Source organism: Magallana gigas, chromosome 7, assembly GCF_963853765.1.
Source record: "Magallana gigas chromosome 7, xbMagGiga1.1, whole genome shotgun sequence".
Classification (NCBI taxonomy): domain Eukaryota; kingdom Metazoa; phylum Mollusca; class Bivalvia; order Ostreida; family Ostreidae; genus Magallana; species Magallana gigas.
In genome coordinates, this window is record NC_088859.1 from 37,303,593 (window position 1) to 37,550,938 (window position 247,346).

Sequence of the window (247,346 nt, forward strand, 5' to 3'; positions counted from 1 at the left end):
CGTTGCGCTAATTGTTGCGGGGGGGGGGTATGTCATTCGCTTATTAAGTTCCTGTGGGTGTGTCAGTGTGTGGGTGTCCACGTGTTGATATTCAAAGTTGAATAAAACCTCACTATCAATCAAATGAAACACTTCTCATTCGTTGTAATAAGTAAAACCCCAATTAACAAACTAGTAACCTTGAATCGATGCATACATGTGTGCAAATAAGGCCTTATTTTACGATTACTTTGATCTGAGCTTACTTTGTAAATGTTTGTATTGCAATACATTTGAAGAGCGATAACTATTGCGACAGGACTCTTAGCTTGTCAGTATTTTACAATATACATGTAATATGAAAATCTCGCGCGATTACAATATCTTAATTTTGCCCACAATTGCCTTAGGACAGGACCCCTCCCCCCCCCCCCCTTTTTAGACCCTCGGGGTAGTTGACGCTTTTTTGAAATTCCTGATTGTCCTGTACACAGTATGTTCCATATATCATCTTTGTACTGCGATAATATCACCCCACGCTTGTTGGATTTATTAAGCGGATAATAATTTTATAACTTCTTTAAAGTGTTCTTGGATACAAAGACTAGTGCAGGGGGGACAATCTTGGTTGAGTATTTTTAAAGCAGTGTTTGGGAATATTGTGTCTGGATTTTTGGATTTTGGTGATGCTTTTATTGAAAATCTTTTGAACAACTGTACCAACACTTTTTGGAGAGATGTTCTTAGGTCATGGCTTATTGTATTGAATACACATTTTAACCAAAGTCGAATTTCAAATGATTACATAACATATGCTCCAGTTTGGTTTAATTCTAAAATTAAGGTGGATAATAAGTCTGTGTTTTATAAAGACTGGTACAGAAGAGGTGTTAAAATTGTGAAAGACTTTTTATATGAAAATGGATCATTTCTATCAAAATCTGATTTTGAAAAGAAATTCAATTTTGAAATATGTTTTATGCAATACAACAGTATGATCAGTGCTGTAGCAAAGTTTGTAAAAGGTTCAAAGTTCTGTAAGGAAACCTACAGCCATAGCATTGGTCCTTTTGTTCCTTTTCATTGTGTTGAATTTCTTTTATACAAGAAATGTACCAAGCATATTTACAAACTAATTAATACTAATACAGTAGGTATTTTACCAACATCAATTAGAAGATGGAATTCCACTATTGTACAAAGAGGATATCCTGAATTGATTTTACAGGATGTGTTTAAAATATGTTTCAAGGTCACTAAAGACTCTTCTATACAATGGTTATAATATAGAACATTACATAGACTTCTTCCAGTTAAAGCATACTTGAAAAAGCTAAAATTAGTTGATAATGACACATGTACTTTCTGCAAGAGTGAAGTTGAAACCATTGAACATATTTTCACATCTTGTCCTACTGTTCTTGCTATCTGGAATAGTTTGAGTATGCATATTTACAATACTGTCTCGAAGAGAGTTGGTTTTAATGTAATCAATATATTATTCGGAGAGGCTCCTCTCTCAAAGTCAAATTTAGTCATTAACTTTCTAATTTTATTTACCAAACAGCATATTTTTCAATGTCTTTGTAATAAAAAAACCCCAAACATTGCTGGACTAATGTGTCATTTACTTTATAGATATGAAATTGAAAGTTGTCTAGCAATTAGAAATTCTTCTTTTTACAAACATAATACAATATGGTCTGAATGGAAAAATCTTTTCTGTAATGATTAATATATACAAGATCTAGAGCAGAAGTCATATAGTTTCTTTTTCCTGATTGTATCAACTTTATAGTATAATTACTTATAATCTATGGTGTGTTTGTGTATGTATGAATGTGAAAAATGTAATTACAAAAAATTGCAAAAAAAAAAAAAAAAAAAAAAAGAAAAAAAAGCGGATACATGTTTTATATCCCGGGGTTTAAATCGGGGTGGGGATGGGGGTAGGATGGGGATAGGGTGGGGGGGGGGGGTCTTGGTCCTGTCCTGTCATGTGATCTTAGCCTTGTGATTACATTAATTAAAATTTAAATTCTTTATAAATTGTATTTCTGCGGATACATGCATGTACCAATATACAAGGACCACGTGTCATTGAACAGCAATCAATTCTTTCTGGTGACATATACGAAAACAAAATTTCAACATAAATTGCTGTCAGGTTCTTCAATGGATACGGAAGTTAAAAGCTTGATGCGCATGTCGCGAATAAAATTTGATAAGTCGTCCTTTGTTTTAATTATTTTTGTGCAAAAAATCGCAACTGGAGGTTTCTCTCACACAAAACTTAATGTTTCAAGGTACAATACCTACTATTATTTAACTCTGATATAAGAGTACACGTACGAGTATCATCAGTGAAACCGATACATCTGTATTTCCTACTGACATCAGATAGTGCAAGTATCAATTTGCAAAAAAAGGAAAAATAAAAATGTTTCATTTACTCATTTACATGTACATAAAACTATCATAATTGCGGAATAATAAAGTTTTCCGGTTAGCGATCAGTGAACAAGTTTCTTACTGTATTCCTTAATGGACAAAACTGGTGATGGGCATTGTGGGATATAAATCATAACCCATGCATTTAACTATTTATAGCATTATCTACTTGATAATTGATTCACCGGTATGGGTGTGTGTATAAATATTCTATGATTAATGTATCTTCATTTTACCGTAGATAGATGAATATTAAGTACATGTCTTATTAATTCTAAATAAATTTACCACAAAATCCTTCTGAAACAATTAAAAAAAAAAATCAATTTTTATCAAAGAAAATAAAAATAGTGAGGATTACATGGGATTTATAAACAGCGTGCCCCCTCCCCCCCCCCCTCTCTCTCTCTTTCTCTCTCTCTCTCTCTCTCTCTCTCTCTCGTTGTTGAACTGGACTGCTGGTGATCTTGTGTTTATAAACTTGTACATGAGTAGTTATCAAGGAATCTACAATGTAGCTTCCAGTGATGGATTAATAAAACTTACCTGTGTGACAAAGGTAGGTCAGATAAATGAAGGTAAATAAAAGCCGCGCCATTTTCGATACTAGCTGGATAAAATCACTCGTCACAAAACATGCCTTTGTTAACATTGCAGAAACACTCTGTAGGTAAATGATTTTTCCTCATGCTGCCTGTATTTTCTGAGAACAACTCTGTACAAGGTAGCAGCTTTAAGTCTCTCTGAAAGAAATTTTCAACAAAGTCACGTGGGTTTGATCTCTCTCCGACCAGAATTAGGTGTGTGTCTATCCAAAGAGGCGTAGATTATGACTTTTATATCCCTGGCGATTAGAGATTTCGGGGGTTTTGTTTAAACAAGATGGTCATTATATTTTCATTCATCCCACTGGTGGCCATTCGCAATAAATAAACACGATGATCCTACATAAGAGACTGTTTCCTGTTAAAACATACCGCGCGGGGTGAGTTATACAGTAGCAATGTTTCCATATATGTGCGCGTATACTCACACGGACACGTAACTTCTCATACTGAAAATCACCAAATTAAATCATTATTTTTCTAGAAGATTTATTCCGTTTTGAACTTGAACGGCGTCATCCCGTGTTATATGTATGCATAGGTTAAACATGCATGGATCATTTAGACAATGCACTGTTCGTATAATTTAATGATTTCTCAAACGTTGACTTTTCTCTTAAAATAGTAATTAAACTTTAGATAAAAAAAAATTAAAACTTAAACTTTAGATAAAAAAATCAAAACCTAATCTTTTAAATTAAAAAGATTGAATTTAATTGTATTTTTCACGTCGCTCTTTCTCTAAGAGAGGTGTTTTAGGGGTTTGTTGTTGTTGGAATGGGGGGGAGGGGGTAGGGAGGAAGGGGGTACTGCTTTTTCCCTTTACATTATTTCGCTGTAAGTATGGATGTCAGCGGGGGGGGGGGGGGGGGGGTATTATGATAACCCAGGATGCGATGTCCGATGCTTTTTAATTAAATCGCAATTCATGGATATGAAGTGAACAATGTAATGAATTTGATCAGATGAATGATTTTATAATAATCATATGTTAATATATTTGATAATCCATGCAAAAGAAATGTTAAAGCTAGCAAATGTTTGCTTATCATTTGTGTAACGTTTTCACGTGCACGTGCTACATTATATAAATAGTGCCTGTTTGGGAGGGTAACGGTTGAAATTGACACCCCGAGGAAACCATTGTCAACAGACGCGAAGCGGAGGTTGACAATGGTTTTCGAGAGGTGTCAACTTCAACTGTTATCCTCCCAAACAGGCACTATTTATTTTATTATACTGAATGTCTTAATTTTAGAGATTTTTTTCACTGCTTTTATATAGAAATGAAGTGAATTCCACGGCGAACCGTACGCGCATAATTTACGCGCATGTAACAATTCGTTGTGTTACCCGTTGTTAAGTGTGTTGCTAACGCTGAGGGTAATAGAACGGATTATCAACTGTGTCTAAACCGATCAGATCTCAGTATTTAACATAAAAGTATAATAATGTACATTGTTATACTTTCATGTTAAATACTGAAATCTGATTGGTTAAGACGCAGTTAATAATATTTATTGTTATACTTTCATGTTAAATACTGAAATCTGATTGGTTAAGACGCAGTTAATAATATTTACTATTACCCTCAGCGTTAGCAACGCACTTGGCAACGGGTAACATCAAAAAATGTTACATGCGCGAAAATTATGCGCGTACGGTTCGCTGTAGAATTCACGTTATTCCTATATAAAAGCAGTAACATTTTCTTAAAAATTTTAAAAAAGACATTCAGTAAAACAAAATAAATAGTGCCTGTTTGGGAGGATAACAGTTGAAATTGACACCCCTCGAAAACCATTGTCAACCTCCGCTTCGCGTCGGTTGACATGGTTTTCTCGGGGTGTCAATTTCAACTGTTACCCTCCCAAACAGGCACTATTTATATAATACTGAATGTCTTAATTTTAGAGAACTTTTTACTACTTTTATATAGAAGTGACATGAATTCTACGGCGAACCGTACGCGCATGATTTACGCGCATGTAACAAATTCGTTGTGTTACCCGTTGCTAAGTGTGTTGCTAACGCAGGGGTTAATAGAATGGATTATCAACTGCGTCTAAACCAATCAGATTTCAGTATTTAACATGAAAGTATAATAATTGAAGTTGACACCCCGAGAAAACCATTGTCAACCGACGCGAAGCGGAGGTTGACAATGGTTTTCGAGGGGTGTCAATTTCAACTGGAACCCTCCTAAATAGGCACTATTTATTTTGTTATACTGAATGTCTTAATTTTAAAGAAATTTTTACTGATATTATATAGGAATGACGTGAATTCTACGACGAACCATACGCGCGTAGTTTGCGCCCATGTAACATTTCGTTGTGATACCCGTTGACAAGCGTGTTGCTAACGCTGAGGGTAATAGAACGAATTGTGAACTGCTTCTAAACCAATGAGATATCAGTATTTAACATGAAAGTATAATATACCCCTATAAATATTTTTATGTATAGTTTTTATTAACAAAAAAAAACAACAAAACGAATGTTTATTCAGCCTGTCGGCTACGTTACAGCCAATTGACATTCGTCCGATCTCGGTGGAACGGAAATAGCCGAACAGCTTTTCTAGAGAAATTATAACGTGGGCTATATATTTTCTGCAATGCTCTCTACGTTCATACACAAGTACATAAGTACCCATTTGAACCACCAAATAATGAATTTAATTTATTCACCTGCTTGGAGTCTTGGACATTATAAATAAACAGTTGTCATGCTATTTTCTTAGATATAATTTGATGCAATTTACCCAGTTGGTGAATATGAATAGTATATTAGCTTGGCCACCTGTTCTATAAGTCCTGAAGAGCAAGATTTTATCTTTCAATTTTATTTCTCCAAAGACAATTAACTCATCTATTAATACGTACACACAAATTGGGTCTTTTTGAAAGCAGTATTTATCTACATACAGAAGAAATGTCATTAGTAATTAATATAATTCAAACATTACAGTGTGATGTGGGTATAACTTGGGAAAATGTACAATGTTTCGATCGGTTTTAAAATTCAATATAAACTTATCTTTCTAATTCAGAAAATGTACAAGACAGAAAACCTTGTGTGATTTTTGTTCAAAGAATGCAAAGTTTCGTACAGAGAATTGCAGTCTGAAAATAAGAAATATTACATTTTATGGTATACATGTATTAACAACAGTAAAATAAAGGATAGGGGCGTACAAGGGGTCAGTTATTTTTCTCCCACCAATAAATAAATCTTTTAATTTTCTTCAATTTTCTCTAAAGCATTTATATTCGGCTTGTATACATTGTTTTTTATTCTATAAATTTCGCAATGCATGTCATTAAATTGCTTTCATTTTGTAAACACAGGAGGTACTGTATAGGTTTCCAAAATAAACAACATTAAATCTTGACCATTTTATACTGTGCTAAATTGCAAAGTTATGGTATGAATATTCATTCTTTATTACTTATGTATAAAAGTGGGGGTCTTAACCAAGTATAAGTCAAAATCTGTGGTTTTCACAAAAACCTTTTAACTCCATTAATAATTGTCAAACTATTAAAGTTATCTACAGAGGTTGTTATTTGTCATCGTAGCCCAGTGTGATAGTTGGCGTATTGTAGATACATGTACTTCCTGAGAAGGTGTTCGAAGCATAGAGGGCGTTTTCTTTTTAATTTCTGCGCTTTATCTTCTTTAAGATAAATCATTTTTAAATTATTTTTTTCTTATCAAATAGAATTATTTTGGAAATGTTTAAAACCCTTCAAATTACGACTAAAAATAAATAATGTTCTTGCCCAGTAAATAACAATTATAGCGCTAGCACAGTCAGGTATTGTTTAAGATCACGTTGTAACATTAAGGAGAAAAGTATAAAGTATGAATGACTGATTGTTAATGGTCAGAGAAAGCAGTTCTATATTATATATTTGCATTTCCATTGTTCTTTCCCACTGTAAGCCCATACGGAGGAGCTGCAATTATTTCTCTATAATCGCAATTGCTCTGTCAGTATACTATGACGTCATAAAGGTGTAACGTTATATATACTTTTCCGTGACGTTATAGATTTAAACAACTATACGATACATCATGTGTTTTTCTCCAACTCCATTAAAATTGACGTATTTACATGTAATATTAAAACATGTTTTTGATAACATTTTAAAGGAATTACTGTTATAACATATCATTGATTCTGTTAACAAATCTATGTGAATTAAAAAGATACATTACAGTCTGAATGTTTACTTTTGATGTAATAGCTAAATGTCAAGGTCTAGGCTAATACAGGGTATTTGCGAGTGGTAAAATGCAAATATAAGTAATAAACAACGATTATTTAGTGAACATGGCGTTATGAATAGCAACTGCTCTGCTGGCACATTTTTGGGGGCTTCGTCCGCGGGATATCGATTCTGGTTTTAACTGTTTGTTTTGTATGTTCTCCATATATTGTTGAGAAGCAGGATTTGAGAGAGTGGGGTGGAAAACATTTGAACAGTAAGCACTGTTATTGTTACGCTGTGCAAGTATTGTTGTAATATCTTAATAAACGGTTATAAAACTAGAATCGATTCCTGTGCTTAATTCGGGACTATACAGTACTGTATAACATTGGGCAACCGCCCGTTACATTTTTAACGCCATGTTCACTAAATAATCGTTGTTTATTACTTATATTTGCATTTTACCACTCGCAAATACCCTGTATAAGCCTAGACCTTGACATTTAGCTATTACATCAAAAGTAAACATTCAGACTGTAATGTATCTTTTTAATTCACATAGATTTGTTAACAGAATCAATAATATGTTATAACAGTAATTCCTTTAAAATGTTATCAAAAACATGTTTTAATATTACATGTTAATACGTCAATTTTAACGGAGTTGGATAAAAACACATGATGTATCGTACAGTGGTTTAAATCTATAGCGTCATGGAAAAGTATATAACGTTACACCTTTATGACGTCATAGTATACTGACAGAGCAATTGCGATTATAGAGAAATAATTGCAGCTCCTCCGTATGGGCTTACAGTGGGAAGGAACAATGGAAATGCAAATATAAAAGTATAATAATGTACATTGTTATACTTTCATGTTAAATACTGAAATCTGATTGGTTAAGACGCAGTTAATAATATTTATTGTTATACTTTCATGTTAAATACTGAAATCTGATTGGTTAAGACGCAGTTAATAATATTTACTATTACCCTCAGCGTTAGCAACGCACTTGGCAACGGGTAACATCAAAAAATGTTACATGCGCGAAAATTATGCGCGTACGGTTCGCTGTAGAATTCACGTTATTCCTATATAAAAGCAGTAACATTTTCTTAAAAATTTTAAAAAAGACATTCAGTAAAACAAAATAAATAGTGCCTGTTTGGGAGGATAACAGTTGAAATTGACACCCCTCGAAAACCATTGTCAACCTCCGCTTCGCGTCGGTTGACATGGTTTTCTCGGGGTGTCAATTTCAACTGTTACCCTCCCAAACAGGCACTATTTATATAATACTGAATGTCTTAATTTTAGAGAACTTTTTACTACTTTTATATAGAAGTGACATGAATTCTACGGCGAACCGTACGCGCATGATTTACGCGCATGTAACAAATTCGTTGTGTTACCCGTTGCTAAGTGTGTTGCTAACGCAGGGGTTAATAGAATGGATTATCAACTGCGTCTAAACCAATCAGATTTCAGTATTTAACATGAAAGTATAATAATTGAAGTTGACACCCCGAGAAAACCATTGTCAACCGACGCGAAGCGGAGGTTGACAATGGTTTTCGAGGGGTGTCAATTTCAACTGGAACCCTCCTAAATAGGCACTATTTATTTTGTTATACTGAATGTCTTAATTTTAAAGAAATTTTTACTGATATTATATAGGAATGACGTGAATTCTACGACGAACCATACGCGCGTAGTTTGCGCCCATGTAACATTTCGTTGTGATACCCGTTGACAAGCGTGTTGCTAACGCTGAGGGTAATAGAACGAATTGTGAACTGCTTCTAAACCAATGAGATATCAGTATTTAACATGAAAGTATAATATACCCCTATAAATATTTTTATGTATAGTTTTTATTAACAAAAAAAAACAACAAAACGAATGTTTATTCAGCCTGTCGGCTACGTTACAGCCAATTGACATTCGTCCGATCTCGGTGGAACGGAAATAGCCGAACAGCTTTTCTAGAGAAATTATAACGTGGGCTATATATTTTCTGCAATGCTCTCTACGTTCATACACAAGTACATAAGTACCCATTTGAACCACCAAATAATGAATTTAATTTATTCACCTGCTTGGAGTCTTGGACATTATAAATAAACAGTTGTCATGCTATTTTCTTAGATATAATTTGATGCAATTTACCCAGTTGGTGAATATGAATAGTATATTAGCTTGGCCACCTGTTCTATAAGTCCTGAAGAGCAAGATTTTATCTTTCAATTTTATTTCTCCAAAGACAATTAACTCATCTATTAATACGTACACACAAATTGGGTCTTTTTGAAAGCAGTATTTATCTACATACAGAAGAAATGTCATTAGTAATTAATATAATTCAAACATTACAGTGTGATGTGGGTATAACTTGGGAAAATGTACAATGTTTCGATCGGTTTTAAAATTCAATATAAACTTATCTTTCTAATTCAGAAAATGTACAAGACAGAAAACCTTGTGTGATTTTTGTTCAAAGAATGCAAAGTTTCGTACAGAGAATTGCAGTCTGAAAATAAGAAATATTACATTTTATGGTATACATGTATTAACAACAGTAAAATAAAGGATAGGGGCGTACAAGGGGTCAGTTATTTTTCTCCCACCAATAAATAAATCTTTTAATTTTCTTCAATTTTCTCTAAAGCATTTATATTCGGCTTGTATACATTGTTTTTTATTCTATAAATTTCGCAATGCATGTCATTAAATTGCTTTCATTTTGTAAACACAGGAGGTACTGTATAGGTTTCCAAAATAAACAACATTAAATCTTGACCATTTTATACTGTGCTAAATTGCAAAGTTATGGTATGAATATTCATTCTTTATTACTTATGTATAAAAGTGGGGGTCTTAACCAAGTATAAGTCAAAATCTGTGGTTTTCACAAAAACCTTTTAACTCCATTAATAATTGTCAAACTATTAAAGTTATCTACAGAGGTTGTTATTTGTCATCGTAGCCCAGTGTGATAGTTGGCGTATTGTAGATACATGTACTTCCTGAGAAGGTGTTCGAAGCATAGAGGGCGTTTTCTTTTTAATTTCTGCGCTTTATCTTCTTTAAGATAAATCATTTTTAAATTATTTTTTTCTTATCAAATAGAATTATTTTGGAAATGTTTAAAACCCTTCAAATTACGACTAAAAATAAATAATGTTCTTGCCCAGTAAATAACAATTATAGCGCTAGCACAGTCAGGTATTGTTTAAGATCACGTTGTAACATTAAGGAGAAAAGTATAAAGTATGAATGACTGATTGTTAATGGTCAGAGAAAGCAGTTCTATATTATATATTTGCATTTCCATTGTTCTTTCCCACTGTAAGCCCATACGGAGGAGCTGCAATTATTTCTCTATAATCGCAATTGCTCTGTCAGTATACTATGACGTCATAAAGGTGTAACGTTATATATACTTTTCCGTGACGTTATAGATTTAAACAACTATACGATACATCATGTGTTTTTCTCCAACTCCATTAAAATTGACGTATTTACATGTAATATTAAAACATGTTTTTGATAACATTTTAAAGGAATTACTGTTATAACATATCATTGATTCTGTTAACAAATCTATGTGAATTAAAAAGATACATTACAGTCTGAATGTTTACTTTTGATGTAATAGCTAAATGTCAAGGTCTAGGCTAATACAGGGTATTTGCGAGTGGTAAAATGCAAATATAAGTAATAAACAACGATTATTTAGTGAACATGGCGTTATGAATAGCAACTGCTCTGCTGGCATATTTTCCATGATGCGCTAGCGCGCATCATGGAATATGCCAACAGAGCAATTGCTATTCATAACGCCATGTTCACTAAATAACGTTGTTTATTTCTTAAATATGTACTGATGCACTCCTCCAAATGTAAGATTTTTTAATACATGTAAGAGATGTATATACATGTTGTACGTCGTTTAAATATCCTAGGTTCGGGAGTTTGACAGACATTTGTACGCTCTTCTCCTTAAGTCATGTGATGGTAGATGGTTAGTTTTTTATACGACATTATACAAATATTGACTAGGGTTGAGGGCAACATTGATTATATTAGCCCCCGAGGGACGAAATATTGCCCGACGCGAAGCGGAGGGCAATATTTTCGTCCCAAGGGGGCTAATATAATCAATGTTGCCCGAAAACACAGTCAACATTTGTTTTGTTATATGAAGAAACAAACCAAAATTAAGAAATTAATTGAAAACAGATCGCCGTAATTTTCTCGGCTCAACAAAGAATTCACGAATTCAATTCTGTGCAAAGTTCATTTCCAAAATATCCTCAGCACCAAACCGCTGATATTCCTCCGACCGAAAGAATTAATATACAGATGTTCTACCTGATTTTACTTCACAGTACTATTCGCAAATCCTCATATCCGTTATGATAGCAAACCGTCGCATTGCGCGTCCGTTGTTTACTTGCCTTGACTGACTATTATGACGTCACCTTGTTTTGGAGTCGCGAAGAGTTATTTACGTCATCGTTTACGAATCAACTAATCAGAGGCGATTATTTGAAAAAGAGGGAATGTTCTCTAGATATTATTCCTAGCCGGTCAATATAAAAAAAATATTGACCGGTCAATTTTTTTCGGACGAGCTAATATTACAATTATTGACTATTCGTCTATATAGAGTTATATAGTGAGAATATACTACTGAATATAACAATTTTAAATATTTCATAGACAACTTTTACACGTACAATATTGGACACAAAATTCTGAAAATATAACAGAACATCGCAACGAAGGGTGTATACGATGAAAGTAAAACTCCAGTGTTTGTTGGTGTGTCATCGAGAGAGGAGTTGTCTGTCCTGAAATAGGCACTGGTGCTTGATGGAGGAATACTTGTTACTATTACTATGGCTATTGCTGTACAATCCACATTGGAAGGCCAGTCACACTGCGAAGTGGCGATACTGAATTCTAGCCCCGAGGGGCAGACTCTTACGAATGTATTTCTTTTTACACACTGTATATACTTAGAACAGTCTGACGAATATCTGTAGGTACCATCGGCAACTTTACTACAATCCACATCTAAATCGTAAACAAAAGCAACAAATTGAATAATGATATTAAATATAGTTTTCAAAACAGAGGGCTAGTTACTCTATTTCATAATTATACAGGAAGTTGTTTACAAGTACTTCGAGTGATATGACTGTTATTGTTATGGTGTTATTTTACCTAGGGACGTTATTCCGTCGTGACCACTCCCTCCGCCCCCGCTGTCCGGAGTTTTCCCGCCATCACCTGTGGGTGTTTGGTGAGGAGACCTACTTGTTGTCCCCACAGTGGAGAGAGGGATATGTGTGGACGGTGGGGTGATAGAAACGCCCGACTCTGACGCCAGCAGTGTATAGGTCATTACTCTACTGATCGGGTATTTCCCGTACCCACAGATGTTGTTAAAGTCATCAAAGTCCAGGGCCCAAATCATGGCGCCACCTAACTGTTTCTTTATTACAAGGTCGTTAATCTAGTGAGTTAAGAGGGGTATATTCGGTAATCCAAACAAGATGAAACATCGTCTTGCAAACTATGTATAATAATACTCTTCGAGTTATATGGAAACTATATTTTCATCTCACCTTAGTAAAGATGCTGAGTTGATCGTCAAAACCAACCCATAATTTTTCCTGCACGAAAAAGGGCGTTTGTGCATCTAAATCTCTGTACGTTTTACCGACTTTTTGAATCTGTCTCTCACAAATCTGTTGAAAAGTTATGCTTTGATAACCAAAATACATAGCCTTTTAAAAATAGTAAATATACTACTGCATATAATTATCCCTATTATATAACTACTAGTGCACAGCGAATTAGAGAGCTATATGGTCGTGGCCATTTTTAGACTCTATTGACCTCCTTTAAAAGAAGAACTCTTTGTAAAAATATAGGAAAGCACCAAAATTTAAACGGTAAAACATATTGTTTTTCTTTACTAAGGCCTAAAAAAAAGTTGTGTGTTTAGGGTAACCCGACCTAACCTACAAAAATGCCCCAATCCTACTATTTTTAGATGTCTGTTTTATCCTATTGTGAAATTTATAATATTTCTATTAAAAAAAAGTTTTTTAAAATATGACACAAACAAACATTCTTAGGATTCATGCAAAAAAATATGATAAAATAAAAATAAAAATAAATCCCTACCTACCTAACCTAATTTTTTCACCAGTGTTACCCTAAACACACAATTTTTTTTATATAAATAATAGTTTATAGCTAAACAAATTATACCTTAAAATTTACGTAGATCTGACGCTTAACTTGTTGACCATCAAGCCTCCTTAAAATAAAAAAGTAATGTAAAAGAAACGTACCTCATAATAAGGAAGAAACCCATTCTCTGGGACGTATTTCCCCTGGGGTCCGGACCCTGTGGCCGGTGCCCCCACTCCAAAGTTATTCTGGTCCTGAAGATTGAATGATCGACCGTACGTGGCCAGTCCAAGAATCAGTTTTTCTTTTGGAGCTCCTTTGTTTAACCAATAATCGACAGCAAAGGCCTGGTACAAAAGAAATGAGAATAAAAGTTAAATGTAAAGAATATCTGATATATTTAAAATTGAATTGATGTATAACTTTAAAACAGTACCAAAAAGTAAATAAAAAAGAAAATAATAAGTTAGCAAGCTCACTTATACCCCACGCTTCCCTATTATTTGACAATGATATACAAAATGAATGGAATGGTATGCATTAAAAAGATGATTTGATAAAGGGCATAACTCGGAAACACCTCCCTGCGAATATGCACACCTATTCCTTTGTATTTACCAACTAAAAATCCTAAGTTCAAAGGGTCGAAATTCCCCGAAAAATAATGGAATTTGAATTTCCTGGTATTAAACACGTCTACACATGTTGTCTAGATGCCTACACAGTTTTTTCTAAACTCCATTCAGTGGTTTAAGAGGAGTTGCGCCTAAAATCTCTTTATTACTACATTTAACTTCGGGCCAAATTCTAAGTTCAAAGGGGCAGAAATTCCCAGATAAATAAAGGAATCGGAATTCCCTGGTATTATGCACATCTACACATTGCGTCCTAAATGTTATTATCAAATGGAAATAATACTCAGCATGTATGTAGTTTTCAGAAAACTTCAACTGCTTGTTTATTCCACCTACAACTGTAATATCCTATATGCAAACAAACTAGAAGCATATTTGATATTGTACTTTGTTCTTAATCAAATACAGTAACACAAAATCGTGCATACCACATTGTACTCGTCACTGGGGTCAGCTGAGGGTTTGTACAGGGCGGCGTTAAATCCAGTAGCTTTTTCCCAACCGCCACGTAAGTCATACGCCATCAGGGATATAAAGTCAAGATACCTACAAGCATGTATTTTGTACAACCGCATTTATTTCTGATTTCTTTATTGCCAGCATATGATAAAAATTGCCTTAATGTTTCTGAAGTTACTGACAGTTTTTGCTTATTAGGCTTGAATGAGAATTTCTTGTTTATCAACTATTTTCTTGAAAAGCACCCAAAATATCCATACTTGGACATTTCCGGAATGTTGTATGCAGTGTCGGCCACGGATTTTCCTACTCCTACTGCAGTGGTTAAAAGAAGTCGACTTTTGTTGCTTGATTTGGCTTCTTCCTTAAACGCCTCCATACTTTCCTTGAACGAAAAAAGAAGTAAATAATGTCTTGATAATTATTCAATACGAAATGATAAAATGTTCAACGTTTAACTTCTTACAGCCTATAATTACAGTTTCTTACAGTTTAATTCGAAAAATTAAGGAAAATTTGGGGGTTTTATTTAACCACAGGAAGTACAGATTCTACACATACAAAAGATTGCATTTAATCATATTTTTCCAAAGAAAACAGTTGACTTTCGGTGACTGGTGGCTGATAACCTTAATGCACTATCTGTACCATTAGCTATTATACCATCACAATCATACCCTAAGCAAGATTGGAAAGTTATTGAAATCCTCTGGAGCACCACCACGGTTGGCGGGATATTCCCAATCCATATCGAGGCCGTCAAAGTCGTACTTCCTGAGCCAAGAAATGGCGGACTGAATAAACGTTCGTCTGTTAGCGGGAGAGGCAGCCATGTCTGAGTACGGTTTACTTCCGGCCGTCCATCCCCCCATTGCTAGCAGAGTTTTCAATCCTGGATTAATTCTCTTAACGGCGTTGACTTCGGCATATCTACAAGCCAAACGCTATGTATACAGTATAAGATTTAGACAGATGACCGCCAAGAAGAAAAAAAGACGTTAATATAGTCACAGATATGCATGTTATAAATTATTTTATGGTGACATACAGTAAAACACGGTTATAGCGAACACGTTTATAATGAATTGACGCTTACAGCGAAGTGATTTTCATTCCCCGGGACTATATTACATGTTGTAAACTTGATGGATATAACGAATTACGCTTTCAACGAAGTAAAATCGTCCGTCCCTGTCGCTTCATTATAACCATATTTTATGGTGACATACATATGTAACTACATATATTTGCTTATAAATATCTTAAATGTGGAAATGTTTCAATAGGACATAATAGCTGCAAATATTGCAGAAATATTTTTTTTTTTGTTAGGAATTTCTGTATGTTGGTTACTAGCAGATATCCATAGGACATAAGAATATGAACCCCCTTGCTTGTATACTTTGTTCCGTCGTTCCATTCAAAGTTGATGATTTTGTTGTTTTCTAGCTTCCCAAATGCGTATGCAATGTGTGTACACAGGGACGGGTCGATGTGTTTAGGATCAAATTTAGCAAGTCCATTTCTATACTGAGCCCAGTTTGTGTAATAGCATACTCGTTTGTACTTCAGGGCAGCTGAAAAACAAATACATATGTCGATGAGAGCATGTAGAAATAAGATTAATGTTACTTACAGTTCTGTAAGTGTAACTTAAAGACAAAACAAAGAATTAGTTGTTTTCAATACATCTATAAATCTTTTATTTTCTATTTAAAAAGTTGCGCTGATAAGAGAAAAAACTGTATACAGGAAAATATTCGCCCCCGTTTTATTTTCGCTCCTATCGCCCTTGTTGTCAGAGGGCTAATTTAAGACTAAGCGAATTCCAATGTCTCAAATTACCACAATTGTGCTAATGTGCTCAGGCGAATTCATGACGGGGCGAAAATGTTTGCATGTGTAAACGTCGAAAATTACACGGAGTAAAGATAACTCCGTATACCGTATATCTTCAAAAATATATAAAATAAAATTAAATAATCAAACGAAATTCAATTTATTTCATTTGATCTAACATAAAATTTGTGATAATATGAGACAGATTATGGCACGAACCATTTGTTTACAACAAGCCACTTTTTCACACCTCTCTCTAAATAAATCATAATGAAAAACTTCTAAAGTATACATGAAAGTATTAACTTACCAGTGTGACAGAGGTAAGTAAGGTAAATGAAGGTAAGCAAAATCCGCGCCATTCCTGAGACCAGCTGCGTGGATAAGATCGTTCTTTCCTGCTTAGAATGGAACACAACAACTTTTGTAGGTATTTGGTACTTCCTTATATACATATTGTATATTTCCCGGCAGCTGCATGGGAGGCAACAAGTTAAACACATTTTTTCCGAAAAGAAAATAAATAAGAAGTCGCGTGGGTTTGATTCCCACGGCTAGTATTCTGTAGGAAATTTCTGGTAAAATGTTTTGACCAATCACACTGCAAACTTCTCGAAATTAATAAATAGTATCGGTTTCATGTTAGCACATTCCGTGTTTGATACATGTACATCAACTAAGTCAAAATAATATAGTGAAATACCTGTTTCAGTTTTATTTTGATTAACTTTTACTACCGTATAATGTAAATTTTGAGTTGAAAAAAGATAATTATGCTTATGCATGCGATTTTTTTTTTAAAGTCCTCAGTATATGCATGAAAATTGAACAAGTTACATGTTCGATGCTTGTGCGTGAAGCACGCTTTTGTTTTGTTTACGATAAAATATGGCATCATGAAGGTATTTGAATGATTAAATCTGAAAAAATTAAATCTTGACACTTTTAAACAATATGTTATATGGAGAAGTTCTAGTTAAATGCGGTCTTTTTTCCAAATGGGAAAACGTTATGCCGACTCTCAGTATGGGGATATATTAGGCTATAGCTACAGGAGCGTATTTCCCTCCATAGGAAAAAAACCAACTTGGGTTTGTTTATATAACTAAATACAAGTAATGTATTGCCAAGCGATGGAATTGATCAAATAACCTGACATTTTACATGTACATCTAAAATTAAAATATGCTATGGCATATATATTAATGATGATATCAATTTGCATGTTACATATAAATTTGTTTATACATGTATTTATATAATTTATGAATTTAAACTTAAAGGTTAAAAACTGTGTAAATGTAAAGTTCGAATTCATTTGGTAAGTATAAATATAACAAATAATACAATTTGGTGGAGGGATTGGCGAATTTTAATTTTTCTTGGCTTAATTTATGTGCTTCAAAATAAGAATTGCTTCCTAACCACAAGGAAGAATATTACTTTTGTTAGCGCCTACAGATTGTTCATTTTACCACCTTTCAATCTAATTTATTTAAGAATTGCACCTTTGGTCATAGATTTATAGCGACAATAATCTAAGACATAAACTTTCATTGAATCGTAGATATACGCTAGATATATGTACATATCAAACATGGTCGGTTTTCCCTTTTTTGGCATGTGCACCTGTATGCATGCTTATAGTTATTTCCTTGTTCTTCAGATTAAATACCCGGTAATCGTAATCGATAGTAATTAAATGTACTTGTTAACAATGCAATATCCCGACAGGCTTTCAATCTTAAACCATGCCTCGAACCTGGCGAAATTCAGGGACTTTAAGCACAGAATTGCCGACTCTTGTCGTTCTAGTGAAAATGTAATAATTACTTTGACATCAGAGTGACAGATTTTACAAAATATTACGCAAAATTTACTTTAGTAAATTGTAATAAAATAAAAAGCATTTACGAATAAATATAAATGAACAGCGAGGGCTTTGTATCGTGCCAACACCTGCTGCGACCCGAAAGCTTGGTCTTTAGTGTGTTACAAAGACAAGCGCGTGGCGAGAAACGCTTACACATATTCGAACACGACCGGGGTTCGAATCTTTAATATTAAATCCAGTTTAATATGTATGCTAGGATCAACTTATTGTATGTTCGAATTCAATTCCAATACGCTGTATCCGAAAAAGTATTGTACCACCTACATATCGTGTCGCTGGCGATATGATGAAAAAAAGATTACTGTATATTTTGCCACACGCGATATTGTTTGCAATGACTTAAATCCTGGTATTTTCTAAATTTTTCGGCCATAATCATATTTCAAGACTACTAGTGTTCTACAATTTCTGGAAGTAATAAACTATATATGTAAGTAAAGGGTTGTCTGTAATGTATTTTATGAATAGAATGGAGTAGTTAGGGTTAAGACTCATGAACTCACAGGATTACCAAGAGTGCGGAAAATTGGGCTCATACTAGAAGAGAAGTGCGGGGCTTGGAATGGTAAAGTTCTTAAAAACTTTGTTCATTGTCTAAACATAGATGGTATAAATAAAAAACACCTTCTGACCATGAACCTACTCATTCCAATATACAGGTATTTATGCTTTTTTTCGTTAAAAGCGCCTTCATCAATCTCGCACATTGTAATCAGTATATACGGAACCTTTTCTACATCCGTATTTACTATTATAATACATGTATATAACAAGGCAAAGTAGCTCGCATGATTTTCATGCGATTTCCTTTTCACATGGAAATTTTGCAAAATCAGAAGAAAAAAAAACTTCTCATGCGAATATCATGCAAATGTGCTCGCATGATATTCGGTTGAAAATTACACGATTTTCATGCGATTTATTTTACGCAAGATTTTATGCGATTAGGTATTTGTGTCAAATTCATAAGATTTATGCAAAATTCACATAGACGACCTTCCACTGTTATGGTCGCTACCCTTTATTAATCCTACAGAGCAGGATACAATTTCCCTAGCATTAATGGATCCATACCTTTGCAGATTTAAGAATTGACTTTCACGATAAACTCATTACATAATACTAAATCATGATTACGATAAAACAGTTTCAAAATAAAAATGTATATTTATTCATTAAGTTTAACAAGTATTAAAAATGAATATATAATTTCTTACATCTCATACAATGAGATATATATATACATAAAAGAGAAGAGAGGAAGAACATTTTGTATAACAAGGTTTATTTCACAGTGTAACAGCAAACAACCAATTATAAAGCGATTTTCCACAATTTCAATCTGAAAAAAAAGATTATATACAAATATATTTAGAATTCTATGTTTTAAAAATATTTCATTTTTTAAATGAACTGATTATAAAAAAAAAAAGAGCCACATTAACATGTACATGAATTATTTTGAAAAAAAGAGTATCATTAATTTACATTTGATATGATGATATGTAATATCTAAAAATATTTATTATAAATTTACATTTAATATAATGCATTCATGGTATGATTGTTGGTGAGTCGATACAAGACACCATTTATTGTACGGTCAATGGGGTAATAAATCCGGGGTACTTACGCCATGAGAGGGACTATTATTATCTTGGCAGATTAACACAGGACACCTGCGATATCCAGTCACATATTTGTTTCCTGGGATTATAATACAAATCTTTGGGACATTTGTAATGGAACGTTCTCCGGTTTTGGCAAACGTAGTATTTTGAGCAGTCATGGACGTCCACATAGTAACCGTTTCGTCGTCTGTGGCAACTGAAATACCCTGCAATACAGCGAAATCTTATACGATATTCTACAATCTTCTACATATACGTTACTTTTCGAGGGGGGGGGTGGGGGGGGGGGGGTCTGAGGGATAATTGTGTTTTCCGGAATGAGGGTCTAAGGGATAATTGTGTTTTTCGGAAGGGGGGTCTAAGGGATAATTGTGTTTTCCGGAAGGGGTGTCTAAGGTATAATTGTGTTTTCCGAATAGGGAGGGAGGGGGGGAGGGGGGTCTGAGGGACACTTCAGATTTTCGGAAATTAAACAAATACTTGCTTAATGCTTATGTTGTTTGATTAATTTGATTTTATAAAATACGACGTCTTAGTGTTCCATTTCTCCAAAAGCATGGATATTTGAGTGGGAGTGGGGGTTAACTTTGGCCTTTGAGATTATGATATTTTAAAGCAAGGTTGCTTTTTGCATCATATCCACATGCGGGTATGTTATTTTCAATATCATTTTACATATGATAATAAATAAAGCTGTTACAGTTAGCACGAACTCAATTTTCTCAAATAAAAAACAGCAATGGGATATACCTCATTTTGTTTCAAAATGTCTTTCTTTCTTATAATATTATTTTTAATACTATCTTTATTGTTAATTTAAGTGAGCAAACCTATACATGCATAATTATTCCTTTGTGCCTATTATGTGCCTAACCTTGCAGTGCAGTTGTGCAATATTGTATCAATAACGGAGATAACAATTAATATTTTCAACTTTACATTTACCACACTATTATTTTGCTTAGAATGATCAGATCAAATTTTTTGTAACTGTTGTTTCATATGAATAAAGTTCTCACGTATTTTTTTTTTTTAATTTGAAATTGAATTAAATTTATAAGCCGTTGTTTTATCAACTAAAGGAAGAAAATTAAGGTTAAACACACAAAAAGAGAATTAAACATTGATTTTCTTTAGTCAGGTTTACGACTGTTAAATGATTCCAAATATCTTGGTCCTTTTAAGCTTATGTATTTTAGGAATGTGCAAAAAAATAATTTGTGCATGCGTGCCCATACGTGTACATGCATTTTAGCATACGTATTTATAGAAAACGTTCCAAATATGGTGCGCGAAATAAATGAGAATTTAACTTACTGGAATATCGTGGAAAATATTTTCTTTCAGTAATTACTAACCAAAGGGGTGAGTTTTCTGGAATTGAGATATCATTATGCAAATATAGGCTCTCTTCATGATAAAGGCGATGGTATGATAGTATTACGGGGCTTACTTACTAAGGAACCCATTGCGTCCAGTATTCGGATTAAACGGACCAATCGGTTGTGCTGTTGTTAGTCTCCTTGTTGTCATGGGTCTCTTTGTTGTTGTTATTGTTCTTGTGGGTCTCTTTGTTGTTCTGGGTGTGGGTGCTATTGTGACCTCTCCAAAGTTTATACCTTCTCCCGTTGTTACTGTAGTTGGTGGAGTTTGGGTGACTACTTTATTTGTTGTTCGGTGTGCCAAAGGTAGTTCTTTCTTATTTATAAACATGACTGTTATAACTTTGTTGACGACTTTAGTGGTACTTTCGGTAGAACTAGTGACATTGACGGAAGGTGGCAATGTCCTGTATCCCGTTGCTCCGTTATCAACCGGATTAATAGGAGGTAACGTTGATGGCTCTTTGACTGTTGTCCGAATTTCTGGAATCGGTGGTAGGGGTGGCGGGGTTGGTGGTATTCGTCTAGCAGTTGTTGTCGTTGTTATTGTAGTTGTTGTCGTTGATGGAAGTGGAGTTGTTGTTGTTGTTGTTTTCATGGAGGTGGTGATTTCAGCTTCGTTTGTGGTCGTAGGTACAGTTGTAGATGTCGAGGTCGTCGTTGATGATGGTGTCGTCGTCGTCGTCGTCGTCGTTGACGTTAACATCTCCCCAGAGCGATTGTTCGTGATTGTTTCAGAAATTAAAGATGTCAGAGGGTACGTTCTGGAAGATGTTGAACACATTTTGTTAAAGTCGTCCAGCGAAAGGGACCAAACCATGCTGCCCCCATATCCTTCTTGTAAAATCCATTTTGCCTAAAATGGTGAACAAAAGATAAAAAGACAGAAACCAATGGGCCACATCTGAATATCGTTCTCAAGGGATTTTCATATACTTGTACTCAATTCTAAAATGTCATTACATTCAGGAACAGATCGTTTAAAATCAAATTCACAGATACAGATAATAATGAAGAACTCACTTTATTTTTTACGCTATAAATGTCGTCGTAACCAACCCACGTGTTTCCGGTGACGTAATAAGGTACGCTTTGCTCTTCGTCTCTAAATATCTTTCCATTTCTTCTGTCTTGCATCTGACAAATCTGGTAAAATGAATTTGAAGGGGGGTAATTAAGTAAAACAAATTCCAAAAAGAGTCGTAGAAGACATTAATTTTATTACGGCAGACAAATACGTTCTCGAGAACCTCATTAAATTCTAAACAATTATCATTCACGCATCAGACTGATATAAAGCAGCTCATGACCCATATACTAGTACTTGATTTGTGAAATACCTGTTTTTAAAAACACTACAATTTTAAAATAGATGTTTGCCTTTCAAAATCCATCAACGAAAGTCATTATTGTTCCTTCTTTTACCAAATACCTAATATTGTCTAAACAGCAAATAAAGATCGCTAAACAGAAAATGGGGTATTATTATATGAAATACAATTATCTCTCAAACAATAATACGCGTGTGGCGAATCTACACCTCGTAATACGATAGGAAGCCCGTCTCTCGTGTGTACTGTCCGGGGCGGCCCGGGGCCACGGCTGAGGCTCCAATATGGCGGTCAGTCTGAGGGTCCGCCAGTGTGTATGACCTCCCGTACGTCGCTATCCCTATGTTCAGTTTGTCTTTAGGAACGCCATTCTGGTTCCAATACCGTGCAGCCCAATTCTAGGAATACATAATAAGTCTGATACTCGATTGTGTTTAATAAGAAACATTTGTGTGTATTCTTTTTAGAAAATAATGCTGATGTTAAAGACAACGACTTAAGTTGTTTTTTTTTTATAAAACTATAGTATTCATGCGAAGTTTTTCATGTTGCGTATTTCATGTACTAAAATGCACGAAAGCAGAATGATCGTGGCCAATCTGATTAAGGTGGTATGGGACACTCCCATGATGTGACGTATTGTTTATCGAAATAAACAATAAAATGAAGTCTAATTATATAAGTAGTTGCTTTCCCAATATTTTCACCTCATAGGCGTCGGAACCGGGGGGGGGGGGGGGGGGGGCTAGGGGGCTTAGCCCCCCCCCCCTTTTTTTTTTGCAAAGTTAGACCTAACCATTAGGTACATAGCAAAATAGAAGGTTTAGCCCCCCCCCCCCCCGGATTAGGATTTTCATGATTTTGGGAATTAGATTTTTTTTGTTTGTTTTTTTTTTGCTTGTCAAGATTTCTGGGGATAAGTCTAGCCCACCCCCTCTCCACACACACTTTCAATTTGCTTCCGACGCCACTGCACCTAACGAAATGGGTTTGAGGGTCTACTACGAATCTGTAAGTCCTCCACATTAATATCGACAGATGTCCCATACCACCTTAAAATCTGTTTAAAAAGTTCTTAAAAGCTGTTCTAATACGAGAGCGGTAGCGTATCAAAACAGCTGATTTTAATCAGATTGGTCGTGGCCATTCTTAAACTATATTAACCTCATTTATATGGAGAGCTCTGTATAAAATTTTGTTTTTTAAAGTTCAAAATCCAAAACTTAATCTAATTTAGTTAGATTTTTTAAACAATAATAAAGGTTTGGCCTAAATAGCTTATCTAAACTTTCAATGAGTAGTTTGTTGATAACCCCGCCTCTTTAACATTTTTTTAAAAAAAAAGTGATCATTTGGTTCTAACTTTGGTTTACCGTGTTCATTCTTCGTTGAGCCTCGGTTTCGGATCTCCTACTGTACAGCGGACTGTTGTGGCCGACGGTACTCTCCCAGCCGCCGTGAAAATCGTACGTCATTAGGTTTATAAAATCGAGATATCTGAAAGTGGAACAATATATTGTGAGCAATTAAGTAGTCTTTAGACATTAATTATATAAATGTTTAGGAAAATTTATAATGGGTCATGGGATTTTTTTTAAATCCTCCATAAAACTTTTGTTTTTTCGATATCAATGTAACTTTTACATTGATGTCCACTGAGATATACATACTTTCCTAGCGTGATGATGTCATACGCCTGGTCCACGAGTTCCTTGCTTGTCGGCACGGCAGCTGACAACAGGAGCACCGGTCTTCCTGTCCGTCTAGCTTCCCGGTCAAACGCCTCCCGTAACAACTATAAAAAATATCCCAAAAAATCCACAAATATTGAATAAAAGACTTACTTTGTTTTATCATGCCTAAGATGCTTACAACTTCTGGGTATAATTTCATCATCATAAAAAATAGTACCTTGACCAGTTTAGCAAAGTTTTCTTTGTCCTCGGGCCTTCCCCCTCGGCGAGTCGGATACTCCCAATCCAAGTCCAAGCCATCAAAGTCGTATTTCCGGAGAAAGTCAATGGCGGAATTGACGAAGAGTAGTCGGCTTTCTGTAGAGGCGACCATTGACGAGAACGCCCCACTTCCGGCGTTCCACCCGCCCACCGCCAGTAGAGTCTTTATTTCTCGATTTTTATTTTTAATTCTGTTAAATCTTTCATACCTTTTAAAAACAAATTATATATATCCAAAAAATTAAATTCAATTTTGTTGATCTAAAACCAATTTCGAATGATGAATAAAAAACAGAAAAAAAGAAATATGTTCGATGCTTAGGATGACAATTTGAAAAAAAAAAATACATGGAAATAAAACCTAGTCAAAAAGAATTAACTCTGATTTGTGATAAAACATGATTTTCACCCAACTCATTGAATATTTTTTTATATCTTTCCAAAGGTTGGATGAAAGAAAACAATCAAATCGTTCAATGAAAATTACATCCTATCCATATATGGGTTTTGAATGGACCAATGAATGTTCGTGGTTACGGTACATTTGTGGGTCGTTCCACTCGCTGGTTTCTATCTGAGCTCCCCTCAATTCGGCGAAGGCGTAAATCAGGTGTGTACATAGATCTGGATTGATGTCCTCGGGGGTGAACCTTGCTGGGGCCTCTCGATACTGGGCCCAGTTGGTATAGTAACACACTCGTCTATGTTTCTTTGTGTCTGAATGAAAAGCACGTTCTTTTGTTAAACTTACCCTTGTGAGGTGGAATTATGATCGGATTTGATTTTTTAGGTCACCTGAGTCACTAAGGTGACCTATTGCCATTGGTCTTCGTCCGTCATTGTGCGTCGTCCGTTAACAAATATACATTTTAACTTTCTCTAGAAAACCGCAATGCCATTTATAACCATTTTTGTTATACTTTCATGTTAAATACTGAAATCTGATTGGTTAAGACGCAGTTAATAATATTTATTGTTATACTTTCATGTTAAATACTGAAATCTGATTGGTTAAGACGCAGTTAATAATATTTACTATTACCCTCAGCGTTAGCAACGCACTTGGCAACGGGTAACATTAAAAAATGTTACATGCGCGAAAATTATGCGCGTACGGTTCGCTGTAGAATTCACGTTATTCCTATATAAAAGCAGTAAAATTTTCTTAAAAATTTTAAAAAAGACATTCAGTATAACAAAATAAATAGTGCCTGTTTGGGAGGATAACAGTTGAAATTGACACCCCTCGAAAACCATTGTCAACCTCCGCTTCGCGTCGGTTGACAATGGTTTTCTCGGGGTGTCAATTTCAACTGTTACCCTCCCAAACAGGCACTATTTATATACTATTACCCTCAGCGTTAGCAACGCACTTGGCAACGGGTAACATTAAAAAATGTTACATGCGCGAAAATTGTGCGCGTACGGTTCGCTGTAGAATTCACGTTATTCCTATATAAAAGCATTAAATTTTCTTTAAAATTTTAAAAAAGACATTCAGTATAACAAAATAAATAGTGCCTGTTTGGGAGGGTAACAGTTGAAATTGACACCCCTCGAAAACCATTGTCAACCTCCGCTTCGCGTCGGTTGACAATGGTTTTCTCGGGGTGTCAATTTCAACTGTTACCCTCCCAAACAGGCACTATTTATATAATGGTTTTCTCTTGGATAAGAAATCTAAATTGTGAAATTTATGATCTAACCACCCCTGGTGCCTCATTAGCGTAACCAATATGCAAAGAACGGATACATTTTCAAATATATTCTTCTCTACTCCCATACATTTTGGAAAAAATTTAATGCATAATTATAATGTTCATTATGTCCTCTACAAAATTATAAAAATTCATGACCCCTGTGTCAGGATTAAGGCCCTTAGGTAGCGCCAATATTGCCACATAGTGAAAATTTATACAGTTTTGTAATTTTTTTTCTTCTGTACTTTCAATGTCGTAGGAGTAATCTAAATGTAAACGCATTGTTATTATGTCCATAAAGTCTTCTTCATATTGTGATTTTGTAACTTATTGTATACAGTAGCCCATACTAAATACATTAAATTCCTTTGACTTCACAATAGTTTGATAGCTTATGACAATTAAAAAGTTCAACTTATATCACACAAGTGCACAAAGTCTATTAAATCTCACAACATTCTCGGGTACAAAGTTTCATTTTACTCATTGACAAGTGACCATTTAAGGTCATATAATAATGTTCAATGCAATGTTTAATTGACCAGCAAGACGTGTGCATGAGAAGTTACATATTAGATACACAGAATACTGTTAGATGTATTACCACAGAGACTGTCGGACTCGTCTTTCCCGTCCACACAGTTGCTGTCCCTGTCACACGCCCACTCCTCGGGGATACAGGTCCCATTACCGCAGTGGAACTCAGAGGGGCGACAACTCGTCCCACGTCTGGGGGTGAAGCTGAAAACTTCCATGTCATCCGATATTACAGTCACTGTTATACAGATAATTGTTGTATACACACCCTCCCAAAACACACCATCAGTAAGTTCTTAATTAGTTTATAATAAGAATTTTTCTGATGTATTGCTCAAACTTATTAAGCTAGCTTTTACTTAGGTAACAATTATGGGAAAGAAAAAAATTCATGAAATTATGTTTGATTTTATTGTTTATTTCGATAGGAAGTACATCATATGGAAGTGTTCCATACCTCCTTATGTATTAACAAGTGAATTTCAGTAAGTTTCTACTTTCTGTGTGAAATTCCCTAAATTACTTAATTCATTTGCATTTTCAGTTGACAGTTGTATACAATGTCATGTATATGCACTTATTTGGAGGTAATGAAAGGGGGACTGTGTGGGAAATTATGTTAATGTTTCTCACCTCGAGGTTGTCCTAAAACGAGGCTTAGATCTCGAACAAGGACAAAAATGACCGGAATCAAAGATGATCTCAGTAAATGTTTCTGAAAATACGAAACAGAAGATAATAGTTTAGGAGACCTGAATGATTGTAGCAATTTTTTGACCACAAGAATCTCTTTTAGGACGCAAGGTGATTAAATGGTGATAATTTGGCGGGCAGCTGACAAAAGGGTACCACTTTAGTACGGATAAGTCCTGCTACAGTTTTCAAGATAGGAAGTTGATGTTTGGCAGATCATTTGTACATATATCAGAGATTTGTATCTCACTTGGATTTTGGTTTTTGACCATAGTAAAAATATACCAGCTGTTGAACTTAGTCATTTTCTTGCCAAAGTATTGTATATAGGGTACTCCATTTTTCTGGATGCGGTAGGTAGTGTTTATTAATTCAGGATTGTCATGGATTAAGGATTCATTTCACCTAAAAGAACACCCGGTGTCACATTGACAACTTTTCTCTTGTTTACCTGTAATTTCCTACCTACGTTTTATGTGATTATTAAATCTTTAATGGTTTGTTTACTTTATTTGAGAAAATACCCCATTAGATGCCATGTAAGGACAAGTATATGATGGGATGCCATTTTCTAATTGTACTCTACATGTACACATGGAACAAATGCTCGTTTAAATCTGTAAATAAGACACTTTATATTATAAGGGAATATATAATTAACGTACATGTATGGATAAAAATATTAAAAAATTCTCGTAAACGCATTCAAGTCTTTCGTTAATGTGAAAAAGTTTTGTAGAGGAAATAATTCTTAACTGGAATTAAACATTTTATCTCCCATTCATCTACACTATTTTTTACCTTGAAGAAATTTGATATGTATTCAAAGTAAAATATTACACCCCTCTCTCTCTCTCTCTCTCAGGAAATATTTTAACTAGAATAAAACTAATTTGTTTTGTTATTTTTTTTCATCAATAGTTAGATCTCTTAATTTGTTTTTAGAATAGAGCTGTAGATATTTTCATATTTTGGTATTTGTCCAATAAAATATTTGCTTATACAATAATTTGATCAAATGAAGTTTCCAAAAAAAATTTTGCATTGAGAATAACAAGGTATATCTTAAATCCTCTCTTTTTGCAGTTAAACAGACGAACTTCCCAGAAGACATCAAACTAAATGTAAATGGCCTGTTCACAAAGTAATGATAGTCACTTAACCTTGGCGCTCATTAATTGCATTTACGAATCCAGTGTCACATTTCTACACACCTCGTACATCTTAATGCGGGTCACCAGGTAAGGACTGAACATCAAGGTGTTGTTGTCTCGGATCCCGTGCGGTCCCGTTTTGTTAAATATCTCTGTTCTATTCGTTTACTACATATCTATGATTTATGTTATTATTGATATCATTACTGTCAAATATCATAACATTTCTTTGTTTCCTATCAAGTGGTTAAAAGTTCATTCTTACGACGCCATTGCCCATCTACAAATTATAAAAATTAATTCATTCACGTGGAGTTAAGTATACTTTTTGCAGTACAAATGCACGAGAACTTTCGGGATCTAGCTGCAAATGTTTTCTGCGAAATCAATTATTTAATAAACGCCCATGACATCAAATCTTTGACATTTATCAAGACAGTTAAATATACACGCGTGTTCCCTTTTATTATTCAAAGGACATTTTGTTTTACGTCAACTCCCAGGACAATTTAGGGTATTTTTTGTTTGGAATCCTGTATCTAATATCGTTGAATTTTTATATACATATATATGTGTATTTGATAATTTCTACGATTAATTTATCAATTGATTAATTATTGCTAAACTTTAAAATAAACCAAGATATTAGAAGTCAATATACATCTTTAAATATAAATTAAAAAACCTGTAAAATGATACGCTTTATAATTTCTTATCATCCTTATTTCAATGACAATTAGGTCTGAATATCATCAATACCGGTATGTTACATTTTTAATGTGGATGGTTTTCCCTTTATTTGTCGGCAAAAAGAGATTCAAATTATCAGAAGATGTGCAAACGACATGCTCGACATTCATCCGTGTTTACACTATCGGGTATTGTATTGTTTTTGTTGATTAATACAGGAAAGGGCTATTCTTAAGCGTGTAAAAATATTTCGTTTTAAAAATGTTTGTGACTTGTATATGAAATAAAAAGCAAAGATTAAATTTACAAAAAGTAACGTTATTTCTTTGAAATTTGGCAACATAGAAATGTAGTGATTGTCGAAATTTGATCCGTAGAGTAATGCAAAAACAACAACATTTAGATTTTATTAACACTAAAAAGTGAAACATATGCATGCAAATTTTGTAGTCAAAACACTCGACCTTCAATTATCTGCAAAATATACGCGAGATTTCAATGGATCGTTATAAATTAGCTAAAGTTGCAAATTAGGGCTTTCATGTACTGACATTTGACAAGTATGGTTGTTGTTTTTTTCTTTTTCATCGTTTCATTTTGTGTACACTGACGAAACTCACCACCATTACGGCCCAGGACGTATAGAAAATAAAGTTTTTAACAAATTTCACAGAAAAGGATCTTTTTAACAACAATTTCACGCTTAAGTGTTGAAAAATTGAAGGAAAAAATGCCGCCCTTCTTAAATAATGCGTTGTTCATGATTATCAACATGAGAAGAATATCAAAACTCAATAAAATAAGCGTCCATAGGATAAATTGACCACATAATACTCAGTATAACAAGTACTCACCATTTTCTTGTGATGTAATTTTTCGTTGCTGTTCTGTAGAAATCCAGAGAAAAAGAATTCAATAACTTTTGGTAACACTAAATCTTGATCAATGACGTTTATATGTTATTTTTTTATAGTGGTCATCCTGTTGATTGAATACAAACAGATTTCTTATTGCAGAGAAGTCATTATGGACGCATAAATAGAGTCCGTTAGAGATAAAGAAAGCCCACACTATAGCATGGAACTCTAGCCCGAGGGCCCAAAAAGCAAATGTCACGCAGTAAGTGACAAATAAGTAAAACAATTACCGACAATCAATAAAATTGTGCAAGTCTAACCAACATGCATGTTGTTGGAAGATCTAGAAAGATCAAACTTGATTGCCAAAATATTTAATTTTGCATAATTTCGGGTCAATGCAAATACCAGCGAGAAATTATTGCGGAAATGGAAGGGACATAATGTACGTTATTTGTATAAAATTATTATCAAATCGTTATAATACTATATAATTAGATTTCCCCTCTGAAGAGAATGCATAAAAAGGCATTTTAGGCAGTTAATCAATCTTCGTCAGGTTAACACCTGAAAGTGAAAAGACGTTATTGATTTATATAAAGAGAGAGAGAGACCCTGAATGCATTGCTCAGCAGCCTTCGCATTATGCATGAACATTGGTTGTAAGCCTTGATATGTGAAGTCTGCGTATTAAGATTCTTTCTTTCTCCTTGTCAAAACTTTACTCTCCTGTCTTTCGTATTCATGATCTTAAAAAATTGGGCGTTAATTAACGTCCAGAAAGTGAAATTAACTAGACCTCATAATGTGTAATTAAGGGATGAACCTATGTAAAGAATGTGTTACGGATGTTCGTACGTGTAAAATTCCGTATGGTTCTATGTAAGCGTTCACAAAGTATCTTCCGTGGGTCACTCTAAAATCGATTGATCTCATCCTTTATTCCGCTCCATTGCAGTTTGAACGCCCAAAAATTTTGATTTTACTCCTTCCTTCATTGCAAACAACCAAATACATTCCCTTTGAGCTTAAATGACACTAGCCAACAAAATGTCTCACAATTTACTTTCTTATCATCATATTTATTGTATAAACGTGCGTGCTTTACCAGATTAAATTGTATACACTTGAAGCTTTTCATGTAACATGCAAAGGTGTAATATGTTTATTCTTTTTTATTTTTTGAAATTGTTTTACTAACAACAACATAAAAACGATTGTAGTAAATTGCATCAAGAAGACAATTCTGAAGATGGAAGTATCAGACATTATGTCCAGAACTTTATTTTTTATTTGTACTCAGAAAAATAAGTATTCAAAGTATTTGCATAACGTTTCATCTATGGTGCACGATCGATAAAAGAGGAATAACCACGGTAATTTATTTATTTTGTTTGCTTTGTTTAAAGCAATATGTACGAAAGCCGAGAAGGATCATTCGAGATTCGAGATTCGAAATACGAGATTCGAAATACGAGATTCGAAATTCGAGATTCAATATCTAAATTAACCAATCAAATCATGGATCTGAAACCTGTATCCTAGCAAAATCAAACTGTTCTAAATAAAGATCATTCGTACATGCTCTTTCCTACAAATAAATGTCTTAATAGCTCTTATATAGTGGTTATAAAATGGTTAAATTAACATTGATGAATTAACCCCACACAGTATAAACAATTAAATTAGAAATAACACTGTTGGCTTTGCGTGTTTGCCCTGTATGTATTTCCCCCCGAACAATTTTAACCCGAAGTGTATTCGCACCAACTGTGTAAAAATCGGCTCGCGAAGAAAGATCTGTTTAATCTAAATGTTTTAGTTATGAAACGAAACTCAATGAAATAATCGACATGTCAAAATATAGGTTATGACAAGTTGCTGTCCTTTAAAAAAAGGACTACAATACGTGGACCATTTGCATGTGTTTCCAACGAAAACGTGATAGCCTTAAGATTATCAGAGATTCCACCCACTCTAGCCCCCTGCTTTTAACCACTCAATTTGTACAATGTATTACGTATATGTATAGCTCTGACTTTTTATCTCAGAACTTAAAGGGTTCATACTTCTAAAATAATTATGATCTATCTATTAATGAAGTATGCATGTATAGTATCAGGCATTCGGCGAATTCTACTATTTGCGCACACATTACGATTCGCACTACTTTGTTAACTATGCAGTGACAGCTTTGTTTAAATTAATTTCATATTTTGATGCATTTTTCTTGAGATTTAAACTTTTATACAGTGACAATTATCCAATCACACTTAAATGCTTAAAAATTTTTAATCGGGAAGTACTCTAGCCTCGCCTACTATATAATTAAAGTTAAGTTACATGTGTATACGGAAAACAACAAAACATTGCAAATTTATATGCTATTTGATGCATGTTGTAGTTTCGGCATAACATTAACTTATTTCATAATACTGACAGTTCATATCACATGCCGAGTATTTCTTTAAAAGGAATACATGTACTTTGTTTCTGTACTGACTACTGTTTACCGACAACTTTACAATTACAGCGCCTTTGAACTTATGTGCGCATATGGTATGGAATCCCGATCCCGATTCAGATAAACTTGTGCTAGCCTGGTTCCCTGAACTACCCATTTCGCACAGGAACCAGGCTAGCTCATGCGCAGGCTGAATTTTCCCCATAGCATCCGGTTTAACCTCGCTTATATATTTTCTGCGTGGACCTCAGGGTCCACGCAATAAAGTTTTAAACCATAGAAGATATAATGATTTACAACCTCAAAGACAAATAGTGTATTGTAGGGTATGGCAATGCCATTGTCGATATGAGAGAGAGAGAGAGAGAGAGAGAGAGAGAGAGAGAGAGAGAGAGAGAGAGAGAGAGAGAGAGAGAGAGAGAGAGAGACACAGACAGACAGACAGACAGACACAGAGAGAGTTTTGTAGTGTCAAATTCAGTTTGATTTAGAATTTGAAATTTATTTGATTTGTTACAAGCATATATAGACAATAATTAAGCCTCTAAAACGAGAAAAGAGAGGAGGTAGCTATGGTATGGCAGACCAACTAGCAAGCTTTAATTTTAACGGTGTTAGCGCACCTATGATTGACATCGAGACTCTCTCTCTCTCTCTCTCTCTCTCTCTCTCTCTCTCTCTCTCTCTCTCTCTCTCTCATCACCTAGCATTTCCTTTTCCGTGAGGGGGTTTGGGGTATTTGTGATGTCTTACATTAGCTAGCGAAAATGATAAAAAAAAAACATGAAATTTTCTTTAAATTGTGTGCGGATGTTGTACGCCAATAATCTGTTTTCAGTATATACATTTCAAGAGGGGGGGGGGGGGGGGCAATATAGTCCTAATTAATTTGTCAGTTATTCTGTCCCCACTTTGTTTTCTCTTCGTTTTCCAGGTTTTTATTATTTGGCTCGGCAAATTAATATAAAACTTTCTGTGTAGCTCCATAACGATGCACTGTAGATAAATTATGAGTAGTTTTACTTTTGATAAACAGGTACATATCCGTACTTGATTTTTAATTTGACTCTTATAATCGGATTTAATATTCCAATAATTATAGTGTAGGAAAGAGTAGACGGGACTTTTTTGCGCATATCCTACTGTACCATTCATTCAACACAGGTATTAGCACTCATCGAGTTCGACTTGCTTTCCTTTTCTTTCATCCGCTGGATTTAAAGCTATTAATTTTTTAAAATATTTTGAATTTATGGCCTGATTATATATAAATTAGAGCTGCGCTGGTTCATATATTTACCCAAATGGACCAAAATATAACCAAATGAATCTAAAATTTTGACAAAATTAGTTTTAAACGTACGACTCTTTTTCAATTCTAATCGGGTATGTCCTTCAGAAAAATCTTGAACCACACACATTTTAGCAAATAAAACGGCAATTGTTTCATTTTTTTTAAGGGGAGGGAGGTGGTGCCGGTAAAGGACATGTATTGCTTGTGGCAGTTGTGCTATACTCTCATTTGTTATAATAGGTAATACTACATATTGATATAAAATGAAAGTTTCCAATTACACTGTACATAGCTTCTATCACGCATTTTGACCCGTGCGATAGTTTAAAACAATTTTCAAAGCATTGAATGTAATTCAACCGATCATTTTTGAAATTTAATTTTCTGGATCCCCGCCTGATACGTCCGCCTTCTTGTATATTAGAATTACATGTACGTTGACCATATGTACACATTAACTTAATCGGCTATGTTATGGGACGATAACATATTTTATCAATGTTTTTGCAGGATATGTAACAAATAACAGCCTATTTGTGGGTTTTTGGACTGATTATTTGAGATAATTTGCCGCCATCTTTTATGCATTCCACACACCACTCACAGTTTCTTTATTTGGTGTTCTGTGTGTATGGCGACAAATTGGTAAATTTGCACCACTCGCCCCTTGTAGCTTCATCCTGATTACATTTTATCTGGCTAAGTGTAATGTAGTAGTATATTAAATACACACATCTTTGTTTGCAGTGCTTATTTACATCTTTAGAGATTTTGTCACGGTGTGAAATTCAATCTTTCGGACTATTTTTAATTATTGTGTAAATTATGTTTTTCGGACTTTGTGTTAATTGTTACAAAAACTTTTCATCTATTTCGACAACTGTTCTATAAACGTTATAAATTCCGCGCAGCATTAATCCTACCTGAGGCACAATCAGTGATGGACAGCTAATCTTTTAATTGACTTCTGTTTATGTTTATTGACACTTAAGCTTCTTTCATCTTAATAATCCTTTTATGTACATGCTGCTAAAATGTCCCGAGTTACTCAATAGCTGTTTGATAATTGATTTACTTACATCTGTACTTCTTATGTTAATCCTTCATTGTGTTGTTCCATTGTTCATTATATATTATTCTGAATTGTAAATTATAGCATTTGGAATCAGACCTTCGGTGCTGATGCATACCAAACTCACGTAAAAGTATATTTCATGTCAAGTCTATATAAAAGTCTGAAAACTAAAACGCGTGTTGGCTTGTTGGAGGTTTTATGAGGCTGGGTCCAACTACAAGAGAATAAGCTCACGGTTGGCCCAGTATTAGTCCTGTACGGGAGAGAGCGCCCCGTAATATTTGGTGGAGAATCCGGGTAACGACACCCGGGACTGCTACATATATTTTGTAGTAGTCAGATCCTGGACCTCTACAACAGTTTAGCGAGTTTCCCCAGATTAAGAGTCTACAGATGAAGAAGACGATTTAAACTAGATTCAACATGGAATATTCTTTCCGACCGCAAGGGAGACAGAAGAAGTTCAGCTTTCCCTCCTGTCAGCGTCCAGTGTGCGGAAGGTGTGGAAACGTGCATCCCAACGTTTTATGTTTCGCGTTCAACCAGAAGTGTTACCGATGTCACAGAATTGGACATTATTCCAGAATGTGTTTTACACAGATGAAGAAACCAACAAAATGTGTTGAAAAGGAAGCAGTTTTGGGTCGTAAAAAGACGCGAGACATGAAACGACTGTGCAAATATCTTGAAAACAAACGTACTTTGAGAGAATTGCCGTTTAATTCAATTCGTAACAATCAATTTCATTTTTTTTTTGATACCTCAAGTATTCTACGAACTGAGCTACACAACATTAAGATTCAGCTACGCAAGTCCGACCTACTTACGAAGAGTATGGCTGAAAATCTACAACGTGCTAAGTCCGAGAACGCAAGACTTCAAAGTGAAAATACGGATTTGAGAACAAAGCTTCAAGAAAACTCGAAACGTTCTGACATTGATATTTATGTAAAGAAAATTCAGAAATTAGAAGCAGAGGCACACGGTGATAAAGTACTCATGGATTTAATGCAGAGGAAACTAAAAGATATCGGGAGTGAACATTCTCAATATGTAATGAAAATTCAAACGGAGGCTGACGATACAATCAAACAGCTGAGGGAACAAAACAACGCCCTGCTGCAGACCATTTGGGTATTGGAATGTGATAACGAACATCTAGAGGCCATGTTGCATGATAAACAACTTGACCGCCGATTTCAACCACACAGGCAGCAAAGAAGACAACAACGCGGCTACCGTCGATGATAAAAATTCAAAACACGAGGACGTGTTTTACGCGGACGCGAAGCATGTGTCACGGTGTGAAATTCAATCTTTCGGACTATTTTTAATTATTGTGTAAATTATGTTTTTCGGACTTTGTGTTAATTGTTACAAAAACTTTTCATCTATTTCGACAACTGTTCTATAAACGTTTTAAATTCCGCGCAGCATTAATCCTACCTGAGGCACAATCAGTGATGGACAGCTAATCTTTTAATTGACTTCTGTTTATGTTTATTGACACTTAAGCTTCTTTCATCTTAATAATCCTTTTATGTACATGCTGCTAAAATGTCCCGAGTTACTCAATAGCTGTTTGATAATTGATTTACTTACATCTGTACTTCTTATGTTAATCCTTCATTGTGTTGTTCCATTGTTCATTATATATTATTCTGAATTGTAAATTATAGCATTTGGAATCAGACCTTCGGTGCTGATGCATACCAAACTCACGTAAAAGTATATTTCATGTCAAGTCTATATAAAAGTCTGAAAACTAAAACGCGTGTTGGCTTGTTGGAGGTTTTATGAGGCTGGGTCCAACTACAAGAGAATAAGCTCACGGTTGGCCCAGTATTAGTCCTGTACGGGAGAGAGCGCCCCGTAATAATTTACTTACAAAAAAAGTAAACATTTGTATGACTTATATGTAATTATTGTCAATTTTGGTGCGGTGGGGGGTAGGGGGGTAGGAAACTACAGAGAAACTTAACTTGGCTGTGAAACATATGCTTTTATTCTTTCTTGTTGATATATCAATGAATGAATTATAACAAAATATATGTACAACAATTAATTTTGAAATATTCATGCACAATCAAATAAAAGGTTTTACTGTTCTCTGCACAAGAAATCGGCAATGTGAACAAATTGGCATCCTATCATCCCTACCTTTAATTGTAGAGAGTAGGTATCCTTCTATATTGAAAACAATTCCAAAAGTAAGACTCATAATAAGTTGTTTACTGAGGAAAAGGGAAAAAAAATTGTAATTCCGTATGATATGATAATATCTCAATGATTTGTTTATAATCATAGTACTAGTGTATCACTGTATGCATACATAAAAACGATAAGTAATGCTTATATTTATTAGTGAAACAGGACAGATTATTTATATTTAGATTATTTAGATACATGTACTAATCTTCATGCTGGGATATAGAAAGGAGGGGGTCAGGGGATCTGGACCCCCTCCTCGGGAAAATTGGAGCTTATTAAATTTACATAGTAAAATTTTTTAAAATTGGCCTAGGACCCCCTACAGAAAAAATTAGCTACGCTTATGAAGATCTCTACCATAACCGCATTTTTACACAAAAGGGGTGAATAAACCCGGGTTTTAAACTATTACTGGTGGTGAAATACCTTAGGGTTCAAACGCATCAGGTGGAAATACACCAGGGCAAACAAAATCACTAAGATCCGCGAAGCACACTGCATTATTACTAGTCTACTTAGATATTCTGTGTAAAAGTAAATACAAATAATTATTTAGTTAGGTAGGGAGAAGTGAACATAGCATTTATTTGTATATAAGAGCATGTACGTATGATTTTTATTTAGAACAGTTTGATGTCGCTAGGATACATATTTTCAGATCCTTGATTTGATTGGTTAATTTATATATTGAATCTCGAATTTCGAATCTCGTATTTCGAATCTCGTATTTCGAATCTCGAATGATCCTTCTCGGCTTTCGTAAATATGAGCTGTATTTTTTAGAATTTTATTTTGCTGCAAAAACATGCTAGTAAGTCTGCATATAACTTAAACTTTTATGATAAATGAGACTTGAAAAAATCATTAATTTTTGTCAAAGGAAATATTTCTCTTCTAAGGAATATAAAGCAAATCAATTTTTGTACAGGACGACAATAATTCAATTTTGCTCCAAATAAGGCTTCTTAACGGCCTTTTCCACAAAAATATGGCTAACAGAAATTAAAAAAAACATGATATTTTTGTCATTTTAGTAGAAAAGAACATTTTAGTAAAAGAAATTTCCAACATGATAAATGCAGCTCATATTGCTTTAAATATTGACAATCTTCTTTAAAGAGGGAGAAAAATATTTATTGTAATGAATAATTCGTTTTTAAGAATGAAATCTACCTAAGGGCTTGGACAGAAGCAAAATAACAATTTGTTGTCGGGTAAAAAAATTGTTTGCTATATACATATACATGTGCATATTATACACCTTTGGTACCTAGTATAAAAATCTATCCTTTGATAAAAATATCATTTCTTATTTTTAATTTATCATGAAGTTTTTAAGTTAAATCATAAAAGTAAACTAATTGTTTCTTCTTTATTTTTTTGGAGAGATGGGGGTATAATTAAATTCTCATAAATGCAGCTCATATTCAATTTTTTTTAATTTTTGAAGATTTTCTGCTAAGTAATTTTTTAAATTATTAACCTGAATTATGTAAAAATAATACAGTATGCTGCTCGAATCAAAGTAACATCAAAGTGTGGTACTTATTACTGCAACATAGTCAGCATCATTCTACCTCTATGGAATCAAAGTTGTACAACTTATTCAAGAGGAGATGTTGTTTATAACATCATAACATCAGAATAATCCGCACGTCTATGGAACATTAATAAACATAGGGAAAGATTAAAAACTATTTTCAATACTTTACCCCTGTGAAAAAACAATGAATATTTAAATGAAATTTATTGATTAAAAGCATGTCAAATTGATTATAACTTTCACATTCAACAAATATGACTTGTAAATCTTAAACATATACAGGTAAGTAATAAAAAAGAAGTAGCTGTATTGATCATTGGCTATAATAGTAATTGAAAGATATACGTACAAGTAAATTGCAAGTATCAGAAAATATCTTCAATAGTTCTGCTTCTTTTGGAATAAACAAGACAGTTTTTCTGAAATCTTCTTCAAAATGACTTGAATCAGCAATTGTTTGCAAGTTGTTTTTACCCCAAAAAAAATCTGCTCTAAAAATCAATTCTAAAAAATTAAAACTAAATTTATAAATATGATGGCTAAATTGTTCGATATCAAATAAGATCGGACAGCATTGTTTACGAAGTAAACACGACCGACAACTCGAGGTTTACAGTTCTAAAATTCCTGAATATCTAATAAAGCAGTTGTGATCGGTCCACAAGTTCCTTATTTACTCAGAAAGATTATTATTCAACTGATATCATAAAAAATACCTGCGACTTAAATCTAACATACGTGATGGATCAGATTTATAAATGTAAAACCGAAATATCAGAAACATGTCTTTGTTATGTGTACATGTATTGTTTGAAAATATGCATTGTGAAGATTTTCTGGATTTTTTTTCCTTTTCGTAAAATAAAATACATAACTCTGCCCTATTAGAAAATCTCTAGAACATTAAAACTATTGGAGGAGAGGTGTTTGCAATATTGACCAATCCTGTGGGTAAGCTTGTGATCAACAAACATTTACATCGGGGTACCGCTCATAGCGACACACAAAATATTGTGATTATATCATACCGGAAGTGTGTTGTATATAAACGCATCCTGTATGAATTTTAATGAAATACGATGATTGAATGAAATTTTATTTTCCATCATCGTTTATGAAGATTTAAATGAATAGAAATATTTTGAACATTCAACGATCCACTTGACTGGTTGGGTTTTAATTCCGTGTAGATTCATCGTAAAAGAAATTTATGTTCGCCTTTTAGCAACTTCAGATAAAAAGAAAGCTAAAAAAATATCCTTTGTTGACAATTTTATTTCATTTTATTTTTAATGGTTTCCTTAACATAAGCAATGGTACATGTATCTACAAACACAAGAAGACGCATTTGATGGCACTTGTGCTAAAATAAGTTTGTTTCAATTGCTTCTTTGCCAACTGACGATTGCAGTTCTTCCATTATGCGTTTAAACCTTATGACTTAAAATGCATGACAGTTTTTCATATGTACATTAAATGATTTCAGGATATATCATTTTGAATATATAAAGACTTCAACTGTTTGCTTATTTCATCATAAAGACGCGATAAAATGATACAGTTAACCCTGGTCAAAGCAATGTTCATCGTAACAGAATAACGAGGAACATTGTACGTTGTACGGTGTATGTAAACAAATTTGTTAAATGTTATAAATTTGAATTTACCAAGGGGCAGTAAGAAAATAATTTGAGGTGGCTGTAAATAAAAATGTACAAGTAGCAAATTTGTGTATTTACTGCCAACCGGTAAATTCAAAATTTTTCACATAACTTTATGCTAATGTGACAAAACGGCTGTTGTGTTTACCATTCGTCAACATTGCTTATATCGTCATCAAGCCTAGTTGTTTTAGTGGATGACGAATATGGCCGACTTGAAAGGTTTGATGTCTTCTTCACGGGTGGACCTTTCAAGCTTTTAGTTTGAGTCTTATTATAATTTATATCGGAAACACGGTTTCCTTTTTTGCTGACTTTTTCGTGTGTTTCTTCTTCGTCGTCGTCATCATCACTGTAAATTTTATGGCAGACGACAATAATTCGGTAAAACAGCAGAGCAATCATCAGTGAGTTCTTGCAAACAAAAAATAATATCCCAAAAGTGATCAACTGGTAGCGTACTAAGGCGTAGACTCTTACAGCCAAAAAAGGACCATCCATGATCATGATGGAAATCATTAAACTCCAAAGTTCCAATTCGAAAAGTTTCCCACATGAGCAAAACCCACAGCCTTGTCGTTTTTCGAACGTCTGATTCCCCTCGCCATCCTCTATCACAGCCTGTGATCGTCTGCTGTCTCTTGTAGCGGTCAAAACCAGCGTAAACTGGAACAAACTTAACGTCCATACAGAAAATATGGCGTACGTCAGGGCAGTATCCGCACGAACTTCCGGTTCCTCGAACACCACGAAGAGCTCCATTACATCAGAGGCGGACCCGATATACACAAACAGGAGTTGAGAGAGTTGATCTCGCGTCAAGGTCCCCCTAGGAAGCATCCATCTTCCTATGATCAGAAGGAACAACATGGATTGTTCCAGCACCTCTCTCCAAGTATCCGGGTCTAGTTTAACAGGAATGGTAACCTTCAAAAAATTCCTCAAAAATTAGCATTTAGTGGATCTTGTTATATCATAATTAGAAGAATGGAAAAACTCATAGATGAGTTTCAATTCGTTAAGATCCGAATCAAGAAATGTTTTTAAAATATCCAAATTACTACATACTCCTTCAATATTGGCTAGTTCCTGAACCTCGCTGGTGATGTTTTCGTTACTGTTCAACGCGTCGTACTTTTTGATACGGTCCATCTCCAGGAGCCACAGAGCTGGAATGGTACCGCAGAGATAGAACAGGAAACAGGGGCAGAACCTAGAAAAATAAAAATACATGTAAAACTTGCTCAGTGTATCAGAGTAATGATAATGAAAAGGTAGACTTATATTTTACCGTGATCTATGTAATTCTCAATTATGTCCTCTCAAATGGACCTCGAAATTCTTTTCACCTATAAGCGGGTCATGGGGTCCAGAATTAGACACCAGCCAACCCCCAACCCCAAACTCTCGTTGAAAATTCAAAATTATCAATTCCTTACAGTAAAGTTACCGAAAACTGGCATCGACCCTCCCCTGTTTAACTAGATAATCCCTCGAACACCCCGGGAAATATTTCTGATATTGCGCAAAAAATGGTAACAATTCATATTCATCAGATAATTCTATCAAATTTGTGAATTTAGTCAAATTTTCTTACCTTTCTGTGTTATTTTGTTAATCTTTCTTGTAGTCATGTTTTTTTCTAAGTTAAGCATATCATGTAAACGTCATATTAAAAAAATGATGGAAAGGCATTTGATTAACACTCATATTATAATAATTTGGCTGAATTTTCGTGCAAATCAGTTGTAAGTTAAATGCTCTAAAATACATTGTAATTTGTTCAAAATATTTTTTATTTCTTGTATATTATCAAAACATCCTGAAACTGTTAAGTCAATAATTTTTGATGAATTATTGATTAGGAGATATAAAATTTAATTATATGTATACTGGCGTGCGACCAGTACTCGCCGAGTACCATTTCTCGCCAGTACATTGTGACGTCATTTTATCAACACATAAAATTATGTACGAAAAATGACGTCACAATGTACTGGCGAGAAATGGTACTAGGCGAGAACTGGTCGCACGCCAGTATGGTTCGTTAATTCAATGCTTCCGGTTTTTACCGATGCCACAGAGCCCACAGAGCCATGGTCACTATGTATTTTAAGGGTTTTTTTTTTATTGAAAACAAAAAATATTCATCAGTATCTCAGTATCCTTAAAGTGTTGTTGTCATTTTTCAAAAGCTTCAATAGTAGATGATATTTTATCCAAGTCATGCATGACTGTTCATTCTATTACATGTTTTTTGTAGAAACCCAGAGGGATTAAGATTTAGGCTGAAATAAGTATTTATCAATCTGATTCATTTTTAAACACAGCGGTGTACACTGATGCCAACATATACATGAATTTCCATTATATGTAGGTGGAATAACTCAAACCCACGCCGGGTTTCCCCATTTATCAATTTAATATTTAAGAACAATGACGAATTACTGTCCTCTCTCTCTCTCTCTCTCACATCCATCCCTCTCTCTCTCTCTCTCACATCCATCTCTCTCTCTCTCACATCCATCTCTCTCTCACACATCCATCCCTCTCTCTCTCTCTCTCTCTCTCTCTCTCTCTCTCTCTCTCTGAATTGATCAGGGTTTTTTTTGGTCTTTATTACTCATGGGATAAAATTTGACCGGTTCATTTATTTTCTGAATGATGACAAGAAAGATTGTGAGAGTTTGAAAAATTTAATGCATTGGTCAATTTTTGTTATCAATCATTGCAAGTTGTTTGTAATCTTTTATAAATTTGACATACATATCTACCTAGAAAAAAAAGAACAGCTTAAAAAATGTGAAATCAAGAAGTAATGCTCCAAAAATGCGCCTTCTTTTCAAATTCAAAGTATCTGGCTGTTTCATTGGATTGTACACGGACAAATATATAACTTAAAATATGCACGGTTTTTTTTTTCATTCAGTTTTATACATGAATAAATCATAATTGTATTGTAATTGATTTTTATTTTTTATAAATGTGCAAGAAGTTATCAACGTTTTTGCCCGTGAAATATTTTGGAAAAACGTAATATTTTGACTTTTGGGAAAGAGACCCAAGTGAAATATAGACGTCTATTACTAGTAAACAGAAAATTCGCCCCAATTCTGTTGAAAATTTAAGAAGGTTCAGTTTTATGAAATTTTTAAGCCCCGAACAATGTTTAAAATCTCTGAAAATAAACATATAGCATTTTGAAACAATGTGTAAAAAGAAATACTAGTTATATACTTCTATTACTTTTATTCTGATAAAAAAGATCAACAATACTGCAAAACTACCAAAAAGTTAAATATCATAATGGAGAAATATGACGCATGCTATTTTAGGTTGACGGATGGGTAAAACTGTGTACACAACAATAACCCCATTGAATAAGATGTAGATTTAAAAATCACATTACACAGATAGGATCGCAATTTCATTGTTGGCAATGGTTATGATATCAATTTCCTGTTCGATAAACTACTGAAAATTGGTGTATTCTACATAGATTTTAGAATTTTTTATGATGTTACAATTAGCATATCTAATACAGTAATGTTGAACAGAATCTTATTTCTTAGGTATTCCTGCGCAAATAAATGCAACGGGGTTTTTTTGTGTGTGTGTGATATTTTCGAAAATTCTATTTACACTGGACAAATGTGACTAAAATTGTACTTTCTTCATTGTTGAATATTCAGGATACCAGGGTCGAGAGAAAATCGTCTCACACGTGAGGTGTAATCACTTCGTTTAACGAAAAAAAAAAGAATTTGGATTACTCTTATGTACAGAAGAACACAAATAGAAGAAGTATCCAAGTTATAGATATATTTATTATATTTATTATTATAATTAAAAAATTATTTTTTTTGGGGGGGGGATCAACTTTTTAAATTTTATCGCTATCCATGAAAAAAAAGTCTCTGTAGCATTCGAATTAGGGACGTGCGGGTCGTTAGATCGAAGCTACATGTACACCAATTGCGCCACAGAGATACATGTAGACACCAAACTTTGGCCATATAAAGTGTTTCACAATGCGCCATGATGTGGCGTAGTTATAAAAAGTAGAATTCCCGGGGTGTCCAGGATCCTTAAATGTGTTTACCACACTCTAAGGTTATAGGTACTCTTAAAGGATGTTAATACCTTTGGTGAACGTTTTTCAAACCAGTAAAAATTGGTTTTGAAATCTTTTGAAAAAAAGAAGTTTTAATTTGAAAATTCGGCTAGCTACAAAATTCATAATATTCTCAACAAAAGACAGTTATCTCACAATTAAATGATCAGAAAGCAGATTAACCAAGCCCTTAATAATTGTAGTAATATACGGTTGAGCAAGATGATTTCATACGAAATTGAATTATTCAAATACAATTATGTATGTTGTGACTAACTAGTTTCTCAGTGTTATACAAATCACCTCCATATTTGACATCTTTGTATTACAAAAGGACCACCAAATATTTACTTTTCAGATACATACCATTTTCTTTCTTGTCCCTTCAGTCTGAAAATAGTGTAGAATCCATCGATAATCAAAAAGACGTTTGCGGCCGCCAGAAACCAGTACCACTTATCATCCAGAACGTCAACCGTCCGCCAAATGGTCACCAAACTGTGGGTCATCAGCAGCACCCGAACAGCAATCGCTTTTATCACGTGCACTAATGAAAGTTTTCTCTTAGAAATTTCAGAATCAGTCTCAAACTCGACTGCTTCAACATCTCTCTTTCCTTCTGCAGTCATCTTTTTTAGCGCGTAAATCAAATAAAAATGTTCGAAAATATTAACGTTCTATTAACAAGTTTAAAAACATAATCCTGATCAAAAATAACGTTCTCTGCAAAAGTTCACGTAGAGCACCTGTTGTATATTTCCCATTTTGCGTGACGTTGGTCCAAATGATGAACAGTTCTTTGTACGAGCCGACTCTGTAGGCGATGTAAATATGATAACAGCTACTCAAACACGTGACCTCTGTGTATTTATGAAAACTTGTCCATACTTGGATGTCTAAGATTTATAAGAAAAGAAAGCAAAAAACAAAAATCCAGAGCGTTCAGTTTTTTATTGATGTCATCGATTGGCTGATTTTTAGTGCTTTTTTATTCCCTTTTTAAATCTTAAAAGTTGTAAGTTTTTACTTTCATTTGATATGGGTAGTTAAATATTATTTTCAGACGGATTTCCTTTTAAATTTGATTTCATAGGATTTCACCTGTAGCTTTGTAATACATGGCCTTATTGTGTGGGTTTCCCAGACCTGGGTAGAATTGAGATCGTTTACATGTACCTATTATACACGTGCAATCGATAGTTAATGATATTAATCTGTTTAATCTTACTTATAAATAACATTACTATCGAGAATTGTAAAACATATTTCATGACTATATTTTAAGTATAAGGATATTTGAGAATGAAACTTTTGTACTTGTTTCAATGGGAAACAAATTACATTGATCTCGAATTTACTAGAAACTTTTATGGTTTTAAATAGTAAAAAATATTTCAAATTAAAGGAATGTTTCTTAACATCAAACAAATAAAGATTTTATATAATTTCATTCCATGCTGAAAAAAATTATCAATCTGGATCTCGTTTAGTTAAAAGCACTGGATTACAAAAGTTGGTGCAATGTAATTAATGTGCTCAAGGTGAACACATCAATACGTCCTTGTCCTGTATTGGGTTTTTTAAAATTGAATTTATATTTTTTTTACCTGAGACAAGGCAAACCAAAATTTACCTTTGCCTATAAGTAATACTAGTACCCTTTCAGCACGTGTTTAATGTCTCAAAAAAATATCATTTACATGACAGCCAATGCCGTTAGTAATGTTAGTCAAATGATTCTAATGAAATGAATTTTTATGTTATCTTAGTTATCTGTTCTCCGTTTCGTGTTACCCCAGACGATCGTTGTTTATATACTCTGAACACCAAATATATTGTTACATACTCGACAAAAAACAGAGACAGAGAGTTGATTGTATTTAAACGGGTAACCCATCCTCTACAGTGTTAAAAGTCACTCAGAGTTTACATAGGTACGCTTTAGCGGGGCCACCATCTTTGTTGATTTATCACAAAGATGTGCGAAGTTATTAGAAGCAATGATTTGATTTGACATCAATAATGCATGCAGTGGCATTGCTACCTTTTAAATTACTGTATTCAAAAAAAGGTAGGGAGTCTGGGAGCCGCCTTCAGGCCCCCAGCGGGTCCAGTGCTCCTGGATTTTATGTTAATTGAATGACAAAACAGCCTTAAAAATATGACATTTTTTAAGTATTATGATTCCAATAAATATGAACAAAAGTTGCTGAATTCCGAGACAAACATTATTTACCTGGTACTCTTCGAATATTTTCTTTAAAATTCAAGACCCCCGATGCTCTTGGATTTTAGGTTTTAGCTTTTAGATTTACAGGCTTTTGATGATGAGATATTGTCTCAAAATGTTACAATTTTACATACTGTATGTGTAAGGGAAATGTTGAATTTTAAAAGAATGTGTTATTATATATGAAACACTGATACCCGAGCGGAAACCAATTGCATATGACTAAAGATAATAGGCGTTTTGAAACAGGTCTATTATTCAAACCGTAACATACTTACCTAAATGACAAATTTTTGATCAAGTTTATCACAATGTATTGTGACTTTGTCAAAATTTTAATCACCCGACCGCCGACTTTAAATTACATGTAAGTATAGACTGAGAGAATACAATTACGGACAAACACTCATTGTATAACTGTTGTGCTTTTAAAAACGATTTTAAATTGCTTTGTACTGATATACTTTTTATACAATCGCAACTTCTCGGGCCTTTCCGGCAACCTCGGAAAAACACCTCGAATGTATTAACATCACCGGATGTTAGAATTTTATACAAAAAGGAGTCGCTTCCCATTAAAATAAGTATCGGCTAGACAGTCTTGTATGTCGCCTCTGTGTTGTATTTTAGTGTATATCGTTTACTTTAATGAAGTAAAGCTCACATCTCAACAGATCGTAAAATGTGTTCTATTTATATCAAGTTTTACAAAAAGGGGGGTTGTCATGGACGCCTAGGTAATACTTTCGAGGTGTTTTTCCGAGCTTGCCGGAAAGGCCCGAGAAGTTGCGATTGACTTTTTATATTTAGATTTCTTACGTAGTAAACACAAAACCGGATGCATAAAAAGTATGAATTAATGTAAAGTATGGAATGACGGTATTTTCCGGAATCGTAGTAATTGCATGCTTTACGATGAGAACTGAATACCAAACATGCAGATTATAATTCAGTGGAGCCTCAATACGATTTGTTTACGTGCAAAAAATAGGAAACTCAAATCATAAGACCTATGTTTTGCAAAATTATGTGTATTCATTTGTGTTTTTGCGTAAAGGGCGCTAAGCCACTGGCATGCAACATCACAAAACAAGTTGCCACACAATACAAAGTGCTTTCTTCTGTCTCCCTGTGAGACAAAACGAACGACTATCCAAACGGATGGGACTGTTGAGATCGCAGTTCAAATACCTGTCAAAGGACAGGATACATACTCATTTGCATAAAGTGACGTCAGTTCGACTGATAGGATCTCAACGAAAGACAACAAATATACTAGTTTCTAAGCTTATTTTTACTCTCAGTTTTTTTGGAGAATCATTTTTAGTGTTACGAATTATTATTTAGAAGGAGGATGACATCTTTTTACGTTTACATTTATTAAAAACAGATCATATTACATGTATTAACTTCAAATTTGAATTTAATTTTAAACATCAAATTGGTCATAAACATCTTCATTCATTTCTTCAAACAGTGAAGATTACTGAAAAAAAAAATTGTACATGTAGTGCTTTTATACTTCAAAATATAGTCTTTTTAATACTTGATGCAAAAAATAAATAATAATGATAATTTACGTTTAGATGGGCATTCTATACAAGATACTATGTCGAGCTTGGATAAGGAGTGATCTTCAATGATATATAGTCATTTGTTGGTATTTTCAAGGTTCCTTACTACACCTTGAAAAAGTTTCTCAAATCAGCAGAAAATTACTTCATTATGATAGAAAGCATGATGGATAAGAAGTATATATGTCAAATAGGCGAAAAAATTTGCATCTTCATAAAAAAGTAAAATTGATGGAGGTTGGGGGGGCCATTTGCATTTTAGATAAAAAATGATATTCTCAAAAATTTCATTCAGTAAACATGAACAAAAGTATGGGCAGCGGAAAGGGCAAAAAATACATTTTTACAAAATCAACGATAAACTAAATTCAGCAATCTAAAATAATATTATCAATGGCCATAGGTGCAAAACCCACAGTCTCCTCTGCAAAATAAATGTACATAAAATCAACCAAAGATATCTTAATACAAATCAAACACAAAATGTAAAACCAAAAGACATAAATGTAAAACGAACATACATCAACATGAAACAAGTGGACGAACAAATAAACGCCATGTGACGTTTTTTTGGGAAGCAATATGCGTCATCGATTATTGGAATCCGGGATGGTTCGCGCCTATTCTGGTATAATTAAAATGTTTTCTTAATACGATTTAAACCTTTATGACAAAAACTATTGAAAATGGTAAAAAGAAACTTTATATAGTTTCAGCACATTTTACAACATTATAATAAATTAAGAAAGACAAACTAATTTTTTTTTTTTTAAAGTGGGTATATAATATATATTACATCTTCTAAATTTCATATATCATACATACCATACACTTTGAATCACTTTATTTTTCACTTTAATATTTTTCTAAAGCTGAGGGAATAAAAATAAGGTATACGTTTATCTATAACTACTTCTATGCCAATTTATGATGGTGCTGTCAATAAATTAATGGAATAAATCAATAAGCAATAATACGTTTGACTGGTATTATCAACTTAGATAATTACATGACATATTTATTTTTTTACATATTTTTCCTCAGAAATTATTCATGTTTCAATTAGCTGTTAAATCTGTCAGTTACTGTGAAACAATCAAATCAAAGCATATTGCATACAAGACTGAAATAATCCCTCACCAACTTGACGTCAAAGATTTCAACGAAGATACCCAAGTCTGGCTCTTTGTAGTACAAAGTACATAATTCGCTTGTTTTGTTTTAATGATACCCAAGCTAATAAAACAGAACACTGAATATTATTTTGTGATACACTTGTGATACACTTTTGAGCTTTCTATTTGGATTGAAAGGTAATTTCTTATGAAGACTGACTGCATACTTAACAAATAATAATCAAAGTACTGACGGGAGTTGATTTTATCGATTATCATTTATTTTGAAATCAATTTATCTTGCATGGCAATTAGTTTCTAGTTAGTATTCGAATTACGCACTTTTTTATAATATGAATTTTTAGACTTTTCCGACAAGAATTTCGAGAAACCCCATATGAATCATATTGTGTAATATTTAAAGATAGATTTCAACTACTAGTATGTGTCAGTTATCGAAACAATTCTAAAAATTGTATGGATCAAAGCACTATTGATATCGAAATCTAGTCTCGTTTAACTAGACGCTCGGCTGTCTCCGTTAATATCCGACAAGCAAGAGACCCCTCTCTCTGCTCGTCGCAGATTTACGGAGACAGCAACGCGTCTGGTTGAACGAGACTGTATCAACTCTGGTGGCGTAGGAATATATGAGACTACAAAAATATCTAAATTATTCGTAGTACATAAAATTTAACTATTTTTAAAGTGTTTATAGATAAGTTTCCTTTAAAAAATGCTTCAGCATACATTACATCGAATTTTTTTTCTATTATTTTCAAGAACTTAGTCTTGTCAGCGGTGAAGATTTGTGCTTAGTTCCAAACACTTTTTCACTTTCGGTTTGCCAGAGTAACTGCATAGGAGAGTTGATTAAAATCAACTCCCAAAAACTATTCCGAGGAGGAATGTTTTTTTAATAGAGGATTTTCGAAAAACAATCCATATTTTTCCAATTTGCTTTTTACATATTTATTTTTACATTTAAAAAAAAATGACTCTTTTCAAAAATTCATTTTACGGATCGTATACTGTTTAAATTGTATCTGTATTTTTAAATGTTTCACAACATTAGTTTGATTGGTTTTGATGATATTGCTTCGTGACGACTGACTTTAAATCTGATTTAATGGTTTTATGGTCTGCTTACTTGAACAAAGATTTTGAAAAGGAAATTGTTTTCAATTGTTGAATTGATGCTGAATCCCACAATCAACAACTTTAAATATTGCTTATTCGTCAAGCTGAGAACCATGACAGAATGTAATTTATCGATTTCTAACCGGAAAGGTGATCTAAGAGTCAACTAAATATACGGGTCAAATATCAAGAATAATGTCTATTAAAAGAAAACCTCATCGAGAGAGATAAACATGGCATCATGATAGTCAAGGATATCATGGAAAGTACGGACAACAGATTTTCGAATTACTCAAATTTGAACAGGTTATTCAAACATGTTTATCATATTTATTTAAAATAAGGATAAACATAACAGGTTTTGTCAACAATTTAAAGCGACACCTTAGAAAATAACATTGATTGCACGTAGTACCCTGTGATTTCAGCGGAAGTGTTCTGTCTATCCAAGATGTGTCGAGTGTCAAGACAAATTATAGCCCCTGTTAGAGTGACCGTGGATTATTTTTCATTGTCAAAAATATATAAATTATGAACCCCACTCATTATTTTTCAGAGAAAAATAAATCATAATTCGTAAATAAATCATATTGCTAAAAGAAAAACTCAGATCTTCCCTAGATCTATAATCCGCACATACTACGTGAAAAAATTAACCCTTTTTAAATCACTCAGAAACTGACGTCAAAATCTACCAAAATTCCTTAACATTGACAGATATACAGGCCTACTGTTTAACCATTGTATCTAAAAAAAATTGTACATTCATAGAGAATGGTGTACAGACGTACTGTATACCAATGCATCAGACAATGCTTTTACTAAGTTCCATCCACTGAACAGCAACTGTACGATCATCGTCCTGAATTGCACTGAAATGTACGCCTTTTACACGCCACTGTTCGGCGTACTGACCAGCACATTACAGCATTATATTTACATCTACCAAGTATGATTCCTTCTATTTCTTACGGAAAATTAACTAAAGTTAATTCATAGCTCTATGTAGACACTATTTATAATGAAATCTACACGCCCATTTTATCGATTGGTCGAAACCTACAGCGATTTAAGAAAATCACGGACTGCACGAAATAATCATGATGTCAGACTCAAATTCCCACAGGAGACGATTTGGCTGTCTCTTTTAGATAACGTACTGGTGTACATTAACAATAATTTAGATAATCTAACTTACTTTTAACAGTCAATTTATTATTTTGTTAAAAGAAAGATGTAAATATAGAGAGTTTTAAAAAACGTAATGTTTTCTTTGATGATTCACCTTGTCAAAAAGAATTAACTCTGATCTGTGATAAAACATGATTTTCACCCAACTCATTGAATATTTTTTAAATCTTTCCAAAGGTTGGATGAAAGAAAACAATCAAATCGTTCAATGAAAATTACATCCTATCCATATATGGGTTTTGAATGGACCAATGAATGTTCGTGGTTACGGTACATTTGTGGGTCGTTCCACTCGCTGGGTTCTATCTGAGCTCCCCTCAATTCGGCGAAGGCGTAAATCAGGTGTGTACATAGATCTGGATTGATGTCCTCGGGGGTGAACCTTGCTGGGGCCTCTCGATACTGGGCCCAGTTGGTATAGTAACACACTCGTCTATGTTTCTTTGTGTCTGAATGAAAAGCACGTTCTTTTGTTAAACTTACCCTTGTGAGGTGGAATTATGATCGGATTTGATTTTTTAGGTCACCCGAGTCACTAAGGTGACCTATTGCCATTGGTCTTCGTCCGTCATTGTGCGTCGTCCGTTAACAAATATACATTTTAACTTTCTCTAGAAAACCGCAATGCCATTTATAACCATTTATGGTTTTCTCTTGGATAAGAAATCTAAATTGTGAAATTTATGATCTAACCACCCCTGGTACCTCATTAGCGTAACCAATATGCAAAGAACGGATCCATTTTCAAATATATTCTTCTCTACTCCCATACATTTTGGAAAAATTTTAATGCATAATTATAATGTTCATTATGTCCTCTACAAAATTATAAAAATTCATGACCCCTGTGTCAGGATTAAGGCCCTTAGGTAGCGCCAATATTGCCACATAGTGAAAATTTATACAATTTTGTAATTTTTTTTCTTCTGTACTTTCAATGTCGTAGGAGTAATCTAAATGTAAACGCATTGTTATAATGTCCATAAAGTCTTCTTCATATTGTGATTTTGTAACTTATTGTAAACAGTAGCCCATACTAAATACATTAAATTCCTTTGACTTCACAATAGTTTGATAGCTTATGACAATTAAAAAGTTCAACTTATATCACACAAGTGCACAAAGTCTATTAAATCTCACAACATTCTCGGGTACAAAGTTTCATTTTACTCATTGACAAGTGACCATTTAAGGTCATATAATAATGTTCAATGCAATGTTTGATTGACCAGCAAGACGTGTGCATGAGAAGTTACATATTAGATACACAGAATACTGTTAGATGTATTACCACAGAGACTGTCGGACTCGTCGTACCCGTCCACACAGTTGCTGTCCCTGTCACACACCCACTCGTCGGGGATACAGGTCCCATTACCGCAGTGGAACTCAGAGGGGCGACAACTCGTCCCACGTCTGGGGGTGAAGCTGAAAACTTCCATGTCATCGGATATTACAGTCACTGTTATACAGATAATTGTTGTATACACACCCTCCCAAAACACACCATCAGTAAGTTCTTAATTAGTTTATAATAAGAATTTTTCTGATGTATTGCTCAAACTTATTAAGCTAGCTGTTACTTAGGTAACAATTATGGGAAAGAAAAAAATTCATGAAATTATGTTTGATTTTATTTTTTATTTCGATAGGAAGTACATCATATGGAAGTGTTCCATACCTCCTTCTGTATTAACAAGTGAATTTCAGTAAGTTTCTACTTTCTGTGTGAAATTCCCTAAATTACTTAATTCATTTGCATTTTCAGTTGACAGTTGTATACAATGTCATGTATATGCACTTATTTGGAGGTAATGAAACGGGGACTGTGTGGGAAATTATGTTAATGTTTCTCACCTTGAGGTTGTCCTAAAACGAGGCTTAGATCTCGAACAAGGACAAAAATGACCGGAATAAAAGATGATCTCAGTAAATGTTTCTGAAAATACGAAACAGAAGATAATAGTTTAAGAGACCTGAATGATTGTAGCAATTTTTTGACCACAAGAATCTCTTTTAGGACGCAAGGTGATTAAATGGTGATAATTTGGCGGGCAGCTGCCAAAAGGGTACCCCTTTAGTACGGATAAGTCCTGCTACAGTTTTCAAGATAGGAAGTTGATGTTTGGCAGATCATTTGTACATATATCAGAGATTTGTATCTCACTTGGATTTTGGTTTTTGACCATAGTAAAAATATACCAGCTGTTGAACTTAGTCATTTTCTTGCCAAAGTATTGTATATAGGGTACTCCATTTTTCTGGATGCGGTAGGTAGTGTTTATTAATTCAGGATTGACATGGATTAAGGATTCATTTCACCTAAAAGAACACCCGGTGTCACATTGACAGCTTTTCTCTTGTTTACCTGTCATTTCCTACCTACGTTTTATGTGATTATTAAATCTTTAATGGTTTGTTTACTTTATTTGAGAAAATACCCCATTAGATGCCATGGAAGGACAAGTATATGATGGGATGCCATTTTCTAATTGTACTCTACATGTACACATGGAACAAATGCTCGTTTAAATCTGTAAATAAGACACTTTATATTATAAGGCAATATATAATTAACGTACATGTATGGATAAAAATATAAATAAAATCTCGTAAACGCATTCAAGTCTTTCGTTAACGTGAAAAAGTTTTGTAGAGGAAATAATTCTTAACTGAAATTGAACATTTTATCTCCCATTCATCTACACCATTTTTTACCTTGAAGAAATTTGATATGTATTCAAAGTAAAATATTACACCTCTCTCTCTCCTCTCTCTCTCTCTCTCTCTCTCTCTCTCTCTCTCTCTCTCTCTCAGGAAATATTTTAACTAGAATAAAACTAATTTGTTTTGTTATTTTTTTTCATCAATAGTTAGATCTCTTAATTTGTTTTTAGAATAGAGCTGTAGATATTTTCATATTTTGGTATTTGTCCAATAAAATATTTGCTTATGCAATAATTTGATCGAATGAAGTTTCAAAAAAAAATCGGGAGTTTTGCATTGAAAATAACAAGGTATATCTTAAATCCTCTCTTTTTGCAGTTAAACAGACGAACTTCCCAGAAGACATCAAACTAAATGTAAATGGCCTGTTCACAAAGTAATGATAGTCACTTAACCTTGGCGCTCATTAATTGCATTTACGAATCCAGTGTCGCATTTCTACACACCTCGTACATCTTAATGCGGGTCACCAGGTAAGGACTGAACATCAAGGTGTTGTTGTCTCGGATCCCGTGCGGTCCCGTTTTGTTAAATATCTCTGTTCTATTCGTTTACTACATATCTATGATTTATGTTATTATTGATATCATTACTGTCAAATATCATAACATTTCTTTGTTTCCTATCAAGTGGTTAAAAGTTCATTCTTACGACGCCATTGCCCATCTACAAATTATAAAAATTAATTCATTCACGTGGAGTTAAGTATACTTTTTGCAGTACAAATGCACGAGAACTTTCGGGATCTAGCTGCAAATGTTTTCTGCGAAATCAATTATTTAATAAACGCCCATGACATCAAATCGTTGACATTTATCAAGACAGTTAAATATACACGCGTGTTCCCTATTATTATTTAAAGGACATTTTGTTTTACGTCAACTCCAAGGAAAATTTAGGGTATTTTTTGTTTGGAATCCTGTATCCAATATCTTTAAATTTTTATATACATACATATGTGTATTTGATAATTTCTACGATTAATTTATTAATTGATTAATTATTGCTAAACTTTAAAATAAACGAAGATATTAGGAGTCAATATACATATAGTCATTTCTTATCATCATTATTTCGTTGACAATTTGGTCTGAATATCATCAATACCGGTATGTTACATTTTTAATGTGGAAGGTTTTCCTTCTATTTGTAGGCGAAAAGAGATTCAAATTATCAGATGATGTGTAAACGATATGCTCGACATTCATCCGTGTTCACACTATTAGGTACTTGTATTGTTTTTGTTGATTATTACAGGAAAGGGCTATTCTTAAGCGTGTAAAAATATTTCGTTTTAAAAAATGTTTGTGACTTGTATTTGAAATAAGAAGCAAATATTAATCTTACAAAAAGTAACGTTATTTCATTGAAATTTGGCAACATAAAAATGTATTGATTGTCGAAATTTGATCCGGAGAGAAATGCTAAAACAACAACATTAACACTAAAAAGTGAAACATATGCATGCAAATTTGGTAGATAAAACACTCGACCTTCAATTATAAAAAAAAATATACGTGAGATTTCAATGGATTGTTATAAATTAGTCAGAGTTGCAAATTAGGGCTTTCATGTACTGACATTTGAGAAGTTTGGTTGTTGTTTTTTTCTTTTTAAGTCGTTTCATTTTTGTGTACACTGACGAAACTCACCACCATTACGGCCCAGGAAGTATAGAAAGTAAAGTTTTAAAGAAATTTGACAGAAAAAGATCTTTTTAACAACATTTTCACGCTCAAGTGTTGAAAAAAATAAAGGAAAAAAGACTGTCCCTCTTAAATAAAGCGTTGTTAATGATTAACAAGATGAGAGGAATATCAAAACTCAATAAAATAAGCGTCCATAGGATAAATTGACCACATAATACTCAGTATAACAAGTACTCACCATTTTCTTGTGATGTAATTTTTCGTTGCTGTTCTGTAGAAATCCAGAAAGAAAGAATTAAATAACTTTTGGTAACACTTAATCTTGATCAATGACGTTCATATGTTATTTTTTTATAGTGGTCATCCTGTTGATTGAATACAAACAGATTTCTTATTGCAGAGAAGTCATTATGGACGCATAAATAGAGTCCGTTAGAGATAAAGAAAGCCCACACTATAGCATGGAACTCTAGCCCGAGGGCCCAAAAAGCAAATGTCACGCAGTAAGTGACAAATAAGTAAAACAATTACCGACAATCAATAAAATTGTGCAAGTCTAACCAACATGCATGTTGTTGGAAGATCTAGAAAGATCAAACTTCAGTGCCAAAATATTTGATTTTGCATAATTTCGGGTCAATGCAAATACCAGCGAGAAATTATTGCGGAAATGGAAGGGACATAATGTACGTTATTTGTATACAATTATTATCAAATCGTTATAATACTATATAATTAGATCTCCCCTCTGAAGAGAATGCATAAAAAGGCATTTTAGGCAGTTAATCAATCTTCGTCAGGTTAACACCTCAAAGTGAAAAGACGTTATTGATTTATATATAGAGAGAGACCCTGAATGCATTGCTCAGCAGCCTTCGCATTATGCATGGACATTGGTTGTAAGCCTTGATATGTGAAGTCTGCGTATTAAGATTCTCTCTTTCTCCTTGTCAAAACTTTACTTTCCTGTCTCTCGTATTCATGACCTTAAAAAATTGGGCGTTAACGTCCAGAAAGTGAAATTATCTAGACCTCATAATGTGTAATTAAGGAATGAACCTATGTAAAGAATGTGATACGGATGTTCGTACGTGTAAAATTCCGTATGGTTCTATGTAAGCGTGCACAAAGTATCTTCCGTGGGTCACTCTAAAATCGATTGATCTCATCCTTTATTCCGCTCCATTGCAGTTTGAACGCCCAAAAATTTTGATTTTTACACCTTCCTTCATTGCAAACAACCAAATACATTCCCTTTGATCTTAAATGACTCTAGCCAAAAAAATGTATCACAATTTACTTTCTTATCATCATATTTACTGTATACACGTGCGTGCTTTACCAGATTAAATAGTATACACGTGAAGCTTTTCATGTAACATGTAAAGGTGTAATATGTTTATTCTTTTTTATTTTTTGAAATTGTTTTACTAACAACAACACAAACACAATTGTAGGAAATTGCACCAAGAAGACAATTCTGAAGATGGAAGTATCAGACATTATGTCCAGAACTTTACTGTTCATTTGTACTCAGAAAAATAAGTATTCAAAGGTTTTGCATAACGTTTCATCTATGGTGCACGATCGATAAAAGAGGAATAACCACGGTAATTTATTTATTTTGTTTGCTTTGTTTAAATATTGACAATCTTCTTTAAAGAGGGAGAAAAATATTTATTGTAATGAATAATTCGTTTTTAAGAATGAAAATATACCTAAGGGCTTGGACAGAAGCAATATTATACATATATTACATGGCTTCGAGGGCGACATACCAGAATATTTGCCCCGAGGTGACAGGAAAGCCCTGGAGTGTTATGTCGCCCGATGCCGAAGGCAGAGGGCGACATAACACTCCAGGGCTTTCCTGTCACCGAGGGACAAATATCCTGGTATTGTCGTCCGAGAAGACATGTAATATATGTTATATAACATTTTTAAACAAATCAAACTCGGGTTATCAACATATTTATTTAATTCACAAGGCAGAGGCAAGTGTTTTTAAAACACTCACGCTTGAGTTTATCACTTTTGTCGTATTTGCCGAATTTTTTCATTAATTAAACTATCGAGTTCATCTGAATGTAGATGAACAAACCGCAGACGTTGGCCTGACATGTTGAAAATTCGCGGATCTGTTTAGTACGTTTGCTTAGCAACTGGCTCGTTGAATTTCGAACCCGACGTAATTAATATGCAGAATTCTTGCACGCGATGGTGATATTACAGTTTCGGGAGGGCAATATAACTATTTCCTGTGAAATATAACTGTTTCCGGGAGGGCAATATAACTGTTTCCGGTGTTATTCAGCAATTTTCAGGGCATAGTAATAAAATTATCTCATTTGTGACATAACGAGAAAACTTCTTCAAAAATGGTATATAACAATTTGTTGTCGGGTAAAACAATTGTTTGCTATATACATATACATGTGCATATTATACACCACTGGTACCTAGTATAAAAATCTATCCTTTGATAAAAATATCATTTCTTATTTTTAATTTATCATGAAGTTTTTAAGTTAAATTATAAAAGTAAACTAATTGTTTCTTCTTTATTTTTTTTGGAGAGATGGGGGTATACTTAAATTCTCATAAATGCAGCTCATATTCAATTTTTTTTAATTTTTGAAGATTTTCTGCTAAGCAGTTTTTTAAAATATTAACCTGAATTATGTAAAAATAATACAGAATGTTGCTCGAATCAAAGTAACATCAAAGTGTGATACTTATTACTACATGTAGTCAGCATCATTCTACCTCTATGGAATCAAAGTTGTACAACTTATTCAAGAGGAGATGTTGTTTATAACATCATAAAATCAGAATAATCCGCACGTCTATGGCAACATTAATAAACATAGGGAAAGATTAAAAACTATTTTCAATACTTTACCCCTGTGAAAAAACAATGAATATTTAAATGAAATTTATTGATTAAAAGCATGTCAAATTGATTATAACTTTCACATTCAACAAATATGACTTGTAAATCTTAAACATATACAGGTAAGTAATAAAAAAGAAGTAGCTGTATTGATCATTGGCTATAATAGTAATTGAAAGATATACGTACAAGTAAATTGCAAGTATCAGAAAATATCTTCAATAGTTCTGCTTCTTTTGGAATAGACAAGACAATTTTTCTGAAATCTTCTTCAAAATGACTTGAATCAGCAATTGTTTGCAAGTTGTTATTACTCTAAAAAAATCTGCTCTAAAAATCAATTCTAAAAAATTAAGACCAAATTTATAAATATGATGGCTAAATTGTTCGATATCAAATAAGATCGGGCAGCATTGTTTACGAAGTAAACATGACCGACAACTCGGGGTTTACAGTTCTAAAATTCCTGAATATCTAATAAAGCAGTTGTGATCGTTCCACAAGTTCCTTAATTACTCAGATAGATTATTATTCAACTGATATCATAAAAAATACCTGCGACTTAAATCTAACATACGTGATGGATCAGATTTATAAATGTAAAACCGAAATATCAGAAACATGTCTTTGTTATGTTTACATGTATTGTTTAAAAATATGCATTCTGAAGATTTTCTGGATTTTTTTTCCTTTTCGTAAAATAAAATGAATAACTCTGCCCTATTAGAAAATCTCCAGATCCTTAAAACTATTGGTGGAGAGGTGTTTGCAAAATTGACCAATCTTGTCGGTAAGCTTGTGATCAACAAACATTTACATCGGGGTACCGCTCATAGCGACACACAAAATATTGTGATTATATCATACCGGAAGTGTGTTTTATATATTAAACACATCCTGTATGAATTTTAATAAAATACGATGATTGAATGAAATTTTATTTTCCATCATCGTTTATCAAGATTTAAATGAATAGAAATATTTTGAACATTCAACGATCCACCCGACCGGTTGGGTTTTAATTCCGTGTACATTCATCGAAAAAGAAATTTATGTTCGCCTTTTAGCAACTTCAGATAAAAAGAAAGCTAAAAAATATCCTTTGTTGACAATTTTATTTCATTTTATTTTTAATGGTTTCCTTATCATAAGCAATGGTACATGTATCTACAAACACAAAAAGACGCATTTGATGGCACTTGTGCTAAAATAAGTTTGTTTCAATTGTTTCTTTGCCAACTGACTGTCACAATTGCATTCAAATTGTATACTAGGTTCTTAACACATTTCACCAATCTGGTAAAAGGATGGTCCTTGTAAGTCAAACAAAACAAAATTTACAAAACAAACACAATTTATTTACAAATATACAATAATTAGGAGGATGTTGACATCAGTTCTATCGGATGGACTAGATGGCATTCGACAAGACGTCTCACATAAGGTAAGTTCCGGAGGACTGGAAAAGCATAAGTTTTTGGTTTGGATATTAATTGTCCCACCATAAGTCCTTCCACGGATATAACATGGTCCACCACGTGCACGTGCCCACTCCGTGGTCACTGGGTTGTATCTCTCTCACACAAATAAGCCCACACAGGGATGCCGTTCCCAAGATCACACAGCATGGGAAACGCCCAAGATATCTCACCAAGAGTACAGACACGTCCACACAGCGTGTCGCCCAGAATACATCTAACCTCACTCTTCAAACCACTTAGCAAGTTTATTTAAAAATAAATAATACCTGTTAAACAAGTTTTCTCCAGTACTATTACTACACCCAGTGACCACTCATGCAAGCAAAAATATATAAATAACTCAAAAGTATGGAAATACATTTCAAACAAAATTTAGATACTAGAACTCAACCAAAAGTATGGGAGTATGGTTGGAACATAATTGTGACAATACCTCCATTCCTAAGAACAAAATACAATTTTGTAACATTTTATCGTAAATGAAATGTGCCGTAAGTTGAACAGTTCATGCACTTAAAACTAATCTATTCTGCAACATGCCGACTCAGGAAATATGCTCCAATGTTCTCTGATCCTTTGATGACCTCTTGTTCTGGTTTAGAATTACGGAACTTTGAGTGAAATCCTTCCTCTGTCAGTTGGAATCGCTTTAGTAGCGCCTGCTTCAGACATCCGTAATTGAGAGCTTCACCTGCAGGTAATCTAGAATAAACGTCCAGAGCTTTACCTTTTAACAATGCACTGAGATTGATGGCCCAGATGGACTCTTCCCAATTAGCGTTGAATGCAAATCTCTGTAAATAGGAGTCAATACAGTCATTAGTTTCTTCAAAAACTGGTAGTTTGGGAAGTTTAGCCTGACATATGCAGAAGCACTTGCAGCAGCTATCTCTGAGTTTTCCTGTCTCTGTAACTCTGTTTATCTCTTTATCGTTTCTAGCTCAATCTCTTTCAAATCTTCATCTTTCAATCCTAATCTAGTACCCAACTCAATGAATTCCATGTTCAAAAAGAAAAAAATTGAGCAACAAACCGCTCAACGTGCGAAAAAAAGTAGACATACAATGTAAAAATGTTTGAGTTTTTCAAAAAAAAAATTGCTACATTAGAAAAAAAAACTCAAAAGTAAGCACAGGTACTAAAACATATTACAATGGAAAAATATGCGAGTAGTTCACACAAATAGTACCACAAAAAATGACTAAACAAAGACCATCCCACCGCTGCCACCAAAATGTCACAATTGCATTCAAATTGTATACTAGGTTCTTAACACATTTCACCAATCTGGTAAAAGGATGGTCCTTGTAAGTCAAACAAAACAAAATTTACAAAACAAACACAATTTATTTACAAATATACAATAATTAGGAGGATGTTGACATCAGTTCTATCGGATGGACTAGATGGCATTCGACAAGACGTCTCACATAAGGTAAGTTCCGGAGGACAGGAAAAGCATAAGTTTTTGGTTTGGATATTAATTGTCCCACCATAAGTCCTTCCACGGATATAACATGGTCCACCATGTGCACGTGCCCACTCCGTGGTCACTGGGTTGTATCTCTCTCACACAAATAAGCCCACACAGGGATGCCGTTCCCAAGATCACACAGCATGGGAAACGCCCAAGATATCTCACCAAGAGTACAGACACGTCCACACAGCGTGTCGCCCAGAATACATCTAACCTCACTCTTCAAACCACTTAGCAAGTTTATTTAAAAATAAATAATACCTGTTAAACAAGTTTTCTCCAGTAGTATTACTACACCCAGTGACCACTCATGCAAGCAAAAATATATAAATAACTCAAAAGTATGGAAATACATTTCAAACAAAATTTAGATACTAGAACTCAACCAAAAGTATGGGAGTATGGTTGGAACATAATTGTGACACTGACGATTGCAGTTCTTCCATTATGCGTTAAAACCTTATGACTTAAAATGCATGACAGTTTTTCATATGTACATTAAATGATTTCAGGATATATCATTTTTAATATATAAAGACTTCAACTGTTTGCTTATTTCATCATAAAGAAGCGATAAAATGATACAGTTAACCCTGGTCAAAGCATTTGAAAATGTAACAGAATAACGATGAACATTGTACGTTGTACGGTGTATGTAAACAAATATGTTAATTGTTATAAATTTGAATTTACCAAGGGGCAGTAAGAAAATAATTTGAGATGGCAGTAAATAAAAATGCACAAGTAGTAAATTTTTGTATTTACTGCCAACCGGTAAATTCAAAATTTTTCACATAACTTTATGCTAGTGTGACAAAACGGCTGTTGTGTTTACCATTCGTCAACATTGCTTATATCGTCATCAAGCCTAGTTGTTTTAATGGATGACGAATATGGCCGACTTGAAAGGTTTGATGTCTTCTTCACGGGTGGACCTTTCAAGCTTTTAGTTTGAGTCTTATTATAATTGATATCGGAAATGCGGTTTCCTTTTTTGCTGACTTTTTCGTGTTTTTCTTCTTCGTTGTCATCATCACTGTAAATTTTATGGCAGACGACAACTTTTACGGCAGACGACAATAATTCGGTAAAGCAGAAGAGCAATCATCAGTAAGTTCTTGCAAACGAAAAATAATATCCCAAAAGTGATCAACTGGAAGCGACCTAAGGCGTAGCCTCTTACAGCCAAAAAAGGAATATCCATGATCATGATGGAAATCATTAAACTCCAAAGTTCCAATTCGAAAAGTTTCCCACATGAGCAAAACCCACAGCCTTGTCGTTTTTCGAACGTCTGATTCCCCTCGCCATCCTCTATCACAGCCTGTGATCGTCTCCTGTCTCTTGTAGCGGTCAAAACCAGCGTAAACTGGAACAAACTTAACGTCCATACACAAAATATGGCGTACGTCAGGGCAGTATCCGCACGAACTTCCGGTTCCTCGAACACCACGAAGAGCTCCATTACATCAGAGGCGGACCCGATATACACAAACAGGAGCTGAGAGAGTTGATCTCGCGTCAAGGTCCCCCTAGGAAGCATCCATCTTCCTATGATCAGAAGGAACAACATGGATTGCTCCAGCACCTCTCTCCAAGTATCCGGGTCTAGTTTAATAGGAATGGTAATCTTCAAAAAATTCCTCAAAAATTAGCATTTAGTGGATCTTGTGATATCTTAATTAGAAGAATGGTAAAACTCATAGATGAGTTCAATTCGTTAAGATCCGAATCAAGAAATGTTTTTAAAATATCCAAATTACTACATACTCCTTCAATATTGGTTAGTTCCTGAACCTCGCTGGTGATGTTTTCGTTACTGTTCAACGCGTCGTACTTTTTGATACGGTCCATCTCCAGGAGCCACAGAGCTGGAATAGTACCGCAGAGATAGAACAGGAAACAGGGGCAGAACCTAGAAAAATAGAAATATATGTAAAACTTGCTCAGTGTATCAGAGTAATGATAATGAAAAGGTAGACTTATATTTTACCGTGATCTATGTAATTCTCAATTATGTCTTCTCAAATGGACCTCGAAATTCTTTTCACCTATAAGTGGGTCATGGGGTCCAGAATTAGACACCAGCCAACCCCCAACCCCGAACTCTCGTTGAAAATTCAAATTATCAATTCCTAACAGTAAAGTTACCGAAAACTGACATCGACCCTCCCCTGTCTAACTAGATTATCCCTCGAACACCCGGGGAAATATTTCTGAAATTGCGCACAAAAATTATAACAATTCGTATCAATCAGATAATACTATCAAATTTGTGAATTTTATCTAATTTTCTTTTTTTTCTGTGTTATTTTGTTAATCTTTCTTGTATTCATGTCTTTTTCTAAGTTAAGCATATCATGTAAACGTCATATTAAAAAAATGATGGAAAGGCATTTGATTAACACTCAAATTAGATAGATTTTGCTGAATTTTCGTGCAAATCAGTTGTAAGTTAAATGCTCTAAAACACATTGTAATTTGTTCAAAATATTTTTTATTTCTTGTATATTATCAAAACATTCTGAAACTGTTAAGTCAATTTTTGATGAATTATTGATTAGGAGACATAAAATTTAATTATATGTATATGGTTCGTTAATTCAATGCTTCCGGTTTTAACCGATGCCACAGACCCCACAGAGCCATGGTCACTATGTATTTTAACGGGTTTTTTTTTTATTGAAAACAAAAAATATTCATCAGTATCTCGATATCCTTAAAGTGTTGTTGTCATTTTTCAAAAGCTTCAATAGTAGATGATATTTTATCCAAGTCATGCATGACTGTTCATTCTATTACATGTTTTTTGTAGAAACCCAGAGGGATTAAGATTTAGGCTGAAATAAGTATTTATCAATCTGATTCATTTTTAAACACAGCGGTGTACACTGATGCCAACATATACATGAATTTCCATAATATGTAGGTGGAATAACTCAAACCCACGCCGAGTTTCCCCAAATGTCAATTTAATATTTAAGAACAATGACGAATTACAGTCCTGAAGTCCTCTCTCTCTCTCTCTCTCTCTCTCTCTCTCTCATTCTGAATTGATCAGGGGGTTTTTTGGTCTGTATTACTCATGGAATAAAATTTGACCGGTTCATTTATTTTCTGAATGATGACAAAAAAGATTGTGAGAGTTTGAAAAATTTAATGCATTGGTCAATTTTTGTTATCAATCATTGCAAGTTGTTTGTAATCTTTTATAAACTTGACATACATTTCTACTAGAAAAAAAGGAACAGCTTGAAAATGTGAAATCAAGAAGTAATGCCCCCAAAATGCGCCTTCTTTTCAAATTCAAAGTATCTGGCTGTTTCATTAGATTGTACACGGACAAATATATACCTTAAAATATGCACGTTTTTTTCATTCAGTATAATACACGTATAAATCATAATTGTATTGTAATGGATTTTTATTTTTTATAAATGTTCAAGAAGTTATCAACGTTTTTGCCCGTGAAATATTTTGGAAAAACGTGATATTTTGACTTTTGGGAAAGAGACCCCAGTGAAATATAGACGTCTATTACTAGTAAACAGAAAATTCGCCCTAATTCTGCTGAAAATTTAAGAAGGTTCAGTTTTATGAAAATTTTAAGCCTCGAACAATGTTTGAAAATAAACATATAGCATTTTGAAACAATGTGTAAAAAAATACTAGTTCTATACTTCTATTACTTTTATTCTGATAAAAAAGATCAACAATACTGCAAAATTACCAAAATGTTAAATATAATGGAGAAATATGACGCATGCTATTTTAGGTTGACGGATGGGTAAAACTGTGTACACAACAATCACCCCATTGAATAAGATGTAGATTTAAAAATCACATTACACAGATAGGATTGCAATTCCATTGTTGGCGATGGTTATGATCTCAATTTCCTGTTCGATAAACTACTGAAAATTAGTGTATTCTACATAGTTTTTAGAATTTTTTATGATTTTACCAATTAGCATATCTAATACTGTAATTTTGAACAGAATCTTATTTCTTAGGTATTCCTGCGCAAATAAATGCAACGGGTTTTTGTGTGTGTGTGTGTGATATTTTCGAAAATTCTCTTTACACTGGACAAATGTGACTAAAATTGTACTTTCTTCATTGTTGAATATTCAGGATACCACGGTCGAAAGAAAATCGTCTCACACGTGAGGTGTAATCACTTCGTTTAACGAAAAAAAAGGAATTTGGAATACTCTTACAAATAGAAGAAGTATCCAAGTTATATTTATATTTCTTAAGGGTCCTCTACACACCAAGGAAAAGTTCTGTAAACAAGCCCATTTTTCTACATTGCTTAAAGACATGGATTTCTAGCATGTGTTCGACGTAAAATGACAGAAAAAAATAAATTTATTTTTTCGGGGGGGGGGGTCAACTTTTTAAATTGTATCGCTATCCATAAAAAAAAGTCTCTGTAGCATTCGAACTAGGGACGTGCGGGTCGTTAGATCGAAGCTACACCAATTGCGCCACAGAGATACACGTAGACACCAAACTTTGGCCATATAAAGTGTTTCACAATGCGCCATGATGTGGCGTAGTTATAAAAAGTAGAATTCCCGGGGTGTCCAGGATCCTTAAATGTGTTTACCACACTCTAAGGTTATAGGTACTCTTCTTAAAGGATGTTAATACCTTTGGTGAACGTTTTTCAAACGAGTAAAAATTGGTTTTGAAATCTTCTGAAAAAACGAAGTTTTAATTTGAAAATTCGGCTAGCTACAAAATTCATAATATTCTCAACAAAAGACAGTTATCTCACAATTAAATGATCAGAAAGCAGATTAACCAAGCCCTTAATAATTGTAGTAATATACGGTTGAGCAAGATTATTTCATACGAAATTGAATTATTCAAATACAATTATGTATGTTGTGACTAACTAGTTTCTCAGTGTTATACAAATCACCTCCATATTTGACATCTTTGTATTACAAAAGGACCACCAAATATTTGTTTTATATACCAACGTTTTACTTTTCAGATACATACCATTTTCGTTCTTGTCCCTTCAGTCTGAAAATAGTGTAGAATCCATCGATAATCAAAAAGACGTTTGCGGCCGCCAGAAACCAGTACCACTTATCATCCAGAACGTCAACCGTCCGCCAAATGGTCACCAAACTGTGGGTCATCAGCAGCACCCGAACAGCAATCGCTTTTATCACGTGCAACAATGAAAGTTTTCTCTTAGAAATTTCAGTATCAGTCTCAAACTCGACTGCTTCAATGTCTCTCTTTCCTTCTGCAGACATCTTTTTTAACGCGTAAATCAAGTAAAAATGTTCGAAAATATTAACGTTCTATTAACAAGTTTAAAAACATAATCCTAATAAAAAATAACCGTTCTGCAAAAGTTCACGTAGAGCACCTGTTGTATATTTCCCATTTTGCGTGACGTTGGTCCAAATGATGAACAGTTCTTTGTACGAGCCGACTCTGTAGGCGATGTAAATATGATAACAGCTACTCAAACACGTGACCTCTGTGTATTTATGAAAACTTGTCCATACTTGGGAATGCTGGAGAAAACGTACCCAGGAGAAAACGTACCCTATGAAAATAATAAATAATGGTTTTCATAGATATTCTTAAATGAAAAAAAATAAAATATACCATGAATATTTGTATCATTTGTTGCTGTTGTTTTTACATACTGTTGCATAGTCACTACACGTACTTAAATTAAGACAATAATTTGTAACATATCATACACGAACATGGCCTGAGCAGTTTAAATAGTCGACAATTAATCCACCATTAATGAAACCGTTTATTCCAATCTCATTTGAAGAACTAAATGATGAGTATCTCAAGAAGTCGATATCGCGGGGTTTTTTTCTCCATTTTTTTGAAAATTATCTATAATACAAGGTTGCTTAATATAACCAAGTCCAAGTCTTTTAAATATTTGTTTGATTCATATATATGGAAACTACTACGAGATGTAACATTGAAAAGTCATTTTGCTTCCGACGCCACTGACATGTATAATGTGTGGAGGGTGAATATTTCTACCTCCTGCACGGGGAGGCATTACATAATATTACATAATAATAACTTCTCAAGTACGTATTTAATTGATTATCACAATAATTAAAATCAGGGGATCTCGCATAGAGAAACTCAAATCGGTAAGGCTAACGGTATATGGATAATCAGAAGAAGTAGACTGAAAACACTTTATGACAGGTCATTATTTCGTACTAAAATAAAAGTTGCTACAATTATTATAAAGATATTATTCATAAAATAAATATATTTCTATACATATATGCATTAAAATATGCATTAAAGTAGAATTTGAAAATTATTTAATATGTCCAACCCCTTTAAAATTATAAAGTATTAAATTCATATATCTATAAAATTCTTACATTTCTGTACATTTATTATGCAAAATAGTATTTAAAATATATTAAAAACTATTAAATAGTATAATTATGATTTTCATAGGGTACGTTTTCTCTTGGAGAAAACGTACCCTAGAAATTGGGTACGTTTTCTCCTGGGTACGTTTTCTCCTGGGTACGTTTTCTCCTGATACCATACTTGGATTTTTAAGATTTATAAGAAAAGTTTTTACTTTCATTTGATATGGGTAGTTAAATATTATTTTCAGACGGATTTCCTTTTAAATTTGATTTCATAGGATTTCACCTGTAGCTTTGTAATACATGGCCTTATTGTGTGGGTTTCCCAGACCTGGCCCCGAGGTTATAAAACTTTTTTGAGTACGATCTCGTACTCCAAATCGTACTCCGTGCTCCAAATCGTACTCCTACTCAAGATATCGAGGTTATAAAACTTTTTCATACTCCTACTCGTACTCCGGCTGAGTACACAAATGCGATTTTCTGAGTAAGCTTTGAAGCTTTCTCAAAGTCGTACTCAAGACATTTAATCTAAATAAAATGCAGTGCAAACATATAATATTGTTCATATTGTAACATTGCTGTATTATACGCTCTAATTTAATCATATTTACATGTATATGAATTAAAATGGAAAGTTTTTACCATTTTTTTAATGACATATCTAGATATAAAGGAGGTGAATTTAAGAGTAAGGGCGAACTGCAACCAAGATTATCAAAATAACTTTTAGATAGTTTGCTTCATTAATTAATGTACATATACATGTATAACTACCTACAAAATACTACCGTTGAATAGCTCGACTTTTTAAGAATTCTGTTTTTTGTCAAATACGACCCATACACCCCATCATTTAAAACAAAGAAATCAATGTACATGTATCGTTATTAATCAATTTCAATCAGATGTACTTGCTGGGTCCATTTTTTGATAATAGTGAAAATGTAGGTTAGTTCTAAACATTACAAAGGATGGGGGATGCATAAAAGTCTAACGCTTTCTATTACTTACTTATTAATCAATTATCATTTATGTTGCATGCCACAAAACTTGGAAAGGGAAACATTTTATAGAATAAGCGGTAAATCAGTGGCGGAGTAAAGGAGGTCGCACCCGGCGTCCCCCCCCCCCCCCCCACAGCCCTAAAAAAAATTGTCCAAATAAAGTTAAATCATACTCCTTCTGGCAAAGAAAATGTACAACTTGCGAGTCTTAATTATCTTTTTTTTTTTAACTTGGGGGATTTCTCTACATTAGACTGTTTCAATGGTGCAATATAAAGAAAACGCGTGTGTTCAATGATGTAACTAAAAAAACCCAGGAAAAAACATTTTGGTTACGCTGTCCTTGGGTTCAAATATGACCAGTCACCCATATACCCACCTTTAAGTAATTGGTTATACTAACAAGTGTTTTAACGACTCTTCCATTGTTATTATAATATAAGCTGGTATATATAGTTACATGTATCTTTTATTAAAACTTCATTAATTTACATTGTCCCATTGAACTTGGTTTTTAAACTGATTAATTTACAGTCATTCGAAAGAAAAAAATAAAAGGATATGTTTCTTGGATTTCTACAAGACAGAGGAATTTTGATGACTGTAGGTCTTAAATCTACAAACCATTAAAAATTGTAAATAATTTTATTACTCTAAGTATACCGGTAATCACGAGAAGAAATATCTCAAACGTCTATTTAAAGACTTCCTTTTTACCCTACAAAATCTCTAGAATCCTGGAGCTTCTGGGGCCGGCTTTGCCCCCTGGGTCACCAGCAGGACTTTGCCCTGGACCATCTGGAGGCCACAAAGCGGCCTCTCCAGACTCCCTGTCTTATACTGACGTCCCCTCTAACTTCACATTCTGGATCTACCCCTGGAACTAAATATTTTTAAGAGGAGTTGGCGTTGGTGTGTGTGAGTGAGTGTGGGGGGGGGGGGGGGGCGGCGAATCCTACTTCCTATGGTTTATCTATACGATTGTTGTTGGGTTTTTTTTATTTTCATAAAACAGTTACTGTCTGCATGTGGAAAATATTGGCTTATAAATCGCCTTTCCTCTGTAGTGTCAAAAACGCTGTGAAATTTAGAGTAATTTTGAACAAGGTTCATTTCTTTTTATCTCGAAATATCGATAATAAAAACCTATTTTGAAAGTTAACAAAAAGCAATCTTACTTTGAAATGTAGAAAGTAATCAAGAATCTGCAGTACTTAATTAAAACGCAGGTTAAAGGGCGTTAGATGTAAACATAAAGATAATATTTCGAATTTTTTTAGTTTTGTATTGGCAATATTTTTAAAATTATGACATACATATTTGGCTTCCTAGGTGAGCATATACTACATGTAGCTGCAGAGATCTAGATGTGTTCTTTGTCTAATATAGGCCGCAACTTCTGTTTAATTTTACTGCGGGAAGGTAGAGTATCCATTCCGAACCATCTACCAGTAATTGATTTTTATTTTCCAAATATTAAAGAAATTTTACCATGGAACATCACCTACCTTACGATCTTTATTATTTATTTCGAATTAAAACATCGAGAGCATAGACATGTCTAAGTATACGTAAGGTGAAATGTATTGTTTGGTTTAACATTTGATTTTAAACGCTCGAATATAAGGATGGTGGGTCCCGGTGACCCCATAGTCTTAAGTATTATATTAGTATCTTTCTACAAATAAAATTTGGTGTTATGACATCAAATTTTATTCTTATATATATTCTGCTTGAGAATTCGGGTAATTTACAGTTAATTAAAAGCTTGTTTATGTAAAAAAAGAAAAAGAAAAAAAAGATAACACATAAATTAATCATAACCCGCAAGATAAAAGCTAGAATTTATGAGAGAGAGAGAGAGAGAGAGAGAGAGAGAGAGAGAGAGAGAGAGAGAGATTTGAAGGGGATTATTGTTATTCTATGCAATCGATTGAAAATACATGTACTACTTAAAATTGCTTCTTCGCATTTTCATGTGAGAGATTTTTCTCTATATAGCTTAGCTGTGGGAATATTCATCTCTTAAATTGTTTAATTTTATTAGCAAGTAACTATTTAGATAATTCATATAGCTATTCCTTTTTTATCTAAAGTAACCAGATATCTATGTCAAATGCATCAAAATTAACACATGTATTTCGAATTTTAAAGATGAATAGGAAAAGGCTTGCTCAAAAATATCAATGGACGTTACGTAAGATTAAAAATGACACAGTATGTATATATAAATTCTAAACACACATTTTCAAGCCTTGACTAAGTGAGAAAAACTTGAACCATAAATAAAACCCCACAAAAAGAGTTACAGCAACTTTAGTACACAGTTTCCTTGAACACGTTGTTTCGGTTTAACGTGGTCCTCAAATTGGAAATTTCAAAAATATTTCAATTAGTGAATTTTCTTAAACTCTCGTGCACATTCCCAAAAATATTAAAATGAGAAACTTTACGTGTGTCCTTGGCTTTTGGCATATGTTCATTGATGCAATTCCAACACCCACCCCCACCCCACCCCTTCAAGATATTAGATGTTTTTTTCTCACAAGAATTTTAAAAGGCAAATATAGTACTAAGTATGTTGCAATTAAATTGGAATACCCATATAATTTCCTTAGTGTATACTATATGAGTGTAAAAATAAACGGATTTCTCAGTATTTTTGTGATTTTCCCAAGTATATGTTTCTGTTTTTAAATTAAACTCTTCCCTGTTTACCCTAATACAGGGACTGCTCATTAAATATCTTAAGAGATATCCACTTGGGGGCAGTGACTTTCCAGTTTTATATTGGCGTCGTTTCTGACCTTTTTCTGGCATGTAAAATATCAAATCGTATAAAAGCCAGGAAAACTTTAGATATATCGAACTAAATTCTATGTTGAAATACTCTCTTCATGTAAATGCTTACTTCTTTCTTTTATATTCATATCGTTCCTTACAACATAATTATACTTAATCATCACATGCATGAATCACTATCTGAGTCTCATGAGAGAGAGAGAGAGAGAGAGAGAGAGAGAGAGAGAGAGAGAGAGAGAGAGAGAGAGAGACAGAGAGAGAGAGATTTTACATAAACACAATTTGTTGATAATTTTACCAATTACACTGGATTTATCGTCTCTGTTGCTCAAAAATTCATAAGTTATAGATGCAGACACATCTCCATGCTTGCAGATGGAGAAGGTAATATGTACATGTAAATAATGTGTTACATTTTGTTAATAAATAATTAATCTGAATACATGTACAGTTTGCCTACATGCCAGGACTATTTACATGAATTACCGTTCTCTGTCTTTCTTCAGAGACGTAAAATTTCGTCGATCGGCTTTTGGAGCATACTCCAAATAGTACTCAGCGGAGAACGTACTCCAAAACTTTTATAACCTCGGTTTTTAAAGTCGTACTCAGTGGAGCACATACTCGGAGTACGGAGTATGAGTATGAGTACGAGTATGAAAAAAGTTTTATAACCTCGGGGCCTGGCCTTTACGACTTTAAAAACCGAGGTTATAAAAGTTTTGGAGTACGTTCTCCGCTGAGTACTATTTGGAGTATGCTCCAAAAGGCGATCGATGAAATTTTACGTCTCTGAAGAAAGACAGAGAACGGTATTTCATGTAAATAGTCCTGGAATGTAGGCAAACTGTACATGTATTCAGATTAATTATTTATCAACAAAATGTAACACATTATTTACATGTACATATTACCTTCTCCATCTGCAAGCATGGAGATGTGTCTGCATCTATAACTTATGAATTTTTGAGCAACAGAGACAATAAATCCAGTGTAATTGGTAAAATTATCAACAAATTGTGTTTACGTCAAATCTCTCTCTCTCTCTCTCTCTCTCTCTCTCTCTCTCATGAGACTCAGATAGTGATTCATGCATGTGACGATTAAGTATAATTATGTTGTAAGGAACGATATGAATATAAAAGAAAGAAGTAAGAATTTACACGGATATGAAGAGAGTATTTCAACATAGAATTTAGTTCGATATATCTTAAGTGTTCCTGGCTTTCATATGATTTTGATATTTTACATGCCAGGAAAGGGTCAGAAACGACGCCAATACAAAACTGGAAAGTCACTGCCCCCAAGTGGATATCTTTCAAGATATTTAATGAGCAGTCCCTGTATTAGGGTAAACAGGGAAGAGTTTAACTCAAAAATAGAAACATCTACTTGGGAAAATCACAAAAATACTGAGAAATCCGTTTATTTTCACACTCATATAGTATACACTAAGGAAATTATATGGGTATTCCAATTTAATTGCAACATACTTAGTACTATATTTGCCTTTTAAAATTCTTGTGAGAAAAAAACATCTAATATCTTGAAGGGGTGGGGTGGGGATGGGTGTTGGAATTGCATCAATGAACATATGCCAAAAGCCAAGGACACACGTAAAGTTTCTCATTTTAATATTTTTGGGAATGTGCACGAGAGTTTAAGAAAATTCACTAATTGAAATATTTTTGAAATTTCCAATTTGAGGACCACGTTAAACCGAAACAACGTGTTCAAGGAAACTGTGTACTAAAGTTGCTGTACCCCTTTTTGTGGGGTTTTATTTATGGTTCAAGTTTTTCTCACTTAGTCAAGGCTTGAACATGTGTGTTTAGAATTTATACATACATACTGTGTCATTTTTAATCTTAAGTAACGTCCATTGATATTTTTGAGCAAGCCTTTTCCTATTCATCTTTAAAATTCGAAATACATGTGTTAATTTTGATGCATTTGACATAGATATTTGGTTACTTTAGATAAAAAAGGAATAGCTATATGAATTATCTAAATAGTTACTTGCTAATAAAATTAAACAATTAAAGAGATGAATATTCCCACAGCTAAGCTATATAGAGAAAAATCTCTCACATGAAAATGCGAAGAAGCAATTTTAAGTAGTACATGTATTTTCAATCGATTGCATAGAATAACAATAATCCCCTTCAAATCTCTCTCTCTCTCTCTCTCTCTCTCTCTCTCTCTCTCTCTCATAAATTCTAGCTTCGATCATGCTGGTTATGATTAATTTAAGTGTTATCTTTTTTCTTTTCTTTTTTTTTTTACATAAACAAGCTTTTAATTAACTGTAAATTACCCGAATTCTCAAGCAGAATATATACGTCGATCATACTTAATGTTTTTCCATAACTGTGTATTTAAGAATAAAATTTGATGTCATAACACCAAATTTTATTTGTAGAAAGATACTAATATAATACTTAAGACTATGGGGTCACCGGGACCCACCATCCTTATATTCGAGCGTTTATAATAAAATGTTAAACCAAACAATGCATTTCACCTTACGTATACTTAGACATGGCTATGCTCTCGATGTTTTAATTCGAAATAAATAATAAAGATCGTAAGGTATGTGATGTTCCATGGTAAAATTTCTTTAATATTTGGAAAATAAAAATCAAATACTGGTAGATGGTTCGGAATGGATACTCTACCTTCCCGCCGTAAAATTAAAAAGAAGTTGCGGCCTATATTAGACAAAGAACACATCTAGATCTCTGCAGCTACATGTAGTATGTATGGTCACCTAGGAAGCCAAATATGTACGTCATAATTTTAAAAATATTGCCAATACAAAACTTAAAAATTCGAAATATTATCTTTATGTTTACATCAAACGCCCTTTAACCTGCGTTTTAATTACTTACTGCTGATTCTTGATTACTTTCTATATTTCCAAGTAAGATTGCTTTTTTGTCAAAATAAGTTTTTATTATCGATATTTCGAGATAAAAAGAAATGAACCTTGTTCAAAATTACTCTCAATTTCACAGCGTTTTTGACCCTAGAGAGGAAAGGCGATTTATAATCAAATATTTTCCACATGCAGACAGTAACTGTTTTATGAACATTTAAAAATAAACAACAATCGTATAGATAAACCACAGGAAGTAGGATTCGCCCCCCCCCTCCCCCCCCCCCCCCCCCACTCACACACACCAACGCCAACTCCTCTTAAAAATATTTAGTTCCAGGGGTAGATCCAGAATGTGAAGTTAGAGGGGGCGTCAGTATAAGACAGGGAGTCTGGAGAGGCCGCTTTGTGGCCTCCAGATGGTCCAGGGCAAAGTCCTGCTGGTGACCCAGGGGGGGGGCAAAGCTGGCCCCGGAAGCTCCAGGATTCTAGAGATTTTGTAGGGTAAAAAAGAAGTCTTTAAATAGACGTTTAAGATATTTCTTCTCGTGATTACCGGTGTTGTATAGCAGTTTTTCCCCCATAGTAGCTTTTCCCCCCGGAAAACCTACTATATAGTAGCCTTTCCATCCGGGGGGAAAAGCTACTATATAGTAGCTTTTCCCCATAGTAGGGTTTCTCCCTCACGTTTTTGGTTCAGATTTTATAAAAAATATTTATGGAAATCCAGTAAGGATTAAAATCAACGTTTCTACACTCCCATGTTGCACACATGTATATCTGCATTCATCTGTACAGGTTAAGTTTCGTTTTGCCGATTTATTATTTTTATAGACAATGCTGAAAGTTGAACATGTTTGTAACGGAATTACACATAGAACTTAATTTAGGTAATTTATTGAAAAAAGTTTTACAAGTTATACACTTATATGCATAATTCTGTGTTTCTAAAATTGAATTAAACGAGAATGTTTTAAGAATTTCTTGATAAATTTATCAGACTGTTTGTCTGTTTGTGAAAATTTCATCCCGGCTAAACCTCTGTTTTAGAGAAATTTTGTTTCCGATGTTTCAGAGCCCGATTTTTAAAATCCTATTATAATAATTATAGTGCATATTCTTTAGTGTCCAATGTCTCATAAACTAGAGATGACCATATCACCATATTTTTATAGTGGCAGTGGTTTACCACTTGAAGATGACTCTGAAAATTTCAGCCCTCAGGGTAGGGGCCCTTGATGTTTCAGGGCCCGATGTTTAAAACCCCATTATAATGATTTAATAGTGTTTTATAAGTGTGGACCCGAATCTCAAATTCTAGAGATGACCAATTAACCTTATTTTCACAGTGATAGTGGTATACCACTAGTAGATGACACCGAAAATTTAAGCCCCCATGCACGGTAGGACCCTTTGTTGTTTTCGAGCCCGGTGTTTGAAATCCAATTAAAAAGAATATGTATTTTTGGGGCCCCATATCTCAAAAACTATAGATGACCATATTTTTACGGTCATTTTAAAGTAAAAAACACCATTTAAAAATACACAATTACTCATATATTTCTTTATCAAAATGATTGAAAATTACGTTTAATTCTGCCCCTTTTTTTAGATTTACAAACAAATTTTTTTTAAAAGGTACGCGGGTAAAATTCATTTATCTTCAAAACATTTAATCAATTCATAAGATGACTAATGATATAATAAATAATTAGATAAATAAATCAATGAACTTTTATTCATAAAAGGAGAAACCGAAAATCAAAAATAAATAACCAACCTAAGCGCATATACGACTTTTTTACTTGTTAGTTGATTAGAAGAACAAGCTCATATTTAAAAAAAAGTCAGCTCATCACAATATATGTATTGGTTGTTTTTTGTTGTTTTTTTTAATTACAATTGTTTAATTGTTCGAGGAAATAATATGGTACAGAAGTAAATCTTTATTGCAAAAATATGAAACAAATAGTATAAATTTTTTAGGTAATTGAATCGTATATCTTGATTTATATAGCATCGTTTTCAAAAGTGTATATTTATAAATCGCGTTGCAAACTTAAAAGTGGAAAAATAAGCAAATAGTGAGTGACAATATTAACATAAATTTAGTTCAGGCTCCATTTCACATTTTTCAAAGTAACCAGCAAAGATACCGACATTGTTCTGGTTGTGAGGACATTTCATTGTTTTTTAAAATGTTTACATCATAATATCTCGCGTTTCGTAGAAATGTGCTTAAAATATGAATATGTGTAACTTTACACATGCTTTTAATACATAATTAAAATACCCCTTAACCATGATTTAGAACCTCGCTAGTGGATTTGATAAATTTAAGTTGACGTTCTTGTCTAAACATCAACCCGGTTGTGGAAAAATAAATCTAATTTTTTTTTAAAATAACAAAATACAAAAATATAATGATTAATTTAAAAAAAAAAATATTGATAATATGTTTATTACAATTTAGTGAGTAACTTATTATCTCCTTGCGCAACTTGTTGTGACGGGGATTTAGCATCGCTGATGTGCGTGTATGTATGTATGTCTTCTTCAGCTTGGAAGCAGGATTTAAAGAAAAACCTTGCACAAATATTTATCAAACTTCGTACACTTATTTGGCATGGTAATTGGCATGGTAAAAGGACAAATCCTATTAATTTTCAAGGCAGTTAGTTGAATACTTTTTAATATATCGTTAAAATAACACAATTTTAAAAAGAAATTTTTTGTACGACTTGACAATAACTACTTCCGCTTCACTACTGTGAAACCAAAGTGAAAGTAAGCAGTTCAAATCAACTACTTGAAATTTTTTTGGATTTAGATTTAGTACAGTTCAAGTAATGGAGGGTTAGTACAATTTGGTCTCCTCAGTTACATTTAAATAACTGTATATTCCTGAAGAATGCATCCCCCACACAATAGTCCAATCCACACTTTACAAAAGATAATTCCCTATGCGGGGTCAACCTAAAGGTCAAAAGGGAAAAAAATCAACTTTCCCCTTCTTTAAGCAACCAAATATTTGGGCGTCCGAAATCTCTCTGAATTAATTTTTATTCCTTCGATCTGTGGGTTTCCCCATCCTGACTAAATCAAACTACAATCAAAGTACTGAAAGTACTGTTAGACGGTGGCGCCGTTTGAAAGTGGCATATTACATGTATGATAATTATTGTTGTCGAAAATCCAAAGCCAGTATCCCATACATGTACTAATACTTAACGCTTACTCGCACAACTGGCGTGAGTTTCCTACATGGATATTTCTGTGGAAATTGTAGTTGTGATCACAATCCACACTTTACAAATGTTGTGTCTCTTTATCTTCATCTTTTAGGGAAAACCCATAGATTTATCACAGTAGCCTTTGTAGTATAGAAGTTTGTATTTATATCAGTTGACATTAAAACTCCGTTTTTGGTAATACATGTACTACATGTTTGTATTTTGATTGCCCCAGAATGACTCATTAAATATGTGGGTTGCCACCACATATTGAATGAATAAATCAAATCCAAAGCGATTTCATCACAGTACGCCCAAATATTTGATTCCTTTTGACCTTTGGGTTGACCCCGTAAAGGGGAACAACTTTTGAAAAGTGTGGATTGGATATAATAAATGGATAAAATACTTATCAGGTTTTTACTAATTATTTGGTAGACATATAGTATGTTTATTGTCCCTCTCGACAGCATTTTCCGTCAATTTCTTCACGGGGAAAAAGTTGCAGTCTTGTGGACCATCAACTCGCTTTTGTCTCCATAGTCAGTTGATACATTTAGGTGTAAAGAAAACAGAATGGTTTACAAGAACCTGTTTGATAAAACTGGTATTGCTTTTAGAATGCACGTCATCATGAAACAGAAGAGTCAATCAATATTTTATCTTCGACTTTAGAGGATTATTCCAGTGAAAGTGAATAAAAATTTGAAAAAAAATATCATACAATATTCAGTCGCGGCAGTTTCATTAATCATTAATTGTATTTAGCTATAGATTCATTCAAATTATTTGAATGGATTTGGGAAAGTCACATGTATATTTTATCGCTTCTCAGTACACTTTGACACGCATAATTTACTTGCTACATTAAACTCTTCTAGTAAACTTACAACAAATATTGATTAATTCAAAATTAGTTTTCAAAAAAACCAAACAAACAAAATCCAAGTTGAACGCATGTTTTTCTGACCGTACAGCTGTGTATATAAATTTCATTTTATTCTTTGCATGTACTATATACACTACATGTATATCTAGGGTTCGCAAATCCCAGCAATATTTCCGGAAAACTATAGTTCTGTAGCTCAGCAGAAAACTACAGTCATCTATGAAGCACATTTTTTGCCTTCGTGTTTCATTATTTATCGCAAATATAGCATGGATGTATATGCTATGGCTGATGTAGCATTTCGTTGAGTGATGACACTTTCTAACCGTTGTGTATTTCGATTGCGAGTCGCAACAAACTGGCGCATTTATATATTAGGCCTGCCTATTATGGAAACAAATGTCGAAGAAAGCTCATAATAGAGTTGTACTCGCGAGATAACAATTATTTGAGAACAAAAGGGGCGATATTTACGTACATGTGTAATAATATTATCTGTTAGTGAAAAAATCCCCCCCCCCCCCAAAACCAAAGAAAAGTTCTCTAATAGCAGAGTCGTCGACGGGCGCATATGGATTAAAGTCACAGATTGTACTTCGCTCATCAAATTGCGTTATTCAGTTTATTGTGAAAAAATTCGTCAGAAACTGTTTAGTGAACAAAAATATTATATCTTACATTACCGTTCACAATGTACCATAAATGTATATGGAATATTGCATGAGTTGAACCGATTTTTTTTTCTCACAAAAAAGCTAGCGTTTGCTGCAAATTATTTAGAGATACACGAGCTGACACGCCGTGAAATCCATAAAACGTTTTACAGGATATGTCTTCATCCCTTATTTGCTTACAAAAAATCTGAACTGAAAATCTTTGAAACATCGTAAAATGTGGATTGTTTATATATGTAAAATTGTAAAATGGCGACTCGATTTGCACGTGAATTTTACAATCCGAGGTCGATCGATTAGCGTGTTTGAGAGAAAGTCAGCAGCAAGTAAAGCGTCAAATTCAGTAGTAAATATTGTCTGATGAATATTGAGGTTCCTGTAATAAAATTAATGTTCCTACAGACTGAGTGGGTTACAGAATAAGGTTCATGTAAATCACAGGTCAGTCCAAAATTAAACACATTTGTATCGTAAATTTCAAGTTTTTTGTATGTTTGAAAACACATGCACACGTGTAGAAGAAAGTGTGCAATTGATCGGTTGAAGTTCAATAAAATGTAATTTATGTAATATTCATTGTCAGTATCTGTTGTGAATTCTTTGGAATAAGCTACAACAAAATAAATATTCTGCCTCAACTAAAATTAATGCGTTGAAAAAATGCTGAAATATGAAATGGCAAACCTGTTTAAATAGTGTGTTTATGACAATTGTTTACATCATGAAAATACAAGAAGCGATTATTGTGAGATCTCTTAGCAAATTATCGCAGTGATATAGTTTATGCAGCCCTGATACAGAGTTCAACGTCATAACTGGCAGTTGGTGCATAAATTATCGATACCGCGTAAGCAGACAGGGTAACGGCCAATTTAAAATAAAACACAATTTCATAAATTATTTAAACATATGTACAAAATGATTAGCAGCTATAATGCTTAAAATATCTGATAAGATTAAAATTAGTTCTCATATTGAAATCGACACATAGATAAAACATTGTCTGTAACACTGCATACCTAGCAGAGTTATCGTTCCTTATCCGCTAGGATCCCCGTGAGAAATACTCTTCCGGTCAGGACGGTAGCAAAAGCTATTTATAGCCACCGTCTAAAAAGGAAAAGGACTTTTAATTAACTTCAAATGACAGAGTAACAAACCTCTAAGCTACAATGGCTACTGTGAGAAATCTATGGGTTTCCCCAAAGATGGCGGCCAAGGGACATAACTTTTGTAAAGTGTGGATTGGTCTATAATTCTTGTCACGAGGGGATGCTCCGCTTAACGGTGCCCTTTTTACATATGAGTCATTTACTTCTTTACATAAGTTACATAACACAGAATTGATATCTCGCTTAAAACTTTAAAACTAACATTATTAGACCGTTAGAAATACCTTTTAACTATGAAAATGTTGAAACAATGACCATGTTTTTAAAGAATCATTTTTAATTTTGAAATTTTGTAATAGTCAATTACATAATATTATTATGTAGCATAATTGTACTAGACTATTAACAGTTATTTTTATAGGATGGTTCGACAAGTACATAATTACATATATTCTAATAACATGTTTTTCAATTATTGCATGAAATATTAACAACAAGCTCATTCTAATGTGTGGAAATCTTAACTGTTGTATATGTCAAGGATAAGTTAATTTTACTGGGATTATTATGACGACTATGTGTTCTAAATATACTTATGATATAACAAAAGCAATGACTCAGCAAGCATGGTCAAAAAATACAAACAGGGAACAGAGGAAATCTTATATTAAAATCTTTTTTTAATGAAACGATAAATCGATCGATTACGAAAGCCCATTGAGCCCATTTTCGTAGGTAAAAAAAATATTTTTTTCGCGAATAAACGCGAAACTTTCGCGATATAACGCGTAAGTTTTGCGAATAAATGCGACATTTTCGCGAATAAATGCAAAACTTTCGCGATTAAACGCGAAATCTAAATATAAATATTGTTATTTCATAGAAGAAATCCTATGAAGAATAATTACTGAAAACAAATATATTAATTCAAATAAAACAAAATAATATTATATAAAGATGTAAATGAATTAGATTTAACCTTTTACAAATTGACATAAATTCAAACGTAGGAAATCTTAAAAATCTTAGTACTGATTTTCAAAGAACATAATGCATCGCACTTCTCACATTCTAATGGGCGCTGTATTATTGAAAATGAGGCAGCAACATATTTTAATTATAACAATTTTAATTCGAATTAAACGTTTAATTAGGTATCATTTTAGAATTTAAAGGATATCATTGTTTAAAACGTTATAAAATATATATTATATCGCTGCAACATTATACAGTTGTTGACTGGGGTCGAGGGCAACAGTTGATCTGTCGGACCGGCTCGCAAACTGTTGCCCAAGGCCGAAGGCCGCGGGCAACAGTTTGCGAGCCGGTCCGACAGATCAACTGTTGCCCGAGACACAGTCAACAACTGTTTTGTTATATCCCTTCTAATCAATAACACGTTTTCGCGGAATGTGACGTCACCGGTCAACAGTCTTTTTTAACAGTCGATTTTAACAGTTCCAGTTTAACAGTTCCAGTCCAACAGTCAAAATGCTGGACTTTTTTTCGTATAGAGTTATACAGTAACTGTTTTACAGGGGTATAACAAAACTTAACGTCTAGTTTTATATAAAGATAAGTCAAGCTGTGAATTGAAATTTTCAAGCTTTTGTTCAAATCTAAATGACGTAAATTCGTCCTCCAAATTTATCACATATGCCATTTAAAAATTAATACTAAGATTTAAAAGGTCTGTGACGGTTAAATTTATATCAATTTTATAAGAAAAAGATCATCAATGAATGCCTGTTCGAACACAGGGTCGGCGAACAACTGGAAATCGTAATATGATGCTCAAACTTATATCTACTTTGGACATATAACATATAAAAATGTTATGATAAAGTTTTATCAGATTTATTAATATCTATATGCAAAAAAGATAATTTTTTCTCGCATTATCACCGGTGTGAGATCGGTTTGTCCGGTGTGAGACAGCAGTGTGAGATTTTTCTGTCTTACACTGTGTATAACTACGCTGTTTTAAAACGTAAACAAACGTTGTCTGCTGTAGGGAAATGCTAAATAGTGCATTGAGATTATCCATTAAGTAATTGTGTTGCATAATTAATTACAATTTTTCATATTTTAATTGAAAAAACTGTCGTATGCTTTCATTTAACTTGCACTATTTGAAGCACGCGGAGGGATAAACCGAAAGTAATCTTCTGAACGTCATAACAGAAAGTTGTTAAACATCATTTTTTAAGCTAATATAATGCGAGAAAAATAATCATTCATTATATACTCGTGTGGGATAGTGAAATTCCACCTCGGGGCCAAGATTCACGGTCTAGGACTCGGCAAAGCCTCGTCCTAGACAGTGAATCTTGTCCCCTCGGTGGAATTTCACTATCCCACACTTGTAATAATGAATGATTCTATTAGTCTTCATAAATCAACGTAAAACAGATATTATAATAATAATGAATAATAAGTATTTTATTATATAAAACTTAAAATGTGTTTGTTTTCCATCGTTTTTCTTCATATGGGTTCTGTATGAAATGACAATATTTAAATAATAGTTTTTGCGATATAACGCATTACTTTCGCGTTTATTCGCGAAAGTTACGCGTTTATTCGCGAAAGTTTCGCGTTATATCGCGAAAGTTACGCGTTATATCGCGAAAGTTTCGCGTTTATTTGCGAAAGTTACGCGTTTATTCGCGAAAGTTTCGCGTTATATCGCGAAAGTTACGCGTTTATTCGCGAAAGTTACGCGTTTATTCACAAAAGTTTCGCGTTTATTTGCGAAACTAACGCGTTATATCGCGAAAGTTTCGCGTTTATTCGCGAAAAAAATATATTTTTTACCTACGAAAATGAGCTCAATGGGCTTTCGTAATCGAGAAATAAACATTGTATTCATGAATAAATGATCAAACAAAATCAATATATTATTCATAAACTCAAAATCAATATATTATTCATAAACTCTATTATTCATATACTCTGTTTTAACAATAGTGTGAATTTTGTTTTAAAACAAACGTTTTAAATGCATATACATGTAGAAAGAATATTAACTTGATGCCATAAAATGTTTATTGCACTTGCAATATGAAACATTTATGGTATCATAATAACCATCCATTATCAAATTTTCTTCAGAATCCTTATTTTGAACCCCCCACCCCCTCCCCCCACACCGTCAAATTCTGTTATGAAAACCAAATGATAAGCTAATGTGAACAGCGGCTATTATACCAATAAATACTTGAAGTTCTTTTTTCATAGACAGGCTTGCCAAATTACCGTAATTGTGGATTTTTGCACATAATTTTGTTTATATTTGTTTCATATTAGAACATAACCCACTGTTTCATCCAATCAGCAGTCGCTTAATATAATTCTATTTCAGTGATGATTTTAATCATTAAGAATTTCTCTAAGTTCACAGTGACGTTACATTTCGATTGTCAGCTTAGAGAGCCGAAAACAAATGATTGGCACAGAACTTTTGATCAGTAAACGTGGGTTATGTTCATATCAAGTAAAACTAGACTTTGACCCGCGCGTGCACGGGTTGACATTGCATATGATATCGGACATTTACGAAATAGATATTCGACGCACCGTATACATTGGCGGATCCAGAGGGAGGGTTCCGGGGGTCGGAACCCCTCCCCCCCCCTTTCTCTGGGACATATGATTTTTTTTAAAACGTTTAATGCCCATTTAAAGGCAATTTTTCCCATTTATAATAGAAATACTGTAATTATCTCAAATAAATGCTTTTAAAATTGCTTATCTAAAGAATTTCGTACTACGACCATTAATTTTGTTCTTATATGAAAAAATCCTATCGATTTATTATCGAAATAAAGTACATTATACTTCCCATCAGCAGTTTACTACACTGAGTAATCATGTGGAAAATTAAAGAAAAAATACATAAAATTAAGCAGTATCACAGATTTATAATAACATCTACAAGGTATTTTCTACTCTATTTCTTTAAAGAAAATCGAATATTGTTCATACAATTTTGAACTGACAAGCCATCGAGTCAAACGACGTTCAACTACGAGTACACGCATTCGTTTTACTTTAAAAAGCCGCTTTCAAATATATTGTTTATTAATTAACTTAAATAATTATAAATGATGAGTTTTACTTCGTTTCATACGAAAAATACAAAGAAAAGCACATGACCCGCATATGCGGGTTATGCTATTTTTCTGGAATGCTAGCTACCTTCATACCCACATGCAACACAAAAGAAACCCTTTTTTTGTTTTGTTTCCAAGAATCGGAAATTCTGCTACAAAAATACCGTGTAAAGGATTTATATGTAAACGATTATGAAAGTGCACATCTTTTCAAAACTTTTTAAAAATATAATCTCATCTGTACTAGTCCGGATGATGTAGCGCACCCTTTACAGAGGTCACATCAAGTTCCCTGGAACGACAATTGCTTTTACCATTGTATTACACACGTACCTGCTTTTCAGCAGATAAATTATCCCCATTCTTTTGTCATATCCTATCATTTAGACCTTTATTTAAGAAGGTAATCGATGGAATTTAAAAACGTCAAAGACATTAAAAAAAATTACCAAAATATCCATTTTTATAATAGTTAGTCGTAATTAGTCTCAAGCATAGACGCACTTTCTTATTGCTTGAAACTTGGGTTTCTTACGGCTAGATATTATGCAAATCTTCCTTACCTAAACCAGAACGGCAAACGCTCAATAATGCAGTGCACTCTGATGTTGAAATAGATGTGAAATAGATAGTGATAAGATAAATGTTTATTGAATACAGTTGTATACGCACGGAAAAAGTTCAAAAAGTCCTTGTTTACTGACAAATGATAAATCTTGCACATATTGATTTTCATCAAATGGAACCCCCCCCCCCCTTTTTCCAAATTGCTGGATCCGCCTCTGGTATATTGTTGACATTTGCATAACCAAGCTTTAAGCCAACAATAATTCTATCAATTTCACTACACTGCTTAGTTAGAATAATCTAACCGTTCCTCGTGACAGGCCTTCACCACAGTTAAAATACCTCCCATATACCCGTAATGTAGGAGAAAATTGCAGAATCGCTCCGAAACGATTTTGGAGAAAATTAATGAGGTTGCATTGAAAATAACAGTCAAATTGTTTATAACAAACAATTTTGAGGTTGTAAATACCATTCATCGAAAAGTTTAATTCTATAACTGCAGAATTCAACATTTTTTCAAAGACGTTTTTTACTCGCTTCCAATTTACACAATACACACCATTTTGATATTCGAATCTCTCGGGATTTTTCATAGTAAATGCACTGTGTTAGAGTTATCTTCCGTATTTTCTTTGATGAACAGGATATAGCAAATTTCCAATGAAAATTTACATGCATTTGTATTATAGTTTCTGATTTTATCCATGCAAATGTGATATTGTCGAAACATAATCCAAAGAGCCTCCCGTGATTTAGCGTGAATGTAATGCTCATGCGCAAGATTGTAAAATCCATAAAAATTCAGATGATTTCCGGAATTTTTTTAGGAATTTTCGATGATTACTAATAAGCCAAGCTTGATTGAGAAAAAATAAAAACAAATTGGTAATCTTCAAGTACCAATGTTGTTTAATATATGTAAAACAAAAGACAGAACTCTTCCGCAAAAATTCGAGTCTGTTATTTTAATATAGTAGTTAGGGCATGGCGCTGATAAAATGGGGCATGGCGCCGCGCCACGCTAGTTTGCTTTAGATTTAACACTATAGTATAGAAAAGGGGGTTGGTCGCAATGCTCCCTCCGTCCCCTTCTTAATCGCGTAAATTTTATTAATATGATCAAACTATTACTAAAATATCGCAATGTGTAAGTTAATCTTGTAAGGAGGAAAGCGTCTTCTGTCCTATACTTTACTGTAGTCATCATTTTCCATGGGTTGATAGGCTCACATTTTGACCAATCATCAATCAATATTTATTCAGCAACAATAAACAGCAAATCAAAAACATGATCGGGTTGACATGGATGAAAAATGTACCTATCGAACGAATTGAAGTGATGTCATTAGTAAAAACAGTACAATCAGGCAATACTTTGATTGGGCTATCACTTCCGCTGCGTTCCCAGTGTTACATCCGGTCGTTTGGCAACAGGAAGTGCACGACCGTGTCGTCACTCCGAAGTTCTTTGATCTACAGCCGTAGTAACACTCGGCTGCACACTCACGTTTGATGCTGGTTGTCAAACCCATTATAGAAATTCGCTCAACCTGGTGGTACATAAAAAAATAGATATTATGATGTATCTATAAAAGTCATAGCATTGACTGCGGTTCTCAAAACAACGGAAAATTACATTGTTTTGCCTGTAAAAGCCATTACAGTAATTGCGTTTGGTGCATCACTCAAATTCGGTTTGTTTCCCAACTCAGAGATTTATTTAATAAACAAAATTTATTTAAAAAATTGAAGGAAATTGATGAACCTTTATATATTTTACATACATACATATACCTCTAATATTACAGACTAACTAATAGGGATCAGGGGGTTTAGGGGGGGGGGGGCGTCCAACCTATATTTCTTGTGGGTTTACTATGTCAATTTGATAACTTTTCAAATTCCACGGGAAGGACGGAATCGGAATCCGGACCCCCAGATATTTATCAGTAATTAAAGTTTTTGCTGGACTCACCATGCAGTAAGTTTCCGACCTTAGGCAGGGTATGAGCGGGGTATTATTGGGCTGTATTTGGCAGACTGTGTATGGATCCCACTGCTGCTTAAAGTTCTCCTCACACTTGTGACAGGAAAGATTCCCCAAGTCCTCCTCTTTGATTATTATGGCGCTGTCTGATCCTGTAAACATTTTTGACAGTTTTCATATAGGAAAAAAAAAACTAAGGATCCCAATCTGGATGTAAATCATCGGTTTGGTCGAGTGGGCACAATGACAAAATTTGTTCTGACATAATTTGAGTTTTTAACTGTTGACAGAGACAAAGAACCATGTTCTATATTTAGGTGACAAGTTTTTGATGACCTCTACACAAATTTTCCTCACATTTAATCAATCGAACTTCTGTGGATTTTTCTCGTTGTTTTAAACTTTTAAAGTGCAAATGAGTCAGTTCAGTTTATACAGAACAAATGCAATCATAACCTGAGCAGGATGAAACATACTTTGGGAATACTTGGGGAATATATTAAGAGAAAAGCAAAAATAAAATAAAACAGATTGGAGATTTTATCAAGACTAGTCGATTAGTCTAGAACTCTTATACTTAAACATTATTTACATGTTTAACAATTTAAAATGCAAGTTTGATTTGCCTAAACTTTTAATTGTCTTTGAAAGTTTTTCTGTATATTGAAAAAAAATGTTTGCAGCATTCGTTGATGTTGACAAAACCTACATTTGTGTTTAGGGAAAATGGTTGTTTGAGAAATTTAAGCGCATTCAGTCGAAATTGAAAACCTTGGTGATTTCCTTGTTGCTTGGGGTAACTATGCTTATCATCAAAATGCATGTTTACCAGAAAAGCGGACACCGACTCCACATCCCATAGAAAACCACGTTAAGTGCCGGAAGAGTGAAGCGATTGCCTGCTATCGGTCTATTGAAAAGCAATCGGATTTTTTTCAGGCAAAATTAAAATCTATTGAGAAAAAGATAAATATGGACCTTATTTCATTGGATTATTGAATGAGTTTTGGTCCACATTTTATCTTGGCGTTGAATTCAGAGAAATAGACAAGCTATAATAATAGCTGCACTGACAAGTCTGTGCAATATTTGAAGAAAAAAACTAATATCATTAATGGATGTACATGACTGCAGTATTCTTTGGCTCTTGTGTTTGCTATTCTCAAAAATAAAATTGACTGAAACGCAAAAGATCCAGTCGAGTATGGTTCCAGAACCAAAATCAATGCTTTTAAAGGTACAGATTGAAAACTGCAAGTTCTTTTAAATGCGATTTTTTCAGGTGATCAATTTCTATTCCTTCCTAATTGACAGGACAAATAAGGCGCAGCAGCAGCCATAAGTTATTATGATGATGCATTATCCTCTAAGGTTCGATATTCAAATTGTTAAACAATGAGTTTGACATTTATTCTTCCCTAAGACAGAAATTGACAAATACGGTCTTGTTTGCGCGGGGTTCAGGACTAGGTATATTTTATTTTTACTGGTATAGAGAATCAACAACTTGTGGATCACACGTGCTGTAAAACGAAGGGAGGGCCTGCTAAACAACACCATGGAATTTTGTTTGCAGTAAATCATTTTTAATAATTTTGACAGCCGAAGCATTTGTGAAAATTTTGTTATTGCAATAGATATTGATATCTATTTCAAGTAAAGAAGATCGGTGGATAAGGCGTGTAAAATGCCCACAAACAGTCGGACAAGCTACTGAAAGTATTTTTTTTTTGTAAAACCATTTAAAACAATTTACATTTTACATATCATTGATTTTTAACCTATAAACTTTTTCAATACTTGGAATATGTTAACTCAAACAAGCGTATACGTATCAAACCTGCAAATACTGTCATTTTTTAGAACTTCAGGGCATTTTCTTTTATAGAGTGGGTCTGTGCTCCATATTTTTCTCATAGTCTAAATAAGGTCTATTGGAAAACAAACCGATTTTAATAAAAAAAAAAAACGTGGAGCGATGACCCACTATACATTAAAAATATAATTTTGTATCCTAACAACTAAACGTATTAAAAAAATAATACAAGTCCGTAAAGTCGTGGTCAAAGTCACACATAATATTTAAACAGTCTAAATTGTTGTGTCTGAAATGGCTCAGTGGTTAGAGTACCTGACATAAGCTAACCTTATATATCTAGGGTTTTTATGTTATGGGTTCGATACCACTAAAAATTGTGGAAATATTTTTTTTTCTTATCTTTTGTTATATATATTAAAAACTGAATATAGTTAGAAATTGTGCTTTTGCAAACTTGTATTATAATATATTTGAATAGATTTAATTGGGGAAAAATAAATTCAAAATTGTATTTCACTACTAAACTGAATGGGCATTTGCGCCATCTTATTCCCCCATATTCTTTGTGGACACACAGTGAACCATGGTTGTCATTGCATAGCTTTTGATATATATATATTTTTTTCAATTTACTAGTAAATCATCAAAGAACGTACATAGAAATTATTTTTGCGTAACAGAAAAATAAATTTTCACATGAAATACATTCACATTGGAATTTGGGAGTTTTGACTCGTTGTATATAAGTACAAGTATAATCAACCAGACCAGAATTTACATGTACCTTACAATAATCCCCAAAATTGATATTTGTCGCATTAATCATGGCCCTGTGATAGAGATGAGGTCCCACATTACCTCCCAAGCCAAGCTTGTAGGGTCTATCATTGGCATCTCTATAATAAGTCGTGATTCAATACATGTATGGTAACCCAGTCTGATTGATTACTTGTTGTTTAACACTCCATCGAGAATCTTTCACTCGTATTTAGACGCTATCAAATGCCGCTAAAATGCTTAACAAGTTTTTGTTGGGCTCTTAGGGCCATTGGAAAAGCTACAGATGACCCTTTTTACAATGTGAGAGAGACCTTACAATATAATTGATTGAAACCTTATCAACGAGAAACTTTCTAAGATCGGCTTTTAGAGTGTAACTCTTGTCTTAAGTTTAAAAAAAATACAAATCAGTATTCCCCTTACTTTTTTTTTTTAAAGAAGTAAAAAATCATCCTTAACAGTTTAAAAATATAAGATATTTTTTGTTTTCCGACATATAGGAAACAAGCACGTCGTGCATTGTTTCATGTACCGAAAAAGGAGAACGGAAAGGAAATCAGTCATGTCCCGCAAACAATTGTTCACACGAATCATGAGTTCAAAGTATATAACTATTTAATGTAAAAGTGTAACTTGTTTCGGAGAGATAGAGTTTTAAGATAAATTTTAAGATAATTTTTGTAACTAATTTTGAATTTTTTTATTTATTTATTATTCTGGTCATTATTTTTGTTTAAACGGAGAAGTATCGGGCATTGGAATTTATGTATTTACCTTTATTCATCTTTTTTTTTGGGGGGGGGGGGGTGAAGAGGGTTTCCTTTTTTTACACTTTACACCTAGCTCTATTGTTTCTGTTTGATTAAGGTGTCTCGCCATAAAACAATATTTGATTGGTTTACATTTAAATTCAAATTCAATATACTGCAGTAATTTATATTTTACAATATTACTAATATTGTATATCAAAAAATATTAATTACTAATACAATGTATATGTCAATGCACGAAGAACACTGCCACTATTTGAATGATGAATTAATGACATTTAGTTTTCAGTAATATTTACCTACACTCCAAACATATTACAACGAAATCAAAGCGCGTATTTGAGATCAATACATCAAGTCAGTAGTTCTCACCTGTGAAATAAAACACATAAAGAAGCATGGTTAGCATCCTAGAGTCAATCCCGTGTCCCATACTTTTAGACAAACGAAGTCATGATAAAATGGTTCGATTCAGGTCAACCTGGGTAACTTCTTTCAGCGTTTTCAAGAATACACTATCCGATAAGCTTCCATATTTTGTAGCTAGGTGTCTGAGATTTTGTACTCCCACCTTGTAGCTAGTCTAGCGGAGAACTCCGTCCCAAGCCTGCTGGTAGTTAACGTCGAGTGAAGCAATTATTCCCAGAATCGCACTGCTTGGGCCGGGACTGGCGTTCCATTGAGGATCGATCCAATATACCTGACGGAAAAAGAAATTGATTTCGACATAAATGTCTTCGACGTTGTATAAATCCGGTTATTTGATGTCGGATACCGCAGGGTATCATAATGAAATCACACTAGTCTACAAAAATCCCCCCCCCAAAAAAAAACTTGATGAATCAACCACACAGTCTCTCTCTCTCTCTCTCTCTCTCTCTCTCTCTCTCTCTCTCTCTCTCTCTCAATTTAGATGATTGTTTATATGTGTTACTTATGAGGATTGATTTATTTTTATTGCCCGCCCCCGATCCAATTAAATTCATGATTTAACTGGTAAAATTTATTTATATGAAACCAATTTTCATTTTTCTTTTTGAATTTTTGGTTAGCATTTTGCTTTACTAATATTGCATGCTCTTAACTTTTTAAAATCTAATTATACCCCAAGCAACATGTTGCAATGGATAAAATGTTTTGGACCCGTCATTCAGTCGGGGTGGCAGTTCTTTCGGTATTTCTTTTCTTTTCTTTTTTTTTTTTTTGGGGGGGGGGGGGGTTGGGGGTTAGCGTAACTCCCTTTAAACCGCTGCACGGAATTTACTGGAACTACATTATAATAGATATACTGAAACAAAATACAAGGACACAATGTGTAGATGTATATACACCAGGAAATTCCGATTGCACTATTTTTTGCATTTTGAAGTGTTGTTAAAGACAAAATTATGTATAGATATGCACACTTGCAGAAAGTTTTGATGGGATGATTTGTTTTTCGTAGGGGTGGAGGGTGTTAAACTTGTTAGGTCACCTGAGTCACTCGGGATCCGTTTTTGTCCGTCGACGTTCGTCGGTGAAAAATTTTGAACATTTTTAGCTTCTCTGGAACCACTTAACCAGTTTCAACCAAATTTGGCATTTAGCATCTTTTGGTAAAGGGGAGTAAATTTTGTGAAATGCATGGCCCCTGCACCCCCCCCCCCCCGTCAACGGGGCCTGAGGGGTGGGGCTAAAACCATCAAAATTAATGCAATCTTTTAAAAATCTTCTTCTTTACTCTTGGACATCAACCAGTCAAACTGCTGTCCTGATTGTAATGAGCATTGGGCTCTCTATCAAAATTATGATTTTGGGGATTTGGGGTTCTGGCACTAGGGTGGGAACTTAATGATTATATAGTGAAAATGCATTCATTCTTCAAAATTCTTCTCCTCTACTCCTGGATATTAAACAGATGAACTAAGTATATCGTACATGTAATGATCAGGAAGAATACCTCCCCAGAATTGTGAATTTCATGGCCACGGGCCAGGGTTTTGATGTTACGGAGGGGCTCTAATGATTTTAAAGATAAAATGCATTCATTCTTCAGAATTCTTCTTCTCTCCTCCTGGATATTAAGCAGATGAACCATAAGTACATAGTTATGATGAGGAAGAGTCAGTGCCTCCTCCAAAATTGTGAAGTCCATGGCCCTAGGGTCAGGGGTTCTGGTGTTAGTGTGGGGTTCTAAATGAATGCAGTAATTCTTTGAAAATCTTCTCCTCTGCTCCTTGGTATTAATCTGATGAATTAAGTTTAAAGTTATGATGAGGAAGATTTCCTCTTCCAAAATTTTGAATTTCATGGGCCCTTGGTCAGGGTTTCTGGAGTTATGGCAGGACTCTAATGGTTATATAAGGTAGGGTGGTGTAATTTCGACAGATAATTTTTTTGTACCTTTAAGATTTGTTCAACTACTAGTATGTCATTGTATGTTATGCTACAATTTTTAAGTTCCTTTTTTTTAAATATCAAATGTGGATTAAGCAATCCGGAATATTGAACATGATTCCAATAGCCCTGTAATAATAATGCACATTAATATACATTGCAAAAGTCACACTGCAGTAACGTTACACAGGTGACCAATAAGGACCATGGGTCTCCTGTTCTGAAATAAATTCATGCTGTGTATTTAATGCATTCATTATATGAAGCATTGTCAAATAATGAGCGATCGAGTGGTATGTAACATTGCTCACTTTTTATTTTATTTTCAAAAGTAATAATTATCAAAATGTATTTAGTATATTTTCAAAATGTAATATATAAACGTTTGCTTTAAAATCCGTCTATAAATTATGTTTACAACCACATCAATAGTTGTTTGACTAAAAAATATTTAAAAAGTAGTAATGCAAATAATGTTTGCTTTGTTAGGCAATATTTTAACAGCTGAGTGTGGCTCTGCATTTTCTAGAAATATAAATAGAAAAATTGAAAATGATTTATGCTGCCTGATCAATAATGAGTGAAGGGGAAAGTAATGCTTATCAGTCAAATCTAAACCTCGAAGGCTTAATGCGAACAGATCTTTAAGCTGAAAATGGACAAATGTTGTTAACAATTGATTGAGATATTACCATAGACGTAAAATCAACATGCAACTTCAGCAAGAACTCAAATATTTGGTTTATTGATTTTAAATTAGAAATTTGTGTAAAAAATATAAAGCAATTTTTTTTCAATTTTTTAACGAATAAGATCGGCAATTCTTAAATGCTGAGCACATTTTCTCAAAGATTCAACAATATTCAGCACGCTCCAATGCAAGATTTTGTTTCAAGAGAAAAGAAGAATTTGACCATTTTTACGACAATATAGTTGCGCTGCGAAGTATTACAGGAAGTTCAATTTTAATAGTTTTACCCTTTATCAAAAACATGGGCACTAGTGTACGCTAATGATTTACAAAGGTTGGGTTAACTGCATCTTAAGTATAATTCAAATTTTCAAATAAAAAGAAGAAAAATGAGTATGATATATAATGTAAATATAAATGTGTAAGTTGGTGGGTAAAACGAATTGCGTCTAGCAGCAAGATCATGCAGTGAAAATAAGAAAGATAGATAATATCGCTTGACTAGTGCTAATGACTTATTAATTACACCATGTGTTTGGATGCTGAAGATGTTAATTGTCATACACGTGTATAATAGTTAAGAATCCTGACATCTGACACATGCTGTGCACAAATACAATTTCCACTCTGTAAAATGACTTACAGTATTTAGCATGTTGCCCCATGTGTCGTGTTATCAATAATGATATTTACGTCCTGCATGGCATACACAGCGTTTTTAATTATGCAAATATAATGCCATCTTGGCTTAAAAAGACATACTATGGTAACGCTTACCCCTCCTATTAATGCAAATACAAATTTGTTGCCGAAAATGTTTTAATAAGTATAGATAAGTAGTACTACCTACTTAATATCATCTTGTACTCAGTCTGATGTCTCGCTGTCAACGATGTTATTTTGCATAGCAAATGTAATAGTATGTATGTAGTTATGAAAGATATTTGTTGCTTATATATATAATTTACTTGGCATCATTTTTTTCAGTTATACATATGATACCCTGTTCAATCAACCTATTCCACAAAAGCATACATGTATATATGTACAGACCCATTCATAGATAATTTTTATCTTTATATATAACGTGCATGTACATTGAATAAAATATAAAATGAATCCAAGTTTGTTTGCAACTACCATAAAAGTTTTATCATCAACACATTGGTTGCGATAAAGAATGTAGCCATTCCCCCGCGACGAACCGAAGTGGTTCAAACACACGCATGCAGGCTCCTGATGTCAAAAATATTTCTTTTTTTCTATATTATGAAATTATGTACATAGAATCATTTTATCATAAATAGAAGTATTTCAACGTCAGGTGCCTGTGAACACTTTAAAACACCACTTCAAAAAGAGAAAAGAACATTTTCTTTGATCGATTGAAAGATATCAGATTTTTTTTTCATAAACAAGTTAGAGTGACTTCCCTTCCAAGTGGAAGAATTGTATTCTGGCTTTTTTTTAAGTAATGAAGGCTGTAAATTCATCAATTGATAATACCGCTAGACATTTGAGAGTGAATATTACTTGCGTAATAATGACATACTTACTGCCCATTTAGCTCCCGATTTTTAAGAAATAAAGAAGTCTCTCGACCTTATAAGCAACATTTTGATGAATCTAATTATGTACGAAATGTTTTGTATAAAACAAACTTTACTGAGAATTCATGAATGGCCTCGTGATTTCGCTCTTTACGCAGCTTCTCCTCAATTTTGGGGAAGGTATATCTATTGTATTTCTTAGCAAAAACCACCTGTAAAAATGATAGATAGTAAAAAAGAAACACAAAAAAACATTTGTATGTATTTAAGCAATACTTGTAAATTTTGGAGCGATTCAGCTCAAGCAATTGAAAGACGAAACTAAATAGATTGTATATATTTAAACCCCTATGTAAGATTTATATTAATTAAAATATATGTCTGATACTGTTTGCTTCAGAGTAAAATGTCGCAACGGCATTGTATAAAACGGCGCTTCAAGTGATTAACGCCTGTATTTCTATAATCGAGAAACAATAGACGGAAATTTTGCGATCGCATGGATTTCAATTTCATCAAGTTTATCAAGTATTATTGATATACTGTGCAAATATTTTGGGTCATCGAAAAAACAAAACACTGATCGTTACAGTCTTACTATAGCTGCAGGTCTGTAGCTCCCGGTCTGAAAAAAAAATTCGAATTTTTTCATGTCGGGAGCTACAGACCTGCAGCTAAGTCTTAATACAGAAACTTTGTTAGATATCTTAAATATATTTAAAACTGTGCAAACTTATGAAATGTATTATAAAACGTAAATATACTACTGTCTTCAATATTATAGCATTTATATTACCATAAAAAGGTCTTCTGATTATTAAATAAATCATTTTACTTATTTCATTTTCCCGTAGGATATTTGTATAAACTAAAAGGTAAATATATTATTTGACTGATAAATAACAAGGTGGTTATTTACTCGTTCAGCAATGAATATATGAATTTAAATTTCATGGAAACTGCAACTTAGACATGTGTTAAAATGACAAATCTGTCACTGGCACAGTACTAATAAGAATAAACTACACGTAAAGTTGACTCTTCTTTTTTTTCCCTCTTTTATCGTGTATCACTAGTACCATTTTTTAAATATCAAATTATGCCAAATGTGCAATTTTGTCCCAAAATTCAGTGTATATATATATAAATATATATATATATATATATATATATATATATATATATATATATATATATATATATATATATATATATATATATATATATATATATATATATATATATATATATATATATATATATATATATATATAAATTGAATATCATATTTTAAAACATCATCGAGGTATTCAAATAGAACTCAGCTAGGCACGTAGGATTGTTCAGTCAAGTCGGCGGGAGGGAACCTTTAGGTTAAGTACTCTAAATATAGTATTTGCGTAAAAAAGGAGTCTACAGTATCTTTAAAAAAAAGCATTTATGTCTAATCAATCGGAGGGATCGATATGGTGGAGGGGCGCAGTTGTTGTAATTTACAAGCTGGTCATTTAAATTACAACATTTAATCTTATAGAACTATGTTTTATAACAATGCCCCAAAAGAGAAAAAAAATTATATGTAAATTCAACCCCCTCCCCCCAAAAAAAAAACAACCGGAGGCAGTCCTGACACCTGTTGTTACATGACTGCACCACAGGAGGTAAAAACCATGGAAAAGCCAAACGCATCGGGTTCGACATTTTGATAATGTATAACAGAAGAGAGAGCGCGGGAAGAGGGAGCCGAAAAGTGTCAACTCTGCAAGCGATAAAAACTGAAAAAAGGAAGAAGGCGCCTATAGGTATAGATTATTTTTTAAGTGTATGCTATAGTACTGGGGCGAAAGCCCCACTCGTTTAAGTTTTATTTTATTTTTAGAAGGCTAGCTGTCTTGTTTACTTCATTCAGTGAGACAGGACTGAGTATCGGGTTTCACATCAGCTGCCCTTGTATTTTGACGTTTGACGAATCAAGTTATTGATGTACAATGACCTTTATATTTGATTGATTTTTTCCGCAATGATATTCATTTCGTAACTGCTTAGTAAAAAAAATCAACTGTTGGTAAAACAACTGGCGTACCCCCCCCCCCCCCTTATTTCTTAATAGAGCTATTATTTTCAGCTGCAATAATTACGTTTGAATTGTTTGTTAGTTTTTTCCTTTGATGTTTTAACAATTAGGTTTGGTTTATATTGTTTATTGCATAAGACTGGTTGTATTATTTTCAACAGAGAAAGAGAATGGCTGTAGAAAAGTAAATGTTTTACTTTGTATTTAGATATATGGCCAAATAAAAAATTATGTGTGGTTCCGGTGACATCTAAAAAAATTAGGCTAGGTAGGAAGGGATTTTTTTTTAAAGAATAGAAATGTATAAACTGATTTTCTTAGTACATGTATTACCTAGCACAGCATTGCTAGAGGCACTTGTATTTAGTGAGATAAAAATACTAAATCAAGATTGGTAGGGAGAATCTCGCTTTTAACTATGAAACAGATGTTTTTAAAAATAATAAATATACAAATCATATATATACAAAATTTAAATTTAATACCTAAAGAGAAATAATACATCTCATGTTTTGCATCATTTAAAGCTGCTTGGTCCGATTTTACGTCAAATTTTGTGTACGCTGTTCAACGATGGTTATGCTAAGTATGTGTATAATAATGGACATTGCAGTAGTTTTCCCGGTCAATTAAGCCAAATTTCAATGAAAAAAAATATGTACAAATTTGTCAACAAAACAAACGACATAAAAGGGTATCGCATAGCTGCAGGACTGTAGCTCCCGGTCTGAAAAAATTCGGATGGACGACCTGGGAGCTACAGTGCCTCCCATAGTAAAAAACTGCAATTTACGGCGCACAAAAAAATGCGCTAGTTTTGGACTGATTAATCTCATTTACGAACACATTCTGTTCAAATATTTGATCCCAAAAAATTCCTCGGACATTTTACTACAGATATCGTCACTTCACTTACTTCTGATAGTCTTTTAAACACCATCACCAGCCCTGTGAATTGAAGTGGTGCAAGTTTGTTTACATTTAAAAATGGCGACTCTCGATCTCGACGTAAATTAACATACTTTATTTTCCGAGGTCGGTTATCATGTTAAGAGAAAATCTGAGACAAGTTAAGTGACGATGTCAGTAGTAAATTTGCTGAAGAATTTAATGGTACTAATTTTTTTTACAGAATTTGTGTGAAAATAAGGAAAAATAAGTCCAAAACTAGCGCAATTTTTTGTGCGCCGTAAATTGCAGTTTTTTACTATGGGAGGCACTGTAGCTCCCAGGTCGTCCATCCGATTTTTTTCAGACCGGGAGCTACAGTCCTGCAGCTAGGTATCGCATTATTTTGCCTCATGTTAAAATTTACCCCAGACGTCGAAACTGGTATGGTTGTATTACGACTTTGACATAGCTATACATAAAAGTCATAATGTTCAAGAAAATAAAAAATAATCCTGAACATTTTTTTCACTAAGATTTCTGAAGTTTGTTTTGTTTACAATCGATGCATAATCTGCGATATGAACAAACCCTATCAGTCGGGGGACGAAACCAAACGGTTTCCTTTTCTAAACATTCCCATGATGCATTTTGATTTGGTTTTTTTTTTTGCCCAAAAAGAAACTATTTTTATTTACTTTATATATTTCTAACTTTGAAAGGAGACCGATTCTGCTGGTGTAAATAGGAGGAAGTCCATAACTTTCTAAGATAAATGGTTTGTATGGAAAATTATTTGATACTGTAATAACAAAAAAATCAGACCAAACAGCTTTAAAACAAAATGAAAATTATTTTTAAATTAAAGGTTAGGGAACTAAATTAGCAATGATATACATCAGTTTAATTTATTACGTATATTTAACCCATTTAAGTTTCTGGCATTTTCCTTTGGCTGCTTACGTTCTTGATTGAACTTTTGAGACCACCCGTGTGGTACATAGATTCACTATGTAATCCCATTCTTGAGCCAACTCTTCGACTTGTGCAGAGTTTCCGAAAACAGAAAATTATTTCCCTTTAAAACAAATGGAGTAGTCTGTTGCATATTTTAAAAAAAATTTTCTAGCAGTTTCAAACTATAAAGATAATAACAATAGTTTGGCGTTTGCGATTTTTGTACGTGCGTAAAATGTACATTTTCACAAGTAATTTTACTTTGAAATATCAATAAATTTTTCCACATAATTTTCTGTACACAAATCTTATATTCAATATTAGCAATAATAACATGCATATTTTTATCAAATTTTAGGCAAGGAGGAAACATGGCGGCAGCTGTGAAGTCTGGCAAATTTAGAGGAAGATTTCTAAATACCATCAAAACTATGATTGGCTGGAATTCTATGCAGAGAGTTTTAGAGAAGAAAAACAGAGTTACAAGAGAAAGAATCATTGCTGAATCATTTCACCAAAGAGAATTAGAAATTGGTATTGAAATGGCGTGCGCAGTTGGAAATCTTGAGGCGGTAGAGTTTCTGGTGGATGAATGTGGTGTTGTCGTTGATAATATCAAGAACAGTTGTGTGTGGTCTGCAGCCAGTGAAAGACATTCAAATATTGTCAAGTATTTCATTGAAAAACACTCTGTCGATGTCAATTTAGAGACTGATCAAGGAATGGGAATCATACATTACGCATGTGTTGCTGGAGATGACAAATTTGCAGAATACCTTGTTAAGAAAGGGGCCAATTTGAGAAGCACAGATAACAAGAAAGTAAATTGCCTCATGGCTGGAGCATGGGCTGGCTCCAAGAAAATATGCGAGATGGCCATAGAAGCAGGAGTGGATGTGAATGCCAAAAACAGCAAGGGAGAGCATGTACTGCATGGGACTATCAGGCAGGGTTATAATGTAAACCAGAGTCGTCTGAACGTCATTGACTATCTAGTGAAGGCAGGAGCAGATGTCAATAGCGTGAATGGCTCCAACATCCCTGTTGTTATATATGCAGCTCTTACTTTGAATGGTTGTACAAAAACTCTCGGATATTTCCTGAAGCACCCCAAAGTACATATGCAAGATAAAATTGAAGCTATAAAATTTGGTGGAGCTTTCTTGTTTAGCCAGGGGAATGAAAAGAGAGGCTTCAAATTTTGGACAAGAGCTGTAGAACTTAAAGAAAAGATGAAAGAAGACGAGAACAACAATTCTGCACCTAGCTGTTATGATTTCTCCTCTTATGAACCTGCCTGTGTTGCTGATGTCCAAAGATTTCAGGAATGTCAAGTCTTACCAATCAAGTTTATGGTTGCCTTGCTGACAAAACTCCACATTAAGTTTGGCTATGATTGTTTGACACAACTTGAGAATTTTACAGATGTTATCCTTACACTTGGCATCTATGACTTCTATTTAGAGGTTTTCTCATTCATATTTCTCCACACTTTCCAAAACAATGAAAATGTTAATGCCATTCCAGAGTATGATGCTGCCTTCAGAAGCATTTGTGCAATTATAGCTTGGGAAGCAAAGAAAGGAGAGGAAGTATTTCCATGCGTGTTGAAATTTTTTGCAAAAATGGCAAGTGGATTTGAACAGAGACTTCCCCACTGCAAGACAATCGAGGAAAACAAGGAGGAGATTGTGAATAAAACCAAGTTATTGAGAGACATGCTATTCAATGCTTTTGATGTTGTCTGTCCCAGTGATGATGAAGATGACAATTCTGACTGTTGGAGTGAGTGTGATGACTACAAAGATGGGAAACACAAGCACATGTACATGACACTGATGATGAAACTTAGTGCTGTAATCCTTCAGATTTTTCCCACCCACAAAAAAGAGTTCCGTCCATATCTGCGCAAACTTCTGACAACAAATTTCAGGGATGAAAAAGGAGCCACTTTCCTTCAAGTTGCCATTGAGTGCATTGACTCGTATGGTTATCATGGAGATGAGGAAATTCAAGTTGAGTTGGTGAAAATGTTGATAGAGGAAGGAGTGAATGTCAATGCCACAGACAACTACAACTGCACTGCTATCCATGGTCTGGCTAGAGTTGTCTACAGTGGAAACAAACACCTAATTCAGGAGATTCTGGATCTCATGTTGCAGCATGGTGCACACTTGGACATTTTCAATAAAAGTGGCTGGTCAGGTCTGGATGAAATGATGGATTCTAATGTGACAGTGTATCCCGTAGCCAACCAATCTCTACAGTGTCTTGCAGCTAAGGTCATCATGGAAGAAGGCTTGTACTATCACAGCACCACCCCCAAAGCATTGTGGGAGTTCATTGAATTACATGACCCACAAGAACATATCCACGAAGATGAGATTCCATATGCTTACTACAGTGAAGATCAACATGATGAACATGAATGTGAGGTCTACTGACACTTACCATTACATAACTGCTCTGTGAAAAAAGGAAATAACATGGAGACATATGATCTTTTATGTGATTAGTGCTTTGTTCAAAGTATTAAAAAATACTAGCCTTATGCTATCAAACCATTTCCAAGAAATCCATTTACCATGCTTGCATTTGTTATAGTTTTACTTTTTAGTACCTTACTTAATGTTACAAATCAAATTTTAAAATCCATTTTTATTGTCGTATCTGTCATTAATTTTATTGTTCACAGTTATATACAGATACTGGTAGTTTTGTTTGTCTAATTGTTTGCAATAACATCGTTGCCCTGTCCTTTTCAGGGATAAGGAATCGGGGATTCCCAGATAATCATTTAGGATAAATAGATCATAAAATATGTATTAAAGCAGTCATTAGCACAGAGAGGGAGAGAGACCAGTTGATGTCATGCAAGTTATTCTCTTTTATAAATTAACTTCTACATTTTGACTTATCATGTTACATGTACTTCTAACCATTGCTTGCATAATGTTTGAAACACTACCATATACTGTATAATTTGTCTTTCTCTGCTGGACTGTTTTGGGGGGTTTTGTGTTCTCTTTTTTAATGCTAGTCACAATGTATATTTCCTCTATTTCTATGGCAAAAATATAAGTTAAAAGAAATTTTTTCATGAGTAGCCATTAACATCACAAATTTTTTATGTGCCAAAGCTGTTCAATGTATAAAATCTATGCAAATGCCAAAGTAGTGTTCATTAACCATTGTTTACACATGGTGCTGGTTGTACATAATATTAGGAAGTTAGCAATGTGAGGTTTTTTGATTTACATCAATTTAATGGTAGTGCTTTGACTAGATAGAGTTAGATTACGTATGCATGTACCGGTGGTTTTAGTACCAGAACCCAATTTGTTTTTCAGTTCAGTAATAATTGAAGTGTGAAGGTGTTAGTGCAAGTTCACTTATTATAATGTGGTGAAAATTCATTTAATCCAATTCCTTTGTTTTATAAGGTTGTGCTCAGATGATCATTAAGGTCCAGGGACCTCCTGGTTTCCATATCTTAGTTTGTATTGTCATTTTGAAAGGAAAACTGTCACAAAAACTAGTTTAATATTACTCTCTTGATTTAAAACTGTATTAGGATATAAGATGCCATGTATTTGTAATTTTTTTCCTATAAGAAATCGTAAAAATAAACATTATAGCTGTCCTTAGTGATGTTTTAGTACATGTTTAGCAAGTTTTGACAGATAAGGTTCAGCATAGCCATGATTTAGTAGTATTAGTTGTAATAGCTTTAGCTAAATAGTTCTATCAGTTATGTTAACAAGACTTTCAGCATGTAGTTGGTAGATTTGTTTTGTTAATTAAAAAAATTCTATTATTTCACTTTTGTGCTTTTTATTCATTATGACAATGTCAGAGTTGGCTTCCAGTTAACGTATTTGAAGCAGGTCTGATATTTAAGTTTTTAGGGCTCTGTTCTGTCGAGGACCTATAGTAATCAGTATGTCTGTCACCTGTCCATTTGTCTGCTGGAGATCACTTGTTTCGAGCATATCGTCTCACTCTTTGGCCCAGTCTGGCTCAAACTTTACCCAGAGTGTACCATTGGGTAAAGGATGTGCAAAGATCATGAACCAAGCTATAGATCTAAGGTTTGCGTCGTAGCAGAATTTTGTGAAAAATCCTTGTCTGGACCATATATTCTTTCCGATGGTCTAAACTGGCTTATACTTGACCTGCAAATTGCCTTTAAATATGCAGTGACCTTGAATGGAGTTTCTAGGTCAAGGTCATATCAGACCACACATATCATAATTTTTTCGGAGGATATACATGTATTATCTCCCGTTAGTCTTATTTATTTCATACTTCACTTAAACAGATCTTTTGGTTAAAGGGTATGCAGTGACCATTAACCAAGTTTAAGATCAAATTTGAAGGTCATAGCAGATCTCTATAAAATCATTTTAGACCATAATTTATTTCCAATTGGCTTAATCTTGCTTAGATTAAACCAAATAATGTGCATTTTATAGGCAATGGGTAGTGAGCATTACTGAAGTTTCTTGCCAACTGGAAAGTCAAAGGTTTATGTCAAAGCAAAATCTGAAACGTATTTTATCCCATTGTCAATTACTTAAGTCGGACCCTTTGAGATGGTCATCAACTCGATGATGTCTAGTTATTGGTCAAATTTGAGCGTAATTAAGGACTAAAAAGTCTTAGATGTTGAATCTTGGCCGTAGATCTCGGATGGTAAAAAAGATTTTTAGAGCAGGTGCCTTTTGTTGAGTAAGTCATTACCGGTCCTTTCTTATCCAAACTTGCATGGGTGATGTATTTTGTACTACTGATATACTAGACGGGCTTGGGTGTTGAATCTTTGACAAAGGTTTCGGCTTCTTAGGTGAGCTAAGGTTTAAGCGTAGGTAAAAGTTTTTGGAGCAGGTCACTTATATGCGGCAAAAATATATTGGGACAGACTATAGGTAAATAATGGTCCTCATCTATTCAAACTTGCATGGTTGATTTAACGATAAAGAAGGATAGAGATGCTTCAGATACAGTGTAATCTTGATTAACCGAATGTGTATTGGCAGGTTTAAGATTTAGCAACTTAATAAAGTGTGTTAATATTAGTCGAACCAAATTCAGATGTGCACAGTTGATATAACTATTGATGTGATTTTGATACACAACTTATTCTTAATTTATCCTGGCTCCACCTTCACCAAAATTTTCAAATCACTCTGCTGAGCAATCCTTTCAAGAAAAGTGCATACAGTAGAGGTCTGATTAACTTGAAGCCGAAAGTTGGTGACGGCGGGGCAATGTGCTTTGGGAGGAAAAAGTAATTTTAGTAGTTCATTACATGTTTGAATTTAGAAAGAGAATTTGCGTCCTTACCAACTACATGCAAGACTTCTAGGTTCATGTAACCCTGGATATAAAACAAAAGGCTAGCTTAAATTCAGATAAAGAGTCTGATCTCGACTAACAAGGATGCCAAGTTAAGAAAATCTGGTCCTTCACTCAAACTTGCTTGATGGATGTGATTGATGGTATAAACATCATTCCTATATATTCTTATAATATTGCATTATAATAGAATGACGTTCTATAGAATTTAGTCATATAGTAATATTTACATCCACCGATTATGATTCCCTCCATTTCTTACGGAAATTGATTGTAATTCATAGCTTCTTGTAAACCGACAGGACTGAAATCTACACGCCTCTTATCGATTGTTTGAAAAATTCATCGACCTAAACAAAATCACGGACTGCACGAAATAATCATGATGATGTCAGACTCAAATTCCTATAGAAGACGATTTGATTTTTCTTTTATCTAACGCACTGTTGTACATTAACATTAATTTAGTGAATTTTTATTAATTTTTACGATAGTAATTTGTTGAAAGAAGATTTAATTATAAATGATAGTATGCTTTATTTGGTGATTCATGCGGGTTATTAATTAAGGTATCGATCATTGCAGAAAAAAAGTTACATAACGCGCTAAAGCGGATCATATACTTTTTCTGCAATGTCGCCTTCTTCATATCCTTCATGAATCACCAAAGAAATCATTTTATTGTTTAATTGTATCGTATAATTCAATAAAAAAAAATATGAAAAAATTAAGTCGTGATTTATATGCATTGTAATACTGTATTATGAGGTGATAATTTTGGTCGGGGCGTGGTCAAATCCAATAAAGCCCTTCGGGCTTTATGATGGATTTGACCAAGCCTCGACCGAAATTATCATCTCATGATGTTCAAAAAATGATTTCTTATTACTTATATTTACATGTATATTATTTCCAATACCTACAGTTTAAAACAACATTTTTTTCAAGTAGCACATGCTATGTATTACTTCGCGGCGCAGCCAATAACGTGTTTCGGTTATGCTATAATACACGCCCATTTTGTGTCGCTCATCTTTTATAAAATTATTGGGTTATTAGCTTCAAAATTGATTCGTAATGTTATTACAGACAAAGACAGTTGAAAATGTAAATATCACTATTTGTAAGTAGCCTGTACATGTATTAAATAAAAATAGGAGATCTCATTGTTTTACCAAACATGTAGCTACAGAACAGGAATTTTTTTCAGCTTTTAAAATTAATTGCTCGAAAACATTTACTAATTTGAAGTTTTCAGCTGCATTTTAAATGTCGACTTTAAAGAATGTTCAAATTTTCGTTTTAAAACATTCATAAAAACCGAAACAAAAAAGAAGGCACAGGATTTCCGCAATGAGTGTGATACGGATTTGTACCTGCCCTAGAGCTGATATGCAGGTTTATATGAAAGTATCAAAGTATTGCAGAAAAAATTGTCTCCAATTGTTGCTACCTTCATAGCCCTAAAAACAAAGCGAGTAAAAAATAAGGAAATAATTATACGAGACACAGAAGGAACAGCCAAATTTTCTATATAAAGTCATATGAAGATTACCATAGAATGTCTGGAATAAGTCCGTGGAGTTCGTATTCGCCATGTAGATTTAGTTTAGATCGATTATGAAATGAATATAATCCATGCATATTTAACACCAAAATTTACACACAAAAAACACTAAACGATGAAAAATAGTTCTTAAAAGTTACTTGAATAAAACTGACCCCTTTCCTCCCAATGAGTTCAGGATTTCATTAAAAGAATCCACTTTAAAACTTGCCCAGGTGATAAATTTTGCCAATGGATCTCCGTTTTGTTTGTTTATTTTTGGTGGGTTTTTTTTTTTTGGGGGGGGGGGGGAGAGAGAGTATAATGGGGACCTGTGTAATCTGCATCCGCCTCTTCGAAAAAAAAATCTTACATTTGTAGCAGTAAATGATAACAATTTTATTTTTGGTTATTAATCCTATATACATAATTATGATTTACACCTGTGATGACTATAAGCTTTTGTTTCAACATTTGACAAGAGGATAAATGGCCATATTATATCACCTGAGTATTTAATGATTACGATTACAGGAAATTAAGCAAAATAAACTGATAGTGGGAAAATGTCAGAAAGAAACAAGATTCAGGGGGGTAACGCAGGGTCAAGAAAATATATGGATCTGGTTTTCTGGAGTTTTCAAAGTATTTGGTGGTATTTGGAAAAGTATGACCCACACAGTAAGTATGACATACCTCGCCAGCAAACTAGTTAAATTGATTAAGTGCATTCCCATGATATGTATAATAAGAAGAACAGCTTCCTAGAAATAAAGTTAACATATGTGACAGCAGCTAAGGAATGTCAACAAGAAAAAATAATACATGTACATTGTATTCAAGAGCCACATTCGTAGATGAAAGTAATTCTTCACACGTACATGCCGCATTGATCTGATCTAAGATTCCAATCACTTAAAAACTACGAACCGGGCTGGTTCTTTTGTATCCTTCATTTAAATCTCTTTTTCCTTCTCTTCTTATAACATAGTATAATTGCACAAATATCCGTTATTTAGTAAGAAAATGTACCTTTATTATACTTTCTATGACCTCCTGTTTGCACAAAATTGCAGTTATGAGACTTCGTCTTTCAAAAATAAACCAATACTTAAATTCTCAGTCCCAATATATCATGAATATATCTATGACAACTTCTGCTGAAAAGTTTTTGATAAACGTAACCTAACCTGATTTGATTGAGATACATATTACATGCGCGGATCCAGAATTTTTTTCCCTTGAGGGAGGGATGATGGTGTTTGCCCAGGTGGGGTGGGGGGGGGGGCGTTCCGAGGCTTTTTTCTTTTTACTTTTTGTATTTGATAAATTTATTTCAACCCCACCCCACCCAGCCCCCTCCTGTCTAGATCCGTGCATGTTTCAACATATTTTGGATTGAGCTTGTGAAAAAAAAATATTTCCATCTTTCTACAGTTGAGTTCCACTCGTTTTTATTTTTATAAAGAATTTCTTCTATGCCATAAAAGGGATATCATGCTGGGTTTTCTCTTGCAGTTAATTTGCCATGATGTAAAAATTTTGAACATTTTTTTTTTAGGTCTGCTATTATGGTGTTATTCGTTTATAATAATTTCATACATTTTATCCAGATGTAGGAAACCATAAAGGAAAGACATTTGTAAAAAAAAAAAAAAAAAAAAAATTGAGGTTGTACAAATGCTATTACTTTAATTGTTCGTCTTCATGTCCACAAAATATGGAAATAATATTCATGCTATAAGAATGTACATGATGTTTGTGGTTTTTAAAATCTATAAAATGCCACTAACGCGACTTCTTGTTGCTCTTGAGCTGACTTGGTTAACAAAAAAATAATACATTTATATACTCTTGTGTCAAAATTTTAAAGATTTTTATAAAAGCTATTTCAGCAACGTTAGCTTCAGTGAGCAAATATTAGTTTTTCAACATGTTTTTAGAGTATGCTATTTTTGTAAAATCCATTCCATAATGTCAATTTTCTGATATCTGTGTAAAATATGTGTAGGTGATATGTAGCAATTTTTCAGACATTGAATTACATTACACCAGATAACACTTCGACTTAGAATAAATATAAAACATTCTGACACTTATCTCGTCTATTCGTTTGACATGTTTGCATGGAGACTGTCAATTAGAGCTTTGTGTTACGTTTAGCTTTACCTTCAAATAATTTGTCTATATTTTTTTCTACTATATAGAGTGAATAATGTTAATTTATGCATATAAATTTACATTTTGATATATAAACATCATTGTTATACCAAGATTATTGAAAATTCCAAAGCTTGATAACAAATTTCAGACAATTGTTTTAATATGCAAATATGTTCATATACTTATATTACGTGTACTTTTAACATTCTGTTGTATCTTGTAATGAACCACTGCATGTAGCTTGATTCCATATGTTGCCTTGTAGTTTATGAGTTTTGTATTTTTAAAACAGGGTGCAGGGTCATAAAGCAGTTTTAAACCAAATTCAAATGAAATTTGTGACCAAAAACGAGAAAAGGATGACTATTATAATTTTTTTATTACCATTTCAAAAGTTGTGTATTTTTATTGCCATTTCAAAAGTTGTGTATTTTCAGTGGTTAACGATGGAGGAAATGAATAAAGTGTAAAGCTTTTGCTTTACCTACGGGACTGGTTTCATCCTCTTCTCCTCAGGTTTTTACGGTTGGAAGTAAATCAACAATATACATTACTTGACGGTAACGATTTCACGCTGAAATATATGAAAATGCAAACTTAACACATTCCTACCCCAAAAATTTTTAAAATGTTAAGTGGCAAATCCACAGTAAAGAAAAAAACCCAGTCAGCTGAAGTCACCTGAATAAATTAATTGTTGACAAACACACAAATTATACGACTAAGATAAACCTTTTCGTGTGCAACAAAGTTTACAACTAGATTCTGACAGAGGTTGGATAAAGAACTACATATTTCTGAGGTCTGAGGGATGGGATCGAATCAGCTGCCAGTGACCTTGGGATCCATGATAAACATTGCCTGGCAAAAACAGTTTGTTGATATACTCAATGACCTACATGTACACGGACCTCTCATTCCTAGAAATGATATCTTTACAAGTTAACCATCACGACTGCTAGGTATTTCAAATACATGTATACGTGTATAATACAAATATCAACCAATATACCGTGCCGTCTATGATAGTTTCCATGGTTACAGGAAGCTCTAGACCCCTTCGAAGTACAATTAAGAGAGGAAGAGGATGAGCAGTGGTTGGTTGGTCGCGGTATTACTGAAGTTTCCATCAACGTGGGCTGAACGTATTCATCATATATATAGTTTATTCTAGTAAGACAGAGATAATAATGTAGAGTAAAGCACACCCTGGATTAAGGAAATACTAGTAGCTGTTGAAAACATTGTGTCTTCTCGATATTTGTCTTATTTATTTTACATTATGAATAACTGTAATTACTTAAGATTTCGATTCTATTTGTGTTCTTTCTTATTATATAACAGGAGACTGCGAGATATAATAAAACAGATATAGTTTTGAAGTGTATGCTTTTAGGTTTGGTCAATTTATACATACTACTTTACATATAACAACTGGATATATAACTGCATTTGACAACTATTTTTCATTAACCTGTTACACGTTGCAAAAAGTACTGGTATTTACGAAACAAGTAAGCTATCACGCTCAACTACTAGTCTGTTAAATGTTATAAATATGCAACCACGTCCAAGGATGATCTTGCTGGAAAAATCAAAGACAAAGACATGCAAGCTTTTTAGTTCTTTATTATGTGGTTTGTAGAGCAATTTACAGTGACCTTGTTTTCGTTTTATACACATCAATTTTCGTTGAAATGACGTCATGAATTAATGTTGTGATTTAAATAATGAAATATTTACAAAAAAACATAATCCCTTGAATGTGAATTAAAGACTACCGAAATGTGCATTATCATTTTGATGCAATAATATTTTGTAAGGGGATTTTGTTGATATTCAACTGTTCATTTACTTCTATATCGGTACAATTACGTCTTTAAAAATGTTATAAGGGCATCACAATACACTTTTTAGACCAAAAATTAAAATAAAATAATAAACATATTCCCGGCAAATAAATGATAAAGTACAAGTATAAAGTAAGAAACAAAGAAAGAAAAGAATTCTTTCACTGAAATTTCTAAGATAGCAAGGAATAATCTACGTTTCCTTCAGATTTCCACGGGTAAGTCTGTCACTCTTGTAGCTTTCACAATACTATATATACATCTTATTGCACTAGTACTAGGGTTCCAAGACAGAGGCTAACACACTGTAAAATCTGTTCTTATATTACACAGCAAAAGATTCCATAACAAATACATGTATTTCGTTGTTAGACCAGATGGCAAATACTTTTTGCCAAAAAGATGGAAAATGGCTGTATAAGAAAAATTAGAATGTAATTGTCATTTTAAAATTTTAAATATTTTCTTAAATATTGGGCAAGTTTTTCGTGCCCAATTTTTGGTTTAAGTCCGATAGAATGATTTTAAATATAGCATGCAAGTAACAGTTTTTCAGTGCTTGTTTGTCCTTTTGTCTTGGAAAAACAAAACCATGACTTGCGAATAACATGACCACATGTATTGTAATCAACATCAGTCACCTTAGTGCACTGTAATACACACAGCTCGGTCACAAAGAACCCTCAACACCCCAAAACCAGGTTTTTTAAGAATAAATTCGATGTTCGTTAGGATTTACAGAAAACTTCCAAATTTCAAGGTTGAGATTTCTTTCCTTCGTGCATTTAAACCGACCCTGTTTTCTGATACCTCTGATAAAACCAACATAATTAAAAATATATATAATACGTACTCACAAAATAAGGAAAGCACTAAAAACATAGCTCAATGAAAATACAAGACAATAGAATGTTCCCTCATCACATCTCAATGCACAACTTTCTGGAATGTCATTTCGCATCACAACATAAATAACAATATCTGTTATATATACAAGCAATCTGAATCATTGCCCACAAACAAACGTAATGACACCCTTTAACATCATACAGAGAGGCTGTCAAAATGATGAAGTTTCCAACTCAATCAATACTGACTAAAAGGTATCAAATAATTCAAAAATTATAGAAAAAATCGTGTTTTCTTTTTTTTCCATAGAGAGAGGTAGATTTTAGTTGTTAAAGTTTAAACGTTTTCATACTTTTTTGTTGGTGTTTCTAAAAAATGAGTCTTTACAAGTGTAACATTACATGCACATTGAGTAGATATTTCTTACAACACGTGGCGAAAAAAAATATTTAAACAACAAGAAACATAAATTCGATGTTCTCAATCTCTGGTTGGAGTGTCGTCGCAGCATATATTTCTACCCCCCAAAATTGCAACATTGCTGAATTGACAGTCAGGAATGTTTACTAGAGCGTGAATTCATATAACTGGTTCTACAAAAATGGCTCGTGTAAAGACGGAAAGAAGCCATGTATCGTGGTCTGGCATCAGCTGACAATGTACGTCAAATGGGCACGTCTCGACGAATTCATTACGGTATGGGGCGACCTACTTCATGCATACCTCAGGTTTAGGCAGGTAAAACGGTGCTTTCTCTAGGACATGAAAATATAGGGATACGATTGCATATATATTTTTTTTATCATTTTTTTTTCTTTTTAATAGGGTATGCTGCATCAAAAAAGATCATCCACAAAAAGTTGATTGTTAAAAAATACACCCAAACTCAAGAGTTTTCAAAAATATGATGTGCCTTAGATAAAACTGGGGCAGTCTGTACTTAATGGGATTTAAATAATACAATTTGACCTACACGTACATTTTGCTTAGGACGGCATTTCACAAGAGTAAATCAAAAATCGCACAGGTGGCTTACAAGGAAATAACTAACATTAAAATATCGCAATCTTTTTGCCTTTCATACTTCTGTTTATTGTCACAAAGACAAATGCGTCATTCTCTATCTGCATGCATAATTACACTGGGCCCATTGATAATACGAAGAAGCGGTTCATCCAAACTTCCTTGTTTGTGGACGACAACAACAACAGGTGAAGTTGTATCGCTGTTACCTGCCTAAACCTGAGACACCATTTAAATCGAGAGCTTACATGTCTGATCAGAACTATAAATAGGCCACGGACATTCCATGTTTTTGTCCCGCAATGGAAAGGGATGGTGAACAAGTGGTCATGCTCTATGACTGTACCCCCAACACACCCAGTTACATGTCACAACGGCCAGCTATGCCACGAGGACCACTCGATTGTAAGCTGACACCCGCCACCCACTTCATCAACTAATCAAAAAAAGGCTGCGTGACGACAACAAACAAAAAAGTTCTGTATAACAGATCCACCCAATGTTGCACAATATTATGTAACACTCTTCGCATATCATTTTGAACAGCTTCTATCTTAACAGTTTCAGTAAAGAATAAAAAGAAAGAAAAAAACTTAAACAACACTGATTATACATGTAAATGAACATATGCAAAACAAAAAACAAAAATAATAAGTTTATTTACACAAATGGACGGCAATCATTGAGGTGGCTGTAGAGTGTCAGAGAGATCACTCTACAGCCACCTTCTAACTCATTCATAACAAAGAAATGAAGATAAAATAGAAAATCCAAACAAAACTCTCCCAGATCAAATCAATGGATCCAACACAAAAATCTCCTTTTTTTCCTTCCGACCCCCCCCCTTTCCACACCTTGACAAAATAAATTAAAAAACTCATGCAAAAAATATGGAGAAAAAAATCAACTACAATTAACATTGTGTAAAATTATGGCCATAAAATTTGATGTTTTGCATTTAAATGATTGGTTATTCATTGCTGAATTCTTAATTTGACAATTGCTTCATTAAAAATTCCATAGAGTACATCAATAAGGTTCTCATAAAATTGTCAGAAGTGGTAAAAAAGACTACTTATCATTCCATCTAATTAAACAGCTTTTTGAATTATAAAAGAGCATACCATTTCAATGCTTTGTGTGTATCAAATAACCCTTAAAAAGGCTCCATTGGAGTACAAGACAATGTATCTATTGAAGAGATCCATGGGAGAGATAAATATATAAACATTATGGGCATTCATGCTTGAACAAACTCTGACAATGAACAGTAATATATAATTGTTATTTTATATACAAAAAATACACATCTTAATAGCTCTTCAACAATATTCAAACAGCCACTTCTGTAGAATAAACTTATCCCCATCTCATTATATAGGACAAGCATCACTCACTTCTCAAAAATATCCATAGTTATGGAATTCTGCTAAAAATAAGAATTAGTCAGGCCTTTCCCATAGTTTCACTTTAAGTTTCAAAAGCCACATTCAGGATGTGGTCTAACCCCATTTATTGTGCAATCCATTTGTAATATATCGTTTCAGAATTTCACAACTCGATTCATAAGGTTTGCCATTGTTTGAGGAATGCCAGAATGTGCAGTTTGTGTTTGTGAAGGACACGGCGTCTGTGAGACTTATCTGACTTAGCCATACTCTAATGTGCATGCAAATGTGAAGATGTGAATGTAATGAATGTACTACTTACCCTGCATGACCTAACTGAATGAGATTACATAATGGATGACACTCACTAAACAACTCCTACTTCACTACTTTCTGAATACATCAAAATTTGGCACAAAAATATTTCAGTATGATTTGCTTTATCAACAAAACAGATTTAAATACATAAAATTGTGCAGTGTTGAGGCTATCTGTAGAGTTTTTCTTCCTAGACATGGAGTTTCAAAAGCTTTTGAAACTCTTTCCATATTTTGAAAGTTAAATTTTCAAAGAAAGTTTCAGACAAAATGTAAAATATTCAGAATAAAAAATTATGATGGTGTGGCCAAAAAAGGGAACAGTTCACCACAAGTTTCACCTGTTTTCCACAAACGTAATTTAGTAAAGGTGTCACAAATTCCTGCATATTAATGAAATCATCCAAGTGTATCATTTTCATTCACATGTCAGGCTTGCCAGTAACAAAAATTTTGAAGAGAACAATTGTATAAACCACCATCTTAACAGTTATTTGGTATCTGTATTACAAAATAATATGGAATGCTACTAAGAACATATATCAAAATTTTAAAAAATATATAAATAACATTTTTTTTTTTAAAAAAAAAGGTCATTAAATTTATGACAGATTAAATTTTGAACCATGTTTTTATTTTTTTTTTAATCATCTTGATTTTAAAGTTCAAACTTAACCAAAGTAAAAAAAAAAATTAATACAAAACACTGAATAGAATTTCACCCACATTTTGTAAGTTTTTGAAAGTGGGAGCAAATATTTCTGCAATTTCCAATTAACTGTTTCCAATTAATCTAACCAATGAAAAATAAATAACATGAATGATGTTGATGAATTAACCCAAAATCATAACGGATTTCTGAATGTCTCCCATTTTCAAAACAAAAAGTTCATTAACATTTAACAAATCAACACAAGACAGGTATTCAGAAGACACAACCATATTCATACGTATACATTGTATATGTACGCAAAGTCAGCAAAGTCAGCAAAAAATAAGGGCTTATTAAATTAACAAATGATATGAATCATTGGATGTTGATGGAGATACTAAAGAACATGACTGGAAAGAAAGCACCATTTGTGTTATTGACAATTGTCAAACCGTCAGGAAAAGTTCATTAAACTCTATCATTTTGATATTGGTTCAAAGTAAATATACAAGTATACATAAAAACATACATGTACATACAGACATTATTGTTAATATATATTTTCACATATATATATATATATCTATATGAATGTTTTTTGCACCAGATTTTCCTCCGGTAGCTAGAGTATGAATCTGAACACATCATGTGTATCTGTCCTCTGTACCATTCTTTCAATGCAAATGTCTCACAGACATCGTTCTGAGCAAGGAATAGTCTGAAAGAATCAGGTGTGCCCCTCCAAGAGTTTTATGTTCAGTGTTGTTTCTTGTTTTGATAGTAATATTGTTTTTGGCAATAAAGTATATCATAGTTTCATAAAACTGCTTTAATGGAGTCAAAAGATCAGGGCATGTTAAATTGTGCAGCACATTCTGTTCGTGAATTGGGCATAACTCGGCTATGCCTGTGACGGCTCTGATTTCACAATCATTGATTCTCTGTGGCCAAAGTGGGGAGGGGTCAGAAACATTGGTGGGGTCAAGACCTTGATTCTGTTGACTTCTGCGAACCGTTGCAGAGCATCGTACTTGTTTTTCAGTGATGTGAGTTCCATCTTGACTACATCATTTTCTCTCTGAAGCCTGTGCACTTCTGCCCTAAGCCGCTCTTTTTCAGTTTCCAACTCTTCTTTTTGGGACATGCGTTTTTCCCTGCAGTTGGCTGCGTAGCCTCTGTTTTTCAATGTACGGCGGCGTTGTTTCAGCTTGATGGTTTCATCTCTTGGCAATCCTTTCAACAACTTGTTCAGTTCTTTGACGGTCATAGCAACAAGCTCATCGTCCGATATCTGGGCAGCACTCAGGGCCAGCGCTTCTGACTTGCACTGCGACAAGAAAATCTGAAACAAATCAATTCATTTCTTTTTAATTTCATCCAATTAAAAATACAATTTTGACATTTGTTTAAAAAACAATGGCCATAACATCAGTCAATAAAGGAACAAGGAATAGTAAACGATTTGGAGTTGATTTTTACAAAGTATAATTAGTACTTGATTTTTAAAACACCATCATTTATTTAAATATTAATTGCTTTGTGAACTACTTTTTAATTAAAACTACAATTTAGACATTTGTTTAAAAATGAAGGCCGTAACATAAAACAATAAAGGAATAAGGAAAGGTAAACGATTTGGATTTGATTTTCACCAAGTATAATAAGTACTTGTTTTTCAAAACACCATCATTCAATAACTGCTTTGTGAACTTCTTTTTTAATTAAAACTACAGTTATGCCATTTTTTTTTTTAAATGATGGCCATGATATAAATCAATAAAGGAATAAGGAATGGTAAATGATTTGGATTTGATTTTCATCGAGTACCAGTAGAATTAGTACTTGTTTTTCAAAACACCAACAGTCAATAATTGCTTTGTGAACTACTTTTCTAAAAACAATTCCCAGTGATGACGAAGCTCCATCAGATGGTGCATCAGAGTCAATGACTCATCCTTTCATCACTATGGGAAAAGCTTAGTCTATCATTCACACACACCTGTTGTACTTAAAATCAATAATCAGCATAACAATTAGTCTGAAGACAATCATCTTTTAGTGGTGAAGATACTCTAAAATCTTTAGGCATAATCTACATTGACCTTCCCCTCTTTCATAACCCAGCACTTTTCGTTGTAAACATTGAAAGTTGGCACATATCCAACTCAGAACAAATACACAAGATATCAAATAAGTCTATTTTTAAAATGTCAATAAATAATTCAAGGAAGTCGAACAGAACAAGATTTGTTTCCATAACCCTTTTAATTCTGAAAATGAAAATGGTGTTATCAAATTAATCTGTGAATATATCTTGTTATAGAAATTTTTCAAATTTTTTTTCTCTACCGTAATTAATTAAATAAAAAAAAAAAAAATCTATTTGCATTCCTATTCATTACTTTGATATATGATGTTTTTTTGTAAAATTTCCTGATGCTTTTTCCAAAAGACAGAGACCTGCGCAGTTTGTGTAAGCACAACTAAGATTTATAAATAGTCCAAGGTGTAATATAGGACATGGCATATGGATTTTCCAACGTATTTACATAATACCATTTATCTTTTAAGGATATCTTGACGTAAACAGAATCACATATACCGTTAACAGGTCACAGAAATTTCATCGTTGACATTACAATTTACGTGTATCCCCCCTTTTTTATTTATTTATAAAAATGGTAAATATACGCCCTAATGCATCATCAGCATAAATTCCGGGACTTGCGTCTGGGCAAAGTACGAATGGAGGTCAATCCCTTCATTCAAGCGCTATTTCTATATATGATTTAAACAGACCCAAGTGCATATCTCTAGGTTTTAAAAATACCATGGCTCAAAGATGTTATGTTCCTGGGATACAGGTTGCTATTGTACACATCGAGTTTTGTGTATTCAATGTGTATTTTCTCACTGCGCAGAAAGAGCTGACAACAAAACAAATGGTCACGTGGTCATGAATGTACAATGAACGCATTTATCCTCATATCAGCATATTTATATTTTTCCTCCAATTTCAGTGATAAAAACATCAAAATATGTTAAATTTTAACTTAAACAAAGTGAAAAACTTCTATTTACAAATCAATTTAGAGTACAGAAGTTCCCATGGCATGTGTACCTCGTTTTATGAATAGCCTACAAAACGTAAACAATGCACCACGCCATCATTCTACTACGATTTACACACGGTGACCGAAAATTCTCTTACCTTTTTACTCATTTTGGCTGTGTTTCACGCGTGAAAAAGTGTTAATCCTCTTCTCTATTCCTCGAATAAACACCACAGTACTTCCAAAATCACGAAATTATCACTCTAAGACAATAAATCCACTATTTGTTTCTACGACTGATTTCAGCAACTCGGCAATACTCGGTATGTTGCGTATTTTGCGCCTCTCGGCTCGTTGCTGATTGGTCGATTTAGTCACCGTTACTTGATGACTCAGCGAGGACGAACTAGCCCCGCCATTTTAGATGATTCAGCACTTCGATTTCACAACAATAGTTCTGTACATTATGTAGACCATGGAGACAAAATAAACAGAGATGTATCAGGATGAATCGATATATTGATTACATATTTTCATAATTTATTGTAGACGGCCAATAATGTCAACAGCAGCCATCTTTGCCTTCGTTTAGTAAACAAGGAAAAATGTTAAATACGTTTTGTCGCTTCGGGCACCTCTGTCAATCAATTTAAATTGTTCGGAACTCTTCTGCATTTTCGTTATTGAGGTTCCAACACTCAAGAGGCTTCCTATGATTTACTTTCATTGAATTTATCATCGTTTCTGCTGATATTGCACTCTCTCACCACACTTTGTATGAACTGAATGACCCTTGAAAATAGCTATTTTAAAACATTATTTGAGGAATAAGCATTTCTGCATAAAATTTAAAACATTTTTATACATGAGTTTAAAATAAATTATCGATCATCGCCAATTTTAATTTTTTACTGTTAGCCTAAAGAAGAAAAAACCTGCGCGAATGTGAACACTGGTGAAAATTAAGACTGCTGTAACTAATTTCATTTGCCATAAAACATACTATATAATAATTATTGAATTTTAAATGAAACAATTAACACACAATTAAAATGCACGCAGGGTTTTTTATTCAAATTCAGCAAAGCTGTATTTAAACCTGTCAATATTTAGTAGATAAAATCAACAAACAATGAATGATTATTATAAATAAAATACGTAACAAAAATAAGAGATATATTATAAGAACTGAGTGCTAATATATATATACAGGCATCTTGAATCACTGCATGTAGAACAGTGTGGGCTGGGCAGGTAATGAAAGTTATCCTTACATGTGTATATAGCCTATATTATTCACACATAACATTTATTAAAAAACTGAAGTGCCACTTTTAAAAATGCTGATTAAAAGGGTGAGTTTGTAAGCCACGCACTGGATTAATTTTTAAGCTGACAGTGGGCAATATTTTTTTGTTATGATTTCCATAATTATTGTAATTTTGACATTTTTTCTTGCTATATATTTCTACAGTTGTTTTTTTTAAGAGTTCTGATAACTTTTAACATACATTTATAGTTTAGCTGAATTCATCAAAGCTGCATGTAAATTCGCATCAATATTATATATACACTGTAGTTATCTTTACGAAAAGAGAAATTGATGGAATGCTGACATTGGATATATATATGTTCCAGTGCAAGGATATTATAGAAATTATCATCTTATATACAGGAAGCGAGCAGGAAGCACGAAATATTTCCCAACCTAACCATGCTTTAACTGCAGTCAGGATCGTGTATTAACCACAACTAGGACATTGTGGAATATAGGGCTTCTCGTCGTCTGTAGGTCATCGATTCGTCCCCGTTGCTTTCGGTGTTGTACTATTAACATCATTATTCAATCATAAAAATTACAGGACTGGGGCCTTTAAGGCTGTTTTAATGCGATTGTCGCGCATGCATATTTTGATGTAACGTATGCATTATGCATTATCATCGCGGCAATTCGCGGGGACGCGAACCAAGGGCCTAGCTCACTTAAAATATATATAACAAGCTCTGCATTTTATTTTTAATAAACTAATTATCTAGTTCTTACTGAAGTATTCAGTACTATTGTAGGTATTTATTTCGTTATGTTTATTTTTCTATTCAATAAATAATTTTCATGTGCTTGAATGATTGTACATAATCAGTCTATGTAGCAGCTGATCCGAGGATTCTTTACAATTTTGAAACTTTTTAGGAACGACCAGCTAAGTTGCATAGAGACAGACAGACGGATAAGACGATGCACAGCAAGTTCACAACGTACGTGGTGGTTTTCGTAACGATGACATACATCCGGTACAGTCTTCATTTCCCCGCATGCTGAATGTGTATGTGTAGTGTCAGAAAGAAGTACAGAATGTAGTTGTTCATCTATTATAAACCAGTTAGAGAGCAAATCGGGTAATACTAATACTACTAATAACTACTAATAACTAAATGAAATTTACAGCATCGTTATTCTGAACCAACATAATTAAAATCGTTTTTTGTTCACTTAGTGGAACAAAATCCTCGACATCCAAAAATTACGGGTTACATAAAAAATCTTTAATTGAAATATAGATCGCATATAGGATAAAGAAAAAGTTTTTATCCATAGTCACCCACTGCACTGCTCAATCATATTTACATAATAAAATAATTAAATGAATATATATGAATATATACATTTAGTAACTACATGTAGTTTATCATTCACAACGTACACAGGCACTTGACATATATTTACATACTTTTTTTTTCGTAATGAAAGAATATATCGCTTACAAATTTTCATTTCTGAAATCTACTTCCGATGTATGTGTAGTATTAGAGAGATGTTATATTTTTCATTACAAGAAAATTGTATAACCTCGAAAGCCTGTAATTCATAAATAAAACTGGCATCAAATGTATTACTAATAAATCAATTCATTCACCACGTGAGTATACATATATTTTTTTTTAAACTTTCAAAAATGAAATCAACAACTCCAAGAAATTATAATAAAAAAAATTCAGCTCAAATCTCAATTTAAGAGACAACGAAATTCATTGATTTAGAACTTTGCCTTGCTAATTGAAAATTGTTTACAGGAGATGAATATTCTCAAAGTAATGCTGTCTCTGGTGGCTTATACGGGTAAGGAGTTCATTAACGATCACTGTTGAAATATTTAACACAAACTGCTAGAGCGGGTTATTTATTCTCCTGCAATTTTGACAACTTCTTTCACATCCTCTATAAACTACAATCAAAAACATTTTGATGTTGAAATAGAATTAACGCTCTCTCCGAACCTCTCCATACATACCATACTCGTAAATCATAGGAAAGAGAATAAGTATGCTGGTAAAATTAGTCGGTTACAATTGTTTACATTTGTATTGGTAAGGACAGTCAATCTAGTCAAATTTGCAACAGCTTTTTGATGACAAAAGCAATACCAGATGAAACATAATATCCAAACACAAATTTTCAGTTTATGTGCGAAAAAGAATCAGATATAGATCTGTCAATCATTGTAAAATAGAAACCACTTTCAAGTCCTAAAGAAAATTTAAAGGATAGTTTTATAGATTGAAAATTTTTTTTCTTGCTGATGTTCGCCTTTTTTCATATTTTTATGATTGAAAATCTAATCGTATGTAAACAAGAAAATCAGCAAATCATCTCCTTTACATTGAACAGCATTCAATCTACGAAATAAAAGAAAAACGTATGGGTCAGATTCAGCATCCATGCCTGTCAGGTGCATCAGTATTATAAGACACACCATCCATGAAAGTTTGGTGAAGTAAGGACTAAGATATATTTTTTAGCATCCTTGACAATGGAGATCAAGCTCTGCATCTGAAGCTACCTCTGCGATTTATTTATATTATAGTTTAATCAACTATGCAAGTTTGAAAGAGTATATACTATTATTTATTAAACATGTGACCTGTTCCAAAAAACTAAACCTCCTCTAGCATCCGAAACCTAAGGCTAAGATTCAGCATTCAAGCCTGTCAGGTGCATCAGTATCAAAAGATATACCATCCATGCAAGTTTTTCGACGTTAGGACCAGTAGTAACTAAGAACTAATCATCAGAGAGCACCTGCTTCTAAAACTTTAATCAGGTCTTAAAACCTTAACCTCCTCTAGCATCCGAAACCTAAGGCTAAGATTCAGCATTCAAGCCTGTCTGGTGCATCAGTATCATAAGACATACCATCTATGCAAGATTGGTGACGTTAAGACCAGTAGTAACTAAGATAATTATAATCATTAGAGGGCAACTGCTCCAAAAACTTTAACCACCTCTAAAAACTTTAACCTCCTCTAGCATCCGAAACCTATGGCTCAGATTCAGTATTCAAGCCTGTCTGGTGCATCAATATCATAAGATATACCATCCATGCAAGTTTTTCGACGTTAGGACCAGTAGTAACTAAGAACTAATCATCAGAGAGCACCTGCTTCTTAAACTTTAATCAGCTCTTAAAACCTTAACCTCCTCTAGCATCCGAAACCTAAGGCTAAGATTCAGCATTCAAGCCTATCAGGTGCATCAGTATCAAAAGATATACCATCCATGCAAGTTTTTCGACGTTAGGACCAGTAGTAACTAAGAACTAATCATCAGAGAGCACCTGCTTCTAAAACTTTAATCAGGTCTTAAAACCTTAACCTCCTCTAGCATCCGAAACCTAAGGCTAAGATTCAGCATTCAAGCCTGTCTGGTGCATCAGTATCATAAGATATACAATCTATGCAAGTTTGGTGACGTTAAGACCAGCATGCGCGGATCCAGAAAATTTTTCCAGGGGGGGTCCGAAGGATAATTGTGTTTGCCAGGGGGGTCCGAGGCATATTTTTCGCGATAATTTTACTATGTAAATTTAATAAATTTTCATTTTCCAGGGGGGGTCGGGACCCCCCCGACCCCCCTCTAGATCCGCGCATGACCAGTAGTAACTAAGATAATTATAATCATTAGAGGGCAACTGCTCCAAAAACTTTAACCAGCTCTAAAAACTTTAACCTCCTCTAGCATCCGAAACCTATGGCTCAGATTCAGTATTCAAGCATGTCTCGTGCGTCAGTATCATACGACACATTATCCAGTAGAAACTAAGAACTAATCATCAGAGAACACCTGCTTCTAAAACTTTAACCATGCAAGTTTGGTGAAGTAAGGACCAGTAGTAACTTAGATATTGCTATCAATGGGCCAGCATCTGAAATTCAGGACCCAGATTCAGCATCCAAGTCTTTCAAGTCCATAAGTAGGTCCAGATGCATCATCCAAGCAAGTTTGGTGAAGATAGGACAAGTAATAACTTAGATACAGGACCTGCAACTAAATCTTTAACCAGGTCCGGACGCCGACGCCGGGGGTATAGCACAAGATCCCCCCCCCCCCACTTCGTCTTGGTGAGCTAAAAAAAAGTTACATAACACGTTAACGCGGGGTATGTATTTTTCTGCAATGTAACCACTGTCATATCCCGCATGAATCACAAAAGTTTAATGGAAGCAGTTGTGAAAGATCCATCGAAATGTAATCATTTAAAACAAACAAGAACTAGCGTATTCCTTTTATTATCATGTGTTGAACGTTAGAACCATTTTAACAAGACCCTGGACTTTCGGTTGGACACAACTACATGTATCTAGTTACTGTATCAAAATAAGTTTAAAATGAAGCTGGTTTCAAGTGAAATATGCATAGATTGCGTAGTCTTAGCTCAAACGCCGAACAAATCTTGCTGATTTCAAAAAAGCCATGGCTGAGTGGCCAGCAATGAAATAGACAGGCCTACGTCACATTGCTGTTTGACACAACTATCCAAAGTCCAAGCTCTTGTTAAAATGGTTCTATATATGACATATAATGATATAAAGCCCCGAGTATATTCAATTTCTTTAAAACAAGATGTTGTTTAGAGAAGCCATTTTACTTCTAAGCAGAAAACAAAGAAAAACAAAAAAACGATTTACCTGGTTTTGTTTAAACCGTGCAAATAGGTTACACGTGATTCTTGTAAAACAATATACATGTATATGTGCAATGTCGTAATCCTCTTAAGGAAATTCTTCAAATTGTCAATGTCAATGTTTTCGTTTAAGAAAATATTCAGCTTTAAGCTTCTACTAGTATTTAAATATAATTTATTTGATCAGAAATTTCTTCAAAGCTTTTAATTTGAAGTCGCCAACAATGAAATGTGTTTTAACACTTCTTTTCGATTGTCTCATGAAAGAAATGCTAAAAGATTCAGGACTTTTTATCTTTTGCATAATAATATATCTGTCGATTAAAAATGTATACAAATTCAATATTGCATAATAGTATAACTATTGATTAAAAATGTATAAAAATACAACACTGCATAATAATATATAAATTAATCAAAAATGTATACAAATTTATTCAATATGACACACCATGTTTACCACTTACATTTACACATCACACAATCGCCGGTAGAATTATTGACTGTTATAACAGGACAGACTTGAACATTAATGATCCCATGCATGAAGAGTATCCATTTGATCGCTATCATGATATATAATATGAAATAAAATGAACACAACAATGGAGTGAAACCAGTAAGAAAGATTTTCGATCATAAACGACATCTCACAATGTTAAAGCTCTTTGTTAAAAGTCCCCCATATCAACATGGGAGGAACGCAACATTATAAACCTTGACATTGTGAAGATGCAAAAAAGATTGAAGACGACGTTTTTCTTCCACACTGATTTCTTTCACATCTTACTGAAAGATAATTAAAATTTACCTAGGAGGCATTGGTTTTCAAAAAGGACAGTGATTCTTTATAAATAATACTATTTTAGACCACATGTTCTTACATTTTCAGACCAAAAGGGAAAAAAAGCTCTAGATTTAATAATAAAATACTGACCAGATTATATAATGTATGTCTTACTGTCCACTTGTGCAATATTTTTACAAGGTTTTGAATGGATATAAAGAACCTGAAATTGACAATAATGCATGAAAAACATTGGGGGAGGGGGGGGGGGGGGAGTACAAGTTATTTAAGGAGATCTTAACAATTGAAGAAGAAATACATTGCAATCCCAAAACTTAGATAGCACAATGAATTGCAAACCAATAGTTCATTTTTACATAAATTCTTACTGTCTGACCAATACAGCCCTGATTTTGATCCACAGTCCCCAGTTAACATTTATTATATATACAAAGTATACAGGTCTGTGGGAAGAGAATATTTAACGCTGCATCATTTTTAGTTTATTACGAAATCTGAAGGCCCACGTAATAGGAATTACGATTTCATATATGAAATGTGTTTTTTCTCTCCTACTATAGACATCACTTAATTATTTTAAGACTGACGAATAAGTTATAGTAGTCAAGACAGAAAACAATCTAATTAAAATTAGAGCGTCTATCCGATCAAGTTCTTATTGTATATGATATGTTCATATGTTAAACGATAAAAGTAACCTGACTTATTTCACTAACATATCAAGGGTTTAAGGACACCTGAATTTCCTTTTCAGTTCTGTTGGTTATTTTGAAAAACGACCAACTTATTAACTGTATGGTTCCAATAATGATTGGATACCAACACACCAGGAAGAACATAGCATCCTTCAGGTCCTTCAGTTGGTCGGGGGACGGTGTGCTTGCTGTGGACCGGACAGGGCTGTTTTTAGAATGCTGTATATAACTGTATCCGTATCTGTTCAGTATGGCCACTGCCAACATGGGAGACAAAGAGATGGCAGGCTTCACGAATAGAGCGTTAGTTCCGTACACCATAGATGATATTGGGTGTCTGTAAGTGCAAATCAAATGACAAAAATGTACATGGTATCTAATGTTTATCATTTACAATTACATAACATGCAAATGTTTATTGATATAATACTTTATATACACATTTGTTATTATCAGTGCAGAATTTTTATATCAAAATCTCCTATAGAAATTATACCTTTAATTTTGAATTGGTAATGGAAAAAAACCCGGTATATTTAAGAATAAGACGTAAAACACATATCCAATCATTTTCGCAGATACCTTTATCATTTTTTAAGTATTAAAAATGGAACATGTAAGTATGATTTAAATTAAGTAAAACATTAGTGACTTTTGAGTTTTGACGTTGGACTCAGACGAAAGTCTTACTTTCTGTTGTATTTCCTCATGTTGTCATCAGAAATGTCCGACAAAGGAATGTTGAACAAGGAAAATGTTCCATTGGCAAAACACCTACAAAAGTAAAACCACAGAAGAATCATATAAACATTTTCAATTCCTTCTAAAATATGTAGCACCATTTCGAGTAAAGAATCACAACTCTTATTCTGACGCACTTTTTAGCTTCTAAATACAAATACAGAGCATTTAAATTGTAACACGCAAAAATACCCGGATATTAGTATATGCCATCATATGGTATCTAAATATAATCTTAAAAATACGAATTTCACTGACCCATCAAGAAAGAAAAATAATATCAATATCCATGGATGTGTGCTTCCTACTATGTAATACATGAAAACACCTCCACATATCTTCCAAATGAAATTGGTTCGAATTACTTTCTTGTATGGAATGCGTCGAAGTATAGGAGCTGTTGAAATCACAAGAATCTGTTGATAAAAATCTTTGTAAAATCAACCCATAATTTATTTAAAAAGGAAATTATCTTTCAAAACAAGTTAAGAGACTAAGATATATTAGAAGACAGGAATGCTCAGCTTTGCAGTCTATTTAATTTGTTTACCTTTGATGCAAAAGGAACAAAGCCATAGAAAGTGCTCCGAGTTGACGGGCTAATTTCATCTGAGGAAATTAAATGATCGCAAAAGATAGCCAAAAAATTATAAAGAAATGTACGATGGAACTCCTGAAAGAAGTTGGTGATGACAAATGACAAGAAGTTGGTGTCACTGACGATCTGCCATGTCTGTTTCCAATAAGACTCTCCCTCGGATTTTTCGTGACAAACGTCGTCTGCTTCTTTGTTTTCATCTTGCATTTGTTGCAGATCGTACTGAGTATGACAATTCTTACCACAGTAATACATCAGACACCAGCTGAGTAGTGCTATAAGTACTGTTGTGACCTGAAATGCTTTAAAGTTTTGCAAACCATTAGAAGCATGCTCTAGCAACATCACGCTGATAGAACCAAACAATGCCGCAACCTGTGCAGCACGAGTTATTGTTATTCTGACGTTTGTGTCTTTTGATATCTCTGTAAAAAGACAGCACATTGCCAAACCAATGAACGTAAAGAGTGTATCCCATAAGCACAACGCAAATATAAGATGGATGCCTACAATCACTGGATTTGTACTCCACTGGAACCACGGGACGAGGAAGGAGAGGCAGAAAAATGGAGCAGAGTACAGAATCATGGCACGACGAGTTCTCAGGATTTTAAAGTTTTTGTTGTCAGAACAATATGCAAACAGAGGATCGTTGATGGCATTCCAAACCATAAACAAGACTTGTGAAAACTGAAACCAGGACTCCTCGATGTGGTAGAAGTTCAGAAATACTTTAACGTAGTAGAAATTGTAAGCACTGCTCAGCAAAGTAAATCCACTAACCAGGGCACAGTAAGCCAATATTTGCTTTCTTTGTGTACCCATTATGCTTTTGAATTACTTACTTTCTTTAAGGTATGTCAGGTCAACCTTTCACGACTTTATATCTGTAATTATTAAAACGAAATGTTATTTTGCATGTATTTACCGCGGTATGAATGTAAATGATGATAACCTGGCAAACATATCAACATTCTGACAATATGCATGTAACCAGCTACATAGAATACACATTAATGGGAGTTGATTTTAATCAACTCTCCTATGCAGTTACTCAGACAAACCGAAAGTGAAACAGTGTTTGGACCTCAGCACAAGTCAGGCACGTAGCATCAGGGGGCCCCACTTTTTCTCGCAGCAACAAATTTTTTTAAATTTACTTATAAAAAATTGAACAATGATGGAGTTGGCCCCCCACGTTTTGGTAGTATGTAAAAAATTGATAAGAGAATAAGGAAATGAGGAGTGAAATAGAAGTTATATACTACGGCAGCCCCCCCCCCCCCCCCCCCCGGATTAGGATTTTGAAAATTTGGGGAATCTTTAAATTTTTTTTTTTTTTGCTTGTCAAGATTTTTTGGATAAGGTTGGCCCCCCCCCCACCCCCACTTTCAAAAACGATGCTACGTGCCTGCAAATCTAACTGCTGACAAGACTTAGTTCTTGCATTTTTTGAAAATAATTGATAAATTCGATGTAATGTATGCTAATGCATTGTTTTTCAAGGAAACTTATTTATAAATACCTTGAAAATAGTCAGATTTTAAATGGTACGAACAATTTTGTAGTCGTATGTATTCCTACGCCAGAGTTCTATATAGTCTCGTTCAACTCGACGCTTGGCTGTCTCCGTAAATCCTTGTCGGAGATGTCAGCGTTTGGTTGAACGAGACTAGAGTTCAATATTGCTTGGATCCATACAATTTTCTAGAAATATTTCTATTACTGATACATAGTTTGATTGAATTAATTTTATCTTTAAATATTATTTAACATGATTCATATGGGGGTTTCTCGACATTCTTGTCGAAAAAGTCCAAATTTTCATATTATAAAAATGTGCGTAATTCAAATTAGAAACTACATGTACTTGTCTTACAAAATAACATAAGACCGCGGAACAATAACTGGCAAGATTGGAAATATACAGCTTATGTCAATTTCATCTGTAACAGTCAAAACATTTGAATTGGTGGGATGAAATTGACGCAGACGTCTGAGAAAACATTGGATTGAAACTATTATTTCATCAATATTTTATCACAAAATATTAATCAGCATATATGAGAAGATCACAGTTCGGGAGAGATTATACGCAAGGCAAAGCATTGTCCGATGTCTTCTGAGAATCACAGGAGCCCACCAGCTAATTTAGTAAATGACAAACGATATCTATGTCTACCCTCCATACGATGAAACCAACTGATTTTGATTTTAAAACAGATTTTATTGTATAGAGGGTAGACACATATAAATAGATATCGTTCGTCAAAATTAGCGAGGGAGCACCCATGCAGAGAGTTACAAGTCTGAAATCGAGTGGGGCCATTGTTAAATCAGGGTTTATTCCTAATCCTAGAGAAGAAGAATTCAAATTTTGATTTAATAAATTAAAATTTTACCCAGATATAAAATTTCCTTTTTTCCGCTAAGTGAATGTGTAAGAATAGATATGGGCGTTCGTTGTTTATCTAGCATATACACAAACTTGTGATGACTGATTCTCTTAAGTCATCGGATAATGCTTTGCCTTGCGTATAATCTCTCCTGAATTTGGATCTTCTAATACTGCTGAATATATACCTATTGATAAAATAAAAAAAATTAGTCGCTTTGCTGATATTAACTAAATAAAATGTCTTTCGATCGCTTCTAAATTTACTTATATAGCAAGTTTAGAAACGCTGAGGTGGATTGAAACTACAATTCTTAATATTATACTTTCATGTTAAATACTGAAATCTGATTGGTTTATACGCAGTTGATAATCCGTTCTATTACCCTCAGCGTTAGCAACACACTTGGCAACGGGTAACACAACAAATTGTTACATGCGCGTAAATTATGCGCGCACGGTTCGCCGTAGAATTCACGTCGTTTCTATATAAAAAGCACTTTAAAGCAGTCCTAATTTCCCTATAATTAAGACATTCAGTATAATAAAATAAATAGTACCTGTTTGGGAGGATAACAGTTGAAATTGACACCCCTCGAAAACCATTGTCAACCTCCGCTTCGCGTCGGTTCACAATGGTTTTCTTGGGATGTCAATTTCAACTGTTACCCTCCCAAACAGGCACTATTTATGCATTACTACAGTTTCAATTCAATGTTTTCCCAGACGTCCGTGTCAATTTGTTCCCGCCAATTCAAATGTTTTGACTGCAACAGGTGAAATTGACGTAAGCTGTATATTTCCAAACTTGCCAGTTAATGTTCTGCGGTCTTATCAAATAAACATCGACAAAATCAACTCCCGTCAGTTCTTCGGTACTTTGATTAAATCCATCATCCTGATTCCATTACTAGTAAGAAGAACATTCTGTGAAGATTTAAAAAAAACCATTTTCAGGCACAGGTGATTGTTGACTGGACCCCCCCCCCCCCAAACATTACAGAATAACCCATGGAATTTACTCCCATATCTATAAAAATCTATATAAATAATCTTTAAAAAATTTTAAAATATATATCCAAGTGAAAACAAACATCCCTCCCCCCTCTGCACATAAAAAAGAACTCTTTTTTTACTTGACTAGTGAAACACTAACATTAAAAAATAAATATCTAATAGAAAAAAAATTAAGAAATAAAAGCCTTATGGTAGAAATGATTTTCAATTATAAGACATACTAGTATAAATACACATGTAGAATTAAAAAAAAAAATCCATAAAATTTATAGGTCTCTTTAATATTGGTTAGGGTAAAATGATCGTTTTGTAGCAGACCAACGGGTACGCGTACACGTTGGTTTGCTAAACCTCTCTATTGAATCTACCGCAGGCGAAAAAATGTCATTCAAACATAAGTTGTAGACACAGCACAGTGATAAAACTGCCTTGAAGAAATAATATTTGAAATATACAGAAATCAGAATCTACCGGGATAAGTTATCCGATAAGTTAACTCATTTTGTCTATTACTCTTGCGAATTTCCTCAGTTGCTTATTCAATGCTTTTAAACATTGTTACCTTATGTTATAAAATTTGGTCTCAAAGGAAGATGGTTCCAAGTCTTTAACATCCAAATCAACTGATAAAGCTGTTAATCTGCCTTTACTTTCCATGAAATGTATACTAATTATTCTACTACGTGGACGTAAACATATCCAGAGTGATCGTTCGTACTTCCCGGTGACAGCTCAGTCGTAACAACTCGGCCATTTCCGTTCGCGACATACGGTATTTTTCGCGAGCGGAAATGATCGAGTAGTTACGATTGGTGACAGCTATCTGGCTGCCAAACTGCAGTATTTTAATTCAAGAACAGGTAATCCAGTGAATAAATCTTTGCTTTTTCTCTACCTTTTGTACCAAATCTAATTTTCACCAATTTTTCTTTCTCCTTTTTTTTTTATTTTTCTTGTTAGCTCGTACCAAATCACTCCGTCTTCAAATAATGCCCCTTATCACTATAATCAACAATTGTCAGTCCAACACTGAAAAGACTTCTTAACTTTTTTTTTTTCATTTTCTTGACACTACTAGTACATACATTTTGATCGTCCGATTTATTTGTTCTGCTTAGATAATCTTGTAAAACATTGCCGGTTGAAAAAACTACTCGAAAATTGCTTTCGAAATATAATGTCATGTAGACAATGAGTTGATGATGAGTTGATATAACGACAATTTCTCATGAAAATGTTTCTCTTCATTTTTCAAAATTGCGAAATAAACGGAAAGGAAAAGAGTGCAAGTAAAATAAAGCAATGACTGCTTACTTCGAACTCTTAAAACTTATTAGGGCAGTCACTACTACATTGTAGGGAAACATAAATATGACTTTCCGAAGATTTTGGTATGTATACACCAATAAGTATCGATTTATTTCAAATGGGGAACTTATTAAAATTAAAGAAAGATATACATGCATGTAAATTGTAGCAGTGTCAAGGAAGATGTTGGTCAAATAAAGAATTCTCAAATATTCTTCTTGCTAGTGCAAGCAATCCATGAGCGTCTACGAAAAGGTCCATCGAATGCCTTTGTCAAATGCTTTAATATAGTCCACACGTTCCAGACCGTTTTATTGATGGATCGAACTCGGAAGAAAACGTCGTTCTATTTGATCTTAACACCTCCTGTGATATTCCCTTGGAATATTACAAAAAGAAGTTATGCTTCATAACAACAATAAGCTTCTTCTGACAAATTGTGGGTACCAAATGACGTCACTGTCCCTGTCAATCTCCAGATTGACACGGAAACAAGCATTATTGTTTAGAATGTAGAAACTGAAAAGGGGTATTTTGCTATATATTTTGTGTATAGAAACATACAGACTACACGCCCCGTTTATCGATTGGTCGAAACCTGCATCGATTGGAACTGACAGGACTGAAAGCTACATGCCCCGTTTATCGAAACCTACAGCGACCTAAGAAAAATCACGGGCTGCAAGGAATCATCATGACGATTCCAGACTCGAATTCACATTGAAGACGATTTGGCTGTTTACCTTAACTAATGTGCTGATGTACATTACCAGTGATTAAGTTAATTTAACATACTTTTAAAAATCAATTTATTATTTCTTTAAAAGATAGATGTACATAAAAACAATAAAATGCTTTCTTTGATGATCCATGCAGGTTATGAAGGTAGAGATAATTGCAGAAAAAATATTCATACCACGCTAACACGGGTTAAGTATATTTTTTGCAATGTCACCACTTTCATATCTCGCATGAATCACCAAAGTTTGAAAGAAGAAGTTTTAAAAGATCCATCGAAATGTAATCATGTAAAACAAAAAAGATCGAGCATATTCCTTTTATTATCATATGTTAGAACGTTAGAACCATTCTAACAAGACCCTGGATTTTTGGTAGAACGTAACGATCTATTTACTGCATCAAAACAAGTTAAAATGACTTCGGTACCAATTGAAAAAAATGCATAGATTGCATAGTCTTAGCTCACACACCGAACAAATATTTTTGATGTCAAAGAGCCGCGACTGAGTGGCCAGCAATAAAATATATAGATATGCCTACGTCACATGGCTGTTTGACACAACTACCCAAAGTCCAAACTCTTGTTAATATATTTCTTTGTATGATATACAATGATATAAAGCCCCGAATATATACAATTTCTTTAAAACCAAATGTTGTTGTAAAAAAGTCATTTTACTTCTAAGCATTAAACAAAGACAAACTCAGAACGATTAACCTGGTTTTGTTTTAACGAAAAAAATTATGTTACATGTGATTCTTTAAAAAAAATATATGTGCAATTTCGTAATCATCTTAAAACAATTCTTTAAATTTTCAATGTCAAAGTCTTTGGTTTAAGAAAAAATTCAGCTTTAAGCTCCTAATAATAATTTTCTTCCAAGCATTGAATTTGAAGACAACAGTGGGATGTGTTTTAACACTTTTTTTCGATTGTCTCATGAACGAAGAAATGCTAAACGATATCTTTTGCATAATAATATATTTGTAGATTAAAAATGTATAAAAATTCAATATTGCAATATAATATATCTATTGATAAAAAATGTATAAAAATTTAACGCTGTATAATAATATATCTATTAATCAAAAATGAAAACAAATGTATTCAATATGACACATCATGTGTACCACTTATTATTACACATCGCGATCGCCATTAGAATTATTGACTGTTATAACAGGACAATCACGAACATTGATGATCCCATCCATGTAGAGTAGTCTTTCAATCGCTATAATAAATAATATGAAATAAAACGAACACAACAATGGAGCGAAATCAGTATAAAAGATTTTCGATCATAAATGACAGCTCACAATGTCAAAGCTCTTTGTAAAATGTTTCCCATATTAACATGAGAGGAACGCAACATTATAGACCTTAACATTGTGAATATGCTAAAAGGTTGAAGACGATGTTCTTCCACTGATTTCTTTCGCACCTTTCTTGAAGATAATTAAAATTTACCTAGGACGCCTTATTCTCCAAAAAAGGAAAGTAATCCACGATAAATAATACTATTCTACAAAACGTCGTTAAATTTTCAGACCTAATGGCAAAAAACCCTAGACTTAATAATGAAAAACTGACTATAATATATAATGTATGATGTCTTACTGTCCCTTGTGCAATATTTTTACTATACTTTGAATGAACCTGAAATTGGCAGTAAGAGGCAAATGAGAAAAAAATACAGATAACTTAAGATCTCAAAAATGTAAGAAGCAATATATATATATATTGTAATCCCAAAACTTAGAAAGCACAATGAATTACACATCAATAGTTCATTATTACATTGAAAAAATAAAAGCATTCTTAATGTTTGCCATAATTTTGATCCACAGTCCCCAATTAACATTTTTGCTAAATACAAACTATACAAGTCTGAGTGAAGAAAATATTTCAAGCTGCATTATTTTTTAGTTACTTACCAAAATCTGATGGCTCACGTGATGGGAATTACGATATAAAATGTATTCATAGACATCACTCAATCAATTTAAATTTATAACGTACATCCGATCAAGTTCTCATCTTAATTATACATATCGGATAGATAACTCAACAGCGTAAGACGATCAGCGATGGATGATGATTCAAACTGGTGTTTGCATACAAATAAAAAAAAAAATGCAATTTCAAGAGCCTTCGTAATATTTCAATTTTTATGAGGGTGTGCACTATTTAAAAAAGTTTGGAACTATATATATCCGCAGTGCATTCGAAATATTATTTTGTAAAACATTAAATTTCATTTTTCAAGAAATAATACACATGTATAGAGCTTAATATAATTTAAATACTCAGGATAATGTGACAAATAAACAGGCCGTTAGATCACTGGATGAAGAATTAAGATTTTTCAAAATCTGAAATAACATTTAATCACCTTTTTACTTATGCTTACTTTAATCTTGTCATACCTAGCCAAAGTGCAAATTTTAAGGCTTGAATTCTGCATAACTTTTACATTCTTTTCCAAAAATAAATTAAACTTCTACCAAATAAGGATTTTGGTACATGTGTTATGTTTTACATTGTTATACACGTAACAAATAGTATTAATATGTTAATAACTTATTAATTGTTATACAAGTATCTACATGTATTACATGTACATGTAGATTAATATGTAAATAACGCCACATTTTTACATACAAAAAAACCCAGAATGAACTCACATTCCAAGCTAAAAATACCAGATTTTTTTTTACCCAATATACCTGTGCATTGTATATGATATGTTCATATGTTAAACCATAAAAAAAACCTGACTTATTACACTAACATATCAAGGATTGAAAGACACTTTAATTTCCATTTCAGTTCTGTTGGTTATTTTGTAATACGACCAACTTATTAACTGTATGGTTCCAATAATGATTGGATACCAACACACCAAGAAGAACATAGCATCCTTCAGGTCCTTCAGTTGGTCGGGGGACGGAGTGCTTGCTGTGGGTCTGACAGGACTGTTTTTGGAATGCTGTATATAACTGTATCCGTATCTGTTCAGTATGGCCACTGCCAACATGGGAGACAAAGAGATAGCAGGCTTCACGAATAGAGCGTTAGTTCCGTACACCATAGATGATATTGGGTGTCTGTAAGTGCAAATTAAATGACAAAACATTTTATACATGTAGTGTCTAATGTTTATCATTTACAATTATATAACATGCACATGCTGATTGATATAATACTTTATATACATCTTTGTAATTATCAGTGCAGAAAATTTAAATGAAAATCTCCCAAAGAATTTATACCTTTAATATTGACATGGTAACGGAGAAAAACGGTATATTTAAGAATAAGACGTAAAACACATATCCAATCATTTCCTTATCTTTACTTAGCTTTATCATTCCTTAATTAAAAAATGTAACATGTAAGTATGATTCAAATAAAGTAAAACATAAGTGACTTTTCAGCTTTGACAGTTAACTCGGACAAAAAGTCTTACTTTCTGTTGTATTTCCTCATGTTGTCATCAGCGATGTCCGACAAAGGAATATTGAACAAGGAATATGTACCATTAGCAAAACACCTACAAAAATAGAAGGAATCATATTAACGTTTTCTATTCCTTCTCAAATATGTAGTACCATTTCGAGTAAAGGACTACAACTCTAACCTAACGCACTTTTTTGCTTCTAGATTTAAATATAGAGCATATTTTTTTCATTTTTGCAACACGCAAAAATACCCGGATATAAGTATATTGTATTCTAATTTAATTACACAAATACAAACTTCACTGACCCGTCAAGAAAAAAAAATAATATCAATATCCACGGATGAGTGCTTCCTATTATGTAATACATGAAAAAACCTCCACATATCTTCCAAATAAAATTGGTTCGAATGACTTTCTTATAAGGAATTTGCCGAAGTATAGGAGCTGTCGAAATCACAAGAATCTGTTAATAAAAAATCTTTGCAAAATCAATCCAATAATTATCAAAGAAGATAATCTTTTTACAGTACATATTTAAAAACAAGTTTAGAATTGAAGACAAAATTACAAGAAAAATACTCATCTTTGCAGGACAGTTATGCTTACCTTTGATGCAAAAGGAACAAAGCCATAGAAAGTGCTCCGAGTAGACGGGCTAATTTTATCTGAGGAAATTAAATGATCACAAAAGATAGCCAAAAAATTGTAAAGAAATGTACGATGAAACTCCTGAAAGAAGTTGGTGATGACAAACGACAAGAAGTTGGTGTCACTGACGATCTGCCACGTCTGTTTCCAGTAAGACTCGCCCTCGGATTTTTCGTGACAAACGTCGTCTGCTTCTTTGTTTTCATCTTGCATTTGTTGCAGATCGTACTGAGTATGGCAGTTCTTACCACAGTAATACATCAGACACCAGCTAAGTAGCGCTATAAGTACTGTTGTGACCTGAGATGTCCGACAAAGGAATATTGAACAAGGAATATGTACCATTAGCAAAACACCTACAAAAATAGAAGGAATCATATTAACGTTTTCTATTCCTTCTCAAATATGTAGTACCATTTCGAGTAAAGGACTACAACTCTAACCTAACGCACTTTTTTGCTTCTAGATTTAAATATAGAGCATATTTTTTTCATTTTTGCAACACGCAAAAATACCCGGATATAAGTATATTGTATTCTAATTTAATTACACAAATACAAACTTCACTGACCCGTCAAGAAAAAAAAAATAATATCAATATCCACGGATGAGTGCTTCCTATTATGTAATACATGAAAAAACCTCCACATATCTTCCAAATAAAATTGGTTCGAATGACTTTCTTATAAGGAATTTGCCGAAGTATAGGAGCTGTCGAAATCACAAGAATCTGTTAATAAAAAATCTTTGCAAAATCAATCCAATAATTATCAAAGAAGATAATCTTTTTACAGTACATATTTAAAAACAAGTTTAGAATTGAAGACAAAATTACAAGAAAAATACTCATCTTTGCAGGACAGTTATGCTTACCTTTGATGCAAAAGGAACAAAGCCATAGAAAGTGCTCCGAGTAGACGGGCTAATTTTATCTGAGGAAATTAAATGATCACAAAAGATAGCCAAAAAATTGTAAAGAAATGTACGATGAAACTCCTGAAAGAAGTTGGTGATGACAAACGACAAGAAGTTGGTGTCACTGACGATCTGCCACGTCTGTTTCCAGTAAGACTCGCCCTCGGATTTTTCGTGACAAACGTCGTCTGCTTCTTTGTTTTCATCTTGCATTTGTTGCAGATCGTACTGAGTATGGCAGTTCTTACCACAGTAATACATCAGACACCAGCTAAGTAGCGCTATAAGTACTGTTGTGACCTGAAATGCTTTAAAGTCTTGTAAACCATTAGAAGCATGCTCTAGCAACATCACGCTGATAGAACCAAACAATGCCGCAACCTGTGCAGCACGAGTTATTGTTATTCTGATGTTTGTGTCTTTTGAGATCTCTGTGAAAAGACAGCACATTGCCAAACCAATGAACGTAAAGAGTGTATCCCATAAGCACAACGCAAATATAAGATGGATGCCTACAATCGCTGGATTTGTACTCCACTGGAACCACGGGACAAGGAAGGAGAGACAGAAAAATGGAGCAGAGTACAGAATCATGGCACGCCGAGTTCTCAGGTTCTCAAGTTTTTATTGTCAGAGCAATATGCAAACAGAGGATCGTTGACGGCATTCCATACCATAAACAAGACTTGCGAAAACTGGAACCAGGACTCCTCGATGTGGTAGAAGTTCAGAAATACTTTAACGTAGTAGAAATTGTAAGCGCTGCTCAGCAAAGAAAATCCACATTCCAGGGCACAGTAAGCCAATATTTGCTTCTTTTGTGTTCCCATTACGCTTTTGAATTGCGTACTTTCTCTTGGGTACTTCTTGGGTACGTCAATGCAACCTTTCACAACTGCATATCTGTAATTATTAAAGCAAAATGTTATTTTATTTACCTCGGTATGAATGTAAATAATGATTACCTGGCTAACATATCAACATTTTGACAATTAGCAGGTTTTTGCTATAATTACGAGCTAACTAGAATAGCGTATACATTTCATAAAACCCATCATCCTGATGGAATTAAGAACATGCGGTGAAGATAAAAAACAGTTTCAGGAGGCGAAATGCATATACATAAAAGACGAAAGTCGAAAAATCCATTGAACATGATTGCCAGTAGGGGGTTTTCGTAACCACTAATAGACATCTTCCTTCAGAATATACTATGTCTTGAAGTATATAACCAATTGTGTTTCATATAAAATGTTTTGCTTCACTTGACTAGTGAAACACTTACATTAAAAAGTAAATATCTAATATAAGAATTAAAGCCTTAGTAGTAGAACTTATTTTCATTAGTAAGACATACTAGTATAAATATACATTTAGGATTTTCTTTAAAAATATCTATATTACTTAAATATAGATCCCTTTTATTGATAAGGTTGAAAGTGATCTCGAGCGGACAACCTCGTTTTGTTTTTATGCAAAATAATTTATTTTGAGATCTAAAGTCATTTTGTTCCGGCAAAAAATTCTGAATATCCTACTTTCTTGCTAAAATCAATATTTTTTCTTTGGATTATTTCAAACACGGGCGATGTTGATACTGAATCTAAATCAGGTGAAAAAATGTCATCCAAACATAAGTTATAGATACAGCACTGTGATACAAAAAATTAATATTTGTAATGCCCCAGTCACACATTCACGGATCAACTCCACGGTTCTAGTACGGAATATTTTTCACGGTTGACACCGGAAAATCTAATTATCGTCGTTAATTGATACGGAGTTAGTACGGATGCACCACGGAGTGGATACGGGTTGTTACGTACTTACAAGGATAGGGTAGAAAAAAAGATAAATTTAGTGCCTGTTTGAAACGGTTTGCTTCGGTACAATACGGTTTTAATACGGAAACATTACGACTTAATACAGGGTGTCAAGTGCCAAGTCGACTGCGCTACGGATGAATACAGTTTGCTACGGTGTAGGTAAGGATTAATACGAATAAAACCAGTCTTTTACGGGACGCCACGATTCACTACGGGGCTTCTCGGACAATCACGATTACACAGTCCGTTGGTAATCCGTGCACCAGTTTAGTTCTTTTCCAAACTCTATCGAATAAAGATGCCACCCAAAACAAAGATCTTGTAAACGAGTATTTGCAAAAAGTAAAAACCGGGCGGTGGATGAAACTTGTAAAACGCAAGCAAACGACGTTGCTCCGGAAAACAACACACCTTCTGATACTGGAGTAGCCAGTAAAAAGACCCGGCTTCAGCCTCTTCTTATATAAAGTAGATGAGCCTTTATGATTGATTAAAAGGGGTATTCAAAATTCAAAGTCCATTTTTAATTTGGTTTAAAAACCTCAACTTTGAGAATGCAAAGTGTGCTATTGACAAATGTTAAATATTTCTACACTCAAATTATGTTTTAATGATAAGAAAGTTGTAATAATCCATTGATTATTTCTGGCTTTTTAACAATACTTTAGAACAGTCATTATATCATCTTGCCCTGCCATGGAACACACCCGACTGGGGATTTAAGGTAATGTTTCATATAAAGCCTCTGCTGTTTAGCGTCAAATGTGTCCATATTTCCACCCCTGGTAATTTGTAAATCATCCATGTTAACACCATCTCTCCATGCCCCAGGAATTACCTGGTGTCTTTCGTCTTCCTGGTCAAGTAGAAGATTCTGGTCCCCAGGGTATCTCATTCTCATGATGTTATGAAGGCACACGCAGGCAAAAACTATGACGAGCACAGTTTCGGGCTCCTGATTCATGACTGAAAGTAAACATCTGAATCGATTTGCAAGAATACCAAACACATTTTCAACAACTCTTCTACTTCTAGATAAGCGATAGTTGAAAATTCTCTCGTCATAAGAAAGACATCGTCTAGAGAAAGGTTTCATAAGCCAGGACCAAAAGCATCGTCTGCGATGATATAGTAGCCAAGGGGTTTATCATCACCGGGAAAAGGGGTCGCTGTTGGCAGTCCCATTAATCCTCTTTCAATCGCTTGTATAAGATCACTCTGGTTCCAAATCTGGGCGTCCGAAAATCCACCTTTTGCACCAATATTAACCCATCGGAACTTGTAGTCAGCGTCAACTAGAGCCATCAGTACAATAGAGTGGTAACCTTTATAGTTATAATACAACGATCCTCCATTCTTTGGACACCTAATGGGTACATGTTTTCCGTCGATAGCACCTAGTGTGTGGGGGAACTGCCAATTAGCCTCAAACTGTTCTGCTATAGCTTTCCACTGTTGAGGTTCCGTAGGTGTCAAGAGAACGTCTTCTGAATAAACAGACACTATGGCCTCGCATACATCTCTTACTATACCACAGATTGTATTGTGGGCAACTCTGAAACCATATATCAGTGTGTGGTAGCTGTCCCCCGAAGCTAGGTACCTCAGAGTAACTGCTAGTCTCAAACCAGGGTCGATAGATTTCCTATACCAAGTGTTTCGCTTGTTAATCTTTGGAGTAACCACGTGTAACAGTTCTTAAAACATAAGAGGGTCCACTCGTACAAAATTCCTATATGCAGATGGATCTTCTGCATACATCTCAGACATTAAGGCTTCATACTGGCCATGGATTGGTCTTCGGAGAAGCCATTCTCTCGTCCACCATCTCCGCTCCCTTCGATCACGTCTCTGGTCTTGGATGGCCTGAATCATTGCCCTGGCATTTTGTGAAATGTCAATGTCTAGTTCTAGCAATTTCAAAGCAAGCATCAGTTGTTGATTATTCATGTTTGATAGAAATTTTGTGACTGATGGTCAGACACAGAGTTTTTATAGGGTTTATAAATGTCAGCTGAATGACTGTCATTAATGACAAGCATGGAAACGCTTTATTATCCTAGAATTTTGCCTTGTACCTCCATGACAAGCATGGAAACGCTTTATTATCCTAGAATTTTGCCTTGTACCTTCGTACTCCGTACAGTGTCGCTATAAAACGTATAAAAAAGTAATAAATCTTAAGATTCCTTTGTTATTCGTAATAAAACGTAATAGGCTCGTGTCTCAACGTAAAAAGATCTTAGCAAACTTTTCTTATCCGTAGTAAATACGTACTAGAACCGTAAAATCACGTAGCTCTCCGCATCAAATCGAAACAATCCGTGACAAATTGATACATACGAATTACTACGGATTTATACGGAGTTAAAACGGACTTCTACGTTCTAAAACGGTTTAGAAAGTTTTACTAAGGAAGTACTACGGTGGTTTCATCCGTAGTGGAATTTTGAACATGTTCAAAAATTGTCGCAGCTATATAAGTATTGCTACGTTTGGATACGATAACAGACGGAAAAGCCACGGGTCAATACATATCGCCACGAATGATGCCGGATCGCTTCCGTAGCTAATCCGGCATTTAATCCGTGAATGTGTGACTGGGGCATAACAGATATCAGAATCTACCAGTATAAGTTATCTGATAAGTCATTTTGTCTATTACTATTGCGAATTTTCTCTGTTGTTATTACAATACTTTTAAACATTATTACCTTATGTTATAAAATATGGTCTCTAAAGGAAGACTGACACAAATCTTCAACACCCAAAAGAACTGACAAAGCTGTTATTCATTCTTTGCTTTTCATGACATGAATACCAATTATTCTACTACGTGGACATAAACACTCCACTTTTCTTTATCTTTTAACAAGCGGTGCACCCTACTCAGATTACTCAGAACTAAGGGCTAGTAGTACCAAGAAATACATTGTAGATAGATATCCAGAGTGATCGTTCGTACTTTCCAGTGACTACCTGGCCATTTCCGCTCGCGGCATACGTTAGTTTTTGCGAGCGGAAATGAATGAGTAGTCCGATTAGTGACAGCTAATAATAATATAATAATATGTTTAACGGTGCTACCGTTGTTGCGAGCGCAGCAAGAAATTACACATACCTTGCATCATGGTCAGCTTAGTGTTATTAAGGTATTACATGTAACGAACGTCAAAGAATTTGAGAGAGAGAGAGAGAGAGAGAGAGAGAGAGAGAGAGAGAGAGAGAGAGAGAGAGAGAGAGAGAGAGAGAGAGAGAGTGGTCCCTGTTTGTTGGTGCATGTGTATTTTCCCTCATTCAAATTTAATGGTTTGACTAATTGCAATATCTGCATAATTTTTTAAACTGTTTAATTTTTCTCTTTATTCTTTTTTATTTAGTTCAAAATGTCCTATTGTTTTTTTCCTTCCTACCCATATACTTACTTAAATGCATGCCCAATTAGCTTTAAACTCGATCGATGTGACAGTAAAGGATGGGTCTTGCTAGTAAAATAATTTTATTTCCAAATGCTGGGCCCTTTTAGGCATACAAAGGTACATGTAAAGAAAAACAAAGGAAAAAAAAACAACAAAAAATAATAATTATAAGAAATGCAAAAACACACTAACAGAGAGAGAGAGAGGGTTTCTAAATGATAGTATATATTTATATAATCTCGATATTAAAAAAAATGTCAATGAGGCAGGTATCGCAGTCAATAATAAAATAGCTAATACACGCATTACAAATGTTTGATCTACCTCCAAAGTTATCGCGGGAAATATAGCGCGAGAGCACTGTGACGTCATCCATAATCTTTTTTGTCTTTGTTTACGTATCTCGACTCAATACGAAAGTATGGAAGTTTGTTACAAATCTCTTGTGCCTCGCCAAAGCTTGTGCGGTACTCAAAACGTGTCTTTAAACCTCAAGACACCGTTATTACGAGTTAAATGTCAGCCAATTTGGCATAGCACCACGGGTGAAAACATTAGAGAGCATTATGGGACGTAGACAAAAAAATTGTTTGATAAACTGTAGGTTTAGCTCGTTCTTTTTCTCGCGCACACTGGCTTCGCTCGCTATTACTGATCACGGTAATTAATTTACCAATTCTGAATTAAACACTGATAAGACTTCTTAACTTTATTTTTTTCTTCATTTTCTTTATAAAATACATTTTGATCTTCAAATTTATTTCATGGTTCTGCTTAGAAGATCTCGTAAAATGTTAAAAAAATTGATGAAGATTTAATTTAAGGGGGATGTGCGGCCATCTTGTACATTTGAGGATAAGAATGTAAACATTTCTTGAACTGGCTTGTTTCTGCTCGAAACTGTCAAAAAAAGTTGCCAAAAGATATAAGAGCAATAAATATCAAGTCCTACATGTCATTTTGCTTAAAAAGTATGCATACAAGAACAGGACAATGCTTTTTTAATCACTCAACAGCTGTCGAACTGCGCAGCTACAGTCTTGTTTTGAAGATTTACAAATCTGAAAAAAATATGAAGGGGGTTCATTGGTGTCCTCTCTACAACTTCTTCTCAACAAATGGTTGTAGGGAGGACACCAATGAACCCCCTTCATATTTTTCAGATTTTTAAATCTTCAAAATATGTTTGTAGCTGTTCTGAGTAATTAAAAAGGCATTGTCCTGTTCTTGTATGCACACGTTTCAAACAAAATGACATGTAGGACTTGTTATGACAGGCACTACTACTGGTACATTGAAGGAAAACATAAATGCATGTACCACTTTCTGAAGATTTGGTTATGTCCAGTCAGTATCGATTTATTTCAAATAGTGAACCTATTAAAGGAATATACATGTATGTAAATTGTACCGGTGTCAAGGAAAATGTTGGTCAAGTAAAGAATTCTCAAATATTCTTCTCGCTAATGCAAGCAATCCATTTTTGTATCCACGCACGAGCGTCTATAATAGGTCCATCAAAACGTGATATATATATGTCGGTGGTGGATTTGAAGAATCAGACTGGTGTGATACATTTTATTTTAACGGTGCATGAAGTTGGTTTTGATATATATACGGTATATATGTCAGCTTGAGATGCTGGTCACAATATACACCTCCTGTGGTATTCCCTCGGAATATTACAAAATGTGTTTTGCTAAAGTAGTTGTGGTTCATAGCATAAATCTTCTGATGACAAATTGAGGGTACACAATGACGTCACTGTCCTTTTCATTCTGCAGAATGACACGGGAACAAGCATGATTGTTTTGAATATAATACATGTATCTGAAAAAGGATACTTTGCCAATCCGCTTTACATCATCCGGACAGCCCAATGCCGTTGAAAAAGTTAGAGAGTAGATTCTAAGGCTGTGTGCCCGGATAAGAAAGATTTACGCATGAAAACTGTCGTTTTAAAAACTTATGAGCAATAGCATCAACTTTTTGTATCACTGTTACATAGAGGAGTTTTTAAGTTTATTTTGTATCATGATCCCTGAAAGGTAATAAGGGTTACAAATACATGCAAGTTCTAAAGCCCCAAAGTGGATTCGATAACTCTTTTCCCGATTAAGCGATATCATTTTTAAAAGTTCAATATCACGATAAGCACTACTATGTTATACGATAAAACAATCTTTGATTTGAAATTGAAGCCTATAAATGGAAACTATGGGGAGATTGTTAAGGGGACCCGAGGCAAAACAATGATCTAATTAATAATCAGTGAAATCTTTGACGACTCCGAATGTTTACCCGTTTACGTTATATAAAACACTGATTATCAAACCCTTTGGTATTGTGTTTCCTTGTACAAGTTGGTGTTGGCTACGTTACTATATTTAGATACGGTGTAGTATATCGCAACATCAATTCAAACATTAGAGATAAACAGGTTTTTCTTAATATAAAAATATACGGATGCATAAACATAAAAGTCTGCAATCTTACAGACAGGCAATAACAGATGTAGATATGTCTCATCGCAGATAATAAATATATGCGCAAGCGAATAATGAATAGATTTTACAACGGCGATCATTGCCCAAAAAAACCCCCAAGAATTACATAACTTACGTTAGCGAGTTTTTTCCTCTGTATGACTATAAAAGATAGCTTTTGCATTTTTTCGAGTGTTTAAATTATTTAACATGTACGACAGCTGCGTCATCAATTTTTTGTCGCTTATTGGCACAGTTATATACGAGTACAAATAATAAAATAATGCTAATAAATTAATTTTACAAAATATGTAATAATATGTAAACGGTGTGACCGTTGGACCGAGCGCAGATTTCACACAGTGCAGTTTGATTTTTGTATTATAAAATCTATTCAAAACGCACATAGTAGGATCCGCCTGCATGGTTGCCTACTCAAATCATTCGTCAAAAAAATAAACGTCGCGTGCTCAGTCTACATTATGACGTCATATTTCAGACATAAAACGTTCAAGTTTTGTCTTCGGAAATAACCGAAGAGAGTTACGTGATTCCGAATTTTTTTATTTCTTCTTTCATTGTTCATCAATCTAATTCATATGAATGCCGCTGTAATAAATACTTTATTCAGTATCTAAAAGATCAGTTCCTCGACGTTAATGTTTTTATTTTCCATCTGATAATTTGATAAGACATACGTAAAACAAGTCGTGTTTCTTGATTGAAGCACAATTAATCCTATCTGGTTTCCTTTTTAATTTCTTTTTATTCAAATTACCTTCTATTGAAACACTGGAACTTATTTAATCGAGTTTAGGGGCAATAAACATCGATAAGTACCGGTCAACCAATGATCGAACTAACTTTTTAAAAACAAAATGGCTGACAATATGGCGGCGCCCAGGGCTGGAAGAATTTTTTTTGGCCTTAGTACCCCTGATTCAACTTTCATTTTTCACTGATTTTCTTATATATATACGTGTTACCATTAATCCTCGCTTCGCTAGGCGGGCTTCGCCCGCCTCTCGCTGCGCTCGGTATAATTATGGAGTATCCGATAAAAGATTTATGTATTATTTTTGTATATAAGTATATTTATTTATTTTTTTTCAAAAGGATCAAAATGTTTAGGTCTTGGATTCAACACATTTGTAAACTTTATGAAAATTCGGCCAGGTCTGATTGATTATACACTGTAAAAATGATCAGATCTTTAAAATGTTGTTGGTTTTGAAAAGTTCAATGATTTTTCTCAATTCTGTTGGTTATTCTGAAAAATGACCAACTAATCAACTGAATGGTTCCTAAAACGATTGGATACCAACACACCAAGAAGAACATAGCATCCTTCAGGTCCTTCAGTTGGTCGGGGGACGGAGTGTTTGCTGTGGGTCTGACAGGACTGTTTTTGGAATGCTGTATATAACTGTATCCGTATCTGTTCAGTATGGCCACTGCCAACATGGGAGACAAAGATATAGCAGGCTTCACGAATAGAGCGTTAGTTCCGAAGACCATAGATGATATTGGGTGTCTGTAAGTACGATTTCAAAGAATTCATTCAGTCATTGTTATGTAAATAATTTTATTAAGGTAACAGCTTGAGTACATAACGAATTCCCCCACCTTAAAAGGAACAAATTGCGTATGAAATGCATAAACATATTTTTGATATCTACATGTGTAAAATTTAATTGAAATTTGTAACGCAAGATAGTCTTACTTTCTGTTGTATTTACTCATGTTGTCATCAACAATGTCTGACAATGGGAGATTGAACAGGGAAAACGTGCCATTAGCAAACATCTACAAGGAAACAAAAGCAGTCATATCATCGTATTACAATACACTCGCAATTTCAATCTGTGTTTAAATCAACAATTTTCACGAAAATGAATCATAACAAATAATGACAAAAAAATTAAAATTTGAAAGACAAAAACAAGAATACTATGTTAAGCCAAAACTTAAGCTTTCATAAAATAACGTAGTACAACAGGATATTATTTTTAAAAAGTCACATATAATAGGAAGAAAAAAGAACCTACGTGATTCGACGTTTGTTTCCAACTTATATTTCACCATGTCATTACTAGTATTCTAACTGCTAATTAAATATATATCAACTGACATTCAGCTAAATTATTCTATTATTATTGAGCAACATAATTATCTAAACTTGTTAAAAATTCAATAACAAAGTCTTTAAAATTAAAGTGACATACCCTGTGATTTAGACTGACGTGACAACATGAATATACCCAGAACTTCGTGATCCATGCGTTATATTCAAAGCTTTTATCTTTATTTACCTCTTTACTTTGAATTTTCTAAATTTTGATTTTGATTATAGTTTTTCTTGAAGTGAAAGTAGAGAAATAGAGGGGAATTACATACATGCCGTAATTAGAAATTTCACTGACCCGTCAAGAAAGAAAAATAATATCAACATCCATGGATGATGATTTCCTATGAAGAAATACATAACAACACCTCCACATATTTTCCATATAAAATTGGCTCTAATGACTTTCTGGTAAGGAATGTACTGAAGTATGGGAGCTGTCGATATCACAAGAATCTGTAGATAAAAAATGCACAATAAACCAGTGAAAAACATAGAAACATATTGAATCGTCCATTTGGAACGGAAGACAAAATGTTGATTTGTAATCTGATTGTGGTTACCTTTGCTGCAAAAGGAACAATACCATAGAAGGTACTCCGAGTGGACTGACTGATCTCTTCGGAGGAAACTAAATGATCACAAAAGATGGCCAAAAAATTGAAAAGAAAAGTACGATGAAATTGCTGACAAAAGTTGGTGATGACAAACGACAAGAAGTTGGTGTCACTGACGATCTGCCACGTCTGTTTCCAGTAAGACTCGCCCTCGGATTTTTCGTGACAAACGTCGTCTGCTTCTTTGTTTTCATCTTGCATTTGTTGCAGATCGTACTGAGTATGACAATTCTTACCACAGTAATACATCAGACACCAGCTTAATAGTGCTATGAAAACAGTGGTCACTTGAAAGGCTTGAAAGTTTTGCAACCCATTAGAAGCATGCTCTAGCAACATCACGCTGATAGAACCAAACAATGCCGCAACCTGTGCAGCACGTGTTATTGTTATTCTGATGTTAGGGTCTTTTGAGATCTCCGTAAAGAGACAACAACCTGCCAAACCAACAAATGTGTAGAGTGTATCCCATAAACACAACGCAAATATAAGATGGATGCCCACAATCACTGGATTTGTACTCCACTGGAACCACGGGACGAGGAAGGAGAGACAGAAAAATGGAGCAGAATACAGAATCATGGCACGCCGAGTTCTCAGGATTTTGAAGTTTTTGTTGTCAGAGCAATATGCAAACAGGGGATCGTTGATGGCATTCCAAAGCAAAAACAAAATCTGCGAAAACTGGAACCAGGACTCCTCGATGTGATAGAAGTTTAGAAACACTTTAACGTAGTAGAATTCGTAAGCACTGTTAAGTAAATCAAATCCACCTATAAGGGCGCTATAAGCCAGTATCTGCTTTCTTTGTGTATCCATTTTCAACACAAAATGTTGTTGTCAAATATTGTAAAGTTTCATCACAGCGTTCTTTCGCTATTACAAATCTGCAATTAAAAAGAAAAACAGACATACTTTTGATCGAGAGAAAATATCAATCAACATTTATCTTTGTTAATAAATTGCTTTAAAATATTTGTTAAGATAGAGCAATAGTTTACAAAAAATTAAAGAACTTATTTATACACCTATATATAATAATAATTTTATTTCTGTTAATGCCAATCTGGGTTGGTAACAACCATAATATTCAAATTTTTATATGGCCGTTTTTTCATCGTTAAAACTAAAACTGGTTATGTATAATGATGCTACAGATTTAGTAGATATAATATTAAGTAAATAAAGATGTTGCAATAATTTCCATTCCGATTGATTTAGGATGAAATATTGAATATTGATCTTTTTCAATTCAAATATTTTTTCCGGTATGATATATATTTAGATATATGCAAATCAAAGAAAATGTCACTCAAGATATTAGAAAGTTACTTGTATTGTATTGAAACACTTATAAATATAATTTACAAATAAAGTTTATTTGAATCATTATCGAATCTGAATGTTCTAGACTTGCATATAGAAAAACTAGAACATTGCTTAAAATCTAACCGTTGACATAAAAAGTTGTACTATCCAAACAAAGCCAAGTATTTTCAATGATGTTTAATGGACTTTTGCCAACTACTGTTATTGTGTTTGTGCCAATAAAATAGTTTATTTTCGTATCTTTATCAAATAGGATTACGAGTTGATAAAACAGGTTGAGAGATTTGCTTAGTTCATTCTAACGTTTAACTTATTTATCCATTATTAATTTCCTTATATGAATGATTGAACTACATTTGAAAGATATGTGTAGATAAGTAAATGAAGTGATTTAAGGATTGGTAAAAGTTAGTTATCAAGAGCATATAAAATTAGAGGTAAACATTTAAACTTTATCCTTGATAGGGCTGTATAATCATTTATTTTCCGGCTAAAACATTGCATAGCACAGGCATATAACACAGGATTGACAAACAATATTTATTTTGTTATAATGTATAAAAAAATTAAAATATCGTATTGATATATACCATTGCATGTGCACGAATTATGCATTTCATTAATTGCTAAATAACTATTTCGAATTTCCTCTGCTCGTGAAACAATATTGATATTATGATAGGTAACGCATCCGATAAAAAAAAATTATAGGGCAATGGCAGGGTTTGGGGGGGGGGTATAAATATATAGCGATACTAACCTTCAACTACATGACAATGAAATCACAATCGACAATATTGGTGGACGAAGGAACGAAAGTTGTTTTTATTTTTTAATTTTCAGAGTTGTCGTTCGTAATCCCGCGGTTGCGGCCCTAAAGATATGTAAACCAGTATAACATTCGGTTGTATGAGATCCTAATAAATTATAATTTCCAATAATAAAAACGCCAATAAAATTTAATTACAAGAAAAACTGTCCACTCTATTTACCTGTGAAACAAACGCATTATACATTGGCGGATCCAGAGGGGGGTTCCGGGGGTCGGAACCCCCCCCCCCCCCCCCTTTCTCTGGAACATATAATTTTTTGGAAAACTTGTAATGCCTATTTAAAGGCAACTGTCCCCATTTATAATATAAATACTGTAATTATTTCAAATAAATGCTTTTAAAATTGCTAATTTAAAGATTTTTTTTACAACGTACCGTAATTTACATGTACATGTATTTCTTATATGAAAAACCCTAACGATTTTTTGTTATCGAAAAAGGTACTCCCCATCAGCATCCGGTGCTCACATCTGTGGGTAAAAACATGTGAAAAATTAAAAAAAAAATTAACTTAGCAGTGTCGCTAAAAACACAGATTTATAATAACATCTACAATGTATTGTCTACTCTATTTCTTTAAAAAATCGATTATAGTTCATTTTATGCAAGTTATAGTGTATGCTATTTTTCTGGAATGCTAGCTATACCGTACCTTCATACCCACATGAAACACCAAAGAAAGCCCTTTTTTGTTTTGTTTCCAAGAATCGGAAATTATGTTACAAAATACCGTGTAAGGGGTTTATATATAAACCATTATGAAAATGCACAACTTTTCAAAACATCGCATCTGTACTAGTGCCGGGTGATGTGGCGCACCCATTGTACATAGGTCACATCAAGTTCCCTGAGACGACTATTGCTTGTACAATTGTATTTCACATGTTCCATCTATTCAGCAGATAAACTATATCAATTGGAACCCCCCCTTTTCAAAATTGCTGGATCCGCCTCTGTTATATATGCTATGTAAGATTATCAACCCCAGAATTGCCTGACGTCAATATTTGTGCCACAGTAGTAATGTGTAAACATGTTATTAATTTACATAATAGAATGAACTGTAATTTTTTTGTTAAGTAAATCAAAGATCTAATTTATTTTCTTGATATATTTGTTTACTTGTTGTATTTAGAACCACTGAATATAAAAAAGACAACTTTAGTAGTGTATTTTCCCCCTGAAAAATATAAAACATGTTTTACAGTTCATTCTATTTTGTAGATTTACATGTTCACATGAACTGCTTCAATTTTAGACAGTCTGTCGAAAACAAGAAACATTTAAATGATTACGTCTCGAATTTAATAACCTTAAACTATCTAGTAACTACCTTGTATGTATTTTCATAATGTGTTTTTCGGGTATAATTGCTCTGATTTGTGTGATATTTTTACTTTTATAATAAGAATATTGGTATACCTGATGACACGATGTACTATGTTTAATTATGGATGTAAATTCACTTTAGAGAAGTGGTCAGTGTACAATATAGTCTTATATTTTGATTTTTTAAATTCATTTTCCTAAAATTTATGATATAGTTTTTTCGGAAATGTTAGACGCTTGAGGCATTATGATTTTCATGCAAGCTCACTCCTTTACTATACTTTATATCAAGAAATATGATGATCATTACATCCCGATAAAGGAAAGGGTGGGGCTGTCAGTATTTGAAATGAGATACAATGGTATTCCGTTTTGGTACATTTAAATAACCTATTTCACTTTTAGTTAGCAAGAAAACCTAACAGTAAAGACGCCATAGTATCTGCGAATGTCCTTGCATGGTCAACTTTAAAAATAAAAATTGTGACCTTTAATAGAAGGAGTGAAACCGAATTCTATTTCCAACACCCCCCCCCCCCCCTTACAGAATCGAATGGACGTCCTCTTCGGCGTGATGTCAGTTTAATGTCAAGATAACGAGTTCTTAACCACAGATGATTGTAATTGGACAAATTGAATTGTCACGGTAAAACATGAGCCCTGTCGGTATAAGAATAGGACATGTGAAAGAATTAAAAATGTTTTTAAAACTATCTAAATTGCGTAAAGCATGTTCCAGTTCAAATTCTGAAGTTTGGGTCAATTTTCAACGCGTTGAGGTCATCATCAGAGATTAGAAAAAAAAAAATTAATCTGTTGAAAAATGACCCCTGGTAAAAATTTACGGCTTTTGGTCTCAATTTTCAACGTTAAAAAACACCCTCAGATCAATATTCAACTTTGAAAAATGAACCCAATTCAATTTTTGAATTTGACATTATGTTGGTTTCTGCGTTTGTGTAGCAATAAAAAATGAATGTGTAAAACCCATCAAAATATGTGTTTAATTATTTTTGGATTGTTTTGGAAGAATTGTCAACATATAAAATAACGGGATAGTTAGATCTTGTGGTAGAGTAATAAAAGAGACAACACAATTTAATTGTGTTCTGGAAGTTCTTAGAACCTTCAACGCCAAAGCCAGCATTTATGTTTTTGATTTGGGCTTGCGTTCTCAAACACGCCTCTGGTTTCCCCAAGTCTTCTCAGATAGCGGAGAAGCTGTGCAGTGGCTGGATTGCATTTCTAACACTTTATTTTAATGCATTTATCAGTCCTCAAACTTGAAAATAGCTTAGATTATAGATAAAAAGAAAACTAGAATCTGTTAAATTTCATTCATAGTGTACCTAATTTATCACTGAGTAAACATTGGAATGTTGTACCTATGAGATAAACGTAACTTATGCCTCTTAAGTTTTTGTATCCTTTATGTGCAGCAAATATAAGATCAAACATTTTTTTTATAACGTGTTTATTTGAACACACTAGCTGGTAAGAATTATAGACAAATAAACCCAAAACACCCTCCTTATGAATTCCAGATTGCATTCTACTACAGTTTTTAGATCAACAGAGATCAAACAAATGCTGCGGCTATTTTTTCTGTAACATACGATGAAAGTCATCATAAAATTATAATTTTCAAACTTGAACCGATGAGTGGAGTCATCTTGTTTAAAATATGTGGATTTCTTTGCTGATTTAGGCTCTCTTGTAAACCCCAGTTCAACTGTCTCCATTGGCAAAAACGTATCACTGCTCATTGTAGCATGCTTTCTGATTTTAACATTTTCTTTATTGTTTTATAATGTTAAAAAACTTAAATTTTGTGTCCTTTGAACAGTCTTTGAAAATGCTAAGAATATCTTGTCTTATTAAAGATCTTGCATAAGACGTAAAGGTTAAATAAACGAAGTACTTATTATCGACAGAAAATCGCCTAGGTTTGATATTTGGACTTGCACCTTCAATGAATCTGGGGACAGTCCTTCATAGTTTCCATCCGGAAATTTCGATCGCTTGTGTGAACTCGTTTGTATGGAATGAGGTCCCCCATGGCTTTCAGTGAGTGCCATGTTTAACAAAACGGTTTTCCTAGAGTAATTTGAAAGTTTTACTATACACTTCCGCACTAACAGCATGCTTTCCAGAGATGATAAGCGAATATGAACAATAATGTTTTGAGAGAAATTCAAACGAAACAAAGAATCAAACTTTTGTCAAAAACATCTATGTTTTCCTTTATTTGTTATGTAACATAAGTGCTGGTTCAAGAGTTTGAAGGAAAATGAATGAAAAGGCAAATGTAGAAATTTATCAAAGGAAATCTGGTAAAGGAAAAAAGGTAAATAATTCATGTTATCCCATGTCTAAATACGATGATTAACTTGGCGTTACATCGAAGACGTACATGTCACACTATTGTCCGATCTCAAATGATATCCAGTGCTTTGAGTATTCCGTTTGATGCATAAACACTTGTAGTAAAGAGTTTGAGCCAAACTAAACGTCTCTTTCCTAAAGATTATATAAATCCATGGATCGATAATTGAGTTGGTGGTCGCCATTTCTATTCCGAGTAACTCAAAGCTTGGCCATCCTTCGAACGTCCCAAAAAGGTGGCCCAGCATATTGATCTAAAAGAGAAAAAGATAAAATCGTTAAGTTACTTTTCTTCCGATAAAATTAGAAATACAATTTTGAAATTATTTATACATGAAGCGTAATTGATCTTACCAATATCGGTAAAATGCAGATGCTAAACAGGAGGACAATGGAAAAAAGAAAGAGGATGATATAAGTCCCGTGTTTGTTTGCAATGATGGCGGACGATTTTGAACACTTTCTCTGGAGGACTATTGCCAGTAAGATCATGTTAGTTATGAAGGTGACGACAAGCACCAGAAGTCCGGTCAAGGCGTAGAGGAACGCAAAGCCCAAATCTGTAGGATTATCTGAAACAAAATTCACGAAACACCAAGAGTCCGGATAGAACAGTCGGCTGGATCTTCCCGCCATAAGATGACCAGACGATAAAAAAGCACAAACACCCCAAATACAGGCCAGAGTCACGGTGCTGTGGCGTCCTTTCTTGACAGATTTGTAGACATATGGACAAATAAGAGCCATGAATCGATCTATAGACATCAAGCAGACGATCATCGCGGATGCGATAATCGTGAACATCTGAACCACTGACATATAGCTACACACAGTGTAAGAATAAGTGAACTGGAAATTCGTGGTGTATCGATGAATGGCGAATGGCAAGGCCAGCATCACCCCGATACCGTCCGTCAAGGCTAGTCCACACACGTAACGATGGAATGGCCGCCATCGATGGGACCTCGCAGTGCAACATACTATCGTCACAGCAATAGAATTACCGATGACTCCCAGAAGACATAGCATTAACACAGGCACAATGGAAGGCGGGTCCGTTATACCGGACGGGGAACTGGAATAATTATACATCCCCGTTGAGGACTGCATATTTTCTAATGAAATTAGAAAATATTTTTAAACAACGCTTTGCCCGGGAAGTTTTATAGCAAGTGATACGTTTTTTATAAAGCAAGGAAGTAAAAGATATAACCCAAAAAACAGAAAATTTATGCAGCGTTATTTGATCAGTTGCGCATCTCCCCCTTAACCACCATAGCCTGTTGTTGAACTTTGACTCAGGCAAACGCACTGCTGTTCACTGGATTTTAATGGGATTCCAGTTGTGTTCACTTAAAAATTCTACTTTTAAAACAATCTTGTCCACATTTTTTAAAGTAAATATTTGCTTTTTTCAAAAACATTTTTCGTTATTAGTTTTTCAAACCTGTTATCGGTATTTACGTTCTTTTTTTTTATATTTGAGTGTAGACACAAGCTTAAACTGCCTTTGCATGAAGTATTTCGTGGTGTAAATTATTTGATAGGCAGGTTGATTTTCTTACACTTCAATCACCTTGAAAGAATGATCTTAAATCTAAACTACATGTTGGACAATACTTTGAAAATTAAATCACTTTTACGTATCGTTTACTTATAGTCAGATGATTATCACCCAGTCAAATTTATTGTTAAATGATTGAATAGCGTCAATCAGAAAATTTAAAAAACAATTGACAATAGAAAGAAAACTGTTAATTTTCTCTTACAGCCGTGACGGTTTCTGAATCCATTGATGTTTAGTGGAACATATCCTGTTCAATTGGGTTAAATTAATTTTCCTTCGAAGGAAATTGGGAACAGACATATACATTTATTTTGGGATAATATGTGATTAGGATGAAAAAGGACTGGATTTTTCTTCTTTTGCTTACTTTTTCAATTGCCAAAACAGTAGAAGGTAAATAAAAATACGGATAATGTATAACTGATTATTCAAAATGTTTACATCTATATATTTAAACCTAGAAATTTGGGACGTGTATGCAGAAAAAAAAACTAAAAAATATAGTAAAATGAAAACGAAATAGTATTCCAAAATGGAATCTTGGTGAACTATTCTATAATGCACTGATAAATAATCTATATGAAATATTGGAATAAAAATGTTAAATCTTTTTTGAAATTGATTATTTCAAACCAAATCAATCAATATTTGTATTTTGTGATGAAGTTGAGTTGTATTACAGGAGGATGTGGACCGTCGAAGTCTGACATCATCTTTGTGACGGACGAGTCAGGGTCTGTGGGGGCCTACAACTTCCAGCTGACTCTGGAGGCACTGAGGGACACAGTGGCCAGGCTGGATGTCGACTCCGGTAACGTGAGGGTGGGAGTCATGTGTTTCCAGAGCTCCCAGAGAACCATATTCAATCTGGACGCGTACAGCACGGTCTCCAGCATGCAAAACGCCATCATGAACATCGATTACCGAAGCGGGGGGACCAAAATCGGCAGCGCGATGAAGTACACCCGAGAAAACATGTTCCGTGCAAATCAAGGTATAGAAATTTCAAGTTTATATCTATTATAATTAATGATAGAATATCTCGGAGTTGTTGTAAGATTTTAAGAACAACATAATGGTGTACAAATAACATTTCATTTTAAAATTAAGAGAAAGTAAAATTAAATCAACGGGAACATCTTATAAACATTTTTAATAGCTTTATGTAAGTCCAATTTTGTCTATATAGATATTTTGATTTTTTTTTTATAGGCGACCGACCCTATGTGACGAACATTATGGTAGTGATGACGGACGGCGTTTCCAATGACAACGAGTTATACGAGGCCGAGATGACCAAGGCCGCGGACATCGTTATCTTCTCTGTTGGGATCGGGAACAACCTCGACCTAGATATGCTCAACACTATTGCCAATGACCCTTCATACTTCCTTCAGACTGAATATTCGCAGTTAGGGATTGCTCTGTCCGCTTTTATCGAGTCCAAAGTGCCCTGCGCCTGGTGTAAGGACCCCTCTTTATACAAGTACTCTTAACAATCTTGTAACCATCAATGTTCATTTATAAAACATAGTTGCACTTGACTGTACATGTATCTAATGCAGATTGTGACAATGGCGAAGGGTTTGAGCGAGGCGGCGATGTCTCGCAGACTTCATCTCTTGGTAGCAATTCAGGTAGCAACTGTCAATGCTCATACATTTCACTTTTTGTTAAACAAGTTATGTCAAAATATTTTTTTTAAAATGGTTGGCTATCTTTTTTATAGCTTCCTTATTTTACCACAAGCATACCCACTTAAAGCAATCGATGCAATAAATAATAATACATTTTGCAAATAAATAAAGTAGTTTACCCTTTAAAGCAACGCCGGTTTATTTTCATTTGATTTTTTGATGTAGGAGTCACATACATTCTTCAAGATACTAATTCCGGTGTTTCCTGCTGTGGTAGCGTAGAATCTTGGACGTTCTATCCAAAGAGGTCGGGCTCGATTTACCTTCAGATTTGGCGCCCTGTAACCGGATCCTCTTACAAACTCATCGGCTATAACTATGTCTACGTGCATTGTACGTCACTTTCATACACAAAACATCAATAAATCTTCTTCTTTTTTAATTTCATTCATTCGTGGAAAGTATTAAAATACTGTTGTTCAATAATGAATATGTTAAATGAAGAAACTGTCATGATCTAGTATGAACAAGGTACGTCGTTTCAGCTTCCAACATAAACAGGATCGTGAAGTACGTAGTCCCGGACAACGAACGGATAACGGTGAACGACGGGGACAAAATGGGATGGTAACATATGTTGTATTTCATGTACACCTAAAAATTTTAGATTGTTAAATACCTCTTTTTTCAAAAAGAAACGATAAAACTAGATGAATTTGTTTTTTTAAAAAGTGCTATTTTTTTGACATCAGATTTTTCGATTGCAAGCATATTAGTAGTTAAAAAAAAAATTATAAGAAAGACAAATCACAAGATCAAATTTCTGAGCAGGTATAACCCGGGACAGGAAATGATACCCTACACGTCAAATTCGGGCTTCACACAAAACAGGTTTTCCTGGGGAGCGACAACATTGGGGACCGTAAAGAGCGTCTCCTCCCCAACCAACATCAACGCTCAGTTTGCCATCAAGCTTAAGCTAGTGAATGGTGAGTACAGTGTCAAAGAAAGAAAAGTATATCGGCATGAAAGACTTTTTTTCAAGGAAAACAAACCTCAAAGACAAATATTTACCGTAAAAATGTATAATTACAAGTTCTTTGTTTTCTTTGTTCGGGCTATTCGACAGTGTTTTCTGTAGAAAGTAAAAAGGAAGATACAGTTTATCAAAATACATGTACTACAACGCATTTGTGTTGGTTTCTTTTCCAGACAGTAGTAACTTATGGTTTGTTAATTCGGGTAGAACTATTCATCTCCTCGACAACGTGGGATTTGGAACGTCATTATACAACATCGTGGTAGGACAGCGCACACAGGACATCCTGACAAAGACCATGAATGATCCGAGCGGAAAGTTTACCTGGAACAGCGACACGGGTAACGTATTCCGAGGGAATTCCTCTAGTTTCCATCCTGTCGTAGATCCAAAGTGTAGGACCACTGTTCTATAATTTTTTGACAGGTGCCGTGAGTACGTCTGGAACACTGGTCAATGGGCAGACATACACCATGACATTTACGGCGAAGAAAACTTGTTTGAACACGACCATTTCCGGAGGAACGCTGTCTGTGAAAGTTTCGAACACTGTAAGTGGCTGTCCATAAACGTTTAATCATAAAACAAATCCACAAGTTGCAAATAAATCTTTTTCATCTTTCAGCCACCACGAATAATGTCACTTCCTGCTATGATGACGCTTTCAGAAAACCAACAAAGCAGCATCACTCTTCACGTGCTGACCGTAGCAGACGACACTGATAGCTCAGTCACATGTTCTATTGACTCCGTGGACCCATCGTCTGCAACTTCCAAATTTTCTCTCACCTCAGCTACTGCGATGAGCGAGTTTCTTTTTTTGCCTTTCAACATTTGTCGTCTCAATTTCATTCAAGATGAAGATTAATTTTGTGTAGTGTTCTAATGAAATTTTATCATTTCAGGTTACAATTTGATTCTCAATAGTAATCCAGAGTTTAATTACACAAATGACAAAAAATACACGATAAAACTATCCTGCACAGATGGTAAAAACAGCCCAGTTTATGGCTACTTCAAACTGTTCTTGCAGCGTAACGTACGCCCATACCTAAGCAATATTCCAGGTAAGCGTTGCAATCTTTAGAATGTTTACCATTTTTGACCATTTGCAATACCAAAAGTTCTGTAAAATTCTGAATATTTCTTGAGCTTTATGACCAACATTTTAATATACTAATTACTTATTTCTGAGTAAGACGTTCATTTACATACATATAATAAGATTTGAATAGTGGGGGTCGGTATTACTTTTAACAAAATGCCTTTTTCTCGTTTAGCTAACGGTTTTTCATACAGCGCCAGTTCTAGATCCAACATGACGGACTTCATCACACTCACCACCACTGATCCGGACAACACAGACTTCACTTACGCCTTTGAGTACTGTGGACCTTACTCGTGCCCTCTTTGGATGCTGGATGAAACAAGTAAGTGCATGTGAAAAATAAGCATAGCTTTAGTAGCAAGCACCAATTCCTACAACAAAACCATAATCGATTTGAATTTTAAAAGATTTTAATTCCGGTATCCTACTATTGTAATCGCGATTAATAAATTTCCGTTAATACAAGAATCTACAAGCAAGTGTATATAATTTGTAATGTGTGTTGATATACTTGACGTTAGGTGTATATCTTATTCTCAATGTTGACAGCGGGTTTGGTTGAATACAACCAAAGCATGGGCGGCTGGTGGAGGGGAGGATTCAATGTTGGCTTCTCTGTAACAGACGGCCAGACCAAGTCTAAAACTAAGTATATCCCTGTCCATCTCACAGGTCAGTCAATTAGTAACAAACTGACGCATGCATTTCTTAGAAAAATAAACCACAACTCAATTCGTTTCTGTACATGATTTTGATGTTGAAGGCTTTTCTGTACACAGGCTACCGGTATAGTCCGTCTTTCATCAGTCTGCCTACTGTTAGTAAGATGGTGATTAATGAGAAGATCCCCCCGAACCAGTTCCTCTTCACCGTGACCTTCTATGACCTTGATGTTGATACATTGACACCAACATTCACAATCAGCAATGGAGACTGGACGTACTTTACTATAAAAGATAACAGTGCGTTTCGATTACTTATCAATTTTTTACGTACCATTTTGTGATTTCTGTATTGTTTGGTCTACCTAGTTCATTCTTATTTATTTGTTCAATAGCTGACGTCTATACAAGCAACAACCAGATTGACTACGAAAGCCTGTCAAGAACGAGTTACCTTATCACGGCCTCTGTCAGCGACGGAACGTCCACGGTCAGTAAATCGTTCACAATAAAAATCGACAACGTGAACGAGGCGCCGTCATTCCAAACCACCGTGTATACCGTCACTGCCGATGAGGGACCGGTAAGTTTTGTTTCATTTCATTTATAATAGTGTAGCATCAACATGTATTTGATTCACTATTGCTCAAATGATATTTGGGGGGGGGGGTTTTTTGAAGGCGGGAACTCAGCTGACGCCCTACCCTCCGTCATATGTTTTCACGGACGTTGATGTCGGTGACACTCATTTCTTCACTTTGGATTGTGGACAGAGTACACGATACTTCAGCTTCGACACATCAAACGGCGCCATATCCTTCGGACGGGCGGTAGACGTTGACAGCGGGGCTCCAAGGCTGACGTCATGCAAGGTCAAAGTATACGACCAAGGTCATCTCACCGACTCGGCTGATTTGCATATCACTGTGTATGATATAAATGACAACGGACCTCGTTTTGATCAGACGTATTACACGTATTCTGTTACCCCCGGTGTGACCCCGGGGACCGTGATAGGTCTCATTACCCTAACAGACGCTGACCTGACTGACCCGCACAACGCCATCGGACGTGTTTGGTTCGAAAATCAGCCGACAGACTCAAAAGGACAAGAATACTTTGCGTACAACAATGTGACCAGAGAATTTAGCGTGGCACAGAATTTGAGCCAATATTTCTTTGGATCTTACCTCGAGTTCCAGCTCAAAGCGCGAGATCTTGGTTCACCTCAATTAGAGGCAACTGCTAACATAGTGATCTTGTTTGAAGCGGTATAACCAATAATATTGTATATCATAGTTAACAAATATTTTAATAATGTGAACAATTCTAACTTATAATTGAATGCAATACATCTATATTAGTAAAACTTGTTGTAATCTTATCAGATGACAACTACGGTTGCTATGCCAACAACAGAAACCCCTGGAAGTTTTGGAAACGACGCCAAGAACGCGCTATGGATGACAGCCGTGGGAATGGGCGGGGCTGTATTACTGCTGACCGGTGGTTATGTCGCTCTCAAAGCGTGCTGCAGCAGGTAAGCTGACATCGGTCCACATTTTAAAAATTTCAAAAAATATATAAAATTTAAAGAAGATTTATTAACTGTTTGATTGTTTTTGTCTACGTTCCAGTGCGTCTGGTCTTTCGTCTCTCGGGGGTAGTGGTGGACCACTCAATGTCTCCTCGCCCCAAACGTCTGATCCAGCAGCCAATGACGAGCCAGAACAGAAAAAGAAGCCAAAGAAAGCCAAAAGTAAACAGAAAAAAATATGCTTATAAAACCTAGTTTCAATCTCAATCGAAGTATTCCAGATTTGCATATCTATCTAAAAATATCAATGTATTTTTTTTTATTTCTTGCAGGCAAGGGTCGTGATAAGGTTTTCAAAGACGGCAACATGGTATAAATTTAAAAATGTCACTGTGTACATTATTTTTAGATGTTTTTCTCATTGTTTTGTTTTGTTTTTTGTTATTATTTATTTATTGAAAATCTATATCATATTTTTGCGGGTTTTTTTGGACTTGGTTTGTGTGCCTTTCATTTGTTTGTTATCTTTTCATCGCTCTCAAGTCTGTGGACGGTCGCGCAATGTGAAGCTATGGTATTCACTGTGTACAGTCTAATTATACTAAACTTGGGTAAAACAAAACGGGTTTAAGAACTTTCTATGTCTTATATTTAATTTCATTTAAATTATATTATATATGTTCCCAAGAATATCTTCTTAATCAAAGTGGGAAAAAATGAAGAGACCCCCACTGAAAGCATTTCTACATGTATTTCATCCCACCCTATACCTGTTATTATAATTGTAGACGTATGTAGATCAACTATTCGTTTTTCGCGGATTTTTTTGTTTTGTTTTGTTTGGTTTTTTGTTTGTTTGTTGTTTTTTTTTTTTTGGGGGGGGGGGGGGTTCAGATACACAAAAATTGTCGTTTTCGATTGTTTTATATTTTTTAAAATATTTTTATATCTTCCTTTTTATTGCTTTTATTTTTTGTTTTGTTGCATATTATCGTAAATAAATATTCTTAATATTCTGTTTTTTAGAAATTGATACATGTATTTATGTTTAAAATTCAAGTAACAACAGAATAGGTGTGAAGTTACCAATAAACGTTCGCTTTTTCTAGCAAGATCCTAAAAGCCTTTGACAAGACTTCTACAATCTATTGGAATTTCTTACAAAGGGTATGAACCCTCGTATTTACTTTTATTTTTATTCATTTTTTTTGTGAAACGAAACAAAATCTAAAGTTTCCTCTGAATGTGAAAATTAATTGTACAGTTTATTTTTTGTAACAAGGGCTACAGCTGCTATTACTCTCTTAACTACATGTTTATTTTTATTAATTTTTTGGTGAAAAGGAACAAAATCAAAAGTTTCCTCTAACGGTAAAAACTCATTGTGCGGTTTATTTTTTTAACAAGGGCTACAGGTGCCAAGTACTCTCCTAACTATACTGATCGTTGTTTCCGCATTGGTTGCCTCCTCTCAAACCATGCGACGCAAGTGTCCAGTAGAATAATCTCTACGTCACTGCTGAGACAGTTATATTTAAAAGTAAATAAATAGTCAATAGTTAAATAATTATATTAAATAATCTTCAAGACGTCCGAGAATGACGTCTATAATTAAGAAGACATATTTTAAATTCAATTACACAAAATGTCTAAAATTAGTCAAACATTTAAACCTATCGCGTGATGACGTTACTTTGCCTGCTGATTTATCATTGACTAAAAGTCAAAATGTGGAGTCAACGATATTGGTGAGTGTTGTAGATTTTCTACAACTATTTGATTTGAATTTTTGAATAAATCACTAATATAATAACTATTGAACACGAAATTAGAAATATCAGAAAGGAAACTACTCCTGGTTTTTTCTGCACATGTAAAGAGTTTTCCTGTATTTAATTAACTCGCATGCCAAAGGATTATAAATATTAAAAAATATAAAAGTATCATAAATTAACACCGATACATCATGTGAATAAATTTTAAAAATAGAGATTTGAGGGGTTTTATTACGGTTTGAACTAAAAAACTTAAATAAATAAATTTATTTTTTCATCTTTTAAATTTAAGAATTAAGAAATTTGAATGTCAGTTGTCGAGTTGTATGCATAATACAGAGCTCACAATTTTTATTATGTAAACAATGTTCGTGGAATGTTGTTAAAAAATACTAATAAACATGTACAGTACCAGTACTGTACATTACACCTTAGTTCTTAGGTATTTGAAAGTTCAATATAAATTTAACATAGGACAACAAGAGACCTGTAAAGATCAAATAATCAAGATAAAAAAGTGACAAAGAGAAGAGAAAGTTTAATATCATTCTTTTAACAGGTTTACATTCAAGTAGGTATAAATTGTCAAAACATGAATGTTTACATATTGGACAAAGCTCAGACCCGTGATTAATAATGACTAATAAGTACTAGTAAGTGAATGAAAACATGATTTCCTGTTAATAGTAAATAGATTTCCCTTAGACTTCAACAAGTACCTTAATATTATAACTTCCTTTGTAGGCCCCTATTGGAATGGTCAATTCAAGATTAAGTATGGAATGCAAAAAACTCCAATATTAATATTCCTATTTGTTAAAAGACACTGGCTTCTGTATACAATTATAGCAACAAGATCAAAACTTAACCCTCCCCCTCTCTTTTTGACTAATATCAAACTTACTCAAAAGAATGTAAAATTTAACAATTTTTTTAAAGTAAATACAGCACTTAATATCGATTTTATAACAAACATTGTCTCCATATTTCTACACATCAGTCAAAAAACATGTTTAGGTACATGTGGTGTGAGTTAACATCTTTGTATTGACAACAAATCTGAATATAGGAATGGTATTTCTTTTCATTTCATAACTAATATCATGTCATACAATGGCATCTTTTAAATAGATGTGCGAGAAATATGAAGATACATGTTTAATGAATAACAAAACAATTGAACTTGAACAGGACAAAGTGAGATTCCCTCAATGAGTATAAAAACTCAAAGTTAAAGTCAAAAAACAAAATTTGACCAAAAAAATTTATTACAAAAGAAAATAAACTACTGCTTTTGATTACTTAAGGTATAAATGTTTCATTGTTTATGAAAAACAAAAATCAACAAAATATTGTCATGTACTGTCTCATCATCAAGTATAACTAAAGAAATATCATTAAAATAACAGAAACAAGAAAAAAAACAGAATAACAGAATAGGAGACTGGACTGTCCACCAATTTTTGAGAGAGGTATGAAAACAGTCCCCAAATACTGGAAAATGATAATGCAGCTGAATATTTCAAACAATGGTCTATATACATTCTGGTAAGTGGGGTTTCCAACAAACCAGTAAAAATAACACAATTCAATAATTTGTATTGAATAATTGATTAAAAGATGAACAAAAACTCAATTAATGGAAAATTGGAGTCAGTAATGTGTAGATAAAATTAGATTAATCGTTGGAACAAATGCCAAAATAACTGACCTTTTTTCAAACTTTCTGTCAATTTTTGCAAGTGTTTATTTCTGCTTATCCCCCCTGGTTTTTGCATTATCACCTTGTAAACACATTAAGTATAAATATTGGAACACACTGATTGTGCTTTCAAATAGACAATCAACTGAAAATGGTTACAACAGTATAGCCTCTACTCTAATGTTGAGACCCGATGATCGTACTATTGCAAATACGTACATCAGAACAAAAGCACAAAATCACAACCACTGTACTTGTAAAGTGATACATAAACAAATGTATAAAAAAGACTTTCAAGGGTGATGTAAATATGTAAATAAGAATCTCAAATGGCCTTTTAAACTAAATGTAACTTTATACATGTGTCTAGGTTTACTCTGCAAAGATGTAAGATGAAGCAATTATTTTTTAATTTAAACAGATGTTCTCAAATTTCAAATAGAACATCAAATTCAATCAACTCTATGGAGTGTAGACTTGAGTAAAATGTCTTTAAAAATATTTTTCCTTGTCTTATTTTGATTAGATTGCAAGAATTACTCCATTTCCTATGATGTATGAGACAAATAGCTGAAACGTTTCACTCTCTCTCTCTAAATGACAAAAATTAACATAGGTATCAGAAAATGTTCACTTACAAAGGTCAAAACTGACTCTTATCAAATACAGTTCTAGGCATTTAAAGTTTTCAAGCATCAATCTTCTTTTATTTCGATGTTATGCACACATTACCACAAATCTCTTACGAATATAGTGTTAAGGAATGTTTCACATGGAATCTGTCATACAGAAGAAAAACCCTGTATTGCAGAAATAATTTCAAAAATGATATGAAACCTAGATACTCCCGTAATCTAGATGACTTTTGTTTTATTAACAGAAACCTTTCTTTCGCCTTTCCTTATGTAATGGTTTCAACAATTAATTCACATGATTTTGATTACACAAAGGAATGTTCTACATTTTTTAATAACTGTAAGTAGAAAATCAAAAAAGATCTGAAACATGAAGTGTGCACTTTTGGTGAAGGACGGATGTAAATTTCAAAAACTGATTTTTTTATGGACAACAGTAAATGATCTTGTTCACAACTTGATTATGAACAAAGCATGTATTTGATTAAGAACAATTACATTTGCCACTTGGATTTATCAGAAAAAAAATGTCCACAACAATAAAAGAAGGTCTATCTTATTGTAAATATTACAATGGTTTATCTGTATATTTCTTCATGATGAAAAATTGTTCCGAGATGGAAATAAACAAAGAAAATGTTATCAGATAGCCTATGTAAATGTAAAAGTACTATGAATACCCAGTACAAAATTGCTCCAGGATAATTTTCTATATCCCTAAACTCTAACATGATGAAGGAGTTTAGCATTGAGATTTCACAACAGTTTGCAATGAGCATTATCTAATGGGTCTTTGGGACTTTGAAATATTGCAACAAATTATCCACATTGTTTGGGACATCTCCTTAACTGAGTGAGCCTGAAATGTTCGGTGGGAGTTTCAACAGTCCATGAGAGTTTACGACATAGTCACATCCATTGTGGCTTCATCGCGTAGATTTGATTTATCTGTGTGTCTATGTTCTATATCATGATCCTCTCGCAAAGGGGCGTACCCAAAGCCTTCATCACTGGAGTCGTTAGTGTGGGGAAGTCCAGAAATCTGTCAAAAACAGATGAAATTATCCCCAGTATAAAATTATGTTATACTTAGAAATGTGAACAATCAGTTTCAAATGTATTATTTACTTCAAAATACACACCTGAACTCGACTCCCATATTGAGGATTTTCAAAAGAAACAGTTTCCCCATAATTCATCTTCTTCCTTCTCCTGTTAAAAGGGTAAAAGAAACTTTTTAATAAAACAGACAATATGCAAATTAATAACTAAACTTAAACATGTTATTGTTAAAAATTCTCTATTTGACATGGAATATTTTAATGTATTTGACAATAAATATTAAGGATGAAGCACATATCATAAGCATAAAATGAGTATTAATATTATAAATAATCTATTCAAGAAAATTGTCTGTGCTTGCAATTAAGATTAACAAAAGACACAGTTGCCTGTGGAAAAAAATACTATGACAATCTACAAAATTGACCCTCGTCAATTGAATTCGTTCACAAGTTCATAATTAACAGATTCATAATAACTCTGACCTCATATACAGATAGAGAGCCACAATTGCTCCAGCAATCAGCAGTACTGCCACCGTCAGACCTATACCCAGGGGCACGGCCGACCGCTCCGGACCTTGAGGAAACAGATACATGTACATGCAGAGGTCCTTATACAAACGTATAGTAACTCATACAAGCATTTTCTTTACATGTATATTCAGTACTCACATTGTTTCACATTTCAACACAATTACAGAATTATTCTAAAAATAAATTGTTAAAAATAGATTTATATAATTGTACTGTACTTGAAAGTGGTTTTCTTGAAGTCTACCGAGTATTTCTTATTTACCTTTGCTTTTGTTGGCACTTGTGCTTGGTCCTGAAATGAAACAAATTTTGATGAATCTGGTGGATATTTTTGTTTGGTAAATCAGAAAGTCCTTCTAGTTTCTGATATTTCTCTTACCAGAATTGAGAGCTGATCCCAGAGCTGCAGATTTGCTTTTACCAAAAGGACCATTAGCAACAATTTGAAACTCGTATAAGGTGTTGGGTTGTAGATTCCTCACTAAGTACATCTGCACTGAGCCTGGGACAGTCAACTTAAGAAGAGAAAATTCAATTCAAAAAGTAAAAATAAAAGCCAAAAAATAATTTGACAACAATAACTCTTTAGAATGAAGCAAGAAATATTTGTGAAACACTTATGCCCCCCTCCCTTGGAAACATCCAGAAAGAAAATGAACGTAAACTGCAAATAACTGGAATTTTTCTAAGTCCAAGGGGTGTAACTCTGTCGAAAATTGCTCGATTGCACCCAATATCGAACTTGAGGTATATATTATCTTGATAAACCTGTATACCAAATTTCCTTCCAATATGTTCATCCTCTGTGAAGAAAATAAGCAGAAACTGTAAATAACTGGAATTTTTCTACGTCCAAGGGCCATAACTCTGTCAAAAATTGCTTGATCATACCCAATATCGAACTTGACCTAAATATTATCTTCATAAACCTGTATATCAAATTTCATTCCAATATGTTCATCCTCTGTGAAGAAAATGAGTGAAAACTGCAAATAACTGGAATTTTTCTACGTCCAAGGGCCATAACTCTGTCGAAAATTGTTTGATCAAACCCAATAACGAACTTGATCTAGGTATTATCATGATAAATCTTTATACCAAATTTCATTTCAATATCACAGTTCAACCTCTGCGAAGAAAATGAACGGAAACTGTTGGTGGACCGACCCACCGAACGACAGACAGCAGCAAAGCAATATGCCCTCCCTTCTTCGAAGGGGGGCATAAAAATATGATGATAAATCTACTAAATAATAAAACTGTACCTGTGAGTATGAACCCTTTGATGCCGCCTTTCTGTACATGATGGTGTAGTTTGTCACCACCGCATGGTTCTCTGGTGGGTCCCACTTCAGTACCACACTCTCTCCATTTACTTCAGACACATGGAGATTGGTGGGCTTGGATGGCTTTAAGTCTACAGCAGAAAACATTGTTATTGGTCAACTGTGTGTCAGTGGGTTTAAAGGACATCAAACTATCAATGTCAGCTATCAAAATATAAAATTTTTGCCAGAAGAGCATATATTTGTCATAATAATATAAAAATTTCAATGCTTGCTGTAAAAGCATAATACTTCTATGTGTGCAGAAGCATTATATTCAATGTACCAATTTGGTTTGTCGCTAACTGTCTACAGAAATTTTTCCTGCATAGAAAGAGGAGGCAAAGTCAAGCCTTAAATGAATATTAACAACCCAACAAGGACATAACAACTAAACCTATGTTACGAACAAGAGACACTCACTTTTGACAAGGACCCACTTCTTATTTATGGGCTGGCTGGAACCTTTCTCATTGGAGGCAATGACCCAAATTGTGTAATTCACACCCTCTTTTATGTTCTTAATTTGGTGATCAGTCAAACTTGAGACCTGTCAAAATACAGGGACTTGTATATTATTGTATACAGAACAAATCAAATAAAAGCAGAGAGAACACACTGTTCAGATCTGCCTTCATGAGTGAAAGTTTGTTAACATGACATCAACTCATGTATCCCTTCAAAAATGATATTGAATCTATTTTCTAATACAGTCAAACTTCTTTATCCCTTCAAAAATGATATTGAATCTATTTTCTAATACAGTCAAACTTCTTTATCCTGAACTAGATGGAACTTTTAAAAACTTTGAGATATTGGAGTATTCGAGATAAAGAGGGTAAAATGCTTAAAAAATGGGTGGTTGGGACTTACAAATTACTTTGACAAATCCACTGTATTCGAGATATCAGTGTTCAAGATATCAACTGAGAGTTCAACTGTATTTGTTAAATGATGATCTTGAAAAACTGTTCTCTCCTTTAGACTTGTAATGAAAGCCATACAAAGTAAGCTATATAAACAGAAAGTGTATACAGGTATGATTCATTTGAAGGCTTCTGACACTGACTTACCATGGAGACTTGCTCTGGGGTGGAGGGGGAGTCACTACCCTGCCAGTACAGCTCATAATGGTCCACACGGTGGGGGTTGTCCTCTGGTTTGTCCCAGCTGACCTGGATGACATCATTATTCAGGACGGCAGTCAGTGCTGGCGCACTGGGAATGAATTCTGTCATGTCCAGAAAATATTTAGTGTTAATCAGAAAACTAGCTTGATGCACATTGGCAATATGATTAAACAGGTTTTCATTCATCAAGCTTTTCTAGTTGACAAACAAATATTATACAAAATAAGATATCATATTTTGCATTTATGCAATTTTCTTATTCAATTGCTTTCTGCATTTTTTTTTCCATCTATTATCATACACACAAAATTATAAAATCATTTAAAACATAAGTAAAAAGAATTTTGCACCTCATACCATCTAGAATAAAACATATGTTTCCTTTGGTTTTTTGTTCAATTAAATTTTGGATAATGTGTTATCAATACTAGCTCTAAACCATTTCTCATGAAGATCCACTTCTCACCACTGCTTAATGTTGGGTGTTAAGTAGAGACTTCTCATTGCAGGGGTGAGAACTTGTACTTGAAGAAGCATTGATCTGTGTATACCTTGATTCTCTTGCACACACTCCAGTATAAGTTCTGTGTCTGTTACACAGTTCATCAGGAAGATTGAGCCCATGTCATCTGGTACGAACCCCGCACAGAATGAGGATGAACAAAATGAATGGACACCCTTCTTCTCACAGCACTCGGAGTGGTCTTTACCATCTACAAAAAGACACCATAAATCACAATTGCCTTTCTATAAAGCTGAAAAATTATTTTTGCAAGCATATACATGTACCAGTATTGATAATTTAATCCTTTAAAATCCATGCATGTGCAATCTATCTTTAAAACTACATATTTCATACATTTAAATTGAAAATTCAATCCTTAATATAAATGTATGTACAACAATATTTTCCCAAGGTTTCTCACCTGAGGCGCATGCCGTGTAGAACTGCAGGTAAGCCAAACAGTGACCGTACTTATCAGTCTGAGCAAATGCTTTCTCTGTGTCCACTTTAAAGGAGCACAACTCGAGGCAGTCCTTGGGCATGTCATATGACATACAGCAAGCTGGAAAAAAACCCAACAAAACCTATTTAGACATCTGTATAGTATGCATTTTACAAAATACCAGACGGTTTGAAAATCTAATTCTTGCTAGCAAGACTTGAAGTCAGGAATTTTAAAAAATTGCCAGGATTACCATTATGCATGCAACAAATAAAAGGTCACAGAATTTAATATTTTATATAATTAATGACACTAAAATTAATTATGTCTGCCGTCATTTATTAAATTTTTCATTTTATTTTACCCTTTCACTCATTTGTTTATCCAAACAGTGATCATGTATTCATGAAATGTTTATAGTTAGAGTAGTAGTGAGTATATCAAGCAGTTGGAACAGTGAATAAAGGGTGTATCATCCTGGATTTTTTTTCTGGAGTGATAAACAAAAGGCCTATCTAAACAATTAGCTATCATGTGATTTCAATTTTTTGCATTTCAAATCATCCTAAACAAATGGAAGGCCAAAAGCCTCATAGCCTGTAATCCCAACATACATGTTTAAGTTTTTCATCGTTCATCTTTTACAGATAAACTTTAATTATTAGTAATTATTCATTGTAATATATTGGAGGTTTTAGAGTTCTCTTTGTACCCAAGAGAAGTAAAAGTACTACAGTATTAATAATCAGAGCAACACTCATACATACACCAGTATACAACTCTCTTTTTACGGTAAAACGGGATGTTGAAGGGCTGATACTTGAGGGGTTGATACTTACCAGAAACATTTCTGACTGCTGGTACTGTTGGCACTACTGTCGGGGGTGGGGTTAGGCGGCCATCTACAATGTACAAACAAAGAAGATGAAGTAAACAACCAGGCATCATTACCTTTCTGTTTCCACAGATGATGGCATTAAAGTGTACGTGTACTCTAAGTACACATAAATATATGAACTATTTGAAATAAAAGGTCCCCTCCTACTACTTAACAACAAATTTATAATAAAACAAAATTGTGCTGACTTACTCTCAGTGATACAGAGAAACAAACAAACTTACCAGAAACTTTGTTAACCCTGAAAATCTGGACAATGGCATGTTTATGGTAACACTTACTTCTCAGCTGCACAATCCCTGATCCATTTCCAAAGTCATTGTAGCCCACACAGGTGTATCTATCAAATGCTGCATCCACTACGTAGTAAATAGTCAGCACAGATCTCCTAAGTGTGGGAAATGTAATCAGTGAGCTCTCTGTGTGGAACGACTCCTTAAACTCGGTCACCGGGATCTCCTCCCTCCCTTTGAACCACTTCACAGATTTGGGGAACCCCTTGAAGTCACACTGAAGAGTAGCGACCTGCCTTTGATCAGCCAGATAGCTCTCATCACTAAGATTGTATGCTTTGGGTTTATCTGTCCAAAATACACAAAAATCACTTGTAGAAATTTTTATATGTAGTTGACTTGAAAAACCGAAACCTGAATAAATACATTTCACTTTGAATAGATACTGACTGCTATACAATAAATTTTTACTAGTTCTGGTACATATAATTTCATACTCAGTTTTGCTTTCGGGCAATGCTAGTACTTAATAATGCATACAAAAGCTTTTGTAAACTCGATGCAAGTACGTGTACATACACATGATTCGTAAGAAGTGAGTGATGTTACTGACGATCCCTCTGTCATCCTTGGCGCTACACGTGTAGTTTCCCTCATCTCTCTCACTTAGCCCGCTCATCTTCAGTTGTCTCCCTTTCCGGATGATTTTATTATTGCGGATCCAATATACAAAGGGAAACGTTCTCTCTGCAGAGTACACATTACAAAAGAGTTCCACTTCCCCATGCTGAGATGGAGGGTAAGAAGGAGTTTGTGATACTGATATGTCCACATCAGCAACTGAAAAAGGAAAAAAAATTATCATTTCACTATCAAAGTTGTCTGGGTTAGACTTTTTTAAAATTTCTTTTTTATTTAATATAACAGTCATGATTTTTGGGAAATTAATGGATTTTGTTGATCAAATGTGAAAATGAAATAATTTTGTACTGGTAATTTATTGGATAAATTCTGTTCTTTTTGATTAACCTATATTGAAAACACAGAATTAAATGATTTTAACTCTTAAAATAAAGGAATTACAAAGAAAAAATTATGAATAAAAATTCAAACTATCACAAAGGTCTTGTTTCCTTACCAAGGGGAGGAGTGACAAATTTCATCTCGCCAGAAGAAATACTTTTGCCATACTTATTGACAGCCATAACAGCCACAAAATACACTGCCTGTGACTTTAGTCCTGTTAGCAAAAACTTGGTTTCTCTCGTCTTGTTCTAAAAAATAAAAAACATAAGAACAATAACAGCTAGTATTTGTCATGAGTATGAAAGCACAGCTGACCAGGGGGCTTGGTACATACATGTACAAATGTACATGCTTTTACTCTTTATATCTTGTGAAACTAGAAGGATCATAACACCATGAAAGCCCCAAAGGCAGCCTAAATTTCAAATGCTGAATTTAGTATAACATTTGTTTAAATTACTCAGTTCAAGAGGCATTACTCTGTCAAAAATCATTAAACTGGAACCAACTTTAAACTTGACCTGTATTTCTAATAAATTAAACTTATATGAAATATAAAATTTATATATGCATCACTTCAAAAGTTAGAGAGCAGAAACTAAGAATTTCCAAATTTTTTTCAAAGTTCAAGAGGCATAACTCTGTAAAAAATCATTGGAGCAAAACCAAATTTAAATTCAAAGCTGAACACCGCTCGTAAATAGGCACTGTCCGCCATATTTCTCTTTAATCACTGCTGTCCCTACAACCCTTATATAAGGGACAGACCTCTAAACAGTTCAAAGTACTTCGCTGTAGAGGTCTCACATGTGTGGACGTACATTTTGCCTCGCCGTGTTACCCGGTCACGATGAAATTATCAAATTTTACGCACTTTTTGAAGCCAGGAGAATACTAACATCAAATAAATTGGTCAATGCATTATTTACGAAGAGAAAATGAACATAAGATAAGAAAAAAATGCATAAAATCTAAAGACCACGAAAGGAATACTACATGTCGGCCACGAGGTTCAGGTGTGCAATCGGGTGTAACGAAATCGAAGGGTTTATATACCAGGTATCTGTGTGACGGTGCCTATTTACGAGCGGTGTTCAGCTTTAACCTGTATATTCTTATGAAACATCCATATATCAAATGTGACTTAAATGTGTGCAATGGTTGTTGAGATAATAATCAGAGAGTGAATAATGACAATGACAGAAGGACAAAATGAGGGTACAGGGTAACACTATATGCCCTCGGCCAATTCATGGCAGGGGCATAAAAATTTCCAAGGATTTCATTTCCTTTCACGCATGCACTTAATTAAACAATTAAACCGATCATGTATAACAAGATAAAACAAATCAGTAGAATACCCGGGTCATATTTTTTTCAAAGTTCCAGAGGGACACAACATAGTGACAGCCCGTAAGAACATCACAGTTTGATGTGGGTGGTTCCCAGGTCAGCAAGACGGTGGTGCCGTTCACCACTTTCACCATCACAGATTCTGGCGGGGTGGGTAGGTACACTACAACAATAGAAATCTACTGGTACAGTCACGCTCATCATTTCTGTCAACAAAATATAACTCTCATGCTAAAGTCAGGTATAAATTTTAACACAATTACTTGTCAAAGCTGCTCAAAGTTAAAAGGTACTTCCTATCATTGACTATCACAGTGAATGGATATCAATTCTATCTCAACTAAATTTTCAATCACAGACTGTACTTTAAATGAAATGCCAAATGACAAGTTGTTGATTATACCATGTCATCACTTTCAGTTGACATGCCAGCTTGTCTTTAATAAGATCTTGTTCTCCATCAGTTATTAAGCTATAGTTAGAAACCACATCCAAGCACTACATTTATTGCATAGGTGTGTCATTAGACAGAGCCCTATGTTTAACACATCGTTTTGATGCCCATTTTCTTAAAATATTGCCATTATATTGGTCCCATCAGTGTGTTACTTGATGCTTACTTGTCCCATTCACGAAGCACTGGACGTAGCGGGGGATGTAGTTGAGACACAGGGCCTGTATGCCTGTGGTAGGGACCAGGTGCCCCTTACAGAACCCAAGACAGTTCTCAGGAACTTGCAGGTTTTGACAGCAGGAGGTGTGGTCACGGCCATCTGACAAAGACAGGTGAAATTAATATACATAGCAAATACATTGTACCATAATCATATACTAAACGCAATAGCTAATGGGAAAAAATTAACCAATACCTGAAGCACAGGTCAGTATCTTGGAGTAGTCTGCCTCACACTGGTACACGCTCTGGAAGTTCCCAGTCACACAAGCCTCCATACAGCTGTCTGTCACATTGATCTTCTGGCAGCAGTCTGAAAGTAGGCAACAGCTGAATGGATTATATCTTGCATCCATTTCCCTTTCTTTAAAAACAGTCATTACCAGTACATACACTGGTTCACATTTTAAAAATGAATATATGTAGCATGTATATATCTCATTTAAACCAGGTAACAGTATGTATCGTTATGTTTCATTGCATATAAAGGATACAGTACTTGGCATAAACACATGCAAATATAAAACACACTTGAATATACTAGTATCTCATTAATTTCAGGTACATGTATCATTTAAGATTGTATTTAATAGAGGAATAATCTTAACATCCATTGGTTCCTGAGATTGGGGTACAGTGTTGCAGTACATTTACATACCTGTTCTATTTTGGAACTGCAAACTCCCGTTTCCAGGGGGGATGATGTTCTGAGCTGAAGATAAACATTGAAACAAAAATGTTAAACTAAAAGCACCTTTGTCCGTGCTCATTTCATAATCAATCTGTATACAAAAATTGAGAATTCAATTTCTTTACATACTTGTAAGCCCTTTGAGCATCACAAAAAGTTGATGATGTGACCAACTAAGTTCATATTTTTATCATTGGATTGCTATTTATTAGGAATTATTTTAAACTATAAAGTGCTTTTTAGATGGTACATGCTGGTACATGTACACTTTATCCGATAATTTTTACGATGATCTTATTTTGCTTTTTTCACGATCACTTCTACATTGCAAAATATTTAATACGCATCTTTTTAAATCGCAATAAATGACCAACGCAAATAATTTTTTTTCCACATTTCCCATTTTTCGCAATTTTGTGACATGCAAAAAAAACCCAGATAAACAGTATATCAGTTGTGAACAATGCAGAAAAAAACACAAAACTTCAGTCACCTTGCTATGTGCATTTTCTCCTGCAATGATTCCACCAGTTATATACTTTACTATTGTTTCATAAAAATCTAGTCTTCTTGAAATATCTATGATAACTTACGGGTAGGACAGGTGTGGTTGTAGAAATCTATGCCTGGTTGAGGGAAGGGTATGAGGGAAGCTTTGTTCATGTAGAGGAAACACGCCTTATCTTGTCTGGAGTAAGTGTAGCCTATACAGAGAGGAATGTCACAATACTTTTGACATTCTTCTTGTGTTCCATAAAACACCCTTGGCTGAAAATTATCCTTTGTCTTGACGTTTGTGTCATTCTTTACGGTGAAATTACACTTCTTCTGTTGTGTGCCATCATCTGTGAAAAAGAAATCATATAAAATTCATTCCTCATGCTTAAACTTCATGCAATATGAGTTCAGTGTATGTGACCACATACAACTAGCATTACAGAGATATTTCTGTTCTTTAATCCCACTCTGACAGAGTCACTGACCGAAGGCTTTGGTGAGGATATGAACCTCTGGGGTTGGAGCACTTGTTCCATTCTCATTGACCGATACCACTTTGAAAATATAATTCGTGTTGGGCTTCAAGTTATTGACAATTAACTCCAAATTCTTTGTAGACACCTGCAAAGACAAAAAACATCTTTCCAATGTCTTGAATGCTCTTAGTTAAAAGTAAAATAAACATAGATGAATCTATGTAGCTCAACTATGCCAAATAAAGAATCACAGTTGTAAGCACTTGCTTTACAATTTCACAGCATTTTGATCATTTTTTTTAATGATTTATCATAATTGATTTTAAACATTTTCTATTACCTAACATATATTGTGATTAAAAGCAAATTCTTAACAGCCTCAATATTTCCTTATAATTTTAGCCTTCTGTACAAAATAAGAGCCACCAGCAAATCACAGATTAGAGTGATACATTGACTGAGAAGAACTTGAGCCCACCGTTTTCTGGTCTGTCTGGTTACTGCTGCTATAGATGACGGAGTAGCTCTCTATCCGAGTACTGGTAGCTTTGGGTTGTTGCCAAGCTAGGTACACAGCGTGTGATGTAGACTTCAGTACCCTGAAATTCTGAGGCTGTCTCGGAAGTGTAGCTGTAATATTGGTCAGTTATGTAAAGAAAGATCAATGAAGTGTGCCGTCAAGGCCAAACAAATAACACAATAACGCTATGAAGTATCTAATTAACAGAAAATTACCTAATCCTTCTCGGTAACAGTTAGCAATTATCCCAGTGTAGGAAACGCATGTGATGAAGTCTGCAGTCAGTTCATCATGTTGAGAGAATTGACAAATATTGTCACATGCTGAGGGGACCAGGGACTCCTTACAGCACAAAGTATGGTCCCGGCCATCTGGAAACACACAGGTCAAAAAATCTCACTGGGTGCAAAACAAATCATTTTTTGAAAAAGTTGAAATAATAAGAATTTAACATATTTTATAACAAATAGTTCTCCGATTCTCAGCTCATGAGTCATCAAAGTATCATTTTTATTTCATATCGATTGAGTATTTTCTGTTCTTCACATGTTATATTAAATGGAAGTAAAAAGGGATTTCACTAAAGTATCTAGTCTTTTAACAAAGTTGCAACATGTAGGTTCTTTATTGCATTAAAACGGTTGGAAAAGTCATAAAGAACATGACTGCCCTGTATCATTCTTCATATACCGGTATGTTATAAAACCAACTAAATGAATAGAAATTTGTAACCTGTTCATCATAGGTTAATCTTAAGTATACACTTTTCAACATACACATAGTTAGTAGAATGGAGATAAAGAGATCGCATTTACAGATGTCCAATGCAACATCAAGCAGTTGCTATATAAAACTAGAATCAATGTCCTTTTAACACTCTTCAAACTAGGGCAGCAAGAGAGAGCTACACACTAGGTAAATGATATACAGCACTTTAACACATGAGAGTTATTCCCCTTGCATTGTGTAAAAAATGAATGCATTCACACTAGTACAACACAGGTTTTATAAAACCTATTCCATGATTCCCAAAAAATGATAAGTTGAACTTTAATTAAACAGTGCATGACACACAACATGTATATACAATGTAACTATCATTTAACCAGTTTTTTGTAGTGTACCATTAAAATTCAATAGACTTAATCTATGTAAAGTATAATGTTAGCATTTATATGTACTTGTCAACACAGTTATCAATAAAAGGTTTTTAAACAATCTGTTAAATCTAGTCACACAACTTACCAGAGGCACAAGAAATGATGAGAGCCAGTTGGTCCATGCAGTTCAGAGCGATGCTGAAGTCCAGACTTCCAGCACCCAACACGTCAAAGGAACACAATCTCCTGCATTCACTTTTCACATTCTTCTCTGAACAACAAGCTGCAATTGAAAGTACAACATGCGGACTGTTAACATTGTTTATTTATGTATAAAAATTTTAAAAAATTAGAATTGTCATAAAAAATCCAAATATTTCAGCTTTAAAAGAACTACCGGTACAGTATCTATGATTCATGAGTCAAATTTTGCCCCTATATTGGCATTTTTTAAATGTGTTTCAGGTACATTGAATTGTTATGTTATTTTTTGGAATAGTTGATACCAGTATATGTTTTTCAGCTATTTATTTGGTTTATTTACACTCACTTGCAGTATATGATGTCAGAAGTGACACTGTATTTGTAATTCAAGCAAAATCAGTCAAAATTTGACATTTTTCTTATCTTTTTTATGAATGGTAAATATAGAGCAAGCGTTTTGAACAAGAACAAACTTTTTGTCACATATAGATTGAATACATACATCTTTGATGAAAATATTTTGATTGTTCAAGCAATTGCTCAATGTTTTCAGAAAGAAAAACTGCTTAAAAACAATCTGTTTTATGCTAAAAATGAGGAAATGGTGAGAAAAGGCTAACTATTTGATGTCATATTTCAAAAGAGTGGGCATTTGGATCAAAATGAAAATTATGAAAAAACTTCATATGTATGTCAGTACAAAGGAAGCAAAAAATTACAGTTAATTGATGATGTTCATTTTACGGGGCCATATAAGGCCCATATCTTATACAGTAATATCCTTTGAATATTTTTCTGTATGTTTATAAAGAGCACTTCTTTATAAGGAGGTAAATATAGTCTAAAAATGGCCACGGCCATCCAGCCCTCCTTACCTTTACATCTATGGATCTCAACAACAATGTTTATCATGCAACAGACCTGATACAGGTTACTGTGTATTTATTCTATCCCTTCCTGACTCTCTCTACTGACCTGTTAAGTTATGGAGTCCACTAGGCTGCGTAGGAGCTGGTGTAGTTATAACATTTTCTGTAAAACAAAATATAAAGCATCTGAAAAATGTGCATTATACATGTTAATGTAGTATTGATATCAATACCTCTGTATTTTCACAAAAAATACTCCAACACCAGAACTTAACCACACACAACAAATTCTATGTCATAGTAGCCAATGATTAATGGAAAGTGGTTTGTAATAACAATCAAATATATGCAGAGAGGGGTGTGTAATAAATTTTATTACACACCCTTCGGGTTTATATTATACAAGGGTTGGAGAAGTTTTAGTTTACATGTGTATATTGCACAGTGGAGATATTTCTATAAGTATATACAATATATATTGATTTTATTTTAATACAATGTATATATTGATCTTATTTTTTTGCTAGTATGAATATCATAATTCTTATTCTGTAAAGTGAAACTAGCATGTTGTCCACATACTGTACTTTAGTTTATATCAAAATGTTCATTATAGCCCAGAATTTTCTTCACATACCATACGTAAGGAACACCACTGAAGAAGAAAACAAACTGGAGCCCAACTCATTGGCCGCTGCCATTTTAAATTCATACAGTGTCCCAGGATAGAGACCCCTCAGCAGTAAAGGTGAGGAAGAAGCTGCCATCTTTGAAAATAGAAAATTAAACAATTCAAATAAGACTCTTGATACTTTTTGAGGTGGACAATGCTTTCAATCAAAGCTGAGATATAATCTTCTTTAAAAATTTGATTACTCAGACTGCCAAACATCGAAAATCAAAATCTATCTCATGGTCTCCATGAAAATGTATACTTACTGTACTTACACTTCAAGAACCATTGGTAAAAACATGTACTTTAGACTAATTACTGCCTAATTGACTATGAGAAGATTCCTAATTACAATCTGTAATGTGATAATTACATTGGATTTGACTGAATTGTATCTGTGCCATATGCTCTTTCTTACTTGACTCCAGGGAGATGTATTCATTTGTTTCTGTTTGTACAGTAGAGTGTACATGGTGGCGTTTGCTCCGTTATTATCCCAAGAAATCACCGCCTCTCGCACACCTGGGAGTACAGTGATGTTGATAGGTGGTCCAGGAATGGCAGCTGCAAGGTACATGTATACAGATGTATTTTAATAAATTGGCTTATTTGGCCTATTCCCTTAACTTCATTTCGATATCTTGTTACAAAAAATATCTGTAATTGCATACCATTATTTAAATTTTGCTATATAGCTTAAATATGGTTTTCAGTCCTTTTCAAAAAATACCCGTTACTATTCTAAAATACATGAAGGTTTTTTCAAGAACATAAACAACTGAACATCTGATAAACAATAAGTTAAAAGGAAAAATGAGAGAAAGTGAAATGCTGAAATGTACTGTTACATATATTAATTTTAGTCTTTTCTGGATATTAAAATAACATCCCTGAAATTAAAAATCCTAAAATATCTAGCAATTGATTCATTTCATCCTTATTGCAGGGCTCTTATTGCCTGTGCTAGTAATCATCCACTACATATGCACATACATTGTCTCAAAAATGCTAGAACTGACCTCTGCCTTCCTGGATGCAGGCGTTGATGATGGGCATCCTAATGACACAAGATATGTAGTCCACGGAATTATTCATGATTTGTCCAGCACAGAGAGGCAGGCAGACATCAGGCAGACTGTTCCTCTTACAACATGGAGTGTGATCTCTCTGTCCTAAACAAAAAAATCGAAATTTTGTTCATTTGCAGTGCAAGATTTGCCAGTAATTACATGGAGAAGTGTGTAGTACAGAAGATGATAGATATGCATTTTCACAGCACAGATACCTACCTACGAGACACTGTTGGACTTTGTCAAAGTCTGCATCACACCTCAGGATCTCCACCGGCGGAACGTTGGTAAGCAGGTCTGGTTTACACAGTTTAGATATACAAGGATCACTCACTCCCTTCTTTGAACAGCAATCTTATAATAAAAACAATTACTGGAAACTATAGCCTTTTCTTCTGAATGGTACAGTGTACTCGAAAAATTTTATAAGGTGATCGTATTTCAGTTATTCCCTTACCTAGAATGTCGGCCTCTACCTCTGATTTTGGTTGTGCTTCAAAGAGAATTTGAAGGACATCATACAATATGTTAATAATTTAAAATCAATCCCTTTAGAAGAATTATAATCTTAGTTTTGGAAATTTTACACATGTATCAAGAAGCCTAGCATACATGAGCTTGTCAGATGATCTTACTTTGCAGCAGGGTAACAAGGAAGGTTTCTGAGGGCTGACTGGATCCGTGGAGACCGAGGCTCACCACGCGGACACTGTACTCCACCTCCAGCTGTAGACTCCCCAGCTTGAACATCAGCTCACTGGTGCCAATAATACGGGTCTGGTAAAAACAAAACAAAAAATAAACATGGATGACATACGATAAGATGGATCATTCACGCAGACCAGATATTAGTGAGCAAAAGGTCAATTTAGTATCATTCTGATATTATTGAGTATCAGACCCTATTATACAATCTGTATTGACATCCTTCAAAATTGCATTGTTACCTGAATATATTTGCAATGCTTCAAGTTCAAAACATGCCTCTCACAGTTTTCATGAACATTATGAAAGTTTTCTGCTTTAACTGCTCTCAAACTTTCAATAAGTTTTCATAAAGAACTGGAAAGGGTAAACATGTACATGTTTTTAACGAAGATCCAGGGACGGGCCATTTTACTTAATAAACATAATTCGTTATATTCATAAAGTTTACAGCATATTATTAAGTCAAGGGGAATGAAAATCACTTTGCTGTAAGTGTCAATACATTATAAGCGTGTTCGCTATAACCGTGTTTTTCTGTAAATTCAATCATGGCTCTCTGTAACTACTATTATATAGCACAATACTTACACTTTTGTAGTGGGTCTCTGAGGTCAGCTTGAAGAGGACTTTGTACCCGGTCACAAGGTCGGGGTTCTGTATGGGGGGTCTCCAGGTCACCAGCAGGGACTTCTGGTCATCTGACACACTCTGTACCACAGACACCGCAACAGGAGGGCCCGGCAACAACACTTAAAAAGAAGGAACTCATTAATATACTCATTAATCTCTTCTTCAAATTTCAGTGAATAATTACAACACAAGCAAATTGTTGGAACCAAGAACAAAGTTTGTCTTTGGCTTGCTATTAAACCACTGAACTTTATTTAAATTCAAAAGTATTCATTATTTTGATTCCACCAATGAGCATGCAGAGCTCTTAATTTTTTTTCAGGTAAAATCAGATAAAAGGAGACAGCAATTACTTTATAATAATGTACAACTGTTTATATTTGTTGGAATTATGCATGTACCAAAATATGAATTTTTCCTCAAACCACCAAAATTTAAAAAAGATGGTGTGTGACATATTTGTTAGCAAACAATCTTACTGTTTTCATATCCTCAATATCTTATATTTTCTATTTAATGCATAAGAGAGTCCTTCAATTCATATTCTATCTTTATAAGTACACTTCAAATATGCCTCTCATTGCTCTGAGTTTCATCTTAATGTGAATTCTGTAACACTCACTCTTTCCTTCCTCCAGACAAGTCAGGAGAGTAGGTAACTGGCTCAGACAACTCAGGTGTTGTGTATCCAAATTACTGGGAACAGCTCCGTAACAGAAATCCAGGCAGATGTCGTCCACTCCCCGCCTCTTACAACACCCAACATGGTTCATCCCATCTACAAAACAGTGATCACAACTCAACTACTTCCGTACAAGCAAAGTACTTGTATCTATTAGTACAAAGGTTTCTATAAATCTTTCTTAATAAAACATATAGATTTAGGACTTTATACAATATCCATGATCATTTCATCATGGCCTTTGCTCTAGGTGCTTAGATATTGTAATAAACAGAGGGTTCTTTATCTTTCCATTGACATGACATGGCATCTAAAGAACCTTGGTTTTTAAGGTCCTTTGCAAATACATGTACTTGATCAAGAAATAGGCGTTGCCTTTGGTTGATGACTTGGGCCTATCATGTGATCAAGCTGGTGATTCGACAAATGCCTGCATACATGGATCAAGCACACTAACTGCAGGGCTAGAACAGCTAGTGCAGTATGCCTGTAAACCACGCTCCTCTGTATACACACGTTAGATGTTGTACACACCTGTTCCACATTTGAGCACTTTGTTTATATCCGAGGCACATGCTGTTAACACATTCAAGTCTGTTGGCATGCTGCTGAGGTGGCACACAGGTAAACAAGAACTGCTTACATTTGCATCAATACAACAGCCTGTAAATAATATGGCAAAATCTGACTTACTTTATCATGTAACTCGATCAATATATGCATTTATCAACATTACCGTAGTTGATAATCAGTATTTGTCAAAGTTTTTCATTGCAATCGACCTTTTTACTTTAAAGAAAAATTAAACTTCCAGTAAACCAAGCACTGTACATTTGTAGTTATGAAAACAATGAAATACATCGAGTAGATATTTGTTCATTAAGAGCAGTGCTTTTCACCGTCATTTATTTCATTTATTTTATTTCATTATTCTAAGAAGATAACAACTGTTATAGTAATAATCAAGTTTTGCGTAAATAAAAATTAATTTTAAATTTAGGCACAGTTTGAACAATGGGATATCACTTACTTGTCACATTGAGGTTGGCTGACCCATTGGTATGTGTGGGAACTTCATCAGCACCTGTAATATTTGGGTCAAGGTCATGTCAGCAATCAATGTTAATGATTCATAACATGCTTTCATTGCAAACAGATGTTAATGATCACACAGGAAACATGGCCATTGATTCAGAGATGATTCCATCTCAAATATGTCCCAATTATAAGAAAAAAGCCCAAAATGATACATTACTTAATTCAAACTCCACTTAAATATTATGTGATAATGTTCTCATATACATACAAAGTGGCACTGATTCAACTTACTTTCCACAAAAACAATAAGGCACTAAATAAACCTACCCTACTCAATAATAAATAGCATTAAATTAACTCTCTAAAATAACAATATAGCACTGATTTTACTCACACTCCTCAATAACAACATGACACTGATTTAACTTACTATCCGCAATATTAATATGACACTGATTCAACTTACTATCCACAATAACAACATGGCACTGATTCAACTTACTATCCACAATAACAACATGACACTAATTCAACTTACTATCCACAATAACAACATGGCACTGATTCAACTTACTATCCACAATAACAACATGACACTAATTCAACTTACTATCCAGAATAACAACATGGCACTGATACAACTTACTATTCACAATAACAACATTGAACTGATTCATCTTACTATCCACAAAAACAGTAAGGCACTTAATAAACCTACCCTACTCAATAATAAATAGCATTAAATTAACTAACTCTCCAAAATAAAAATATAGCACTGATTTTACTCACACTCCTCAATAACAATATGACACTGATTCAACATACTCTACACAATAACAATATGACACTGATTCAACTTACTATCACAATAACAACATGGAACTGATTCAACTTACCCTCCACAATAACAATATGACACTGATTCAACTTACTATCACAATAACAACATGGAACTGATTCAACTTACTATCCACAATTCCAACATGGAACTGATTCAACTTACTATCCACAATAACAACATGGAACTGGTTCAACTAACTATCCACAATAATAACATGGAACTGATTCATCTTACTATCCACAATAACAACATGGCACTGATTAAACTTACTATCCACAATAACAACATGGAACTGATTCAACTTACTCTCCACAGTATCAATATGGCACTGATTCAACTTACTCTTCACAGTATCAATATGACACAAATTCAACTACTCTCCATAATAACAACATGACACTGATTTAACTTACTCTCCACAATAACAACATGGCACTGATTCAACTTACTATCCACAATAACAACATGGAACTGATTCATCTTACTATCCACAATAACAACACGGCACTGATTAAACTTACTATCCACAAAAACATGGAACTGATTCAACTTACTCTCCACAGTATCAATATGACACAAATTCAACTACTCTCCATAATAACAACATGACACTAATTTAACTTACTCTCCACAATAACAACATGGCACTGATTCAACTAACTATCCACAATAACAACATGGAACTCATTCAACTTACTCTCCACGATATTTATATGGCACTGATTCAACTTACTCTCTACAATAACAGCATGGCACTGATTCATCTTACTATCCACAATAACAACACAGCACTGATTAAACTTACTATCCACAAAAACATGGAACTGGTTCAACTTACTATCCACAGTATCAATATGGAACTGATTTAACTTACTATCCACAAAAACAATAAGGCACTAAATAAACCTACCCTACTCAATAATAAAAAGCATTAAATTAATTAACTCTCCAAAATAACAATATAGCACTGATTTTACTCACACTCCTCAATAACAATATGACACTGATTCAAATTACTATCCGCCGTATTAATATGACACTGAATCAACTTACTCTCCACAATAACAATATGGCACTGATTCAACTTACTTTCCACAATAACAATATGGCATTGGTTAAACTAACCCTTCACAATAACAGTATGGCATCAATTTAACTAACCCTCCACAATAACAATGTGGCATTGATTCAACTTACCTTCCACAATAACATAGTGTATCACTGAGATGTTTGGGTTTTCCTGTATATAACACTGGTAGTATCCTTGATCTCCATCCACAACATTATTGATTCTCAGGTTCCAGGTAAAATGTGTGTTATCTGAGAGGGAAATTTTCCAAAGTCATCGTTTGTTATATATTTACAAAAAAATTCTTGTAAGCAGTAAATGAACTTTATTTTCTTTGAAATTACTATCAATGACCTTAATACACATAATTACCGTTTGTAATACATGTATCACTTTACCTTGAGGCCTTTCAATAGTGTATTTATTTTTTTCCTGGGACAGAATTTCAAAATTGACAGAAATTTTGCTGCCATCTTTCAGGTTTTTCCAGATAGCCTACAATTAAAAAAAAAAGGAGAGAATAAAAGATAATGCATTTATTATAATCAAACTTAACATTTTGCATGTATTTTTTTTTTCAAGAACACTATCAATTTTCCACAATACTTGTTTATCAAGTTGGTGACGCCAGATGGTAAAACTTAGAAATCAAAAATGTAGGCTACTTAAAAAACATCATACATTACACATTAACATAAATTTAATGCAAAGAATATTCAATGCATTACTTAAGTTCCTTTTTCTTGGAACAATTTAAACAGTTTTTAAAATGTAAGAATTGTTACTTGTATCAAATAGGTCTGTTTTGATTTCACCTTCACAAGGAAGCCAATTGCATACAGTTTTTAATATCAACAATATCACTATGTATGATACAAATTTCTGGGGAAATTGTTTTCTTTTACATTGATTCCCCAGATACAATAAAATGCAGGCAAATTTGTACATTTTTTTCTTGCAGTACTGCAATTGATTGTTGTTGATAAGTACTTATGACAATTAATCCATAGGCAGGTTCTGAACTGAATTTCATTCAGTTGCATAACTGAATTTCATTCAGTTGCATATAAGACAGATAAGGCTCTTTTCATTCCTATCCTTTTTTTGCACTTTTAAATAATACCATTTTTAAACATAATTTATGCTAGATGGTGATCAAAACATTACAAAATAATTCAAGAACAAATTATGCATGAAGTCATGTTACCTCTCAATGCCTTTAAGCATTGGTAACACACATACACCAGTACAAAGATATAAAAGGCCACGTATGGTGATGAAATTCTAAATAGAATAAACTTTTTAACTACCAGGAATATTGATTATTGCAGTTAGAAAACTATCAGTAATCAAAGAAGTCTCCCGTGGCTGCAATGAATTACACCACATCACAACGTAATTTCCATTCTACTTTCATCAACAGAACCATACTTGTCCATAAATTGGTTATAAACTTGATATTTTTTTAAACTGATGCTGTCAGTGGCTATCAATTCAAAAACAGTGATAGAATAAAGGAAATAGCCCGCCCAGTCTCCCACTACAAATGCCTATCTTCAATTGTTACCCAGCATAGACAAAATGATAGGAAGTTTTCCTGACATATTCAAGGACATACTTTATAGAGAACAGACAGTCTGTGATGCAGCATGCAGCATTAAAATATGAAAGAGTTCAGGATTTTTTATATGCCTCCTTTATTTGAGTGATAGTGCTTCAATTATTTTTTTTCTCTTTGGTGCTATTCAAGTGCCTGATAAAAATACCGGTACATGTTCCTTTAAAAATGTAATCAGCGACAGAAATAAGTTATCTTTATGTTTGATGATTTATTGGATTGGAAAAAAACTGATATTTTAAATTACTAGTAACAAACTGATCATTACAGAATACAAGTCTGTGTAAATGTGGCATAAGGCAAGTTATCATTAAGGTAAATGATGATATTCTTTTACTTCACCTTGATAACAAATATTGAGAAATTTAATCTGACCTTCTTTGCCCCTTGATCTTGAACCACACAAGGTAATACTACAGTGTGATCTGGATTAACGGTATAGCTTCCATTATCCGATAACATCTTCAATTCAGCAGACACTACATAAAAAAAAAAACATGTCAATCAGCAGAAGTCATTTCATTAATTATCATATTTGTAAAACTAAAGTACAACTATAAATAAAACTAAAATGTGTCTGCAAAATCAATTACGGATTGTTTAGATGAATCAATTACCAGTACTGTAAATTTCTAATTAAACACGAGAAATTAATATCCACATAAAATCGTGAGAAGCACATCTCTTGGATTTTAAAATATTGCTTCAATTTTTCAGACAAATGTAAACTAAATGAAACTATGATAAAAATTTGGAAAATCTAATTTTAAAATCCCTGGGATCTGATGCAAAATGGTCAAATCGCAGAATTAAGAACTCAATAGACATCTAAATAAGGAATCTACTGTAACATACATGTATTAGAACCATTTTAACAAGAGGCCAATTGGCCTTAACGGTCACCTGAGTAGCATATATCCCATACACAAACTTGTCATGGAGTCTCATATATGCATCTAATTAATTAGGTTCCATACTGGAGTAGACAAATTATAAATTTGTAATGACGACCATATTTCAAAAAGAACTGTGAAACCTATAATTTTGGTGAAAAACTAAAAGATCTGGTCTACAAAATCATGAGTTCAGTTTTCCTTTCAGGTGTGTGGGAGTAAAGAAGATAATTTTTTAACGTTATATGCATCATCCATTTTGGCCCTGCTTTAAGAGTCAAAACCCATTCTTGAGGGGACATGAAGTAGAGGACTTCCTGGTAAACATAATTATTAATCAGTTTTTTATACAAATGTGTGAGAATAGAGAAGAAAATTTTTAAACATTATATGCATTAACACTATATTGCCATATTGCGCCCCCCCCCCCCATGTCATTTTTACTATATGGCCATATTGGCCCCACCCTAGAGCCTGAACTCCAAACAAGGGGTCATGAAATTCACAATTTTAGTAGAGGCCCTCATGGACATCATAACCATGTATTCAGTTTTTTGCTCACATATGTGGGAGTAGAGAAGAAGATTTTTTAAGATTTAAAACATTTTTACTATATGGCCATATTGGCTCCACTCTAGAGCCTGATTACCTAACAAAGAGGTCATGAATTTCACAATTTTGGTAGAGGGCCTCATGGACATCATTATCATGCATTTAGTTTTTAACAAATATATATGATAGTAGAGAAAAAAAATTTCTAAGATTTAATACATTTTTACTATTTGGCCATATTGGCCCCACCCTAGAGCCTGAACCCCTGACCCAGGGGTCATGAATTTCACAATTAAGATAGAGGGCTTCATGGACATCATAACCATGCATTTAGTTTTTAACAAATATATATGGGAGTAGAGAAGAGATTTTCTAAGATTTAATACATTTTTACTATTTGGCCATATTGGCCCCACCCTAGAGCCTGAACCCCTGACCTAGGGGTCATGAATTTCACAATTTTGATAGAGGGCCTCATGGGCATCATAATCATGCATTTATTTTTTAACAAATATATATGGGAGTAGAGAAGAAGATTTTCTAAGATTTAATACATTTTTACTAATTGGCCATATTGACCCCACCCTAGAGCCTGAATCCCTGACCAAAGGGTCATGAATTTCACAATTTAGGTTGAAGGCTTCATGGACATCATTATCATGCATTTAGTTTTTAACAAATATATATGATAGTAGAGAATAAGATTTTCTAAGATTTAATACATTTTTACTATTTGGCCATATTGGCCCCACCCTAGATCCTGAACCCCTGACCCAGGGGTCATGAATTTCACAATTTAGGTAGAGGGCTTCATGGACATCATAATCATGCATTTAGTTTTTAAAAAATATATATGGTAGTAGAGAAGAAGATTTTCTAAGATTTAATACATTTTTACTATTTGGCCATATTGGCCCCACCCTGGAGCCAGTACCCCTAACCTATTCTCTTTTGAGAAGTGGACAGGCATAGCCTACATCTCAAAAGAGAATACCCCTAACCCAGGGGCCATAAATTTCAAAATTTTGGTAGAGGGCTTCATGGACATCATAACCATGCAACCAGTTTTTTCCTCACATGCGTGGGAGTAGAGAAGAAGATTTTTGAAAATTTAGCTTTTTTTGCATATTCGGCCCCGCCCGTGGCACCCCAGGGGTGGTAGAGCCATGAATTTCACAATTTACATTCTTCTTACCATAGAGATGCTTCACACCAAAAATGGTAACGTTTGGCCTGGTTGTTTTCAAGAAGAAGTTAAAACTGTAAAATTGTTAACGCACGACGCATGACGCACGACGACGGACGAAGACCAATTGCAATAGGTCACCTGAGTGACTCTGGTGACCTAACAAATTAAGACCTTGGACTTTCAGTAGGACCTAGCTATCTATTTCTTGCATCAAAACAAGTTAAAAATGATGTGGTTTTAACCGATCTAAGCACCGATCGCGTAGTCCAGACAAATTTTGTTATTTCAGAGAGCTATGGCTGAGTGGCTGACAATGAAATAGACAGGCCTACATCACATTCCTGTTTAACACAACTACCCAAAGTCCAAGCTCTTGTTAAAATGGTTCTATACAGTTTACTTTTAAAATAGTCAAATAAATCAGATCCCTGTGCTGCTGGATAAAATGTAGTCAAGAACATTCAAGAAATACTTGCCCATGTATAACTGGTGAGCCGCTGTTATCACAGACAAAACTGCTTTGAACGAAGTCATTCTCAAAGTCCTTGCATCTCAGTCGAAGACTCTGGAAGAAATAAAGTACAGACTGTATGATCAGCCTCCAAGAATCGAACAGGTAGAGCGAGCTGCTTCATTTTACAAGATAAGTTGATCAATGAATAGGTTGCTGTGCTTCTAATGTCACTAGGATGGACTGCTGACTCATTCTCGTGTTCTATCAAAGTAATATTACCAGAGAAACAGTCTCTACATACAACTACACACAATTTACGAAAATTAATGCTTTCTCTTGAAAATTTGATGAGCTGATCTGTAAATCTGGCTTAATTTGCAAATCTAGAATCTTTCTTAAAATACATGCATTTAAAGGTAGAAAAATTATCCATCAATGCACATAGTTCTGATCCCAACAGTTTTAAATTATGAATTGAACCCATTTAACTAAATAAATATTCAGGATTTTGCAAGCAAATATTGAAAGCTGTTTAAAATACACCCTTGGGTCTATCTCGAGTGTTGTTTAACTGAAAATCTGCTAATTCATTCAGTATTTAATAAAATTGTCATTTTACCTTTTTTTTTCAAATAAATCAGCTAACAAAAGTAAAAAATTTATATTACCCCATTTTATCTTTATTTTTGCAGTTTATCTTTAAGTATTTACCATAAGTATTACCATAATACCTATAGAAATAAATGCATATCTCATCACATGAAATATCAAATTACAGTAAATGGCGTATGAAAAAAAAAAGTCATAAACATAGATGTTTACAAATTCATGTTTAGCTGTGAAAGCCTCTAAAGGTATGAAAATCTATTATGCAACATCTATCGCTAATCTGACTGAATGATCAATGCATCTTATAAAAGTGAAATTTATTTCACATCTCTATCTGATATGCATTATTGTCATCGTCGTCAAGTTAAAAATCTACATATTAAGCTTAAAGAGAGATGCATTGTAATAATCTCCCCAGCCATATGACATATGAGCTCAAAGGTGTCATTAAAATATTTTAATCCTCGCCAATGGCTGCAGACTGTCATCATTGTCCTCTGTGTGCTTTAATTACATGTAAGTTTAAAAATCTGTTTATTTCCCATGTTGTTTCCTAAATACCAGAATATTTTAATTTTTTTTTTTTACAACACAACGTCCTGTACGTTGCATCTATATTTGAAAGAACCATGCATGCATGGCTATGATTACAACCTACCTATCTACAAAAACTTTATACAGACAGACAGACAGACATGCAATCAGTGGAGAGTGGTAACTTACCTAATAAATTCACCCATTTATAAATAAAAGCAAAGGTCTATTTGTTAAAATATTTCCAAGAAATCAGAGAACATCTATGAGTAAACATGTACCAGTATAAAAAATAAACACTCAAAACTAGAAAAGGTTGAAGAAATGTATGTCAACTAACCAAATTTAAATCCCAAGAATTTTCAGGACATATGTATATATGTATTCATTTATATTTGCTCTCTCTCTCTCTCTCTCTCTCTCTCTCTCTCTCTCTCTCTCTCTCTCTCTCTCTCTCTCTCTCTCTCTCAATGTTGTTGCTGGTTTTAGAACCATTTTAACAAGACCTTGGACTTTCAGTAGGACGTAGCTATCTAATTCTTGTGTCAAAACAAGTTAAAAATGATGTCGTTTCAAGCGAAATATGCACTGATTGCGTATTCTTAGCTCAAAAGCCAGACAAATCTTCCTGATTTCAGAGAGCCATGGCCGAGTGGCTAACAATGAAATAGACAGGGCTAAGTCACATTGCTTTTTAACACAACTACCCAAAGTCCAAGCTCTTGTTAAAATGGTTCTAATATCCAAACAATAACATATGCGTGATAAACTAAACTGATCTACAATGCAGTATGTATATAAATGTGTATGTTCAACTTTTTGCATGCACTTTAATGGATCAGGTAAAAAAAAACAAAGCACTACAAATAATTAGTGTCAGAGCAATAGGCATAACTACAAGAGACATTTGCATACTAATTAGACATTTTCTCTCAAAGATCCCCCTTGTGTTTTAAAAATGTAAGTAGTTAAAAAAAACATGTACACAAATAAGGCAAACAACACTAGCTGGGGCACTCTCATGTTGTATCCAGACCCTCTGAATGATAATTTCTGTGTGGATATCTCATGAACAATAGCACCCAGAGATCAATGAAACACAGGTAGCCACACACTGAATGTTTAACCCTGGGTCTTACGTCAAACACAAATACTCCCTGAGGGCCATTAATAAATGCATGCAACTACATCATATTCCAACCAATTCACACAACTCTATTTCCTGATCAATATACATTCAGGTGGACTTTTATCATACACATGCATACAAACAACCTAATTACCTTCATAAAATCTAAAATTGTAATATGAACTCACAGGTAAACAAAATAAATGATTTATGTTTACATATGGTGTCATTGAAGTAAGCTACCGTAGTTTCCTTGTAAGGTTTATTTGTAATTGAGCTAAATAAGGTATTTGGTTGTATGGTTCCATTTGATTACACCTGGAGAAAATGTGATGCATCATAGTACCGAGGCCAGAACTGATCCATGTCAAGAAAATTCACAAATAAAATTGACACCGGGTGTCATTAGTAAAAATTATCATTAGGCTAGAGAGAATTCTGTAAATAAACACCTACCTTGATCTTATATTTTATTGATATAGTTCTCCTCCAGGTGAATTGATCACTTAAATCACAGAGATATCATGCAACAAAAATTCAAATGAAAACTGAGTCCTAAAAATAGACAAAGTTCCATTCAAATTCAGTCACGAAAAACAGAACTGCAATGTAGCCATTCAGTAAGGTTTTGTAATTTCACAATCATTTGAGCTTAGGATTCTGTGTCTCGATAGTTTAAAACCAGGTATTATCTACCTGTGTGTTCAGTCATGCAGAAACTGAGTAATAAAAAAAGTAAATGGATCACGGGATGAGAGGAGGTAATCTATTACAAAAGATCCATGGCGGCAATCAATGGTGCAGGTCAAGCAATTCTGCTTCTGCTTCCCTCGTAGAAATGTCAACAGTGCAATGTGGTAAATATTCCACAAAAAGACCATTGTTCATGCATTTTCAGAGAATCTTGAGGGTTTTTTTTTGGTTTAACAACTATTTTATAATGATTAAACACAAACATAACAAATATACTTTTCACCTGTCTCCCTTGATCTATTAAAAATATGCACCTTAAAGATCATCAGATTTTTCTTTCAATTGATTTACAATATTTATTTCCTTGATCAAGGTTTTCTAGCATGATCAGATAATGAAAATCCTAAGAATAGGTATGACATGCAACAATCATTAAGGTAAAGCTGATTCCTCGTTATGTATATCTACCAAGAACTGTAATCATTCTAAGATTGCATGGAAACACCCTTAATAGCAAGACTTATCATGGTAATTAAAGATTTCCCTAAAACATGATAAATTTGATTTTAACAGATTTCCTTATAATAAAAGTTTTTTGCATAAAATATCAAACAAAATTTTAAAGAAGTGAGTTCCCTCTTAAATGTACAGTTTAAATGTCTAAGGTATATAAAAACATAAATAATTAAAAAACATTAAAATATTTTCTAAACATAGGTAATCACAGATTACAAAGCTCACCGAGACGAGACATCACCCTTATGAGACTTCACCTTTATGAGACCACCTTTATCATATTAAATGAAAATCATACTTTATGATCTTGGATATTCATGGATTCTGTTTTGACACAATATTGTATATCATCTGTTAAAAAATTGTATGATAATAATATGTTCATATGTTAATCAATACAATAATATAAAATTAAATATTGCATCCTATCATATTTACAACATATATCATATAATACAATAAAATACCATAATAAACAATGATGATATATGATATTGTAACATATGGTATGACATTGTATTGTGTTATACGTTATTGTATTTGATCACATAATACAATATCATAATATATAAAACAATATAGTATTATATTACAATATCATATTACATCATAACATTGAAACATATGATATTATATTGTATAATATAGAATGATATTGTATGATACTGTTTCTTTTTGGAAACATAATACGATATTGTATCATATGATACAATTAATATAATTTGATACAACATTGTATCATATCAAATGATACAATATTATGTGATAAAGTAAAATATATAATACAACATTATATCATACATATTGTATCATATGATACAATAATATATTTTACAATATCATACAATACAATTTCATGTGATGTGATAATATATTATATTATAAACCAATATCATATTATACAATATCGTATGATACGATATTATATAATATAACAGTTTCATATTATACAATTTCATGTGATATAATTCTATATTACAGAAACTAATATCATATTATACAATATCGTATGATACAATATTATAGAATATACAATATTGTATCATAGGATACAATATTATATTTTGCAATATCTTATGTAATAGTATCATGTGATAAAATAATAAATTAATAATACAATATAATATTATACAATATTGTATCATAATATACAATACTATACATAACGATATCATGTTACAATATCATAACATAAAATATAAAAAAAAATTGATTCAATATCATATCGTATCATATCACTTTTTATAATATTACATTTGATATTATATTGTATTATATTAAAGGATATTGTTTCATACCATACAATACTATTTCATAGGAATCATGTTATATCATTTATCAACAAACACATCTATCTATCGAGCAGGTTTGAGTGAGGTGGGAGATTTCTTTAGCATCCTTGATAATCGAGATCAGGCTCTGCATCAGAAGCAACCTCTGCGTTTCATTTATAATATAGTTAAATCAACTACTGTAAATTCCTTATATTACGCGAGTACTTAATTCCGCGATCCCGCTGGTTTCTACCAAATCGCGAGAATATAAAATCGCGAACGTTGAACTTTTCTCCTTATTTCTTATAGTTTTCAACTCTCAGAAAATAATGGCGAGATTTTAAAATCCGCGAAGGATGCTTCTCGCGATTTTACGCGGATATTAATTCCTCGCGTTTAATTAGGAATTTACAGTATGCAAGCTATCATTTATAAAACATGTGACCTGTTCCAAAAAAACTAAACCTCATCCAGCATCCGAAACCTATGGCTCAGATTCAGCATTCAAGCCTGTCAGATGCATCAGTATACATAAGACGCATCTCCATGCAAGTCTGGTGAAGATCAGACCAGTAGTAACTAAGATATTATCATCAGAGGGCACTAGCAATTAAAACCTTAACCTGCTCCAGCATCCGCAACCTAATATGGCTAAGATTCAACATCCATGCCTGTTAGGTGCATCTGTATCATAAGACACACCATCCATTCAAGTTTGGTGAAGTTAGGACTTGTATTAACTAATAAAGATATATTTTTTAGCATCCTTGATAATGGAGATCAAGCTCTGCATCTGAAGCTTCCTCTGTGATTCATTCATATTACAGTTTAATCAACTATGCAAGTTTGAAATAGTACTATTATCTATTAAACATGTGACCTGTTCCAAAAAACTTAACCATATCCAGCATCTGAAACCTATGGCTCAGACTCAGCATTCAAGCCCGTCAGGTACATCAGTATAATAAAACGCACCTTCCATGGAAGTCTGGTGTAGTTAGGACAAGTAATAACTAAGATATGATCATCAGAGGGCACCTGTTTCAAAAACTTTAACCAGCTCTAAAAACCTTAACCTCCCCCAGCATCCGAAACCTATGGCTCAGATTCAGCATTCAAGCCTGTCTGGTGCATCAGTATCATAAGACGCACCATCCATGGAAGTCTGGTGAAGTAAGGACAAGTAGTAACTAAGATATAATCATCAGAATGCACCTGCAACAAAAACTTTAACCAGCTCTAAAAACCTTAACCTCCTTCAGCATCTGTAACCTATAGCTCAGATTCAGCACCCAAGCCTGTCTGGTGCATCAGTATCATAAGACACACCATCAATGCAAGTTTGGTGAAGTACGGACCAGCAGTAACTTAGATATTGCTATCAAAGGGCACCTGCAACAAAAACTTTAACCTGCTCTAAAAACCTTAACCTCCTCCAGCATCCGAAACCTATGGCTCAGATTCAGCATTCAAGCCTGTCTGGTGCATCAGTATCATAAGACACACCATCCATGCAAGTTTGGTGAAGTACGGACCTGCAGTAACTTAGATATTGCTATCAAAGGGCACCTGCAACAAAAACTTTAACCTGCTCCAAAAACCTTAACCTCCTCCAGCATCCGAAACCTATGGCTCAGATTCAGCATTCAAGCCTGTCTGGTGCATCAGTATCATAAGACACACCATCCATGCAAGTTTGGTGAAGTACGGACCTGCAGTAACTTAGATATTGCTGTCAAAGGGCACCTGCAACAAAAACTTTAACCTGGTCCCACAACCTTAACCTCCTCCAGCATCTGAAATTTAGGACTCAGATTCAGCATCCAAGTCTTTCAAGTCCATAAGTAGGTCCAGATGCATCATCCATGCAAGTTTGGTGAAGATAGGACAAGTAATAGCTTAGATACAGGACCTGCAACAAAAACTTTAACCAGGTCCGGACGCCGACGCCGACACCGACGCCGACGCCGAGGGTATAGCATAAGCTCCCCCTGACTTCGTCTCGGTGAGCTAAAAATTTAAGAACATAAATAATTTTACCAAAAACTTAACCATATAATTTCTATATATCAGTGCATTAATGGTACTTAGTAAAATAGTTACAATTAACTTATTTGTCGATCAGCATCATACAAACATGACATCTACATGTAAATTGCAGACACAATTTTACAGGCAGGTTATACTCTACTTAAAACAATTTTTGTTATGCAATCCTTTGTTATTTTAAGCTTCGGGCCTCGATCAGTTCTTTCTCTCACAGAATGGACAGTTTTTGGCTTATATCCTTTACATAAATAATTTTTTGACAATTCATCAATGTATCTGTTTTGTTTAAATGTTCACACAACAGCGGTCTAATCTGCATGTTCATAGCTCCTGGTCTGGACAAATCAGGTTGCCCAACCGCATATTTTTTAGACTGATAGCTACAGACCTGCAGTTACACATGGCTTAAATCATTTTGAATTAGTTTTGGAAAAAAAATTGATAACATAATAATTTAACATTTTTATTCATATGTGAGCAATATATTACAAAATATAAAAAAAATGACCAGTCGTATAAAATACTGGCAATAGGACAAATCTGGGTCATGCGTCTCTTAATTAACATGTTTCATTTTAACAACTATGCTCAGATTCAGGAGATACATATACTACTGAGCATATACTCACTGAAATATTAGGTTGTATAATTATTAGCAAAATATCCAAGTTAGAAAAAGCTGATCTCAAGATTAGTATTTTAATTTTTTTTCTAATATATAGTGGTCACATTTTAAAGATATACATGTATATGGACCTTTCTTATTCTAAGGGTCAAAGAATTAAGTCGTTAAATATTATAGTTATATAGCATTATACAGAACATAATAGAACATTTATTTCTACTTCAGAGTATAATGTTATTAAAAGTACAAGAGATGTATGCCGATGCTGGTTGGCAAGATCTGACATCATTACTCTATTTACCTTACAGTCGGTGAGCAGGGCATACCCATCTGACTAACATTGTATCATATTGTCACCATGGAATTCTACATAAAGAAGTGTCATTCCACTTATTTTATCTCAGTTTCAATGAATGGTGTTCCAATCTTTATATCTGTACACTTATTAAATTCTACTATGTTTAGGTAAATTACTTCATTTCTTGCTTTGACAAGACCTAGATTTGCACATCCCCCCAAAGATAGAAGAAAAATTATGCAGATTATCCCGTACGTTTATTGTACACCACAACATCTGACAACACTAAGACGAGTATGACTAAGGGTATTCTGGCTATTGGAATTCTTTTTAACAATACAGGTCCCGGTGGTTGAGAAGCATGAGTTAAACAAGACTGTAGGCCTATATGTTATCTTCTTTTTTCAACCTTGAAATTGCGAATATTTTGTATCATTATGAGTGTCTTTTTAGATCAACATTAATCGCAGAGCAAATTTACCTTTCCAATCTTGGTGCAGGGAAAACCTGCTTCTTCATTTTAAAAAAATACATTCAGGTAAATGAATGATATGATAAATATGAATATTTGAGAGACATTACATCATAGTAGTTGCTGAGTGGCTGTAAAAAAAAAATCACTTTGTCACAATTTCAATGACATTGGTGTAATTTTTGTTTTGTGTAGATATATGAGCCCGTCCTATGATATCGCGGTAGTTAAATCATTTTGTCGAAAATCTATCAATACGAAAATATATCCAAAAACTAATGTTATTGTGAGTTTCCTCTATCAAATTATACAAATTAAAGAGATGTTTAAATTTTGCACTAGTCTAAACAACACTGTAATACTGTAACCCATACTTTCATTAGTATGTTATAATGTTAATTAATAACTCCATTACATTTCCTGTTTTATTCAGATAAATGAATCATAATAAGTTTAATTATCACCCAACCCGGCGATGCAAATATTCTAATATTTGAGCTACGCAATTATGTATTCTTTTTAAAAATGTGTGTGTGTGTGTGTGTGTGTGTGTGTGGCAAAGGGGGGGGGGTTACTTTTTAAGCAACCCTCTGTAAGCTGTGTACGTTAGGGATTTGGGAGAACATCCTAGGAAATTCGAATTAAGCTATTGAAACCATCGTGAAAAGTGTTAAAATTTTAGTTTCGGGTAGCAAATGGAACGTTATTTTATGTTTGTTTTTAAGGCTATGTTTAAGAGTTTTAACCTACCGTGTTTTTGAAAATTCAGTTTTCCCTCCAGAATTTCAGCCAAGGAGTTCGCTTTTTATACACAAAATTACTGTAAAAGTTAAACCGATATCGAAAATGTATTCCGGAAATTTTGTTTTACGAAAGATAACTCTCATCAACAACTAAGTAAATCTCATGCGCGGATCTCAGAAAATTCATCTTACTAAATTCGATAAGTTATTGGAAATGCTTCACCCCCTCCCGAAACAACAACATTTCTGACCCCATTCCATCCTGGGAAGAATTCTGGATCCGCGCATGCAACATATAGGTTATTATTTATTATAAATATTTTGCTTTTATGGCGGGCACAAAACACAATCCCTTCTTTCTCGCGTGCTAACACTCGTCAGACTTTTTTTTCCCTTTAACCCACCCCTATACTATAAAATCATAAAGACAAAAAAAAACTCGTGACAAGCCCATGCGTTTTCATCCCAATAAAACAGTGACGAAAACTTATTTTTGAAGTTTGAAAACAAAGTGTATCAAACTACAAAAATTGAGTTTGCTTCTTATAAACCATATGTACGTTTCTCTGCGTGTCATATAAGGCATCTTTTCGAAAAATTTGGTAGCCCTAAAAAGGGCTTTTGTTTGAATACTGCTGAACGCAGGCTGTTCTCATAGAGAACGTTTACTTCTTTGATGCTCCCTTCTTGGGGGTCTTGGCCTTCTTGGGCTTGGCTGCCTTCTTAGGTGACTTTGCCTTCTTGGGCTTGGCTGCCTTAGGTTTCTTGGGAGATTTCTTTGCAGCTTTGGGTTTGGCGGCCTTCTTTGGTGACTTGGCCTTTGCTGGAGATTTCTTCACCTTCTTAGCCTTCTCGCCTGCTGGCTTTTTGGCTGCCTTGGGTTTTTTCGCCTTGGGTTTCTTTGCTGCTGCCTTTGGTTTGACAGCCTTGGGTTTCTTCACAGCGGCTTTCTTCTCTCCAACGCTGAATCTTCCCTGAGCGCCGACACCTTTGCTCTGCTTCAATGCTTTGCTCTTGACGCCATTTTTCAGTGCCACCTTGATCCTGGAGTTGACTTTAGTGGCGTCGTTTCCGACCTTGAACTTGCTCATGACGTACTTCAGGATGGCCTGGCGGGAGGAACCTTTCCTCTCTTTCAGGTTCTTGATGGCGTCCAGAACCATGTCGATGTATTTAGGATGCTCTGCTGGCTTCTTGGGCTTCGCTGCTGCCTTCTTCTTGGGGCTCTTGGGAGCGGCGGCTGGTGCGGTATCTGCCATAGTTGTCGTTATCGTTGCTACTACCGTTCAGGTGAAAGCTCAAATGCTGACTGAAGTTTAAACCGACCGCTCTGGTATATATAGCCAGAGCGCGGACGTCGTTGAGAGCACCCAATCGATAAGCGCTAGTTTTCATGGCCGACATCAAAATCTACACGAAATGTGTCTGTTTGGTTTTTTTGAACGCAGATTACAAATTAACTATATACGATACGTGAAAAATAATAAATGTACGCTGTAAAGCGTATCTAAAACTTCATTTTCAATCAACAATGAAGACTATATCTGAAAACAAAATAACAAAAAATCTGGATTTAATGAAAAATTTACACGCGAGATACGGATTATGTTGCATTAAACATTGAATATCTTTGCTAATTTCGACAAAAATCGTATAATTTTGAATGGGAAAATAAAGTTTAGATATACATGTACCACAATATATAAAGAAATTGTTAGATCATCAGTGTTAAACAAAGTAATTACGATGAAAAGTTGGGTATGTAAAACACAAATCTCACCGCGCCATGAAGAACGCACATTTTACTGTATAAATATTTTTCAAAATTTTTGCTTCAAACAAGTGTAATTTAGACAAATTCAAGTAGAAATAGATTTTGGATATTGTTTTCACGCTTCGAATTCATTTTTACGAAATAAATAGTTAAATAAACGATTTTATTGGGCTTTGTTTTCTTGCATTGACTGGCGGTCTACATGGGTTGTTTGTGTTGTGATCGCTTGGACAAGAATCCCTTTTTGTTAATTTATTGTCATATAGGTACTTCTTTCGTTGATTTTGTTTAATAAATTGGGCATAGTTTATGATACAGGTTTCATTTTTCGAGAAATGAACCACAAAACTGAGCAAATCAACAGAATTTGCTTGCAAAATTTCAATGTTTTTGTAAACATGGCGGCTAACTGGATCCGCTCTGGGGCGAACGTTGCATACATTACATAAATGCATTTTCTGTCTTCAGTTGTATACCTCTGAAAAGTGTAAATGTGCAATTACTGAGATTTGCCAACAATAAAAAATAAATGATAGATTAATAGGTGATGCATTTTCGTATATCTATTTTTAGTAGAAATGACATAACGATATCAATTAAATTCCTACAATACATTTATAAAGAAATTGTTATGTTTGAATATAGTCATTGTATGCATATTTGTGCCTATTTTTGTAAGAATGTGTATACATGTTTGCTTGTATTTCATGACATAATCACAAATATTGCAAATTTTAACATTTGTTCTGACATTATGTTCAAATTATACATACCAGTGTGAAATATCAAACATTTTGAGGAATTCGAGCCAATTAGATTCATTCTAATAAGTATCCATGTATCTGTGGAAAATAAATACAATGTTATTAAAGTTTTAGATATCTTCAAAGGTATCATCGCCGTCCACTGACATTTTGTTTAAATATTTTTTTTCTAGATCTGATCAAACTTAATTAATTAATTCTACCTAAAAGTTGCTTTATTTGCTGAAGCATTCATTCTGGAAATTTTATATAAGTATACCGGACTAAACTTTAGAATTATAATCAAAGTACATTTATTTTAAAAGTATCATATTTATGCAGAAATATGTCCACATTTCCTTGGCCGTGTTTTATCTGTAGAAAATGCACGTGCATTATGAAATATTGTAAAAATCGCCACATGGAGGACATCAGTCATCTTAATGTGTTATGTTTGCTTTAGTTCTTTATTTTATTTTACATTCTAAATTACAAGACAGAAAGAAAATAAAGTGATTAAATTTCAAAACTTAAATTATGCTCACTTTAATTTCAAATAAAACTTGATTAGTTTTAGGGGTTTATTTAAAAGAATGAAGATGCTCATTAATTTTAAATTGCACACACTGCAAGAGAGGTTTACATTTTTGGCTGTACACCCTAGGTTCAATATATAAATATTCAAACGCATACACTAACTGCATGAATATATATCTAACATATATTTAGAGTATTTGTTCGATCGTAATTTTTAGCTACAATTATTTATTGATATTTCGTATTATAATATCATTTACACGAAAGTTATTGTGCATTTCAAAAGTCGTAAAAAGACATTTATTAAACGATAATATTTTTTATAACATGCATTCATGTATTATACCATTTAAGAGTCTTCATGCAAATAAAAAGCTCCGGATACTAAAATGTAATTGTAATCATTTGTACGGCGGCCGCACACATGCATAGAAACTTGTCTTAGGTAACGGTTTGGTTGTCGCTATTTTCATTTGATAAATAAATCGATAAATCTAAAGCAGACGTGTAGCCTATAGAATAATTTTAAAGACACTAGAATCGATAAATATAATATTTTATATTTAATTAGTACTCAGCGAATACATATTTGAATGATGTGTTGAGCTTCAAGTTCACTGTAGTTTGGTTTTGGTGTGCAAGGTAGTATATATCTCAGTGCAATATGTAGCATTAAATACTTGACTACTCTAGCTCAAATTTTGTAAACGTGTGTTTGTTCTTGGCGTGCCTCTACAAAAGTCAACAACAGACAATGCACATGCACCTTACATGTAACTTGACTGTAGTCTGCATTTGTACTTAATAAATCTTTCAATTATTTTAACCTGCAAAAGTAAATTCAAATGATTAATCATATATTCCAAACGACTTTCGACACTTCATTTTGTAAAAAGGATGAAAAAATAATAAAAAGTTTGAAAAAGAAAGGAAAAGAAAAGAAACACAATGGTAAGTGGTAACGTTAATTAATGTCTTGGGAGTACTGATATATCATGTAAATCTCTCAGGTATATCTGATAATTTCAATAAAAAAATAATGTCTCTGTTGGTGGTTACAGTACCTCTTGCACAGATTTATAGCATTTCAACATAAGACCTTAAAATGTGTTTTGAAAATTTAATCTATACTGCCTACAAAATCTATAAAGATCACTGGTGTAGAGCCATATGGGGCGCCGGTTTTTTGGTTTTTTAAAAATAATTTTAAAAGCATTTTCTAATATCAGAACACTGATCTTTTTCATATAAAAAATTGTATTTTCTGATATCAAGAACTGACTTTTTTTATATCAGGAAGTTATTTTGATATAAGAAATCCTATTTTCTGATATCAGAAATCCTATTTTCTGATATCAGAAATTCAATTAAAATGCTTGTAAGTATATATGACGAGTCGTCACCAATTCCATCGTCTTAATATTTGCAGCAACTCTCCAAGAAAGTAGTGTTAATCATACCAAGGACAAACTTGCCAAAAAATAAAGTTTAGAATTAATTAAGCTACTTTATTATTTTCACTTGCATCTACAAGTTTAAAACACAATTTCCGACCAGACTACAACACTGTACAAAGATTAACGTTGTATCACAGGGAGCATTCACGAAAACGGTTGTAATTTTATGTGGATCTTATTATCAAGTTTTGTGATATCAAAAATTGATTTTCTGATACCTAAAAATATAGGCCTAATTAAATGATTTTTTTTAATATGAACTAATATTATAGATTTGTTGATATCACAAAATGATTTTCTGATATCAAGAATTCGAATTTTTGATAATAATAATTCAACTTAGTTTTTTTTAGTCATTTTTTTGATATACCACAAAAATAATTTAATTTCTTACATCAGAAACTCTCTTTTTTTCAATAAAGAATTATCTTTTGATTTAAGATTTTTTTTTTATTAACTCCAGGGACGTATAGTATAGGCCTAATACATAGTATAATAACATTTTGTTATTTATGTCTCTGTTTATCATACGTGCCTGATAATATTTGAACAAATTGATACCAATTTTTTTTCGGTCTTCGAAAACACCGCTCAACAAAAGCTCTTCTGTGCGTGAAGTTAAAAAAGGTGTGTGGTAAAGAAATGGCAACGAGGGGCAGAAAACCTTTCGCAAATAGAAAAGCGGCTTTCCAAAACCCCACTGAAGAAAAGGGTGTCCACCCAACTATTCTAAAACAAGCCCGAAAGACAGGTCAACTGAATTTGTCAGGGCGAAATCTCTCTACAGGTGATGATTTTAATTCTTCCCTGATCCAACCTTTGGATCATATATACTGATCATGTTTATCATTCTGTGCTAGTCAGCTATTATCGAGGACATTCATTCATTCGTAAAGCTGTAGAATTTATTCTTTATTTTAACGATGACAAGTTATAAATCAGTATAGAGTTCTACTGGTGATCGTTACGATATAATAAAAAAAATGACGAACCGTTAGCATGATAAAGTTAGGTCCGGCTAAAAGTCTACCAGGATTCAGTCTATTGGAAAAAGGGGCGTAGTGGAATTTAAAGGAGCTATAATCTTGTAAAGGTTGGATGTCACTGTATCATATGAAAAGAAAGAACAAGAAAAGGCTAAATTTTCAATTTGCCTATGTGATGATTGATACTGGTAACAAAAATGATATATACCTATCATAGTCTGTCCCATGATATTTTTTTCAATTATTCGATATTGATAATTGCCTCTTGGTTCAGACGATGTTTATCCAATAAAATGAAAAATTCCAAGATTTACCTTTTGAAATGCCTCTTCTAGTTTGTCAGGTTTCAATACAGGGCTAAAAATAAAAGAGCTTTCCATTGCTAAATATATGAAGGTACCCAGATGAGAACGTTAAAAAAATTGTGTGAGGTATTCCGAGTGACTTCCATATTGAGAAAAAATGTCAACATTCTCCATTATAAATCTCTGTAGGAAATCAGTTTTCATTCCTGTGAATTTTTACGATAGAAAATGATAATGTGTGATTGTAGTTATCTTGGAAATTTTTGCTTTCATCGATTTCAATTGCACTTCTTCTCACAGGTGTGTGTATTTTTATTAAAAATGGTCCAAATGTGCAGCATAAATATCCTAGGACAGACTATAAGAATTCACTGGCTGTGAGGGCGTAGCAAGTTTATTGTCTCCTGAAACATCAACCATTAAACGAGGCAAGCTGTCGAGGGGGACAATAACAATTTTGCTATCAACGTCATAGCCAGTAAATAGGAATTTTATTATACTGAAGAAAACTTAAGTTGCTGGCAATGCAAATTTACTTGTCAGGATGATAATCAAATTAATAGAGTTCTTGGACTTTAATAAAGCGACTTGGATTACAACATAAGTGTTCAGAGTTTATAAAACAAGGAAAATTGAATTCTGTCGGTGAACAGTTGCAATGACTATGGACTAATTGCCCAATGGGTTATAAAATTGCAAACAATTATTAGTATATAATGTATTTTACCAAAACTTGAGCCTGTTCTCCTTCTGAAATCTACAACTGAAAGGGTTAGACCCATTTGGGACATATTCATAATAATTCGCTTGAATATCTTACAAACTAATATTTTATGATATAATCTGAAGTTCTAATACATGTATCATTCTAACATCAAAGAAACTTCAGTGAATGAACATGAACAGCAAGTCGTAGAGGAAAATCTTGTTGAACTTTTGTCTGTCTGTTTTCCAGTTCCGGATACAGTATGGAGACTGAACCTTGATGTACCAGAAGAGGCGCGGGATGTTAGCCTAGACAACACAGATGAAAGATGGTGGGAACAGACAGAACTCACTAAGCTGATTCTGGCCTCAAACCTCCTGACAGAAATCTCCCAAGAGATCAGCAACTTCCAAGCTCTATCTGTGTTAGATGTGAGTGGACTGTCTGTGTCATAATGTGTATCAATATTAAAAGCAAGTGTAACTAACATACATGGTATTGAAAAAGTACAGGTACTAAGAACTTATCATAAGGTTAAAGCCCTTTTTATCAAGAAAATTTATGTACATGTAATTGAAGGGTCGTACTCTACATTGATAAATGCAGTACCTGTACCAGTTATTTTAGTGATAGACACACAGTGCATTGAATTTTAATGAGTGGTTGTCAATTGTTGCATTACAAGGTGAATTAATCAAAATGTTTATGTGTACATGAATTAAGGTGCAACCTACACCAGCTTGATTTATCAGTATCTCTAAATTTTCAGATCCATGATAACAGGCTAGAGTCTTTACCACAAAGCATTAGAGAATTGGAAAACTTAGTCAAGCTTGATGTTAGGTGAGATGATTCAATGCTGCAATGCAGAACAAAGTTAGCATACATTAGTATGTATTATACAAATTAAGTCAGTTAAAATTTGTTTATGAAGATTAATAGCTTTGTCACAGTAATTTTGCAATACTTTACCTTAATATCAGTTTGATATAAGTAAAAACTCTAGTCAAACAAAAAGAATTTTACAAATACACATGGACACAACTGTTTCTACATGTATAAAAATATAGATTAAAATTGTTTCGAGGGCAATGTATTTTAGATAACTAGTATACCTTAATAAGCAACTTAAAAGATATATGGATTAGTTATCATCATACAATTTAGAACACACACGTGCTGTTACCAGAAATAAAAAGGGGTAGGTTTTTTCCTTACTCTAATCAAAAGGAAGAAGTAATGAATCATTGAGGTTTTTCGCCTTGTAGTCGAAACAAACTAAAAGAGCTGCCCGAGAGTGTGACATACTTGAGGAACCTGAGGAGTCTTCATGTGGAGTACAACGAGTTGGTCCGTGTCAGCGAGGGGATAGGTCACCTTGACAAGTTAGAGGATCTGGTCAGTACCGATAGTAACAACTCACGCAGCATCATCTGTTTGATTGACATAGGATGAGCTACGATGTGATTTAAGCTATGGTTACTTGTTGAGCACCAGTTTTTATAGATTTCAGTGTTAATATCAAAGAAATCAAATGTTTATGAAGTAAGAAATAAGACAAAAATTTCTGAAAGTATATAAGGCTGAAGTCCACAAATTTTTATGTCCTCAAAACTGCATTTTCAAAATCCACAATGATTAGACGCATATGAATATTCATGAAACCACAATAAATCAACATTTAATGCAAAATGAGAAACGTTTATTTATATATAAAATGCTTTTTTATTATGAAATGCATGTATCTGCAATGCACATGTCCATGTTAATTTGATGTTGGTTTTTATTAGGATCTTTCAAACAACCAGTTGTCAGAATTACCCCCACAAGTTGGACACCTATATCATGTGCTCAAATTCAATGTGTCCAATAATAGATTGAGCAGTCTGCCCCCAGAAATCGGCAGTATGAATGGTAGGTTGATGGTAGTTGTCCATACACCTACTATAAGCAGTTAATTAAAGCATCTTGAAAATAAGGAGATAACATGTAGAAAACACAACTGATTTCCTAAGTACCAGATGCTGAACTATGGCAAGAGTTATGTCCCTTTTGAGAGAGCAGAATCCTGTTTGTGTTTACATTTTATTGGAATATATTGAAAAAATGTGCTTTTACAATTTTGAACTATTTTTTATGAACAACAACATTTGTTTGACTTTGCTAGCTCTGAAGTGTCTGGATGTGACCCACAATCAGCTGACACATCTCCCGGAGGACCTCGGGAACCTCCCAAACCTAGAGCAACTGTACCTCCGACATAACCAGCTCTCCGGAATACCTCTCCTGAAAAACTGCAAAAATATCAAGGTATGGCAGTCTGTGTAAAAAAAGAAATCTTGATTCAAGGAGTCAAATTTTACTTGTACAAAGTTTGTAATGTACATGGTTTTTCTGTATATTTGTGTTTGTAGAATTTATGGAAATTCTATTTTTTAATAATCTTATTGCATACATGTGTATGACTGGTGAAATACAATAATTATTAATGAATCATTACTCATTTAATAGGAAATTCACCTTGGAAACAACCAAATAAGAAGAATAACAGCAGAGCACCTGCAACACTTGGAGTCAGTGTCTGTGTTAGACATCAGGGACAACAAAATATCGGAGCTTCCGGAAGAAATAACGTGCCTCAGTGGTTTACAACGACTGGATCTCACAAACAACGATCTTACAGGGTACAAACAGAAATAATATATCAACAGAATGGATGATCTAAAATAAATTGATTTGAAGGAAGGGAAATTTATTTTTTTATTTATTACAGGCTACCATTTGTACTTGGAACAATCACATCTCTTAAATCCATCGTTCTAGATGGAAATCCCATGAAATCAATCAGAAGAGATATTATCATGGTAACTCAACTTTCTCAATGCTCTAATTTTATGCATTTAATGTATAAGTATATAAAATTAAAGAGATCATTGCCGTATTCATTTGGACTCGTGAACTGTTTCCAGAGAGGTACCGTGGAGCTAAAGAAATATTTATGCAGTCGAATTGAAGATCCTCAGCCTGTTGAGCCAACCAACAAAGGGATTCAGAATGGAGGGGACACAGGCATTGTGGGGGGTTCAGGGGAGGGGCTGAAGGCCCATGATATCCAACAGTCCAAAAGCCTAGATTATAGGTACTTACCAGCAGTAATTTAAAAGATAGGAATAGACAACTATACATGGAGATGTGTCATTAACTAAATTAGTTTGATATTTAATGTATATTGATATATTGGAACACATTAGTGGATTTTTAACTCTACATCATTGTTAAACAATATACCGGTACCATTATACATGCTTCATTATGCAGTGCAGTACTGATGACAGAAGATTCTCTCTAAAATTCTATGAAAATGTTAAGTATGATTATAAGTTTTATATCTGAAAATGAGAAGTACATATTACATACTGTAGTCTCTATTTTAACATTGAAATCTAGTTTTCCAAATGAAACTAATTGTTGTGAATAAAAATTTTAAAACTCTGAAAGATCCAAGCTCTTGCTGCAAATACATGTACATGTATATTCAATTTGCTGTTTTGATATTCCATGTTGATTTCAGTAACAAGAAGGCTACTTCAGTACCTGATGATATTTGGGAAGTTGCTATGAAGGCAGGGGTAACCAGTGTAAATCTCAGCAAAAACCAGTTTACTGACCTTCCATCAAAGTTTGTGTTCTTATGTTTCATAGACCACTACCAGTGATAAGACATATGTATGACACTTTTTGTGCTCATTTTATTTTGGTTTTTCAAACTGATATTATTATTATGTTGTTAAATATATTGCATAGGTATCAAAACACTTTTTGATCAATTAGTGGTTTTTAGGAGTTGATTTTAATCAACTCTCCTATGCAGTTACTCTGGCAAACCGAAAGTGAAACAGTGTTTGGACCTAAGCACAAATCATCACCGCTGACAAGACTTAGTTCTTGAAAATTATACAAAAAATTCAAAGTAATGTATGCTGAAGCATTGTTTTTCAAGGAAACTTATCAATAAACACTTTGAAAATAGTCAGATTTTATATAATACGAACAACGAAGATATTTTTATAGTGTCATGTATTCCTACGCCAGAGTTTAATACGGCGTCGTTCAACCAAACTCTCGGCTGTTTCCGTAAATCTCCGATAAGCAGAAAGGCTCTCTTGCTTGTCGGAGATTAAGGAGACAGCTGAGCATCTGGTTGAACGAGACAAGAGTTCGATATCAATAGTGCTTGGATCCATAAAAGTTTTAGAATTGCTTCGATTACTTATATATAGTTTGAAATCTATCTTGAAATATTACACAACATGATTCATATGGGGTTTCTCAAAATTCTTGTCAGAAAAGCCTTAAATTCATATAATAAAAAAGTGCGTAATTCAAATAGGCCTACAGACTAGAAACTAATTGCCATGCAAGATAAGTTGATTTTAAAATAAATGATAATCGATATCGATAATCAACTCCCTTCAGTACTTTGATTAGTAACTTGTTTTTATCTATAGAAACAAAACATCCAGTATTATGAAGTCATAAAGTTAACATAACATGAAAGTGTTGATAATCCATGACAATATACATCAAAGTACATGATTATTTTTAACATCAAAGAATTTACTGAATTGGAATAAATATCCTTTCACTAACTTGTGATGACAATTTTAATGTATAGGGATTTTTTTTAATATTCTGAAAATTTGACATTTAATAGCAAGTAACATGTATCAATGTATATTATCAGGTTTTTACTCTGTCCCAAGATATGCTAGATTCACAATTTGCTTAATTACTTGATATTTATAAATACCTCAGAGTTTAAATGATGTTAATTCAAAAGTATGAAAATTTTCCAAGATTTCTGTGTTGAAACACCCCCTTTATCTTATCTTGTTTCAATACAGGGCTAAAAAATGTTATGTCTAAGGGGATTTTGTATTGCAGCAGACCCAGATAATAAGGTTGAAAAATTGCACAAGGTATTCTGAGTGACTTTGGAATGGGAAAAAGATGTAAATGTTCTCTTTCATAAATCTCCTTAAGAAATCTGTTTTTGTTCTTGTGAATTTCCAAGTAAAAAATGATGTGTCAATGAAGATATCTTGAAAAATTTTCCCTTTCATTGATTTTACATGCACTTCTTTCATTGGGCAAATGTGCTGCATAAATATCTTGGGACAGACTAAAATTATATTTGCTTGTCTTTTAAGGCAAAATTTCACATTTAAAGACATTTAACGGTAGCTGCAGAAGCTTTCTTTGTTTTTTGACACAATTTCACAATATCATATTTTTTTTTTGCAGTCTTATTCTCTTAGAGTCAACTCTAAAGGAGTTCAACTTTGGATTTAACAAACTAACAAAACTGAACCCAGACATCAGCCTGTTTCTCCGATTAACCACACTGGATCTCAGGTATCACAATGCATTCACCATCCATTACACCGTAGGTGCATTTACACAATGTCAAACAAGGTGGATATCATATTTATGTTTCATTGTAGGAACAATGGACTATCAGATTTACCCAGAGACATGGAATCTCTTCAAGATATGCGAGAAATAGTGCTCTCCTGTAATCGGTAATTTAGTCGCCTTCTGTACAGTGGAATTACAAGGACATAAAATATGAACTTGTATCCTTGAAGAATTTTTAATTCTAAAAAGGATAAATTCCTCTACTAAATACACTACATTTGTTTGATAGGTTCACCACTTTGCCTTCCTCATTGTACGAGATGAAGAAATTGGAGATAATATTTGCTGATAACAACAAAATAACAACGATAGATGCTGCTGGGTTTAAAAATTTACCCATGTTGGCCACATTAGATTTACAGAATAATAACATAGAACAGGTGCCCCCTGAGCTTGGAAACTGCACACAGATCAAGTGAGACATTGTTTTAATACTGATTTGTCATAGACTTAGAGGGCTATTCCTCACATGGAATTATCAACAGATCAATCTGAATTTTTCTGCATGAAGTAAATTGCTGATCAATATAAAGATTCTTTATTTTCAAATTTGTTTTTTATTCTTGCAAAGATGATTATCAGATCTGTATTTTTGTAGGAAAAAGTAAGTCCATCATTCATTGTTTTTGCTCAATGGTACTAGTAATTGTATTATAATGGCCAAGTCTCTCTTTTTCAGATCCCTCTTGTTAAATGGCAATGCATTCAGAAATCCCCGCCCAGCCATCCTGACCAAGGGAACACTTGCCCTCCTAGAATACCTAAGGAGTCGTATTGTGTCGTAAGGTTAGGGACCTAAAGATATACCGCTGTCCATGTGGACTGTTAGCTCTGTGATCATTCAGAATATGCAATACACATAATTTTGACTTTTCTATCTCACCACCATGATGTTGGAGACATTTATATTCCGTTTGTTTTTTAAATGGATTTAATATTGAAACAAATTATTACAGCCTGTGTTAATTTTTTGGCTTTTAAGATGTTTATATTTGCAATAAAGTTAGTCTTTGAAATCAATTCTCTATTGTGTAATGCATGAACAAAAAGAGCTGTTTAGCTCTAACGAAATTACAGAGTAAATTACCCGGTATTACAAAAATGAAAACAAAAGGTAAAATTGTAACAATTGTGTATAGGTGAGATAAAATTTTATTTAGTAACTCTCATTAGCATATTTTAAAAACAGCATATAAAATTTTCCACAGTATTCTAATTATATATGTACAAATAAAAGTACAGCCAATAAGAATTTGCTAATAATATAAGAATAAGTTGCAATCATAATCAAGGTTTTGAAAAATAATTACCGGGTATATGTTTGACAAGAATATAAAATATTGAACTTGATAAAATACATTTTTTTGTGTTACATTAAAATGAATAAAAAAGTGATACACGAAAAAATCTATTTATATTAAAATGGCACTTATGAAAGAACAATCCTGTAGTTCTAGTAGATGCAAACTTGTATAGATATGTAAAATGATAAAAATTTCTTGTAAACGGAGGTGATCTATATGGTTTGAAAGTTTTTGGGGTCTATTATGGCAACCTCTTTAAAACTGAAATGACCCGTCAATCTTAGACCTGCAGTCTTAAAGTGTACGAATGTGCATCTTCTGGAATGATTCTGTCCAAATCTGAAAAATAATGGTTGCATTTTATTCAAAAATGGAGAACAATAAAAAATTAGACACTTACATATTAGTTTAAAACCCTTTGCTAAGCAGTCAAATTATGTACAGTGGTACCTGGCTCCAAAAGAAAAGGTTACACATGAAGTTTTTTGTAACTTGTAAGTTCGAAGTTAATATTGCATGAACTTCACCATAAGATAAATGTCAGCTCAATATATTGAGACACTTTAAATGGTGTTAAAGATATCAACTTTAGTGATTGGTACCTCAGAACGAGTATACTGACCTCAATTGGTTTCACTTTAGAACCATTTTAACAAGAGCTTGAACTTTGAGTAGTTGTTTCAAACAGCAATGTGAAGTAGGCCTGTGTATTTCATTGCTAGCCACTCAGACATGGCTCTTTGAAAACAACAAGATTTGTGTGGCTTTTGACCCAAGACTATGCAATGGGTGCATATTTCGCTTAACACCAGCCTCACTTTTGTTTTGATGAAAGAAATAGATAGCTGCATCCTACCAAGTCTAAGATGCTGTTAAAATGGTTCTAAAAATTTCTGCTCATTTAATTTTTAAGAAATACATGTGCTGCTATTGCCTAAGTATCTTCAAAAATCTTTCCCCTCTTAGTATTGTGGTTAGTACTGGTTACCCCTATTACATTGGTAGACACTGTTCAGGTATCCTAGCTATTCTTCACTACCAATACATTATGAATTATAATTTGATCTTTTATCAATATATTTACTTTAATAGGTCTAACCTATTGTTATTTCCTTTTATCGTCATTGGATTGAAAGTAAATTGAAATTTTTGGGGTGGCATACAATTTTCTACAATATCGTAAATTCTAATTTAATCTTTTTCAATATTGTTAGGTCTACCCAGAGAGGGCATATTAGTTTCCACAGCATTTCTTGTTGATCAAATTAATTAAGCCTTATATTTTTCAAGACAATCTTTCCTTGATGCTTCTATGTACATCCAAATGAGGATCATGTGGCTTTATTATTGGTTTGGGAAAAGCAATTCAAACAAACTTCAATACACACTACACACTATCAGGATCTTTGTTTGTAATGCCACAAGTTTTAGCATAGTATTTCTATAGAAGATTTTTTATATGTATTTCTCCATAACATTTCTTAAGTAGAATCCCCCACACCAAAGTCAATCTGTAATGTCAGAGCACGAATCTACATGATATTAAGAGGTGTGCACAGTGTGGTAAAGAGGATTTTGAGAAGAGTATTGGGATCATTTGACTGTACACTATTAATTCCAGTTCATAATTAGTCTTGCTCAAACTTAAATATATGTTCTAAATCATTTCTAGTGAAATGTTTCTTTAATGATATAGAAGGTAAGATTTTTTAAAGACAAAAACCCTTATCTTAATTATTTTTACAAATTGTTCTCCTCATTTAATTGGGCGTGGCCCTTCATTTTAACTTTTGCTAAGTGTGATTGGTTACTGATAAGAACATGCAAATGTGAAAGGTTTTAAAATACATCAGATGATGACATTTTACAATGATGACAGCAGCTAGAAGCTGGACAAATTTTGATCAGCTCATCTAAACCTTCAGCTCAGGAAAACCAATGAAAACCTAGTCAGGTACAACCCATTTAATTGGAAATTAAGAAACCTATGAATATAAACTTACACATGCTTTGAGGGTTTAATGGACTCCCATTTAAAATTACATTCCAATATTGTCCGGACTTTAAGTCCATTGTTTGACCCATCACGCTGGTAAGAATGTAGCCGTATGCAGTCTTAACAGACATGAACCTGAAATTTATACAAGGAAATACAACTGAAAAAATTTGCCAGTATTTTTTTTTTTACCTCATTCAATTACATTTGTAATATGAATACACAGTTGAGTTAGGAGGACAATTTCTTTAATTCACATCAAATTTAAATGTCAAGAGCATATCATAGTTTTAATTAGCAAAGTATATCACATTAACAAACTACATTAACAATGAATCATAATGATCAGTCTGTCTGTCTGTCTGTTTGTCTGAGCGATCCCCTTGCCCAATCTGTTTCATGACATTCACTCACAGAGTCCCCTTTGACAAAGGGTGTGCAGTGACCTTGAGCAAAGTTTCTAGATCAAAGGTCCTGATTATATAGCAGACCTCTGAGTAACATACTTGTCTGGACCCCATTTTCCACCTCTTTCCCCTATTTGCCTTATATTACACTCATAGAGGTTTTTTTGGATAAAAATGTGCACTGATTTCTTAGCAAAGTCCTCTAAAAATGTATGATTTTCATCCTTATGTCCCTTATAAAAGTGGGGTCCTTTGAGATGGTCAACATCTCAATGATGTTAAGTTATTACTGTTTGCCCTGGGTTTTCTGCAATTAGTGACTGTAATATGCACTATATATATACATGTTCTTGCCTGAAAGTCGAGTTGCTTTGGAGTGTCTGGAGAACATCGAGGAGAGTCTTGCCTTTCTTGATAGTAGCAGAGCCATTGAATATTTGACCTGATTCACCAACCGCGATATTTACTTGAATATTTCCAGCATTAGGATCAGTGGGGACAATTCCTAAAAGAGAAAAACAAAACTGAATGGTAAGATGAAGGAGCCATTTCATTTCGGTTTTTTTTTCTCCATGCTCCGTTGGTAAACGTAAACGTGCAATCTAGACACACCACTTAAGGAGCCTGAATTATCCACAAATTACCCAATACTATTAATTTTCAAATCAGCTTAATAATTTAGAAATGGATTTTCTTACTCTTTGTGGGACATTTCCCCTTCACATCAGCCCAAGACATCCCAGCAAGGGCAGGTAGGACATTGGAAGCTTCTCCAACAGTCAAAAACATCCCCATTCTTTTGACTGCAAATACAAAGATTTCCGGTAAAATATTCGTTATGAAATTTATATATTTCCCTGTAAAAAGAAACATATTTGTGAATGACCATCAAGATATCTAAACCTGCTTACTTTGTATCTCCTTTGCCAAAAACAGCTGGGCTTTTTCAATGGCATCTGCAGCCTCTGTCGTGTTTGATCTGGTCAATGCCTATATTAAGAAAGAATATAGAAATAAAAAAATTTCAAGATAATTACCGATAACTTGATATGGTAGTCTTTAAATATGTTTTTATCAAAAACAGCTGTTAGATATTTGGAAACTTGATTCACTGAATATAACATCTTTATTATAATCAGTTGCATACAATCTTTCAAAAAAGTTGACAGACCTGAATAGCAAGCCCAGTTTGGTATGTGTCTCCAAAGCTGTTATTGACAAAATGAGACATCAGGTAGGTCTCTGCCTTCATTATTGTGGAGTAGTGAGTTGAAGAATTAATGCAAGATAATGCAAGAAGGGCCAGGCTGGCATCCTCTTCAAGGAGAAACAGTTATGTGAATCAATTATAACATTGATAAACAGTGATATTCTACATTGATACTTTTTTTTCAATACAATTTCTCTATTTCATAACCTGTTTTGTAATTTTTTTTTACCATAGACAAATACGCTCCAATCACATATTATCATGGTTCCTTAATTTAATTATTCCCTCCCCCACTTGATTTCACAGCAAATCATTTTTTTTACTATTAATTAAATATGAACAGTATTTAAAGTTCATGCCTGTCCATGAGTCTGCATGTATTTGGTTGACAGACACTAGTAAAATAGTATGTACCTGGTTACTCTGTAAGGTACTTAAAATAATACTTACCCACTGATCTGAAGGAACTGATATTCTGCATAATGACTGTGTTTTGCTCAGCTGTAAGCTCAACTCCAGATACACATTTGGCCAACAACAGTGTAGCAAAGTCATTTGGATTGGCTTCATAGTAAGTTGTAAAATTTCGGAAATTAGTATCTAAAAGTCCCAGCAGGTCATTTCCATAGAAGCGTGTAGGGTCCACACAGGCTGCTTCTAATGCAATGATATACTTGGCCAGCATGGATCGGACCCAAGGAATACCATCAAGGTTCCTATTCCTATAATTTAAGAATTATGTTTTTTGGTTTTAAGGTGGCTCACTGCACCTTAAAAAAGATCAGCAGAAAATTACAATACTTGATTATGATAGATAGCTTGATGCATAAAAAATATATGTCAAATAGGTGAAAAAATACGCAATTTTGGATCAAAATTTTTTAACAAAAATTAAATTAGTAAATACGAACAAAAGCCCCAAGCAGATTCAAACTCATGATCTGCGGTTCACAAGCCTGTTACTTTAACAACTTAGCTATGATAATACTCAACTAAATTGATTGATACAAACAATTTGATGATCGAAACATTAAAATCGTAATCTTGTGATGTAGTATCTTAAAAGATATATTTTTTCTTGGATGGTTTAGTGAGGTACCTCAAAGATTTAAATGAGATTGATTGGTTAATAGCAGTTTTAGAATATTCTGCAAATGAATGGTTAGACCATAAAGTGGTGCGTACAATAATTTACTAGAAGAATGGTGTACTACATGTACTCTTTTGGAAAAAATAATCTATTCTTGGAGAAGAAACATTAATTCTAAATATGGTTACTATTAATTTTATTCTAGAAAATATGATAAGTTAGTAAAATAGTTAAACAATCTACAAAAATATATAAAGTCTGTTAAAACTGTACCTCATCAATGTAGAGAGTAGATCATACTCCACACCTCTGGAGAGGACGTTGAAATCACAACCTCCTGGCTTGTATTTTGACATCAGCCCCAGTCTGAGGGCCAAAAATGCATCAGCATTCTCATTGTTCATCATTCCCATTGAAGTTATCTGGTAGTCTTTGATCCACCTTTCTCCATTATTAATGGCATAGCTAGAACCTGCAATTTGGAAATTTTTTTTTAACTCTGTATAAAAGATACTGCAGTCTTTACAAATGTTACTGCAGTCCAAATAAATGTGAATTTTCTTACTTGATGGGTAGTTTGGCTCTACGATGACATAATCGCTTGTATTACGTGGAGAATTTGCTGCAAAAAATGTAATTGAAAAATAAAAAATAAAACAAAAATATGGAATAACCTTAATAGTTCTTTTCAACTACTGAACAGAATGCGGCATTAGACTTTTACATAAATTGTATGACTTCTACTCACAAGCTAGATATGCAATGAGACCAATGATTAAACCTAGCGCTGCCAAAATTATAAGAGCCAGGAAAAACTTCTCCATATTACGGCGACGTCCAGGTTTCTCTTTGAATAAAGCTGAAAATTTATAAAGATGCAGATGATAAATGATGGATGGATGGATGGATAGAGAATGAGATAGATAGATAGATAGATAGATAGATAGATAGATAGATAGATAGATAGATAGATAGATAGATAGATAGATAGATAGATAGATAGATAACTTGTCATCTATATTTATTTACATTGTGACTGAGAGAGAGAGAGAATATGGTATATACATATTTTTAAGGTGGCATGGGACAGTTGTCGACAGCAATGTAGATAGAAGTACCAGGTACATCATATTCAAAATACTTTTACAGATTAAGAATTTTAGAATCTTACAATATTTGACCAAAAAGTATGTTTTAAAAATTGTTGGAGAGGTAAAAATAATAAAAGCCCTAGTGGATTCGAACTCATGACTTACAGATTTGTTGTTAATCTTCAAACTCAATGTGCTATGCTATTAGGTAAGTATTTTGGAAAGAAAACATTTATAATTTTTTTCTTCATTTTATTGTTTATTTGGATAAGAGGGGTTTCACAAGATGGAGGTGTCCCATTCCACCTTAGGAAGATAGATAAATACATGCCTTCTTTGTCTCTTGCCATCTTGGTTTATTGTATATTTCTGAAAAAAATACTAATTTGTAAGGTTGAGATAATTTAAGGAAAATATAATTATTATAAGTATATTGATTTTTTTTAACTCAATGGTCCATAATGATACCTAATACATTAACTAATTAATGTAAGGAAAAGTACCATGTCTTATATTTAACAGGTTGATATTGGAATCAGTCTCTAGGTTATAATAGCCCCAATAGGATCAGTGGCATCGGAAGCAAATTGAAAGTGGAAGGGGGCTAGACTTATCAGAAATCTTGACAAGCAAACAAACAAAAAAAGGATTACAGTTAGTGTTAATGGTATGTCTAACTTTGCAATAAGAAAGATGTCAAAATAATAAAATAATTTTTTTTTATTGAATCTGCATGAATGTATATAAATATCAAATGCAAGATTTTAAAGAAGTCTATTGTTTGTAAGATTGATCCCAGTTCTAAGTTTTTGATATACTGGGGGGAGTCAATCTCTGTAACAGTTGGGTTACAGTAAAAGTTTTTTACCAAAAAAAAGTAGTTACATTTCATCCATTGCAGATTTGACACATTTTTGCACTTCAAATGTATTTCCCCTACTGTAAAGAATATAATTATATCTCAGTCCCATTTGGGAGATATAGGCCCCAGCCCGTTTGATAAACTTGAAGCTGTAGGGTATTTATGGCACCCTGTGGCTGAGTAGTGAACAATCACTCAATCTTCCATGTTTTCAGCTTACTGAATACAATTGATAAGCATTGTCAAAATAAATAACCTTTGTGCTCTCTTAGGATAAGTAGGATTAACATGCACAGAGACTCCATAATGAAATTCTGACTCAGTTTTACATTGTTTTAGGCTCTTCTACCAATTTTAGAAATATTACTGCCTTCTAAAACAATCCTACAGCAGAAATGACATGTACAGTTGTACGTACAGTTGTACACTTTTACAATTTGGTTTACCATGTAGATGCCACTGTGTCTTGGACTCTTGCATTCTACAAGACCGAAGAAAAATCGCTGGGTGGTTTTTTTTCCAGACACCCCTTTTTGCGACGTTTATAAATAAGACTCGGTCAACTGTACAAAGTTTTAAAAAAGAAAGATATCCCGATATCTGCAATTCCTCGGAATAACGCAGTTCACTGCTACTGTCTGACAAACAAACTCCAAATCCCATGTTTAAGATTGATTGAAATGTTGTTTAGTTATTAATTGAATTTCTCCTACCTGTATGTATTGCTGTACCTACACGCCACACCCTAGTTCTCGAGCTACCCGAAAACCTGCTGCAAGCAAGTCGATCTACCCAGAGTGCTAAAATTGGTTGCAAAATCACTAGAGCGTTACTGCCGACTTTAACAATCAATTTTAAACTTTATTTAAAGTGCCCGATTTTTTTCCTTCGGTGTAACTTTAATATTAGTTAACTTTGAGCAAATACGCACGGAGGCACACCACTTATTTTGTTTACCTTGAATGTTCATGAAACAGGCACGAACAGAGTCGTTTTTTGAAAGTGGAGGAGGACAACTACCCTAACATCTCGACAAGTCAATTAAAAAAAAACTACATTTACTTCATCGAACCCCAAATTTAGGGGGTTAGGGGACGCTTACACGAATAATTAAAATCCCCCTTTTTACTCTTTTTCAAAATAAGGAAGAGATAAGTTCTCTATAATTCTCATTTTCTATATCTTAATGCCAAAAAAAAAAATGGTCGGTGAAAAAATTCCCCCACGGTTTATCGATAATCATGCCTTCAGGAGATCTAGAAATAACCCTAAAATGAGTGTCCCATAATCTATCTCTTGAATAACAAACGTAGCCGATGATTTGTTTTTCTTATTAAAGTTCATGATTGGTTTCCGAAACAAGCTTTTGATTGACTTTTAAAAGACAATGCATTCCAAAATCATCAACTTGTTACTTAATAATCTGTTTAAAACATGCTTGTTTGTTTGTTTATTGACAGTATATTGATGAGTTTTATTAAGGTGAAATAACACACCTGGGAAAAAGTCACTCAAATTAACTGTAAATTATTTGATTGTGAGAGATATTATAATAAATAAACTACATAAAATTTGCAGTTTTGCAAGTAAACTTTTCCATGAAAATTCATGGAGGCCCAGAGGATCTACGAAAAAAGAAGGACAAACAAAAACTTAATTTAGTAAGAGCAGAGTAAGGAGATGTAATTTCTCACGGTATTTTATTGAATCAAGCGCATCTTTGCTGAAAACTTTGATCAAATCTCGGTTCTTTTCCTACAGCTGCTTATTATGTTGCATGACATCAAATGGTTTTTGGAAAATACGGCAATGTATTATTCATATAGTGTCAGAGTTAAAACCCGTTTGAGGTAACGTGAGAACTAGCGACAAACTTTGTTTTGTCTTGAGAATGTTTTGTATATATATGTAGATACATGTTGAAAATACAATAACTGCAACATATACTATGTATACTGCGTGTGTGTAGTGACACCTGCGTTCTTGTACAAAATTGCGTTTCACAAAACGCAAAAACCCCTTCTCATTCATGGATCATTCATCACGGCCTGCCAGTACACTAATCAGACGAAGACGGGGAGTCGCGGATTCGAATAGTTTCCTTAGATGATAATTTTGTATTGCTGATGTTTTCATTGTCATTATTCACTGCGCTTCAAAAGGTTTTAAAACAGCCGTCCTCATAATTGAGGAGACACAAATGTTTGCTTGAAAGCCCAAAGTATGGATACCAAGTCCAAGGGGAAAATGTTTTAAATTCAAATGAAGATTTTCTTATAAATATATTCTTCCATTTCAAACACATACGAATAATTGTCTAGTCTTGAAATACCTTATATAGAAATGCAAGAAGGTTTTACGAATAATTTTATTGTTACAACTAGAAATTACAGGAATACTTCCCCCTTTTAACATATATAAATATGATCAATTGAATCCACGTCCGATTGGATTCTAAAACATGGATAAATTTGTGCTCGTTTGCGCCACCCTGGTTGTTCTTTTTCCACCTGTTCTAGAGGCGTAAGTTACTTCAATATTTTATTGTTACCAGTTTTACAACAAATTTCAGTTATAAAACACAACGCGAATAGAAAATATTTCTTTTGTAAATACTTGAAGAAAATGAAAAAAAAAAAATTAAAACTCTAATTTGTATTCGCGTACCTAGAATGTTGTAGTTCATCAAATCATTGAACTGTTCAATTTTGAAAATTAACTGAGTTATAACAACTCTTTTTTCTTTTTTTTGTAATAATCAGAGACTTTTTTTTTTAACAAAAAAGCAATTTATTCGGATTATTACTTATTGATATTGACATAACACATAAAATTGTTTGTTTGGTGTTTGATGAAGAAAAACACAAAAAAATTTTATTTACTGTAATTGATTAATCATTCAGACAAATGATTTACTGAATAAAATGTTTTCCATACCTTCACCGTTCCTCTTTAAAAGACAAACGCTATTGGAATGTCAGTTATATACGAAAGACGAATAGGGCCACTTAAAAAAATATTTTTATCTCGTAATTACGAGAAAAGATCTCGTTATTACGAGTTAATTATCTCGTTATTACGAGAAAAGATCTCATAATTACGAGAAAAGATCTCGTTATTACGAGTTAATTATCTCGTTATTATGAGAAAAGATCTCGTAATTACGAGAAAAGATCTCGTTATAACGAGTTAATTATCTCGTTATTACGAGTTAATTATCTCGTAATTACGAGAAAAGATCTCGTAATTACGAGAAAAGATCTCGTTATTATGAGTTAATTATCTCGTAACTACGATAAAAGATTTCGTTATTACGAGAAAAGATCTCGTTATTTCGAGTTAATTATCTCGTAATTACGAGAAAAGATCTATTTTTGAAATGGCGCGTTTCATTATTCTATTCTTTTTATATAAAGTGTATGAACTACTGCAATGTCTATTAATATACACTTACTTAGCACATGTGATCATCGTTTAAAACGCATAATTTGATATAAAATCGGACCAAGCAGTTTTAAAGAAATTTTAGAAGAATTAGCAAAGCAAGTTGATTAAAAAATTCATTGAACTATATGTCAATAATTAAGAAGGATACGTGTTATTTTTTTTCAGACTCAAAAATGTTTATATAAAATCAATTATTTTAATATACATGTAGGTTGTGTATGAACATATAAAACACAAATTCGGGTAAATCCTGTGTATCCATATCCATGACTGAAACTATATAGTCATTAAAGTGATCTGTAACTAATAAAACTGTGTTTTTACGACTATAGAACTACCTGGTATTTACTTCGGAGTGGGATTATAATATATATAAGTTGAATAGAAAAATTACATAAAGTTCTTTCCTTTTATTAATACCAGATAAAATGTCAAATCCAATCATTTTGATATGTAGAAATTAATGAATAATGATCGTTGTTATTTTTAAATATTGATCAAAATTGAATGAACGTTTCTGGCATGAAAAAGATAGACTTAAAGTGTGATCCAGTCGAATTCTTTTTCAGAAACGCACCATTTTATATAGATCTTTTCTCGTAATAACGAGATCTTTTCTCGTAATAACGAGAAAATTAACTCGTAATAACGAGAAAATTATCTCGTAATAACGAGATCTTTTCTCGTAATAACGAGAAAATTATCTCGTAATAACGAGATCTTTTCTCGTAATTACGAGATCTTTTCTCGTAATAACGAGATAACTAACTCGTAATAACGAGATCTTTTCTCGTAATAACGAGATAATTAACTCGTAATAACGAGATCTTTTCTCGTAATTACGAGATAAAAATATTTTTTTATGTGGCCCTATTCGGCTTTCGTAGTTATATCCTTTTCCCATGTTCAAAGGTAAAAATGAACTTATACAACCCAATTTTTCTTCGAATATATTCATGTATATTATCTAGCTGAAAGAGAAAAGCATGCTAATTACATCTAAAATGTTTTTAGCATATACTTCAGCAATTTTTCAAAATATCATTTCATTTACAACGTTGCTGTTCAAACGTTAACTTCAACATTACAGTACTATTCTGCGTATAAAACACAAAACTCAAAACACCACTGAAACCGAAAGGGAATTCCTAAGTCTAAAACTCAACCCCAAGCCGAGTGGATGTGAATCCATGAAAATGAATTTTGCACATATGAATGATAGGTATATTTTTAATCATTATTTGCTATTTTCCAGCAAAACATGTTACAAAAGACGCACGTATTACGTATCGCAGCACTATTGCGTTTCAAAGGATTGGTGGCGCCAATGGTAAGTATGAACATGTATGTGAATGCATTTTCACACAAATATTATGCTCCCAGCTTAGAACAAAACACAGTTCTGATCATTAGTTTATGAATTTAATGAATAGATACATATATTCCATAGCACATACGGATACAGGCGTTTAAAACGTTACAAATCAACATCTTATTGCTGTCCCGGCTACACCGGCCGTTCCTAGAACACCCGTAAAAATTAAGGAGTTTTCCATATCTACAATATCATCCTCCTTTTACAAGAGCACGAACGTATATTGTGATAATGTTTAAAAAGAAAATCCTTAAATTTCTTCCAGCGATATGTAACCCTCCGTGTGCCAAGGGGGGAACCTGTGTTGCTCCGAACCAATGTTCCTGTCCCTCTATAGTTGGAGGAAATAATTGCTTAGAGCGTATGTTTCTTTCGATATACGGTATACATCGTTGTTTTTAGCCAATGTTGTTTTGTCATTCTGCTTTAAAATAAAATTCGCCAGTTGTATTTAAAAATTAAAGAAAAGTTATCATTTTAAAATTGCATTGATTTGATTTCACAATTGTTATGGAAACAAATTGGGTTAAAAAAGAACCCGAGTGAGAAAAAAATCCTTCATCCGGTAGTGTTTTTTAGTCTTAAATACTCTAAAAATCCATATTTTTAAAGCTTTCTCTCATGTCCAACCAATTAATTTTATGAAAGCATATCACATTCTAGCACATCAGAATTACTGATATTTTAGCAACCACGTGTTCGCATTTACAACCCTGTTTTCCCGGGATTTGTAACGTGTCCTCTTGTCTGTGTGAAGAAGGATTCGGCTGGAGCTCATGTCCATTAACAAGACGTATATCAACTTCATGTTTGACTTCACTAAGCCTCATCACTGTTCCTACACCCACAACTGTAACAATACCGATACTGTCCCCCTGGAAATCCCAAATGATGCATCAAAGGTAGGTGCTTGGAAATGTGATAGCATGTCAAGGGGTATAGGGGATGGCGATAAACTATATGGCACGAAAGATGTGTAAAGAAGTTACATGTTACATGTCCACATTCATAATTTGCACGTCAACAACTATATTCTGCATGTCAAGACAATATATTTACATTCAGTGTATATTTCCCCTTATGATTGCATTGGAAATCTGCAACGTTCAATTTCCTTTGCATACACTTAGATAAGCTGATTGGTGCAAAATTTTAGTAAAATTGCTCACTTGATGAAGAAAGCATGAAACTTTCTACACAAGTTTTGTTATGTATAAGCTTCAATTTCAGCTATGGACCCACTTTTCAAAATCCAATATGGCCGCCATTTTCAAGATGGCGGAAAACTGATAAAATTTTTCAATTTTCCTTTATTAAAAAGTTTGTTTTGACAAAGGAGCAACATTTTAAAAATAACTAATGATGTTTAATCATTAAGGAAGGTTTACCATTTCATGTAATTGCAGATTAAATAAAGTTAAGTAAAACGTGATGCTTTTTATGATATTTTTGCCAAAATTTTGCCCAAAATAGTAACCCTTTTTTTGATTAAATAATTATTTCATTAAAAATGAAAATTACCCGGTCTTTTTCTTTTAGATAAAAGAGACACAAATGCTAAAGATATTTCAAGAAAGTTTTAATGTTGAGAATGTTCAAAAATTAGTCTCTGTCACATTCTCCGCCACATTTACAAAGAGCAGTGCAGGTCAAATTAGCTTTAATACATCGGCATCTCCCTCTACATCCAATCTGAGGCTTGCATCCACATTTAATTAGCTCATTGCATGATGCTGATGCTTCAGGTAGTACTGTCCAAAATGGAATCCACATATTTGTTTCATTCCTTTTCCAGCCCCATGTTCCTGGATCTACTGTTGTAGAGGTAGGTTCAAGACATCTGTCCCAGACCTGGCTAGCCATATAACAGGCTCGCTTTGTGTGTTGAAGCAGTGCTGCTTCTGTAGGAGGAATATTATCAATTGCCCTTCCTTTTCTAGCAAATAGGTCCATTCTTGCGCCATTGACTGTTACACACTCACTTGCTTTATCGTACATGAGCACAACAAAACGTTGTATTTCTTCCATGTGATCCACAACGGCTGTTGGCGACAGACTCTTATCGCTTAAACTGTCAAAGGTTTCCATTACTGGTCTATAGCTTGTCCATGTATCCCATGCTCTTTTTTTACCCTTGTTTCCAAATGATGATACCTGATCACAGCCCGTGAATGCATGGAAAAATAAAAGGCCATGTGACTTCGGGGGTCCAAGAGCATTGGCAATATTGTGGACTGACAGGTACCTAAAAATTTTTCCAACTCCGAAGGCAATCCACAATTCTTTTATCTGTTCAATTTTCTTAAAACAAGATATGGCTATAACCACAACATCGGTATCAACCGTCCGAATCATGACACACTCGTGCCCTTCTGCAACTGCATCCTTAACATGAAGCATCATTCGTGTATCTGCCTCTTCATGTGTGCAAGGTTCTATTTGACTGGTGTCCTTTGTCTTTAAGCACATGACAGAGCTGCCTATAGTAGTAACGAGCTGTTTCTCAGCATCCCAACTTTGGTCTGATACCAGTTGTTTTGATAGGTAAACAAACAATTCCTTCTATTATTAACTGCGTCTTAACCAATCAGATTTCAGTATTTAACATAAAAGTATAACAATATATAAATAGTGCCTGTTTGGGAGGGTAACATTTAAAATTGACATCCCGAGAAAACTGTTGTCAACCGACGCGAAGCGGAGGTTGACATTGGTTTTCAAGGGGTGTCAATTTCAACTGTTACCCTCACAAACAGCTTCTTCGCTACAGAGGTCCCTCCCCACGACAATATCATTCAGTTCCTTGGCTCCGTCCTCAATCACCCACTGTGTAAGTATTTATTAGATACCTATAAACTAAAATTAAAATTGTAGAAATGCATACTAGTATTGTTTAAATCAAATAAAAATTTGTTTTTTTTCTAAAAGGAAGGGCCATCTTTTATAAACCTTGTGTTCTACAGTTGGTCCCTATATGTTACTAGAGTACTGTGAGCTTGGGCAGATGAGAGATTGGCTGGTTGAATACAGATAAAAAGTAAACGATGATCTCATCACGAAGTTCTGTAAATTAATTCAAGGCATATCGAAAGGAATGGATTGTCTGGCAAACAAAGGGGTGAGAAACATATTTATCTTTCTGTTGTTTCTATGAATGATTCCGTTAATGCCTTGAATTTCATGAATTTATCGAGGTTCTGGTGGACATTAATGTGTGTAAGATCTTTATAATAGCCAATACACTCACCCATTCCGACAAAAGAACTTGAGGATAATTAATGAACTCGCAAAAAAGCTCAGCTTATAGAGCAAAGAGAAGTAAACTTTCATTAACATTGCAGTATCTAGGTATTTGCATGACTTCAGATGTCTTAAAACAATTTTCTGTTTTGCAACCATGAGCGTATGACTTAAGACTTCCTATTTTGTCAAAGACATTTAGGATCTGGTTATGTGAAATCGTTTTGTAGATCATTATACTTTATAATTAATTTTGTTGTGATAATGGCTGTACCTAGATTGTACATAAAAGACTTGGCACAAGAAATGTTCTTCTGACATCGCACCTAGTTCGAAAAAAGCAGGATTTGGACCAGGAGAGTGAGGTGAACAAGAGAACTGGCAAGGTAAGCAGTGTTGAAAAATTTATAAACATAGCATCAATACTTGTTCCCTGTTGCTACTGTGGTTAGTATGTTCTCTAACAACTTCCAGAATAGAAAACCTACGAAATGGCTGGCTCCAGAATGCTTCGAGTCTAAACAAAACTGTACCTCAATGAGTGACGTGTGGGCTTTTGGTGTCGTTATATGGGAAACATTCAGTACTGGTTGGTATGAAGATAAAACACTTATCTTATATTGACAAACTTTAACGCAATTATCTAAAGGACAGAACCCATATCCTGGAATTGATGCAAAAATCGTTCCAATGAAAGTAAAGGACGGGTATAGAATGAGCGTGCCAGAATTTTGTTCAGAACCGTAAGTTTATAGTGTATGAAAGGTAAGAATGAATTACTTTGAATTTTGCCGTTTGGTCCCTGATTGAAAAAATATAATATCAATATTGATTTTAAAGTCATGGATCACTAATGGGAAGATGTTTGGCAATAAAGTCTGAGGATCGACCAACATTTACCCACATCGTAACACTGCTTGACAGCTATCAGGACGCAGTGTATCCATGTTATTACGATAATCCAGGCTTGGATTATATTGAAATTAAACAGGATTAAATCGTTATTTAAATAATATTACTATTATCTCGCTTTTGTCTGTCTTTGCAAGTGTTTTTTTCATAATGTATAAGATAATTTTTTATGATAAATCATGTTATGTAACAAGACACTTATTATGTAATCCTGTTGATATTTTTGAAATTTGATACAAAATATATCACAATCTTGCCATTGAAGCTTTTACATTTTATGTTCGAGATAAATCTCCTGGATGCCTAGCCGTAATGTGTTTTTTCTCCTCTTTTTCCTTTCATCTTAAAACTACAAAAAATTACATCACCCACGCTATGGGGGTGTCTGTCTCTTTAGCTAGTGGAGCTGCCATAGGGGAATCCTAGGACTATGAGTGTGTGGTATTAAGAATAGAACATGGCAAAAATCCTGCCATAGTTATAGGTATTGGACACTAAAATGGAGAGGAAAAAGTAGTTCACAATAGTCTGAACGTATAGTCATCTGTTTTAATTTCAATCTAGAACAACAATATTATGCTAAAAATGATTTTTTTTAAAAAGTATTTGTTTTCAATCGACGGATTTTTAAAAAGAAAAACAAATGGACGAACAACTAATTTATCAATGCAAACTTCTACTTAAACAAGTTTTCTTTTTGCAATCTTTGGTTGATACCCTATTAGCTGAAAAAAAAAATTGTTTAAAACGCTTATTTCTATGAAAATAAATACAAGATTGTATAACTTCATTGATATGCTTTATAACGTAATTTTTGTTTACAATATTATTGTATCTGGTATGTTTGATAAGAGAGTAAATGGTAAATAATAGTAACGAAGGAACAGTTGAAAGCTACAAAATACACAACAATAGAATCCCTGCATAGTTTTTGAGTGTTCAAAGAGTATATTCGTAAACAAAATGTACATTCATTTATCTGTAAATCAAAATCGAAAATCGGAATCGACAATTGAAACTGCAGTATGTGGAACACTGATTTACAATGATTTGGGATTTCGTCCCAGAAACAGAAAAAAGGTTTATTTTATGTATTCGACGAAAAGTGAAAAAATATAAATGTTAGTACATGTATACTAAAATTAAAAAAAAAACATATATATGATACTATTATTATCATTAATTTGCAATAATAAAAAAAAATTAATAAAGCTTAGTTTCATAAAATATGGCATTTGTTTTCTTCGCATCAACAAATAATACTCTTTAAGAAGTTGTCATTGGGACACTTTTTTCCCCTCACTATTGGATCAATCTTGACAATACATGAAAATATGTGCTAAAGCAAATGTTTAAAATACATGTAAATACAAATGGTTTGATATTTTGACAAAATGTGAATTTGATAAAAAAAAATATTGTGTTATAAATAAAACAAGCAATATTTCATCCTGAAGTCAATAGCCAAGCCAAAAAAAATATCGTCCATAAACACTTATTAAGGAGGAGTCAAATGTTGGATTTTATCAATAACTATACGGTGTCCGCAATCTCATAGTCGCACGGGTACCGTGCATCGTAATAGCTGTCCAGCAGTGTTACAATGTTGGTGAACGTCGGTCGATCCTTAGGTTTGGTTGCCCAGCATTTTTCCATTATTGATCCATGACTGTCAATCAGGAAATAACAATTATATAGATATCTGAAATTTACTTTAAACGATTAAAAGAATTTACCCATTCATACACTTACGTTTCTGGACAAAATTCTGGTACTCTCATTCTATACCCGCTCTTTACTTTCATTGGAACGATTTTTGCATCAATTCCTGGATATGGGTTCTGTCCTAGGAATAATTAAGGAAGGAAGCTTTTATTAACTGTGACAAGATTTATAAATTTGTTTTGTAAAAATTGTTTTTAAACAGCACTTACCAGTGCTAAATGTCTCCCATATAACGACACCGAAGGCCCACACATCACTCATTGTGGTACAGTTCTGCATAAATTCGTAACATTCCGGAGCGAGCCACTTCATAGGTTTTCGATTCTAAAAATTTACATTTGCACTTGGGAACGTACAAACCAAGGAAGGAAAGCTTTAAAAAGACGGTGAATTACATTAAGTTTTATTTTGCTTACCTTGCCACCCTTCTTGTCTACCTCGTTCTTTCCTTCTTCCGGTGTCGGTCCAAACCCTGCTATTTTTGGAACTAGGCGTGAGGTCAGAAAAACATTTCTTGTAGCAAGTCGTTTATGAACAATCTAGGTTAAGCAATCAATATTATATGAAGCATTTTGCATTCATATGTCCCATTGTCTTTGTCTATGATAACAAAAGATTCAAATTTGTAACCTTTAGTCCAAAGCACTATGTTTCATGAATACTATTTTAATATTAAATCGTACAATTGCTGAAAACTATATAAATATAATTAATTTTATGCAAACATGGGTCTAAATACGTTTTGATAACCTCCAAAAGAAAATTTTACTATAATGAAAAAGCCTCAACATCGATAAGCAGTTTGTTCTTACCCCTTTGGTCGCCAAACACTCCATTCCTCTTGCTATTCCTTGGACCAGTTTACATAACTCCGTTATCAGTTCATCGTTCACTTTATTTCTGTGTTCAATCAGCCAATCTCTCATCGGTCCCAGCTCACAGTACTCCAGTAACATATAGGGACCAACTGTAGAAAAAAGGTTTAAAAATCAGGTTTTATCAAAGAAAACCCCTTCCTTTTAGCAAAAAACCAAGTTACTTTTTATTTGATTTAAACAATAAGCATTTAAAAACTTTCAGTTTTAGTTTTTAGGGATATGAATCTAGTTAATGCTTACATAGTGGGTGATTGAGGACGGAGCCGAGAAACTGAATGATATTGTCGTGGGGCGGGACCTCTGTAGCGAAGAAGCTTATCTTTGCCTGTAGGACCAGACGATCCTCCTCAGTGTGGTCCTCTGTGAAACAAGACAAGTTATTGTGACGTCATCGATAAAATAAGTAAACCACCCTTTGAAGATTTTATAGAATATATTTGGGGGATTAATTAATGATTGCTCGTAATCGGAAAACAAAATCGACAAAATCTAGTTGCAACGAAAATATAATTATGAAATATAGAATTACTATGCACTTAACAGGCTTGGGACCAGTTTTCGCAGAGTGCCATTTTCCGCCAGTGCATTGCTACGTTATTTCATCAAAAGATAAATATATATACGAGAAATTACTTAATATTCACTGGAGAAATACTACTCGAATAGAACTTGTCGCACGCTACAACAGTTTTGTATGGACCAGGTAATTGCACATGTATGTAATCTAATCTCTCTATATTAAACAAATGAAGAAAATTACTTTTTCCAACATGTTATTAAAAAGCATTTAGAGAATTAAATTTCTGAATGAGCAATATCTTAAGAAAAGGCTGAACGAAACCAAATTCATGCAAAATCAATGATAAACAGAATACGGCATTTTATGAACCTTTGAGAATTTTTGCCACCGCCATATCCTTTTTGCAAATCTTCGCTAGGTAGATATCGGCAAAGTCTCCGGATTTTAACTTTCCCTTCAGGTCAATATCGTCAAATCCATACAACCATCCTTCGTTTTCAGAGAACACCGTTTTACCAAAGTCGTAGATGTCCTCGTCTTGGAACCGACCACTGTAAAACCCTGTTTGCTGTTAAATAAAACAAAAATTCAGATCAACATGGTTTTACTGCAAAAACAATCAGTTTTGTATGAAAAAAGTTATATATATATATATATATATTGCATATCATTTTTTAGACTGTAGTAATTTTCCTACTGCAGAAACTTTTTTATGGAAGCCTAACTGACCACAAAATGATCCACCTGACCAATCTATGCTACTAAACAATTGTTTATCGACGACACTGCATCACAGTTTGTTTAAGTAAACCATTGCTACGAATTGACGTCTTATATACATAACGTGAATTAATAAATCTTAACATTAATAATAATTTATATCAATGTTTTGTTTCTATTGATAGACATACAGAACGTGGTAGGTCATTTACATCATACACCCCCAAAAAAATCTCTCTCTCTCTACCTCTGTCTCTGTCTCAAACAAGCGCAACTGCATGCACGCATACTTTGTACCTACCCTTCTCAAACCCTGCATCAAGGTGACCGGTCTCTTGAGGTACATGGTCAGTCTCCGCTTTGTTTCCGGCTTCACGTGTCCGTTTCTCCAGAGGATGACGAAGATAACAATAATTCCTAGTAAAATGGCGATCACTGAAAGACACAACACATTCTAAGATACTAATAAATGGGTGTAATGATATTTCATTTTTCTACAGGATATAAAGAAACACGTTTATAAAATAAAAATAGTTTTCTTTTGTGCTTTTGTTTGTGTTGAATAATCATGAAGTGTTTTAATGTTTAGGTTTAAAATTGTTCAACATACTTTAATTTGCTCTTGATATATGTACATATAAACCATATTTATATCATTTATTTTACTAAACGTTTGGTGTTATATTTGTACCTGCGCTGACAGCTGCAATCATAGCTATAGGGATGTAAGCTGCCGTTTTAAAGGTCAATTTGCTCACAATGGGACTTGCGATTCCCGAACTATTTGAAATGACTTCGATACAGAATTCTTTTCCGGATTCCAGATTTGTTATTTCTAACTCGTTTCTATCTGTAGGGAGGGTGATTTCCTTTGGGGGCTTGGATTTATCGCAGTCGGTATACAGGAATATTGAAATGTAGGAGACCCTGTAACAGGACGGGACGGTGTCCCACGTAAGCTTGATCCCGATCCCTAAATCTTCGCTCTTCAAATTTGTGATCCCTGAACCTGTACAAGCCAATTAAAGCATACTGTTACCGCTCAGTGGTATGGACTTTCAATCTGGTAATAATTGCAGATGTGGGTTACAATGGAAATCAAACTCAACAATTTATGATATAAAGTTGCAAGAGTTGCAAGAGTGCAACATCGCTAAGATATGTACTGTGGTTTCATCAATATTCATTGATTACCAATTTTCGTTGAGTTCGTTGTTAATTTTATTCATAAAATTAAGTGTTTATTGAACTGCAATTTCTACTAACAATTTGTATTGATATGGTCGTTGGCCACAAAATTACGCGTATCCTTAAAACTGTGATTTTGACTTTATCAACGAAAATTGATATGCTTAAATACTAATGAAACCACAGTACGATAATCCATCTCTATCAAAAATATTTCAGAAATAGGCTGATTTCACAATGCATTGTACTGTCTTGATTTGTGAATCGAAGTCGATAAGAATTATTGTGATTTCATTAATATTCAAGGATATCAATTTTCGTGGATAAAGTGAAAATCACAGTTTCAAGGATACGTAAATTCCTGGCCAATGACCCTATCAATACAAACTGGAAGTAGAAAATGAACTTCAATGAACATTTAAATTCATGGTTAAACTTGAAAACAAAATCCACGAAAATTGGTATTCAACGAATATTGATGACACCACGTTATTTGATGAATCATTATTACTAGTAATACACAATTCTGTTGATTTCTGGTTAGTTCCTGCATTTTATAAATGCCTTGCACATAATTGATAATGTCAGATATTATAAATCGCTTATCTTAAATATGAAGAATGATAGGTATTTCACTTACTGTCGTCAATTCCATCAAATGACGTAAGATGGTTCAGCTAGAAATATAGACAATCATAATTGGCATAACTTTGCAAAATATTAAGAATTTCAGTTTGTGAAATCATTTTGTTCATGTGAAAGTTGCTAAATAAGTAGAAGAAACGGATAGATCAAGACATGTAACATGTACCTTATAACGTGTTACATTGGAAGATAACATGGCTTGATTGAATGCCTCGAGTTCCAAAATAAAAGACGCATTGGACAATAGAGGTTTGTCAATGGCCAGCCAACAGTTGTTAAAGTCAAACTCCATGTCTATGTTAAAGCAGTCACCCATGGGGATGCAGTAGCATTTCTCAGAGTCTATGCAGTCAGCAGCCTGCAAAACAGAGACAACTGTCCAGTAATCACTATACTTTATCGTTAACAAGTTTATGTATTTATAATAGCTGTAACCTGAATTGGGTCGTTGATGAAGTACCCTTCCTCGTGTATCTGTCCACTCGCTAGTGTGTTTATTAGTCGCCATTGTACTTGTCGGACACCACTGTGCTTGTCTGATGCTCTTGTTCGTACACTAGTCAATCAACAAATAAAAGTTTTGTGTTTGCTTATATAAATATAATAAATTAAGCATGGTATTACTGTGTTATTGAAATCTGTATTTAGAACTGCTTACAATGAGGAATATAATTTAGCAGCATTTACTTATTTTCATTAAGAAATATTTCCGATCAAAGCTGTTTATTGCGCAAAAAATATATCAGAAAAGCTATGCTCAATAAGTTTCAGTATTTGTACATAAGAGAAAAAGGTTGAACCTGCTGGAAAATTCGAATGTTCTGTTGCCTGTATTTTTCGAGAATACCGCTTCACTTGAGTACGGGGGCGATGAGTCAAAGCTTACAAGTCTGGAAGCAACCTTGGTGTTGTTTACAATATCGCGAGCACGGACTGAAATGTTAATACTGTCACCATCTTCCCAATGATGTACAATAGTATGTGTACCACCCGAGATGTTCTGAATCCTTATCCATTGGTTTTCTGGGTTGTCCATGTTTGGAGTAGGCAAGCAGGGGGAACCTGTAATCACGGCACCAGTTGTTGCTACGGTAACGGAAGTCAAAGCGACAGTACTACTGTTACTATCCGTTTCAGTATTATTTAAACTTTTAGTAAAATTATCAATGTTTGTAGCAATTTCAGTTGATGCCATCGTTGTGTAAGGAGTTTCAGTCGAAATCCTGATTCCATTAGTGCTTGTTTCATTCTGTGTTTCATTTCCAGTTGACTTTGAATACGATATGTAAGTATAGTAGAACTCAAATTCTGTTATTCCATTCACGTGATTTACGGCAGAGGTGGTTCTCTTTCCATCATGGTCATCATAAAAAGTCTTAACTTTCTTCACGATTTCGTCTTTTAAATCCTCCACGTTGCCGCCTCGAAACTGAATTGGAAAATCCTCTACAGGGAGCAAGAAATGGTTGTCGATGTGAAACGAATTCTCAAAGTAATCTACCCACGTCACTTGCACGGAAGAGCATTGAGATTGCCAGTTGTAATTGCTCTCTTTCTCCGCGCTGGATACATGGAAGTTGTTTTCTTCAGTTGTTGTGATAGTAGAGTTTGGGTCATATATGACGATCTGCCTGGCAAATTCTGAATTATTTGCTTTATCCGTGACTTGTAGAATTACAGAGTAAATGCCCGAATCTGGCGGAGTAAACTCGGGGAACGGAAGACTAGACTCGTTTCTCTCCTCTCGATAGAACGGGTTCCTCGGAGCTTCCTCTGTCAGGGTATGAGTATGGAGTCTTTTCCTCAGTTTATGGAATTCAAGAAAATATTTCTCTATTCCAGAAGGTATGTCACTCCAATCATCAACGCCAAAGGTGAAAGGATCCTTTAAATGAAATGGAAAAAAATTACTGATCCGTACTTTTTATTTTATTACTGTACATTTACATCTATATCAAAGCTTAAGCAATTTTAATAATAGTTAGGCCCTGTTCGCCAGGCCTTGACCATCGTTAATATCCTAGTATAAAGAAGCCCAAACATCGAAAAACGCTATACGGAAAACCGCCCAAATCAACAATTGTCTGTCATTATACAGAACATGTTGTCTGGCGGGCTTTACTTTTCTCTATTATTCTTCCACACTATTATACCTTGGATGCATCAAGTGGGATTTTCAAAGGAACACCATCTGTTGTGGAGCAGTTGTTGGTGTAAGAACAGTGTTTAGGCTTAGTGAAGTCAAACATGAAATTTATATGCGTCTTGGCAATGGACCGATTGAAACTCTCCCGCGTGTAGAAATGACCATTGTGCCAGAGATCCCTGTAACCGCCGGTTTCAACAACGGCTTCAATAGTTAAACTAAAAATTAAAATTTATCATAAGAAATGAAATTTCCAGGCATCTATGCATCTATGTAAAAAAGGAGTGTGTACTCAGTGTATACATTTTGATTTTTAAAAAAAAGAATTGAAGTTTTTTCAGAATGATTTTCATTTCGGTTTTTAACTTGCTTTTTTGTTGTTTTTTTTTTTTTGGGGGGGGGGGGGTTGTTGTTGTATCAACAGTGACATACTTATCCCCGTCCTCCAAGGTTCTGTCGAATTGGTCATAAGAAATGTGGCACCTGTACACCTCAGTGGACGGTGACGTGTCATTGTAGGACCCGGGGCAGGGGAGGGACGTGTTCAGACTGACGTCAGTGGTTCCACCTGGAAATCAGTGTAAGAAACTTAAATTATCCAGAAATCAAAAATAGATATACATGTAATACATTGTCTGACTTACGACTTCTTTTAAAACAAAAATCCGTTATATATGGACAAAAATACAAAGCTTGTACGTATTTGTGGTTAATCTCTCTTCCTGTATTTTTTTTTTTTTTTGATAGTTCCATTGAATTAAACATAAAAATCGATATAAATATATATTTAAAACAAAACTGAATTCAGTCTTTTTAAATGAACAATTAACTGTAGATAGTTAAGTCCATACTTCCTCCTCGACCGATTTTTGAGAGAATAACACGGCCGTGCGCTGATAGGATTCCAAAAGCTGAGCCGTTGATGTAAGACGGCGGGTAGGGAATGTTGGGATTGTAGATTGCCTCGAAATCAATCAGGAAGTAGTTGTAACTCTTCCGGTCCACCCACAGTAATTCAAAGCTAGAGAAAGCGTCGGCGTTGTATTGGTACAGCTGACGATTTTCTGATCTCTTTACGTTCTTTAGCGTGGCGTTAAATCTTGATAACGTTGCCGTTTGCGGACTTTCCACTAAAAGGAAACAATTCATCGTTTGTGAGAATTGCTCTAATTTCTATGTATGTATTTTTTTATAGATTGTATCACATACTTACTTTGAAGACAGGATGCTCCACTGAAACCTTCATCACAAATGCAAGAGCTACCGTTACATGTCCCGGGGAAACAAGGTTGTAAATGCGAACACGTGACCGCTAAAATATCAATATACAACTAAATAGGTTCTAGACGTTTCAGCAAGACAAATGATGAATATGAGTGTTTTAAGATTATTTCTTGAGATTTGAGAGGTAGTTCAGGTTATGCAGACAATCAAATAAATTAATAACAAGAATCAAAAAGTCACCGTTGCTTGATTTCTAATCCTTTTTGCCATAACAGATGGAGGATTGTCATGGTTGGTTTAAAATATTATGTTTTAAATTTTATGAATGTCCGGTATGTTTGATTTGGTACATATGACACGCGCCGAAAACAACACTAAATGCAACATACGTTCTTGGCAATTATTTCCTCCAACTATAGAAGGACAGGAACATTGGTTCGGAGCAACACAGTTTCCCCCATTGGCACACGGAGGGTTACATATCGCTGGAAGAAGAAATTCCAATTAAATATTGTACATATTGATCTACTTGTCAAAGAAATATAAGATTCAAAAAGCATCGTTCAATTCTTACGGGTCTCGCAGTTAGAGCCAATGTAGCCGGGGCAGCAGACGAGCGAGATATCGTAAACTGATATACGTCTGTATCCACTCGAGGTACTGTAACATGTGTGTATACAGTTATAAGTTCTAAAATGGCACTCATGGAGTGGAGGAATGCACTAAATGGTCTGATACAAACGGTTTCTCTTATGATTTATTGCAATGCCCTTTATGATCATGCAGTGCAAGGAACCACAGGAGAAAACAGGTTAGAGAGTTTTAAGACATGCAGGACTTCTTTTTGAAACTGATGAAATGATCGACGAGGTTCAAATACTTAGTATTAAATTACTCTTGAAATATTTTTAATGTGAACTCGAAATTAATAGTTTAGAAATTAATGCATTAAAATTGATAAAAACAACAACAACATAGGTAAACAACAGTGTGTTTCCTATTCAAATGTTAACAAGGAATACGTAGTTAAGGGTAAAAAATTGTTTTATTTTGGTATCTTTTGAATTAAGAGCTGAACTGGTCAGCCAAAAGGTTCCCCGTGACAGATCTCAAATACACTAAATACACTTTATATTGTTATTTATACATCAAAGTTTGGGGTAGCATCATAAAATGGTCGGACCTTGATTGGCTCAATTATTAGTAACGAATAAGAAATGTACATTCCTAAACAGAATTATCTATATTATCTAGTCATGAATTGCAGAAGTACTGCAGAAAAATTAAAGCTCAATTGGGTCTGTTATGTAAACGTCTAATTACAAGCGGAAAAGAACAAGATAAAAATGAATAAAAGTTAAAACCCGAAATGATTTCTTCCGCATTTAATGTCAACAAGCCGGAAAAAAGCACTTCTTGTTTAACTTGGCATTATATTAATATCAAAATAAGATGCTTGTTAAATTATGAAATACCAAAATGAGATTATTGTATACAAGTACTAAGTCAATGGAATTTTTGCTACCTACCACCACCATAGAAACGACGAGGCGCAGTAATGCTGTGCTGCATAATACATGGTTTTCTTTGTACATTTTTTCCTGAAAATGCAATTATAAAATTATTGTCAATGCGAAAGAATTGAATTGCTGAACTGCACCTTTTCTTTAATAGTTGTATATGGCATCACTTAATCTATATACGGGGTTATTTTTTGCGCTGTGTTATTTTCGCTCCTCTTGAAAACAGTTTCGCCCCGTCTCGAATTCGTCAGGTCGCCCAGACATAGTTATATTTTAAAAGAGATAATTTGAAACCCAAGAATTCGTCTAGTCTTAAATTTGCCAGTTATGAAGGCAAAGGAGCGAAAATAAAATGGGGGGGCGAATATTTCCATGCATACTGTAAATAACATTGGAATTGGTCACTGGGATATAAAAATTTCATGTTCATATTAATATCTTTTTAATATGCTCTTTCCGAAAAAAAAGAAGAAAAACACTGTAAAAATGCATTAGACTTCAATACTTTCTGACCCCGCTGTGACCAATATTTTCAAATCACTCAACGCAGTCCTCAACCAACTGAAATCCTTCCAGAAAAAGAACATAGATTTGAGGTCAATACCCAGACTTGAGGCTAAGTAATGACTTAAAGAAAGTTGGTGACGGTTGGGCTTGATACGGTGCAAGGCTATAACCGACCTATGGACGAGTGCAAGGTGAGGCCAATAGGTCACACACGGTACCATATACATTTTAGGGGTTCATTTATTTCCTTGAATTGACAAAACGATATCTTTAACTTTTTTATAGGATATAGATGATGCATTTGCTTCTTAACTCTCCTTTCCATAGGGAAATGTGTTTTCGACCAATGAAATAAAATATTCGATTTACTAGTAATTATTCCAAGAAAGGGGTAATAATAAAGTAATAAAGTGCAATGTCACACACAGACGTTGGGGAAAGAAATAACGTAGTCTTATGTTCAAATTCCAGTGATAATCCTTCAATTTTACTGAAATGTTTGCATGTCTATTGCTTTCTTGCTTTTTATATCCTAGTGCTACCATTAACAGTACTGATAGATGTTTTTTTTTAAACATTTAGAACATGCAAATTACAAAGTATTATAAACTTGTATGCTCTGAAGGTATTGAGTGGAATCTTGGACAATGTTGAAAGATAGCAACAAAGCCTCTTGTTAGGAATTATTGTCTGGTATTAAATTTTCATTTTCTGTCATTAGTTATTCACTTCAAATCATGTCTGCTTGTCTGTCTGACCGTTTCTGTAACATTATATACGGGAAACAGACCGAGTAATCTAATGATCGTCTACCCTTTGTAATTAAAGAGCTGCTATAGTCACGGATTCTTTTTCTAACAGCGCTTTATCAAGTTTTGCTCTTCGCATAAGGCCTATATACGGAGACAGAGTTCTTTTACTAAAGTCTCTTGTCAGTCTGTACGGAACCACGGAATTCCGTTGTCTCCTACTAAAAGATGAAAAATGTTTATAGATTTCTTTTAGGAAAAGATGATAACTGTAAGGATCGGGTGGCTATACACAATGTACATGTATTTGATATCGTAATTTATTAAAAAAAAATTAGTTTCAATACATTATAAAAGCTAAAATTCAATTACTATAATAAGGATAAAAAAAGACATTAATAACATGAAGGGGAAGTAAGAAAATTCATGTTAAGAAGCAGTTTATCAGGGCAAAAAGCATGAACACGTTGGGTTCCTTATGTATAAAACAGGTAACATAAAATACAGACAATTTACCACTGTTTTCTTATTTTCCTTATTGAGGGCAACAGAGTTCAGACAAGTGAATCAAAATAAAATACTGTCTGAGAAAATTTCACATTTTTCGGTTTGTGAAGGTATTTTTTCAATTAGGTATCACTTAAAGAATTTTAAAAACAAAGGCTGTGTTTGAATAAATATTTATTTTAATGGGTGTATTACTCAGAAACTTAAGAAATATTATTGTGAAAATCAGAGCAAGTAACCATCGTCTCCCAATAGAGGTTGGTCGATGGAATAGTTTCCACGACAGGATAGAGTTTGGAATTTGTGTAGTACATGGTGATGGACAAAATTCAAATTGAAGACGTGTTTAGAAAGTTATTAAATATTGGCAATTCAGATTTTTTGCAAGGAAATATTGTGTCCAAAAATTGTTACGTTCTATTATATTTGTTGTCAAACTCCATTTTTTTATTTCTTTAAAAACGTTGTTTTTTTTAATACTTAATTAAATTTTCTTCACAACATGATCTTTATATGTCTTAGGAGTGAGAGCGTCAAGGTAGAGTTTCGGGAAAACCGCTTGGTAGGAATAGGGCAGGAATTTCCTCTTTTATTTTTTTTTTCCGGATGTTGTTTATTAAAAATATGTGTTTCTCAAAAACATATTTATACCGGTATAGACACAATGTCATAGACAACTATCTATTCAAGGCATGGCCTAATGGTCATTAGCCACATGTACAACAGTCGTGATACGTACTGTAATATGATTATTAGATAGCAATCAAGGAATTTTTTGTTACGAGTAAAAGGTTAAATTAACATACTAGGTATTCTTAATAGGGTATCGTCATTATTAACATTTTTAATAATTAAAAAATAAATATTTATTTTTAGAGACTTTGACTAGTTGTTTTTGTTTTGTTGAAACCCTTTCGATAACAGAATACTTTAAATGAAACAAGCTCCTAAATAGACTTTATTTTTGGTTATTGTATCATTTTACAAAATATTTTCCGTAAAAATTTGAAAATATAAATGAAGTTGATTCTTCCAATAGGATAATATATCGCTCTATATCTTCTTCAAACTACAACAAATGCAATCAACACAGGAAAATTTGTACACTTATGATCATGATTTAACTGTATACAACCAACACGATTATTGGTAACGCAAATATTTGTTTTCAATAATATACTTACATGATCATATATTTAAAAACGGCAAATGCTTTTTTAAGTTTTGTCGATTGATTGCTGATAAATATGTTGTTATTTTTATTATAATGATAATTTGTTCCCCATGTTCCGTCCCGATGGTTACAGAACCAGGCCCGAAAATATGCCAAGATTTCAGTGAATGGGGTACGCTGTCATTAAAAGAGAAATTCTATTTTAAGCGGTTTTACCAACAAAGGAAATTGGATCGGATTGAATTTTAAAATTACCATTGAAAATTACAAGTCAACAATATTTCCAGAGGGTGAGGTGGTCTTACCAGGGCCGGGGGTCTCACCAATTTTTTATTTTTTTATTTTTTAATTACGAGGATAGATATACATTTGGGGAGGGTCTTTGCTACAAACTCAGGTCTGGTCATGTTGCATTCAAAATCGGGACACCAGTGATGACGCAGCTGTAAAAATTATGAAATAAAGGAAAACTCCCATAACGAAACTATAAATGACGTTTTAAATGGATGGCACTTTACGAATCAATGAGTGTTTTCCCCATCAAATTTCATAAGTTAAGAACTGTCTTTAAATTATGCAATTGTATTCCATTGCATTGAAACGTCCTGGTAATTTATAGATAATAGTAAACGCCCCTTTTGAAATATTATCGTCACGACAGTGACGTGATCTAGCAAGCTTAATGCATCTAGCAAATTCATCACAAAGTCAAAGAATAATTTAATTTCCCGCTAATACCAGTCTATTAGATGTATATCTTATCATACCGCTATCTCGGTCTGATTTTCTATACAGCAAAAATACAATTAGATATTTCCATTTTCCAGTGTATTAGTGATAACGCACGAGGAATCGATGTTGTTACGTATAGTTCAATACATTGCATTTTGTTCGCCCAGATCTACAGTATACAAGAAAATCTTTTTTTTTCTTCAGTACAAAATTAAAGTAAACCTAATATTTTTGGTGTTCTTAGTCAAATTACGTGAATTTGTTGCGTTCTTACTACACGTACAGTGAATGATAAATACTTAAATTGTTGATTATCTCAGTATAAAAAGCTTCCTATCTTCCATTGGAGAAAAGTTTCCCTTGTTTTCAGCAAAATATCATCCCTTTTCTTTCAGGGTTGTAAAGGGAAGTTTTTTTCACACGTCAAGCCTGATGATATTGAATCATTCTATGAAAATCTTAACAAATTGTAAATATACAAAAGTATATTCATAAAAGAAAATTTTTTTAAAAAAATCTAATCAATCAAGCAGCATTGTTATAATTGACAATTATTTTCCTCATGATGGTTTTATACACAATGAATGTTATTTAGGATATCTTACGTGCGATATCATTTTGCGTCTTAACAAATTAAACATATAAAAGTTTAAATTATTAATTATGTAGATTACCCAAACTTTAAGATTATAAACAAACTACAAAACATTTCAAGCAAACATTAATATTAATGCTCTTCATGTTCCAATGATTTTCAAACAGTCACTTAATCAGTTTATTTATAAATAATAAAATTTCTTTTCGTAATCATTTTTGTCAATATGTAGTTAGTTTCTGTGTTAATACCGCAGCAGAATTTGTTAATATTACTATACTTGTCATAGTCATTTTCGTCACCCATTTTAAGATTTAAACTATTATACTTCTAAGTAGTGCAGTTTTAATTAATGAAATTAATGATGCGAATTTATATGTTTTATTTTCCCGAAAAAAAAATCATTCTTATTTTCACATTGTATATAAAAGCTGATACCCCGTAAAGTTGCACCACTTTATTAACTAACCACTATTTACACAAATATTACCTACATATTTATATTGGTAACTGAATTTACGTAGGCGATAAATAAGTACAAGTAATTAAAGAAACTTACGACTCTAAGACATGCGGCCAAAATCCAAGAAGAACTGCTAAGATAGCGTAAACAAGCACACACCGATCCATTTCACAGAGTCCGATAGCAGGGGATTTCGATTGGTTTATATGAGTTTACAGCAGGAAGTGTATACCCAAAACTCCAGGTGTACCATTGAAATCTTTCGTTCGATCTTTACGTACTATTTAGCATTGTACGAGGTTTAATTACAGAGACAACAATACTTATACCAATTACATGTACATAATATTATCATGGATCTGGTTCGTGATTGCTTTTTTTGCGGGGCTTAAATTCCGTGTGTAGTTTTTCCACATGAAATACATCTGAGACGCAACTAAGTTTGTCCGTGGTAGGCTTGAATGAAAGATAAAATAGATTTATGAAAAACTCTGTTTCTGTTCTTCGAATGGAAGCATCGTCAAAAAAAAAGATACGAAAACTTCATCAGCAAGTGAATAGAGCATTAATGAAAAACATTCAGTAGTACATTATTACAGTAGTACATTATTACAGTAGTACATTATTACAGTAGTACATTATTAGTAGTACATTATTACAGTAGTACATTATTACAGTAGTACATTATTACAGTAGTACATTATTACAGCTGATTTCTCTATTCACTGAAAAAAAATCACATGCGGACTTGGAGGAAGGAGGGAGTCCGAACTAGAAAATTTAAACTTCATAGTCTCGGACATCCCCCAACGGCAAGCAAATTATCCCTTAGACCCCCGCCCTCGGAAAATTTTCTGGATAATAATATTTAAAATTAAAAACAGTTTATATATAGATAAAATACGCGTTCAACATCATTAAATTTATCTTGAATCTGTTTGTTGTTTTTTTTAAATAAAAGAGCCTTTTTAGAATGGTAATATGAGAGAGAGAGAGAGAGAGAGAGAGAGAGAGAGAGAGAGAGCAGTAATTGGATTCGAAATTCAACTACTACTAGTATACTTGTAGTTATGTTACTCAAAACTTTCCAAATTCTGATAACTGAAATATTAATGCATCTGACGCATCACACATGAAAAGACTGGTTATTTGAGCCATTTTCGAGAAAAGAAACTCAAAAATAATTTTAAAAAACAATACTAGTACTATTCAAATTTTTCTTATCAAAACATTATTGTTTTTTATAAAAAAAAATTATCTTCAAAAAAAAAAATCGACACTTATTTTTATTCATTCCCCAGATAAAACTCCCATCGTTTCTTTGGCGGGGAGAGGAGTGACCAGTTTCCTTGTTTGTGTCCTTCAATGTGCACACTTTATTTTAGGAGGGGGGGGGAGAATTTCTAGCTGTGCGTGTTTTAAAGGCATAGCATCTTGCAATGAAATCAGAAAAAGCCAAATGCCTAGCTTCATTATCCTCCATGTGTTCAGATTCTTGTATCGCAAATACACCCGTTGTATAGCAATGTACAACAATGTACAAATCTGACAAGAAGGCCCCCAAAAGCTCATTTTTCTGAACCCGTTGAAGTGTGTATTAGATACATTTTATGAGTACGCATTTAAAATCTTTAGATGCCATTGTTAAGAATTTCGTGCTTTGCATATTATCATTGATTTTAAATTATAAGGGGACTTCCTGAACAATTTGGTTATAAAGTGTGGGTCTCCTAAGTGTGTCTGGCCTACTTGGTTAAAGAACAATGACTCGCAAACATGTATGTTCCAAAAATGCGTCGAGTATTCACACAAGTAATAAGTTCAGAACACCAGGGCATTTTATATTATTCTCCATTGTACAAGTTAAGTATGAGAACATCATTACCAATATAATTCCGTCAGGCCATTTTTTTATTACTTGCTTTTTAAGAGTACCCCCCTCCCCCCAAATCGGGTCGTTAGGTCGATATATAACACAAACCTTTTTATGAAATAATAATAGTGCATTACATATACAAAGAAACTTATCTTGGTTTTAGTATATAACAAGTCCTTTCATTATCATGCATATTTTCGTGATGGTTGGAATATTAATATGAATGTAAAAAAAGTTGTCTATGAAATTTTTAACACAATGAAAAAGATTTTCAAAGCTTAGTGCCCCCCCCCCCCCCCAAAAAAATGTACGTTGTCTATAGCTAAAAAATTGCAGTGGCGTCTGAAGCAAATTGAAAAGGGGGCTAGACTTGGTATGTTTACGTCTAACTTTGCAAATAAAATAAGGAGGGGCTAAGCCCCCCCCCCCCCCCCCCAAAGTGCGGTTCCGACGCCTATGATTTGAGTACATGTATTTTTTCAATTTATTCAAACTGGACACATAATTATAAATAAATATTTTGATCAGGTGTCATATATGTCACCTTATCATCAACTGTGTTTCATCCTCAATCTGTACAATGTTGAAAATTCCATTCGATGCACATACATGTAGTTCCCTTTTGGGATGTTGATATGCTTTCCCAGAAAGATATAATCAAATCTCTGCATTTCACAAAAAAAAAATCTTAGTCGTGTTTTTTACTCAATTTGAGAAAAAACTTAAGATCAATTACGAGAAAAGATCTCGTTATTAAGAGTTAATTATCTCGTAATTACGAGAAAAGATCTCGTTTTTACGAGATAATTAACTCGTAATTACGAAATCTTTTCTCGTAATAACGAGTTAATTAACTCGTTATAACGAGATCTTTTCTCGTAATAACGAGATAAAAATATTTTTTTATGTACGTGGCCCTATTCGTCTTTCGTATCCCACTCTTCGTGTTTATCATTTTTTTTTAATTTTGCATAAAGATACGAAAACATACATGGCTACGATGTTCCTTTTTGATTTTGTTTTTTGGTTATGTTATATTAAAATTCATTCTCTTCAAAATTCATTATTACTACTGCTTCTTAAAACACTCCAAATTCGCTGATTTATACACTGGGCCAATTGTCGGCTTCGTGATGAAAACGTAGATGATTTGAGTATTTTATTTCTATCATTTATTGACATATTAACAACTACTGTATAATTAAACAAGAGGCCCACTGGCCTCAATGGTCACCTGAGTCCTATAGGCTGACTTAAGTATATATGTCATACGACCAACCAACCAACGCCCCCCCCCCCTCCGCCTCCGGGGCCACACAAAAATTCTTCTCTCGAGAACATTTTGAATTCAAATAATAGAAGACAGTCTTATTAACTCTCTTTTGTATCCACTCTTCATTCAATGTCAGAATATTTACACCCCTTCAGAGACTGAACTCTTGCCGAAAAGCTTAACTTTGTCAGTTTCATTCTCTCCTCAAAATGTGTATTAATCTTTTATTCACATTCAACAGCAGAAGAAAGTCTGAGAAATTAAGACGGTATAAATATGAAATCATTATACTATAATAGATGTTTTAGACTTGACGCCGTTTTAATATTTTTGAGATATTTTCTGATATAAAAAAAATAAATGATTGATATCAATAATTCGAATTATTGATATCAGAAAATAATTCTTGATATCAAAAAATAATTCTTGATATCAAAAAATCTATTTTGTGATATAAGAAAATAATTTTTTGATATCACAAATTCGAATTCTTGATATCAGAAAATAATTCTTGATATCAAAAAATCTATTTTGTGATATAAGAAAATACTTTTTTGATATCACAAATTCGAATTCTTGATATCAGAAAATAATTCTTGATATCAACAAATAGTTCCTGATATTAAAAAATCTATTTTGTAATATCAGAAAATAATTTCTTGATATCACAAATTCGAATTCTTGATTTCAAAGAACAATGGCTGAGTGGCCAGCAATGAAATAGACAGGTCTTCGTCACATTATATAAATAGTGCCTGTTTGGGGGGGGGGGTAACATTTAAAATTGACATCCCGAGAAAACTGTTGTCAACCGACGCGAAGCGGAGGTTGACATTGGTTTTCAAGGGGTGTCAATTTCAACTGTTACCCTCACAAACAGCTTCTTCGCTACAGAGGTCCCTCCCAACGACAATATCATTCAGTTCCTTGGCTCCGTCCTCAATCACC

At 33.8% G+C, this 247,346-nt stretch overlaps 18 protein-coding genes and 2 long non-coding RNA genes across 25 annotated transcripts in view; 5 read left to right on the forward strand and 15 right to left on the reverse strand.

The window, feature by feature from the left end:
* The window catches only part of LOC105331571 (chitotriosidase-1-like), a 14,479-nt gene extending 11,063 nt beyond the window's left edge, over window positions 1-3,416 (reverse strand). Inside the window, 1 exon segment of the mRNA NM_001305326.1 lies at window positions 2,977-3,416. Within this exon segment, the coding sequence (NP_001292255.1) occupies window positions 2,977-3,028 (52 nt within the window). The 5' untranslated portion in view covers window positions 3,029-3,416.
* Window positions 3,417-11,989: 8,573 nt separating this feature from the next.
* On the reverse strand, window positions 11,990-30,485 carry LOC109619152 (probable chitinase 10). Its single transcript, XM_066065847.1, has 22 exons — window positions 30,222-30,485; window positions 27,464-27,545; window positions 26,898-27,041; window positions 25,136-25,310; window positions 24,550-24,802; window positions 24,309-24,433; window positions 24,012-24,135; window positions 22,848-23,036; window positions 22,331-22,453; window positions 21,383-22,163; window positions 21,243-21,299; window positions 19,957-20,131; window positions 17,281-17,320; window positions 16,711-16,954; window positions 15,964-16,138; window positions 15,239-15,491; window positions 14,822-14,946; window positions 14,531-14,648; window positions 13,629-13,814; window positions 12,894-13,016; window positions 12,490-12,781; window positions 11,990-12,339 (listed from the first exon to the last, which is right to left on the reverse strand). Exons 1-22 carry the CDS (start codon window positions 30,222-30,224, stop codon window positions 11,990-11,992), a joined length of 4,137 nt encoding a protein of 1,378 aa, XP_065921919.1. The 5' UTR covers window positions 30,225-30,485.
* A 9,583-nt stretch (window positions 30,486-40,068) lies between these two features.
* LOC105331569 (transmembrane protein 26) lies at window positions 40,069-45,479 on the reverse strand. Its single transcript, XM_011433824.4, has 3 exons — window positions 44,953-45,479; window positions 41,541-41,685; window positions 40,069-41,399 (listed from the first exon to the last, which is right to left on the reverse strand). The coding sequence occupies exons 1-3, from the start codon at window positions 45,213-45,215 to the stop codon at window positions 40,617-40,619; spliced, it is 1,191 nt and encodes a 396-aa protein (XP_011432126.3). The 5' UTR covers window positions 45,216-45,479; the 3' UTR covers window positions 40,069-40,616.
* Window positions 45,480-51,321: 5,842 nt separating this feature from the next.
* On the reverse strand, window positions 51,322-56,687 carry LOC136270300 (uncharacterized). The gene is made up of 4 exons (XM_066067613.1): window positions 56,451-56,687; window positions 53,694-53,775; window positions 53,128-53,271; window positions 51,322-52,285 (listed from the first exon to the last, which is right to left on the reverse strand). Exons 1-4 carry the CDS (start codon window positions 56,451-56,453, stop codon window positions 52,059-52,061), a joined length of 456 nt encoding a protein of 151 aa, XP_065923685.1. The 5' UTR covers window positions 56,454-56,687; the 3' UTR covers window positions 51,322-52,058.
* A 4,698-nt stretch (window positions 56,688-61,385) lies between these two features.
* Window positions 61,386-67,573, reverse strand: LOC136270301 (transmembrane protein 26-like). Its single transcript, XM_066067614.1, has 3 exons — window positions 67,077-67,573; window positions 63,834-63,978; window positions 61,386-63,693 (listed from the first exon to the last, which is right to left on the reverse strand). The coding sequence occupies exons 1-3, from the start codon at window positions 67,337-67,339 to the stop codon at window positions 63,109-63,111; spliced, it is 993 nt and encodes a 330-aa protein (XP_065923686.1). The 5' UTR covers window positions 67,340-67,573; the 3' UTR covers window positions 61,386-63,108.
* A 19,408-nt stretch (window positions 67,574-86,981) lies between these two features.
* On the reverse strand, window positions 86,982-91,870 carry LOC105331567 (uncharacterized). Its single transcript, XM_011433822.4, has 3 exons — window positions 91,467-91,870; window positions 87,714-87,877; window positions 86,982-87,288 (listed from the first exon to the last, which is right to left on the reverse strand). The coding sequence occupies exons 1-3, from the start codon at window positions 91,525-91,527 to the stop codon at window positions 87,058-87,060; spliced, it is 456 nt and encodes a 151-aa protein (XP_011432124.3). The 5' UTR covers window positions 91,528-91,870; the 3' UTR covers window positions 86,982-87,057.
* Window positions 91,871-97,384: 5,514 nt separating this feature from the next.
* Window positions 97,385-103,452, forward strand: LOC109619157 (protein fem-1 homolog C). Its single transcript, XM_034458282.2, has 2 exons — window positions 97,385-97,513; window positions 99,989-103,452. The coding sequence occupies exon 2, from the start codon at window positions 100,002-100,004 to the stop codon at window positions 102,072-102,074; it is 2,073 nt and encodes a 690-aa protein (XP_034314173.1). The 5' UTR covers window positions 97,385-97,513; window positions 99,989-100,001; the 3' UTR covers window positions 102,075-103,452.
* An 11,649-nt stretch (window positions 103,453-115,101) lies between these two features.
* Window positions 115,102-118,352, reverse strand: LOC105331566 (transcription factor MafK). Its single transcript, XM_011433820.4, has 2 exons — window positions 117,988-118,352; window positions 115,102-116,118 (listed from the first exon to the last, which is right to left on the reverse strand). Exons 1-2 carry the CDS (start codon window positions 117,997-117,999, stop codon window positions 115,678-115,680), a joined length of 453 nt encoding a protein of 150 aa, XP_011432122.1. The 5' UTR covers window positions 118,000-118,352; the 3' UTR covers window positions 115,102-115,677.
* A 4,939-nt stretch (window positions 118,353-123,291) lies between these two features.
* LOC105331564 (transmembrane protein 180) lies at window positions 123,292-130,789 on the reverse strand. Of its 2 annotated transcripts, XM_066065228.1 has the most exons (6): window positions 130,606-130,788; window positions 127,477-127,518; window positions 126,584-126,933; window positions 126,292-126,449; window positions 125,983-126,066; window positions 123,292-125,629 (listed from the first exon to the last, which is right to left on the reverse strand). In XM_066065228.1, exons 3-6 carry the CDS (start codon window positions 126,884-126,886, stop codon window positions 125,317-125,319), a joined length of 858 nt encoding a protein of 285 aa, XP_065921300.1. In that variant the 5' UTR covers window positions 126,887-126,933; window positions 127,477-127,518; window positions 130,606-130,788; the 3' UTR covers window positions 123,292-125,316. The 2 variants fall into 2 exon arrangements, with proteins under 2 accessions (XP_065921300.1, XP_065921299.1); XM_066065227.1 differs by having other exon boundaries at window positions 126,584-127,518; window positions 130,606-130,789.
* A 3,282-nt stretch (window positions 130,790-134,071) lies between these two features.
* LOC105331565 (uncharacterized) lies at window positions 134,072-141,919 on the reverse strand. Its single transcript, XM_066065848.1, is given in 9 exon segments — window positions 134,072-135,203; window positions 135,566-135,649; window positions 135,865-136,022; window positions 136,166-136,602; window positions 136,651-136,669; window positions 136,797-136,937; window positions 137,081-137,736; window positions 137,739-138,025; window positions 141,663-141,919. Coding segments are annotated over 8 exon segments (2,022 nt in total). The 5' UTR covers window positions 137,953-138,025; window positions 141,663-141,919; the 3' UTR covers window positions 134,072-134,890.
* Window positions 141,920-145,926: 4,007 nt separating this feature from the next.
* LOC105331562 (transmembrane protein 180) lies at window positions 145,927-149,841 on the reverse strand. The gene is made up of 6 exons (XM_066065849.1): window positions 149,685-149,841; window positions 147,542-148,482; window positions 147,247-147,434; window positions 147,079-147,091; window positions 146,577-146,659; window positions 145,927-146,387 (listed from the first exon to the last, which is right to left on the reverse strand). The coding sequence occupies exons 2-6, from the start codon at window positions 148,412-148,414 to the stop codon at window positions 146,093-146,095; spliced, it is 1,452 nt and encodes a 483-aa protein (XP_065921921.1). The 5' UTR covers window positions 148,415-148,482; window positions 149,685-149,841; the 3' UTR covers window positions 145,927-146,092.
* A 2,743-nt stretch (window positions 149,842-152,584) lies between these two features.
* On the reverse strand, window positions 152,585-154,678 carry LOC105331561 (prostaglandin E2 receptor EP4 subtype). The gene is made up of 2 exons (XM_011433815.4): window positions 153,826-154,678; window positions 152,585-153,725 (listed from the first exon to the last, which is right to left on the reverse strand). Exons 1-2 carry the CDS (start codon window positions 154,579-154,581, stop codon window positions 153,483-153,485), a joined length of 999 nt encoding a protein of 332 aa, XP_011432117.3. The 5' UTR covers window positions 154,582-154,678; the 3' UTR covers window positions 152,585-153,482.
* A 578-nt stretch (window positions 154,679-155,256) lies between these two features.
* Window positions 155,257-161,896, forward strand: LOC105331560 (protocadherin Fat 4). The gene is made up of 19 exons (XM_011433814.4): window positions 155,257-155,431; window positions 155,721-156,032; window positions 156,251-156,502; window positions 156,604-156,675; window positions 156,901-157,068; window positions 157,221-157,302; window positions 157,507-157,664; window positions 157,888-158,055; window positions 158,141-158,265; window positions 158,340-158,520; window positions 158,620-158,781; window positions 158,995-159,144; window positions 159,372-159,494; window positions 159,602-159,784; window positions 159,880-160,067; window positions 160,165-160,755; window positions 160,873-161,024; window positions 161,122-161,243; window positions 161,354-161,896. Exons 1-19 carry the CDS (start codon window positions 155,371-155,373, stop codon window positions 161,395-161,397), a joined length of 3,294 nt encoding a protein of 1,097 aa, XP_011432116.3. The 5' UTR covers window positions 155,257-155,370; the 3' UTR covers window positions 161,398-161,896.
* A 1,423-nt stretch (window positions 161,897-163,319) lies between these two features.
* On the reverse strand, window positions 163,320-187,513 carry LOC105331558 (protein sidekick-1). Its single transcript, XM_066067296.1, has 37 exons — window positions 187,379-187,513; window positions 185,784-185,880; window positions 185,514-185,636; window positions 183,468-183,521; window positions 182,972-183,100; window positions 182,378-182,533; window positions 181,714-181,874; window positions 181,053-181,194; window positions 180,875-180,910; window positions 180,637-180,771; window positions 180,367-180,519; window positions 179,766-179,911; window positions 179,312-179,441; window positions 178,781-178,837; window positions 177,747-177,884; window positions 176,717-176,872; window positions 176,460-176,611; window positions 175,991-176,126; window positions 175,601-175,852; window positions 174,975-175,028; window positions 174,513-174,629; window positions 174,264-174,416; window positions 173,652-173,806; window positions 172,403-172,538; window positions 171,844-172,104; window positions 171,313-171,612; window positions 170,973-171,035; window positions 170,113-170,253; window positions 169,738-169,899; window positions 169,130-169,287; window positions 168,480-168,606; window positions 167,997-168,148; window positions 167,111-167,246; window positions 166,994-167,023; window positions 166,681-166,774; window positions 166,276-166,345; window positions 163,320-166,175 (listed from the first exon to the last, which is right to left on the reverse strand). Exons 1-37 carry the CDS (start codon window positions 187,463-187,465, stop codon window positions 166,032-166,034), a joined length of 4,893 nt encoding a protein of 1,630 aa, XP_065923368.1. The 5' UTR covers window positions 187,466-187,513; the 3' UTR covers window positions 163,320-166,031.
* Window positions 187,514-189,468: 1,955 nt separating this feature from the next.
* LOC105331557 (histone H1.2) lies at window positions 189,469-200,399 on the reverse strand. Of its 2 annotated transcripts, none has more exons than XR_010707996.1 (2): window positions 192,820-193,675; window positions 189,469-190,202 (listed from the first exon to the last, which is right to left on the reverse strand). XR_010707996.1 is itself a non-coding variant. In XM_066067297.1 (2 exons), the coding sequence occupies exon 1, from the start codon at window positions 200,290-200,292 to the stop codon at window positions 199,699-199,701; it is 594 nt and encodes a 197-aa protein (XP_065923369.1). In that variant the 5' UTR covers window positions 200,293-200,399; the 3' UTR covers window positions 190,093-190,202; window positions 199,041-199,698. The 2 variants fall into 2 exon arrangements, 1 of the variants encoding a protein (XP_065923369.1); XM_066067297.1 differs by lacking the exon at window positions 192,820-193,675 and adding an exon at window positions 199,041-200,399 and having other exon boundaries at window positions 190,093-190,202.
* A 3,759-nt stretch (window positions 200,400-204,158) lies between these two features.
* On the forward strand, window positions 204,159-212,039 carry LOC105331556 (leucine-rich repeat-containing protein 40). Its single transcript, XM_011433810.4, has 14 exons — window positions 204,159-204,331; window positions 205,791-205,972; window positions 206,311-206,384; window positions 206,810-206,939; window positions 207,332-207,455; window positions 207,709-207,851; window positions 208,053-208,225; window positions 208,315-208,405; window positions 208,511-208,680; window positions 209,113-209,220; window positions 210,846-210,956; window positions 211,046-211,123; window positions 211,249-211,434; window positions 211,699-212,039. The coding sequence occupies exons 1-14, from the start codon at window positions 204,187-204,189 to the stop codon at window positions 211,802-211,804; spliced, it is 1,821 nt and encodes a 606-aa protein (XP_011432112.3). The 5' UTR covers window positions 204,159-204,186; the 3' UTR covers window positions 211,805-212,039.
* Window positions 212,040-212,153: 114 nt separating this feature from the next.
* Window positions 212,154-219,839, reverse strand: LOC105331555 (cobalamin binding intrinsic factor). The gene is made up of 12 exons (XM_011433805.4): window positions 219,693-219,839; window positions 218,449-218,486; window positions 217,775-217,885; window positions 217,592-217,648; window positions 217,300-217,498; window positions 216,387-216,658; window positions 215,898-216,043; window positions 215,638-215,716; window positions 215,425-215,529; window positions 215,081-215,231; window positions 214,327-214,454; window positions 212,154-212,662 (listed from the first exon to the last, which is right to left on the reverse strand). The coding sequence occupies exons 2-12, from the start codon at window positions 218,465-218,467 to the stop codon at window positions 212,604-212,606; spliced, it is 1,326 nt and encodes a 441-aa protein (XP_011432107.3). The 5' UTR covers window positions 218,468-218,486; window positions 219,693-219,839; the 3' UTR covers window positions 212,154-212,603.
* A 3,753-nt stretch (window positions 219,840-223,592) lies between these two features.
* LOC136270249 (uncharacterized) lies at window positions 223,593-224,871 on the forward strand. The gene is made up of 3 exons (XR_010707997.1): window positions 223,593-223,756; window positions 224,067-224,162; window positions 224,490-224,871. It is a non-coding gene; the product is annotated as an uncharacterized lncRNA (long non-coding RNA).
* Window positions 224,872-226,738: 1,867 nt separating this feature from the next.
* On the forward strand, window positions 226,739-228,658 carry LOC136270070 (uncharacterized). The gene is made up of 3 exons (XR_010707714.1): window positions 226,739-226,919; window positions 227,320-227,427; window positions 227,516-228,658. It is a non-coding gene; the product is annotated as an uncharacterized lncRNA (long non-coding RNA).
* Window positions 228,659-228,739: 81 nt separating this feature from the next.
* On the reverse strand, window positions 228,740-243,492 carry LOC117684137 (uncharacterized). 4 transcript variants are annotated; one of them, XM_066066447.1, is made up of 21 exons: window positions 243,346-243,491; window positions 238,529-238,600; window positions 237,574-237,659; window positions 237,389-237,484; window positions 236,989-237,087; window positions 236,627-236,905; window positions 236,208-236,343; window positions 235,783-235,993; window positions 234,430-235,514; window positions 234,065-234,185; window positions 233,796-233,987; window positions 233,625-233,661; window positions 232,488-232,805; window positions 232,098-232,231; window positions 231,446-231,644; window positions 230,797-230,916; window positions 230,491-230,645; window positions 230,095-230,217; window positions 229,888-230,002; window positions 229,706-229,799; window positions 228,740-229,622 (listed from the first exon to the last, which is right to left on the reverse strand). In XM_066066447.1, exons 1-21 carry the CDS (start codon window positions 243,414-243,416, stop codon window positions 229,487-229,489), a joined length of 3,879 nt encoding a protein of 1,292 aa, XP_065922519.1. In that variant the 5' UTR covers window positions 243,417-243,491; the 3' UTR covers window positions 228,740-229,486. The 4 variants fall into 4 exon arrangements, 3 of the variants coding, with proteins under 3 accessions (XP_065922519.1, XP_065922520.1, XP_065922521.1); XM_066066448.1 differs by lacking the exon at window positions 237,574-237,659 and having other exon boundaries at window positions 243,346-243,488; XR_010707713.1 differs by lacking the exons at window positions 228,740-229,622; window positions 229,706-229,799 and having other exon boundaries at window positions 230,095-230,165; window positions 243,346-243,492.
* Window positions 243,493-247,346: the final 3,854 nt, after the last annotated feature.

What these genes read in the sequence shown, in the direction of transcription:
- LOC105331561 (XM_011433815.4), bottom strand. Translation starts at nt 154,581, where the DNA reads ATGCAGTCCTCAACGGGGATGTATAATTATTCCAGTTCCCCGTCCGGT. An exon ending in TCTGCATTTTACCGATATTG is followed by an intron (nt 153,726 to 153,825) that starts GTAAGATCAATT and finishes TTTCTCTTTTAG; the next exon opens with ATCAATATGCTGGGCCACCT.
- LOC117684137 (XM_066066447.1), bottom strand. Translation starts at nt 243,416, where the DNA reads ATGGATCGGTGTGTGCTTGTTTACGCTATCTTAGCAGTTCTTCTTGGA. An exon ending in CCAATGTAACACGTTATAAG is followed by an intron (nt 233,662 to 233,795) that starts GTACATGTTACA and finishes CTATATTTCTAG; the next exon opens with CTGAACCATCTTACGTCATT. An exon ending in GGTGGCAAAAATTCTCAAAG is followed by an intron (nt 230,917 to 231,445) that starts GTTCATAAAATG and finishes CTTGTTTCACAG; the next exon opens with AGGACCACACTGAGGAGGAT.
- LOC105331558 (XM_066067296.1), bottom strand. Translation starts at nt 187,465, where the DNA reads ATGTTATCGGATAATGGAAGCTATACCGTTAATCCAGATCACACTGTA. An exon ending in ACACTATGTTATTGTGGAAG is followed by an intron (nt 183,522 to 185,513) that starts GTAAGTTGAATC and finishes CAAATATTACAG; the next exon opens with GTGCTGATGAAGTTCCCACA. An exon ending in TCACTTCTTACGAATCATGT is followed by an intron (nt 171,613 to 171,843) that starts GTATGTACACGT and finishes TATTTTGGACAG; the next exon opens with ATAAACCCAAAGCATACAAT.
- LOC109619152 (XM_066065847.1), bottom strand. An exon ending in CGAGTCCGACAGTCTCTGTG is followed by an intron (nt 25,311 to 26,897) that starts GTAATACATCTA and finishes CTTTTCATTCAG; the next exon opens with ACACAAAGAAACATAGACGA. An exon ending in TTTATAGCGTAAAAAATAAA is followed by an intron (nt 22,164 to 22,330) that starts GTGAGTTCTTCA and finishes TCACCATTTTAG; the next exon opens with GCAAAATGGATTTTACAAGA.
- LOC105331562 (XM_066065849.1), bottom strand. Translation starts at nt 148,414, where the DNA reads ATGGATACACAAAGAAAGCAGATACTGGCTTATAGCGCCCTTATAGGT. An exon ending in TTGTTCCTTTTGCAGCAAAG is followed by an intron (nt 147,435 to 147,541) that starts GTAACCACAATC and finishes TTTTATCTACAG; the next exon opens with ATTCTTGTGATATCGACAGC. An exon ending in ATGAGTAAATACAACAGAAA is followed by an intron (nt 146,388 to 146,576) that starts GTAAGACTATCT and finishes TCGTACTTACAG; the next exon opens with ACACCCAATATCATCTATGG.
- LOC105331564 (XM_066065227.1), bottom strand. Translation starts at nt 127,456, where the DNA reads ATGGGTACACAAAGAAAGCAAATATTGGCTTACTGTGCCCTGGTTAGT. An exon ending in TTGTTCCTTTTGCATCAAAG is followed by an intron (nt 126,450 to 126,583) that starts GTAAACAAATTA and finishes TTTTATCAACAG; the next exon opens with ATTCTTGTGATTTCAACAGC. An exon ending in TTATTTTTCTTTCTTGATGG is followed by an intron (nt 126,067 to 126,291) that starts GTCAGTGAAATT and finishes TTACTTTTGTAG; the next exon opens with GTGTTTTGCCAATGGAACAT.
- LOC105331560 (XM_011433814.4), top strand. Translation starts at nt 155,371, where the DNA reads ATGAAAAAGGACTGGATTTTTCTTCTTTTGCTTACTTTTTCAATTGCC. An exon ending in ATCTCTTGGTAGCAATTCAG is followed by an intron (nt 156,676 to 156,900) that starts GTAGCAACTGTC and finishes TTTTTGATGTAG; the next exon opens with GAGTCACATACATTCTTCAA. An exon ending in TAACTATGTCTACGTGCATT is followed by an intron (nt 157,069 to 157,220) that starts GTACGTCACTTT and finishes ACGTCGTTTCAG; the next exon opens with CTTCCAACATAAACAGGATC.
- LOC105331556 (XM_011433810.4), top strand. Translation starts at nt 204,187, where the DNA reads ATGGCAACGAGGGGCAGAAAACCTTTCGCAAATAGAAAAGCGGCTTTC. An exon ending in AGAAATCGGCAGTATGAATG is followed by an intron (nt 207,456 to 207,708) that starts GTAGGTTGATGG and finishes TGACTTTGCTAG; the next exon opens with CTCTGAAGTGTCTGGATGTG. An exon ending in TTTACTGACCTTCCATCAAA is followed by an intron (nt 209,221 to 210,845) that starts GTTTGTGTTCTT and finishes TTTTTTTTGCAG; the next exon opens with TCTTATTCTCTTAGAGTCAA.
- LOC105331567 (XM_011433822.4), bottom strand. Translation starts at nt 91,527, where the DNA reads ATGGGACACGGGATTGACTCTAGGATGCTAACCATGCTTCTTTATGTG. An exon ending in TTATGTGTTTTATTTCACAG is followed by an intron (nt 87,878 to 91,466) that starts GTGAGAACTACT and finishes AAATGTTTACAG; the next exon opens with GATCAGACAGCGCCATAATA. An exon ending in GGTCGGAAACTTACTGCATG is followed by an intron (nt 87,289 to 87,713) that starts GTGAGTCCAGCA and finishes ATGTACCACCAG; the next exon opens with GTTGAGCGAATTTCTATAAT.
- LOC109619157 (XM_034458282.2), top strand. Translation starts at nt 100,002, where the DNA reads ATGGCGGCAGCTGTGAAGTCTGGCAAATTTAGAGGAAGATTTCTAAAT.
- LOC105331569 (XM_011433824.4), bottom strand. Translation starts at nt 45,215, where the DNA reads ATGACTGCAGAAGGAAAGAGAGATGTTGAAGCAGTCGAGTTTGAGACT. An exon ending in AAGGGACAAGAAAGAAAATG is followed by an intron (nt 41,686 to 44,952) that starts GTATGTATCTGA and finishes TTATTTTTCTAG; the next exon opens with GTTCTGCCCCTGTTTCCTGT. An exon ending in AACTAGCCAATATTGAAGGA is followed by an intron (nt 41,400 to 41,540) that starts GTATGTAGTAAT and finishes AATTTTTTGAAG; the next exon opens with GTTACCATTCCTGTTAAACT.
- LOC136270301 (XM_066067614.1), bottom strand. Translation starts at nt 67,339, where the DNA reads ATGTCTGCAGAAGGAAAGAGAGACATTGAAGCAGTCGAGTTTGAGACT. An exon ending in AAGGGACAAGAACGAAAATG is followed by an intron (nt 63,979 to 67,076) that starts GTATGTATCTGA and finishes CTATTTTTCTAG; the next exon opens with GTTCTGCCCCTGTTTCCTGT. An exon ending in AACTAACCAATATTGAAGGA is followed by an intron (nt 63,694 to 63,833) that starts GTATGTAGTAAT and finishes AATTTTTTGAAG; the next exon opens with ATTACCATTCCTATTAAACT.
- LOC105331555 (XM_011433805.4), bottom strand. An exon ending in CAAAGCAACTCGACTTTCAG is followed by an intron (nt 214,455 to 215,080) that starts GCAAGAACATGT and finishes TATAAATTTCAG; the next exon opens with GTTCATGTCTGTTAAGACTG. An exon ending in ATTAAACCCTCAAAGCATGT is followed by an intron (nt 212,663 to 214,326) that starts GTAAGTTTATAT and finishes ATTATTTTTCAG; the next exon opens with ATTTGGACAGAATCATTCCA.
- LOC105331557 (XM_066067297.1), bottom strand. Translation starts at nt 200,292, where the DNA reads ATGGCAGATACCGCACCAGCCGCCGCTCCCAAGAGCCCCAAGAAGAAG.
- LOC136270300 (XM_066067613.1), bottom strand. An exon ending in CGTTTTAGGACAACCTCAAG is followed by an intron (nt 53,272 to 53,693) that starts GTGAGAAACATT and finishes ATGACATGGAAG; the next exon opens with TTTTCAGCTTCACCCCCAGA. An exon ending in CGAGTCCGACAGTCTCTGTG is followed by an intron (nt 52,286 to 53,127) that starts GTAATACATCTA and finishes CTTTTCATTCAG; the next exon opens with ACACAAAGAAACATAGACGA.